Source organism: Perca fluviatilis, chromosome 9 (assembly GCF_010015445.1).
Source record: "Perca fluviatilis chromosome 9, GENO_Pfluv_1.0, whole genome shotgun sequence".
Lineage (NCBI taxonomy): Eukaryota > Metazoa > Chordata > Actinopteri > Perciformes > Percidae > Perca > Perca fluviatilis.
The window spans coordinates 14,206,214-14,494,571 of NC_053120.1; the positions used below are offsets into that span (position 1 = coordinate 14,206,214).

Below are 288,358 nucleotides of genomic sequence, written 5' to 3' on the forward strand. Positions count from 1 at the left end.
CCGCAAAAGAAAAAGAAAAGAAAATTTCAAATCTTTATAAATACAGGCAACCCTGTCCCCTTGTCACAGACACAATATAACGACCACTGACACAGGAAACATCCCGTCTGCACATGCCCACTCCCACCCCCCTCCACATATTTGCAACCATATGCTTTATATTTTTGCCTTTTCCTCATCCTCTAAAGATCCACACAGTAGATATTCTACCTTTGCTGTATTATACACGTAATATATATAATATAGTCTCAGCTGAAATGCTCCACTCCCACAGACCTGCAGAGTTGTAAAGTGAGAGGGACCGGAAGTGTTTCTCTCCATTCTTTTATTCCCAAATTTACTTTTTTCTTTCATTAATATTCACATACTCTTCTGGATAATGTAACAATTTTACTTTGTTTACTTTCAGATCACAAATTGCAATTATTTCAACAGATTTGTCGTTTTGGCTTGGCGTGCGGCTCTTAATACTACAATACCCATGAGACTCAGCGGTCGTTCCCATGAAGAAATAGTCAGTTAGCGGCACATATCGGTGAATTTTCAACAGTTCATCGGTGCGGTTAACTCGGCGCCATATTGGCAGAATTCATCCAAAAGTGAACCGATTTAAGGTGCAGATTGTAAAATCAGTTTAGCTTCTATAAAATGTAAGCTCTGTGAATGGATGTTTTTTGCAGCAAAGCTCCTTGGGAGTCGTAATCTAACCACAGTTTTTCAATCATTTGGACTTAATGATTGAACCAGGAGTTTCATGTTGATCAAAGTGCTCCAACTGGGAGTAACACAGCACTGTCTGTTGGCAAGAAAAGAATGGCACTTTTACTTCCGGTACCAGGGGCGCTCAAAACAGCTCCAACCCACTTCACAACTCGATTGTTTCCTATGATGCGCTTCTTCAGGCTCAAGTTATCATAACATAATGAAATTAGGTGAGCGTTTTTGTTTTAAGTAAAGACTTCTATGAATGAGTAGAAATAAAACACTCCAATCACAACTGGACATGACACAGAAAATAAACATTCATAGCTCAACAGTTTAGTTCCCCGAACCAAAGTGTTGGACTACGCTTGTCCTCGTTCTGGTCCAGTTATTCCTACTGGAAGCAGAGGGTGATAAAGTTTAGCTCATTCAGCAAACATTTTCCAACACCTGCTTCTTGGTGTTCAGCTGTCATCAGAATCATAACACACAAAAACATCCAGGGAACATCCCCCATAACAGTTTACGCCTAAAATAGATTCAACAGGCATTTTGTTATGTGAATAATAGTGACAAATCATGCCAAAATAAAAGACAATTAAATAAGAAACAAACAAAAAGAAGATGGTTGGCAAAGAAAAAAAAAAAAAAAAATCAATTCATATCGTATTGCATGTAAATATTGTATAAAATCCTTAAAAATACAGTTCAGGTAACTACTTAAGTACTGAAGTCATCACAGCCAAAAGTGCAGAGGTCCATAAATAAAACATTGACTGTGGGTAGACAGTGGGGCTTCTCTCGAGTCCCCATGTAACCTCCCCTTCTCAACCACCACAAGGGACTGAATGAGTGCCTGGTCAAAGGTCAGAGTTCATGAACTAGGACTTAAAAGTTCCCACATCGATGCACAGAGAACAGGAAGGTTGGTTTTTAAAATCTCTCCTATCGCTGACAAACACACTCGCCGATGCACAAACGTCACTCACACAAGTTGCAAAGTTCATTCTCAGTAATCACGGCCTGAAGTTCTGTTGACAGAGGCACACCTAGAGAAAATGTGTGTGGGACGGGGGAAGAAGTGAGGGCAGGAGGGGGGTTACTGCAGGGCACATAAGGCGGCAGGAATCCAGGGTTTTTTTCTCTTTTTGAGACATATTTTCCGTGCTAAGACGGCGTTTACAGTAAGGGCAGAGGGAGTGTGTACATGTCGCTGAGCCAAGCTGGCAACAGAAAGAGAGAGAGAGAGAAGTATTAAAGCTATCAAAGCGTGAGAATAAAAACACAGGAAGAAAACAAGAGGAGGAGGGGAGGGAGGGAATTACTCATTGAAGGTCTGCACCACAGTGGGCTGGTGTATGTGTGCGTCTGTGTGTGTGAAGCCTAGAGGGGCCACAGGAACTAACACACCAGGGGCCTGAATCAAGAAGCAAGTTCACCTCATTCTGACTCTCTTTGGGGTTTTCTGGCTTCACAACACCTAACACTAGTGATCCCGGAAACCGGTCCCACAAAGCTGGCTCATGGCTCTGTTAACCCACAATTTACCAAAGTGGGTAGGAGTTTCTTAACATTGAAGAGGCGTAACAAGAAATTATTTTTGAATGAATGAATGAATGAATGATTGAATTATTATTATTATTATTATTATTATTATTATTATTATAAGATAAAACGGTGGATCTCTCTGGGGACATTATGTCAGAGGAGCAGCAAAAAGTAATGTTGAGTGAGTTAAAAAGATCAAGGTAGGCAACATAGAGTGAATGTTTACAATATTTACATATATAACATAAAAAAAAAATGTTTTTAAAAATAATGCTCAAATGCAATAATCAAATACTAAAAGTAATAAGCTATAGGGATGCACCGGTCCAATCAAACTCTCAAATAGCTTGATCTGATATCCGTGACAATAAGGACATTCGATTCTATTCAATGGTTTATACTATATACATTTCTTATACCTGTTTAAGTTATAAACCAATTTGTTGCTGTGTTTAAAAGGTTTACACTTGAATTGTAATTCCTGTTTATTTTGAAGATTGTATTACCAAGTTGCCGTTGCACAATTTATTATTTTAATAATAAATACAAATTTATATTTATTTGTTACATTTTGTTTTACAAAGTTAGGAGAGCAATGTTTAAAGGAACACGCCAACTTATTGGGAATTTAGCTTATTCACCGTAACCCCCAGAGTAAGACAAGTCGAAACATACCCTTCTCATCTCCTTGCGTGCTGTAAAGCTGTCAGACGGATCCAGCGGCATCAGCCCATCACAGAACATGCAGGTGAATGGTTCCAGTAATCCTACTGCTCCGAATAAAAACAAAATAACGCCAACATGTTCCTATTTACATGTTGTGATTTGTAGAGTCACAGCGTGTACAAAACAACGTAACATGAGACACAGCCATCTTCTAACCGGAAACAAACCGGGAACTATATTCTCAGGTGGAAGAATATAGTACTTGGGCGGAGTGATATGCTCGCAGCAAGCCTGTCTGAGAATATAGTTCCCGGTTTGTTTACTGTTAGAAGACGGCTGTGTCTCATGTTACGTTTGTACACGCTAATGACTCTAAATCTAACATATAAATAGGACATGTTGGCGTCCTTGTCACTTGTCCAATTCAGAGCAGTAGGCTAGTTGGAACCAGTTACCTGCAGCATCTGTGCTGGGCTAAGCTAATGCTGGAGCCGTCAGACAGCATTACAGCACGCACGGATTCCTTTAAGTCAAGCCTGATGTTGCCTTACACATAAAAGAATGATCCCAGTCACTTCCACACAGGGAGGCATATACAGCTCACTAATTAAACACTGGTATGGGATCGGTTTTCCCAGGTATCGGGACTGAAAAAGTCGGATCAGTGCATAGACTACAGCTAACAGTGGGCTTTATGACATGGTCTTCATTAAACTGTACATTGACTCCATTATCAACATGTTTTGGAGTGAGAGAGAGAATTGATTGACATGTCTGCGTCTATGTTTCTCGATGATCAAACAAATGAAAAAGTAGCACTGTTCCAGCTGCAAAAAGCTGGAGAGTAAATGTGTACATAAAAAGGTTTGCTCATTATTCCATGGCCACAGAAAATAAGAGAGACCTCTAAATGGCTGGCAGGCGTCTGTTTGAACAAGGTCATACATCTGGACACTTGAAACATAGTTCCTGTCACTGTAATTGCAGTTAAATTGTTTTAAATTAGTGCACAATGTTAATTAAACTGCATGTAACAATAGCAACCATACCGCTTCACACTGGCTTGCTCTTAAAGATAACCTAACCATGGATTTAAACAGTCTACCTTTATTTCCTTTGGGAAGTGGCTACGACATAAGGCTGATAATGCACTCCGAAGTGTCCCGATCTTAAAAATAATAGACTCAACATGTGTATGAAATGTACTAGTGGCCAATTATCAGTGTGTGTGAACATTATTTTAAGGAAGATGCTATTAGTAGTTATTTCTTTTTATTTATGATCATCGTCACTGTGAATACCTGCATGTTCTTCTGAGCTGCAGTAATAGATCATTAATGCAAAACAGACAACTCTGTACCATTTAAAGAATTTCAGCTCAATTAAATGTGACAGTAAGTGTCATTCAAAATTGAGAACTATGGCCAACTTGCTTTGTTGTGCTAGAAGCACTGTGGGAAACTGCTGGGCTTAAGACGCTGACGATGAACCGCAACGTTGGCGGTTTGAGTCTGATGGGGGACCTTTGTTGCATGTCATGCCTCCTCTCTTCTTTCCCCCGATTTCCTGTCACCTCTAATAAAGGCGCAAACATAAAATGAGTGGGTTGTGCTACAAACGTATCTTAAATGTCTGATATAGTTAGCATGTAAAGCCGGCGTGTGAACATGTTGCTTTGTGCTCACTATTACCATTCGTTTACAGGTTTTGATGTAATCCTCCAAAGTGAAACTTCTCTTAAGTTCAGTGATCTAAACTAGTTAAAAGTGAGCCAGCTTTGTTGAGACTGGTCCGCCTGGGTTTAAGGTAGCAGTCTAACCCACTGATCTTGCTTCATAATGCAGACCCTTGAGAGTTACATTTAAATAGTATGGAATTATTTAGGGAAAGAAAACACAAGGAGAGGGTTCTTTAGCTTATTTTCTGCCTACATGCCCTTTTTGTTGATGCTCTTCAAGTGCCTGGTAACTTGGTATTAAACGCTCCTTCTTTAGTTCAAATACTTCAAATCGCTTGAAGAGGGAACCCCGACCCTATTCAACGACAACCGTCTCACAAAACGCACAACACAGCTGAAGCAACTGTTACTAGAGCTAATTACTGCGAGTAACTACCACATAATCACACAACGCTTCCTCTTTAAAACACTGAACCTGAACTCAGAAAGCAAGAACATAAAAACATGACCACCATCAGGGAAAAATAGTGGTCTTAAAATTTCTAGAGGGCTTAACAGAAATGTCACTGATAAAATGACAACAGCCTACAAAGACACTGGAAAAGGAGAAGCAGAGATGGAAGCCATTAAGACAATACTGGATATTCAGGCATTCCTATTAACACTTGTTTCCCCAAGGGGGGGTATTTTGGGGGGGGTTCAATCTGTGTGACCATGGCTAACAGAGCGCACACCCCCCCCCCCTCTCACACTGCGGTCGCAGAAAAAGGCACTAGAGTGGGGCTGTCGCTAGCCGTAGAAAAGTAAAAGCGATATACATTCATAGCTCACAGGTTATCTTGACCGCAATCTGGGAATAAATACACAAAATGCACTTGTAGAAAAATAAAATGTAAAAAAGCGTGGCCCCTATTTTTTTTTTCTTATTATTTTTGGATTCTGGGAGACAAGTATGGCTACTTTTTCACTGCTTTTTTAACCCCCCCTCCCAACTGTACCCTACCCAGCACTTAGAAGGCAATTCAAGAGTGATCCTCCACTGCTCTGGCCGCGAGCAGTCGAGCCCTTTCATGCACGCCAATATGAGAATATAGAGGAGAGGAGGGATGGAGTGAGGGGGCTTTAGTCGGAAGAAGGGGGGTGGGGGGGGGCTGTTGGTAGGAGGTCAAGGCTCAGCTTTCAGTGCGAGGAAGTAGAGGGGAAACTCAACAGAACATGTTTTTAAATGTTCAGACAACAAAGAAATCTCATCCAAAACAGAGTCACCCACACACATACAGCACACGTCTCAGTGTCTTCACATACAGTGTTAAGTGTAAGGACCTGGGAGACAAACGTGTGCATGAATCTGGGTACCACTTTAATTTAACCCCCATCCCTATGTAGCCTTTCTAAGCCTTGTAAAGTTTTATAACACACTGTAATGGGGTTATAAGTACATTTACATTTTAAAGTGTTTAAGGTACAGTAATTGTCAGGTTTGTATTTTACTATATTGTCATTCATATCCGTTTATACGCCAACTTCCACGTAGGATTAGTTATAGTACACTTACTTAGATTAGTTACAACTACATTATAGTGTGTTATAAACCATTGATTCAACATTTATATTCTGCTTAAAAATGCTGAACAGGGGAGGTTCAAGTCAATTATTACCTGAATCGGTATTTGTTTACCGTGTGTGTGTAAAAGAGGAAAACCGGCTGTTTGTGCTAGAGCTTCAAGAACAAAGAGAAGTCGGTAACCACAAAGACGACATCTCCTCTTAAGCCTCACGTGCGCGCACACACCCACACACACACCCACACACACACACCTCAAAGTTGTATGTTTGGAGAGAAATGAGCTCCAGCTGACAGCAGGGGGAAGGGGACTGAAGTGTTCTGCCGAGTAAGGAGTGTGCGTGTGAAGGGGGAGGAAGAGGAGGGGAAGTATTGGGTTTGCAAAGGCGGGAGTGCAGGAGGGTGAAGGAGGGGGTGTGGGGTGCATACCACAGCTCTGCACGGACTCAAAAAAAGAGATGTGTAGTGAAAATCCTGACTGTAGACAAAGTTCAGCCACTCCGCTCCTCCTCCACCCTCCCCTTCCACAACTCCTCCACCACCTCCTTCAGTTTCCTCCCAGAGTCCCGTGAGCGTGGTGTGTCTTCATGTGTGCTTGTGTCTGTTCGTGGGTTTCTGTTTGTGTGGTAGTTGTTCGATGGTTCAGTCGGGCCTGTGAAACGGCAGCGACATGATGGGGCTGAGTGTCCCCTCCTTAAAAAGAGGAGACATGGTGGCGAGTCTACCTCCTCCGCCGCCGCCATCCACAGGCCGCTTTCCCCACGCCGGTTTCCACTTCCTGTCACGTGGCCGTCGCCTCCAGGTAGCTCTGTAGTTTGCGGACGGTGGACTCGTCCAGTGAAAAGAGGTCAAAGTCAAAGGTGGTGTTGGTCACGTTGAAGTGGCCCGTCTCCTCGATCAGGTTCACAATCTGAGAGAGGAGTGATCAAGTATCATCATTTAGCATAATCTTTTTATTATTCCTGAAAATAACTCCATATACAAAAAGACGTTTACATAGTTCACCAAGTTACATTTTTCAACTTTTTCCAGTACTTCCCAGTAGTATATAACAATATTTCCTAATGATATAATCTATATAATCTAGTTAATGTAATCTATTTAATCCAACCTATTTCATACTGGACATAGATAAGTGACATAAAATGTATAGCTGGATTAACCAATTAAAAATGATAGATTGATTAAATTTCATGCTAAAACCTGACCCTTGCCCATTGTGAGACGATGAGCCTCCTAGCTAGTGTAGCTATCAGTAGTGACAGTGTTTGCTACAGGTCTGATGGCGCTGACTGAAACAAAAGACGAATTGAACAGCCTCCGACACGCACAATCCACTGTCACAACCAATCCACTTTTGGTTTATCAAAGTAGGACGCCTCCCAGCAGCCTGCAATTGGACATTACTGCCCAATATTACTAACATTATTACCTACGGTAGGCAAGAGAAAATATGTTAAAGTGCCCATATTATGAAAAAAACACTTTCTGGGATTTGGGGTGTTCTTTTGTATCTCTGGTGCTTCCACACACATACAAACTTTTAAAAAAATCCATCCATGCTGTTTTGAGTGAGATACGGTTTCTGAATGTGTCCTGCTTTCAGTCTCCTAGTGAGCTGTTCAAAATCAGCCTCGGACTGTGACGTCACAGTCCAAAATGAGCTGGCTAACCACAACCGTTAGCTCGTAGCGTTAGCAGGCTAATGCTAGCGCTAGCCGGCTAACGCTAGCATGCTACGTCGTTCTCAATAGCAAAGCACTGCTACAACACACACAAGTTCACCATAATCTACAAAAGAACTACTTACATGTGTGCCCTCATTTAGAAGTCTCCCAGCTGATCCTGCCTTGTAACTGACCAAAGTTGGAGAAACAGGCTTTCTTTTACTGTCTCTAGAGTTAGCTAGCTGACATGATCTACATCTGAGCTACTGCGCATGTGCGAGTGCAATCAAAGATAGTACAGAAGAAGATGAAAAGAGGTCTCACTCTGTAGCTAAAACAGAGACCAGGTGAAAAGAGGATCTGCAGCAGTGAGAGAGAGCTGTGCAGTACAACAACAATATGGTGTTTTTTGAAAATTAAACCATGTAAACCTATTCTGGTAAAACCTTAAAATACAGTTATGAACCTGAAAATGAGCATAATATGAGCACTTTAAATAAAATATATTTATTTCAGATCACATTATTCATGGAGAAAATCAATATGTAAAACGACCTTTTGGGCTCATCACTTTTCAAAAATGCAAGTCATGGGTTTTTCCATGTATGCATCAAGTTCTCCCGGTTGCTATATTATTCATATCACATTGATTAAATGGTACCAATACATTTTCCAGTACTATACTTATTCATTTTGATAAACATCATGCCATATTTCATTGTTAGACAGTATCAAGTGAACACACACCTGCTGTAAGACGTTACGCTCCCTTAAAGCCATCAGTCTGCGATGGAGGTCCACCAGTTCTTCTGTGTAGGCCTGCAGAGATTACAGAGGGAAGTAAATATGGTCAGTGTTAGAGGTCATAGGGCTGTTATATTTTTATTATTTTAAACTTCTGTATGAACATGGACAAGATTATGTGTCTGATCCATTGCATGTCTCTAATTAGAGTACTGCAAAGATTTGTATTTGTATTTGCAAAATGGAGGAAACTAGCGAGCCGTTGCTGACCAGATAATCAGGACACCAAACCATCTGAGGAGTCAAGTTTGGAAGCATGTTGGTTCTGACACCACAGGTGAAAACATTTAGATAAAGGATACTTTTAGTTTGACACTCAAGTCAGAGGGTTGCATTTGAATTATTTAAAAAGAATTGTGCGTTCAAACTGGAAAAAGTTTTTGAAAAAGTGACAGCCATAGAGTCAAGATTTAGTGGAGAAACTGGTCATTCTTGGTCTTCGATGATCTTGCTTCCGTCTTTATGGTTTTTGCATTTTGCTGCAAAGTAGTGAATCTAGAAATAACTACGGTTACAAACAAAAGGGTGTTAATGGTGTATTTATTCAATGTTGTTTGGTGGTGTTTGACACCAAAACATATGGTTTCTTTTTGCTCACTAAAAGTGTCCTTTGAATTTAATCAGTGTGGGATTCAACCTTTTTCCTAATGTCTCAACAAAATCCATTAAACTGAGCACATCTTCTAATGTGAGGGAGTAAGATCAGTTTCATGAATCAACTTATTACAAAAGAAAAAAAGATTTATTTTTAAGGTACATGGGCCAGTCTGTCTGCACATCTTGATCAATTAACTGTCCATTACTCCATCTTCAATTCATTAATGCACTTATTAAATGTGGACAAAATATTCCATGTGTAGATTTGTGTGTTAAAAGCATAAAAAAAGTTTGATTTACCCTTCCTACCTTGTCGTATCCCTTCTTCAACACCTTCTCTGAGCGAAACGAGGAATCTGGACTCTTTCTGCCTGAAACCTGCAGAAAAGGAGAGCAAGAAAAAAGGAGATAGAAATTCGAGAAAGAGAGGATATAAAGAAGAAAGAGTGATATGAGACCATAAAACTATGAAGGAAGTGGAAGCCTGGTGCAGTCCTCAAACCCTGTGGTTCCCATGTCTTGGTGGAACGTCTTTAGGCTATTTTATGTTGGGAAGGAACCAAGACATTAAAAATACAGCATGTACCAAACTTCAAAATAAGTTGTCTCGGTCTAAACAAATGCCTTTTTAATAGGGGTGTGCAAAAAAATAAAATAAAAAAATCAATTCACATTTGTATTGCGATTCAAAATATAAATATATAAATATATAAATATATATATATATATATATATATATATATATATATATATATATATATATATATATATATATATATATATATATATATATATATATATATATATAGTCCATGTTTGGTTTTAGTGTTTATTTTCTAGTCAGCTATTTCCGTCCCTTTCAATACAACAATGAAAGCAGGCAGTAAAATGAGGTTTGTGTGACTCACTTTGTTATTGGAGGAGCTGTGTTTCTGCGGGGGTGGGGCGGGGTCTCGACTGGGGCTGTGCGAGCCGTCACTGCTGTCACTCTCGCTTTCCAGGCTAAGTCTGAGGGGAGGGAGAGAGAGAAACAGGACAAGGTCAGAGGTACACACACACACACACACACACACACACACACACACACACACACACACACACACACACACACACACACACACACACACACACACACACACACACACACACACACACACACACACACACACACACACACACACACACACACACACACACACACACACACACACACACACACACACACACACACACACACACACACACACACACACACACACACACAATTTGCTGCTAATATGGAGCCAGTTATCATTTGGTGAAGGAGACAACAAGAGTAAACAATAGAAGAGACAAGAAACTGGTGAGGTGGGTAAAGAAAGTTAAAGAAACCTTATCACCTTATCGAGATCGGTGTAATAAAATCTGTTTCAGTCTGTACGATATCAATTTTGAGGCATGACAGGTTGTGATAAAAAAACAGTTGAATTGCAGTGCTACGATTTACTGTAAATAGAAAACAAAATACAAATGCAAGACGAAAGTTCCATCTACCTGTATTTATGTATAATTTGCACGTATAAAAAAAGCTGAATGGAAATGCAGAAAATTGGATACAAATTCTAAATATTGCAAAAAAGTTCAAATAAATCCTGCTGTCGTGAAGCAAGTGACTTAAACACCCACTGAAGTGACGAAAAATGGCGGCAGACAAAAACATCAGCTGTGTGGAGCGATGAGACTGTAACCCTTCTCCAAGAACAGCGATGGGAGTAACGAGTTACAAAAGTAACGCAATTACAGTAAAGTATTCCTTTTTGCTGTAACGCTTTACATAGCATTACTAATCAATTTTAATATATCACTACAGTATATTTAATATATGTAGTAATATTATACACGTTACAGTCTCGGTAACACGAGTTATAGAGCATTTTAACCCGACATTTAGTGGTATTTTCTCTCTTTTTTTTTTTTAAGAATTCACTACGAATCATTTTAGCTGATTTTTTTCCTGTTGCTGGAGTTGATGGTTGAGATGACTGCAGAGACGGATACATTTGCGACATGACAATTAAGAGTTATTTCGCTGTGTTGAAGCGAGCTGTCCCGTCACTGTTCCCGTGGTCAGAGCCAGAACCAGAGACGGTAAGGACAACATCTGTGTCCCAACATGTAACGGTACGTCAGCGCTGACAACCGTGTGTCCGAGCAGCTGACCGATTTATCATTACATTTTATCAGCGGTGGAAAGTAACTATGCCGTACTTCAATACAATTGTATGGTACTTTTGAGTATTTTAATTTTCACCTACTTTATTCTTCTACTCTACCACAATTCAAAGTCAAGTAGGCCTACATTTTACTTCACTATTTATTTTATAGCTTTAGTTACTTTGCAGATTCAGATTAAAAATACATAATATTATGAATAAACTATGATGTATTAAAGTGGATAAAGATGAGACTTTAGTGATCCCGTGGGGAAATTCACAAGCTACCTGCCAAGTCATAGCCTACTTCCGCGGTTATATTGGTGAAAGTGACTCAAAAGTAACAAAAGTAGAGTAAAGCATTACAATTCAGACCGTAATATTGTAATATAACTAATTACTTTGAAATGACAGTAACTAGCAATCTACAATGTATTACATTTTGGAAGTAACTTGCCCAACACTGTCAAAGAAACACATGAAACATACATAAAGGTCATATTTTCATAATGTTTTTACCATTGTTTTCATTTGTTCAAAGTTTAAGCTGCACTTTTTTAAATAGGTCATCTTGTTGCGCCCTCTTCTTCTGCAATAGTTTAATGGCACGCGGATAATTTGTGCCCCCAGTTGTTTCTCGGTGCTCTCAACTCCTAATATTTGCATAACAGTGGTGGATGGAAAGGCGCATTCATTTGAATCTGTTCTTGAAATTAGGTTAAAATTTGCACTAAATTTGAATGAAAGCTTTGCAAGAGCTACGTCACAAACTTGTTTGCCACTCTCATGCAGCAAAACAATAAACAAGATTTGACCATACCGCTGGCACTTCTATACATAAAAAAAAAAACTCAAAAGAGGAGAAGAGGAGGGGGCAGGGAAAAGAGTGCAACATGCTTAATGAGTTTGGAGATAAATGTGTGTTTTAGCAGGAGCAAGGTTGAATTTGTGTTACAGTGCAGTAACAGTAACAGTTTTTGACTGATGACCAAATAGGGAGACTGACCGAGAGTCACGGTTGGGGGGGTTGGTCTTGATGGGCGTCTCCTCCTCTGAGCTGCTGTCGTCATCATCCGACTCTTCTGACTGGATCTCCTCCACCATCGATCGTAGAGGGCCTGGGAGAGGAGGACAGAGTCACACAAACCATTTTACAACTCACCTCATCCCTTTACCTCCAGAAAACTTGAAACACTAATTAATTAATGCTCATCTCTGTGAGGAAACAAGGTGAATGGACTCTCTACCTTGCCCCTGTTTCTGTCCCGGCTCAAAGTCGGAATCTGAACTGGAGTCAGAGCTCGAACTGGAATTGGAAGGACTGGAAGGGGCAGACTGCTGTAAGAGGAGAAGGAGATTGATTGATTTTTGGGAAACATGGATATTCAAAATCAAAGATTTGAAATGAAAAAGGACCAATCTAAAAGTACTTTCATGTCCATCTATAAATTAAGTTGTATAACAAATGAATAAAAATACTAATTAGCAAGTACAGCATTTAATTAGAGCTGCAATGATACATTTATTAATTGATTAAAGTGCCCATATTATGAAAAACAAAATCACTTTTTCTGGGATTTGGGGTGTTATTTTGTGTCTCTGGTGCTTCCACACACATACGAACTTGAAAGAAAAAAACAAACCAACATCCATGCTGTTTTGAGTGAGATACAGGTTTCTGAATGTAACCTGCCTTCAGTCTCCGGGTGAGCTGTTCAAAATCTGCACGGCTTTCTACGTCAGTAGCCGAGACGAGGTGGCTAACCGTAGCATGCTAGCTTGTTCTCAATAGCAAAACACTGCTACAACACACACTAGTTCAACATAACCTACAAAAGAACTACTTACATGTCCCTGTTCTGCAGGTATTTCACGCAAAGTTGGAAGTGCGCCCTCGTTTAGAAGAAGTCTCCCGGCTAATCGAAGTTCTAGAAACAAACAGCTAGCTGATGTGATTCCTACCTAGCTACTGCGCATGTGCACCTCCCAACAAAAGATGGGATAGAAGTGCGATGCCTCACTCTGTAGCTAAAACAGAGACCTGAACACAGGGTGAAAAGACAAGCTGCAGCAATGTGCAGTACAACAAAAATATGGTGTTAATATGGTTAAAATTAAACCATGTAAACCTATTCTGGTACAACCTCAAATTACAATCATGAACCTGAAAATGAGCATAATATGGGCACTTTAATAATCAATAGATGGAGACTTTAACAGCAAATATTTTGATAATCCCAACAAAAATACATTGCATTGTTTAAGTTTCTTATTTGTAAGGGTTTGTTGCTTTTCCTAGTCTTATGTGATGTCACGTTACACTAGGCTTAAAGAAATGTTAGGTATTGTCACTATTTTCTGACAAATCGATTAAATAATCTGCATATAAATTCATAATTGTCGTTAGTTGCAGCCCTTACTATGAAATATAATTAATGATCATAATTATGACATTTTTTGAAAAGCATAACATTATAAAATCCTTATCTATCCATACTAAAAGCATAATTTTCACCTTTTAAAAAAAAAAAAAAAAAAAAAAAAAAAAGTGGCTCCTGTGAAGCAGACATACCTCTGACTTGGACGATGCTTCATCCTCTGAATTCGACTCTTCCGACTCTGGAAGTTTTTTGGGCTCCTTCGGCTCCTGCGTGTCATTTTTGCCTTTGGCCCAGCGACCTTTTTCTTTGGGAGGTTTCTTCTCTGCGTACGGCTGGCTGGCTGCAGAGGAGGAGGAGACACGAGGAGAAGTTCCTGTGAAGGCAACAACGGTCGGCCCCTTCGGCCCCTCTGAGCTGGCTTTCTTCTGCTTCTTTGCGCTGGGTTTGGGAGACTCGACAGTAGAGGGTCGTTTCCCCGGTGCTTTGGGCTCTGTGGGCCCACCCCGCCTCCTCCCCCACCACCCCCGCCACTACCAGCCCCCCCTCCTTTAGGGGACATGCCCTCCATCTTTGACTCCTTCAGGGTGAGTTTAGGCTCCTTGAAGGCAGCCTTGGGTAGAACTTTAACTTCATCTTTCACTTTGATCTCTGACGGCTTTTTTGAAGATGAGGAAGAGGAAGGATCACGGCCACTCTTGCTGCTTCCGTCTCTGTCGTTGTCTCCTTTCGACGTGACTTTGCTCTCAGAGTCTTTTCGGGGCCGTTCGCGGTGCTCCTTGGTCAGTTTGTGCGGTTTGGGTCCTTTGCTGCTGCCACCACTTCCCTCTTTGCTGGGCTCCTGAAAAAAGAAAGCAAAAGCACTGTCACCCACAATCTACTCTTAGAGCACTCAGCCGAAAGCCTCATGAAAGGAAACAGAAGCACAAAGACCTTGTTAAGGTCTGGCCAGTCTAGTCTGTAATGTATCACATTATTTACTGTGAAGGAGATGTCAAACTTCCGGCAAAATAATAATTCTCTCAGTAATTAGTCTAAAAAACAACTGAAAGACAGCTAATTAAACCTTCTTCTCTCTATGCAATAACAAGACTAAAAGTCTACAGTCACGCTAGCGGCTATGAGTGACTGGACTTGGGCACAGCGGTGCTTTGCGCTAAATGCTAAAATAAGCATGCTAACATGCTGATGTTTAGCGGGTATAATGTTTATTATGTTCACCATCATAGCTTAGCGTGTTAGCATGTTAACACTAGCTAATTAGCACTAAACACAAAGTAAGCTGAGGCTGATTAGAATGTCTTCAGTTTTGCTGGTATTTAGTCATAAACCAGCTAAATGTTAACGTCATGGTGGCACTAGAGGCAAAGTCAGGGGATCACCAAAGTCAGTAGGATTAATCCTCTGGGGATCGTGAATGTCGGCACCAAATGTCATGGGACCGACTTACAGACTTTGCCATCCCTGAAGCCGTGCTACTTGCGTGGCCACAAACGGTAGACAAATACATACAAAGAAAAAGTTAGTTCACCAAATACGACTTCACAAGTTAAATAAAGATACTATACTTCTCTCAGTACATTAGATTACACTATTACTTTGAAGGGCAGTAAAGGAGAACATTTTAAAATTTAGAATACGTTGGGTGCAGCAGACAAAGTAAGCATTTACTGAAGGTTGTATCAACAGAAGTGGATTTTATAAGAGCTCTCTGGCACAGTGATCCAAGTGGAGGATGCTATTTACATACTGCTCATCCACTTATCAGCAAACAGTTTTGCAGGTTTTTAAACTTGATATGTACATAAGAGCCTTTATTATGATAGATTCAATACAGACTGGAGCATTGGAGAGAGTGGTGTGTGAGTCTTCAGAGGTGGCTCTCATTGACTCTTTCAATAAATCAGCAGATGGGCATAGCTGTATGAAACCAAGTCCAAGCCGGTTCTTAGCACACAGCCACAGTAATATTGTGGATTGAAGAAAATGTATTTCTATATCAAAATGAGGGGGAAATTTAGTTTTCAGGATGTATAGGTGTTTGCCATCAGCCCGTTTAAGTAGGTCACCGATGTGGGTCTTAAAAGTTTTGAAAGAAATCTGTTTGTGTCAAGAAAAACATTAGGAGGAACCTGCAGAACAAGATCCTTAAAGAGAAGACCCATGCAAAGCTACAAATGAGAAACCAATGCCATTTCATTTAGTCAAACATGAAGGCCTTACCACTGTACTGATCTGTGAAAGGTTGAAACCAAAACAATGGCAACAATGGAAAATGTAACGGGATAAGTTTAGTGTTTTCTCCCGATGTGTTTGTTTCATTTGTCCCCATATCCTTCAAAAAAGTGGAATGATCAATAGTTGTGTCACTTTCTGTTTAAATACTCCAAATGAATGAGCAAGCTGACAGTGATAGTGAGATAACTAAAATGGCATTTTCTAGTTGGCAATTTAACCAACCTTTGACAGATGAGAGGTCTTTGTCTTCTTGGGATCTGAGAAGGCAGAGAGAGGGATGGTGGGGAGCATCGGGTAGTCTGGACTGGGCCTCGACACGGCTTCAGCCCCCTCTGGAACCACCAATACCTGAAATTAGAGACGAAAGTTATGGAGCTTCTGTGTAGATCTTATGTGTTGTATATACACTGTAAATTCTCAAATAGTGTCCAGGGTATACATTTACTTTGACTGACGACAGAACCAGGCTTTTTATAGTTATTTTTTCCCCAAAGACAAATGTTACGTGACTCATAGTTGGAGCATGTCTAAGGCTTGAACCATCAGTACAAAAGATGAACAACTCTTTTAAGCACCCGTCACTAAGACTTTCGGATGTGCAAGAACTTTTTTGAAATTGCAATGCGACCTGGTGTTGAGAAATTGACTGCAGCTTACATCTTCACATTCAGATTCTGGGTAATTGTTGGATGAATTCAGCTGGGGCAATGACTTTTGTCCACAAATTCAACGACAAAGTGTTTTAATTTGCTACCGCTCTGACTGTATTCTTCTCACATAGTAACGGGGGCTCAGGCTCATGGGTACTGTAGTATTTAGGCCATCCGCCATGCCAAACTTATGGAAAAAAAATGATTTCTAAAAAAGTCAAAATCATTCTAACTGGTGGCCATAACATAAACCTATACAATTGTTACATTATGCAGTCCCTTGTTTCTATGTGAAGTAACACTGACAGGATTTCTGCAGGATTCACTAAGTTAAAGGTCCCATGACATGGTGCTCTTTGGATGCTTTTATATAGGCCTCAGTGGTCCCCTAATACTATATCTGAAGTCTCTTTCCCGAAATTCAGCCTTGGTGCAGAACTACAGCCACTAGAGCCAGTCCCACAATGAGCTTTCCTTAGTATGTGCCATTTCTGTGTCTGTAGCTATTGAGGAGGATAGGGGAGGGTGGGGGTGTGGCCTTGACCAACTGCCACTTTTCTCATTTGAAAGCCATGATGTCTCTCTCTCATGGGTGGGCCAAATTCTCTGGGCAGGCAAAGCAGAGAAAGGGGAGGTAACCTTGCTTGTTATGACCTCATAACAAGCCATAGATATAACAAGCAAGATTCCAGAACGGCTCATCTGAGCTTTCATTTTCTCAAAAGGCAGAGCAGGATACGGTTAGGTTGTAAAAAGTTAAACCATTGGTGATGTCTGATAAAAAAATATACATTTAGTTAAATGAACACTGTAGCTAGAAAAGAACACTGAAACAATAACGATTGCATCACAACTTCTCAAGCTTCTAAAGAATTAATTAGGTCATGTCTGTTATTTAGCATGAATGTAGATGCTCTAGAAGACTTACTGCTTAAACAACTTTTGGGGAGCCACTCCCTGTGGGGCCAGACTTGGTTAGAACAAAGGAAATGCAAACTCTAAACTTGTAAACTGTAAACTTGAACAGAATCAGCAATACCATGATAAACGACCTTTGTCTGTGAACTGGAGTAAACCTGAAATCAGAGGTGTGTCTTTAACCTGGGACAGTTTCCATTCAAGGAAACACCAACAATTCCAAAGGAATATAATTCCGAACCTGAGAATGATTCAGGACTGATTGATGTAATTCCTGAAGAGGAGGCATGTTATTTCAGTCCACTGCTGGCAGTGTTTCATGTTTTACGTTGGATTGTGTTTAGACTGTCGTTTTCATCGTGTTGTTCATTAAACCTTTTCCTTAACTTTCAATTCGACCCAGGCCTCTCCTTCCTCCTCAGAAATCAAACGAACACGTCTTTTAGATTTCTTATCAATACCCAGGGCTCGGTTTACACCTATCACCATTTCTAGCCAATTGGGGACCATAGGCAGGCTGGGGGAACGCATATTAATGTTAAAAAACCTCAAAGTGAAATTTTCATGCCATGGGACCTTTAAATTCAAGACTAACTTATGAAAGTATGATTAATAACCAGTGGGGACAATATGGTCTAGATTTATTGATTATCAAATCAAATTTTTTAGCACTTCCCAGCAGCATATAACAGTAATTTCTAATGATATAATTAATTTAATTAACGTGAACAATACAAATAAGTGACATAAAATGGATTGATGGCTTTCATTTAGGTTCATTTCAGTTTTTGCTAAAACAGTGATTTAAAATAGTTGCTACTGTAGCTCGCAGCAGTGACAGTGTTTGCTGCAGGTCTGATGACGCTGACTAAAACTCCACAAGGAAGGATTGAACAGCCTCCTACATGCACAATCGAGTGTTGCAACAATCCAACTTTTAGTTGTTAATTTATAGGTGTACAGCATCTCTTAACAATCTGCAATCAGATACAAAAATGTTATATATCTAACAATCTATGGCAAGCAGGAGAAAATATTTAAGACATTTAAGGACTTTTTTGGGGAAAGTTAGATGATTTAAAAACAAAAGTCAAGACCTGCAGATACCCTACATTGAGGAAAAAAACATTTCCAGAAACAGCAGTTCCTCCCACTTCAAAACTAATGATGCAATAGCCTATATCACGTAGTAGTTTCTAGTCACTCATTTAGCCATGAGTCCAGTGAACCACCCAGTGTGTCAGGCAGCCTCACCCCTCCAGCTTTGATCAGCTTTCTCCTGAATTCTTTGGTGGGGTTGTTGAACGTGAGCTTCTCACAGCGCAGGTGGTTGACTGGTGGGTTGCCTTCCAAGTTGAGGAATAGGTCATAGTTGAAACACACCTTCTTTGGCTCCTCCTGAAGGATGACAACAGGATAAAACACGGTTTTAAACCTCTAACAGCATGTGTGAGACCATTTAATTTGTGTTTACCTTTCTGCATTACACCTCTCAATATCGACATATTTCACAACAAAAAGATAAAAGCTGAATGAAGGAACTATCATCCAGGAAGTCAAGAAAACAGACACAGCCAGAGCCGACACAGTGATAAGAATCAACTTACATTCCTGAGAGAAACTGTGGAGAAGTGGACAATTAAAGCTGAGGAACGGCATGCTTGAGAGAAAACAAAAATGTCTTCATGTCAATGCAGATGGATTAATGGTTGCTGATATTTACACTCTGCTTGCTCACCTTTTAAGTATTTTCTTGATCTTTTTGACATATTTGACCATTGTGTACACGTTAATTGCACATCAGAGGAGGATGTAACATTTTGGGTGCAGTCCAGAGGTTTAATATTATAAAGAGCTGCTGAGACAATGGTTCACTGATGTGCACATACCTCTTAAGCATCGTCCTTATCTTATAATGAGAGTAAAGTGGGCCTTTCTTTCTTTCATCATTCATGTCAATGGCTCACGGGGTACTTAAAGGTGCCAGTGTGTGCTAATTTTATTTCTCTCACTTAAAGAGAGAAATGTCCCTCTCATAAAAGTTGTACTAACACAATCATGCTTTCTGATTGGCTAAGTGCATGTATAACTCCTTCTGGAGAGTGTGTTAGTACAGCTGTCCAAAGTGAAGCCATTCACAAAAAAAATGGTCAAACAAGGATTTTAAACCATCACTGTGTTGCACTTAAACAATCTACATGCACTTAATATAATCTCATTATTCTTGGACTTGGACAATAACCTGATTTCTGAAACATTATGCAAAAAGAAACAGCCAGTTTCGTTTATCAAGTTAAGGAATTAACCTGGTCAACACGGCTAGCTTTCTGTTTTACCTCCCAGTAACCCAGATTTTTGTGTGCATGTAATGTTTGCAGTCTATGCTTGGCCTCCTTCAGTCTGTTAATATTTCGGTGCAGTTCACAAGTACTATATCCACATTAATTGTAGAAGATTCCATAATATAAACACCTGCAACATGTAAAAATCAATTTACAAATTTCAAAACATTGAAACATATATTTCTTTTCTATAAATACAGCAACTACACAGCTTACTATCCATGTCCAGTTGATCTCACCTTGTTCTTGAAGTAGACCTCAATAGGCATGAGGAAGCCTGCGTAGCCTGACTCCTCCACTTTGTACGGAGGCTCCTTGCATACTGCAGACAGACAAAGACATGTCATTGGCAGTAATTAGATTAACTATTAACTCATTACTCGCATCTATAGAATGAGTTAATGGGGGTAGACAAATCTATTAACTAAATCAATTCCAAGAAAAATACTTCTTAAAGTCTCCCACAAAATGAGATAAAAAAATAAAATAAATAATTACATTTTTGAGAACGACTCAAACTATATACTACCATGAATTAGACGTCAAGAGCATTTTGCTTAAGGGCATTTGAACACAAAACAGCGACACAAATCATCAATGAGTTCGAACTTGGCCGACATGTTTGATTGTCTCATACTGTATATATTACTTCGGCCGTTTTCGCAACTGCATACTATACTAGCAGTGTGTACTGATTTGGCAAAAATGTAGCCTTAGTATGCCAACAAAAGCAAAATCTGCACTATGCCAAAAATACCCGGATGACGTACTGATTCGCCGAAAATCGCCAGTATGCCTTGGACCGGTCCATTTCGCCTACTTTATCCCACAAAGCGCCACAACAACCGCAGTTTGCTGTTGTGTCAAACAACTGGAAACTTTTAAAATTTTCGTCTGCTATTTTATCACAAAATTCCCTTCTGAGACTTTTTTATGCCACAAATCAACTGTATAGAGTTTGAATATGAGCATTTTTTTACGAAAATGTACGTACGACGTTACCAAGCTCGCTGGCCGGGCTTTCACTCACACACACACAACAGCCACGGAGCAGATAGAGGCGGGGGAGAGCAGCGTCTGATAGGGCTGAGAGATACTTCTATCTTTGACAGACTTGATGTATGTATGTATGTATGTATGTATGTATGTATGTATGTATATATATATATATATATATATATATATATATATATATATATATATATATATATATATATATATATATATATATATATATATATATATATATATATATATATATATATATATATATAGTCTGCCTTTAAAATGTCCACCTCCACTCCATTTATTATCCTAAATTAGATGCACCTGTTTGAGGTCGTTAGCTGCATAAAGACACCTGTCCACCCCATACAATCAGTAAGAATCCAACTACTAACAAGGCCAAGACCAAAGAGCTGTCCAAAGACACTAGAGACAAAATTGTACACCTCCACAAGGCTGGAAAGGGCTACGGGGACATGTTTTCAGTTATTTCACACTTTTTTGTTAAGTACATAATTCCACATGTGTTCATTCATAGTTTTGATGCCTTCAGTGAGAATCTACAATGTAAATAGTCATGAAAATAAAGGAAACGCATTGAACGAGAAGGTGTGTCCAAACTTTTGGCCTGTACTGTATGTCCTCTCTGTGCACATGCACACACGGACAAAAAAAGTGAACGGTATCCAAAACCTAGTCATAGACAAAACAAATGTAAAGCTCAATAGGTTATATTTTTCATTTGCAATAGTGGTGGGAGTTAATTTTTTGTCTTGTGCTTTAGGAGCTTGTTCAAAAGGCTCAGCCTGGCCTAGCATACTGCAGAATAACTTTATTTAAAGATTTCTAAAACGGCCTTAGTGTCTTTTATGCAGCATCTAAAACACTTAATTAGCTAGGTTTATGACATACGCTATGAGAATAAACATGTTCAAATATTTGTATCCATCTGTCTCACCTCTCTTGGGCTTGGGGAAGCTCTCATGCAGGCGGAAGACAACCTTCTCTACAAAGTGCTGGATGTCGCCGGTCTCTGGCCCTCGGACAAACACCATCCAGTCGTGGGTGAAGCCTTCTGATGTCACCTTCTTCCTTAGCTGGGCTCTGTGGCCCAACTCCAGCTTCACCTGCACTGTGCACTGAAACAGAAAAGGGTCAAATACTGATTATTACTATACTAGGCCTGTAGACATAGGGGAATATACACAAATATATACAAGTGCAGAATTATTCAGATCAAAAACACTGATGAAGATGTAGTGTGTAAACATTTATCATTTCTTATCTACACTTTGTGCATATTAAGGTGAGTAGAGAAAGGTCAAATACATGCCTAAATGACAGATTGTTTTCTTCTTCTTGCGTTGAGTCTTTTAGACTTTAAACCTCAAGTAGGTTCCTTGTTTCCTCACGACAGAAATATTTACGTGTAAATGTCATGCTTTTCTTTTCCATCTAGCTCTGCTCATACAATCTGCATGAGATATCACTAGGGTTGGGTACCGAAACGCGGTGCCAATAGGGAACCGGTGCAGACGTAAACGGTAGTAACGAGACCGAATAAGAATGAAAGTTTCGGTCCCTGACTTTACACTACACCTGACAGCAGGTAACGTTAGCCTACCTTTAGCTAGCAGCTGGATTAAACACGGCTAAAATGCTGACAGCTAACGTTAAACAGTGTAAAGTGTGACTGTATTTTACTGTGGAGGACTTCAACAGCGGGATGTAACAGTCTGCTCTGCAGCGCAGCAGCTGCCGTTGTCGGAATTCATAGATATATGTTTATATCTATGGTCGGAATTAAACAACACAGACGGTGTGTTCACTTGCAGCTGCCGTTGTCGGAATTCATAGATATATGTTTATATCTATGGTCGGAATTAAACAACACAGACGGTGTGTTCACTTGCAGCTGCCGTTGTCGGAATTAAACTACGCAGACGGTGCTTTCACTTAAAACAGGTAGCCTCGTGGTGCATTCACAGTAATTGTAAAATACCCTTTTCCCATCTGGGGTTCATCAGCAATTTACTGGTGAAATAAGTTATTGTTATAGTTATTACATTATTATTAAATCTTTAATTTTGACCATGGCCTTAGCAATAAACAAGAGAAAAAAAAAACTCCATTAAACATAATTATCTATTAATCTGCAGATGAACTTCTCTATAAATTGTTGTTTTTTCTGACATTTCATAGGCCAATTAAATAGTTTTTGCAATCCCAATTTCCTTAAGCCTGACACAACATCTTCAAATCACGTATTATGTCCAGCCATTGGTCCAAAACCCAGATATGCAGTGTACTATCACATATGATAAAGAAATTTGATTTATATAGCATCTTTCAAAACAAGAGTTACAAGTTGCTTCACAGGTGCACACAAAAATATAGTACCATGAAATACAACAAGAATTTCAGGAAGTTTAAGACAATAGCAAATGTAATGGCTAGAGCTCCATCCTGGTTCTAAATTTTAATATAATTTCTATAATAAACGTAATATCTCAAGGTTTTGGACAGTTGGGTGGACAAAACAAGACATCATAATTTTCACCGTTTTCTCTTTTATAGACCAATCGATTAATCAAGAAAATAATCAGCTGATTAATGCATCATTATTTAGAGCCCATGCTACAGACTTCAAAGTTCAACTGTAGATTATACAGTAGTGGCTGAGAAACCTTACAAACTGAGGTAGATTAAGACTAGAATAAACTAAAGCAAAGCTGGTAGTGAGATTAAACCAATGGGCCATTATTCATTGGTTTCTGATTCCACCTTAAACAAAAACCTCTGAATCACTATTTTGGAGTGTGTGGACTTAATACTCAAGGAGAGGCTAAACACTTGGTCTGGACAAACACAAAGCTGAAATCGGTGTTGGGACGCTCCCTGAGGAATGGGAGTGATTAGCTGCCAGAGCCAACAGATCTCAAAAGGTTTGTCCAGAAGAGGGGCACATTTTTGGGCTACCTCTCTCAGCCAATAACAATGACAGCGACAGGACAAGCAAATGACACTGTGCTGGTGGTGAGTGGCATAGCAAGTGAAGAGGCTATGGAGATGGGAGTGCAGAAGGGAACAAGGAGGTGGGGCCGAGGCGATGAGAGGGGACAGAATGGCACTTTATGTCCAGGGGAGGACTGAAGAATGTGGGGATTTGGCCCCGGCACAGAGCAGCTCGTGAGTTGGGACTGAGTAGGGGGATTAGAGGGGACAGGACTAGTCTGGCACTCCCTGACTAACTCTCTCTCTCTCCCCCCTCTCTCTCACACCCACCTCCCCTGCCTGGCACACTGCCCAGCCATTCTATGGCAGTAATGCCCTTAAACTCCACCACACCCACAGTGAGCAGCCATGGAGTCCCTCCAATCAACACACACACACACACACACACACACACACACACACACACACACACACACACACACACACACACACACACACACACACACACACACACACACACACACACACACACACACACACACACACACACACACACACACACACACACACACACACACACACACACACACACACACACACACACACACACACACACACACACACACCTGTGATAAGGACAACATAGAAATCAGAATGATAATGAGCCAAAGAGGAAGACGGTGACTCTCTGTTTGAAACGAAAGGGAACAATACACTGAAAAAAACAAAGAAATGTCTCCCAATAATCTGAAAATTAAAAGCCCAGAAGGGAAATATGAAGCTGAGAAAATTAGAGCCGAGTAAGCTGGTTAACAGACCAATTAATCAGGAACTATTATTTTCATAATTAATTAATTAATTAATTGTCTAAGCCATTTTCAAGCAAAAATGCCAAACATTCACTAGTTTCAGCTTCTTCTTTGAATCTTTTTTGATTTATGAGATAGTAAACTTATTTACACAATATTTGTGTTTTGGACAAAACAAAAGATTTGACGACCAGCTGGGCTCTATATTATATTCTAGATCATACTGAGCATTTTTCAAAATTTTTTGACATCTTACAGAGCAAATGACTGATCAATTAAGTAAAAAGTGGCAGATTTCTCATTAATTAAAATAATCGTTTCCTGCAGCTACAGAGACAATTCTAGGGTTGCAAGACTGTTTAGATTGCCTATAAGATAGTAGTCGAGTGTAAGAAAATAGTCAAACATGCCAATTACAATTTCCCAGAGTCCAAGGTGATGTCTTTAAATCATTTGTTTGGTGAGACCAGAATCAGAAATACTTTAATAATCCCAGGGGGAAATTATTTTAACAACCACAAAAATATTGAATTTACAGTTTTAGAAAACAAAAAAACATTTTAAAAGCTGGAGAGAGCAAATGTTTTTAGAACTGTGCTTGATTGAAGAAATTCTTAGTCGACTAACACTCATTCAATTGTATCGACTAATCGATTAGTTGATTTAATCGACAGATCTGTAAATCTCAGTTTCTCTGCAAAGAGTCATGCAAAAGCACCACTTACGTTTCTTGCGTTTACCAGAGATGTGCTTGTACGTTTCTTGGAAATAAATCATTCAGAATGAAAAAAAGCATAAAACATGACTAATCGACTAAAGAAATCTAAGTTGACTAAGACCAAAATGACCGATTAGTCGACTAGTCGAATAAGAGGGAGCAGCCCTAAACGTTTGGAATTTTATGATTTAAAGAATTTAAAAATTCATTTTCTACTGATCATTCACCAAAATAAGTGACTAAGCTCTGCAAAATACAAACGGGAAAATAATACTATGTTGATAGACATAATTTGAACTGTCAAATTGTCTGAAAATATGAAGAACATGCATCTAAAAAAAACAGACTACTGATTATAATTTCTAGTATCAGAAGGACAAAATGACTTGTGCCAACACAAGCTTTCCTCTATAAGTCAACAAACCAGACAACACAAAGCCACTAACATCGACATGGTACATGGTGCATGATGCATGCTCTCTCTTTTTCTCCTACACAGTGCTCGAGTTGAGTTGAAATACAAATTTTGGCAGACACAACGGCTCCCATGAAAACAATGAACTCCCAGCTGACATGTAAATAACACCCCTCGTGACCATGTTAATCTCTTCCAGCTAATAAATGATTACATTCAAAAAGTCTGAAAGTTTCCCTCGGAGGGGACACACACAAACAAACAATCATGGCAGCAGCTGTGTTTTGATGAAGCTGCAACCTAACATCTAAAAGAGATAAAACTTACTTGTATTGAAAAATGGTCAGCCCCAGAGAGCCACAAATAGCCTAACTGCAGCACCCAATGAAAACAAGAAAATGAGTATTGGAATAAATAGGGTGTGAATGAGTCTGTGGGGATGACAAAAAGCTGCATGATCCCAACTGCAGATGAAATGCAGATCTCATAACAAGAAATAGCAAAGAACTCAGTATTTGCACAAAAAGTCAAGACCCTGCTTCACTGTGCACGCATGAAGCACTTTGGCTGTGTCATGATGTTGTAATGTGCAATAAATACCTTCAATCACAACACTTACAGACTTAACTTGACTCTCTTCTGGATCCGGCAGACTTATTAGGTCCATCTATCTAAAACTAATTCAGTATAGCCTAATACAACAACTCTGCAACATATCTTAATTTCATTAAGTTATAATGTTAATTTATATCAGTGAGGGTTAAATATGAGAAACACCTTCTTGTATAAAGTAATACAATAGGACCACAAACTAAATCCTCTAAAATGGCAATAAAGTTGAATCATCACCTTCCTAAAACAGATTAACAACTAAACATTACAACCTTCATTGAGGAAGGTTTCATTACGAGGCTGCTGTATTAGACTGCATTATTCTTAGCTATGTGTACCAATGGACCGGCAACTGTGCATTTGAGTAATAAGAATTAAAAAACTAATGCACATCTTTCACATTCATCACAGAAGTATAACTACATAAGTCTTATAACTTGTAGCACCAGACTTCATCTGGAACACTCACAGATCTAGTTAAAACTTCAAAGAGGCCAATGCTGAATGGAGACTAGCTCCTAGAAAGTGGCTCCACGGGTGTGTGTGTGTGTGTGTGTGTGGCCTAACCATCTGAAATATAGTCCTGAATAACCTCAGGCATTTAAAGAGTAACCCACTTTGAAGAAATATCTCCCTCACAGTTAGCAGATATGTAATTTGGTTCACCCACTGTTCCGTTTTCTGCAAAATAAATGATGAAGCTTTTTAGGATGACATAAATCTTAACTGTGCTAATTGATACATGCAATGGTATTACATTTGAAGAAGCAAAGGTTTACCATACCAGTTCTTTAAAATTATGTTTTATTTATATTCTAGGTTCGTTGCTTTGTAATGATTAGACAATGCATGTGTGGTCATCATAACTGGATTCAAGTTAAACGTCTGCACACAGAGAATTTGTCATCTTTTCCACCACGCTGCATGCATCATAGTCTAAAATCAAGAATGCGGTAAGCCTTAAACATTAACCAACTGTTGGCAAATAATGCAAAGATATTTCTGAAGTTGTATGGTCGACGCTGGCTTTATTAGCCTTGCATGTGAGGTTTCAGGCCGCTGGCAGTGGAGACGCCACCCCGCCTCTCCAGCCCAACCTGGTGAGGACAAATCTTTTTCCCCGGCGCCTTGTAGCGGCTCCTTAGCCTTTAGCCAACGGCCGACACTCTCCTGATAGGTAGACTAGCTTAGCTTAGCTGCAACAAAACCTCGACTCAAATTGGTATGCATAGTTTTTAACGATGTGCATGTGCGTTTTAAACACGGCAGAGCTGAATAAACACCAGATGTAAACCTCTTTGTGTGCCTGGTTGTGGCTACAGCTATACCAGCGGTGCTGAATGGTGTGGTAGACTGAAGCTAGCTAGCGGTAAATACCGATGTATGAGTGCCCAGCTAGCATAGCTCCAGAGCCAAACAACTACGAGTTCATTAGCAGCAGGAGCATTTTTTTCTTCTGGCTAGCAGAACAGAGGATTCATTCCTGCCCTGCCAGCGCATAGCCTGCTGGCATTTTCTCCGTGAAAAGTTCAGATTCCACAAGGAGACACAAAAGCCACTGTACCTGGTTCTCCATGTTTCTCTGGCCTCAGTGATTGTTGTATTTATTTACAGCGGCGTTTGTGGAGCGTCTCCCCAGCCTCTGCTCCTCATTGTGTGTCAATCCAGCCCAGAAGCGGAAGGCAGACGGCTCCCCTCCCCTTCCAGACGGCTGCTGGCAGGCAACCAAAACAGAAAGCTCTCTCAGCCTATCAGGGAGCGGGAAATTTAAGCACTCTTGAAAGGAACCAATCAGAACAGTCAAGAGGCGGGGCAGTCGCTGAGCTGCAAATACAATTAAAGCATTTTCTGGTGGTTTTCTCGAGTGACAGCGAGCTTGTCCCAATGGCTACAGTTCTGTTTTAATTGTAAAATGCACATGATGCTAATTGATTAATCGGGGTTCGATTACATTGCTTACACATTTCAGCTTTTCCTATTAGTCTGGCAAATGCAATATCAATACCATTAACAATGGGGGTTACATCGTACTCATACGACTTAATTTACATTTTTCGGTGGGGGGGCATTGTGAATGCTTTGGATTTGCATCTAATTGATATTTTATATGCACTCAGGGTAAGTACTATCTTATCATTTTTGAATGTCTCACAACCATCCCATGTTCACTAAATAATTATTGTCAGTATGATGACTTTTCTGAGAGTTTTTTACGAACAGTCTGTTACATTCTCAGAATATTTTTTTTGATTTCTTTATTTAAAAGGGGAAACGCACATGAATCAACATGAGCCCAGAGTCCAACATGTAAATGTGTCAGATCTTATAAAGTCATGATAAACTCACTATTACTTAAGTACAGTATTTAAGTACAGTTTTGAGATACTTTACGGGATTATTTCTATTTTATGCAACTTTGTACTTCTACTCAACTACATTTCATAGGGAAATATGCTTTTTACTCTACAATCACTTAGACACTTTATACAAATTAACTAACCAACACTATATAAACCAGTTCAAATAAGTAAATTAGTCAAATTTGTTATTGCACAATGCATTTTCTGCATCATTGAGATGGTTTTCTAAACCGGGTTATATCTGAATGATTATAACCTCTAACACCACATGTTACACTGATCTTATTCAGCTTCTGTTTAAAACGTCTGAGGTTTCATCTGAACAGAAAGCCGTACGTTGTCTGATTGAAGACGTCTCTTTTATACAGAGCCAGGGAGTGAGGGCCCATTGCAGTCAGGTCTCTGTGGTGCTCAAACTGTGATGGGAGATTATCGGGCCTCAGCTATGTGACAGAAGGTCAGCACTCTCTCACTGGCTTGGTGCCGCCCCTTCTTGCCCTGCCGCTCAAACTGATCTGGTCTACCTCTCAGTCAAATCGGAGTAAAAGAAATCCCACATGGCTGTCAGACATGAGGGTGTCCCGCTGGTATTGAGAAATCAACCTTTATATCCTCCTTTTCAATATGTAGGAAGAGGGAGAAATACAAATAAAGCCATGCCCCACGGGTTACACAAAACAGTTTTATTGTAATAAAAAGCAAACTTAAACCTATCAACGAATGCAATTGATTTAAAAAGAATGCTCAGTAGATATTACAGTAAATAATTATCATTTGTACATTTAAAAAATTATACAGTAGTTTTGTCCTAACTTGGAGGTCTTAAATTAAAAAAATAAAACCTGAACAAACAAATACATTAAATAAACGCAGGGCAGAAAATTTGGCATGCAACTAATCCCCTTTTATGCCAGACATACAAAACATACATACAAAATTCTTAGTGCTGTCAAACGATTAAAATATTTAAATCGCGATTAATCGCAATTAATGTCATAGTTAACTCACAATTAATTGCACATTTTTATCTATTCTAAATGTCCCTTGATTTCTTTTTGTCCCATTATTTTTTCTCATGTTAATACTCTTATCAACATGGAAAAGTGTATCAGCTTGCTTTGTGCAATTGTTTTTTTTTTTATTGAAAACAACATTGGCATATACTGTAGTGTTCAATTTCACACTAACATCCATGTGCTTCTGTCTGAAGTCATCCATTGTCGCCTGGCTGGACGTGCTGCGATGACTCAGTTCACAACGACAAAACACACAGATCTCTTTGGTCTTGTCATTGGAACCATTTGGCAACTTTTTAAAAGTAAACTTTCCATTCAGAATCTTATTAGCATCCATTTCGGCATCTCACGCTCACCATCCACTCAAAACGTTAGCCTACTACTCTTTGGCCGGCTCGCAAGCCCCAACAAGTGTGTGCGGCGTGCCTGTTTTGTTTCCGGTCTAGCTAGATCCAGTATGGTGTTACCGTTACTAGTTGTTGCAACAGCATGTTAAAAAAACTACAAAGTTTGCTAGGCTAAAAAGAACGTTAATCTCACAATAAAAAAAGTACGGCGTTAAAATGGGTTTGCCTTAACGCCGTTAATAACGCGTGAAACTGACAGCATTAAAAATGATACAGTTCAAGGTCAGGTGCTTTGACTTTGACAATCTGATATGGTTTTCAGAAAAGTCACAAAACAAAAAAATTATGATTGTGTTTTGTCCACTTCCCAATGGAAAATGGAGGTGAGAACAGTTTTACCTCCTCTTTGGAGCCCTATTACTTCATCATAATTGTACCTAAACATATAATTGAAAAATGAAGACCTTGAATTTCATACTTCATACAAAATCACAGCTTTACAATCTGCAGACATGACTGGTTTACGTCAGGACAGGCTACACTCAAATAGTCAGAATACACACCTGTAGTCTCCACCCTGCTACACAACTGTGTCTTAAGTGAGTCAAACACATTGGATGTTTGCGACAAATTATGGATGATGGATCTTGCCTGCAAGACGGATCACAGCTGAAAACAAGAGAGTGCTCTCTTTGGGCACATGGGGAGCAGTGGGTGGCAGCCTGCAGGCAGAGACAAAGTTTCATCAGACTTTTGAGAGAGAGAGAGAGAGAGAGAGAGAGAGAGAGAGAGAGAGAGAGAGAGAGAGAGAGAGAGAGATTATAATTTGTGGTTCCCCACAAGCAATATAAAATAATCTCCTCAGCAGACAGGAGGTCACTGTTGAAAAGTCACCTGTAGAGAATGCCTTAGAACTATATTAGTACATGATCATTGGTTGTAAAATGTTGTGGCTCAGCCTGCATATTACTACCCTGATCATGAAGAAATCCACACTTCATACTGATGTCCATATTCACCTTTATTCCTTTAAGAAAGCATGATGGAACACCGTGAAAACGTGTTTGCCTGGTAGACCAGCAGTAGAATAAAAACAAATCAGGAGCTAAAAGTTCGCTATTCACGTTCGCCTTTCTCTCCTCCGTTTGCGCCCGTCACCAAAAACATTCGGTCCTGTATCTTGTAGCTTACCAAAATAAAAGTCGTTCGTACTGAATATACCAAAAGACAAAATACAACTCGATTTAACTCATAAAGAACCCGAAATTCAGTTAACAATGTTTTATAATAATGTATAAAACTGAAATTACCCAGCAATCATACGGATTGCTTAAATTAATTTTCGCCGTTGTCATGGCAACAAATATACACTTTCCAGTGTCAGCTACACTGCATGCGCACCTTATAGAATTAACATTTCTTGCTGCTTCCACCTCTGTCGTCTGCTTTGCTCTCAGAGTCTTTTCAGGGCCAATCACGATGCTCCTTGGTCGGCTTGTGCAGATTGACTGATGCCATTACTTCATTCTTTGCTGGGTTCCTGAAGAGAGAAAACATTTGGATGCACAAAAGCACCGTCATCATCTAAATTAAATTGATTGGAATAATCAATAAAGTTGTGAGATGTTTTTTTTTTGTAAAATGGTTCAGGTTAAATAATCTGAAAAAAAAAAAAGAGCAGATTGAGAGTGCTACTGAGATGACCTAGGGTTATTACATAATATTTTCTGCATGCGAGTATCATAACAAGTGTTTTTGTTGGCATGCTGACCAACCTCGGACACATGGGAGGTCTTGATCTTCTTAGTTGGGGGTATAGAGGAGTCTGGACTGGACCTTGTTGCTGCCTCAGTGCCCTTTGGAAATACCATAACCTAAAATGAAGAGACAACAGTCATGTGTTCCCTTTGGATTTTTTAAGCCACTGTATATTGTACTTACACAGTAAATACTGAAATATTGGCCGGGCACTTTATTTACCTCGACAAATTTGAGAATATACAGTACATTACACGATTGCTGCTATTGTTGACTATAGTCAGTCATTTAGCTATAAGTCAAGTCAAGCAGCCAGTCTGTTAGTCAGCCTCACCGCTCCAGCTTTGATCAGCTTTCTCCTGAAGTCTTTGTTGGGGTTGTTGAAGGTGAGCATCTCACAGCGCAGGTGGTCACCCTCTAGGTTAAGCTGGTACTTAAAACACATCTTTTTTGGCAGCTCCTGAAGAAAACAATGAAAGGAGTACTTTCTTAAATGATCTGTGTCCTATTCAACTTCTTGCATGACACAATGTAATTTGTGTTTGTCTTTCTGCATTACTGCCCTGCATACAGTCAGCTCTCAATACTGACATATTAAACAACAAAAGATAAAAGCTCAGTAAAGGAACTATCACCCTAAAAGTCAACTCAACAAACAGACATACTGTTGTTTGGCCTCCTTCAGTCTGTAAATATTTCAGCGCAGTTCGCAAGTACTATATCCACATTAATTGTAAAAGATTTGTTAATATAACACCCACAACATGTCAAAATCAATTTACAAAACTCAAACCATATTGAAGCCTACATAATTTTTATTTTCTGAAACTTCCACTTTCTAACTCCTCCCCCCCCCACAATCTAAATTTCTTTTCCATAAATATAGCAACTACACAGATTACTATCAGTGTCCAGTTGATCTCACCTTGTTCTTGAAGTGGACCTCGATATGCATGAGAATGCCTGTGTTGCCTGTCTCCTCTACTTTATATGGAGGCTCCTTGCATACTGCAGACAAAGACATGGCAGTAATTAGATTACTTGTTACTTTTATCAATACAATGAGTTAATGGGGGTAGATAACCAAGAAAACAAAAATACTCCTTAAAGTCTCTCGCAAAATGAAAAACAATAATGTTACATTTTTAGAGGACAGTCTTAGCAAACTCTATAATATCACAAATTCAACCACAAAATGATGATTATAACCAGCAACATTTGTCACAAGTGTCATGATAATAATTTGGTCCACACCCCTCAGTTTAAGATTTTTATTGAAAGGGGAATTTCGGTATTTTTCAACTTGAACTCCAGTATTGAGCAAAAACACTGTAACCGGCAGCTGCGAACGGGGCTGCAATGTAACCCTAAAGAGCAAATGCGCACCTTAAATGTACATCCACTGGTCATTTTTGCCACTCACATGCTCAGATTGTTATTATAAGTGTCTGAATACATTATGGGAAGTGCAACAAGAGTAAAATGCTGCATAGTACGTATTACAAGTAGAAGTTTGCAGGTTTAAAACCAGATTTCTAAATTGCCCAAGAGGCACAATTGAGGTGATTTTCAGAAAGTACTGTTATTTGTTCCAGGACTGCACTAAAACTAAAAGCAGTTTTCCAAGTTCAGACCGAGCTTGTGGAACATGAAGTAAAAGCCAGTCAGCAGAGCGAGTCTGATATTGTCCCTCTGAGTGACAGAGCAGATCTGTAAGGTAAGATGGCAGTTTTCCAATGAGAGCCTAATGAATGAAGAGATACCAGTGAATGTCATGTCTTTCTTGGACAGAAGACCACCGAATACTTTCATATAAAATACAATGTGTACCATATGCATAAGATGATGGTTATGAATTTCAAGGTGGAGTGATAGACTGAGTCCAGAGATTTAAGAGTTGAAGATGATGCATGTATATAAATCACATCACCATAGTCCAAGACAGACATGAAAACTGCCTCAACAACCCTTTTCCTACAGAACATGGGAAAGACGCTTTTGTTTCTGTAGAAACAGCCACAGTCGGCAAACAAGATTATCAATGAGAAATTTGAAGGAGAGTTTTTCGTCAATCCAGATGCCAAGATATTTATATTCTGCGACTCTCTCAATCAGAGGTCTGTTCATAGTGAAAATATTAAAGTTAGAGTAATCTATAGCTCTGGCTCTGGAAAAAAAGCATACACATTGTTTTATCAGTGTTTAGTACAAGTCTTAGGTCTTTAAAAGCCTCTTGCAGAATATTAAAGGAACGCCGTAAGTTTTGAGTTATTTGTACTGAGATAATATGGGCTGAGAGCCTGAGAAAAAAGGGGGTCCAAATTGTCCTTTCCAGTACATTTCCTGGGATCGATGGTAAGGAGAGCATCTGTAGAGCATCTAGTTTCCCATTCTGAAACAGGTGAGCAGCAGCTACAAAATGTTTATTGAAGGCTAAACTAATCTTTTTATGGTCAGACAATAGACATCAATTGACCTTGATCTGCGTAGGAATTGAGGAGAAGTGGTTATTTCTATTAGAATTTACAGACTTCCAAAAATTTGCAGGGGTTGAATATGAGCTAGAGACCAAGTCCAGAAAGTACTTAGATTTGGCATACCTCACCATAGCTGTGCATCTATTTCTGAGTTGTCTAAAAGCAGTCCAATCGGAATTTCTTCCAGAGCTTCCAGCAAGGGAACAGGCTTTGTTACTTTCCGTGAACAAATCAGATAGGTCAGTGGTAAACCAGGGGTTTGATCTATTTTTACTTTGTGGTCTTTAAAGGGAGCATGTTTGTTTATGACTGAGAGGAAGGTCTTGATGTAATAGTCCAAAGCCAACTCAGTATCTGGAATTTCACATGTGCGAGGAATATCACTATGTTGTAGATAATTTTAAAAGGCTTGTTGATTAAAAATGTTAAAGTGACGCTTAACATTAATTTGGGATGGTGATGTCTTTAGGCGTGTGCTCCTGATACAGGCCACCGGACACTGATCACTGTCAAAAATCAGCAAAGGGGCTGAGTGCTGTATGTGGGGGCCTGATGGGGAGATAAATAGCAGCAACAGTCCAAGCAAGTCACTGTGTGGGCGTGTGGGAGATCAATCTGTCTCACCTCTCTTGGATATGGGGAAGCTGTCATGCAGGCAGAAGACAACCTTCTCTACAAAGTGCTGGATGTCGCCGGTCTCTGGCCCTCGGACAAACACCATCCAGTCGTGGGTGAAGCCTTCTGATGTCACCTTCTTCCTTAGCTGGGCTCTGTGGCCCAACTCCAGCTTCACCTGCACTGTGCACTGAAAAAAGAAAGATAGAAAGAAAAGGGTCAAACACTGGTTATTACTATTACATAACCCTAACCCAAAAATAGGTAAACTATATATATATATATATATATATATATATATATATATATTATATTATTGGCAGCTGCTACAAACAGCTATTCTCCAAATGAGCTACACTACTCCTACAACACAAGGCTGCAGCGTAGAGAATGGAACATAACCAAGGTTGCGGTGTAGACAGAATACAAGAGGTTACTTCAGGACAGATTGCACAATACAGACACACAACTGGGTCATAGAATATATTTGGGTGGACTGACAAGATATTTGGGATAGCTTTTTCTGACATTTTATAGACCAATTAGAGAAAAATATTAAGCCAGAGGGGACATCTTCAAGTCACTTATTTTGTCCAGTCATTGCTCCAAAAACAAAACACATTCAGGGTACTATCACATGTAATAGCATATCCTGAAAATGTAGACGCTGAAACCAGTAAAATTATGATTTTTTTTAGTCCAAATATAATTGCTTAATTTTATCAATTGTTTCAGGTCTGTTCTTGCACAGGAAACATTTACATTTAATACTTGATGCTTTTCTATGTTCACAACTCCACACAAAGTTGGAAGTGCGCCCTCGTTTAGAAGAAGTCTCCCAGCTAATCCTGCCTTATACTTGTACTGACCAAAGTTGGAGAAACAGCTAGCTGATGTGGTATTAGCTAAAGTGGTTAGCACACACCAAATGTTTCGGCCGATGACGTAGACGGTCCAGCCGATTTTGGCCAGTCCCCCGGAGACTGAAGGCAGGATACATTCAGAAACCTGTATCTCACTCAAAACAGCATGGATGTTTTTTTTTTCTCCAAGTTTGTATGCATGTGGAAGCACCAGAGACACAAAATAACACCCCAAATCCCAGAAAAAGTGATTTCTTTCATAATATTAAACCTGTCACTGCCGTGGACTCGATACACTGTCTAAGATTTGGTGCTTTGCTGGCAACTCTTCATTATATCTTTCATAATTTAAACAATGCTTGGCTGGAAGTTTTCATTCTTTTATTTTCTTTTACTGCTGGTAGCGCATTTGCTGCTCATGATCTGACCATAGTCCTGAAGAAACAATGCTGTTATGAATGCACAAAGGATATGTTACATGTGCGATTTCTGTCTGATGTAGGCTATTCTATGTCATGCAGTATGTAAACGCCTTCTCTGCTGTTTGGGTTCATGTTTAGTTAATAGATAGATACTTTATTGATCCCCAAGGGGAAATTCAAGAAGCCACTTTGTGCAATAAAATGGTTAATTTATAACCGTGCTGTGCAGAGCCAATGCTGCTGGTTCTGCCGGTGCAAATATATTTTTGCCTGAATAGGTTAAAATCGACAGGTTTTTGTCTATACTGTTGTAGCTTTGTTGGTTGAGCATGTTGTAGACAGTACTGCTATTGCCGTTGTAATGCAGTGTGTTGAAAGGTAAACAGTTTTTTTTTAGTTTGTGCTTTTTGCTACTTTTGCATCTTTTTAAAAATGGCCCACTCACTTTTGTACTGGCCTGCCCAAAATACTATTTCTGCCTACGCCACTGTATTGGAGTCACGGTAATGGACATTTTAGAAACGATACCCAGGCCTAAACATAACACTAAAATAGTAACAGTATTTATGCAATATTATTTGAAGAAGCAAAGTCTTTCCTTACAAGATCTTAAAATTCTGATTTTATCCTGGGTTCTTTGCTTGGTAATGATTGGTCAATGAATGGGTGGTCATCATAACTGGATTCAAGTTAAATGTCTGCACACAAAGAATTTGTCATCTTTTCCACCCCGCTGTATTTCAGTCTACAATCAAGAATGTGGTAAACCTTAAACATTAACCAATTGTTGGCGAATAATACACTCACCTAAAGGATTATTAGGAATACCTGTAAGATTTCTCATTAATGCAATTATCTAATCAACCAATCACATGGCAGCTGCTTCAATGCATTTAGGGGTGTCATCCAGGTCTAGCCAATCTCCTGAACTCTAAACTGAATGTCAGAATGGGAAAGAAAGGTGATCTAAGCAACTTTGAGAGTGGCATGGCTGTAAGTGCCAGACGGGCTGGTCTGAGTATTTCCCAATCTGCTCAGTTACTGGGATTTTCACGCATAACCATTTCTAGGGTTTACAAAGAATGGTCTGAAAAAGGAAAAACATCCAGTATGCTGAAGTCCTGGGGGGCGAAAATGCCTTGTTAATGCTAGAGGTCAGAGGAGAATGGGCCGACTGATTCCAGCTGATAGAAGATCAACGTTGACTCAAATAACCACTCGTTACAACCGAAGTATGCAGCAACACATTTGTGAAGCCACAACACGAACAACCTTGAGGCGGATGGGCTACACCAGCAGAAGACCCCACCAGGTACCACTCATCGGCACTAAAAATAGGAAAATGAGGCTACAATTTGCACGAGCTCAACAAAATTGGACAGTTGAAGACTGGAAAAATGTTGCCTGGTCTGATGAGTCTCGATTTCTGTTGAGAAATTCAGATGGTAGAGTCAGAATTTGGCGTAAACCGAATGAGAACATGGATCTGTCATGCCTTGTTACCACTGTGGAGGCTGGTGGTGGTGGGGGTGTAATGGTGTGGGGAATGTTTTCTTGGCACACTTTAGGCCCTTAGTACCAATTGGGCATAGCTTAAATGCCACAGCCTACCTGAGCATTGTTTCTGACCATGTCCATCCTTTTATGACCACCATGTACCCATCCTCTGATGGCTACTTCCAGCAGGATAATGCACCATGTCACAAAGCTTGAATCATTTCAAATTGGTTTCTTGAACATGACAATGAGTTCACTGTACTAAAATGGCCCCCACAGTCACCAGATCTCAACCCAATAGAACATCTTTGGGATGTGGTGGAACGGGAGCTTCGTGCCCTGGATGTGCATCCCACAAATCTCCATCAACTGGGGCCAAATATGGGCCAACATTTCTAAAGAATGCTTCCAGCACCTTGTTGAATCAATGCCACGAAGAATTAAGGCAGTTCTGAAGGCGAAAGGGGGTCAAACATGGTATTAATAGGGTGTTCCTAATAATCCTTTAGGTGAGTGTATATTCCAGAAGTTGTATGGTCGTAGCTGTAGCTCAGAGCCTTGCATGTGCAGTGGAGACACCACCCCGCCTCTCCAGCCCAACCTGGTGAGGACTAATCTTTTTCCCCGGAGCCTTGTAGCGACACTCTCCTGACAGCTAGGTAGACTAGCTTAGCTTAGTTGCGACAAAACCTCGACTCATAGTGTAGCTAACGTTAAACATCTTTGTATGCCTGGTGGTGGCTACAGCTAAGCAGTGGTGCTGAATGGTGCGGTAGACTTAAAGCTAGCTAGCGGTAAATAACGATGTATGAGTGCCCACCTAGCATAGCTCCAGAGCCAAACAACTACGAGTTAATTAGAAGCAAGAGCATTTTTTCTTCTGGCTAGAAGAACAAATGATTAATTCCTGCACTGCCAGCGCACAGCCTAAAAAATTCACAAGGAGACACGAAAGCCACTGTACCCGGTTCTCCATGTATCTCTGGCGTCAGTGATTGTTGTATTTGTTTACAGCGGAAGACAGAGACAACGCCCGGCCCTCCGCCACGTAACTTCTAGGCCCGCCCTACGAAGCAGCTCGATTGGTTGGGGTTAGGCATTGACCTGGAGTGGTGATGCCGATTGGTCAGGGGATAGGACCAGAACAAATCGGGTTACGTTATCTTGCGTAAGCATGGACTCCTGGCCAATAGTAGTGTGTGAATGCTATTGAAGGGCGGGTCTTGCCTAGAAGTCGCGTGGGATCCATAACTGCTGGCAAGCAACCAAAACGGAAGGCTCTCTCAGCCTATCAGGGAGCGGGAAATTTAAGCACTCTTGAGAGCATCCAATCAGAACACTCAATTTTTTTTTGAAATATGTTAGGTCCATATGTGTTTGTGTTATGTTGTGAATGTGAAAATGAACTGCTACCTCCTTTGTCAGCTCTAGCCAAAGGGGTAAGCTTCGCTTCAGAACTCGAACCTCCTATGGCGCCATTTTGATGCTACAAAGCGATCACCTCCCGTTAGCATTCCATTGACTCCCATTCATTTTGATGTCACTTTGACAGCGAATAACTTTACATCTGAAGCGTTTAAAGACTCTATTTGTCCATTGTTTATTTCTAAAAAAACACGACAATGTATAAAAGGCTCCATTACCTTGTGTCTCACGTTATGGCTCCGATGTTTTTGTAAAAATAGGCTAACAATTGTGTCATAACCAAGCGACTTACTGTCGCATAGTAGAGGAATTACCGTATAGTACAGGAGAAGCTCGCAGGCAGTTTCGACTTACATGAGCTGTTTAGGTTTAATTACTAATGTTAACTAGCATTTTAGTTATCAATAATTAGCCTGCGCCCATGTTATCTCCTTACATATACCTACACTCTCCGTCTCTGTAAGATTCGGAATGATTGAGATTTCTCTTGGCACAGCTACCAGAAGACTTCCAACTTTCAGACAGGTTGCTCACGTCACATTTACGTCGTCTCTCTCAGTTTGAGGCTGCGCAGTAACGCTCAGCGCTCACCGGAAAAGTGCTTCTAATATCCTTCACTGGTCTCCGTCCAGAGCAACGGGATCTGTTGGTCCAGTTTATATATTGTCTATGGCTCTAACCACTGAAAAGAAATAAGCAGAGAAATCAGGCCAATTACAAAAGCTGGTGTGGTATCTTTAATAACGATGCTGTGGTGATGTATGAAGAGGAATTCGTCGTAGAAAGCAAGAATAGAACAAAACCCTTATAAGTCTTTAACAGAGACATAAGTTAAAGTCGTAAATCCTCAGAAAGCAAATTTCATATAGACTCAGCAAAATTTCATGACAAGAATAGAGCAAGGTTGTAACTCCAGATACTTCACTGGTCAGTCTGATATCATATTGCCTGAGCTCATTACTATTCATTAGCTCGCCCAGTTGGGCTGGGTAAAGGATTCTGACAGCCAGGCTCTAATTGGCTAGCTGTTAGCCAATCAGATTCAAACAGCTTAGCTTGTTGAATATTAATGAGAACTGGCAGAAATCGAGCTGAGGCTTCCTGCAGGCTTTCTATACCACGCTAGAATGGCTTGAAACAATGTAACCAAGGCATTCTTTCCACAAAAAATGTTACAGAGTCCATGGTAGAACTTCAGACATTACCACAAAGTAATGAAATATGTGTGGCAGGGCACCTTTAACTACATGTCAGAGGAAAATATAATGCTTTTAACTAATACATTTTGTAAATTATTTTATTGTTACAAATTAACTACCCAACACTATTTTAAGCAGTTAAAATTATGAATACGTCTTTCATCATGGGTGAAAACTAAACATTTGAAAATCCTAATGTGGATTTTTGTAACAAAAATTAAAAGAAGAATCTAAACTGATTCAAAAGAAGTGTTAGTTATTGTGCCATGCATTTTCTGCATCATCGAGATGAAGTGCTCAGACTTTGATGGGAGATTATCAGGCCTAGCTATGTGACAGCAGGTCAGCATTTATGCCTGCCACTCAAACTGATCTAGTCTACCTCTCAGTCAAATCGGAGTAAAAGAAATCCCACCTGGCTGTCAGACACGAGGGTCTCCCGCTGGTATTGAGAAATCAACCTTTAAATCCTCCTTTTTCAATACGTAGGGAGAGGGAGAACTTCAAAATGAAGCCATGCCCCACGGGTTTCACACACAGTTGTATTGTAATTAATAATACATGTTTTTTAAAGGTTATCAACAAGTCCAATTCATAAAAAGAAGAATGTATATCCAAGCAATCATCAACAAAAAATATAGTCGTCTTAACTTCCTCCTCTGTCTTGCATTGCCAGACCTCTCCTCAGCCCTGAAACATATGACTAAATCTAGAGCAGTGGTTCCCAACCTTTGAAGAATTTTAGAGACCTGAAGAGAAAGAGCCCAGGGCTTCATTAAAAAAAGAAAATGAGAGAACACTTAAAAGAGTGCAGTTAGGCTAGCAGCTCTGTGAAGCTGCAATGCACAGCTGTGCCCTGAGCTATAAATGTTTATGTCAACATGCTCACAATGACAATATTAACAGATGTTAAGCAGGTATAACCATTTTAATTATCTTAGCATAGCATGTTAGCATGCTAACATTTGCTACTAAGCATGAGTTTAGGCTTATGGGAACGTCATTAGTTTGTCAGATATATTGGACAATTTCTGACCTGATGATGGCGTCAGAGGATCACCAAGAGAATTTAAATGCATCCCGAGAGGAACACGAATGTCTGTATCAGATTTTTAATGCAATTGTTGCAATTTCACTCAATACCACAAATGTCGACCTTCTTGTGGTGGTAGATGAAAAGTCAGGGATTCACCAAAGTCATTTAGATTTATTTGTCTGTGGGCCGTGAATGATGGTACAACATTTTGTGCCGGTCCATGTAGATGTTGGTGTTTTTTTCACAGGCATGAGGGCAATAGATTTAAAAAGTCAGAGGATTCATCCTCTGGCAACCATGAATGTACAAAATTTAATGGCAATTCATCCAATAGTTGTTGAGATATTTCAGTCTGGCCCAAAGTGCTAGATCAACATCGTCTTTAATCAGAAGACGTACGGCTTTCTGTTCAGACGAAGCATCTGACATTTTAAACAGAAGCTGAATAAGATCAGTGTAACAACAATGCCATCCCTAGAGGCATGCCGCTAGCATCGCTGAAATTATCTGGTAACTCCTCAGATTTATGGATTCCCGACCCCCCAAGTTGAGAAGCATTGATCTAGACACGCAGACCAGCAGTTTTCTGTAAAACTATTACTTCGACATATCCAGATAGGGTACTAAAAAGTTAAAGACAATTCTTTCTTGCCATTTGAAATTCTGTTTTATTTGTTACCTTTCTCTATTATATCATCCGACTGTCACAATTTAATATTCAAAGATTACTTTTGTAAAACGTACTTTTTTCTTTTGAGTTTCTCATCACCCACAAGAGGTCACTATTGAACATTAAAGCCCAAATGAAGCCATGTGCATTTCTTTTGGTAAAATATCTATTGTTGTAGCTATTGTATCCTTCAGGAAGGATCATGTGAATGGAGGCACAATGTACCTGAATATTCTCAAAACATCACCAAAATCAAGAGCTTTTTGAACAAAATGACCTTTAACAGTTCAGTGATGAATCAGTCATACAAAAGAAATATATTATAATATAATATTTCATAGGTCCTGCATGAGACTAAACTAGTTTTCTTGAGAAATAGACCAGAGAATTATCTTATACTGATGTGTTACTGACATGTTAGAAATGTTTAATTCACTTTTATTTAACTGGTATTTGTACAAAATTAGACAAAACTTAGGGTATGTCTGTGAAACCACCACATGTTGAGGTATTTTAAAATTCTATGTAAACATTTCACCATGTACAGAATACAATGTGTATTCATATCTTGAAAATAATGATTAGGAATTGATTTTTATATACAAAAAACACACATGATCAAAGACAAACTTTTCAAAAATACACAATTTCTCAAAATGTCTTTGTCATTCTCTAGTTTTGACTGAGCCTTAGCAGGCTCTGATCTAAGCTGCCAGTATACGCCATCAAAACTTTGGGGTTTGGGGGGGCTGTGTCTGACTGACAAATTTTGTAACTTTCAAAAGTTCACCATCCAACATTTACTCCCACTTAACACCATGATTGGCCAGCTATGCTGAGCCAGGAGCCTGTGTCTGAACTGACACTAATATTTCTGTCCCTCTGTGTGCAACACTTGTCTGAAAATGTGCGCTGTTATCCCCATATTTAAATTTCACATCTCTCTATGACGGCCGGCTCTTCAGTGCGAATGTTTGGAACAACTATAAATACTTTTTTTTTCTTGATTCTTGATGTTATACCTATACTAGTCTCGCTTTACCAGACCCTCTTCCAAAGTGCCCTGAAGGAGGGTCTGGCTACTCCACATAGCATTCAGGGATGGGAGGAAAACATGTTCTGGTTAAATGGCATTTCTTTAAACCAATCAGAATCGTCATGGGTGGTGCTAAACGCCGCACGGAGCCGCTGAAAAATAGTCGTACGAGAGAAAACTCTGATTGGACAGATAGTCCAGCTAGCTGTCTCAATTTAGCCTGCAGAGATCTGAGGAGCAGTCAGCAATAGTCCTCATAAATCCACTGAATGTAAAATTCCAACACAAAGAAAGCGGAAGGAAATGGAAAATACATGCATCCGGCAGAATTTCCTGCAGCACCGGAGCAATCCCAGAAGTGGAACATGAAGGATATAGACTATACCTATACGAACTAGCTTTGTTATAAGCCACATACAGTAACCCAACCCGGGGCATCCTGACCACGGCCTGTGCCCAGTAGGCCCATTCAGTAATTCATCCATTGTTTATCCTTGATTAAAAAATCCTTTTATAGGATCAGAAAACAATTATTTTTTAAAGATTATTTTGTTGGCTTTTATTGATAGGACAGATTAAGACAGGAAAGTGGGAGAGAGAGGGTGAATGACATTAAGCAAAGGGCCGCAGGTCAGAACCGAACCTGCGGTTGCTGCAACAAGGACTGATGGGGTGCCCTGTCAACCAGGTGAGCAAACCAGGCGGCCCATCAGAAAACAGTCTTAACTTAATTAAGTTGTTGTCTAGGGTTAGTCTGTGTAATAAAAGAACAAAATCAACTTGGGAGTGATAAAAGGTCAGATTTCTGTGATTTGATTTTTTGTGGTGAGGCAACTCTTTCAGATTACAGATTGTGTCCTTAGTAGTGCAGAATAAAGATCACTACACTTGATTAAATAATTTTGATGGCTTCCCATTTATGAACACCTGTACTAATGGAGTTTACTAAAACAAATGTTCGACCAATGTTACAAATGATTTTAACTTTGTTAGCAACGTTTCTGTGTTTTGGTAGTGCCCTTGAGGACAATGTGAGGTAATCCAACAGCCCATTTATCACAGGGCCAGTACTGTAGTCCAGGCAGAGAGTAGGGTATCTCATAGTTGGCATCCAGGTAAGCTATCAGGGTGCTGCCGTAGGCCACAGCTGTCACAATCAGAATATGCCTGGAGTAAAAAGATAATGGAGATAGATAAAAAAAAAAAATTATAGAGTGTGGTCAAGACCTACTCTATCTGTAAAGTGTCCTGAGATAACTCTTGTTATGATTTGACACTATAAATAAAATTGAATTGAATTGAATTGAATAAATACACATGTGCATGCCATTGAAAGAAACAACTACTAATTTGTTCTGCATTGAACATCATTTTCTGAATAGATTATCCTCATAGTGAACACTTTTGTTTCCCCAGTGAATGAATAGCTGAGTTCTTACAGAATTTGTAGGGAGGTGTTTGAATGATGGGCGTAGGAAACAGGGTTGGAAAGGAAACAAATAACCCAGGACTTACCAGATACCGTGCAGGTAGCAGAAGTTTAGCCTCTGCCAGAAGCTGCAGCCAAAACGGTCACTAATCCAGCACGAGATGGCAAGCACCCACAGAGCCACAGATAGCTTGGCCAGTCGCAGAGCCTTTCGGTCAGTGCAGCTGAGAAAGAGAGAAAACTGGTTATCATAAAAGATCAAAACTGCACCAAAAACAGTTATAGATGACTGAAACATCAGAATTACCATCTCATCTCGACAGCCAGAACGTAAAGCATATGGAGGCCAAAGCAGTTTAAAACGTAGGCATTGGCTGTAGGTTTTACAAATGATGACACTGTTGTGATGACAGTAACCAGCAGGACGAGGCTCGAAAATGTGGACCTATGGATGAACAGAAGAATATAAGCTGTGAGGCAAAGGTTTGAAAGTTTGAAGCCATTTTGCGTCTCTTCCAGTGATATTCTGCAGGTTCTGCTGTTGATAAAAACTGCACCTGAATTTCAGTATTTAGTTAACGCTTGAGATGAAGACAGACTGTCTGACTTCTGCCCAAAGCTTCCTGTCACAGCACACCAATGGCACTCCTCTGCACAGATATTATTCAAAATACTACAGCACATTACACAAAACCTGAGATGCGGGTTTTCTTAAACCTGCAATATGTTATTTTTCTGGCTACTTGGGGGAAGCAAGTTGTGAACACAACATTGACATATTAATCACTTTCTAAGTTGACATGGCTTTACCTTGTTAGCAAACAGTTCCTACACATCCAGCAGTTATGGAGCAACATTAGCATTCATTTTAAGTAGTGTTTCTGGCCACCTGACAAGTCCAAAGATTGCTTTGTTTTTAGCTCTGATTTTGGTCTCCCCCCACTCCTGAGGGAAATATCTGGCTCATTAGCTGCTAAATGCGCAACTATTAGCCGCTTTCCAACCGGAGGGATTTTTGCAGTTCCTAGAACATAACGTTCCTAGAACACTTTTTTTCTCTTGTTCCGACTGGACCAATTTGGGGATTATTAAGTTCCTCTGGCCGCAGTTCCTGTAACTCTTTCAGCTCCTACTTCAGGGCAGGGTATTTCCATTTTCCCTTTTCCGCATCTTTTTAGTATTGTATTAACTTCACTGTTTAGCATGCCTTCTACTTTTGTAAACAGGTCTTAAATGTATCTTTGCACTCTAAAATTTGCTGTGTTGTGTTTTACTTTGATATAAATAAATAAATATTTAATAGAAAAGTAACTACAGTTATACATGCACACATGGAGGTAGGCCTACCTGCTTGATTAAAAAGAGCAGCAGCAGGTTAAATGGCTGTGATATCATAACTAAATATTGTGGTAGTTAGATGGCTGTGTTATAATAACAAAAAGGTCTTTTGTGTCCACACAGCCATCTAATCAAACCTGTTGACATTCTTATGAAACGTTTGTGTTATCATCACAAAAGGTTTACACTGGCATTCTTACCCCTCCTACCAGTTCCTATGGCCACTTGGCCAGTGTGAATGCAAACGGCAAAACCGGTTTTCGGGGAGAGTAGTTAGTAGAAATGTTTAGAAGTGGACTATTCCTGTAACTACTTGGTTGGAAAGAGGCTATGTTTAGCAGCTAGTTGCTACTGTGTCTGGTTGCTATTTGGTGCTGAGCACTAGTGCACAGTGCATTTTTTTTAAAGCTTTTTCCACTGATAACAGCTGCCTGCTACGACCGAAAACAACACTATGAGAGTGCTGAGAGTGAACCAAAACAGTAAAGTTGCATAGAAAATTGCAAAAGGTGCCCCCTGATCTCTTGGGCCCCTGTGTCTGTCTGGTAGGTGACATCCGTTCAGTAATCCATCATTCAGGAGGACCAACCCATGACTTTGAAAAACTGGAAACTCAACGTGAGGTTCTAGAGTCAAGGCTTTGGGATTATTTTCAGGTGCTCATCAAATTTGTATTCATTCTTCCCCACCTTGTGGTGAAATATTTATACAGTTTGGGTGGAGCTTCATTCTTTCACAATAGTCAGAGTCCCTTTCTGTCACATTCAGGTGAAGACAGTTCCACCACATTGTGTTTTAATGACTCCAGTTGTGGCTGTCAAACAGGCTCCACAACCAGCACAGGTTGGGTTTCAGAGTGGCATGCCTTAGAAACACTCTGTCATTGTTTGTCTTTTTCGGTTTTATTAAAGGATTATCGAGCTGTGTTTGAGTCCTTAGTAACACATAGAGATGAATAAAGACAGAAACAAACACCTTGGACTAATTGATCTGTTGTTGGGTTAATGCTGAGGTTGCTTTACCTTTCTTTTATAAAAGAAGGGAAAAGTCTGCGGGGGAACCAGACAGCATATCCCAACGCCAGCACCCACAGGATGGACAGCTCATCCAACATCTGGCCAACGAAACTAAGTGTCATGTGGAAGTATGCTGAGAAGAGCCCTATAAAAAGAGAGTCTTTATTAATGTAAAACAATTCATGTTTTCATTATAGAAGACAAATCACAGAGGGACCAAATAAAAAGGACATAGGGGGAGAGCAAGACATACTGTATAAGGAATGTAAAGTCTGAAGTTTTAGACCTATCCTCTGATTCTGTAAACCAGTGGTTCATAATCTGGTGACCACAAGTGATTACAAGATACATCTGATGATTAACGAGAGGAAAGAAGCAAATACATTATTTTGGCTACACAAATCTATGCTTATTCTCACAAACCCTCTAAATATTACTTTTTTCCTCATAAATTACGGGATAACTTTTCATTTATTCACATAAAGCAGGGTAAATCCTCTTTGACGAAACTGGTTATAACTGAGTAATCAATTATAAAAAATGGCTGCTTGTGAAGCATTATAAAAGTCAGCTTAGTTTGTCTCATAACATATTTTAGTCAAAAGTAAATGCAAATTGACTGTTTTTATATAGCGCTTTTCTAGTCTTAACAACTACTCAAAGCGCTTTAACATAGGACAGGAACCATTCACCATTCACACACATTCATACACTGTGGCCAAGGTTGCCGTACAAGGTGCCAACTGCTCATCAGGTAAACATTCACACACATTTACACTCCGATGGCGCAGCATCGGGGGCAACTTGGGGTTCAGTGTCTTGCCCAAGGACACTTCAGCATGGAAGTGCAGGGCCAGGGATTTAACCACCAACCTTCCGATTGGCAGGCGACCTCTCTACCACTTAGCCACAGCCAACCCATAGTAATGTCTTGGGGATTTATGTAGGTTTATCTCTAGTTTATAGCACAATGCTGGTGTTCCTCAGGGGTCGATTTTGGGACCACTTGCGCTCTGCAGATATAATGTTCAATCTGTGTGTGCAGGATGTATGCTGACAACACAGGGATTCAGGCTCATGTTAAGTCATAACTGAACCAACAACTCACAAGAACAATGATTCAAAATGCATGACTCATGCTAATGTAAATAAAACAGACTTTTCTTGAGATTTAAATAAGATACTGTATATTAAATGGTGAGATACACATGGAATTTATAAATAAAGAAGTAAAAAGGGTGACTGACCTACAAATATCATCATGGTCCAGACCATGTGAATCGCCAGGTTCCTCTCTTTGGCGTAAGGGTGCAAAAGGTAAAGCATGATGGGAGATATAATGAAGAAAAAAAAGCTGCTCATCTGTAGGGAAAACATCAATCAACCAACAAAACTGTGAGATTATGGAAATTAGACATGTATTTCTTATTCAAAAAGCTAAAAACAATTGAGTTTAACTAGCTTGATTAAGATAAATGAAGATAAAGATGTATTGACATAAAGGCTGCAGTACTTACAGTGTTGAAGTACTCCACTACATGTTCAGAGTATTTGTAGTTGTCTTCACACCAGTCAATTTCTGAACTCTCATAGGAGAAAACTCCTGCCATCTTTTCACTGGAGTAGACACCTGTCAGACAGAGCCACTGATTTATTAAAGCACACCTGTCCTGCAGCCTTACAGACTTGTGTGTCAGTTGTTCTCTCAGCAGATAAACTGGCCGTCGATCCAGGAGGCTTGTCAAAGTGTTTGTATAGGTGGTTTATGGAAATCAGTTTCAAAAGCTGTATTTATATTTGTATTCAAATGTGGCTTTGCACCCTTTCTCAGAACGTTCATGATAGACATTTAAATAATCGTTTAAATATACGAAGCTACTGTGAGAAAGGGAAAAATAACAATAAACCACAACACTTTCTGACCATGTGTTTAAATAGTGTATTTTTGCTGAGAGCAAAACAAAAAAAATAAGTAAACTAACAAGGGACAAACTGATCCTTTGCTTAAAGGGTTATTCCAGTGATTTAGTATTGCACTTTCATAAAGTTATTGGGCTTGTCAGAGACAGATTAAAGTACCAAAAGTATAAGTACTTATTATGCAGAATGGCCCATTTCAGAATAATGTGATATATTATTGTATGTACTGATGACATGGAAGACTTTGCACAACTGTTTTCACAGGCTGAATAAGTCAACTGATCTTAATGTATAACATGGATGGTCTGCCCCTTTATTGCTTTTACAGCCCTGATGATACCAATTAGACATGTAGTCACTAGTATACAGCACATGATTACACATATTGCATAAAGTGTTTCCTTCATGAAATAGTACAATTTGATATTTTATTATATGATGTGATAAAAAATACTGTAGTTAATTGAGATTCAGATATTCATGACAACTAAACTAAAAATACGTTTGACTATACATACTGTAGAGCTTCTAATATTCTGTCCCCCTCATGTGTGTAAATAGGGAGGACATCAGTATGTCTTATGACTATGACTGATTCATTATACTTGTGGAACAGATGGGTATTTATGGGATGCATTGTTATCAAGTACTATGCAACTATGTTTCTGTTTTTTACTATGTCTAAAATAATTGATAGATACATACAAATTGTGTATATTTTATTACTGTAATTATTTCCTGTAACATGCTGCCTGAAGAATATCACTTTTCAAGCCCCTGGAGTGTTTTAGGCAATTGTCTTTCACACTCCCTTGCAAATTACATATTGTATTTTCAAAGATATACGCTATATACTGTATATAGTCTATGAAGAAAGAAAGAAAGAAAGAAACAAACAACAAACACCTATCAAAATAATACAGTCCAGTTCAACACCACATTTAACTATTACCTTAATATTAAACAATTATTTACCCCTTTCCGACAATGTCACTAAAAACTGTTGTCATAAACTTTGTAAAGTAAAGGTAGATGTTATTGCAGAGCTGTTGTATTGAATTAGGCTGTGCAGGTGTACCTAATAAAGTGGCACTGAGTGTAAACAGTATAGAGCATACAGTGGATATGACTTGATTGAATATTGGATTGTGGTTATGTACGGTGGCCGGGAAGTGCAATGCAACATTACAAAGAATGAAACACTTTTACAAAGCTCGAGACAAATTTACATTTTGGAAAACAAATTTACATTTTGGAAAACAAATTTACATTTTGGAAAACAAAATAACATTTTAGAAAACAAATTTACATTTTGGAAAACAAAATAACATTTTAGAAAACAAATTTACATTTTAGAAAACAAATTTACATTTTGGAAAACAAATTTACATTTTGGAAAACAAAATAACATTTTAGAAAACAAATTTACATTTTGGAAAACAAAATAACATTTTAGAAAACAAATTTACATTTTGGAAAACAAAATAACATTTTCGAAAACAAATTTACATTTTAGAAAACAAATTTACATTTTGGAAAACAAAATAACATTTTAGAAAACAAATTTACATTTTCGAAAACAAATTAACAAGATGCAAAACACTTTTACCAGTCCCGAAACAAATTTACAAATGACAGATTCTTCACGGAAAGGGAATGTACCACATACCGGAAGTGATGAGGTGTTGTTGGTGAGCGCAGTCAATTTGTGTTGTTGTGAGTGAGTATATGGCGTGAATGAAGTTTATGGTGACTTTACCTGTGGTCGGTGTTTGGAGTTTTTATATGACGCGGACCTGACGGAAACATTGGAAAAACAGGGAACGTATCGACAGCCGCGGCCGGATCGAAGCTACAGCAGGGGGGCAGCTGAGTCCGTCTGCAGCTGCAGGACCTGGAGCTCACTGCCCATTCCTGGGAGCCAAAACCGACACCACGCAGCTGGAGACCCAGGCCGTATTGCTGGGCCCGCTGGAGGGAAGGGAAGCCCGGGAGAATCAGATCCAGGACTGAACGGAGCGGACTGTCACAGCCTGCTGAAGTTTAAATCACAGGTTTCCTAAAGGGAGTCTGGCGGGACTCGGACTGTGGACGACGAAACACGACTTAAAGTCTCGTTAAATAAATAAATACATGCAGAAATAAATGAATCATTAGTGGGGGAGTGAGCCTGGACATTTCAGTCTGTTTAAACTTCACTTTGAAGCAGAACCTCTTAGTTCAGAAGGGTGAAGTTTCCGTTTGTACTCATATCTGTGAACTGATTATAATAAATATTCTTTGTATTAACACATTAATTAGTCTCTTTGTCTTTTTGTTTAAAAAAACTAGAACATCGCATGAGATTTTGACGATTTATAGTGATTTTATTTCCGTTAGACCTTTGCCTACATTGACGCTGATGCATTAAGGACGGCCCATAGACAGTATATAAGGCAGTGCATCCCCTGTTCCAAGATGGCGGCTCTATTGACGCATTCGATCCATAACTGCCGTAGTCAAGGCGACATGTATACAAAACCTCATCACTTCCGGTATGTGGTACATTCCCTTTCCGTGAAGAATCTGTCATTTGTAAATTTGTTTCGGGACTGGTAAAAGTGTTTTGCATCTTGTTAATTTGTTTTCGAAAATGTAAATTTGTTTTCTAAAATGTTATTTTGTTTTCCAAAATGTAAATTTGTTTTCTAAAATGTAAATTTGTTTTCGAAAATGTTATTTTGTTTTCCAAAATGTAAATTTGTTTTCTAAAATGTTATTTTGTTTTCCAAAATGTAAATTTGTTTTCCAAAATGTAAAAGTGTTTCATTCTTTGTAATGTTGCATTGCACTTCCCGGCCACCGTAGTTATGTCATAGTAAATCAATTATGCATTATAATAACATTATTATGTTAATTCATGATACAAGGACACAATAAACTCACTATTGATCACCACATGCATTCTCAGTCACTACAGGAACAACAACAGCAATATTCTAGTGATTTCTGTGTGACAGTTTCACACCTTTTCTTGTCAAAAAAAGCTATGATAGTCTAATTCTTAATAATAATAATAATAATAATAATAATAATAATAATAATAATAATAATAATAACAATAATAATAAACGTGTTAATTTATGGTCTAATTTATCAGAAATGATTGGATCTTACCTCCAGTGCTGCAGTTGTCCAGTCTGTCAGTGTTGCTCTGCTCCAGATGGTAGCCTACAACAGGTGCATCGAAACGCTCCCAATCCTCTTGGACGAGATTGTGACGTCACTCATAAGCGTGCTGAACGGTTTAACATCTCTGGGACAACATGTCACTGAAGGAATGTCTGGAATGGACTCACTTTTTTTTAACTTTTGTTCACTTACGAGAATCAGAGTCTTTGAGTATTTTATCCCACATTTTTACGAATTTATTATTTACAGATCATAAACCGACAAAAAAGGACATGGAACGGACTGATTCCAGCGATAGGTGTTACAATTAGCTGCTGGATTCAGGTCTTCTCTAGAAAGGAGGTTCAACCGGTCCACCTGCCTCCGCTGCCTCAGGCCAACGCCAGCTATGCACTTTTCAAAATGAAAGCATGAACGTTCTGCGTGGGCGAAAGAAAAGGTAGGGTATGGTGTGTGTGTGTGTGTGTGTGTGTGTGTGTGTGTGTGTGTGTGTGTGTGTGTGTGTGTGTGTGTGCTCGCGCGCGCACGCGCGTGCGTGTGTGTAAAAGCTACATATTTGCGTTGGAAATTCAATGGTGGTAGAAGTAGGCTATTCATATCTTTTACTTACTGTAAGTAAAGGTAGCAATGTATTCCAAATTTTAGTCAATTAGCCAAAATACATATGCATTAGCAACAAAATGTACTTAGAGTACTAAAAGCAAAAGGCTAAACTTATGCAAACTGGCACTGTTCTACTGTCATATTAATCATATGTATAGAGAGTGCAAATACTCAAATACTCAAGTACTCATCAAATCATCAATACCAATGTTCTGACTTTCTGACCTTTTCACACTTTTTCAAGAAATATTTTTATTCACACAGTGATTAATTAAACTTCGCTTTACATACAGTAGGCTATGTACATTATATTATTACTTGTAATTGCCAAAGTTTCTGAAGTGCTACATTGAAGCTCAAGAACAATAAGAAAACATATAAATAGTTACAAACTGCAATTTTCCTTTTTATTATTTATTTCTTCTTCATGACTTTACCATGTGAACATTTCAATAAAATGTTTTAAAAAACAAAGAAGAAAAATTAAATCAATTAAGTGTTAAAACTCTTTATTTTTCCATACAAAAACAGATATTGATTAATGTGAGCGAATTACATTATTTTACAAAACCAACATTTAAAAAAAAGAAAAATTCTAAATTGGCAAAGTTAATAAGTCACCTCTTTCTTACTGATGATACCACCAAAACCAGTGCAAAAGTCCCTGAGGTAAAAATATGAAAATATATTTATTTTCTTTTATTGAGGTGAAAAAATATATGAGAAAATACCAACAATATTAGTAATAATCAATGATCAAAAGTATTGTCCCTGTCATGTCTTTGCTTGATCTGAAGCAGGTTTGTTATGGTGCAAACATCAAGTTCAAGTTCAATATAATAAAAATAAAACATATTTATTATTTGATTTTATGCTGTTGTCTTAATCAGAAATACTGAACAGTATTGGATGTTGCTCTGGAGAAAAGCTTCTGGAAATTTAAACACTGTAGACACCAGAAAGTAATGTTCTCAACTTTAGCTTTGAGTAATTTTCAGTGAAGTAACAGCTCAAAGAAATGTGTTGTGGGAGTGCAGGTAAAGTCAAAAATCTTGTTGCTATCATTCAGAACCAGAACAGATGCAACATGAGCAGCTCTTTGCTCTGAAGAAGTCCACCCTTAAGTTTCCATTATGGACTAAAAGATCTACCCCGAACAATTGACAGGCAGTTTTAGCGAGCAGTGTGCACTGCTTTCAACAAAATACAAATATTTCTCTACAAAGATCGAAAAAGTCCACCAGGACAGATCAAGTCCTGTTCAAATCTTTTCCACATAGTTACCAGGGAAGAGACCTTCCCTTCCTCGAATCCTGCCCGTCCACCAGCCTGATGGATCTACAGAGAAATAGGCAGAGAGAAATATCATGAATCACTGTGGGACGTTTTCAAATTTCAATTTTCAAAGTTTTATTGTCATATGCACAGTAAGGAAACATGTTTCCCTGTACAATGAAATTATTCCTTTGCTGTCCACAGAATGCCAAACAATGTAAAATCTACAATATGTACTACAAATATGCAAAATGTTTTTTTATAATAAACAAATGCAAGCAAATGTGAACAGTGCAAGTTATGCATGTGCAAACTGAAAACATTTAAACAGTCAAGTTTAGTCCATCACGTCAATCAACTGATTATTTATTTTGATCTCTTTTCACTCTCCATCTTGCTTTCCTTTCAGCCACGCACCTTCTTTGACGAGGTCGAACACTTCGCTGACATCAAAGCTGATCTCGTCCGTGTCCTGGCCGACGTACTGATATATCGCCCGGCAGCGGGGCCCCTGGGGCCGAGGCTGTGGTTTAGGAGCAGGAGGAGGTCGCTGACTAATGCTCCTTTTCCTCTGCTTCCTGTGACAAAGAGAGAGAAATGTGACAAAGGGATAAAAGGAGCTGATGAGGAGTCAAAGACTCGTAAAGCTTCTTTTAGGCTAAATGGTCAGACAGGGAAAGTCAAACCACAGAGAGCCCCTTTAGGTTTGTATATCTTCATTTGTGAAAGCTTTTCATGCTTTATCTTCATTGTTTCTTTATAAACCGTATGTACAGCATATAGAGAGCTGAGTCATACCAGAACTTTTGGTTTCTGTTTCAGAAGTTCACATCAACATGTTTAATAACAGATTACTAAACATCCAGCCTCAGAATATTGCGTGGATTGTGGGGCTGCTTAAAAATTCATGTGAGCTGTAGTTTTTTGTAAACTGACAAATGAATTGTTATTTAACTTATAATCACAAAAATGCTAATAATACAGAAGCAATTGTTGTAGTAAAATTTGAATGGAAAGTTAATCCCAGCAACATATTTCACTTTTTTCCCCCAGAAAGATAGCTGAAAGGAACCCTCAATGAGAGATTGCATTGAGTTAAAGCATCAGTACGTTTTAAACAAAGTGCTTGTCAGAATGTGTCTGACAATTTCTGTAACTTTCAGAAACCAACAATGCAACATGTTTGGCCACTTCATGCAGTGATTGGCCATGTGTGTGGAGGTGTGAAAATAGGCCGGATTTGAACTCAAGCTCTATTTTTTCATTCTTCACACTTCTGTTACCTATCGTGTGAAAACAAGTGCAACTCCACATTTAAGGGATTTTTGTATCTTATTTTGCTATGACGGAAGTTTTTATACCCTATTTATTAACACTAAACAAACTTGTTTGTTTCAAGGCCTTTCCAGAAACTAGGGGAACAGCAGCTCACCTACAGTTGGCATCAGGACTTTCTATAAACAGGTTTATCTCTCTCACACTATTCAACATGCATTCATTTATTTGGGTGTGGAGCCTCACCCTGATGTGTCTTAACAACTCGAAAAGCTTGTGTGCACTCATTTTTTTGTGACTAATCTGCTCCACCCACATATGCCATAATCATCCCTTCCTTCCCTTTTTTTTCACATCTCAAGAGGGGATCTTTCGTACCCTGACATGCCCTGGTCAGGCACATTGAGGAAGTCCAAGTTCCCCTGGTTGTGCTGGTTGTGGGCTGGGACTCGGGGGGCCCTCTGGGAACCCATTTTTGGTGGAGCTGTGCTGGGTGGCCGGCCCTGTTTGTGTGGGGACGAATATGTGATATCTGATGGTTGGTTGTGAGGGACTCTAGAAACCTTGGCTGCTCCATTCTGGTGCGCTGGGGAGAGAGAAAATGGAACGAAAGTAAAGATAAGACCTCCAGATTTCAGTACCCAGCTGCTTCTACTCAGATATTATCTCAAATTGAAGTTATATAGTGGGTTTGAAATGGTAATGGTGGATTAAGTGTTCTGGCAATCTTTTAAGTAAGTAGCAATACGTCCAGTAAAAAGTACTATCAAAGCAGGCAGAATGACTCCTGTCAGTGTTATATTATACTGTATTATTGGATTCTTACTGCCTGTGATGTGTATACAGCAATTTTGTTGAAACTGATTAAAGTAAAGCAAATTTCTACTTCTTTATATCCTGTTGAGTAGGTGAATCTACAACAATATGTCATATTTTACAAGATGATCATTTGTTTTGTCTGTAAAACCTTAATTTTCAAAGTAAGTTGTAACTATAGCGCTCACATAAACGTAGTGGAGTAAAACGTACAATATTTGAATACATAAGTTGTAACTTTACCTCTGCTGGCAACATTAATTCTTCCTCCACCACGAGACTGTTGAGCACTCTTCTTGGTTGGTTCTGGGGAAAAAATGCTTAGTTACAAATAACATTTGCATAAACAAGAATCAATGTATAGTTAGTTTCATCTTTGTAATCTTTTCTTTAATTGGCTATGCTTCTCCTTATTTCAAGGCTGTACTGTGTCATTATTTCTTTGAACTTACTGGAGGACTTGGGTAGACCATCCCCTACTGTGACGGTGAGGGTCTTCCCTCCGGGTTTGAGCTGGGCCAGGTCCCCTTGACCCCTCTGAAACACCACCACCCTGGTGCCACCTCCACCCCAGCCCTCCTTCTTCACTCTGAACTCTAGTCTGAGTAGGAAGAAAGCGTGTAAGTGATTTGTGTTTCTGTGTAAATATATGCTTTCTGAGTGTGTAGGTTCCTCTACCTGTCAGCGAAGGAGATTGTCAGTTTTCTCTTGGTCACGTCCTCGTAGCGTTTCAAGAGCAGACTGAGGAACTCTGTCTTAAAGTTGGACTCCAGCAGACTGTCGTACTGGACCTCATGTAAGATGAAGAAATCATCCTGTCTCGTACTGAAGAGAAAAAAAAGCCCATTAAGAGCTTCTAAAGCAAGATTCAAAGAAACATAGGCTTTTTAAAATTTAAAATGTCTTTTTATGGCAGTAATAGCTGAAGTTAAAGATGTTAAAGCTGTGTCAAGCTGTACTGAAAGTAATTACAATGGCGATACTGAAAAGAGTTTAGGTTTCAAAGGTTTCAAAGTTTAAGGGCTTAATGGCAGTGGAAGACGTGTTTAGATTGTATGTTAAAGTTATTTAAATAGTTAATTAAATTACGTGAGAAGTTTAGAGGGGAAATGTCTCCTTGGTTGGACTGCTATCAACTCATAAACATCTGAAACATGACAGCCTGGAGCCTCAACAAGACACTGTTTTTTTTAAGGGATTAAGGGCTGAAAAGGTTGGGAACAAGTTTTAATTTTTTAATACGTTTTTATGTAAACATTTCGGTAACTTTTAACTACTACTACTACTACACTTTATTTATAGTGGAGTAGAAGCACAAAGTAAAAAAATGAAAAAACTCTAATCAAGTGTAAGTACCTCAAAAATGTACTTAAGTACAGTACTCGAGTGAATGTACTTAACTAAATGTAAATCGAAAAGGACATTGTTCGAGTTAATCATGTATGTAATTCATGTTTGTGGCCCTGAGAAGGCCACGTTCTTAGCAGAGAAATAAATAAAAAGAAAATCAAATTCTGTGAATTCTCAGTTCAGCAGTATATGTTCATTTGCTATATTTACTCTTGCAGCATTAGTGACTTCTCAGACCACTGTCTGTTATCGGCCGACAAAGCAGCATCCTACTTCTCGTATTTTCCACCACAGCTTCAACCACAAATGTCAAATGTTACTATTACCAGGTGTAGTTAAACATCTCTTTTGAACTAGAGACCTACCTGAGAGAGACACCACTGATGCTTCCAAACTCCAGTTTTCGTTTCAGCACCTCCTTTATCTGTCCCTTCTCAGGTCCTTTCTTCACCTTCTCTCGACCAATCAGATAGATGCCCTTGGGGGTCATGATCAAATCTCTCTTGATAGACTGGGTTGGGAGGGAAAAAAAGGAAGTGAGAACTGTGAGCAAAAACAGAAAGGAGAAATCCACAGAGAGCAATCCTATCTATTGTTTTAAAGCTTTAGTGTGAAACGTTTTAAAATTGCCAAATGAGTTGATGCAAAGCGAATTAAGACTATCAGCTCCACACAACTCTCTCTGTATTTCTCAGTATGGCTATGTTTAGAAACTAGTGTCGTCCGGTGACTATTCCGTGCAGAACCTCGAGTGAAGGGGGGAGGGGACTGAAGGCTTTTATCATGTGGACTCGCCGACAGTTTTGTTGTCATTACTTGGAATTCCTCATGCGGGCGGCAGAAACTACGCGCTATAGCTTTAAAGGGGAAAGACTTGTGCTACATTTACTGTAAACATCTGTAACATAAAATCTCAAATTGATTCCAAATAAACACAACGATGCTTCGTGAAACTTCACCTTGAACCTGCGGTCGTACTTGTTGACAGAATCAGCGAAGTCGACACGCTCCCTCTTGGTCAGGAACTGTCGCAGCTCAGGCCTCTGCTCCAGGCCGAGGTAGTCTCCGACAAAGTTTCTGTTGATGCTGTTTTTCCTCCGCTCCTTCGAGTTGTACAGGATGTCTGAGGCTGTGTTGCAAGGATGCACGAACGGTCAGAATCACACAGCTACAAATGTGTAATTGTGGTAGGAACAATATGGAGAGTTTTTGTCCTTGTAACTCACCCTCCTCTCTCATCTGTTCATACTTCTTCTTGGCAATGAATCTTCTCCAGGATTTCTGAATGATCCTGGCAAAAGTGTCAAACTTCCTCTCCCTCATCTCCTCCAGCAGGAAAAGCTGTGGAGCATACAGCATGAGGAAGGAGTTTATATTTTGTCACTTATTTCTAGTATTGCATCAATTTGCTGTCTGTTAAATGTATCAGCACGTCATTTGAAGTGCTTTAAACTGTATCTTTACAAAAGATGCAGAACTTAATTCTCGGCAGAGAAAGTTTTCACATTCTTTACTCAAACGTGCAATAATTTCTGGCCACTTGGGGGCCAAGTCTAATATCAACTCTATTTGACCTCTGTCAGGGTAAATATTTGGCTCTTTAGCTGCTAAATGCTACCCTGGAAATCCAGAGATCTCGCGAGAGCACAATTTGAATTTGCTCAGTGAGTCACTCTGGCATTGAGTAATGATGCTCATTAACTATGCCCTTGTAGCCGAGCTGCACCAATCACATCGATGTATCTGATATAGGCGGGCCAGAGGTGAGCTATACAGATGACGACAGTGCTGCGACGTCAAAGTCATTAGTAAACATTGCAAGATGGCTACAGATGAACACCAGTCGTTTGAAACTGCTTTGGCCGCTACAATGAACGAGTTATACTTGGCTTTTTATCTAAAAGAGGAACAGAAGACGGCACTCAAATTATGCCTTTGCAAGAAGGACTTTTTTGCTGTTTGCTGACCGGATACGGCAAGAGTTTAATCTACCAGTTAGCTCCTCTGGTAGCCAAGTGTATGGGGCTTAGCAAAAACCCACTATCACCCCATGTATTGTTGTGATTGGTCGTAGTGTTATCCAGTTGCATGCAGTGAGATTTTCAAATGAAGTTTTGGCTGACAACTAAACAATGGGCTGCTAAAGCTCCATAAAGCAGAGAGTAGCTGCAGATTCAGATGATAATTCCCTGTAGATTCTTCAGTGACCCCTTTCACATTGTCATACTGTTTTCACATTGTCATTTGATACATTTTTATTTTAAAAGAATAATGATTATAGCGCCTTTAAGTAAAAGTTGCAGTACCAAATAGTGGCACTACTGAATGTAGTGCCACCAGTCACAGTCTATGAATAGATTCTTATTTGCTGATGTATTCATGTTTAAGTGGTATTTTACTGTTGTCAGGTTGAAGCTAATGTTTAGTAGTTTTATTTGTAACAATGCATGGTATTTTATAAGCTCATTATATGTTTTTATGCAAGATCATTAATCTGTAAATGATGAGTTAAAGTACAAAGTAGCATGAAATGGAAATACTAAGTAAAGTACAAGTAACTCAAATGTGCACTAAAGTACAGTACGTAAGTAATATAAACTAAGTTACATTCCACCACTGATTTATACAGATGCAAAATACAACCCACACTGAAATATATAAAAAGCTTGTTACCGATTCAGGGTTCTTGACAAAGACCTTGGTGCGTCCCATCTGGTACTGGTCGTTATCCATGTTGACAGAGCGGAGGAGGTGAAGGACCCCCTGCTGCTCTGGACCCCTCCAACATGGCCATGTCTCAGCTGTCAGAATGGCATACCTGGATACAACAAGTGCACACACACATCAACCAAAAGTCACTTTGAGAGTGTATCTGAGCTGTGTTCTTCTTTCAGGACGACACTCAGAAATGGATGCACCCTTTCAAAAAGGATTAAACTCACCTCATCATAAACTTGTTGAAGACTCTGCGGTATGCATATCCAGCCCTTCTTACACGAATGTTTTCCCGCAGTCCAAGGTATTCGACCTGATGCCTAGCCCTAAAAAAACAGATGGAATACTATCATTCATTAAGAAGGGTTTACTATGTGTTTGAGTTTTACATGTTTGTCACCGTGAGGACGCTGACCTGCTCTCCTCCCAGTCTTTCGGTCTTTTTGTCTCATTGGGTTTGAGGCAGCGGATATAGTGCGGAGTGCATTTCATCAGCGTATTCACCAGATCATTAGCTTGTTTCTGTCAGAAAACAGTGCGGGATCGAATTCATTGTTACAGTACACTCAAAGAACTCTCTCCTCATTGTGTTTTTGCATATTTAAACTGAGGGGGAAAATGAAGGCTACACTGATTGAAGTAGTTCAAGTTGAAACTCTCACCTTGATCTTAGAGCTGGCTGTGGTCGGCCTGCCTTTCTTCTCATTGTTGAGGTTTTCAGGGAACAGGCTACGGATGAAGTTACTGTAGAGACAAATTCAAGGGATTTCCTCACTGTATTTCTTAATTAAACTTATTATAAGTGAAAACATCAGATCGGTGCAAGAGGCTTACTATTCGCTGCTTTGCATGAGCTCGATGAGGTCAGGGAATAGCACATCCCGGTTTCTTTCACAGAAGCCGTTGATATCGTACGACACCTGAGATGACACCAGACATTACAACTGCTGTGTAAACTTTACAAACCAGGCAAACATTATTTGTATTTAGTAGAGTTAAAAAAAAAAATGTGTTCATGCAACAACAAATGTTTACTTTGTCTTGGTGGGACGAAAACTTCAATCACAACACACATCAGCCAACAAGCCTTAGAGGCAGCAACACTACTGTTTCAATTAAATATAATACATTATATTGTCATTAGTATTTCTGCTACAGGAGTGTCAGTTTGACTGATTTCAGGTTCCTACCTTGCCAGCGTAGTGGTGTATGACAAAGCCGGAGTTCCAGTTGTTGAAATGTTCATGCGTTCCCACGGCGGCCTGCAGTTTCTGCAGCAGAGTGCCATCTGCACCTTCTCCTTTGGCATGCAAAGTGGCGCACACATCATCCAGCACGCTCATTACACCAGGAGGGTTCTGCAAGGAGAGGATGGTGTGGATAGAAACAAACAATCACCACTTGCAACTAACAATACACATTTGGAAATGTCTAGACAGGAAAAGAAAGGTCCCTCATGCAAACATACAGTGTGAACAGACATTATTTGATATTAAATAGGCTACATAATAAAAGAAGAAAATAACGACTTAGCCTATTGAAATAAAAGCCAAGCAAAACACTGCTGTTTGTGATAACGCCTTTTTTCCTGACTTTGCGAATCATAGCCATGCTAGTTCAGTTGAGGAGACGCACACTTGTTTCCTCTCATGAACCAGTTCAAATTGATCTGTGTAAACCCCAGTATTTATTTGTTGGTTTCTTGGTTGGTACTTGGTTGGTGATGCAGTTAAGAGCTTACCAATTTATTTTCAATGAGGTCGCACACAATCTTGTTGTTGAAATACTCGATGGGAGTCCACTTTATGCCCTCCTGCACATACTCTTCCTGAGAAAAAATTGGAAGACATAATTAAGAAAGGAGCTCAAAAGAAAACTGATTGAAAAACATTTCAAGGCAGTGGGTTTGAAATATTCACAACCATATTCAGACTAGATTAAACAGAAGCTCAATCTTTGTCTTTATCAAACAGAACCCCATTGCATAGTGCAGATGTTGAGAGACTCGAAAGACAAACCAAGACATGTGGCAGAATTGACAAGAGCAATGAAAGCACTGTAACTACCTGCTCCGCCTTCAGAGTCAGTTCAATAAAGATCTGTTGCAGTTTCTCGTTGACAAAGTTAATACAGAACTGCTCAAAGCCATTTTTCTGCAGGGGGAGAACACAATCTAGTCAATGTCAGATTATCACCACGGTAAAACAAATCCTGCTGTGCTGTAATATCTGTAAAACTAACATCTGTTATTTTAGTGGCTGCATATAAATATGATGGAACTGTAAGTTATAGGAGCACTAACCTGGAATATCTCAAAGCCGTAAATGTCAAGTACTCCAATACTGAATTCTTCGTATGGTTTTTGAATGGCTTTATTTATGGCCTGGAGAAGATGGACGGGGTAAAGGCAGAAGGGTATGTATTAAATACAAAAGAATTTATCTCAATGTGTGTATGTATCTCAGTAAAAAGAGGATGTCATGTTCATTTGATCTGTTTTGTTGCTACTGAGATAAAAAGTTACCTACCTCCACCAGGTAGTCAAAGAGTCGTGCATAGAGGGCTTTGGCCAGGGCGTCTCGCGTGTACGTGGCCTGCTCTGTGTTAAGGGTCACATTAATGGACTCATTCTTCCCTGACCACTTCCGGCTGGTCAGCTTGTCCTGCAGACGGTTGGGGTCGACGCCCAGCAGATAGGCAGGGAAGGCAAGCACTGGAAATCACCACACATACATCAATAATGCATTTTTTAAGGCTTGCAAAAAAATGTTCAGCTTCAAGATTAAAAATGTACAGACTGCCTGAGTATGTATCTTTCTGCAGTAAATGTAGACGTAACTGAATACAGTCTGCAGTAGCTTAAATTGTACCATTTTTTAAAATTTTAAAATTTGCCATCCTGGATGTAAACACCAATTATCTATTGTGCAGAGAATCCCCAGGCAGCAAGCGAAGGAGATGATAAACAAGGGTGGTGCTGATGTGCACAGCCTCTATCAATTAACAGGATGTCTGCCATGGGACTGCTCAGTCATGGTGAGCTCTAATTTTCTCATATCCCTTGGGGAGAAAACAGGACATTTTATATGCCAGGGGGAATGTTTGTGCACATACATGGATGAGTGAATCCATTGTGTCTGATGTGTTGTGTCTGAATTGTCTCACTCACAGTCTGTGCTCTCCACCTGCCCATAGTTGCCTGCTTCTATGAAGCTGATGTTTCCCAGGTGGAGGATGCCTGCGACGATTTGCAGCACCTGAGTCTGGTCGTCTCCTGGGATCCCAATCACCTGCATGGCTTCCTGGAACCCACAACACAAAAGCAGACAGTGAGGGCAGCAGTTTGTAGCCGTCCCAACAACAAACATGGGTGAGATTCATTGGAGATATATATTGGAGATATACATATATATATATATCCATCAGGCCCCCTCAAAAATTCCCAGGATCACTGTGACTTGGTAGCATTTGGTTTATGGCAAGTAGTCTCCCTCTTGTTGGGAACCACTCATTTTCTCCAGTATATTTGTACCATAGTCTCTTGGAAGTCTTTGCTGTCGTTGGTCCCATCCACCTTGTAGGTCCCAGACTGGTTGAGGTAGTAGTAGTAATCTGGGGTCATAAGGCCCAGGCCCTCTTTCTGCTGAGCATTGGCGCCCTCTATCATCTGGATTACAACAGTGCAGGCAGAGGAACAGTTAAACATGAATCTGGGAGTAGGCAGTGGGCAGTGGGCACCAAAAAAGACAGCAATAGTTCAATTTCATCAACATGAGCCATTAATGTGGAGATAGTTTTCCAAAGAAGGATTTTTTTTAAAGGCTGTGACTCTGACCTGATAGTAAATGTGGAAGTTCCTCTCGTTCTCATTCTGACTCACCACCCTCGACTTCTCCAGCAGGAAGTTAGAGATTTTGCCCCCGTCTGGCTCTCCTCCTCTGCTGAACTGAATCTCAAAGTATTTCCCCTGGTAGATGCAAAAATTGGAGTTGGCTGTCAGTAAATCTGTCAAATCTGGTCAACTCAGGTCAACAGTTGCAAAGTATGCCTACAAAAGGTAATTTCCCCTCATTGTACACTCATTACAGTACAGTACACAGTGCTAAAACCTTATTAAACAATAAATTAATGAATGTTGTTGTTGTCTTATGTTATACGTGGACTTAAGCACTGCTGGGAGGGGCACTTGTAACTTTGTTGTATTCTTTGTAATATAACATGACAATAAAGGCTTCTTATCTAAATAAAAGATAGCATATAGAATCAACATTTCCTAAACAACTGCTGTCAGGATGAGACAGTGCTCAAACATTGCAGCATTGTTTCAGATAAAAACTGTGACCTCCATTGTTGCTACATCTGTATGAGAGGGGAAATATTCTGCATGCATCTATCTGCATTAATCCTACAATCGTACAATCTATTGTGCTACATCAACAGTGACAGGAAACTTTACAAATTGATTTCTTGCGCTAAAGCTGCACACATGCACACTAATTGTGGTTGATGTGGTTTATGGTGTTAAATTAAAGCATCAGGACCCCACTGATGAGAAACGACAGGGGATAAAAGGAAATGTATTTTAAGCAAACCGATACCACTGCCAGCCTAGACAATACTTTCTAATACCTTTTTCTACAGTCTATGCATACTGTACATTCAAAACACTTAAAGTACTTTATTTTTCCCTTTTGGATCTTTGGATTTATAATCTCTTTGTATAACATGACCAGTAACTTTTGTTATGTTTTGATTAAGCGAAAAAATGTTTTTAAGAAAAATGCTAAACATTTCCTAGTTTTAGCTTATCAATTGAAAAGATTTCCTTATTTCTCTGTCTAATGTGATTTGGGACTGTTGGTCGGATAAAGTGTCACCTATTTTGGACATTTTTCAATGATTTCTGACATTTCATATACCAACGATAATCGATTAACATTAAAACATATTAGGCAGACCTAATTTATAAAGAAAACATCATTAGTTCACAGACAGCAGTATGAGAAATCAGCTTCTGATGGAACAAAACTGTAATGCTGACATTTGTTTTTAAACAAATAATATTTGAAATGAGTGATTCTTCTTATTGAGATTGAAAGTTAATTGGAAACAGCAGTTGACTAAACAGTCTCCATTCATTAGCTATTCTGGAGTGTTCAGTGGTATCATACTATCTTCCTGAGTTAGCCCAAGATTAAGATATTTTATCAACTGCTTCCAAGGTTAAAGAATTAACTTTTTATTCAATTTATTTTAACCCAACATGTGCGATAAGTCATTAATGTGCAAAAATAAATGAATACTGAAATGTAGCTCTAATGGGTTAAACATAAACTACCAGGATCATACAAGTGAGATCTGAATATACAGAATGGGGTATGGTAATGACAGTGAACGTATAATTTGAAGTTATGACTATCAACTTTGTATCTGCTTGTCTTGAATTGTTTATTGTTTATTGTTCATTAAGGATCCCCATTAGTCATCATCGTAGTGAAGACTATTCTTCCTGGGGACCGACACAAGACAAACACAAACAAATATTATAAAGCAAAATACATATTGTTTTATCAGAACAATGAAAACATCCTGGATTTTATAAAACAAAAGGCACAGTAGCATTGTTTTGATGTTATAAAAACAACAAAACAGTAACATGAAATAAAATATATAGTTATTTGGTCAAATCTGTTTATTTTCTAATATGTCGATGGGTTCATCTCTCTTTCTAGTCACATGGTTCATTGTATGTCAGTCAGTGAAATGCAAAAATGACTTCTCTGTGTTATTTAAAACACAAGTGCTCTTTTGAGTAGAGAGCAGAGTCATGATGAGATATTTCATTCATTGCCATCTAAAATGGCTAAAAAATCAGTAAAAACTTCAATAACAAAAAGAAATTTAAACATTTACAAAGTTATGACATGAATGCTTCTATCATGTGGTGAACCTTTGTCAAATACTTCTTCTTCTTCTTCTTCTTCTTCTTATTATTATTATTGACAATAAACAGCGTGAGAACAATAAGTAAACATTTTTTTAAATAATTTAAACTCTTTACGTCGCATCTGCAGTACATAGGTGTTAAAGTAAAGATCTTACTCACAAAACGACTGGAGTTGTTGTTGCGGACTGTCTTGGCGTTACCAAAGGCTTCCAACAGAGGATTTGACTGTAGTATGATGTCTTTTACATGCTGCAACACACACACACACACACACACACACACACACACACACACACACACCACACACACACACACACACACACGCACACGCGACATACACACACACACACACACACACACACACACACACACACACACACACACACACACACATACACACACACACACACACACACACACACGCACACACACACACAGACAGACAGTGTGAGACACAACAGAAATAGCTCAACACCACGCTGGATGTTTAAAGGTGTCTTTGATTCATTGCTTTTTTTGTGTCTACCTGAACTTTCGATCCTCCTCCAGATACTTTGGAAATGTAACCCATGATGTATTTGGCGGCCACTGTCTTTCCAGCACCGCTCTCACCGCTACACCATTACAAAATAGCACACAACACACCACAAAACAAAATTAAAATGACAGAGTCTAATGTATTACACATAATAATAACACTGAGAAGAAAAACAGGGCTGTTGTGATCACCTAATGATGACACACTGGTTCTCGGCATCAATCATCATGTTTCTGTACATGTTATCAGACAGGGCGTAGATGTGGGGTGGATTCTCATATTGGGCCTACAGAGACAAATAAATAGAGAAAAAAGTTAATGGAGTATTCAATGACAAGGTGAACCACTGTACCACAAATATACAGTATATTGGTGATAAAATGATGAAGGGTTATACTCACAGCTCCTTGGTAAAGTTCGATCTCTCTGTCAGTGAAATAGGGCATCTGTTTGAACGGGTTAACTGATATTAATACGGAGCCGATGTATGTCTGAGCGGGGAAGTTCAGGAGCGTGAAGATTGTGAATCACCTCTAGTACATTTCAAATATACAGTGCCTTGCGAAAGTATTCGGCCCCCTTGAACGTTTCGACCTTTTGACACATTTCAGGCCTCAAACATAAAGATATAAAACTGTAATTTTTTGTGAAGAATCAACAACAAGTGGGTCCCAATTATGAAGTGGAAACGAAATTCATTGGCTATTTCAAACTTTTTTAACAAATAAAAAACTGAAAAGTAGTGCAAAATTATTCAGCCCCTTTACTTTCAGTGCAGCAAACTCTCTCCAGAAGTTCAGTGAGGATCTCTGAATGATCCAATGTTGACCTAAATGACTAATGATGATAAATAGAATCCAGCTGTGTGTAATCAAGTCTCCGTATAAATGCACCTGCTCTGTGATAGTCTCAGAGGTCCGTGTAAAGCGCCAGAGAGCATCATGAAGAACAAGGAACACACCAGGCAGGTCCGAGATACTGTTGTGGAGAAGTTTAAAGCCGGATTGGATACAAAAAGATTTCCCAAGCTTTAAACATCCCAAGGAGCACTGTGCAGCGATAATATTGAAATGGAAGGAGCATCAGACCACTACAAATCTCACGGCGACCGGCCGTCCCTCTAAACTTTCAGCTCATACAATGAGAAGACTGATCAGAGATGCAGCCAAGAGGCCCATGATCACTCTGGATGAACTGCAGAGATCTACAGCTGAGGTGGGAGACTCTGTCCATAGGACAACAATCAGTCGTATACTGCACAAATCTGGCCTTTATGGAAGAGTGGCAAGAAGAAAGCCATTTCTTAAGGATATCCATAAAAATGTGTCCGTTAAAGTTTGCCAAAGCCACCTGGGAGACACACCAAACATGTGGAAGAAGGTGCTGTGGTCAGATGAAACCAAAATCGAACTTTTGGGCAACAACGCAAAACGTTAGTGTTTGGCGTAAAGCAAACACAGCATTCATCACCCTAACACCCCCCCCCCCTCAATGTCAAACATGGTGGTGGCAGCAAGCTGGTTTGGGGCCTGCTTTTCTTCAGCAGGGACAGGGAAGATGGTTAAAATTGATGGGAAGATGGATGGAGCCAAATACAGGACCATTCTGGAAGAAACCCTGATGGAGTCTGCAAAAGACCTGAGAGTGGACGGAGATTTGTCTTCCAACAAGACAATGATCCAAAACATAAAGCAAAATCTACAATGGAATGGTTCACAAATAAACATATCCAGGTGTTAGAATGGCCAAGTCAAAGTCCAGACCTGAATCCAATGAGAATCTGTGGAAAGAACTGAAAACTGCTGTTCACAAACGCTCTCCATCCAACCTCACTGAGCTCGAGCTGTTTTGCAAGGAGGAATGGGCAAAATAGTCAGTCTCGCATGTGCAAAACTGATAGACATACCCCAACTCTTACAGCTGTAATCGCAGCAAAAGGTGGCGCTACAAAGTATTAACTTAAGGGGGCTGAATAATTTTGCACCAATAATTACACTTTTTTATTTGTTTAAAAGGTTTGAAATATCCAATAAATTTCGTTCCACTTCATGATTGTGTCCCACTTGTTGTTGATTCTTCACAAAAAATTACAGTTTTATATCTTTGTTTGAGGCCTGAAATGTGGCAAAAGGTCGAAAAGTTCAAGGGGGCCGAATACTTTCGCAAGGCACTGTATAGAGCCTTACCAATATTGCCTTTTTGAGGCCAATATGGATACTGATATTTGATACTCTAGATATTATTTTTTTTATATTTTTTTAGATATATAATATGGTTGTTTAAAAAAAAGCATGACATTAACAAACATTTTTGACTAATTTGAACATATATACTGAGTGGGACTTTAGTGGGAAGTCAAGTCAAATTTACCTAGAGGACATTTAAAAACCAATACATTTAAATTACCTACAATTAAATAATAGAAACAAAAATAAAGAGATAAATAGCTGCAACAGATGAAATTAAAAGATGTTTAAGGTGGGTCTGAGTCTTAATTAAATGCTAAATTGCTAACATTTGCTAATTCAAACTCAGTACATAGTAGAAATTTGGTCATAAACAAAAGTATAGGACAACTAAAATATTGACCTGATTAACAAGACAAGATTAAAAGTTAGAGGATCAGCAAAGTTATTACAATTCATAGCAATTCATCCAATAGAAATAGCGTCATTTCACTCAAAACCACAAGTATCAAACTCATGGTGGTGCTACAGGAAATGTCAGAGGATCACCAAAATTAGGATTCATCCTCCAGGGACTTTGAATGTCTGAACCAAATTTCTTGGAAATCCATCAAATAGTAGTTGAGATATTTCAGTCTGAACCAAAGTGGTGGGAATGACCTACAGACTGACATCGGCATCTGAGTAATGCTGCTAGTCGGGCTAATAAATCTAAACACCTGTGCTACATCCCTGATCATTACATGAACGTTAAGCACTTTACACTTCCTGATTACGGTGATAAAAGCACCTAAAAAGTTTGAGCACGCCCTGCTAACACTAACCACCGGGATCCTTTACTTTCTGTAATGTTGACTTACAACCAACAACTCAGAGGTTGTTTCTTATATATGTAGGAAAATGGTTAATTAGTAGTTAATGATTGATGATATACTAACATATCATTCTTGAAAAATTATAAATCTCTTGCAATCATGACATATTGCTACAGTGGAGCTTTACTTGAGGTGATGTCAGCTGCTCTTGCTTGTGGATTTAATGTGAATTTTGTTTTCTGACTCTAAATATGGGTTTGAAGATCAGCTGTGCTCTAAAAGACGGAAGTGAGCTGTTGAGTCAGACAGTGAATGCAGAAGAGGAAGAGTAAATTCATTGTATTTATGCCCTTATATGTTTGTTTATTTGTTTGGTTGGTTGGTTGGTTGTTTGGTTGGTTGGTTGGTTGGTTGATTGTTTGACTGTATATTTGTGCTTTTTGTCAGCAAAATATTGTGGAGATGGTTAAGATGACATTTTCTTTAATCTCTCAATGTCCTGGTGCTTTTGAGTGCTAAAAGATATAGGTGAGCATGAGGCTGATGATAAAGAGCCACATTGTTGAAACATAATGGTCAAACTTCCTCTTCCAGGATCTAAACAAGTCTCTGAATTTGTTTCAATGTCAATTAGCTTCTGTTGTAGCTGTTGCTAATCTTCCTAATGTCCACGCAGTTAGATTGTCAAAATTCTAAATCAATATTTGTGACAACTACCACTAATTCAAGACAGGCCAGGAAAAAAAAGTCAGGATACAAAGATGTAGTCGTCCATGTATCTTTTCTTGAGGTTTTCCACAATGGCGTCCTCAGTGATCTTGGACAGCAGGACCATGTCGTCCACTCCGCTTTGCTTCACATTTTGACTCTGCCAGTGGTACTTCGCCTGAATCACACACCAGAGAGAGAGAGAGAGAGAGAGAGAGAGAAGAAATGTAATGTGTGTTGTGGTGGACACATTAACCCTTGTTGTAAGTTGATCGAAAGGAAATAGTACCATGTCTTCAATAGTTTAAAGTGGCACCGCTGGCACACCAGTGATTTTACACATGATGTTCTGTTTACTCGTCATGAGGTGTATGACTATAATGTTTTCTGTGGCTATATATATATATAGCCACAGATATATATATAGATAGATATATCTATATATATATATAGCCACAGATATATAGATATAGATATCTATATATATAGATATATACCAGACAGGAATAAAGAAACAAAATAAAGAAACAAATAATAAAGAAACTATTAAACAAACAACAAAAATGAACAACCAAAAAAGAAAGAACAAAACAAGAACAATAAAAACAAAACAAACAAACAAACAAACCATATATATAAAAAAAAAAAAAGAAACAAACGTGCAAAAAGACAAAAAGAAAGGAGGAAAGAAAGAAAGAAGAAAAGAGAGGAAACAAAGAAGCACTGCAAGGTACTCTGAGGCCTCTAATGAAGAAGGTAAATGACAGAGGCATGTTTGGCATCAGTACAGATGTGTTTTAAAAATGTAACAAAGTGTGGTTGCCATTTCAGGAAGCTGGGGCTGGTTGCCAAGCAACAGGTCACAAATGAGGTGAGCTCATTTTTTATGTTGGACATTTTTAGAGAAGCACCACCAAACTTTGTGTTATGTCTGACTATATACAGTACCTGATCACAACAACAAAGACAGCTCTAACTTAATGATTGTTGTGTTGTGAAACGATGTCTTTATGTGTTATTATTTCTTGTGACCAGACAGACCGCTTTCTGTTGACACCTCCTTACAGAACCATGAGGTGAAGCGGTCTCCTTTTGTCTTAGTTTTCCCTAAAAGTTGCTGGTCTGTTTGATGTGTGAAGTGTGACAGGTCTTGTCATTGGCATGGTGGTTGGGCTGTGGTCTGGGGCTTCCACATATGTAAACTGCTCTACAGGGAGAAGCTTACAGGTACGCAATGCACGCTGCAATTCAGACCAACAGTCACCAGAAGAAAAACAATCATACCATGACATCATAAAGAAAAGAGCTTCAGATCATAACAGACCCTTAAACTTTTGTTTCATTTTGGTGTAGGTGTTGTTAGCATCATAGCCATCCAGCATCACTTCCAGCTGATACAGCACAAGTTTGATACGTTTAGACGTTTTCTTTCACTTCATTTGCCTACTTTTGTAATTCCTTTGTTACATTCTGCAAACAAACCTAATTAAAAGTATTCAAGAACAGTTACGTGTAATATGACTCTATAAAAATACTTTTATTTCTGGAATTATCATAAAAAAGAAGACCTCTTAAACCTAGCACATCAGTACAAACTTGCGTTGTGCAACATGCAAGCATACCGAATATGTTCGACTAAGTTTGTGTTTTAAAGATGCAACAGACATCTTTATATAATTCATTTAATAAAAGACATAACATGTACCATAGCTTGATTAAAGTCTACATAATAAACAGTAGGCTATATGTGATATGTGGTGTCATTCAAGTTAGATATCCTCAAGGGGGAATTCAGACAGACGTCTTGAGTGTAAATCTAATTAAAACCTTCACTTCAGTTTTCACTCTCTGGGCTGAATTACAGAAAGTGTATCTTATAGATTCAAATGATATATATATATAGTTTTATTCTATAGTTTTCTTATTATCAACAAAATCCTTGAGAAGACCAAAACCAGCAGCGGTTTCTTCTTCTCTCAATACTTTTTGATTTCCCTTCACTCTCTGTGACTCTTAGTCCAAAGCCTATTACATAACTCCTACTAAAGATATAAATCTTTATAAATGACTCACATATATATAGTTCCATTAAAAAAAAAGATACATCATTTCCTAAAACAGCTTGGGACTGTAGTTTTTAGTGAATGTTACTCAAATAGGAGTAAACAGTACATTTGCTGGGGACTATTTTCACCAGTGGATTAATACACATTTGGGCTCTACTGAGTATTTCTGGCAACCGGCTGGCGTATGTGGGATTAACTGAAAATAAACTACAGCGCCCATGCTTATTGTAACGAAGAAACAGGTCACTAACTGCAACCTGTTTCTGCAACTGTGTGTTTTTTAATAATCTATATCAGGCTATATTTGTAACTAGGATCAATTCAGGGTTTGGTCTTCTTCTCTTGTACGTTTTTGAAGATTCATAAAACTCTGTGATACAAGCTTATTTTTGTAAACATTTTCAACTCACATGGACGCGTCTTTCCATTGACTTTGTTGTTTGTAAAATTCACTTCACATTCTGTCTTAACACACAGTTGGACCTGATTCATGGACCAAATGGTGTTACCACTCCACCTAGTCCAATGTTCATAGGCATAAACACAGTTTGAAATCAACTGTATAGGAATAAAAATAAAGTTTTTAATCAATTGTGCTTTTGTGCCCAATCGTACCTGCACTAATCCTCAACTAAGAGTTTTTTATTCTGGATTTAAAACTGTCACAGCCTCCAAAACTTACAAAGTTGCATTAAGTTTTGTCCTAACTGTCCAAATCATTTCTGATCTTTTATTGGTTTGGCATAGACTGTTCTTCTATAAAGCACTTAGTAACTTTGTTTTAGAAGTCTTGTACAAATAAATATTAGTTTTAGTTGTGTGGACTTTGTGAACGTAAAAGTTAATAAAAGTATTACACAACGTTTACTGCAGGGATCTTTATTTTGGTGAAAAATATATAAAAAAAGAAGTAACTTATACCTGTAACCATTTTGTTTGTGGCAATTAAAAGCATCATAAATACATTTAAAAAACTCAACAACAATCTCTGCCAGACAAAACAGTTTCTGATATTTGAGACAATCCACTGACGTCACTGTGACCAGTTTTCATTGAGAAACTACTCTTCAGATAGTGAACAGTTACTAGAGAGACTTTCTGTTAAATTAAAAATGTAAATTATGTATGCCTTGAGAATCGCTAACAAAACGGCAGTCAACTCTGTCATATTGCGGTTTTGACAGAAGTGAGACCAGCCATGATCTCAAAACCTTGCCGCATCAAACAGGAACTTTCTGCACAGTTATGGGAAGAAAAAAACCCAAAGCTGTGTGAGCTGACCCTTTAACACCTACCACACTCCTCTGCAGTTATTTCTGTCTCAGACGCTGCCTCTGTTACTTCACTGTAAAATTGTAAGTCATATTTAAATGGACAATTAGTGTACAAGCAGCCTTCTCAGGTCAGGTGTTTCTTTGACTACACCTTTGCCTGCATTTCCTTGTGACTCTAATTTTGAAAGGATAGTAGCTTAATGATTATGGTACAACTGTTAAGAAAACATAAAGGTGTGGCCGGGTTGGTTCAGTGGGTAGAGCAGGCGCACATATACTTTTACGTTTATGCCTTGACGCAGAGGTCCAGGGTTCGAGTCTGACCTGTGAAGATTTCCTGCATGTCTTCCCCCTTTTTCACCTAGCTGTCCTGTCAAATAAAGGCGGAAAAGCCCAAAAAATAATCTTAAAAAAATAACAAGAAAACATAAAGGTGTTTAAGGTTGGAGTTAAAACACTGGCAGAAACATTTATCTGCACATTTTGGAAAGCTTCACCCTTAAGTTTACTAAATAAATATAAGAGACATTTGGCTGCACGTTATGACTTCAACAATAGATTGCATGAGTTTGAGGACCACTCTGCGTGTGAGGAGGAAGTGTTGTGACAGAAACTACAGGCCTCCCATGTAGTCCACTTCCCCCTCTCACACCTCATCTCTGCCTCTTGTGAAACCCTAGAAACTTTGTACATGCTAACGGTTCTCTTCCTGCAACCGCCTGCTCTTCACAGTGTTTTCAGCACTATATGAGATCAATCTTGTAAACTGAGATTACACTACAGCTCTAATCTTAATCTAAAATGTGATCATAAATCAAGGTAACACAACAATGTAATTAATGTATTTGAGCTGCCTTGAGTCTCAATGAAAGGGCTCGTCCTGAAAAAGAGGAAACTTGCTCTGCTGCTGCTGTGAAGCAGCTCAATTCCCCTGAAGAGATGGCCTTTTAAGAAACGCTATCACATCATTCATCATGTCACAACCGACTTCAAAGCGTGAAATACCCTTTTATGGCTTAACAAATGGAAACTATTGAAATGCAATTCATTGTGAACTGGTGTAACTTTTACAAACAGAAAACTCTTAAAAAGGCAGCATCAAGAGTGAATCTGTGTGAGATCACCTAATGTATGGGAAGATCCATAAGCTCTAGTTTTAGGAGTGTACATACATGCTACAGCGGTCTGAAGTTGTGTGAGAGATAGCAAATGAAGGTGTGGTACCGTACCATCGTTCCAGCGGGCCTCCTCTCGTCCTCTCGTGTCCACTGTCCAGAGAGCGTGTTTATTTGTGTGATGTTAAAATCCACAGTCCTCAGACTGCAGCCATCACACAGCAGTCAGACAGAGCCAACAGCAGCTTGCGAGCTACAAGACATCCACTGCAACATTCAAAAAGCTACTTCCTCATACTCCCACAGATGTGTGTGAAACAAGAACTGCGCGTACAACACACACACACACACACACACACACACACACACACACACACACACACACACACACACATCTACTTCTGTATTTCTGTCATATTTAAAGTCATCAGAGCGAGGATGAAATAATGACCTAACGGGCTGGTGACAGTGTCTGTGTCAGCAGATATGAAGGTTTAATCGCACAATTAGTCAATCCAATTCATCTTGCCAGCAGCAGACAAGTTCTGATGGCATCAACAACTGCAAAGTGATAATTATCTTCAATCTGTTGCCAAATGATGGTGTTTCAGTTGAGAGCTGCCGGCTCCACCCAGGCTGTGGTTAGTGTCATCAGAGAGGCTGCTGTGTTTCAGACGCCCATAATAACTGATGCAGGTTCACACATAGGTGGAGAGTACACTGTGTTGACAGGTGTGTGTATGTGTGTGTATGTGTGTGTGTGTGTGCGTAGGTGATGTCAAACTGTGTTGTTTTCTCATAGTTATGTTTTTGTCAGCATGGGAAATAGTGATCGACTTGAGATGAAGACAGTACACGTAAGGAGGGTAGAATAGAGCATAAAGCTGAAGACATTACAGGTACACACTCACATATACATGTACACACACAGTATCCACACACACCAACTGACCCTTTTTTTGTCATCAAAGTCCGATCGACGAGGGATGTCTCAGCCTCATTCAGACAAAAGGAAGAAGTTCTTGCTTCATCTTTTCCATGAAGACCCAGAAATAGATCACGGATGATGTCAACCTCTGTCTGGATGCTGAAGTGTGTTATTTTAGCACAAGTAAGTTGAGGACAGAAAAGCTCAAATGACAAAATCCCATTTCTTAGAATCAACAATGCGTCATGTTTAATCAATTTAATATTTCCTTTTAAAAAGATGTACATGGGGGACAAACAGATTCATTTGCTATAGTATTGAACAACATACAGTACATGTCATGTTATAATTATCATGTGACAAAACAAAACAACAATTACCGGTACTGTCCCTCTTATTTACTCAGATAAAACAGGCTCACTTCTCAGTGTGAACCTTTATTATAGGCACAGGTAGATACAGAGAAAATAAAACGCCTTTCAGACACTAAAACAAGAACTATCTTCGGAAACTTTGTGTGCAATTGATAAATGATACAAATGGTGTGTTCAATAATGAAAAACTGTGGGGGTGAAGTTAGCTGTACACTGATGGCATACAAATGATCCGCACAAAAATCTTTAAATTAAATAATGTTTCTATGCCCCACGTTTACGTTTCTAAACCCCAAGACTTTTTGACTTTTTTGAGCCCTACACACCATCCGAGTACCAAACATTTGTTAAGGCGTTCCCAAAACCTAAATGTTTGTTTATGCTGCCCAAATAAGTTATTTTTATAGTCCTAAAACTGTTAAGATGTTAAGAGCGCTGGGAAATGCCAATATCTGTACAGTGCCCCTTCAGAATTTGCTACGGTATTTGACATAATTCTAAAATTTGCATTGTGATTTTGAGGCACTACTGGCCATGTTAACAAAGTCAGGGAGTGTACATTAAAAGCTTATATTCTGATAGAAATGAACAAAGGAACCCAAAGAGGATGGCTGGTAGGTGAGGGGTCCAGCTCTGCAGATTGGTATTGTTACAACAGGCTCAAATTGATTTCTGAATAATTAAAAGCGCAATTGTTAAAATGATAACAATTACAACAACAGTGAACTAATAGCACCAATCCAAACCAAAGCACCACAATAAAACAAAACAAAAGAAACAACATTGCAGCTAATCCCCATAAAGACAAACTGTAGCTTTGTCTCTTTACAATGAAATGATGGGACATGTAGTGTTACACAGAGCTGCTTTCAGCGCTGATCAGTGTGAACGTTTGTGAAGACACCGGCCACAGCAGAGCACAGTAGACGTCACAGTGATGACTGATCTCTTGTGTCGAAAAGTATTCAGGATGGAGAAACAGCTGAAACTGCATTTTTTAAAATCTGTGTCAATAAAAAAAATCTTCAATGATGTTTCCTGTACAATAGCTGGGAATCTTTGACCTTTAGGGTGACATAATCCCATCACGATCTTTAGAAGGACAATAGCTGACATTGGTTTGCACAGTGGTTTTGGGCTTTTTGAGAATTCAGCGCACAGCTTTACACTGACTGTGTCGATTCAATTAAGCAACTATAGTTTAAACTATTGTTTAGCTGTTCAGCCCACGACTTTACAGTTTTTGGTTCACTCTCATCGCTCTCATTGAGTAATTTTCAGCTGCAGCAGGCAGCTGTTTTCAATGAAAAAGCTCTAAGAAAAATCACTGTACACTACCTGCTTAGCAGCATATGGCAGACAGACAGAGAATAGTAGGCGAACATAGTGGAGCATTTAGCAGCTAAAGAGACAGATATTTCCATCAGGAGTCGGTAGAGACCAAAACAGAGCTCAAAGAAAGTGAATATTGACTTATACTCATCAGGTGGACACAAACATGACTCCAAATGAACATTGCTCTGTAACTGCGGGATGTGTAAATAGGCAATTGTTTGCTAACAAGTTCAACAACTCAACAACTTAAAACAACTTATTTCTACTGCCCCCACATGGTCAAACAAAATCAGCTATTATCACACTGGAAGATTAGTTTAAATGATAATTCTCTAGTTTAGAATAATCTGTGGCAAAAATCTTTCCACAGCAGGCTTAATGATGGTTTCTGACTACATCAGATACATCAGATCATTGCCACAAAGAAATCAGATATTTTATGGGTGTGTAAATCCATCCTCAGATTAGCACTCATACTATAAAATGCTGTTTGAAAGCAGTGCGGTCAGAGGTCTTCACTCCTCCTCACTGGGCCTGTTCCTGCTGGCAGAGCTGACTCAACTGTGTCTCACTGTGCTCGGAGTTTCCACTCACAGTAAAAGTTACTAGCACTGTCGATTGAGTGGTAACATGTGGCAAAAATAAAAGAATAAAAATAAAAATGAACAGCAAGGCCCTACGCTGAGGGATTTTCAGATAATGACACTGAGCCGAGCTGCCGCAGCCACTAAAAAAAAATCCTATAATCTAAAAATGTCCTGGTTGGTCAGCACTGGCTTTGCTCACATCACTAAGTGTCTCTATGTGTCCTGTGCAGCTTGAAGCTCCGTTTTACTGTAGAGGTGATAACATTTAAGCAAACTAACCAAAATGGCAAGACTACGGCAGGTTCACTGCAGTGAGACATATATAGCTTCCATAGAGACATCAAGTCAAATCAAAACAAACACAAAATACACAAGACCTCTGACTGCTCACACTGTGCAAATCAAACTCTGCTCATACTTCAGCTGAATAACAGCGAGGACTTGATGAATACGTTGATACGGAACGAAGCAATGGCATAAAAACAATGTGGTCAAGTAACAACTATTAGATAACATAGAAACAAATCTTTCATTTTATAGCATAAGATATTCCTTTTCATGGGCGAAGATATCTGGCAAATCATTTTCTTTACAAAGTGGATTTTTTAAATTCGTAACTAAACAAATATCACCTGTTAACATACAGGTTTAAGAGAGTACTGCGACCAGCCCTGCGGCCAAAGAGAAATATAGTAGCACCAAAATATTACAACAGAGGGATCATTAGAAAGACAGGCGATGGAGGGAAGTTGCGCTCTCCCTCTCTCTGCCTCTCCAGGTTTCTGCAGCCCTCCCTCCAGTGGAATGTAAAACTCAGCTCAGGCTGTTATGGCCCAGCTCGGCCCGGAGAGGCGTCTGGTTTGTGCTGGATTCCGGCTGGAAAAAAGGTCCCTCTTTAACAGTAACAGGACCAGGTGTCAGTCCGACAGCATTCCAGCTCGATCTCTCACTCCTCTGATAGAGGTAGTGTGAGGGCTGCTGTTACAAGGCTCAGTGGGAGGGTTTCAGGCTTACTGTGAGTGTGTACAGGACCCAGAGAGTGGATGCTGTGAGCTTCACGGTGTCAGGTCAGTGTCCCTGGCAGGTTTTGCAGCACATTTGTCTGAAATATGGCCTGCTGCAGAACTTGAACCTGAGCACCAGGGGGCAGTAGGCCACAGTGTTCACATCTTTACACTCTGCAGGAAAGACAAAAATGAAGCAGACTGATCAATGCATTACAATTTTTTTTTTTTAGAAACTGTACAGGATTTCAATCAAAATACCAAGAATATTATCATTTTTATGCACCTTTATTGTTCAGACTTATACGACTTGTATGGAATGACATAAATCCTCCTGGCATTTGGCCTGTGGATTAAATGATTAATTAATTAATTAACTTCTTGATGCTTGAGAAAATCAGATATGCCACATTTTGTATATAAAATGTAATGCAATGCAATAAAAAAAGTTGTATTATTCGGTATGCGTACGTACATTATAGATAATGTATGTAGAAGTCCACTTGAGTTGGGTTGCAAACGTTTAAACATATTAATTTGTATATTTAAAAAATGTATATCAACTGTAAACAATGAGAAAAGACCGACTACCGAATGAGTCACTGATATCTGATTACACAGATACCTTTCACAAGCTACATTGGCAGCTCAGACTTTTATATTTACTACATTTTGAGTGAGGCATTTTAAGTTAAATTTGATGTGATGACATCCAAGTTCATAATAATTGAAATTAAATTAAATTGAAAACAAACACGTTTAACAAATCTGTGGATTTTAAAATCGTATTCTCAATTAGCACGACATCTTCCATTGCAAACTCTTAGTGGGAAATGGTTCTATAATGTTCTTTCTGTGACATATGAGGAGGAGCAATGATTTGACCTCTTACCTTCGGGGTTGTCTGTACTGATGGGCAGATTGAGGTCACATTTGCTCTTGCACTGCTGCATGCCTGCTGGCCGCTGATGTTCAAGACACTCATTGGACGGCTGGCGGGAGGGGGTCAGACACTGCACCGAACGCATCTCCTGACCCAGACCACACCTGGCAGAACACTAAGACATTGGGGATTGCATTTAAGTACAAAACGGACACTGAGTTGTAAGTCCCAGTACAACCAGGAAGAGGTACAAGAATAAACCAAAAGCCTGTAGTACCTCTCCCCAGGGACCCGTCACCCACTGAGGGGGAGGGCAGCGCTGCAGGTTACAGCGTACCCTGGAGGTGGGCCGGCCATGTTTAGGGCACTTGGACTCTGGTAGGTTGTCACCGCTCTCCCCGCTCTTACACAAGACCACACGGTGCCTGTAGCCAGGACCACAGCTGGGCGTACACTGCGAACAGAGCGAGAGATAAAGCAAGAGAGAGAAAAAAACATCAGGCGGGAGGGCAGGGAGATGGAGGCGATGGGAGGGTGCAGCAGGGGGTCACTGCGGTCATAAGCATGCAAAAAGAAATCTTCTTAATCCACTCAGCAGAGGGCAGCAGCTGTATAGGAAAGTCAAGAGCCGGCTTAGTTCCTGTAAATCAGCTGGACATAATTCCTCTTGTGAGTGTGCCATTGCTACATTACACAAGACGTCAGAAAATAGTTGAACACTGCAGCACTTCTGACACCATTTAACTTGGTTTCAATTCATCCTTAAGTTTAGATGCAGGAACAAAGTGTGGTATGAGAAGATTAAGTTTTCAGTCTGTTGTAAAAAGTCCTTCAAGTACAGTTTATGTCTGCAAGGACACAGAAGACATTCAAACTAGAATTAAAGGTTCCCACATGACAAGTGTAACAATATGTATTCATGACTTCCACAACATGTTTAGAGTGATGTATTTGTCTGAGCTGTGCCTCTATTGTGTATTTCATGGTTTAAGTTCTCTTACTTTCTCCTGGCAGATGTTTGGGTTTCTTAGGTTCAAGTGGAAAATAAACTATTGCTCCATCTGTAAGGAATTCTGTACACTGTATTGGTTCAAATTCAGCGGAGTTTACTGAAAAACAGAAACCACATGCAAGATGGGAGACCTCTGACGTCTGCCTACCTCGGACCAGTCCAGGGCCAGCCACTCAGGGGGGCAGCTGTGGTTGCTGCAGGGCTCAGTGGGGGAAGGGCGCTGGGTTATACATGCTGAGTCGTCCAGGACCTTCTCCTCCGTCACAGAGATCCTCCTTTTACATAACACCTCCCGTGTCCGAAGGCCACCGTTACAGCTGCGACTGCACTCTGACCACTCTCCTGTCCACCAGCTAGCAGCAGAGAGGGGCCGTTTTTGTTTGTATTACATACTATAGTGTGGACATCATACTGTGCAAACAGGAATTACAGGTAGGAATAGGAAAGCCCACCAACACACATACAAAATTGGTAAACAGCATTACAGTTAAAATACACACACAAGCGTATATGTGAACAAAAAAGTATATAAGTCTTAATAAACAATAACAATTTGTAATGAATAAATGTGAATGTGCCTAAAGATTAATTACACAGAATATACAGAAATCTGACATCCAATGCCTCCAAATTTCCCTGAATTAGGATAAAACATTTGTCTTTTGTATTCCATTTGAAGAAAATCTTATCAACAAGAGACTACTCACGACGGAGAGCACGGCTCAGTATTGCAGGTTCTCCTCTTCTCTTTGGGTTTGTTCTTCTTGTCACAGAAGTGGTTGTAGACGACTGAATGATCTGCCTGCTTCCTACACACCACCTGCTGTGTCTGCACACCTGACCACAGTTGAAACAACACGAGACAAACGTAAAAAAAGAACATTATAACGGGCCACGGAAAAAAATAGCATTCATTCATCGCAACATTTTTATTTATTTTTAAAGATAATTTTGGGGCATTTTATGCCTTTATTTCCGAAGGGACAGATTAGACTTGAAATGGGAAAAATCGGGGAATGACATGATGATTTACTGATTTAATTTTCATCTATTTTTATATTATGCTCATTTGATCAACAGAACAAAAGCTCTTTAAATGAGCCAGTAAATAAAATGCACATTTTCATCTGTTGTCCCTGGCCAGATAAAACAGGCGTATCATGTTTCCATCCACACGTTTTTATCCGAATTAAGTGATATTGAATGAAAAATGCCTTATGGAAACAGTAAAATTCGACTGAATTTCATGAATATAGACTCAAAGTAAATACGTTCGGTCTCATCGAATTTTTGCTTGCTCGATATACGGCTCATGCGATAAACGCTGATGGAAACGTTATTCGCCGAATAAATTAATGAATTGTGATTAAGTTTTAGGTCATTTTATGGTTGCAACCCGCCACAAAACGAAGAAGAAGAAGTTTTAGTTCATTTCCGCACAGTATTTCCGCTCTGTTTGCACACATGACAGGTGTCAGTACCCGATCCGTTCCACCTGCACAATCCGTTCTGCGCATGTGCAAGATGACACGTATGCCATGACGTAGGCGCAGATGATAATGCTGCGTTCATTCCACCACCACCTTGGAATAACGGCACCGCTTCCACCTGCATGATCCGTTCTGCGCATGCGCAAGATGTTCACACGCTAGCCTCCAGCTAACGTTAGTTAGCTAATAGCTAATTCGGCGGACCGCTAGGTGATTATAGCGGTAGCTAACGTTTGAGGGACCGCTAGGGATTATAGCGGTCGCCGTTAGCTTCTCCGGAAGCTAACGTTAGTTTAGCTAACGGTAATTCGGCGGACCGCTAGGTGATTATAGCGGTTCGCCGTTAGCCTCCACCGGAGTAAGTTACGTTTAGTTAACGAGTTAATTCGGCTAACCGAGCTGAGACAGCATGTAAATTTTAAAGACCCTCAAAATAAAACTTGAAAATAACGTTAACATATATAAGCTGTTACGTCAGTTCTACTTTACTTGTGCTCATTTAAAATACAATCATTCAATACTTGTCTTTATTGTTATTACTGTAATGTTCTTAATTTAGCGGTAGCCTGCTTTTCCCATTAAGTTTGACTTAACGTTATTTTAGACTGAATCTAGCTGCAGAAACAACGTAACCAGTGGGGCAGTGCCTGGTATTTTCGGGTAGCATGAAGGCAGCATTATTATCTCGCCTACGTGCATGATTCGTGTAATATTGTAAAGCGCGCAGAACGGTTTGTACGGGTTGAACGGATCGGTACTGACAACAGGCTGTCAATTACCGATCCGTTTCACCTGCACAATACCGTTTGCATATTCAAGATGATACGTATGCCATGACGTGAGGCGCAGATGATAATGCTGCCTTCATGCAATTCAGTCTAAAATAACGTTAAGTCAAACATAATGGGAAAAGCAGGCTACAGCTAAATTAAGACTTTACAGTAATAACAATAAAGACAAGTATTGACTGATTGTATTTTAAATGAGCACAAGTAAAGTAGAACTGACCGCAGCTGTTATATATGTTAACGTTTATTTTCAAGTTTTATTTTGAGGGTCTTTTAAAGTTTACATGCTGTCTCAGCTAGCGGTTAGCGAATTAGCTGTTAGCTAAACTAACGTTAGCTTAACTGTGGAGGCTAACGGCAGACCGCTGCAATCAGCTAGCGGTTAGGCGAATTAACCGTTAGCTAAACTAACGTTAGCCTTTCCGGTGGAGGCTAACGGCAGACCGCTATAATCACCTAGCGGTCCGCCGAATTAGCTATTAGCTAACTAATGTTAGCTGGAGGCTAGCATGTTAGCTAACATCTTGCGCATGTGCAGAACGGATCGTGCAGGTGGAAGCGGTGCCGTTATTCTGAGGTGGTGGTTGCATGAACGCAGCATTATCATCTGCGCCTACATCATGGCATACGTGTCATCTTGCACATGCGCAGAACGGATCGTGCCGGTGGAACGGATCGGGTACTGTCACAGGTGTCAACATATGTCAATGGTGTCAACAACAGATGTAAGTCGACGAACGAGGAGACAAGAGACTTTTTGAATTTAATTTACGAGCAAAATATAACGACTATTTTAGATAGCAAAAATCTAAGAAATGCCATAATTTATCAGGAACTCGTGAAGGAAATGACCAACAAAGGTTACTACAAGCCGTGGGACGTCCTCCAGAGTAAATGGAAGGCGCTCAAACAGCGATACATGTCTCAAAAAAAGAGAGTTGTCTCGCAGCGGTGCCGGAGGGAAAATTAAAGGCAAGTTCCACCTTTTTGATGAGCTGGATCAGATCCTCGGCCAAAGGCCCATCGTAGCTTCCTTGGCCTCTTATATTAACAACAACTACTTTCGTCTAGCAAAACTTTGTTTCGCAAATGTTTGCTTGAATGTTGTGCGATTCAGTGCGAAAATGAATGGAAACACCTTAAAATGTCTCAAATCAATCCGATATACCAATTTAATCGCAAAACAGCATGTGACGTCATTACGCAACAGGTTTTTATTCGCTTTAAAGCTGTTGGATGGAACACACTTTCACCAGCTTTATTTGCATACGTTTTTTTTACCGAACTTCAGATAATTCGATTGACAAGTGGATGGAAACTTAGCTATAGACATATCTTACAAAATGTATGAACGCAACATAACAAATACACACAAAATAGTACAGCATATCTGTTTCAGACCAAAAAAAGTGATCCGGCGATTTGCCGCAGGGTTGTACGCCGGGGGGGAGTGTCAATGAAACGGCCCATTTGTGTGACGTCCTGTTGTGTTCTTAAACCAACCCAACAAAGCACAAGTAGACTTTATATTTCACAATTACTTTTTTCCTTCAGATCGTTTATAGATAGCTACGTTTCCAACCGCACTTGAAGGCAGCTTTATTTCACAGGAGAGAAAGAAGAGAGACGAGTGAGACATAGAGAGTGCTTTGTTGTTGCAGGAAACATTCAGCTATTACACAAACTCCAGGGCAGTTCAGTGCTTGTGTTTCGTTTTTTTTACCCTCAAAGTGTTTTAAAACTTTCTTTTGGCAGCGATAAAGGCAGTGATGTTTCCTGTTTACTGTATGGGATTCTCACACCGGCTCATACCATAGCTCAAAAGTCTGATTGCCGTTTACTTCATCAGCCACCGCAGTGTGAAGTGGGGTTGCGTTTCTCCAAAAGTTGAGTCGCAGCCTAAACATACTAACCCCATTCAAAATGAATGGGTGGCCTGCGTTTTTGCCGGACCATTGGACGGCTGACGCAGGCTGTCTGAATGCGGCCTTAAAGGCACACTATGCAAGATTTGTACCTTAATATAATATATAACTTTGAAGTCATTTTGATGGTAAACGAACTCATAGTAGGGTGAATCATGCAAAGCGGGGGGGGTGGGTGGGGGACGCCGCTGGCCAAACCAGCAATGCAGGTTTGGGAGATGGCGCCCCACCAAAATCTTGCGAGAATCACAAATTGCTTTACTACTATCGGTTCTGCGAACTGAAAACTGAAACCTTCACCCGGGGATACCCGATGCAGGCCGCACTCTGCTACTCTGGGAAAGGACTGAGGACTCCGGTAAGAGCAGAGGAGGGCTCTGTATGTACGTGCATGAGAACTGGTTTAATAACGGGACAATTATAGATAAACTCTTCCCTGACCTCGAGTACATGTCTGTAAGATGCCGGCCTTTTTTTCTACCGAGAGAGCTAACAGTAGTGACCGTCACGCCTGTGACGATCACTACTGTTAGCCCGACGCCATTGTAAACACGGCGCTCTCTCTCCTGCTGAACACCATAAACGAGCAGCAGCGGGCCCACCCTGACAGTGTCCACATAATCGCAGGAGACTTTAATAAGGCCAACTTGAAGACTGTACTCCCGACATTTTATCAACATGTCACGTAAACTTGCTTGCGTTCTATGTTATGTTGTCAGTTTTTACTAAGTATTTGATTCATCCATTGTTGATAATAAGACCAGTCCTACAGGGGGGAGGGGATCAGGCCGTGAGTGCAGAGACGGCTCTGCGTGAGTGGTATTTACGACAGTAACGTTAAATACAAGTACTCCACAGCGACTCTAGGGGTAGCTGTTTGACAAAAAACGGAAACTGCATAGTATGCCTTTAAGGTCCTTCTAGAGCTGCAGCGAGACACTCACAAAATTCTAACAATGTCTTGAGCTTATAAACTGCTGCTGCATGTTACGCCTACAGAAAAACATCAACTAAGGATCCAACCTAATGGCTCCATGTCTGAAATTATTTCATAAAAGAACAAAAGTATCCCCATTTTCTTTTTTTTTAATTGCCACTACCTCTGTAAATGTTCACCCCCCATGTCCACATCCTCCTCTACACACTATGCCAAGTGAAAGGATTTGTTTCTCAGAGGAGAAAATTAGCCCTTATCAGGTAAAGCAGCATGGGTCATTAACTTACACAAGCCAGAGAGGAAAAGGGAGCTTGGCTATGTGTTATATCTACAAAGTCTCAGAGCCTGTGAACTGCTCAAACGCCTCAACATGGACTCCACAAACACTCTAGTCCCATGACAAAAGTTTACCAAACAGACGTTTAAGCCATTTAATCCTTAACCTTTATGTGACATCTGCCCCAAGTGAGTGGGTTCAATCACGATGCAGGGACATACATCTGTTCACACAATCACATCATAAAGAATTTTGGAAACAAAACCTTGTCCCCACAAGGTAAAACATTAAATTTTAGGGCTAGGACTTGGCTTAGGGTTAGCATTGAGGATAGGCATGTAGTGGTTATGTTTAAGCTTAGGGTTAGTCTCCAGGAAATGAATGTATGTCAATGCAACGTCCTCCTAACACAGTTTGCTTTTGTGTGTGTGTGTGTGTGTGCGTGTGTGTGCGCGTTTGTGTGTGTGTACCTCCAGCGCAAAGAGCTGAGCAGCGTGACCAGGAGTTGTAGTGCCAGGCAAAGCCAGTCAGAGGTTCCCTGTTCAGTGGGGGGTTGAAGCGATAGTGGATCCCTGGGTTCTCCTCCCGCACAAGCACCTAATCCAAACATTTAACACTACATGATGATGAAACTTTTGTTGATATGTTTTTTAAAGACCTATTTTGGGATTTCTTTCCAATTCTGAGTAAAAAGCAACACGCACACACACCACTTGCTTTGTCTCCTTTGTGGTGCAGGGAATTAATTCCCCCGAAGATCCATTTCCAAATGTGCATTTGTGTCTTGAGAAAGGTCCCTGACCAAAACGTTGACCGACCAAATAAAGCAATGCAGAGGTGACAAGTGTGTGCGTGATTTTTCTTTCCTTTTTCTTTGGAAATATTTCTTTCCATTCTTACCATGACAGTCAGGGTTATGTTTGTTGGCCCCAGAGCTTCAAGAGTTTCTGGTCCATCAGTGGGCCGCCTGTAGTGGAAGGTGGTACCGGCAACATCGAACCTGCGTGGTGTGTCAATGGTCAGCTTCCCATTGATAAAGTACTGGTCCCCTTTACTCTTCAGCACTGGGACACAGAGGAGAAGGAGAGGGAGGTAGAAGGAGAACAGTAAAGTAGAAGGAAGAAATAAATGCACTAATGTTACAAATGCATCTAAAGCATCACCATAAGAAGATTCCAGAATAATTTTGTATTACAGAGTTAGATCAAAATAAGCTTTTTCTCAGAGATCATCACTGTGAAGTTTTTAGGCTACTTGAGCTAGCACAAACACTGGAAGCAGGAACAGTTATCCTGCTTCCAGTGTTCTGTCTAAAGTAAAAATAAAATAATAAATACACCGTCAAACAGCTCCAAAACTGTCTTAGTTACTTGTTGCATCTTGTTAGCTAGCAAGCTTGTCTCAAATACATCCAAGTGTCAACTCTGTGTGTTGTTTAAAGTTATGAAAATATGCAAAGACAGCGACTTTACTGTAAGGACAGAAGACCATGCAGCTTTTGTTAGTTAAGTATAATTTGCTTTTCCTACAAATGTTGAATACAAGCATATAATTATATAACTTTGGAGTTGGTTGAATGCACTTTTGACAAGCTAAGCTAACTGCTTCCCCGTGCATCTAGTGTTGAAGCTAAGCAGCATTCATGCAATGTTAGCAGATTTATAAGAACAGGAAAACCTTCACGCATTGTTCCAACATATTTCCTCCCACTGCGAGCCTTGAAGTCACATCATTTAAATTGGCCAAATTAGCTTGTTTTGTTATCGATATTTGCAGTTTAGTGCTAATTTGCAGCATTTTTTCTTGCAACTTGTAGACACCAACATCTTTCTTTTCATCAAGTTGAAGATATCATAGAAAATCCCAATATTTCTGATTTCAGCTATGAGCTGAATTATTATGAGCTAATTATTTGATGAGCTACCTCTGTTTTTAAGGACAGGCATTTTTAGCGGGTAGCCTATAGCACAGGTTTCTTTAATTAAAATAATAATTCTTCCAGTTCAAAGGCCTGGTATGGTGCATGCTGGGCCACTGCCTTACTGGGGCACACAGATGAAACAGTCCAATAATTCATGTTTTTATGTGACACCTGTGTTCTTCCTGCATGTAAAAATGACTGCTGTAAAAAAAGGCCTACTCAATTCATAGATTTCAAACTGATATCAAAAAGCCTTTTGACAACAGACATTTGATTTGTCGTGGTAGGAAACAGTAGCAAGTGTTACTAATAAGTTTTATTAGTGTGCCAATAAACCATGACAGCAGGATCTGAAGCACCTGAATGGCAATCAGCTATCATTATGTTATTAGCAACACCTGGGCTTTTCCTGCTGTAACAACTCAAAAAGTCTGGTGTTTTTGGCCTGTTGGATTAGCCTCGTGAGACCGTCCTGATCTGGCGAGCTCCAGTTTTCCACTCGCAGATCAGTCTGGCATCTTGAGATAGAGAAAATTTTGAGCCATTCACCAAACGACAGACCAATCAGCTTTGCTTTTGAGGCGGGTTTAGGTGTGACCCACGAGAAGCGACTGTTCAGTCTAAACAACATGGCAGCTTCCATGGATGAGATGAGCGTAGCTATCACGCAGGTTTTATCCGAATTACAAAGTATTCCTTCATTGAAAGAAGAGCAAAAAACGGCACTGGAGGCTTTTCTCGGAGGAAAAGATGTTTTTGCTCTTCTCCCGACAAGAGTTTCGGCAAGAGTTTGATCTGATTGGTTGATTTGGCCCGTCTATCACCAACATAGGTGGTGATAGACAGATGGTTTATCCAATCAGCCAACCAGTATTTTCGCCCCTTCCCAAAAGTTCTCCAATGGAAAGTTCCTAGATAGATATGCCAAGCAAATGCAAAGCAATCCATCTGGCGGAGTCAGGTTACTGTTGGATAGAGAGATATTAAACTGATGTGGTCTTCTCATCAAACTCTTGGTAAGATAACTCATTACTTATAATTTTTATTGTTTATATTTTGTTTATTTGGATCTATATATTTGCACTCTTTCCCACTTTGTATTGCAAATGCTGCACAAAAACTTCCCTTGGGATAAATAAAGTGTTATCTTATCTTTCATATTTTATTATATATATATATATATATTATATAACTATTTACTTTGACAGGCAGTTACACTCAACATTAGCTTGACTATAATCTTACCCAGGTAGTTGAGGGAGATGTTGAGCTCTTGTATGTGGATGAACACTGATCCTTTAGGAATTCTGACCACTTCTTCATAACCTGAGACACACAAAGTCAAAAAAAAGTAGTAAGTAGTGTTTAGCTCTGTGTTTAGCTCTGTGGGATGTCGATGGACTAAGCAGAGGCTTCAGATTCCAGCTGCATTCCTGGGCAGCCGGCCTCAGCTACTCAGCTCTTTGCTAGAGAGCGTGAACTGCGCCAAGGGCCTTCTTCTCCTCTCTTCTTCTTTTTCTCTCTATTCCTGCCATCTGTTTTGGTCTCTTGTCCTCTTTCGCTTTACACTCATCTCACCTCCGCTCTCCTCAGCCCAGCCACTACAGCCCTGTAAATAACTCCAGCCTCACTAGAGGAAGCAGGAATAGAAAAAAATGAAGGAAATAAATAAATCCTTCCAGCGTTTTGACCACAAGAGGAAAGGAGAGGTTTGGCTTGTGACCTCCATGTGGGGCTCTGTGAGGTGGGACTGACCCTGGTCTTCTAGATGGAAGCGTTGAAGATTAGTTTAGGTTTTTGGCAAATGTGCGAGAAAAGTGTGTACCTCTGTTAACATTCAAGAACCTGTGTAAACCTTCAGTAACCCCTCACCGCCTACCAGAGCCACAGGCTGGGCAGATAGAAATAGACTTTAAGGGACATTATTACATTTAAGCTGAGAGCACAGATCAATGATTAAATAACACAGCATCTTTAAAAAACGTCAACTTTCACTTTTCTGGGATGTCATTTATGTCATTTCAATGGTTTGGCCTAATCCCAGACCATATTTAAATCACTTGAACAGAATGGAGAAGCGCTGACTAAAGGCTTTAGAACTTCAAAGAATTGTAAGCTTGTTATAGACATGACTAAGTGATTCTGCCAGTCATGAATCTTTCTGTGTCCAGAATAAGCCTCCAATCCCGGCCTTTGAGTTTGTTTAGAGATGAGACATGTGGTACTGTAGTTGTTACTAAGTCAACTGAGTTTAGACATTTAACTTGAGTTAACTCAGTTTACTTAGGTTTTAATTGGCAAAAATTGGGAAATCTACATTATATGGCAAAAAGTATGTGGACACTACTTTCTAATACCTTGAACACTGACTTGAGAGCCAGGCCTTATCGCACATCACTATCTTGAAGCCGAATGGGTACAAATCCCTGCAGCAGGTTCCAAAGTCTTGTAGAAAACCTTCCCAGAAACTGTTATAGCAGTATATAAATACTATATAAGTGGTCTCGGAATTAGGTATTTAACATATGGGTGTGATATTCAGTGTCCACACACTTTTTAACAAGAAGCTTGCATTACAAACTGCAGGCGTGGAGTTAGAAAGACATGAGCCTTTACCACGCGATCACTGGTGGTTTAAGCCCCCAACGTCGACTTCAAGGCACCTAACCCTAACCCTAACCATTGCCTAATCCTAGTGCCAAAACACCAAACACCTTAGCACACTAGTTGTATTTAATAGGAGCCAGCATTTCTTTTGTAGTATGACCCATACTAGGAAATAAACATCAAGAAAATCTAAACCTCTGCTTCTTCACTTTTGACAATTCTTTTAATTGGTCTCTTGCAATTCCCCCAACCTTTATGGAACTGCAATACTAAATCCCTGGAGCACCACTTTAAAAATAGCACTGACCGTGGCTACCATCCCCAGATCACAAAACGCAAGACTAAACAACCAACACTTCAACTTCAGTTTTACTAACGGATTTCTTTAGGCCAACAATAAATATGTCAGATATTTTGAGGGTAGTTGAGACCTCAGCTGGGGTTGACAGGCTGGCCTGGTCACTGTGGTGAAGAGCACAGCTGCCTGCTCAGGGTGCGTCCCCTCTGAGGAATCCTGGAAGGGGGTGAGTGGTGTTGACAGTTGGGTGAGAAACTCTGAAGTTGGTGTTGCAAGGAGAAATGTAACCCAGAATAGATCCAAAAGCAGCTGGACCTCAAGCCACACTGGTCGGACCTCACCTAAATCTGTCTGCCACGTGTCCCTGGGTGGCTGGTGGATAAATATACGTACATATATATATACACAGCATATGGTATGTATATGTGTTAATGTATTTGTGCCTCCTCAGTGCTAAGAGTTTTCAGGGAGTTTTTCCTCTTCTTCTTAAAGATATGTGGAGCTTTTATTTATAGGCAGGCATTTTTCTGTTGTTAAACTTGGTAGCTTCCTTTCCTCGTCTATAAAACGTACTTGCCATGAACCTTAAGGGTCGATTCTGGGCCCTATTCTTTTCTCTATGTATATGCTTCCCCTTCATGTCATGTAATTAGTAGACATAATATATTGTTTCATTTGTATGCAGATGATACACAATTATATCTGATGATGAAGTTACAAGGCTTTCCAATAAGACTATGCAGGAATTAATTGATTGTAATATAACATAAAAAATAAAAATTGTGTCCCCTGTGGTCATGAAGAAACTGCTTAATGTAGACAAAATTATGGGTACGACTAGAAACTGTTACTATCTGTAATGCCAACTTTAAATCTGGGCTACATTTACTATAAACTGTTGAATATACACATAATTTATCCAAGTCCAGCAGGTGCTGAAATAAATGATTCTCCTGCAGCTTAAGGGAGTTTTGTTGGCTTTCTTGAATAAATATGTAGGCTGCTGTGGACAGAGTTTGCATGTGAACAGACAATTATGTGATACATTTTGAATGTCTGAAGTATCCTAACTCACATTGCAAGTCAACTTTCCAAGAGGCATTTACAGTCCAGAGTATCAGAATCCAAATGTTGCATGTGCACACTTTTGGGACGACAGTGAAATTATGTTACATAACTTCTTATGGTGCCTCACGTTAACTTTATCTCATTGTCAGGAGAGCAGAGATTGTTCAAAATCCACTTTAAACATGAAAACAAAAAACTCATGCATGAGATGCTTGAGTGTTTTAGTTCTGTACCTCCTTCGGGCAGCGAGTCATTGAAGAGTCCCTCCACAGACATACACCTGCTCCCGTCACCCCCACAAATCCGGCAGCGGTCCTCGCGAACGTCTGAGCCAAGGACTCGATCACAGCCTACGTGCTGCGAGAAGAGAGAAACCAGTGAGCTGCAGGGTCACACAGGGTCAAGGGGCACAATCAGTAAGTCGAGAGGTGTCAGAGGCCGGGCTGAGGGATTACCTCTAATGTCTTCCAGACCACTTTTCCAAAACACAGAAATATCAGATGCTCAGTCCAGATGTGTGTTCTGATCCTGTGCAGACATAATGCTCTTAGGTTGCTAAACTCATAGCTGTCGACATAAATAAGTTTCATGATGAGTGAAGCAGGTGGTTTTACTCAACCTCTTTAACAGTTAACCACACCTAAACAAAAGTGTAGACAATGAATGGCAACTGCTCTCACACTCATATCCATTTGGCAGATGCTTATTGTAGAGAGGGATAATGAGGCTTAAGTTTATTATTACTTTTACACTGATTAGATCACAGTTCAAAACTAAATCCAGAGTTGAAACTATGATTCACCCCATGGTTATCTGGTGGCTTTATACTGTGGGTAGTGGTGAGTTATTAAAGGTTTAAATGATTTAGGTCCAGACTAGCAGGAGGCCTCTTGTGTCTACATGAAGGCAGTGTTTCCCAGAGCTCATTGGGACAGAACAATACAGCATATATATATATAAAACGGTTTGTGGGGCTGAAATATCAGGAGAAGTGAGACGGCACATTGCAGCTTTAAATGTGAACTTTCACACCACAATTAATTATCAATTAATGAACGAAAAGTGGACGGCAGGGGCGTTTCTAGGACTTGAGTAGATTCAGGGCTTAGCCCGGACCCATTTAAATAAACTGAATGCAATGCATAACAGCAATTGTATGTTTATTTTAGCTGCCCAGTTTGTAGAAGTTATTTAGCTGGCACCAACATTTGGCCTAATCATAACTGGCCTGGCAACCCAAAGGCCAAGATTTTGTTTACAGATTTGTTTGGTGAGTTATGATGCGGGGGTTATTAAACACTTCATTTCCTGCATTCTGGTGAATTTATATGCACCTATTTATACCTTTGTCTGAATCAATTTATGCTGGAAATATCTTTATGTAAAGGGAAACAGATTTTCTAATTATATCAGTCATGTAGCCTATAGGCATCATTTACTCTTCCCTCCTCTTTTGCATCTTTTGTTGAGGAAGTAACCTCCTTAAATGTGCATTTGACAATTATTCACCTCAATGATACATTAATTCATTTTAATGAATTAAAAAAACCCTGGACTGAAATATTTCAGATGTGTTTGAGCAAGATTTCTGCTCATGTCCAAAACTTTGTGCACATTCAAAATATATCTGTGTTCTCTGGGATTTGGAAGAGTTGTGATATTTTGAGAAAATACAGTTAAAATAGGCTATTACAAGAATAAAGTCACTATATTTCAGAAAATAATCTACCTGCACCATAGTCTGCTGTGCATTACGTGATTGCTCTGCTGATACGGTAGATCTCAGACCTTCTGACAGACACAGAGCCCCGTTTGAGACTCTGGTCTCTGAATAAGGGAAAGTTTAGGGAAGTGGCTATATGCTGCTCTACTTCGAAGGTGGAAAACCGGAACTACGGCAGAAATACACGGAGCTCAAACGCGACACATCTGCTGCAGCATGTCCACAGCAGAGCACGTCCCTTATAAACCTGAAGCTGCACAGACCACGGAAGGCACGCTGCTGATCTCTATTTTTACAGCGAGAGTGGACACTAAGCGACGCACAGGTCTGCTTCAGAGCTCCGTGTGTTAGAGTCTGAACCATACCTGCTGCATATTCAACAGCGAGGAAGAAACGGAGTAGCCCATAGGCTACCGACAGCAAAGAAACTTATTCTATAGGCTAGATTATTTAGGCTAGATATATTTTAACAGGCTGTAGGTCTATGCAGTATGTGCAAAGCCAAAGCACAATGAAATAAAGCAACTTATGATTTCAGGGGTTTAAATAGGCTTTTGTTCGGTTTCATATTTGTCAGTCAACTTTTCAAAATACATTCGGGGCTACACTCAAAACCTTCGGGGCTGAAGCCCCGGCAAAATCGGCTGACAGATGTTGTGTTTTTTTATTTTTTAAGATAATTTTTTTCATGCAGGAAATTTGTCACAGGTCGGATTCGAATCCTGAACCTCTGCGTCAAGGCATAAACCTCTCAGTATATGTGCGCCTGCTCTAGCACTGATCCAACCTGGCCAAAGATGTTGTGGTTTTTGGTCATTAAACTTTAATTTGAACTTGACTATCAATGAACTTTAAAATCACTAGCCCCCAACTAAACTTTTTTTTTGATTAATTTTGGGCATTTCTGCCTTTAATGGATAGGACAGGTGAGATATGAAAGGGGAAAGAGAGGGGAGAGACATGCAGGAAACCGTCACAGGTCAGACTCAAACCCTGGACCTTCTGCATTGAGAAATGAACCTCTACATATGTGCGCCCGCTCTACCAACTGAGCTAACCCAGCCACTGCAAATAAACTTTCAACATTTAAGTGTGGTTTGGCTTGGCATTTACCTCAGCATTAACATCTATATCAGCACCATCATCTCTCTCTCCCCTCTGCCTTCAGCGGTTGCAGTGCCGCTTATACTTCATTTTGTTTCCCATTAGATATACAATATGATAAAGATGATAATATCATAATTTTCTGACTACATTTTTGAGTAATGGTAACAAGTAACAAGCACGTTTTTCTCAGGTGGAGTTGGCCAAAGTAAATATTTTGTAATAAAGAACACTAAGTTATCATTTATTTTCTGAGCAATGTGATCCCATAGAAAACCCACCTATGAACTGCCCTCATAAGTTCTTCTTTACTCACAGAGTGCATCTGGATGTTTATTAACAGGTGCAGCTAGATGCATCTGAAAACAAAGCCATTTTCCTAGTAAATCCGGCCCTTTATATTTCTGGCTCGGACAGACGTGCCTTTCGTCTGTAGCAGCATGTTGTGTTCAACTGGACCTGTTCCCTGGTCCTTTTTCTACCTCCAACACTTCTCCCTCTCCACACAAAAAAAACAGTGACCCAATGACGCTGCACACAAGAGAAAGATATTTCTCCACAGTGTGCTTGAATTGCAGACAGAAAAAGTCGCAAGAAAAAGGAAGTGAAAGAGAGAAAAAAAGAAGGGACATGAGGAGCAATAAGACCGCAGTGAACGAAAGCCTGCCTGCAGTGCAGACCGACTAACAGCTGAGCTGGAGGGTCACAGAGTTCCTCCGGAGCAGGACAGAGCAGGGGGGAAAACAGAGGAGAGGTGGAGGAGGACAGAACAGAGAGGAGATGTTGATAAACAAAATCCCCTTCTGGATAAGTTACGCCTCCCTCAGCTCCTCTGTCTACATAACCTCGGAGACACTAAAACAAAGCGAGATAATTGGGGGGCAGGGGGTAAGAGGCAGAAGAGGGGGAACAGAAAAATAAGATATTTTGGCACTCAGCAGGGAACCACAAAACAACAAGCTGGAGGTTTTTCCTTCTTCTTCCTCACATCTTTTTCCTCCCCATCCAAAGCTTCTACTTACTTCTTTGGAGAAGAGCTACATCCAAAATAAACAACAAGTGGAACTGACAACAGATTGGGAATCAACAGCATCCACGTACCATTAGCCTTGTTTTTGGTCTACGTCCTTTAACAAATGGGCCATGTGGGTGTCAAAATGGGTTTCAGGAGCCTGTTGGAGCCTGCTCCTCTTCAAAATGAACAGCAGTTAGATGTTTTGTTTTCATTAACAGCCGAGATTAAGAGAGAGCATCAGTAATGGGAATCTAAAATCGCTGCCAAAGTTAAGACAGATTCTCAGTTAAGCAGCTGATAGTGATGATCGTCAGCAGTCAGTGTGTATACTAGACAGTGGCTGCTGTCCAGAGTCTAGAGAGTGAGTATAAACAATATTATCTCAGTCTTGTGCTGATCCTGTATTCTGCTGCTTCAGCTTAAACTGTCTGCTCACATGCAGACGTTTGCATGGATGCTTACAAACACGCACATGCGCACACACACACTCACAAGCACGCACACACACACACAGAAATGTCTTATCTCACCTTACACTCTCCATTTACACACACATCCAGAGAGTCATCTCGGCAAGGTGTGCCATCCACCACAGCTGGAGAACGCTCTGTGTAGAAGTTGTATCCTTCTGCCAGGCAGTTGAGAGAACAGGGCTTCACCCCACCTACACACACACACACACACACACACACACACACACACACACACACACACACACACACACACACACACACACACACACACACACACACAACATGCAGGGAGCATGGCAAACATTATCAATATACCAGATCTATCAACAGTATAGCAAACAAACATGGACAACTGGACAAAAACACATTCAAGCTCAAATGTAACTGCAGAACACATGTACTGTATGCACAAATCTTTACACTATATACACAAACGCACACGGTCACATATGAAAAGTTTTCAATAGAAAGACGCATTTTAAAACATTTTTCACAGGACAAAAACCTTTTTATTTTTTTAGTTTGATATTATTCATTTTACTGATCTTTGAGGCAAACAGCAATGGCAGTTATCTGATATTAATAAAACATAATAAAGATTAAGTGATATGATCAAAAATGTCCAAAACAGCTACTAAATGGACCTGGAGGTGAGACTGTTACTGTTTTCCAAGGTCAAGATTGAACTTTTAAGTCAACCTAGAGGAGAATTCCTTCAAGAAAAGTCCAGAAAAGCTATTAAACTGAGCTAGAGGTGAGATGGTTTTGTCAACGATAAAACATCACTATATGGGTTTTGTTTCCCCGATGCCCTTTTGAAAAGACACTTTTGAAAAATCTCTCCAAGAACTGAAATTGTATCAGCCTGCTGTGGCCAGTATTCTGCAGTCTGAGCTAATGCAAACTGTGCCGAATTTGAATGTGGGCTAATGACAGCAGTCAAACCTCCTGCAGGGCAACTGCCCAAAAACTGAATTCCTGTACCAAGCTGCAGGTTCACTCACAGCTCTGCAAGTGATGTTGTGGGGTTGTTTTTAGGTTGTTTTTCATGATATATTTCAACACAATTTGTAATGTATTCAATGCAACATGTTGTAAATAGTGTCATTTGAACATGTATGACTGGATGCAAGTCTTTTGCACGTTCTGCTGAATGCATCGTGTCCTTATGAAGGGTGCAGAGAGAAAAGGCAGGATGAGAGAGAGAAGAGTCTGCAGGGGGAGTAGGAAATGTTTTTCAGTGCTGACAACCAGAGAACAAGCAGCTGAATATGATTAGGTCCTTGCTTCCCTTAAATACATTCACAAAGGCAAAACTACCAAAAACTCCTCAATGAATGTTTTCAAATACTGTATACACATTCACAGACAGAGCACTGAGAGCAGGTACAGTATATCAAGACACTGATACCACCAAAGTTAGTGGCTTGATTCCCACTACACCACCCTTACAAAATATGTACTGCAAATATGCACATGATACTCAATTTAAACTGACAAAAATTTGATTTAATAAATTCAAGAAAGACATATCAATATACAATTCACAAAAATATGCTTTTTGTCCATAAAATGTTACAGAATAGTAAAAAAACACATTCAAATTTCCCTTAGCCCTAAGTGACTTTTTTTTGCCCAACCACACACACACACACACACACACACACACACACACACACACACACACACACACACACACTTGCTAGAGGTCTTCTCCAGCCAAGTGGTATATATCCTTCATTCATCTGTGCAGCTCGCCAACAGCTCCACTATTTGAGTGGCTGTTGACATCAGTTTGGGCTGTGTTTGTTTGTGCTGGCAGCGCTGAAGCAGGTACAGTATGTACTGGGAAGGAGAGAAAGAGAGAGAGAGATAGTGTATGTACTGGCATAGCCTGCAGACGACAAAGTGGTCAGACCACGGAAAACTACAATTCCCATGGTGCCTAGGTTTGGCAGTGCAGTAATGGCTTGCAGCAGGGTGTGTGTGTGTGTGTGTGAATCATAGCTTGCAGCCTGCAGGGTGTGTTGTATGGAGTCTGAAGGTTGAATGTGAAGGCTGTTGGACTGAGAACAGCAATGTGGAGCAGCTTGTTTGTTTAAAAAAAAAATGCAGCTTAAACGACAGACATTTTTTAATGAACTGTCCTTGGCTGCATGAGCTGGGAGAAAAAGGCTGTCTCTGTTCTAAGTGTCAGGAGAGAGAGAGAGAGAGAGAGAGAGAGAGAGATTGCATAATGGTGATCCAAATAGAGTGAAAGAAGGAGAGACCAGAGCAGAGAAGACAAAAAAAGAGCAAGAAGAAGAAAAAGAAACTGTCTTACCCGAGTTAGAGGGTAAAACTTAAAGGAGGAAAGCTGAAATGAGAATTTGAGGAGAGTGAGAGGGCTGCAGAGGACAGACTAGGGGCTGGGCGGTGTGATCTGACCTTAACACAGGGCAGAGTCTATGGCCCCGTTCCTATTTTAACAGCTGCAAGGGATTTCCATTGTAAAATCAGCTGACTTGATGAAAGGAGCACTTGTTGCCTGAAGTTGGAATTGGCTGGCTGGCCATCTCTGTAAGCCATTATGTTATTGGAGGGCTAGATTAAAGGCAGTTATGTCGTTGAAACTATTTATCTTTCACGTCCAGCGTAGTTCTCATCAGAAGCGAGGAATTCTCGCAAGGCATTGTGGGAATGCATGGCTCTCTGCAGCCAGCATCTGTTGGCCAGATAGGAGGGAGTCAGCAGCTTCGATTCACTTTCTCCTCTGTCTCTCTCTCTCTCTCGCCCCGCCCCGCACGCACACACACACACACACACACACACACACACACACACACACACACACACACACACACACACACACACACACACACAACAACAACACACACACACACACACACACAACTCTATCTCCTGACTTCTGTTCGTCTCCTCATCTTGACTCATATCTTTATGTCCATCTTCATCTGTTTTAACCAACTTTTTTTTCAAAATCAAGAGAACACTTTAATGTTTAAAAAAAATTCTCATACTGTCTGTTGGAAAATATACCTGTATTCACCCTCTGTCTGAAATGCTCCGTTTTAGCACCTGTCTCTTTAAGCCCCCCTCCCGAAAAGCCCAGTCTGCTCTGATTGGCTTGCAAGAAAACATGGCGAACCTTTGCATAGATAGTTCTTAAGCTGTGGGTGGGGATACTCAGATGGGGGGCGGTATATTCTAATGAGCCTTATTGTGACATAGCAATGGGAGCATAGATTGAATGGCTTGTTGGATCCCATGTTTTCTGATTTACCTCACAAAAAAAATATTTTACAATTTTGTGGGTTGGTAGGCACTCCAGATACCCAAATGTATGTGCACAAGCACTGAAAACTTCTCTTTAAGTTACAACTGTGTAGCAAATAGTAATTATAATCAACAGTGAAACTACACATCATGCAAAATGCCCCCCTTTGACAGTTATCATTATATATTATATGGTTGGGTTATCATTAGTTATGCATTTAAATGTAAATCTAGACCAACTTCTGAGGGAGATATCAACTGTGTTCACCAGCTAGTCGCTTACTTTGCTAGTCAGGTAGCATTGGGTTTAGCTTTTTGCTGAAAACATGTCTGCTGCAAGAGAAGGTGTTGAACTAAAACTGTAAAGTTGCACGATGTAAAACCAAAAGAAATTTGCCGAAATACGCTAAAACACTCCATAGAGCTGAGGGGGATGTTAAGAGCAAAGAGGCAATCTGCAGTAGAGATCACCATGGTGCAAATAAACACACACATACTGTAGATAGTTACACACACATCTCACACAGAGATCGGTTACTCACTTACCTCCTCTGTATGGCTTCCAGGTGTAAAACTTTCCCCGGAAAGGAACGCTGTTGAAATCAGAGCACTGAATCTCCCGGAAATCCCGAGAGCCTGCAGGGCAATCCTGTAACACACACACAACACACACACACACACACACACACACACACACACACACACACACACACACACACAGTATATGTATACACACACATACACACATATATATACAAACACAGGCAAGCAAAGTCCCATGCAATGACCACACAGAAAACAAAATCATATTCATGATGTTGATTACTGTATGTTGATCAATCGATGATGATCAATGATGATGTTGATTACAATGAGGAGCAGCAATACTCACATCAATATTGCAGGACCTGAAGCGCTTTCTCTCCCCCAAACAATACTTTCCACCAATAGTTGGCCTACAACCAAACACAAAGAGAATCAGGCCAGTCAGTCACATCTGAGTACAATTTAACAAGATCTAACCTCAATCACATCCCCACACAACACTGGCTCCTGATCTCTGCTTTGTCTGCCTTCATCAGTGTGTTTTCAATCTTACTGTCTGTCTCTTGAATTGCTTTATTGTCTATCACAGACCATGACGCCTCTACACCTCTACATAAAGAACAGCTGAGAAGGAAGCCAGAGCAAAGCCACCGTCGAATGGCTGCCTCTGATAAACTTTCAACAAATTTAAACAGAATAAAGCCAAAGCAAATGTGCAAACAATGCTTAGAAATGATGCAAAAGAAGGCTGTTGGCCTCATATTTAGGTCAATTCATTCTCATTTTAATCATTTCAAGATGAAGGATCTGGTGACTGTGATTCAAAAGCGAGTCTGAATTATTTTATACAGGATAAAAACAGTGGCACTGCTGCCTGGAAATGAATCTCAGCCCTGGTGCTTTCTGCATTGAGTTTGCATGTTTTTCCTATTATGTGAGTTTTATCTGAGCGCCACAGTTTCCTCTGGCAGGTAAAACTGATTGGGATTATTCTTCTATGTGCAAGGTAGCATGAGACTGTAACTACACATTTTTTCTTAATTGTAAGTGAAGGCGTGTATAAGCCAACATTCCTTTTAGGCCATATTTCAATTTTAATTATACATATCTAGAATGTGTTTAACATTGTTTTTCATAACAGCAGTGACAATAAACAGTATGTGTAATGTGGATCAGTAATTTCTCGGTATTTTAACCATTCAATATGGCCACTTTGGGCACAGATGATGACTCACTATATGCATTAATGCTTCACTATAACTGTGTGAATAGTTTACAGAATAAAAATAGAATATCTTATTTCCATTGTGGCCTTTTTAAGCCCACATCACACTGGGAGGTTTGATGTTTTGATTGTAAATCAAAGCCCAGTGATATCCACCTGTCCACCAATGAAAACATTACAGTTATTTTCGAATACTCAACTGAAAAATGTATTGAAATTAAAGGGGTACTGAGAATGTAGAGGAAGACAGGTTCACATTTCAAAAGATAGGTGTGGATTTTTTTTATCTATCTCAATACAACATTCACAAATGTTCCAAATGTATGTTTAATGTAATCCATTCAACTGTAAGGCAACATCAAGTAAGTACGTGATGGGGGACAAAAATCTACAGTCCACTTTTTGAGCAAAAATGTATTCTAAAGTTCAGCTGCAGCTAATTTGAGGCTTCAACAGAACAAGGAAGAACTGTGGATTATTATCCCCCTATGTCTTACATATAGTTGCTCTATAAAGGTATCTGCAACAAGAGGGATGCATTTCAGACTTGTCACTGTTGAGACCCATACCTGGGGCTGTCACAGTGTCTGATAGACGAGGAGACTCCTCCTCCACAGGTCCTGCTGCACTCCTCCCAGGGTGACCACAGACCCCAGCCTCCGTCCACGCCCTCCGGACGAGTCCCGTACACTACACACACCCTCTTATAGCACCACTGCAGCATAAACATACAGCATTAGTACATGTGCTGCTTTTATATTCTTGTAAGAAGCAGGAGAACCAGTCCTACCAACCTACCCACACCAGCCATTATAACCCCATAATGCTTTAACTTTAAAAAATAATAATGTAAGTAAAAGGTTAATTTCAGTTTTTACCCCTTTCTCTATGGTGTTGGTCTGACAGATGGTTCCCTCTGCAGCGGGAATGCTGCTGGTGATACAACGGTTGCTCTTGCTCATGCACCAAAGTTCACTGCAGACTTCCTGTGAGTGTGTTGTGTGTGTGTGTGTATATGTGTGTGTGTGTGTGTGGAAGTAGAATAAAAACATAGGAGAGAGAGACACACAACCTGTCAGAGTGTTTCTATATAAGCTCATTATAAAGACACAAAAGCAGACACACTCTTGTTCACCTTCCTCTCTGCTCCCTCTACAGCGATGCCTATAACACATGGGATTATGTTTTATTGTGTACATATGCTCTGACCACGTAGTATCGATAGTAATGAGTCTATAAACCTATATGCTGTTCCAGATGTCCATTGGCTCTGAACCTGGCCCCATAAAAGATGACCATGCAATAAAGTGGATGCTATTCAGTGAAAGTATTGCAAGATGTTTCTAGTTGTCAGAGAGGCCAACTTAAAGGAGAGAGCCGGAGGAACACAAATTAGAAGTGAGCAGTGACGTGAATAACTTGAATTGACACTGACACAGCTAAAAGGGAAAGATTAGGTCAGGCTGGTTCCATCATAAATAAGAAATTAAAAAGCTGTAGGTACTAAATTCAAAAGGGAACTGTGCATATTTTTGCAATCTTTTTTTTCAACGTCAAAGAGGCTTCATCAGGACTGCCTTATGGCACAACTGACAAAGCCTCATGGACAAGTGATGAAATGTCTTGAAAACTGAAACAGCAACTCCTGTTGCCCTGGATTTAGGACGTTAAGATATTATCCTAGATGGCTTAAGGAGGTTTAAAAAATATTATAATTTCTAAAGTATATGATCCATTTGGAGCTACCTGCATGATTCTTTAAATACAATACTGACATTAGATTAAAGCTCCACTGACTTGAGAACAAGCATTGATGAGAAGAAGAAGTAAGCTGAAAGGTAAATGAAGAGCGTATATAGGGCACTTACCGCATATTTACATTGTCGAGATCTAACGCCGTACTGGAAGCGGCACTGTTCGTCTGCGTCGTAGGCCTGACCCGGCGCTGTGGTGGGGTACACAAACTCCTGCTTGGGGGGGATGTTGTTCAGACAGGAGCCCATACCTGAGCTACAGTACACCAAACAGAAGAGAAAAGGGATTGAGATTAAAATATACAATAACTGGCGATGTTTTCATTATTTCATTTGTACTGAGAATATCCAAAGTAATATGTGTTTATTGAAACCCTGAACAGGCTACAGATGTATGAATTGGAAGTGGATTTTCCTTCTGTTACTTGAGTGTTTCTCTGACCATCAAAAATGTTACTCTGACATCCAAGTATATTTTTCTTGCTCAAACCTCTAATTACCAAATTATTTGTGGTGTTGCAGATATCTGATAGGCTGACTCACTCCAGGAAGCTGGTGATGTAATCCCGGCTACAGGCGGACCAGATGAATGGGTTAGTCTTCATGGTGATGTGGTCAGCCATCAGCTTGGCGGTCTCCTGGCTGCGGGGCCCGCAGGCGTTCCCCATCCCGTCATGGTTCATCCCAAACCTAAAGCCCATGATGATACAGTGACAACACTTTGAGGTTTTGTGGACCGGTAACAGTCGCCGCAGCAGGGATGGGGAGAGTGGAAAAAAAAAAATCACTGTGGATAACCGAGTGAGATCTAAAGAACAAACATGTTGTAGAAGTTTGATTGTCAGAGTCCTGTCTGACAAAATGAATTAAACTAACATCAAACCACAGAAAGGATATATGACCTGAATCATAAACCCAGGGGAAATATTATTATTGACATTAAAGTGGCGAGCACCACAATGTGGTCAAAGAGACTATCAAAACTCTTTGACCATAAATATCATCAAATCTGTTCAATGGGGCTCAAATATCCTAATAGTAATAATATAATAATAAAACTGTTTTAAGTTACACAGTGTCAGTGGTCCATTTGGTGTTTTTTTCATTCATGACAGACAGTGATAACACTCACAGTAGCTGTGTTTGAGCCTGAAATAGAAATGTTCTGAAAGCTTTTCATCCCTCCGCTGAGTCATTTCTGTCTTGGTCAGTCTTTTGATGTGGGTACCCTCCGCCACAAACATGCCTGCATTTAATCTAATGCTGCACTGTGATGTCAAAACAATTTATATGACAATTAAAAACAAATGTTAATTGTGTTGTGGCCAAAGAAACATTTTGTATATATCTGAACACTATGTCCAGTCATGTGGCTAGTAAGCCTTGTGGTCTGAGTATTCGAAAGCTACCTGTGTTAATCATTAGGAGGCAGGACCCCGAAGGATCCACCATCTGTCTTAATACTTCTCGGGGCAGTGTGCAGACATAATGCAATGTGACACTCAATTACTCTGGGCAAGTAGGATACTCCCCAAAAACAAAACCTTCTCCATGATTTTCTCAGGAAAAAAGAGGGATAAAATCAGTAACCTCTCTTGATTTACTGTATTCATGACAGAAATGAAGCACACAGGCAGATACAATTGCATGTTACTAAGTGATACAGATCAGCTATACCAGGCAAATGAGTAAAACACAGTTTCCAAGTCATGCAGGGGATCCAGATATAAAAAACAGAGGCATCTCCAGGTGCTGTACCAGCCCCACATGTAACTAATTCCACATGTAAATAGTGTGACTGAAAGAAAATATACAACTATTACCACATTTGCAAAGGATGGAAATGACTCATGGTGTTAGAGATTACATAAACTCTCTCTGGAGATCTGGAGGTATAATCTGAGGAGGGAGGGATCATCTCAGACCAGAACACAAGGAATGACACATGAGACACCTCAGGGATTCCTTCAGGGACATTTTGTGTTTCAGCCTCAGCTAGAGAACAACAGCAGCCAGAGATCTGGTAGGTATTCAGTGTTTTCTGTTTGACAACACAGGGTAATGAACTTCTCCTCTACACTTATCATAGCCTAATGTGCATGATCCCTGCATTCATAATTGTGGAAACCTGTCCTGAAAGATTTATAACCAGCCATCCCTTTTGTATACTGTTTAACAAGACCCCTTTTAGTCATTCTGTATCAGTGGTTTGAGATGGATAAACTCATTCAGGTGGCAATGTATTCAATATTTGTCAAGATGGTTCACTCTGGACCAAAGTGGTGGACCAACCAACCACCTGACCAAACAACCGACCGACGGGCGGACATCCCCAAATTCACACCAATAGTGTGGCTAACAAATTAAAAACGCCTGAGAATGAGGTACTGTATTGAACTTTTCTGCTATCTGATACCTGTCCATCAATCCTGCAGTAAAGATACATTTGTTCACAAACACTCTGCCTGGTTAAATAAAGTTACAAACTAAATTAACTTAGAATTCACTCCTCAGGCTTTTAAGAAGCCTGTCCATTGTGTCATAAATGGATTTGAGTTGGGTTTTCAAAAAAAGAGATTAGCCTAAAAATGGCAAGTGTATTGCATGTACATTGCGTGTGTTTGACTCACGTGTGTCCTATCTCGTGGGCGATAGTGAAGGCTGTTCCCAGGCCGATGTCCTCATTGATACTGCAGCTCCTCTCTGGCTCACACATCCCTCCTACAGGAGCCAGACCTGCGCACACACACACACACACACACACACACACACACACACACACACACACACACACACACACACAAACACACACACACACACACACACACACACACACACACACACACACACACACACACACACACACAAACACACACAGTTAAACATCAGTACTATAGAAAACATGCACACTGACCTACAAAACCCTCCTAATCTCAAATTCTGTGCAAGTGATAGAGATTTAAAATGTTCAGTCTGGAGTATTCTGGCGTTCTCAGCTGAATCCTATTCAGAAATATAAGTTGATTTCACTATAATTAGTTTTGCAAGTGCAGCAGTAGACACTTATTCAAATACAAAACATCAACACACATAATGCACCTCTCTATTAATGAGCCAAGTCATGCTTGATTTGTATCGTATTTGTTTTGTGTGTGAATGAGAATATGTGTGTGTGCTCTCTGGTATGTCTGTCTTTGTACGGACCTTTTGAGTTTCAGATCTTGAAAAGAGTACAGTTCGGCCTAACCTTCAAATTTTGAGGGTTAAGACTTGGCTTTAGGGTTACACTAGGAATTCAGTTATGGTTTAGTTTAGTGTATGGGTTGAGGTTAAGCATTTAGTCCTGAGGGTTACAGTCAGGCTTAGGGGATGAGGGAAAGCTCATTATGTCAGTGAGCAAAAGTTTAGTACAGTAAGTATAGTGTTTGTAAAGTACAAATATGTGTGCATGTGTGTGTGTGTGTGTGTGTGTGTGTATGTGTGTGTGTGTGTGTGTGTGTGTGTGTGTGTGGGTTTGCGTGTGTGTTACCTAGAGTTTCACAGGGCTTGTTCTTTTGAATGCAGATGTCGTATCTGCAGACGGGATGGAAAATCAACCAGGCTGTTAAACTAATAATTATCTACTCACACACAAACAGATGCAGCACACTGTACATATGTATACAGACACGTACAAACACGCTTGACACAGACATGCAGTACACAGTCAGACAGTGGACAGCAGTGATAGCAGACAGATATAGACTTAAAAGAACAATAGCAGGAAATCATGGACGCTCACTGTGGTGTCATCTGTCTGGACAGTTTCCATCCTCTGCTTGATAAATACTGTCATAAAACCCAAGTGTTCTCACAAAGCCACCACCAAAACCACAAGACATTTATCTTTCTGTACTCTTACATAAGCTTATAGCTCATTCCGTTAGGAAGAATAGGAAGGTATTTGTGGCAGCTCTGCCTGGCCCCATCCCATTCAGATGACTCTGACCAAACCATGGTTGTGTTGTTTGCTGTTGCACATTCCTCAGTCAATAGCATCAGCGTTTTATCTTCTTAATATGCATCTACCACTGTTGTCTCTGTTTTCCTCCAGCAGTATCAGTAACAGAGAGGGCAGTTAGATAAACTTCTTCCTCTTTCTCTCCATTTTCTCTGGGCTGCTTTCTTAAAAAAAAAATCATAAATCTGTCATTGTCTCTCGCTCCCTCTGAAAATCTCTCTTTTACTTTTTCTTTCCAGATGCTGAGCAGAGCAGCCCCAGCTATCGTCACCTCAGACAGGACAAGATACAGCCCAACTCTCTTGGACTTGGCTTAATGAAAACCTATGAGGATAGGGGCTGGGAATGTAAAACTTCAGCTCAGAGGAAACACTGTTTTAACCATTTTATGAACAGGGAAACTAATAATAATAGACTAATCATTTTCATTTACAATAACTTAGGTAGGAGGGTTAGGTTGTTGTACATATACGTTAACCCAGTACAGCTACTTGCCTTGCACCCACACTTTGTGACAAAAACCCTTTTTGTTTTGGCTTAACAAAATATCTTCATTCTAAATTACCTTTATTTCTGTATGAAGAAAGCTCCAGAACAGAGTTATGGTCTTAATTATTTCTTACTCCTGTGAGAAAGGTTTGTCTGTTTGTATTTCTGACCTGGTAATAAGCACAGCAGTGTCATGGTGAGCGATCCCGTTATCTGGTATGGCGTTGCCATAGCTGCTGCGGTGCTGGATGTTTTTCTGCCACTTACAGAAGCTGTCTAAAGACTTCCCTGCATGGTGGTTGATCTCTAGTGTTGGCTGGAAGAGAGACAAGAGAGGAAATATAGAGTCAAAAGCAAATTGGTAAAATAAACATACATTTAAATCTTAAAACACAACAAAAATGGATATATTACAACTGCAGCAATTTTATATTTATGCAAAGATACTTCATTCAATAATACTGTATAGGTTATGTGGGTTATTACAGTGTTAACAAAAGGAAAGATTGTAACAATCAGATGTGAGGCCCAACTATTCTATTAAACCAGCCCCAGTCTTCCTGTATTACATTGTTTTAAGCTTGTTTTGAAACACATGTCTCCAAAATGTCAACTTTACATGAGCTATAAAAGCCTTTTTTCAGCCTTGTGACACTACATTTATCAGATAAGGTTTTTAAATGGTTTATTTAGCGCAATAAGTAGTTTAGTTTCTCAATACATAAGAACACTTAATTTGAAATCAGCCAATGCCGAGATATGTGGTTTTCACTGGATAGCAACTTAATTAGCCTGTAATTTATGTCATCCATGGTGAGACAACATTTGGATTCTTAAGAAACCTCCCTCCACTCTATCAAAAAAGCAAATGTGGAAGCAGGATTAGAGTGGCGGCACTTTCTAGTATTATGAGAGTGCAGAGAGCAGAAGAAGAGGCCACAGCTGGCGAGAACCCGTAACCCAGGAATGCATGTGGTGACATAACTAGTAATTGTCTCATCCCACAGTCCCTCATTTCTGGGCCCACTGCTGGCCAGATTTTATTTTCCAGGGGCAGCTTGCCATTTACAGACCTGGAAACGAGCAGCAGAACCACACGCTGAGACTACTCTCGATCCTGTCCCGACCTCAACTTCAACGGTCCATGGAGAAAGAATAACAACACTACAACTGCCCACTGCTAATGATCCTAACATTTACTTCTTTCCTCTGTCAGATGACGAACACATCCCAGAGGTAAATTGTGGGGCTAATTTTAAAGCAGTATGAACATTATGAATCATAAATGTTCCCTAATAAGACAGCTATGGAGGAAACCTCAAGGCCACAATGTAATACCCATTTAATTCAGTATGATTCATCTGTCAGATTGCTAGAAGGTCAACATTACGACGGAGCCGGCCGCACTGTCTCACCACATGCTGTTAATGGCGGGCTAATAAGGTCAGTTACTTGTTAGCCAGGTGGCCCAGTCATCTCCTGTGCTATGATGGAAAGGTCATGCACTTTTTATGATCTGAACCCTGCCTTGTGGTGAGGTTAGGATTCTAACTCTGAGGCCTTTCTAACCTCCGCTCACTCCCTTATATCATGCAACAACAGTCCACATCCATGCTAACAGCTCTGTGAGGCTGTGTGCAGTAATGTTTTGAGCTAAATGCTGATGTCAGTATGCTAACATGCTTACAATGACAATGCTAACATGCTGAGCTAAGTAAGCATAATGTTTTCGTTGTTCACCTTAATATAGTGTGTTTGCTAACATTTGCTAATTAGCACCAAACACAAAGTACAGTTGAGGCTGATGGGAACGTCATTAGGTATTTAGTCATAAATCAATCAATCAGTATTGGATAAATGGTTGTGTAAAATAAAAAGTTGTAACCAAAGTTGTAACCATTCATCCCGGGGACAACATAAATGTCTATAACAAGTCAACCTCATGGTGGCGCTAGAGAAACAGTCAGAGGATCAAGTCTGGAGGATTTATTGTCTGGGGACCATGAATGTCTGTACAAAAGTTTATGGCAATCCATCTAACAGTTTTTGAGGAACAAATTAGTGGATTTAGTGGCTTTACACCAATCACAACCGTTGAGGCGGGCTTTACGCAACGATGATAGTGCAGCGACGGCGAGCAGCTTTTTGTTTACATTCAACATGACGGCCACTGAAGCGCAGCGTCACCCGGATCGTTGGTCTGATTGGTTGGACTATCCAAAGAGGCATGCCCAGAGGCATTTGAGCGGCGTCCGTTGGTGACGCCCCTTTGGAAATGAACTGTCAATGAACCTTTCCCAGACCCACTCTCAGTTACAACTGAGAAGGGTCTGGTGTTAACCAGGCTAGTGGACCAAGTGACCCGACCAAAATTGCTACATTGCTGGCGTGGCTAGAGAAAATTTGTAAAATGACAAACCAGAACTTGGGGAGTCTGGTGAATTTGGATCCTGAGGGTGTTCACTTGGGCCTAATATTAAAGGTCCCATGGCATGAAAATTTTTAACATTAATATGCGTTCCCCCAGCCTGCCTATGGTCCCCCAGTGGCTAGAAATGTTGATAGGTGTAAACCGAGCCCTGGGTATCCTGCTCTGCCTTTGAGAAAATGAAAGCTCAGATGGGCCGATCTGGAATCTTGGTTACCAATCAAGATTACCTCCCCTTTCTCTGCTTTGCCCGCCCAGAGAATTTGGCCCGCCCACGAGAAAGAGACATCATGGCTTTCAAACGAGCAAAGTGGCAGTTGGTCAAGGCCACACCCCCACCCTCCACCTTGCCCCCCCTCGCTCCTCCTCAATAGCTACAGACACAGAAATGGCACATACTAAGGAAAGCTCATTGTGGAACTGGCTCTAGTGGCTGTAATTCTGCACCAAGGCTGAATTTCGGGAAAGAGACTTCAGATACAGTATTAGGGGACCACTAAGGTCTATATAAAAGCATCCAAAGAGCACCATGTCATGGGACCTTTAAGATGCTGATGTTTTTCGCATCAGTGTCTAAATCTAACTTCAAGCTTTTCTACACCCTGGATGTGCGTCATAACGGTCAGAGAGGTCACTGTTCACCACAGCAACCAGTTGGACAGTCACAAAGCTGCTCTGTCTGACAGGTACAAAACCCCCCTCATATTCTGACTTTTCTGTCCTCACCCATCTCCCTCTTCCTCGCTTCCTTACAGCCTCTCGTCTCTTTCATTACAGCCACCATTCACAAGACCCACTTTCACACTAAGAGTCCTTCAGGATGGTGGAGGAAAAGCCAATAATTTGAAAACAACAAAAAGCTCATAGATGCTGTTCAGGGAAGGGTTTTGTGCAGTCTGGACCGAGAGGTAAGTAGTAGTAGTTGACAAAGTTTATTTACCTGGTCTTCCATTAGCAGGATGAGCCGTGTAACCACAATGTTGACTGCATTCCCCAGGCTAGAATCCTGGAACAGTTTGGCAACCTGACCTCCAGGGAAACAAGAAAAGACCAGTCTTAAAAACAGCTGATACACCAGTTGTGCACATTACACTAGAGCTCAGACAACACTAGAAATAGGCACAGGAGTAATCCATCATAAATTAAGATGTGTAATGTCCCAGAGAAGTCCCAGAGAAGAAAAGCCTAGTACTGAAAAAAATGGTTAAAAAATAAAGTAAAAAAGAAAAGCTGATTCAATGTTTTTTTGTGATACCAGCCCTAATGCATTGTCCGTGAATAAAAACAACTTTTAGGTCAACTATGGATTAATTAGTGTAGCGACGGTTAAGTGAAGGCATCCCTGTTTTGTACCCCTACCAAGATCAATTTTAAGTTTTAACCAAACACTTATCTATGAGACAGACTAGTCTAAGGAGAGAAGAAATGAGCTGTAAAGTCAGTGCACTACATGTGGCAATGATTATTAAAGAGTGAAAGCACCAACAGTAATAAAAAAAAAAGACCAGGTTAAAACCACAACTAGCTCTAAAGCTCTACTCAGACACTTGTCATTACTGGTGTCTGGTGTAATTTGGCCCACTTTGCTCCACACCACTAAAGAGATGCTGCTGGTTTCTGTGATTAGGTAACACTCTGGATGCAACCTGCTTTGTAACAATGGCAGCTGACCAACCCTTCATTAAATACATTCCTAACACGTGTGTATAGGTTTAAAGTGATTAACTGTGTGTGAAAAGATCAGCAGTGACAAGAAACAGTGCATATGATGACATACAAACTAAGTCTGTCTGACTAAGACATGTGTCCTCCACTAGGAGAAATTAAAAAAGGTCTAGGCATTTTTTTTTCTTTCTGTCACAAAGCATTATTCATGTAACTACATAAGCCTAAATCTAATTTATTTCAACTTAATATAGGTTTTTGACACATAATTATTTAAACAAGTTTATGTCTAACTAACTAATCAACTAATCCTTGGCATTAGAAAAGCACTGAATCTTATTCCTGTCACCGTAGGCGTTTCTAATCTTTAATGTCTTCTAAAATGTTTCTTAGTTGACTCCAAGCTCCAGGTAGTTGGATTGCTGGCGAAAGCTTAGAAAAGCTGAACTATACAAAAACAAAATATCATCTTGGCATGAAGCTTTTCATAATTCTGTTTATCATTTATCAAGAATAACTCCAATGACTCCAATGGCTTTTTAATGCATTGTGCATTTGCATCTTTTGTGTTGTGAAACTTACAATATTCATGACAGCCAGGATGTACTGCTCGATGTCCCTGCGACCATGGTAACCCACCATCATCTTATCGGCTACCACCAGCGTCTCCACGTAGCGCTCCCGGCTAACTGAGCGCTTCAGAGGCAGCTGGCCGCGCCCGACATGATGAGGAGGCGTCTTCAGAGTTCGTTGCCACCATGATGCGCCTTTCATCGGCTTCTCGTCTGAGGAAGATCACACACACACACACACACACACACACACACACACACACACACACACACACACACACACACACACACACACACACACACACACACACACACACACACACACACACACACACACTGACGTTTTGATGGGATATAGTGAGAAGAAACCCACAAAAGCCCAACAGCAGGTAAGCCAATGATACGTACAGAATTAATCACATAACTGGCTAAGACATGTATGATGATCTGAAACACGTTATCAACCAGAATGATCCCTGAACACACTTCAGAGCAGGATAAAAGCACAGCATTACAAAGTTGGAAGTTTTTTTTAAACTTTTATTATGTCAAAAATATGTTTTTCTGAACATCCTTTTGCTTTTTCAGTAACACCCAGCAACACAGACTCAGTCACACCCAATCACAACTGGGAACTGAGACACAACCACAATCTTCTGCTGCTGGCTGCTACGCAAGTCAGCCTGGGGCCGTTAACTCCTCCAGTCTGGACCAAACTGCTGCTACTAAAAAGACCAGAATATCTCTCCGCTCTCACCAATGACTCCACAGGATTGGCCCTTGTACTGATGGCGGAGCGACGACCGCTTGTAAACCACATGGGGGCGCCCCTCTGCTCTCTCCCCCCTCTCCTGCCTGGTCTGGTTATCTGGTGAGACAAGGGGTTCAATCAGGTACTCCTCTCCCCCTGCAACAATCACCCCCTGCTGCAGAGAGACAGATACATAGAACAGAATAGAACAGAATAAAATAGAATAGAACAACAGGATTTATTGCTTTCATGGTAGGAATATCACAAACATCACATTACACAGTTGGTCTGAATCTTTACTAAACATGTCAATAAATGAAATAAAAACAGCCACTGATACAGATCATCCCAAATGCTTCACCAATTATATGACTACAATTAATGACTTAAACTTTTCATATTGACAAAGAAGAATGAGCAATGAAGCAGGCAGGGTAAGTTAAGGTGAGGCATAACTGAATCAAGAGGCCCTCTGAGGGATCCTGGTGTTAATGGGTCAGCAAACTGACAGCTGGAGAGGACGAGACTTCATTCATTCACAACCTCTGAGCTTCCAATGCAGCTGATTTTGAGCTCAGTGTTTAGTGTTGTTGCAGTTTTTGCCCTCCATTTATGACCACTGTCTACCTAGTTTATTTTAGAGGAATAACTTGTCAGTATAGATCAAGGAACACCATATTAGTAAAAAAAAAAAAAAGATTCAGGAGTTTACAGCTCACATGCACAGTGAGCCTCTTTTGTTCCACAGAAGCAAGAGTCCCTGACTTCTCATTTTAGTCACAATACCAAACAAATAAACATAATGAAGAAATAACACAAGCACAAAAAAACCCGTCAAAACACAGGAGAGGCCAAGACAGATTGATATTTTGAACATCATTTTTTTTTTTATAACAATTTAATATATTTGTACATTTTCCTTGTTTATAGTAGCATCTGTAACTTCATCTACAGGTTACATTTGCTGATTATGATATAAGCATAAGTCTTTAGTGAGAAATAACCAGAGCTGTATAGTAACGAAGTAGAACTACTTCACTACTGTACTTAAGTACTAAAAGGCTGTATCTGTACTCTAATGGAGTATTATTTTTTTCTCCTACTTCCACTTTTACTTGAGTACATATGTTCGATGAGTTTAATACTTTTACTCCGATACATTTTTTATGTGCTGCATCGTTACTCGTTACTGTTGTGAATGCCTCACGCTACGGAGACCGTGTAGGTAATGGTTACAGTGTGTGTAGTTACGGCTACGTTAGTTACGGCTACGTTAGTTACGTTTCTTTTCATTATCGTTGCCTGTTCAGAACCATAGACAGTATATAAGAATGGACCAACAGATCCCGTTGCTCTGGATGGAGACCAGTGAAGAATATTAGAAGCACTTTTCCGGTGATCTCTTGCTTTACTGCGCAGCCTCCAACTGAGAGAGACAACGTAAATGTGACGTGAGCAACGTGTCTGAAAGTTGTAAGTCTTCTGGTAGCTGTGCCAAGAGAAATCTCAATCATTCCCAATCTTACAGAGACGGAGAGCGTAGGTATATGTAAGGAGATAACATAAGCACAGGCTAATTATTGATAACTAAAATGCTAGTTAACATTAGTAATTAAACCTAAACCGCTAACGTAAGTCGAAACTGCCTGCGAGCTTCTCCTGTACTGTACGGTAATTCCTCTACTATGCGACAGTAAGTCGCGTGGTTATGACACAATCGTTAGCCTATTTTTACAAAAATGTCTGCTACGGAGCCATAACGTGAGGTACAAGGTAATGGAGCCTTTATTACATTGTCGTGTTTCTTTAGAAATAAACAATGGACAAATAGAGTCTTTAAACGCTTCAGATGTAAACTTATTTGCTGTCAAAGTGACGCCAAAATGATTGCTATTCCTGAGTTGTTTCAGTCTGCAGTGAGTCCTGAATGTTAACCGTTTGACCCTGTGATGTGAAGCTGCTAGTTTATCTGTATATTGCTAGCTTGCTAACTTTCCTGTTCATCACACATGTTAGTGTGTGATACGTTTTTTGGGGCTTTAATCGTTACTGTGCTGGAGAGGATGTTCATTTTACTTGCACAGTGTGATAATTGTACATTTTATTTCAGTATTTGTTAATATTTGTTATTTTTAATATAATATCATATATTTAATATTTGTTAATTCCTTTGGCTACAGCCTTGGGCTAAACATTTGAAATAACATAAACAATATGATATTCAAACTTTTGACTGCTTTCTTTAATAACTAAATAACACAATACTTGTACTTTTACTTTCAGTACTTTAGTAGATTTTAAAATAAACTACTTGCAATACTTAAGTACAAAAAATGTTGAATACTTTAGTACTTCTACTTAAGTGTTGTGCTTAAAAAGCACTTCTACTTCTGCTCAAGTCACTTTTTTGATAGAGCACTTGTACTTTTACTCAAGTATGGGTCTCTGGTACTTTATACACCTTTGGAAATAATACATTCAACTCTTAAACATAAATGGGATAAACATGGACATAAAAGGTACAATAATATGCCACATGTCATTATTAGGACTATGTCTCAGTCTAGGTTCAACCCAGACTATCCAACAATTGTTCAGTGATGAAATTATAACACTCCTTTTATAATTAAAGATAATTTTAGATTACAGATACAAGCCTAACATTATCATCATATGGCTTTGTGTTTAGACAGTCCCCCTACAAACACTGTCCTCCTCACAGGGTCCTCTGTCAGACCTATCTGAGAAGAGGATCCCACAGAACTGACACACACAGACAAACACACGTGAGAGCATGAAAGAGTGAATGAGAGCGAGAAAAATGAGAGAGTGAAACAGAGAGCGATACACTAACACTTCCTTTGAATCTGCTCAGATGTGTTGGCCCCGACTCACTGCGGCAGCTTTCAAAGTGCCTTTAATCCCATAATATAGTTAGTGATGCTCCCCTGGACACTGCCCGCTCGCTGGTGAATGTGCCCATGCTGGTCCGACCAACAGTAATTACGTGTGCTGCTTATTAACGCTTTGTGAACAAATCTAATCCTCAGCTGTGTATACAACTGTTATTGTGGAGCCTGCTGTTTTGTAGAGGATACACAGATACACAGTGCTGTGAATGCAGGGAATAGATTTCAGCCAACAAAATGATGCATCACAATTAGGTGATCCAGTCCAGTGATTCAGAAGAGGCACTAACTTTGATCTTTTAGTTTGGGGCATTAACAAACTGATGACTTCATGAGAGGAGGAAATAAATGAATGGAATTAGAGCTTTACTAAGTGGTAAACACTTTGTAAGTGGACCACTTTGTAAAACTGTTAACATTTACAGAAGATTAAAGGACCAGATTGTTTTTTTCTTAAAGCACTGCTTCCCATAACCTGCCTTCTTGACCACAGCTTCAGTTAATAACCTCCTATATTTCCTTGACTGCCTTTAAACAGCCCCAAGGGAGCATGCCGGAACTTGATGCATTGTGGGTTATAGGTAGAGTTTATCCAAACTTCAAACAAAGTGCTAAAGGTGCTGAGCTGTCTAACAGCAGCCCCACACCCTTCCCAGGTCTGAACAGGTGGGCTGCTTCAGACAATTTTTGTAACATTCTCAAACCAACAATCTAACAATAACGCCTATTTAACGTAGCGATTGACAAGGTCTGCAGAGCTGAGAAAGTAATCAGGGTTTGCATTTCTCTCTCAGGCTGTCTTTTCTCTTCCTTCACGCACAACAACAACAACATTGATGCCTTTGAGGAGAGACACTCAGAAAGTGTGCTACATATCCACATTTGTACAATTCATTGAGTTTTGCCTCTCTCTATGATGACCACATTGTGGCCTTTTGAGGCAGGTATAAAAACGTCTGCTCATACAACCTTGTTTGATTCATACTGATGCCACGTTCATGGTTATTAACAGTTTCCAACTTTTAAAAAGTGTTCACATCAAAATCCATGTCCTAATTAAAAAAGGGGAACTCATTTTTTTGTAAGAAACTCTGATATATCCGACCTGGCCATCTTTCAAGATAATTAAACTCTAATATTAGAGTTTCTTATTGTCAATGCACAGTATTTTCAATCTTCACCAGATGTACTCTTGAACAGTCTTGAATGTGGAAGTCTTTCTCACTCCATCCCATATGGTGTGTTGTACACAAACCCTTAAGAGAACAATTGTGATAGTACTGGATTTCTTTTAGCTGTAGTGCATTATAATTTATGTATCCCTGATTGTTAAATATGCTGGTGCAAATGTGTAAGTCTTAAGTAGTTGCACTGGAGATGTATTAACATATCGTAACATATCATCATGTTTTCTACACTTGGTAAACCATCTGTAGGGAGAGAAAAATATAAGAAAAATAAATAAAGCACCTTTTTAGGACGAATCTTTCCTTTCAGATTAGGTCAATTCATTTATGGTAATTTCGATTTTCAGGACGACACTGATTGGTTTGGGCAAAGATTAAAGCTGGCTTTGATTCATCAAGGTTTGTTAAAATGTAATTATTTGATGTCAAGCATTGCTGATCCCTCATTTGCTGAGCCAGCGCTGCTGCTGCTGCTGCTGCTGCCCTCACTCAGTGTATTAGATGTGGATTAGACTTACCAGGCCGTTACAGTTGCTCAGGGCCACTTTGCTGGAGTGCGGCTGATCTTGGAGGTGTCCAACATAGTGGCAGTGGGGAGAGTAAGGATGACTCCAGGCCAATCGGCCTTTCTTCCAGTATTCCACTCTGAACTGCCGGGACAGCAGGCCTCCCTGCAGCGTTAGGTTCAACAGGAAGTTGTTACGTGACGTGGACAGCTGGTAGAAGAGCTAAAAGATAGGGAAAAAAGAGGTTTCGAAATGCTCTTGGATCAGTATATTAGAGAGATTTGTACATGTTTAAGGCAAACAGAAACTCAAAAGAAGAATGAAAAATAATGGAAAACAATTTCAAAAAGCATCATACAGAGTCAGGCAGTCTTTCTTCAGTGCTGCGTTTCCTTCTGTGGTGTTGCGACATTTCTGCATCCAGCGCCTGGCCATTAGGTCCTACACGTACTGGGATGGCAATCTCATACTGGCCTAGACTGGACAGGAAAGCAGCTAGAGGGGGAGAAATAAAGAAGGCATACAACCAAAATCTGAGTTTAACCTAATAAAGCACATATTCAGCTTAATCTAACTGACTCTAATTAAAAACAGTTGAGGATTTGGGAGCTGCTTATTTTGAATAATGCTATGGGACTTTTTATTGAGAGAGTAACCCAGTTGGCAAAGAGAAACTTGCAGACTTTTTGGCCCATTACTGACAAGGTCCCTTCACTCCAAGAACCCCCTCCCGAATGAGGCCAAATGGATGTTACCATGGTTACCTTGAAACTGTATACTTCCTGTCTGTCCCAGTCTGTGCCGGGACCTGGTGGAGATTTATTGTCCAAACACACAAAGCTCCAAACAGCCAACGTCAGCTAACTAAAGGGGAAAGGTCTTTGGCCTCAGTTGTTGGAGTCGCAGCCCCTTCCCACACAGAGTAAATACCCAGAGATCAGAGTTCCCTGGTACAGACTTGGAGAGCTCTGTACCGAGAAAAAACAGTCTGTATGCAGTAGATAGGTCTGACGTAAATAAACAGCAACCACAATTACAAATGCTGCCTTTTCATGGAACTTGTGAGGTTGTACTGTATTTTTGACATGGGAAGTTTAATACAAAATATGCCTGGCGTTCAAGTGGTTTCAGTCATGAGAACAAAAATGGACAGTAGCCTTGTTCCCTTTTCAAAAACGGTGAATGACTCAGCATTTTTAGCATTTTAATTTCTTGTTTGATTTTCTTCCCTCGCTAATTATGTGCACAGCTACAGTATACTGTGAGCAAAACACACTTCCCGTAAGGGTTCGAGAAGGTGGGATCGCCTGTAAAGTTTTTACTGGAACTAATTGTCAAACTGTGAGAATCGTACTGGAACAAAAACAGACAATTCAAGGATTGTGGTTACAAATCATAAAAAGATGTACTGTATACTGTCACAGTGACCGTTAATCATTTTCAGCACTTTTTCCCTCTGCTTTTCTTCATTATCTGACCTACACACCCTCTGGCACACCTGCTCCCAAATCCCTCATTAGCTCTCCTTAAGCTATATTACTACCAGATTGTCTATTGTGCTATCCCTGCCGTAACGTCCAAGCCTTTTTTGTCCCCTGCCTGCTTATGCTCTTTTTGACTTGGTTGCCTGTTCTGTAGTAAAACCCTGTTCTGACCAACAGCCTAGTAAACCTAGCTTTACCTTTTAGCTTACCTGTTCTGGCTTTGAGTGGTGTCTTTAAGTCCTCACTTTGTATCACTGAGCCATTACACACTGAATTACTAAGGTAACAAAAAAATCATTAAAAATTATAAAAAAAATTAACAAATCCACTCACAAATGTCTTATCGTTATCTGCCTAAGAAAACATTAAACTGTGCCAGTAGTGGGTGCTACTAGGAACAAAATGTTAAACTGAAACTAACTTATAGTGGCAGAATATATAATCATGATGTTATAATAGATTTTTGGTTAGGCCTACATGAGTGCAAAAAAACTACACAACAAGCAGTGTGATGTATCATTGCCGCGTTATTATGGAACCCGTTATTATTGCCTAGAAGTTATGTGGGATCCATAATAACGCCTCATTGCCTTGTAAAGTTAGCTCATGCTAATGTGTTAGCTAACATTTGCCTATTTACACATTCAGAAGATATGGATAAACATTAGCATTCATTTGGAGCTGTGTTTCTGGTCACCTGTATGACCTGTACTGTGTCCAATATACAATTTTTTTTTTTTTAGCGGTTCTGGTCTCCACCAACTCCTGGAAAAATTGTGTATAGCTTCAGTATTTAGACTGCTTTACTCTCAATGACCATCAACTAACACTCGCTAATTTGTTCATCATTTGTCACTGAACAGATAATGTTAGTATGGTTATCAGTTTTTTCTAGGGTTGCAACTACCTATTCTTTTCATAATAAATTAATTTGTTTATTATAATAAAATTATAAATCGGTTGTATTTGATTGTTTACAAAAAAAAAAGAGGTAATAAAAATAGTCTAAATAGACTTAAAAAGTCATCAGATCATCAGATTACTAGTTCAAAAGGCCTAAAATGGGCACTTAAAGGCATCACATTACCTTCCTAAGAGTCTGAGCTGCTTCCCACAACACATCCATTCTGCTCTCACAAACTACAGCAAGTAATCTGGCAGGTGGTATTACCATTAAAGCAAAGGAAAAGCTCCTGGAGAGAAAATGAGGGGAGGGTGTTAATGAAGTACAAATAACTCACCTCCGAGGAAGAAATAATGAGACCTCACATAGAATAAACTGTAGACTAATGAAAACCAGTAAAACAAATGAGTATGTAATATGTAATGTAGTATGTTTGGAGTAAAGGTTTAAGCGGAAGTGTTTAATGGGTAGCAAATTGAGCCCACAGCGACCTTGCACAATATGTTCATCGACTGATTCAGTATTTAAAAATGTTAAGTAGACATCAAAGCAAAGAGCAAACTGACAGTGGAAACATGTTTGCTAAATTTAACAGGAGACACTCCCTGGCTAAAAGGGTTTCATACTGAAGCGTCTGTGCTGAAAAATACATCCATCCACCCATACGCAGGGCATCACCCTGGTTTCTCTTATCACCAAATGAAAATAATGGAAGGAAATACTCTGGATGGAAACTGTCCCTCCCTCCATCCCAGCACCCAGACACACCTTCATGGCACCTCAGGCCAAAACGCTGCTCCACCTCGTTTGAAACAACTAATACAAGAGGAGGAAAACCTGTGCTTATTCATTATTAACTATAAGAGAAAAAATGGTGAAAGAAGTGCTTGTCTTTAGATCATAACCTTGTTAGAAGTGTTTTTAGTGCCTCTCCTGTCTTTCTCCTGTATGCAGTCTGGGTGACACACAGGAAAGTGATACATACACCATATGGCCAAAGGTATGTAGACACCCTTTGCCAAAATACTTTTGTGTCATTTTGGTCTAATGCTAGGAGCTTCCAGGTGACAATGTGGCGGGGATAGAAGCACCTTTCAGAAGGCTGCACCTTTAGTGTTTTCAGTTGAACCTGATCAGGTCCTTATTTTAAATTAGTCCTCGCTATTCTTGCACTTCCAAAGACTGTGGCGCACATGGGTAGACAACTTAGAAGTACTTAAAACTCACTGTACCAAAAGGAAACCTAAAGTTGCTAATGCTACTAAGCAATTCTATGGAAGACGCGAGCAGCTACCAAGATGAGAACTGTGCTACACAAAATCTATTGCGGACAATAGTGTACTTCCATCTTTGCGGCAACGGTTTGCGGATAACCCTTTTCGTTTCAACATAACAATGTCCCTGTGCACTGCACATACATAAATGGTTTTCCCAGTTTGGTGTGGAAGAATTTGATTGGCCTTCACAGAGCCAGGACCTCAATCCCATCCAACACCTTTGAGATGAACTGGAATGCCGACTGTAAGCTGGGCCCCATCGCCCAAAATCAGTGGCCAAACTCACAAATGCTCTTGTGGCTGAATGAGAGCAAATCCCTGCAACCAGGTTATAAAATCTTAACATCAAACATATTATCACCTTATATAGATGTCATGGTCCACTTGTTGCCTATTTACACATCCAGCAGCCACAAAGCAACATGTGCTTTCATTTGGCATTGTCGTTCTTCTGTCAACTGGGTGAATGTAAGTCCACTGTCTTTTAGCTTAATTCGTCGGTCTCCACCAACTTCTGAGAATAATATCTGGCTCTTTAGCTGCTAAATGATCCGCTATGTTCACCAGCTAGTCACTAACATTGTCTGTCTGCTGTTTGGTGCTTAGCAGGTCATGTTTATTTTTTTATTTTTTTGATAACACAGTTGCCTGATGTGGTTGGAAGCAAGGTTAAAGAGCGGAGTTTCGGATTTCAAACAATGAGCTAAAAAAAGCTAAAATACTCCATAAAGCTGAAAACGTTGCAGTTCTGTGGGTTTATCATTAGGAATAACTCCCTTTACATTACACATAGTCATTTGATCCATTGTTAATATCATAATTAAGTAGCTTTAAAGACTACTCTGTCTGTACCTGTGGAAAACAAAGTATCTGAAGGAATAGCCACGTCAGGGTTTGAGGAGTGGTTTATTTAAAGGAAGCAGCGAGGCACACTATTGGAGACAGATGGCTGCGAGGAGTCAGAGGTTAAGTTTAGGAATTACACAATCACAGCCTTGTTCAGGGTGACGAGACACGGACACTCAGGGATTTTGTCTTTGCCTTCAGGGAAATTTCAGTCGCTCAATATTCAGTGTGCATGTGAGAGAGACTGTGTGGCAAGAGGTGAGGGGGGTGGGCACGTGCAACAGCTACATGATTTGTGGAAGCAGAGTTCAAGTTCAGCAGCACAGACCTGCAGACCTGGGGCCCATTTCAGAAAGCAGGTTTAGAGAAAACTTTGAGTTTGTTAACCCTGAGATGAGGGAAACTCTGGGTTTTCTGTTTCAGAAAGAGAGGTTAATCAAACCTGAGAGAGAGGGGTGACTCCAGCCCGTTTCAGAAAGAGAGGGAACTTAACCTCCTTAAGAGTCAGTTACTATGGCAACTGAGTCTGTGAACCTAACCTGGTTGGGAGCAGGTTTTCTTCAAGAAACCTCGAGTTTCTCTCAGTCTCCTCCCTCTGACACAGCGCTCTTTCATTTCCTCATTCATTCATTCAGTCTGTATCAGGCGCATTTTAGCACAGTTTATTATCTGCATGAATAAAAAAACAGGGTTGGTTTAATTAACCATGTTAGGCAGACTATAAAATGTTTTTATTCTCAAAACATGTCATTTCCTTTTGTCGACGATCCCGTTGATGAAGAAGAAGCTGTATTACTTTGCAGGGAGTTAAACATATGTCGGGAGGTGATATTGAGCCCCCGACCATTTTCATTTCCAGATACTAGCCTACCTGTTTGAGCGGTATCGTTTTTCTTCCCAGTCTATCAGTTATGTAGCCTACATAACCTTATCCGTCCTCATATCACTAACGTCATCCATCGTGTACATGCTCTTACATCCCAGCAGATTATTTGTGTCGCATTAGGGTATAACTGACACCTCACAATATGTAATTGTTATGGGGCAGCTGTCCTTCCTAGGACACCTCCTAGCGGAGATCACTCACCAAATCGTCCCCGTCACTTTAATTCTTTAATTTTATTTTGCAAATGGCAGTTTTCTTTCCAACACTGGTGATGCGGAGCATATTAGTAAAGCCACTGTATAGCAAAGCGCCGTCAGAAGTGTGTGACTCGTTCTGAAACGTTTTTTAAACGTTTTTTGTAGTGTTCCCTGGACACAAACAAGTAAGATCCATTAAAAAGGAGTTCCACAGTATTGCAGGTGAATGATGTAAACCCTTTGAAATAAAAGATTATGAATTATAATTCTGTTAATGATGGTGCTGCAGCCTCAGAATGGGATTAGTAGGCCTAGTACTTTTTCGCCCGCATGATTGCACCTAAATGAAATAGATTATAGGTTCAATACCATTTCACCAGTAATATTATACTTATGATTAAATATAATATGAATACACTATATTGGAACTTTTCATGGAGCATTTACTCTAGCAGCAATTTTATCCCACGCAAATTCTCTCTCTTTTGCTGTGTTGCTTTTTTAACAAAATACACGTTCAAACTCGCTGTATGTGTGCATGAGTATTTCCGCCGACCTGTTTGTTTGTGGTTGTTACCATGGTGAATCGTAGTATCATGGCTCCATTCATGCTGCCTTTTTATAGTGGTGGGGCACGCGCTTAACTCTGAGTGAACCTACTCTGAGTTGATTAAACCAACTCAAATCAGCTGTTCTGGAACCGAAAACTCAGAGTTTCCCATCTCAGGGTAAATCAACTCAGAGATCAGGGTTAGACTCAGAGGGCCTGATTTACTAACACTAGCGCAGTTTGCGCTGCGTCTGTTTATGCGAGTTCGGTAATAGCGCACGCTATGCTTCCACAGTTTGCGTAGTATTTATCAACCCTGACACCCATCAGGCAATCAGCGTCTTTCTCCGCCCACTAGGCCGTAAATTGCGCTGTAGCAAAGTGGTACTGGTGCTATGATATGGCTGAGTGCAGACTGCGATATTCCCACTGCTGATGCTATGACTGTTTGAAATGATCCTGATGCCAATATTTGTAATGTAGCGAGGAGTTTAACAACTGCTGGAATGGGATGTGAACGCTGAGTGGGAGATTCAATTTCATCTTTGATTTCTTCCAGTAACTCTAATATTGCATGTCTGCTTGATCTGTAACGCTAAATGATGTTGTGTTCACTGACAAAGTGTGATTCTTGTGTTAAAAATATTTTCAGCCTCGCCTATGTCTTCGTCTTGCTCAAATTACTGTTGCCATTTCACCCAGCGGCATAAAGGCTACGAGGAAACTCGGATTGCGGCTGGTTTAAAGAGGCGGAGAATTTCCCCGCAGAATAGAGGCGCCTTACTGACAGTCTTTGTAAATACCACGGAATATATAATTAGGTGCACTTTGCGCTTATCCTCCCACCTTTTGGGTGGAACTCCCACTTTCCTCACGAACTCCCACCTAACGCTATAGCTGCGAACTAGTCTCTTCTCGCTCATGTGGCAGACAATCTGCGATTTTACCCAAGTGCGCCTTGTTTGTAAATAGCCCGCATCGGTTACGTCCGTTTTTGCGACCAATTAGCGCCTGGAAACAGGCGCAAACGGCTTGATAAATCTAGCCCAGAGTTTGTTAAAGCTCCTTCCTGAAAGGGGCCCCTGGACTGTGCCTCAGCCAGACAGACAGCCAGGTAAGAACTGAAACATTTTCTACGGTTCATTACACATAACTTTTTCTCATCTGAGAACTATGCATGGGAATTATACATAAAAACAATTACAGTAACCATAGAACACATGTTAATCCTTAAATTACAATTAAAGTATAATTAAATATTAAAAAAGGGTAGTTATTCTGAATTTCTAAATATGGGTAGCATTGTAAAGTTTTTTTTTACTACTGAAATGAAAAACAGATTTCACTCTGGGCGCCTCAACAATAAAATACTTTAAAGTACTGTTGCTCTCAAGACACTGAAAATAATCAAAGCAACCCACAGTATAAATCCAGGATCACAGACAATAAACCAATTATGTTTTCCCACTATTTATAAAAGACCTCAAACAATAAGGTCTGTGCTGTTAATAGTGTGTTTAATTCTAACTCAGGTCTGAAACTCTGTTCACAATAAATGTTTGATTAAACCTCTGTTATGCAACCTGGCTTTAGACCTGCTTCAAGACTAAGGTGGCTGACATTGCTGTTTTTTTGTGGGAAAGCATGAACTCACATTTCTATAATAACTATAGGAATACTATGGTTATTATTAAATTACAATAGGATTACTGTAACTTTGTAGTAGATATTATGAAGTAGTCTTACTAGCAGGCTTTTCTCAGCCTCAGAAACACTTGAACATGATTGAGTCTAAGTTGTTGCATGAAGTCTGTTTAACAAATATACGTATGTCTGGTTGGGTATTAATTTACAGTTTGCACCCAGGAGGCTGAAACCGGGCAAGTTTTAAACATGCTTTTAGCTTCTTAACATGTTCAAAATGTCATTACAAGTGCCTACCCATGCAAGACAAGTGCTTCGGGACCGTCTACAAACTACAACACCGAAAAGAGATACAGAAATATTTTCAAAAATAGGCCTATGCTTATTTTTTTTAAGTAAATGCTGTAGTACAACTAGCAGGAGACAAGTTATAATTGAGGTAAGTTTGGAGACACTACCTTATTTAATTATTAAATTAATAAATATGTTTGTTGTATCTCTTTTCGGTGTTGTAGTTTGTAGACGGTCCCGAAGCACTCGTCTTGCTGTCTCAACACCGGAACTAAACAGAGCTGAATTAGCAAAACTTTTATGCATTTCTTTCACATCTACTGCTGTCAGATTCACTGAGTTCACTCGGAATGAATCACTTCACATGGGTAGGCACGTTTAAAATTTGCCTGGTTTCAGCCTCCTGGGTGCAAACTGTAGCAGGAGGATAACACGGTGTAGACAACACCGATTGTTTTCATTTTTCTCGCTACTGACAGCACTCCAAATTTACAAACAACAGAGCTACGTGTTGAAATCGACCGGAATTCTCCTTTAACACTGTGGTCACTATCCTTTTAATACTGTATCTCTGGGTGCATAAGGCCATTGTGGCAATTATCCTTGATTTCTTTATGGCTACAATTTTATTTTATTTTTTCACAGGTATTTAATTTGCTGGAGATATATATATATATATATATATATATAAAATCGCCTCTTCTCACCTTGTGACTGGACAAACTCATCTCTGTGACCTCCTTCGACCTCTGTGGCAACCATGACGACGATGACAGTGCAGACCAGACCAGTCCTCCAAAGCGTTTCCATGGTTACTACAGTAGTTGCTATAGTAACAGAATTCAGTGCAGTGGTCCCCGGGCCTCTGTCCCAACATGTCTTCTGCCCTCTCGGATGCCCCGTCGCCTAGCAGTGGGACAGCTCAGCGCTATGTTGGGCCATGGCTGCTGAAAGATCCGTGGGTTCAGACATAGCAGCCTCTACAGTGTGGTGATCAGTAAGTGGTGATGGATCCTGGATGAGTCCTCATAGGAGCAGGAAAAACCTGGACGGATATCCCAAGGGACTCAGTAGCACTGGTAGGTTTCGACTCCTCTCTATAGCCCTGTAGAAGAGAAATTGTTCAGTGAGGAAGAGGAAGGCCAGGAAAGGGAGTGAAAAGGGAGGGGAGATACAGATTTAGGCTCAAAAAGGGAGGACCAAGTGAGACATAGTAAAACACTGACTGGGAAAAGAGAGAGAGAGAGAGAGAGAGAGAGAGAGAGAGAGAGAGAGAGAGAGAGAGAGAGAGAGAGAGAGCATGAGATCCCATTGACCCATGCAGTTCCTAGTCAGACAAATCTACCCAGTTCATATTCAGCGTTCAGTGGACCGCCCAGTCCTGCATTGTTCCTTCAGCTAATCAATCTTGCCTTTGACGAAGGGCAAACACCCTGTCTTTCACTCTGATGACCAGAGACAACAGCAAGTCCCAACCTGGGGCCCCTGAGGCCCCGCTCTTTAAGCTGCCTGCCCACCGGAAAGAGTTCAAACACAAAGGAAGCCATTGATCTTGTAAAAAGCTGTGCTTAATGCCCAAACAGGGCTTGAAGTGGGTATTATGTCAGAGGCTATGGGGTAAAATGAGCCAATTTGAGAGGAGCAGCAGGTTGCCATCACTGCTACGCTGGCTGACTGTGGTGGTTGGCTGTATGGCTGAGTGACTTGCTGGCTGGCTGCCTGACTGTACAGCTTACTAATTGGCCGGCGTCCTGGCTAGCAGACGGATGGTATGAGTGCCTATATGAAGCTTGTTTACATCTGAGACGAAGTTGTGATGGGTATGGCCTGACCAATACTTGTGGGGGGGGGGGGTGTTAATAGCAATATTTGTTAGTTGTTTTAAAAATTCAATAAAGATATATTGACCGGTAGTAATATTTGACCATAAACACATAAAATACAATACAAATACAACAATCTTGATATGAATCTGTTTTGTTTCTTAATGTGACCACGATACATAACATACTGAGACAGACATCTTACAGTTGGAAAATCAACTTCAACTACTTTGGCTTTCTTAATTTCAGCTCTAACCAGCCAGTTTGCCTCATATTTTTCAACACCACTCCCATGTTTAAAAGAGGCATTTTTCTTCCTAATCATTGCTTTTGAACGTAACGTTACTTCATCCACAGCAATCCTGGCATAATCAGTCCCAAAACGTCCCAATTGGATAGTAAAACGTAAAACATATTCTTTGTAAATCTTTACAATTATTCCCCGAAAGAACCAAGCAAGCCTGCCTTGTTACAAGATCCAGATTTTCTTTAAAACTTACCATTTTCAGCAAGTAGCTTGCTAGCTCAAAGTTTCAGCGGATGTTCCAGCGATTATCCTGGAAGTCGTTGATACAGACTAGGGTATAACTGACTCCTCACAAGATGTAATTGTTATGGGGCAGCTGTCCTTCCTAGGACACCTCCCAGCGGAGATCACTCACCAAACCATCCCCGTCACTTTAATTCTGTCTGGTAACCATCGTAAAAAGATAAGCTTTAAACTCATGTCCGCTTTAACCACCCCACTCATCCTCGGTTTCCCCTGGTTAAGCCTCCATAACCCTCATATTGACTGGCAAAATCAGACAATTCATAGTTGAAGTGCCCGCTGTCACTCCGATTGTCTAGGATCCGCTGTTCCTCCGGCAGGGGATACTGAGGTGTTCAACAAGGATAAGGCGCTTTCGTTACCCCCCCATAGACCTCACGACTGTGCCACTGAGTTGCTTCCAGGGGCCCCTCTGCCGTCGAGTCGACTATAAAATCTGTCCCGGCCGGAAAGGGAGGCTATGGAAAAGTACATTGGTGACTCTCTGGCTGAAGGGATCATCTGCCCCTGGTCGTCCCCTGTTGGTGCGAGGTTCTTTTTTGTCGACAAGAAAGACAAGACATTACGCCCCTGCATTGACTTTCGTGGCTTAAACAACATTACCGTCAAGAATAAATATCCCCTGCCACTCACGGCAAACATGGAACATGGAAAACACCCCACTGGGCCATTTTGAGTATCTAGTCATGCCTTTTGGGCTCACCAACGCCCCAGCTGTTTTTCAAGCCATGCACAATGACGTTCTGAGGGATTTTTTGAACCGTTTAGTTTTTTTCTATCTCGACGACATTCTCATTTTTTCTAAATCCCCCGAGGAGCATATGTCGCTACCCCACAGACCAGAAGCTTCACCCTTGTGCTTTCTTTTCCAAGAAACTGACTCCCGCAGAAAGAAACTACGACGTGGGAAATCGGGAGTTGCTGGCGGTGAAGCTGGAGTTGGAGTGGTGGCATTGGTTGGATGGAGCGGAGCAGCCGTTTGTGGTCTGGACCGACCATAAAAATTTGTCTTACATCCAATCTACCAATAATAATGTTTATTATTATATTTACCTGGTTCACACAATGTTAAACCTGATGCTCTTCCTCCTGCGTTGTGGCTGCGGTACGCTGGGAAATTGAATCTCTGGTGAAAACGGCCCAAGGAACAGACACTGGACCGTGAGATGGACCACCTAACCTGCTCTCTGTTCCGGAGTCTGGGCAGCCTCAGGTGCTGCATTGGGTTCACACCTCCCGCTTCGCCTGTCACCCTGGGATGTACCATATGCTGACATTGTTAAAGAGACACTTCTGGTGGCCTTCAGTGGAAGCTGATGTCTGTGCTTAAATGGCGGCTTGTTCTACCTGTGCATGGGGTAAAGCCTCTCACCAGCCTCCCTCTGGTGTGCTGCAGCTTCTCCCGGTCCCTAGTCGCCCCTGGTCCCACGTTGCTCAGCACTTGGTCACCGGCCTTCCAAAGTCTGAAGGTAATGATACAATACTTACCATTGTGGACAGATTCTCTAAATCTGCCACTGCCACAAGGTTTGGAGCGACGCCCGTGCGGCCCTGCTTCGGACCGCAGAACGCAACAAGACGGTGGCAGATAGGCACAGGACCCCTGCGCCCCTTTTCCAACCAGGTCAGGAGGTTTGGCTCTCTTCCAAAAATGTTCCTCTTCGTACCGAGTCTCGTAAATTGTCGCCCCGGTATTTGGGACCGTTCGTTGTGGAGTCCATTGTTAATCCCTCTGCTGTCCGGTTGAAGTTGCCACAGGCGATGAAGATCCACCCTACATTTCACGTGTCGTAACTTAAGCCTGTGTCCTCCAGTCCCTTGTGCCTGCCTGCGGATCCCCCGCCGCCCGCCAGGATCATTGACGACCATCCGGCCTACACGGTTCGGAGGCTCCTGGACGCTTGGAGGCGGGGTAGGGGACACCAATATCTGGTTGATTGGGAAGGTAATGGGCCCGAGGAGACGATCTGGATCCTTAGGCGTTTTATTCTGGAGCCGCAGTTGGTTAAAGACTTTCATCGTGAACATCCGGACAAGCCTAGTGGGACGCCGGGTTAGGGTTAGGCATCGTTTGGATTTTAACGATTCTGATTCCAATTCTGATTCTTCCTTCCGATTCCGGTTTGAAGGGTGGAGTTGAAACGGGTCACATGCCTATTTTCACAAATAAGAGGAAAGTTTTATTTTGATTCAATGGTGGTTTGCAGTTTTACAGCTTTTTCAATGTAAAATAAAGCCACACTAGAGCACCGCTTACTGTGCTGCACGGCTGCAACACAACAAGCACCTGGCCACTACGGAAACCAAAACTTGCGCATATTAAATTTGGAACCTATGATGAAATTTGAAACCAAATCCTCCAAACAATTCCAAACGATTCCTATAAAGAAACGATTCCACTGGAATCGTAATTTTTGAAACGATTCCGAGTAGGAATCGGTTCTCAATGCCCAACCCTACGCCGGGTGGCGCCCGTTGAGGGGTGGGGGGTACTGTTATGGGGCAGCTGTCCTTCCCCATCCCTAGTGTGTGTTCTCTCCCCTTTCCCTTTTGTTTTTGTCAGGAAGTAGGTCAAGGGGCGTGGCTGTTCAATCCACTCTACCTGCACGGCTGCTGCCTATCCATGAATCACCTCTGCAATACTTAAGCCCAGGTTGATCTCACCATCTTCGCCAGATTGTTGCATCCACCAGTGTGGTAACTTGGCTCAGTGTAACTTTGTTTCTAGTTTGTTACTCGTCTTGTAGTTCTTAGTGCTCCTGCTTATAACCTGCTTCTTTGTTCAGACCTCGCCTCAAGACCTGCTGCATTCCCTGCCACTGTCAGCTGTTCTGCCTGCTCCAGTCCTCACCGCCCAGAATTTGCCACCTCCACCCTCTATTCTCGGTCCAGTCCGGAAGTCATCAAGCCCTGTTCCTTCCGACCTTGATTACTCTAAGTACAGACTCTCATTAAAACACTTTGAAATTGTTACTCTGTGTCTCGTGTGGTATCTCTGTTTTTTGAGTCAGAACCTCAATCGTAACAGTAATGGAACTACAGTACACACAACCTGTCTTTGGATGTTTTGCTTGCTGAGACCAGAATAAAATGTGTTACAATCATCAAGTCTGGAGGAGAAAAAAATCATGGACCACCTTCACTAGATCAGCAAACGAGAGCAATGACCTTATCTCAGTTTACCTTAACAGGAATGTACCACTGTAGTCACCTGGGCATCAAAACTACAAACCTAAACTGCAGGCTTCTTGTTAGATGAGGCAACCAGACTTGTAATGCAAGTGCTGTGACCAGGAGGGGTTATTATTATTAAGTTGCTGGAAACTTTTGGACATGCTGTTCTTAATTTCAGCTATGCAATCCAAAATCCAGGACACATAGGTGGGACCTGGCTTTGTCCTGACATACAGTTGCATGACATCTGCATACTACTTCATAATGACAGCAAAATTCAATCAGCAGACGCTAATGACTGTTTCCTATTTCCAAAAATAACAGAGAATATTGTTTATTCCTTGAATGACAGTACTCTATGATCATTTGGAGGTAACAGTTCAGCCAGGCAGACATCACAGACTAAGATCTTGGGTCTCTTGTTCATTTTCCACAGTACTAATTTAACTGTCCTGCACTATACATAAACCCCAAGTTCCCTTTTAGCGCATTCCGTTTTTTACTTACAGACCAACACAAGAGCGAGTCTGATTTATAATAACAATGGAAAATGACTTCCTCAGACCCACAGTACCCATTACAAAAACAGACCAGAGCCAGGATGAGGAGTCACATTTTCATGGGTGCCCTTCTCTTTGACTTGAGTTTCCTGGCTATGGATTGCAGTGTCAGCTAAAAAAAAAACCAACCCTTGCTATTCTCCAGTAAAGTCTGCCCACCCAGTTCACTCTTGTCCCAGCCTCCCCTCCATCAGTGCCGTCTGGGGAGAGAAGAGCGAGCGGAGACGCCACACTGGCCCAGATGGCTGGCGGCTAACCAACTGCAGCCAAAGGTAATCGGAAGCAGATGGGAAACCTTTTGGTGACGAGAGCAGGGGGAACAAGTTGCCTCCTGAAAAGAGGAGGGAAAAAACGAGCGCAAAGCCCGAGGGGAATGAAAGAGAGACAGCAGAGTGTAAGCTGTTCGAGCCAGCTGGGAGAATTATTCTTGAGTGTTAATACCCTGAACTGAGTGTGGAGGAATGAGTTTAAAAGAGCCCTAATGTGCCTCTTTTTTCATTTCAAACAGCAACGGGAAGGTACAGTAAAAGGAGAGCTTGCTTAAAAAACACTAAGGGGTCTTTGTACTGTTGCAGCTTCCCTCATACATGGAACAACTGAAAGTCTTTCTCTCTTCCCCTCCCTCAGGCTTTCTCCCAGTCATTTCCTGCACAAGCCAAACTCCCCTCCATTTTCATTACTTCTTCTGCTCACGCGCTCGATTTATTGTGGGTTATTAAACTTGCAGCTTGATATCAAGTGCTTTTCATTACCACTAACTCTCCTTTTGTTTATTTAAACAAGAGGAAGAGGGGGAGACCGGACCCCCCAGTGCTGTCCCTTGGTGTGTGTTTTTTTTTTAAGTAAAGCTGCTTAAAAAGATTTGTGGAGGGCTTCAAAAGATCCCCACAACAACATGCATGCACTGCGTTCTTGGTAAATTATTGCTCCATTATAAACCGCAAAGAAATGCAGCTAAATGAAGAGAAAGCTGTCTTGCAGAGGTGATGGTGTCGTACATCTTCCGTGGTCTGTTGTGCAAAACTTTCCCTGTGGGCTGTATCACTTTTGAGCAAAATAAAAAACGTATGTTTGTCAGCAGGCCAAGCGAGCACATACGTCGACTCTCAGCTCGGTGTTTTGCTTGGATTAGCTACAAATATCGAGCATATTGCTGTAATCACGGCCAAGAGAGCTGCAGACAGGCCACACAATTTCCAACGCAATCACAATTTGCAAAAGAGAAAAGAAGAAGGGGAGAAGAAAGGGGTCGTTGTTAACAAGAGAGAGAAAAGTTGGACCGCTTGGGATAATTAGGTGGGAATATAAGGGTGGGCCAAATTTGTAATCCTCTTCATCTCTTCCATCTTGTCATCCACTAGTTACTGGTGCTTTTCATGTGGTGTAAGGGATGTATGTACAGTGAGTTTTTTTTTTTCTTTTTAAGACTAGAGCTAACTATGCTGTCCTTGTCTTTAACTGTTGCCAGGGAGAGTGGAGCTATCCGAAAACTAGCACACTAATCAAAGCCATATGACCGGCTCAAAGTAGTCTGTGTGGAGCGAACAGATGCTAAGTGTCCCTCAGCTTAGCTTCAAGTCTAGCACTCCCCCCACTCACTCACACACACATACACAGTGTTTCCACTTTGATCAGGGAGTAGCTCATGAATCAGCTTTAGGTTCAGTTTATTATTTCATTAAACCGGCAGTGTGGCTTCTCATTTCTAATAAGACCATGAGGCTGTGGGATCAAATAGCCGATTAAGACGAATGTCACAAGTCAGATGCAGCGTTTCAGTCTGCCTCAGCAGCAATTACTCCCTCTAGAAGTCTAGCCTCACGCAGATCTCCACATAAAAACCTTAACAGGTGTTAGAAATAATACAAAGAACTGAGGAATATTTCTCAGACGAAATTCTCATTCTCTCTGTCTGGTACAAAGACAGAAAGAGAAAGAGGCAGGCATTCCTTTTTCAATTTCCCCAAATAAACAGTGTGCAGATGAAAAGTGGGAACATAAACAGGCCGGAGAACCTCGGATGTGCTCCCCTAACTCTGAAAATGTGCCTCTCGAGTCTGAAACAATATTTAGTGAGAGAGAGAGCTGACTCGACACGAAGTGAGTCAGCCAGCAGCACTGGGAACAGAGCACAGATGGTGGTGGAAGGTTTTCTCTTTCTGTCTTTTATCATATTCATTTCTGCACAGCTTCTTTACGACTGCCAAGAGTCCAAAACACCAACAATATACTCAGTTAAGTCACTCACATGAGACAAAGAAAAGCAGCAAATGCTCGCGTTTGTGACGATGAACCATTAATGGTTGGCTTTTTTTGCTTAATGTCAAAATAGCTGACAGTTTTCTTTTAATCAACATTGATTAATCAACTTATTGTTTCAGCTCTTATCTTCTTTACCTATCTCATCAAGACATAGCATTGATGTGGTGCAAAAGAAGGTGTGTGTGTGTGTGTGTGTGTGTGTGTGTGTGTGTGTGTGTGTGTGTGTGTGTGTGTGTGTGTGTGTGTGTGTGTGTGTGTGTGTGTGTGTGTGTGTGTGTGTGTTGGGGAAAAGTTACAGATGCAACAATGCAATTTCGGGCTTCAGTATTGCCACCATAACTGATCTCATTAAAGTTAGCAATCATGATGTGACCGATCAATATTCAATACGGTTTCTTTATTAACAATTTTTTTAATAATAGTTTACGCTAATAGTTATCACCATTCATAAAATCCTGGTTGGCTGCCAGTTTTACTGCCACAGTTATGCCTGGCCTAGTTAGACTAGGCATCTCTAATGTGCATGTATGTATTTGTGTGTGGTTTGGTTGATGGTATATCCAAAACCTGAGAAACTAATAGAGATGCACCGATTAAAATTTTCTAGGCTGATTCCGATTTCCGATTTTTCATTGAGTTAGGCCAGCCGATACCGATTTTAGCCGATTCCGATTTCATTTTTTCTAACCACTTTACAGCACACACAAATATTTATTTTCTATCTTTTCTTTAATAGAACATTTTACATTTTGCATAGAACATTTTTTGAACAGATAATCGATCACTATAAAATAGAACTAAAATAAATTACTCATGGTGTGGGAAATTCACACACATCTAAAGTGCAATGTTATGGAAGAACCATTTCCTTCTTTTCACATACAATTTCCAACTAAAAAAATGTGATATATTTAGCAAACTAAACTTCTGTGATTGTTAGAGTCACGCCTTAGGAGAGCGTAGAGCGGCTTTTACACCGTAGCGGCACTAAAGAAGAACAAAAAAAAAAAAAAAAAAAGTTCGCTGTCCGGAGTATAACTACCCAGTGGAGATCTTGAGAACTGTAAGGGGCTAACTTAATGTTGTCAGTTCATTGTTAGCTGGTGATTTGGTTGTTTGTGTTCTTTCACTCTAGTTAGGTGTGCACGTGGCTGTTGATTCAATTATAATGGCGATTGTTGTCGCCAACTTGCTCACGCTTTGTATTTTTTGTGCATTATTTACATGCTACAGTAATTACACTGCATTAAGATAATGTAATTATGTGGGTGTAGTTATATTTGCTATTCCTATATGCATTTTAATATTATAGCATTACAATGTATATTAAATAATGTTACAGCATTTATTATTTGACCGGCATAAAATCGGCATATGTCAGACTGACCGGGCGGCCAATTCCGTTCACCAGCCGGTCAATCGTGCATCTCTAGAAACTAAACTAATATGTCTGTCGCCATCATATGCAAACTAAAACAAGGCTACATGACACAAATTATAGTTCCTTGAATAAGAGCTTATGTTAATTCTACCAACATGGTGCACAAAGAATGCAATTATGTTGACAAAAAGAAATAAACCTGCTGTTCATTGAGGGACCACATACTGTATTTGCATCCATGTGCACACAAGTCCTACAACTACTTAGATCATCTGTGTTACTTCAGATAATCTAAAAGTTAGCTGTAACATTCTGTAGTTATAATTCATAAATCCCTAAAATATGTTATAAACCTTATAGAATAATTAGTGTTGCAGAATTACTGCAGTAGTTTTGCATCAATGGGAAGCTACATGTTGCACCCCCAGCCGGTGAACGAATCAAGGCCACTCTTCACTTTATGTACCTGATGTCTGCACACACACGCACAGGCACACACACGTACAAACACGCACACTGACTGACATCAGCCAATGAGGAGCTCCCAGCCAAGAGCTCTTGAGGAGAAGAGCCAATTCAAACATAGATTTTAGGAGGAATACTATACAAATACATTTACAACATTAAATCCATAGAGGTCCATATCATGACCCTCTGATACCACAACGAAAAAACTAAAAGACTAAACAAGAGCGACATTCAAAGTATGCAGAAATATTCCTGGAGAAATTAGCGTTATTAGTGTTCAGAGTAGCCTCCTGGCAGCATCATGTCATGACCGTTTTCCTCCAGAGTTGTGCATGAAAACATAGAGTGTGGCCGAGCTCGCTGACTTACCTTCCCCGTGTCCCTTTGCAGAAGATTCCGCTGTGATTCTGTCCTCTGTCCTCCGCAGTGAGCGGAGAGGAGGCGGCGCCGGCGGATGACTGAGGAGACTCAACTTCTTCCACTTCCAGAACAAGAGAGGGCACAGTTTGATGTCGAGTCACCCACACTCAGATTATCAAACTTCCGGTTACAATTTGCAAAATAATAGTCACATCTGCAAAAGGTTTTGGGTAAAATGAACTAAGCTGAGGGTTTATGTTCCGGTTTAGTGAAATGACTTGATTAAGACCTCCATGGATGTTTTTAATCTTGAAGTACAATCCAATCTCTAACAATCCTGATTGTTAATGTGCGTTTTGCTGCCCAACTCTGTGCACTTTTTAAAGGCTACAAGTAGGCTATTACATTTCTTTACTTATTTATTTAAAAACCTTTATGTGTGTATCACTGATGCGAAGAACACAAAAAACACCATGTAAAATCATGGATGTATTAAGTGTAAAATAGCCCCATGTCTTCAATTATAGCGCATGTGCAGTTCTTAGGGTTTTTGTTTATTTATTTCAACAGCAATACCACACACCACCCGATCTGGTTTGGCTATTTATGTTTTCTTTGCACCATATGGATGTGGCTTTGCACATGCCAGTAGTCAAGATACAGAATATAGGCTACTGAAACTATTTAAGGGTTTTAAATCAGATGGATTACCATGTTCAATGTTCTTCTCTCATGTCTGCGATACTGACCTGCGTGTATTTAGTAATTGCAACACTGAGATGTTACCAAAATGTTAAAAAAAAAAAGACATGTTTTACCCCCTTTTAAGTGTGGTATTACTTTTCCTATATCAATGTTAAGTTTTTACAATATTATGTTAATGCTTAGATGGTAAGTCAAACCGCAAGACATCAGACAACCTGGAAGGGTCTCTTCTGTCAGTGGTAAAATTAAGGTGAACAGTTGGGGGCTCATTTTTTTTTTTTCCAGGTAACAACTTTTTTTCTAAATGCCGTCATGATTCACAGTTAGAGTAAAAGGGAGACACATACAATCTAAATTAAAAACATACACATTATTTCCCACATATACGTGTCACTTGCAAATTCACCTGTTTTGACCTGGTTTAAACATCTTTTGGGAGTAATCCTATCACAAGTGGACAGTGTACTAAGAGCAGTCCACTTGGACTACCAGGTCAAAATGGGGCTTTTAAACGCAGATCCTTTGTTGACCCATTCAAGATCAGGTCTGATTGAGAAAACCCACCACTTACATTTAGGTTGCAAGGGGTGCTTTTATTTTGAAGGCAAACATCTTCCTGTCCGGTTTTGTTTTGTCTGTGGTTGTCTGACTTGATTTAGAGCGGGCTTGCTGATTGGCTGCCTGATATGCGACTCCAAGGAAGCAGCTGCAGTCAGTGTGTGTGTGTGTGTGTGTGTGTTTTGGTTTGTGTGTGTGTGTGTGTGTGTGTGTGTGTGTGTGTGTGTGTGTTGCGTGCGTGCGTGCGTGCGTGCGTGTGTGTGTGTACTGTGGTTATTGCACAGGTGCACTAGTATAGTGTGTACGTGTCATAATGGTTATTCTGTAATAAAAAAAAAAGGAAAACACACTTCACATAGAGATGAGGGCACATACAAGTATTTTAGCATCACAGTGTACCACAAGCTCACTTTAAGTTAAATAAAACAAAAAGCATATAGGCCTAACAAGAGTTAGCTTAAGAACAAAATTAAAGTGTAAAAACAACATGTCTATTTTAAGCCATTGTGTGTTTTGTAACTCAGAGCCTGCATGGCTGTTTCCTCCTGTTACCACTCTGTATGCTAAACTAAGCTAAGCTGACCAATTTCTGTCCGTATCTTCATATTTAAAGGAATAATTTGACATTTGGGGAAATACACATAGCCCACTCACTTTCTGGCGGACAGTTAGATATGAAATTTTGTACCGCTCACATATTTATATGTTAAATAAGGGGACAGTTAGCAGCCGGTTAGCTTAGCACAAAGACTGGAAGCTGCTTAGTCTTTATACTAAGCTGAGTTAATTGGCTGCCACCTGTAGCTTAATATAGCAAGACGTCAAATAAGTGTAATTCCCAAAATGTACTATTTCATTAACCAAATGTGATATAAGTTGTTATAGTAATTACTGAGTGTTAGCGCTGCTGGTAGGCAGATTTTGTTAGTTGGACAGAGCCAGGCTAGCTATTTCCCCTTGTTTCCAGTCTTTATGCTAAGCTAAGATAACCAGCTTTAGCCTTATATTTAACATACAGATATGAGAGTGGTATCGATCTTCATGTCTAACTCTCTGCACGAAGGCGAATAAGCGTATAACCCCAAATGTCAAGCTATTCCTTTAAATCGGAAGCTACAGTCAGCAGCCTGTTAGCTTAGCTTGACACAAAGACTGGATCTTGGTTCTGTCCAAAGGTGAAATAAAATCCATCTATAAGCACGTCCAAGAAATACTCCAGCAACTCCCCTGTGAAGCCACAACTTGTCATTTTACACTTTTTGTTTGGATGTTTTTATATAGATAAAACAAACGAGATATAGGCTAGTGTGTAAATTAGTGAACTTTGAATGTTATGTAAATGCTAACCGTCTCTTCCTCCTCTTCATAAGTAACACAAAGACATGAGAGTGGTATCGATCTCCTCATCTAACTCTCAGCAAGAAAGTGAATAAATATATTTCCCAAAAGGTCAAACTATTCCTTTAATGTTGAATTAATCAGGCTTTTATATTTGGACACAGTATTCTACAGTTGTAATAGGTCAATCAAGATTTAAAGAGATCATAAGAATGTGAAAGGCAACAAAATGGATTCCTGTGTATGCGTTGCCTTTGTGTGTGTGTGTGTGTGTGTGTGTGTGTGTATGTGTCATTTTCTCTAACCCCCACTTGTTCACAGCACCTTAAACTGCTGTCAGATAGACAGATATATCTTTGTCTCTGAAGCAACAACATCGCTCTATTCAGCGGTGAAGCAGTGACACATACTGTAAGTAGGTTTTATTGTTATATCTGATTTAACAGCAGACATACTTTGTATGGTTGGATTACACATATTTTCTATGTAAAAATACTAAAAGATGATACAGTAGGTGAAAATATGATGGTTAAGACTAGGCCTGAGGAAGTTTTATTGAAATGATGAAATATATCAACAAAAACCTAAATTACGGTGTTAAAAGTGTGTTTTAACATTTTTATATCAATGATCATCATAGTAATACTCACAGTTATTTAGTCCAAATTGAGTATGTAAACCTACAATAATCTATGATATTTATATTCTTATTTATCTTTTGAGTTTAGGCAAATAATCTCCAGTTTAAATGTTTTTTTTTTTGTATTTCCATTGCTCTGTCTGAGCTTTAAAAGAGAATAAAAATGTGTGTGCACCATAGTTGGGTTAAGGCATTGTTGCGCTGGCTTATAAAAGTAGAGATTACATGTGCACAAATATAAATAGCTGCATTTCATTGTGCCTTGGAATAGAAAACCAAAAATGGGTAAAGAGGTCTGTGTGTGTCTTTTATCGCTTGTAACTTTTCTTGAAATTACTGGATGTATTTTTAGTCCTGGACTGAAGCATATCTGCTAAATGTTCCAGCCGCAGCCTGACGACATTGGCCTGGACAGCAGAAAGAAGGTTTCATGTACAAAATGTGCTTGTTAATTCACAGTTTAAGTGTGAGAGTGTTTACAGACAATTTGAACATTATATTTTCTTTCAGATTAAACCACAATTGACACAAAAGCCTCATTATAATGAGTGAGTGTTTGTTTTTTTACTGACAGAAATTAAACAACTGTTGAGGCGCTTGTGTTATTTTTTGTCTGTAAGATAAAGTATTTAGAGAGAATTGCAATTTGCAATTTTGAGTGCGATTTTAGATCTCAACAGGCTCATTTTGGTTTGGAATCATGAAAAGGAAACACATGCAAACCGTTTCTTTGAATGACAATTGTTTTCATTGATGCAGGAAGATATGCTTCAGTTTGGAGCATTTCGGCCCCTGATCTGATATGCAGATGAGCCTCTTATCCAAGTCCGCCCATGTCTTTACTTGTTTTTAAATCATCACCAAGACAAAGGGCAGTTTGTGGAAAATCATTTCATGTATGAGGGTTTAAATGAGTCATTATCTGTTGAAGGATGCTTACACAGTCTCAAACGCTGATGTATGTATGGAGGAATGCTCTGAGTTACATAACAACAAGCTGACTTCCTGATAGCACAACCAAAATAATCATGACCTAAAATAACTTTAATAGCTGAATAGTTATCATGGGAATGCTGTTGATTCAATATGAACAATGTAATCTACAGAAAACAGCTTTTAGTAGTTAAAGAAGCAAACAAAATCATTGACCTCATGGTGGTATATACATATGATTCATGAGGGTAAAAGAGTTTAAATTTCTCTGCACTGATTGACTTGCTGAGTCTCGACGCTATGGGGGGGCTTTGCATTTTGTGTTTTTACTCTTTACATAAAGAGGTCACTATTTACATTACTCCTACTTGACCTATCAGCGTGACATTAAAGTTAGCATGCTAATGAATTCTGGCCAATACACGTTTTTTAAGGATTTGTAGTCATGCTTAGTGGCTCTATGAATGACAAGGGCTGTTGGTCAGTCAGTCCACCACTTTGGTCCAGACTGATATTTCTACAACTATTGGATGGATTGAGTGCTAATTAGGTCATTCCTGTTATGCAGCAACATTTCTGTCTACATCTCTTAAGTTCCACCCTGTTAGGCTTGAAAGAAAGTTGGTCCAATCAAAATATTTCAACATATTTTCAACATATTTGATATAATTATAAAAGTTGTGTTTATGTGTAAAAGGTTAGCTAGCTAAATCACTGGATTCACTAGATAGCTGCATCACTTACAGAGCTAAGGCTAACTTAGCTCAAATTTTCCACCCTGGTCTTTAGACCAATTTTAAGGATTATTATTTGAGTGCCTGAGATCAGCCAATATGTTTTCCTGACAGTTAAACATGTCACTATTCTTACATAGGGCAAAAAACATGAAAAAGCATATTTTTTCTTCAACAGTTATGAAACAGGACTGACTCAATTATTAAATGTTAGCATGCTAACACACTAAACTGGCATGGTTGACATTATACCTGCTAAACATCAACATGTTAGAATTGTGATTGTGAGCATGTTTATTTAAAAAAAAAAACAGGGGGGGACAATGCACAAGTTAACATTAACCTTGTATAAGAACAAGGAGAGATGCACTGTGCCAGGTTGTAGCACAAGTGCTATTTTCCGCCATGTTAGCATGATAATGTTAGCTTTTAGCTCAAAACACAGCTGTACCAAAGGACAGTCTCCCATAGCTGCTATCATGGCTGCAGAATTTTAGTCTTGTTATTCTTTAAGTAGGCCTATATTTGATAGCTTTTACTTATGTTTGCTTATAGTTATGTTTACTGAGTATAATTGTGAATGCTGGGCACCCCAATGTTTAGCTCACAATATTTTACTGGATAAGAAAGTTGTATGCCTGAACTTGTATTGTTCTTCATTATTAGGATCAATCAGAATGAATATTAGCTCTTGTGTTTGGTTTCACTTAGTTCTTCATGCTTCACAAAACCTCTCCATCAATCAGAGATGGCAAAAGTACTCACTTCCCATACTCAAGTAGAAGTACAGATACTTGTGTTCAAAAATATACTAGTAGTAGTACTGATTTAACTTCTTTACTCAAGTAAAAGTAACAAAGTACAGGCTTGGAAATTTACTTAAAGTATAAAAGTAAAAGTAGCCTTGCGAATGACAACCATTTTTTATGCAAAGCTACCTGGGTCACACAAATGTCAGATAAGGCCAAGGATGATTGGGAATGTCTTGCTGTTTGTCTGCCGAATCTCTGGGATCTCCGTTTTCTTCATTTTCAATCATGTCACCGTCCATACTACTATGTGCTAACGTTACCGCCATCAAGCCGCAATGATTTGCCGCGAATGAATGCCGCCGAATCGAGTAGTTGTCTTGTAGTGGTGCATCAAGTGCAATGTATATTCCCATCCAAATAGAATGAATTCGGTATTGATGACGCGAAAAACGGTAACGGTAACTCCACTGAAATTATTTGAAACTAAAGTAAGGAGCCAATTTTGTAAAATGTAAGGAGTAGAAAGTATTGATATTTGTGTTAAAAATGTAAGGAGTAAAAGTCTACTTGAGTACTTCCCATCTCTGCCATCAATTACATCAAAATTGATCGACCTGGAACAGTCACTTCTCTACAAACATTTTAAATTTTGACCATATGACAAACACAAAAAGTTTTTTTTTTATTACATTACATAAATCATGCCAGAAAAAGTTCACCCTGTCTTCTCTGTAGAAAACAAACACTCAGCCCTGTAGATTTTGGCGTGTGTCACTGACTGTATGCCCTCCGCTTGTTGAAAATAGAGTGACTCAGGACTTTTTCCACTGCTCACTGGCTCACTATCACTCTGCAACACCTTTTTTTTTTTTTTACATTACATTCAGCTAGTTTCTGTCTTTTAAAGTATCTTTTGATGAAAACAGTTGCAGGCTCAGTAGAAAGACAGGACACAACACTGTGGGTTCAAAGCTGTCAATATGGCACCTCATCTCTCTCCACCTTTTGCTTTTGTGGTTCATAACATGCAAGTAAAGAAGAAAAGCCATAAAAATCATATTTTGAAAAGAACACGAGCTGAGCAAAGACCTGAATGTTGTCATAGTTGGAAGTTTTTAGAAGTTTTTATGTCTCGTTGGAAAACTGTCAAAGTTTTGGTGAATTTTGTCATGTTGTAAATTACAGCAGTAATATTCTTGTCATGGTGTGTTAGCAGGGTTTGTTGGTTTATCAAGTTTACTTTCTCTTTCAGTTTAAGTTTGTTCAAGTAATATAGTTGAAGTCGGTGATGAATTTAGAAATTGTATTACTGCTATCAGTCTTGCTTTGTGCTTACTGGGAATATAAATAAAAGAAAAACCATGGAAAACAGAGTAAAGGGAATTATTTACATCTCTATATAGCCTAGCTGTAGTCTCAACAGAAAATCCATGTTGTACAGGAAATTAAGTATTTGATTATTTTCATTATTGAATACGGTTGTTTAGTTCAGACAATTGTTGAAAAAGCCAGGAGCTAAAGCTGATGTCTTCACATTGATTGTTTTGTCTAACAAACAGTCTAAAACTGAGAGATATTCCATTTTGTAATCATTAAAAAAATAAAAAAACAGAAATGAGCAAATTATCACATTTTAGAAGTTGGAACCAGCAAATGTTGGCTTTATAAATGACCTAAACAACTAATCAATTATCAAGATAGTTCATCTTGAGTTAATTGAAATAGTCAATTTTCTGTTACTAATCGATTAAACAACAAACTGCAGTAATTTGACCTTACACCATACAAAAAGGTATGGTTGTAGTTTATGAAGCATTCTTGTGATGTCATAGCCTGTCTGTAGACGTGTGAGCTATCCATCTGTCCACATAGTCTGGAGGTCTTTGTTGTGGTAGGTTTTCTGTCTTGTGGCAACTGTGTTTTTCTGCTTGGCTGTCCACTGTGGATGTGGGCACGTACGTAGCCAGGAAGCTGAGGTTTTCGCTCACTTAATGTTTTTTTTCTTTCTACGATTTTACATTGTGTTACAACATGAGGAGTTAATCTAAAAAGTAATTTGGCTCTTACAGATGTACAAATGTCAAACTCTTCAGGTGAGTGTGATATATATATATATACTGTATATATATATGACTTATACAAATTACTTAAATGATAAATCAGTTATCAAAATAGTTCATCTTAAGTTAAGTTAAATAGTTGATTGATTTTCTGTAACTATTCAATTAAACTAATAATCATTTCAGCACAACAGGGAATATCTTAGACCTTTAAATTCAATAAAGAAAACCTCCCATATGAACACACTTTCCATTCAGAAAAGACCTAGACCGGAAACTGATGGAGATTAAATCTATCACGTCAAAGTTAGCATACGTTTCCAACACACTGCGGTGGAAATGATTTAAGCTTTAACCTTTTTTTCTTATTTCTTTTTAGTTTCTCTCAATCCTTATTACAAGCACTTCTACATATTGAGATTATCTCCTCTCTGTGTGGTGTGAGTTGACGTATTGTGATCTCTGTCAATTTCTGTTTTGAATTTGTTTTCGCCTGCTATCACATAACCATTCCACACTACAGTCAAAACCTCCCAATTTTAATCTAATTTTTATGTCTTCAGACACCTATACAGATGCTCTAAATCAGAATCCTGCCAGACACATCACATTGTAGTTGTTTAAACGATGGAGTGGGGTAAAATTCCCCTTTACAGTTTTCCTCCCATAAAGGAAAACTTACAAACTTGAGTCTCTAAAGCAGAAGGAATTATCTAGAATGAAAAAGCACCTGTTTAACGGAAGAACAAGATGCTGGAGAATGGAGGCTTTGAGGGCGGACTGCAACTTCCTGTTGTGGCTTTTGTCACCAGCTTGTTAGTCTGCAAGCTTCATGCAGTCACAACCTGTGGGTGCTTAACTCTTGCTAAATATCTCATCCAGACATAGGGCATATCACAGAGCTGAAAGTCCTGAAAAAACAAACTTTCTCTTGGTGAGTAACATAGAAGTGCTTGTAGCATTGCATGTTGTTCATTTTCATTTCATAGGTCACACACTGTGAGTGTACTAGTAACACATTGGGCTTTTTAAACCAGCATATTCCTAAAAACATTCAGCCTTTTTTTTTTAAATGCAGGCATTGCTTAAATGATTTCCCTTTCTATCTTTCTAGTTCATTTCCACCATCTACACCCAGGACTCCAAGCCAAAGTCCAGCCCATCTCTCCCAGGTCTCACCATGTCCATCGACCCGGCGGCCGAGCTGCCTTTCTTCTACGGCAGCATCAGTCGCTCAGATGCCGAGCAGCACCTAAAGCTGGCCGGGATGGCCGATGGGATCTTCTTGCTGCGACAGTGTCTCCGCAGTCTGGGAGGCTACGTCCTGTCTGTTGTGTGGAACCTGGAGTTTCACCATTACTCCATAGAGAAGCAGCTTAACGGTACTTACTGCATCTCAGGAGGGAAGCCTCACTGTGGGCCTGCAGAACTCTGTGAGTTTTACAGCAAAGACCCTGATGGGCTGGTGTGCATCCTGAAGAAACCCTGTCACCGCTCCCCGGATACACCGATACGTCCCGGCGTCTTTGACAACCTGAGAGAAAACATGCTGAGGGAGTACGTGAAGCAGACCTGGAACTTGGAGGTGAGGCTCTGCTGAGGCTGTTGAGTACTGTGGAACAGTTACCTTTAATGGCCTTTAGTTTGTAGACTCTAAAAGTGAACGGGTTCCTACTTTTCAAGAAGTTAAAATAAGTTGTAGTATAATTGAATATGTAAATGCAAGAGATAAGTGAATTAGCATTTAGTAATTAAAGGTTCCAGTGGTGGGATGTAACTAATTAGATTTACTCAAGTACTGTACTTACGTACTATTTTGAGGTATTTTGTATGTACTTTACTTGAGTATATGCATTTTTATGTAGCTCTGTGTGTATTCCCCACAACATTACAGAGGGAAACATTTTACTCTTTACTCCATTCATTTGACAGATATAGTTACTGACCAGATTAAGATTTTACATACAACTTATAATAAACTTACAAAATACAACACATTGATAAAGATTAAACAATCATTTAACTTGTCATATTTAAGATATCTATGTGCTGTTAGCTGTGCACCAAAGAGAAATGTTCCCTCTACCATTCTCACAAAGTTTCTATTTGAATAACCGTTTCCAATGATAACTGAGAAGTTTACAAGAGATCATATAATCCAATATTTCACAAGTATAAAAAAAAAGGTGTAGCTGGATTTTGTTTTTTTTCTTCCCTCTCGTATTAATCATCTTACAACCACTTAGACTTATCTGATGACAATTTGGAGGGGCCCAAACCACAGGTTGGGAACCACCGAACTAGATTACCTGTCCTGTAAATAAAGAAGTTAAAACTAGCTACACCTCGACCAGCTACAACAGAGAAATGCTTTAACATTGCTGCATCGGTAATAACAATCTAATAATGTCACAGGGAGATTTTACAGCAGAATGACTACTTTTACTTTTGATATAAGTATATTTTACTGATAATTGTTTGTCAGAAGTAGGATTTTAAATGCAGGACTTGTACTTGTAATGGAGTATTTTTACATTCTGGTATTGGTAGTTTAACTAAAGGATATGAATACTTCTTTCACTGGTCAGTTAACACAAATTACTTTCTCCACAATAATTACTATTTCCCTTTCTGTTAACGGTTTTTATTGGAACTACTTTTAGTAAAGAAATAGTTCCTAAGAACTATTGGCAGTGTGTTCCTTGAGTTATCCAGAGTTTTCTGGAAGGATATGTCGCTGAACGTACACTCAAATCGGCGTCGCTTCGGTGTGTTCCGAGGCACTTTTTTGACCAACTCAGGGAGGCAGTCAGTCCGACTGCCTTCGGGGTTGGTTTGTCAGAGCCTTTAAGGGTCCTTGATGCCGGCCATCAAGGATCCTTACAGAGAAAACAGTCACACTTACTGAAATATTTAAAAAAAATACACACACACACACACACATACATACAGACAAAATAAGCAGAACATCCATGTGATTTTGGAAAGTGCACATTTTTGTGTCTTTGTTTACTCAGTTTGAGGTCCAGCCCTCTGAAGTCCAACTTCAATCCAAAATCCTGTAGTTTTATGATTTGTCTCCTGCTGCAGACAGTCACACACTGAGACCAGTAGCCTTTTATCACTGGTGGGCTTCAGCTAAACAGCCAAACTGGCTCCAGATGTATGTGGACTCAGCAGGGACCAAAAAGAGCCAGATATGTCATAATGGCCCTCTCTCTCAGCAGTGTTGGAAACTAACAGTACATGTACTCAAGTACTATACTTTAGTACACTTTTGTGATACCGTTTTCTCTTACTTTCTACTTCTACTCCATATATTTCAAAGGGAAATGTTGTACTTTTTACTCCACTACATTCATTTGACAGATATAAGATAAGAGATAAGATAAGATAGACTTTATTAATCCCACACTGGGGAGATTCTGGGGAGCTCAAAAGAAAAAAATTTACACACATCAGAATAACACAAATACACATTAAGTAGACATAGGAGAAACAATATACATAAAGTATAAGAAATAGAAAAAATAGAATTAGTTATAATAATAATAATAATAATAAAACATTTACATAATAAACACCCTTATATAAACAGACAGTATATAAACAAAGATATACAGATGAGTAAGGTGCGGATGAATATAAATTACACATTGCACAATTGGAGGTAACACAGAGTAATAAATAAATAAATAAATATGCTAGTGTAATAATGTAGGTACATTGTACAGATTAAAGGAGAATTCCGGTCGATTTCAACATCTTAACCTTAGTCTCTTAACTTGTTTGTAATGTCATTAAAAGTACCCATGTGAAGTAATTCCTTCTGAGCGAACACAGTGAATCTGACTGCAGTAGATGTAAAAGAAATGCATGAAAGTTGTGCTAATTCAGCTCTGTTTAGTTCCGGTGTTGAGACAGCAGAGTGCTTAGGGACCGTCTACAAACTACAACACCAAAAAGAGCACCAATTGTTTTCGTTGTTCACGCTACTGACAGCACTCCAAATTTACAAACAACAGAGCTACGTGTTGAAATCGACCGGAATTCTCCTTTAAAGCACATAATTAGCACATAAGAAACATAAAAAAAAAACGTATTAAACATAATGCACTGCAAAAGATTAAACCAGTGGTTTCCAACTGGTTCCCAGCTTGTGGCACTATTGACATACCCCTATAAACTTCTTAAATTATTTTATTTGAATTACAGTTTTAGGCCCACATTACATTACTTATTTATTAAATATAAATTTATATCATTAATTTTTCATCATAATTTATTTATTTTTTTGCTGCTTTTAAATGTCTTATGTATCCCTGTACGGTGTCCTTGAGTGCCGAGAAAGGCGCCTTTAAATAAAATGTATTATTATTATTATTATTATTATTATAGACCTTTTTCACGGCAGCCATGTTGACATGTCATAGTAGGAAAAGCACAGGTGTATTCAAAACCATTAATGCTGGCTGCATTCCACTTAGGAGAGGCCCTGGTATTGTCCATGCTGACTCACTGAAATAGCTTCCTGGGACACTTGATGGAATTGAGCCATTGTTAAGGTTATCAATTTCAGCTGTGCTTTTCCTACTGTGACAAGTCAAAATGTCTGCTGTGAAAACGGTCCATTATTATTATTATTATTATTATTATTATTATTATTATTATTATTATTATCCAGTATTTTACAAAAAAAGGCAAGGATTAAAGGTGGTGTAGGTAGGATTGGGACGATCCAGGATTTAGCCAAAACATTTGAACATCAACAACTTCTCAGTCCCTCCCCCCTTTCTGCTAAAGCCCAAAACAGTCTCCTAAGCCCCTCCCCCCACAAGGGAGAATGAATGTGTGTGCGTGAGCAGCGATTGACACACAAATGTGAAGTGCACCTCTTTTAGAGTGCTGTATTAATATCTCTTCAGGATATCAGGTGTCCAGTGGCAAACACTTTTACAAACATTGCTGAATGAATTTGTGTCTCAATGTGTGAATTCTGCATGTCTATTTTTTTCTGCTCAGGGAGAAGCGATGGAGCAGGCCATCATCAGTCAAGCTCCTCAGCTAGAGAAACTGATCGCCACCACGGCCCATGAGAAGATGCCATGGTATCACGGTAAAATCTCCCGGCAGGAAGGTGAGAGGCGGCTTTACTCTGGAGCACAACCAGACGGAAAGTTTCTGTAAGTTGCTCATGGGGATGTTTTTGCACTGCTTTTCTTTTTCTTTGTCAACCAAAGGTCAAAGGTCTTTATGTAGGTTTTAAGCAACACTGTTTTTTGTTTCTTAGAGTGAGAGACAGAGAGGAGTCGGGTACTTTCGCTCTCTCCATGATATATGGGAAAACAGTGTACCACTACCAGATCCTCCAAGATAAAGCAGGGAAATATTCAATGCCAGAGGGAACAAAGTTTGACACAATCTGGCAGGTCGGTCATACCTTGTTCATTGTCTAGTGATTATGTTGCAGCTGAGGACATTTTCAGAATTAAAATGTAATGTTATCTTAATCTCTCCAGCTGGTTGAGTACCTGAAGATGAAAGCTGATGGCCTGGTGACTAATCTCGGGGAGGCGTGTGTTAACGGAAAAACTGCTGGAAGTAGGTCTACTGAACATCTTATTTCCTTTTCTCAGACACGTCAACATTATGTAATACCTGCAAAACTCGCTGAGTTTCCAGTTCATGTTTGTGGGTTATTTGTAACATACAGCCTTGTTCATCGTTACACCTACTACTGAAATTGTTGATATAGGCCTAAATCTAATCTGTTTTATAATCTTTCAGAGACACCCAGTCTTCCTGCAACAGTGAGTAGTGACAACATCCTGCACTGTTTAAGTCTACATATGTTTCATTATCTGAGATTTATTTTAATGGAATGTTACTCTTTCAGAGGCGGCCCGTCACAAATGGATACACACCGCCACCTCGAGGTCAGTCACCTGAAGTACAACCAGCTAAAACCCCTTATATTACACATACAGTTATACTGCAACATTACTGTAAACACACATATTTAGCTGCTCTGTTAAATGCACTTGCAGCAAAATAAGTTTGAAGGAATCTGTATATAAACCAAAAACACATACCACAGATTGTATAGCAACTTTGCAATGCCTGTCCCTAGATGGGCCTTTAAAATAAAAAACGGAATAAGGAAGTATAAACAAAACTACAAAACACAAACAAGGATACAATCAGTAGTATAAGAAGTATTCAGTCCTTTTACTTTAGTAAAAATACTGATACACCAGTCCTGTTGTAAAAGTAAAAGTCCTGCATTGAAGTGCACTCAAGTAAAAGTATATAAGTGTTATCAGCAAAATGTACTTAAAGTATCAAAAGTAAAAGTACATAATATTACAGTAGGCCTATATTAATATTACATTATTATTATGGTTGCATTCATGTATCAGCAGGTGGAGGGAAAGTTTATATAGTGTTGGGTAGTTTAATTTGTTAACAATGCACCATATTTTGTATACTGATCATATACTTTGTGTATAAAATCTTAATCTGAAAAATAACTAGTAACTTTGGCCCGTCAGATAAATGTAGTGGAAAAAGTACAATATTTACCGCTAAAATGTAGTGCAGTAGAAGTATTAAGTAACATTAAATGGAAATGCTCAAGTTAAAGTACCTCAAAAATGTACTTTCCACCACTGCCTGCAATCCTTTTACAGTTACTGCAGCAGCATTTCCAAACTCACACAATCACACATGCTTTTGAAAGCAGTGTTTCCATGAAAACAATATAAATAGTTTAAATAATAATACAAAAGACACTAACAGCTGTTTAGCATGTACAGCACATAAAAACCTGTCAACAATTGCAATCTTACTGTGTGGTTTGCACCTTTAGCACCTACAGACCGTGAGGTTCTGCCGATGGACTCTGATGTATTCAACCCGTACCACAACCCGAATGAAGTGAGGAAGTTCAACATCCAGAGGACTCAGCTGCTGATAGATGAATTGGAGCTCGGCTCTGGGAACTTTGGCTGCGTCAAGAAAGGAACCCTCACGACTGAATCGTGAGGACTGAAACATTATCAAACGACAGCTGTATAAAAGTTTCACTACTGAACCCAGTGCCCATCCAGATGCCACATGGTTTTGCAGTATACATATATACCATCTTTAAAGTTCAGACGCCCATCGAAAATGTTATGTTTGTCTTCTCTCAGGGGCCAGGTTGATGTGGCCATTAAAGTGCTGAAGAGTGACAACGAGAAGCTGGTGCAGGAGGAGATGATGAGGGAGGCAGAGATCATGCACCAGCTGAGCAACCCCTTCATCGTCCGCATGCTGGGACTGTGCAAGGCTGAGAATCTGATGCTGGTCATGGAGATGGCCTCTGCTGGACCTCTCAACAAGTTCCTCTCCTCCAAAAAGTAAGTGAAGCACAGGCATATGATAATTTAGGAATAAACATTATCAGTATGGATTTTGGTACAGTTGCTCCATGTAATTTATATCATACTTGGTAAGGGAAGTACCCTATACTGTAATTCAAGTCTTTTTTTTTTGTAGCCCCCAAATCACAATCTTTATCTATTTAATATAGCATGTGAACTAGGGGTGGGGGAAAAAATCGATACAGCATAGTATCGCGATATTTTTCGTGGCAATACTGTATCGATACACAGACGCCAAGTATCGATCTTTTATGATATATGTGTTGGTCAGTCTGTCTGCTTGACAATCGCCATTTTGCAGCAATACAATTGAAGTGAGATGAACAAACAGAGAAATGTATCTTTTTAGATAAAACAAATGTTGACAAAATTGTCCTTTGGGGACATCATTTGAAACTGTGAAAAATTTGAAGTTGGAAAAAAGGTAATAAATTGCAATATATCGCAGAATATTGCGATATGTTTAAAATCGCAATAATATTGTATCGTGACATAAGTATCGTGATGATATCGTATCGTGAGGCCTCTGGTGATTCCCACCCCTAATGTGAACCCCTTAAAATATAGTGATGTCTACTTTTGACCCCTCTCTGGACATTACTTTATGTAATGAGGAGTTCAAAAAGGGATTTTTCCTTCTCAGATATAGTTTGATTTAAAGCATTTGTGGATGCTTTAAGTGTTGAAAGTATCCAGTGTTTCCCAAAAAACAAAATTTTCTACACATTCTTGTGTAGCAAAATAAGTTTGATCTCTTTAATCATCTTTGACTACTCAGATATGCACCCCAAGGTTTGGAACCAGTTACATTCAACACCCTCTTATCCTCAGACCATTGATTTCAATAAGAAAAAAAATTCCATTTCTAAAAGGAAAAAAAGATTTTTGTGAAGATCAGTATTTTTGTCCCCACAGGGATACTGTTACCACGGAGAACATTGTCAATCTGATGCACCAGGTGTCAATGGGAATGAAGTATCTGGAGGAAAAGAACTTTGTGCACAGAGACTTAGCAGCTCGTAACGTCCTGCTGGTCAACCAACAGTTCGCCAAAATCAGTGACTTTGGGCTCTCCAAGGCCCTCGGAGCAGATGACAACTATTACAAGGTGCACATCATCAGAATGTTCCGCTGCAAGACAAAGTGACACAAATGTTGAACCACTAAAGGATGGAAGCGAAGATATTCCTAGCATTGCAGCTAACACAAACAGACAGCGTATCTTACATTGATTGCTTTCCTGGGAATTACTGAGCGCCCCATAAAGGTGTTACCGGCTCTGTTGAAACTAAAGTAAACACTCAATTAATTTCCATTTTACTGGTTTACTGACGTATATCTGGAGGGAGTGTAGGGATCAGAAAGTCCCAGGAATCCCTGACTCCAAGGAAATAATATACAACTGAACACTAGACTGTAGAATTCAACAAGACTCTCATTGTTTGATAAATATTCGCCCTACACTGATTTATTTTTTTCTTGGCAACCTCACCCGTCCCTCCACGTCCACATCCACCAATCATACACTTGTGACATATACATGAACTCACATCACTATTAGGTGAAATAATATAGGTCTCAATCACAAAAAAGACAGGAGACAACAATTTTAAGCGCTGTTGTGCAGATTTACAGATAAATATTGAAATTATTCATATAGCTGTTGATAAAATTAGATATGCTAATTAGCTTAAGTTTTTCTAATTTTTTCCAAAGTAAAATTTGTTTACATGTAGTGATGCCAATATGGCTTATTTCTTAACTTCTCAATACTAATGTAGGCTACCTTTCATTGACATGCTGCTTGTTGTCATACATGTTGTGTTGTACAGGCTCGTACTGCAGGTAAATGGCCTCTAAAGTGGTACGCTCCAGAATGTATAAACTTCCACAAATTCTCCAGTAAAAGTGACGTGTGGAGTTTTGGTATTACCATGTGGGAGGCCTTTTCCTACGGAGGGAAACCTTACAAGGTAACAAGTGTGTATGCAAAGCATTATCAAAGTCATCTATCAACATTTCAGTTGTACATATTAACTTGAATTACAGCTCTTTTTGTGTCCTACTTTTGTCTAGAAAATGAAAGGACCAGAGGTGATGCGCTTTATTGACAGTGGGAACCGCATGGAGTGTCCGCCAGCATGTCCAGAGCGAATGTATGCAGTGATGAAAGAATGCTGGATATACAAGTAAGTAACTCACACTTGTCCATATTAGTTTGTTAAGTTGTATTGGATATTTATTGGGATCAAGATCCCTATTACAAGAGAGCAGCATTGTAGCCTACTGGAAAACAGTTTTTCCCAGTTCAGGAACATGTTCTTGTGAAATGCATACTATATGTCTTTTTGGAGTTTAGAACAAATAATAAATTAATAAAGAGGCGTAGGCTAATATTGAGCCTTGTGGGACACCTTTATGAACCAAAGGACTTGATTTGAAAACAACCTGAACTCTACCAGAGAGATTTGATTTAAACCACCGATGGAATGCAGTTTAATTAACAAAATATTATGACCAACAGAAAAGGCTTGGGCTTGCCAACCACAACTGTCGCAGCAGTTGTTGTACTATGACCAGGTTAGTCTGGATCAATGGAAGTACATTTCCAGGATAATTGCCTGATGTCCCTCACCTTCCGCTCTCTGTCTGTTGCCATTCTCAAACTCTATTCGCTTTGGGAAATAACAAACTTTGAGCTAGCAAGCTGCACGCTGAAAGAAATGGCAAGTTTTGAAGAGAATTTGGATCGTGCAGGCAGACCTGCCTGCTTCTTTTGGGGAATGATTGTAAGGTCTTACTTAGAATATGTTTACGGCATTTACAATCTAACTGGGACATTTGGAACCGATTGGCGGCGTTTGCTATGGACGAAGTACACACGGCGATACACTGGTAAGAGCAAATTACTTTTAACCATGTATCAGCAAATTTAAACACCAAAACATTTTGCAGAGCAACCACCGCTGCATCCAAAGCTTAGCACCGCTCAAGACGATTGTGATTGGTTTAAAGAAATGCAAACAACCCAGAGCATTTTTCCTCCTATCCCAGAATGTATGTGTGGTGTAGCCAGACCTTAATCCACAGCGCTGTGGAGATAGGTCTGACAATGCGAGACTATGACCAGGTGTAAAGCCTGACTGCTGCGGGTGAAGGACATTATTTTCCTCAGTGAGAAAAAAAGACAATGCACCATATAATGTGTTGTATTTGAATTTGAGATTCTATCAGCGTCAGACAGCACTGTGACATCATAATATCTTGTGGCATTGCCTTCCTTTGATCACAACCTTTCAAATGGCTGTTTTGGGCCCATCCTCTCTCACCAGGCATGAGGAGCGTCCTGACTTCAAGAAGGTTGCAGAGTACATGAAGTCTTACCATTACTCCATATCGAACAAGGCCAAGCCTGAGGAAGCTGCAGCCGCCGCGCCGCCGCCGAGCCTATCAAGTAGACAGAAACAAGGCACATTCTGTCCCAGTGCTGCACAAAGCATCCTTTCAACTGGCCAATAAACAACTAAAACAAAGAACTTTTTATGAACGGTGCACACTGACCAGCTTCGACTACAGTACCGATACAGCTTAACAGGCCTCAGTGACAATAAATGTGCATTTGTAAATTGGGCTTCAGTGTGTCGACCATGTAAGGAGCATCTCTGTCCGTCTGTCTGTCGGTTGGGATTTGAATGTTAAATATTGACGTCATTGATGAACAAAGTCATTTTATATTCTGCTATGTTGGAGTATAATGGGAGTATATGGTACATTGACAAGTTGATTTTTCCCTGTATCTTTTCATGCAAAATAAACTAGTAGAAAGTAGAAAGAAACTGATAGAACTGTACACTTTAATATCATTCTAACATTCCTGTAAAGCTAGTGATTAAAGGTAAGATTTTGGTCTACTTCAACACAAAGTTCACCTGTAACATGCAGGTTATAAGTGGAGTTTATAATCATATAAGCCTGCTACATGCACCATTTGTTTTTTGGAGATACCATGGAGTGAAAACAATAGACCGCATACAATATAATCACTTCTAACTTACAGAAGGATGTCCAGGATGTTTCAAAACTTTATTAAGTATGTAGCAGAAAAATATGGGGAATAACATCCTAGAAACCTGCTATGTATACATACAATACAATAACATCCTAGAAACCTGCTATGTATACATACATCTGCATTGGAAAAGCGCAAGGCAGATTTCATGCAGTCTTACCTTTAATATTATCCCAAAAAATGGTTTCCAAATTTAATGGAGAAATATAGCCATTTAGTAAAGAACTAATCTGTATAAATGAAATGGGCAGTGTTGAAATACATATAAATCTTGAATTATTGAAACGACTTTAAAACAGATATTTCCCTTTGGTTTTGCTGTCAGTAATTCAAACATGATGTATTGTGGTTTATTATAACTGTGTTGTTAATAAGTAAATGAGGTTAGTCAGGCTGCCCCCTGCCATAGGGCCCAGTCACATTGTTTCAAAGGAAGTACTTCTGAGCTGCCAGGCAACAACTGAAGGGCACGCGACACCGGAAGTTGATGGATTAGTCTTCAAATTAATGGCGTAAGGTTTTTACAGAATAAACCATTTGGCCTTCACATGGCATGTTGCATTAGTAACATTAATATACCACAATTGAAAAATGCGCCAGCATAAGTTAAAATCCTGCATTCAGCAGTAAAGTGTAGCCTACTCAAGTAATTAAATTTAAAAAAATTAGAAAGTCTCCTAAAACGGTAGTACAAATGATAGGCCTACCATAAAATTGAACTTACTAACTAACCTTTCATCATGGGTAAATATATAGTGTGAATAACATTTGTGAAGACACATCTGCTTGATCATATTACTTATTTTAAGTGAAGTGCTTACAAATAACTGTAATTAAATGTTGCATTACATTACATTGGTCAAATGGATACATTATTTTGAAGGTTCTGACCGGTAGTTTCCATCAACGTCTCTAACTCGACTCTGCTATAACCTGGGTATAACGTTACTTTTCGCTTTGTAGGGAGGAGTCAGACGTTAGTTTCTTTATTAAAGTGACATATTTATTGAATTAACAGTAATTATACAACATGTATCGCACCACGTATCGATAATGTAGTCTATGCAGGTTGTAGACGTAAAGCTTTTGATCGGTAACAAGATAATTTTCGGTTAAAAAAAAAAAGATCGAAGGAAACTGACGGAACAGGAAGGCGGAACAAGTAAGTTCGCGAAAGTGGCTTTCAACTGTGCGATTTCGTCACCGTTTGATCATCCATCCGAGATAATGAATGTTGTACACGGCTTTTATTTAAGGTTTAATCAGAATTAAGTATAAATAATTTGGGTTTGTCCTGGCTTGTTTGTGTTTTTAGCTCTTTTAGAAAGCAACAAGTCCGACCGAGTTAACGGGTCGCGTCACGAATAAACTTCGTACAGTCGTCATGTGCCCTGCTGTTTAATCTCCTGCTTTTATCCCTTTGACGGTGCTTAAACGATACACAGTCCGCATCATTATGAAGATGAGGGCGCCGATATTTAGATGGAGGTGTAAATAAACGCCCTGTTATATTGTATGCAGACGGTTTGCTTTTATTGTCGTTCCGCAGACTCTTGGTTTCACGGCGGAATTAACGTTAGCTAGTGCCTGAAATAGGAAATGACTCATGTTCCCTTTGAGGCGATGTTTTATCTTTAATGCAAGCTGCTGTCACTTTTGAGACATTTTCGACTACCTGAGTTGACGCAAAAGGGGAATTCAGGTTGCCATTAATACATTTGGGCTCCTCACTTTTCTCGCCATTAAGTGGTAGATTATACAATAATACATTTAGTGATAATCATTAACTCTCACATTTATATGTCCTTATGCCGTAGCTAACTGCATGGAATTCATCTTGACACGACCTCCCTCTTTTATGCCTCCTCTCAAGATTATTAAGATTTCTATTTTCCTAAGAAGGTGGGTGAGGGGTTTATTTGTTACATCTCTGTAAGCAACTTTTAGGCCCAAGACAATGCAAGAACTGGGACACAACTATTGTTGTGTAATTTCCCAGCCAGCTCTGATGTATTGCATGTTTAAAAAGATTACGTGATTAGTAGATCAACAGAACTATTTCTATAATAATTTAAGTCATTTTAAAGCTTCTATGCCAAGTAATACCTCGTTCAGGCTTCTTAATAGTGAGGTTTTGCTGCTTTTGTTTAGGTTTTGGACTCTTGGAAATTGTGATAGGCAGTTGTCTCTATTTCCTGACATCTGATAGACCAAATTATTAAATGATTACTCCATAAAATAACCATAATCAATAAGGAAAAAAGTTGTTAGTTTCAGCCATAGGTTGTAATATTTTGTAAAATATAAGGAATAAGTTGTACCCTACAACAGCCTTGACAGGAAGTATGCGCTTAAATGAAAATGTACATCTATTATTCAAACTCTGTCCCTTTCTTTCTCTCTCTTCCCTCCTTTAATCATACGCAGGATCACAGCCTGAGTCGAAACAAATACCAAAAGACAGTCCATAACAAAAACTCTGCATTGGTTGTTTACACAACCCTTTGACTGCTTCCATTTCAACAGTAAATAATCCACCCGACGCATTCAAACAAATCCACCCGGCGCCACATGCAATCATGTCCATGGCCCTGAAACAAGTCTTCAACAAAGACAGGACATTCCGGCCCAAGCGCAAGTTTGAGCCCGGGACACAGCGCTTCGACCTGCACAAGAAGGCCCAGGCGTCTCTGAACGCAGGGCTAGACCTGAAGCAGGCCGTGCAGCTGCCCCATGGCGAGGGCCTCAATGACTGGGTGGCCGTCCACGTGGTAGACTTCTTCAACCGCATCAACCTCATCTACGGCACCATTAGCGACTCCTGCACCGATCAAACCTGCCCCGTCATGTCCGGTGGGCCCAAGTACGAATACCGCTGGCAGGACGAGCACAAGTACAAGAAGCCGACGGCACTGTCGGCCCCCAAATACATGAGCCTGCTCATGGATTGGATTGAGGTACAAATCAACAATGAGAACATCTTCCCCACCAACGTTGGTAAGTGTTGAGTTTCGCTACAGATGGTGTGTGATTTTGGTTCCTTCAACTCTCCATGCTGTGATCCAGAATTAGGTCACAGACTTTTTGGTTTTTGGGTGTCTTCTAAAAGAAAGAAACTGTGTCTTAGCTGTCAACATCCAATGGTTCAGGTACTTAACTCTGCTTGTGTGCAAACCAAGCCACAACCCATTCATAGACAGTGTCCACAGATCCCAACGTCACAAGTAGGTTAGTGACCAGCCGTTACTTACATTGTCATTTAAGCTATTTCAAATCATTATCTGCCCCATAAAACTTCATAAAATAAGAATCAGTGCAAACAGTGAAACCCCCAGTGGTGTTCAATTAATAATGATTCAGATTATCACAGTTGAGATGATGTCACTCAGTGGTTCCCAACCTGGGTGTCAGGTCCCCAACTATGTGTTGCAGGATCAATTTGAGGGGTTGTAAGATGATTACCAAAAGAGGAAAGCACAAAAGAACATATTCATGCTACACAAATTTGCCTCGGTATGCTTTTTGTCCTGTAAAATACTGAATTGTTTAGATTCTGGGGAACTGAAAAAAATATTCCAATAACACAAAACGATTTATTATGCAACAGATTTTTTAGTTTTAAGTGGTCACAAGTTTAAAAAGGTTGGGAACCACTGTTACATAACATGCAAATATTTGGTATTTTTACTTCTTAAATGACTAAACAATTAATCTTGCTTTCAATGGCCTAATCATGTCAGCACTAGTCACACGGAAGACCAAAGCAAAAGCCACTTAAATGATTACCATGTGATGAATACAAAGGAAAATGAGATACAGATAACATTCTGCAGAGTACAGGCATTTGAAATCTGAAGCCACTGTATTTTTTTCTCCAATAACCAAAACATGTCTTAGATTAAATCTGCAAGGCCACATTTATTAGATTACCTATAGTGTTGCACATTGCAAACACTACCAGTTAATCTTCTGCTGCTGTGGAATTCTCAGTTTGTTATTATCTCAGTCTGTAGCTCTGTACATGTCTGCATGCCCTGTGCTGTGGCTCGGCATCTGACTAACTACAGAACCATCCAAGCAATGGATTTAAAAATGGGTCACACAATGTACAGGAGTCTATGAATAGAAACAACCTCTAACGCGTGTGTCCTCTGGAAGAGATTCCTGAAATGTTATTGAATTAGTTAAACCAAAACGACGTACTAAATTAATCACTTGGTGCAAGCAGAGGCTTATCCCCCAGACCAAGTTGTGTTGATTTTCCATTCACGTGTGATGTGATACTGGCTGGGTCCTTTAACATGCTGGTATCCAACCTGAGGGACTCCAGAGGAAAAAGAAACACATTGAAAGATAATCTCAGTTAAAATATTCAGTAACCATTGCATTAAATACATCAGTATTTCCAATGTGTTCCTTTCTGTGCAGCAAATAGCAAAAGGTCATCCTGGATTGACCGCGGCGTTCTCCCGTCTCCATCTGTTTGACTTGCAGGTACTCCCTTCCCTAAGACCTTCATGCAGGTGGCTAAGAAGATTTTGTCTCGTCTGTTCCGGGTGTTTGTCCACGTCTACATCCACCACTTTGACCGCGTGAGCCAGATGGGGGCCGAGGCTCACGTCAATACCTGCTACAAGCATTTCTATTACTTTGTTACCGAGTTCAACCTCACGGACCACAAAGAGCTGGAGCCTCTGGTGAGTCAAAGAAGGGATAGGATAACATGGCGCTAAATACAAAAATAAATAAGATTATGTTCTGTAATAATGGAATTGAATACACTCAACAATACATTACTTAAGCAGTCTTGCAATTATTTGGAGCAGGCATTTTCTGAAACCAATAAAAGGTGTTAAAGCTATAGTGCGTTGTTTCTGTCGCCCCCATGAGGAATTCTAAGTAATGACAACAAAACTATCGGCGCGTCCACATGATACAAGCCTTCCGTGATCGCGTACCGCCCCCACCCCTCCTCCACGTAGTTGCTAGTAGCCAAGGAGGACATGGAGGATTAAAAAAACATGGACTCTTCAGAAGAGGTAATTATCTTCACTCGAGACGACACAATCTTCTGAACATGGCTGGGAACCTTGCAAATATAATTATAGTGTCACTTCCCTGGGTTTTCCCAATTTAAACAACAAAAAAATGAGGATCTCTAGAAATCCTCATTTTACAATGAGATTCACTTGAGAGTAGGGATGTAACGATAAACTCAACCCACAATTAGATACGATTCACGATTTTAAGTTCACGATACGATTTTCTCATGATTATTTTTAACAGAATGCACTGCAGACAAATGACTGAAAAATATTCCTTTATTTATATAAAGTGTGCAAAACAACATATGTCTCCGCTTATCAAAACTGCAACTGCAATTGTATTTTATCTTAAAAAAAAAAAAGAAGAATTACAATTTGAAAACAAATCCCATCAAAATAACTACAACAAATAGAAACTAACATTTCTTCAAATAAATAAACGAAGAAGACGTAGTGACTTCTGAAGCCAAAGAAGTGAAATCAAAAGTAGATTACGTCCTTGGCCGTTTAAAAACTGCAGCGAGATTATTATTATTTTTTTTTCACGATGCATCGTTACATCTTTACTTGAAAGACGATCAGTCATGCTGAATTTCTGCACCTCCCTAATTGAAGTTATACTGTGATTGATTGTCTGCTGATTGTTAATTGATTGTTGATGACCCCTCCACCCACTTGGGAGAGACTATATGTTCTGTGTGTGTTCGGCATGTCTCATGCTGTAACAAAGGCCTGTGTGACCAAAAGCTTAGACAACAAACTGGATGTTTGCAATTAGTGTGCAGATGTTTTGACCTTTTTTATTTGCAATTTTTTTTTTTTATATATCCAGCAACTTCTAGTCCTGTGATAGTGTGCGGTAGCTTTTGAGATTTCCTCACAGCTCCAACAGTAGATGAAAATTGTTTGTTATGGTCTATCTGTTGCTTGAGTATTTCCTTCACTGCTCTAACTCAGTGTTCTGTGTGCATTGTGTTTGCAGAAAGAGATGACCTCTCGAATGTGTCACTGAGGGAGCACGACTGACCTGATGACACGCCAGACCAACACATCCGTCCATATAGAGGACTGCAGAACAAACAAAATTAACAAAAGAGTCTATTTTTATATTTAAGTACTGTAATCTATTTTAGCCACATACTGTAGGTTTTAACCTTGTCAGATGAGGTGTTCTGTTCCTTTTTTTTTTTCTTTCTTTTTTTTATCGTTTTCAAACATTTTATCAGAGCACAGTATTAAGAGGTGTATGTTTGTGTTGATTTTTCTATTTTATTTGAATCTCAATCATTCCAGGATGCTTTTTGTCTGTCTGTTCTGTTTTGTGTAAAATTAGTATTTCTTACTGTACATCTATAAAATCAAGTTGTTACATTGAATGATTATCTACTGTTATAATTGGAATTTGGTAATCAATATTTAAATTAGAACTGATTGGTTTTCCTTTCTGAAGCTAATAGTACTGGGCTAAAGCCTAACCTAATCCATTGATTTTTGTCTGTCCCAGATCTTTCTGTAAAACAGTTTTACCACTCACATCTGAACAATCAATGCAGTAATTTAGTATTTTTTTCAGGCAGAGAAAGTATTGTGTACAAATGTTAAAATGAGAAAAATAAAAAAGTTTCTCAGAGAATTCTGTATATTTTGAAGAACATTTAAATACATTTGGGGCTTGGTATCATTTATATGACGGTTATAAACACATAAATGAATAAATAATACAGTAATAGATTGTTGGTGACTCATACATTATCAAGTCTGTGTCATTGCACACTTTGGGCCTCAGGCCACAAGGCAGGTTATTAGATGTCAAACCTGCAGGTGTTTGTTACAGATACTTGACAGCTAAAGGTCACACGAGACTCAAACCTCACATGCCAAAACTCTGCTGGCAGCACATGTTTAACAGACTGAATGTAAAACTGTCCACTGGGTGGCATCAGACACCCAAACCTGTCTGTAGTGAGGAGTAGAAGTGTAATCCTACAGTTTAATGTTGTAGCCCTTATGCAATCTGCCCAATGTCCCAGTTATTGTCATGAAGAGGGGAAGTAGGGCCTTTCTGGAACTGATTCGGGTTAATTATTCGATTAAGCTGGTTATGCAAGAAACAGGCCAGACTGTGATGTGATGAATACACAGAGAGTTTTTGTTTTGAATGAGCCGGCTCTGCATGAATGGGCTTGAGAACAACTCTGTTGGTCCGGTTTAAGCAGTTATCAGTCATAATGGTCTGGATTATGCAAATAACGAGCAGAAATCTCGCACACAAACACCCATATGTAAAGATATAATTGCATGAGCCAACAATTTGTGACAATCATAAAACCTAAGAACGTGTTCTTTCTGGACTGTAAAAAGTATTCTAATACAAACATTTTTCATTGTCAGTGAGTTGAGTTAATGATTCTGAGCAAATGTTACACGGTAACCAGTATCTACAGCTGTCAGATACATGTAGTGCATTAAAAAGTTGAAAAATGGAGCAAAGTAGCATAACATAAATAAAGTCATAATAATTACAAGTACTTAAATACTAGTATAAATGTACTTAGTTACTTTCCACCACTTATTAACTGACAGTCACCTCAACTGGATGTTTATGCAACTGCATGTTTATGGTTGAAGGAGTACTCAGATATTTTACTTGTGTAAAATTACCAATAGGCCAGTAAAAGTCCTGCTTTCAAATGTTTACTTGAGTACAAAAGTACTCATGATGCAGAATGACCCATTTCAGAATAATACATATATTATTGGATTATGATAATTAATGCATTGTGTACATCACTTTAGTGTTGCATCTCATAAAGGTGGGGCTGATTTGAACTACTTATACACTGCTGTGTAGTAGAGCTGGGCAACATAATCGATATTATATCGATATCGTGATCGTGATATGAGACTAGATATCGTCTTAGATTTTGGGTATCGTAATATGCCATAAGTGTTGTCTTTTCCTGGTTTTAAAGGCTGCATTACAGTAAAGTGATGTCATTTTCTGAACTTACCAGACTGGTGGAACTGTTCTATTATTTGCCTTTACCCACTTAGTCATTATATCCACATTACTGGTGATTATTTATCAAAAATCTCATTGTGTAAATATTTGGTGAAAGCACCAATAGTCAACACTAGAATATCGTTGCGGTATCGATATCGAGGTATTTAGTCCAAAATGTCGTGATATTTGATTTTCTCCATATCGCCCAGCCCTACTGTGTAGTTTAATCTAGGATAATACACCAGCAGTATTTGTTGATAATATTCTGTATTAGAATGAATCTGCAAATGAAGTAACTTAAGCTTGTCAAATGAATGTAGTGGAGTAAAAAGTACAATAGTTCTCTCTGAAATTTAGTACAGTAGAAGTATAAACTAGTGTAAAATGGAAGTAGCCAAGTAAAGTACAAGTACCTAAAAATTGTACTTAAGTACAGCACTTGAATAAATGTACTTAGTTACATTCCATAACTGTCTATCAATATATTCACAGCTAAAATAGTATTTCCACTTTCAACATAATGTTTGACATGCTAATATAAATCTTAATAAACCAACATGATGTAACTATCTGCCCCATAACATCAACCACTGAAATGACCTCATTGCTTGCTGAAACCTGATCCTCTTACAGGATTGTCCCTCCTCTCAGTGGAGTCATTTCCTCCTCAACTCTCCACTGTACTCTGGCAGCATGTGTTACGTGTGTATCCGCCTTTTGCTCTTCACTCCCTCTGGTGTTTTTCTCTTTTGGAATGTACCAGAATGCCCCTGAAGCGGTTGCAAGACATGGAGGAAAGTACTGGAAAGACGCCAAGAACAAAGGGGAAGGATTTCAGTCTGAAACCAATCAGACTGGAGCTTGTCCAACTCTGGCAGGGGTTTACACAGCAGGGTCTAGCTGTTGTTTTGATGGTACAGTGTGATTATTGACACGTAGAGAAAAGGGTTTTGGAGATAATGTGACTCAGCAAATGTTGGAATGAGCGCACACCCTTAACGGTTTTGTGGCGTGTGAGTCAGTGCAGAGCTGTAGCTAGTATAGGGATGAAAAGTGATCATGATTTTGTGAGGCCCACAATTGAAGAGGACCCACAAAAGTTCCAGTAAGATGAGGAATTATGTAAGGGGGGGGAAGAGGAAAGCTATCTCAGTTGGTCCCACCTAAGCCCATGCAGCTTTTGATAAATAATCGTTAAAATACTTTTTCAAGCAGAAATGCCAAACATTTTACATGCAATCTTCTCCACTCCATGAATTTTTTTGTTGTTTTTTCATGGAAAAAGCAAGCTATTTGAAGGTGTCACATCTTGTCTGAGGTTTAACAGGCCAAACGATATTTTTAGAAAATAATCAACACTGAAAATAATTAGTTTCAGCCCTAATCAATGTCACAATGCTCCACTATAAGACAATACAATCACAGTGTAACATAGATATAGGCTATCTCACTCTGTATTAAGACATTCATAAAACATAATATTCCATCTCTATGTAGTCTTAAATCAGCGGTTTCTAAAAAAATAAAAATAAAAAAGAGTGCATAGGTGATGATTTATAACATGTAAACACTAAAACTTTGTGTAAGTTATTAAAAATGTAATAGTGACATAAACATGACAGCCCAGCTTGAAAAGTCAATGGGAATTACTAAACATTTGAGCTGTGTGCTGATATACAGTATTGCAGTTGTTGGTGTATTACCCAATCTGAAAGGAGATTCTAAGAATTTAAAAATGTGATTCATTTTAAAATGCTGTTATATATGCTTATGTAACAAGAATACAAAAGTTTTTTTCCAGAGCACAACTGGAACAAAAACAAAAGGTGGTTTCAAAAATCCTAACTCTTTCTGTGTTAAAGGAGTTTGCTGAATGTTGGATTCATCTCAGTGCTCCAGTATGTGGTCTTTCTTCTATAAAACCTAAAGCATGCACAAGGTTATGTTTGAGTATTTTCCTGACTGGAGGCGACTTGTTTTCTAAGAAGTTTGCTCTAGAGTTTTTTTAGAAATGGTACGATCAACACCCTGGGGCACTGCGACCTTCCTACTAGAGAAAGGTATGCAACTTATTGTAACCGTGTAAGATGGCTGGTTCCTCATGTGTCTTCTTGGCCCTTGACAGCTGCAGTTGAACGTGCCAGACGTGCATTTCATGAATACAGTCACAGTTATGACAACATACTTTTTCACATGCGCAGATGCATGTAGCAGGTAGTACTGCACTGTTTATAATGGATAGTGTAGGAATGTTTTTGCAACAAATCCTCCTGGTCCAGAGACTGAAGTTAATTTCAAAACATCTTCTAGCCCTTAACAAAGCGTTTTTAGTGTAGCTTTTCTACTGGATTTAGCTGTAAGCTTTGACTATTTATATGAGGATAGCAGCATGTAGGGGTTATCATTAACACCTTAAACATAAAGTTTTCTACTTCTACTTAGTGGTTTGCTGACAGTATCACATACATTATGTAGCTCTCCATTAAAGCTACATGATGTTTACACTGAGTGAAGTATTCAAACCTAAGACTCCATATTTCTTATGGCTGCACCTTGCATCAAATGGAAATACTGTACTGGTCTCGTTGATGATTTGGCATCTCAGGAACATTTGGGACCTCCACTAGAGTTTAAAATGAAGTTGTATGAATTTGAACAATGTTGCGCTGCACTGCATGAATATATGCTGACTGGCCCGCCCATGTTGAAACATATGCATTGCCATTTTGAAAACGTGTTGTATTCAATTTCAGTGCAGCTTACTGCATTGCTAAGTGATACACTATATGTAGAGAATGTTATTTAATAAACACAGTGGAAATGATGCAGATGCACACATCCACTGAGACAGATGATAACAACACAACACTTTGGCTGAACAAATATCTGCAGCTTTATCTCCGTGCAGAATCAGGATATCATAGAAGAATAATCTCTGAACTGCATTGTCCTCGTGAACAATAGAGACGCGCCTCTATCACATTTCACGCTGGTACACTCTGCCTAAAAACAGAGCCCGCTCCCAAGTATCTCCTGTTTGAGTGCCATTCAGATCAAAAATAAGGGTTGTTACCACCTACAGTTATTTATGATGGCCTATCCCTCTTCCTTTTGACCTGGAGTGACACAGACCCGCCTCTTGCACTTCGAAGTATGATCTTGTTTTCCTACTAAACTGCGACTACACCATGTGCTCCTGGTTGGGGATAGTCTGCCAACAGCTTGCGTAATGTTTGCTACCATTGGTTTATGTTTTAGGGGTAGAAGGTAAAAGGAGGAGGAGAGGCAGAAAGGCTCCGGTCACAAGACAGTCGAGTTCTGAAAACAACCCGTACATGGTTTTAACTTGAACACCTTTGTTAAACAATACATTAATGCTATACAGAGCAGGTCTGTGGACAAGGGATTATATGCAGTGATAAATAACAGTTAACATAACAAATCAATGAGGACATACTGTACAGTTTGACAACAAAGCACGTAGCACAATAAAGCATTTACACTTCTTGGCATATAATGCAACATAGTAATTTTCTGTTATAAGTTTCTGGAAATAACAAAAGAACAATATTAATATGAAATATCAAAAGGGGTTTGCCATCCCTCTACTGTGCCTCTTAATCTCTGGACATACTGTATGGACTTGTCATGTCTGTGGCAATGTTGCTTTGGCATCTCACACACCGATGGGTTATAAGAGAACACGTTTCTGCCATCGTGATCACCTTCCCTGTCAATTACAAATTACTAATTGCTGTAACATTGTATGAATCATTTTGAATAGATTTATAGGCTAGCTGTATTTAAAAAAAAAAAATAGAAAGAAGATGATGGTTATAAAAAAAATGCACGTATAGGCCTACATGTTGCACTTTGTTGTTTGGCTTTTGGTTAGTACTTTTTACTCCACCACATTTACTGGACAGCTGTAGTTACTGATTACTTTTTGAAGTTTAAGGTTTTACATACAAAACATATGATCATTATTATCTTAAATATGTTGTTTGTAATAGATCAAATAGTATAAAATAGTAAAAAAAAAAAAATGTTTAGCTTTACTTCAAGCAGCCACAACAAAAATGCTACATACACAGTAATCAATAACAATCCAGTATTATATTAATAACTGACATGTTGATGCTCATAATTCTGTATTTGCAGGAGTGCAGGACTTTTACACGTAGGCCTAGTGAAGTATTTTTTTCAACATCTGCTTGTTTATATATTTAACATAGAACAAAGCAGCAGGTCGTTATTATGATTTGAACGCATGTAGTGTAAACTGGGGCTGGATCTTGGTCTGTCAACATGCTGCATTGCTGCGCTAGTCCCGTCTCTCTCCACCTCCATTGAGATCTCTTTCTTCAGAACAGCCGTGGGTGCTGACTGTGCTAATGTGCACGTACTGGCGGTTTTGTTCCTCTATACATCCCGTGGTGTGGCCTCTAGAACAAAACAGAGCTCACTGGCTGAGTACCATATCGTGTGTTACTTTAGCTAGCTATTCTCCGAGACCTTTTCCTGAAATATGTTCAGGTTTTCACGTAAGTCCATGTTAAACTACTAGCTAAATGATGTAGCTACCTCATAAACGTCGAGCAACTATTTATGCTTCTTACCTAGAGAAGAGATACAATTGTTGCAGCGAGACGAAATGGTATCTAGCCGCCATATCCGTTTCTAGAAAGCACGTGATGCATCCCGTCTGTTGATGCAGTTCTGAGGAGGGAGGAGACAAGGAGGAGTCAGCAGAGAGGTTATAAAGACACATAAACCGTAGCTCTTTCGCCACCTTCCACGCACTCACTATCAGGCTATCCCCCTCCCTTGACCGTCCTCTGCGGCTTGTGAAGCAGTGGGTCAAACAACGACGCTAACGCTGGAGCTGTAAAATTAACAACGGGGTGAGTACAAAAAAGTAACGTTAGCTTTGGATAGCGGCTAGTTATTCATTTTGCCGTTTTGTTTTGGCAATTTCAAACGTAATCGTTCTTCTCTGCAACACTACAGCGACGTTACAATATTAACGGTCGCTAACCTTTGTTGTCTGACGTAAAAAATGTAATCTGACAACGGTCAACTCGGGACCAGTGCTCGCGACTTGGCCCTTATGACTAAACAAATGTTAGCCTCCCTGCGGCTGTTGATGCTGCCTCAACCGTCACTCTACGACTGAAAACAGCGTGGCTTTCCGACATATTTGCTTATCTTACACGGACTGTAGTGTTGTAATGAGTTTCTCCGTGTCCTAACCTCTTAACTTGGCTTATTTAGCTAGCTAGCTAAATGGCTGTAGCCAACCTACAACAATAGCTAAGGCGATGCAGTTAACTGTTGTTGCACTCTGTTTTTATTGCACACGAACGTGTGACGAATGTTCCCTAATGTTAATCTGCTATAACGTTAGTCATGTTTATGTGGTTAAGCGTTCATTTAAACTTGGCGAAACGTTTATTGTACGTTGGTGTCATTTGCTCTGGTAATATGGGTTGTAACGTTGCTGTGTGTTTTGTATTGTCCACAGGGCTCCCGTTTAAAGCGCAGCAGCAAGCTGACCAGACAGCGCAGTGTGATCACTTGCTACTCCCTCTGAAACGACTTTCTGTTTCGGAGAAGTGCAAATTGATATCCCAAAAAACCACTGCCGCCGCCGCACATCCACCAAAACATCATCCCAAATCAAAGCAAAATGGTGCAAAATAAGATCACCGAGGTCACTGGATTCCACCGCTCTTTCAGGGTGAGTTTGAAGATTTCTTGAGGGGAAAATGCAGAGCAGCTATCATCATGCCTTTTGGGACGTCTCTATAATAGGAGAACATTTGTCAGCATGTATGAGAGGACCTCACCTCGCTATATATAAACTCTCTCTCCCACGTCTTATGGCTGACAAATGTACTGTGTGGCCTGGTGGGACATGTTCAGTTATTGACAGTGTGACTGGAGAGGGTGGCAGCTAAGAGTTAAAGAAGTGTTGCAGGAATGTGGCTTGCTCTTTCATTTCATTCTTTCATTTTTTTAATTTTTTTTTTAGCAAGATTTATGTTTATTATGTTAGGATGGACTGCTGTGGGTCTTTAGATTACTAGGTGGCTGTGCATTAAATATGTATGGTAGTTTTTAAAAGTTTCCACCGATCAGCTGTTTTGAGTCTTCTCTTATTTTATGGTTTCAGAATGGGAGATAGCAAAGGCTTTTATCAGTTGTGACTAACAATTTATCCTCTCAGCTAAATGGGTCATTGATAAGATTGCAAATCCTAACCAGCATATTGTTTTTATTTTCTAGGGCCAAAATCCATTTGAATCGGACGACTTCACTAAAAATGGATCCCATCTCATTGATTCGTCATTTAATTTTGATTCCTCCCCAAGACATGGTAAGTATTTTAACTAAGTGTTTTGAAAATTGTTCCTTTCATATCTGAGTTTTGTTAATCCATAATGCTGTAGTTGCACAAAGAGTTACCTAGTTCATTAACTGAGGCTGGTTTCTCAAATTTGAAATAAATGTAAGATTTACTCTCAACACTACTCTGATTGACCTTAAATTTCCCTTAAGTGCGGTCTTAAACTTAAAGGAATATGCCACAGTTTGTTGAAATAGGGATTATCACTGTCTACCCTGGCTGTAGATAGGTGGGCCAATGCATTTTTGTCTAGGTGCAAGTAATTAGGTTGTTTTTTTTGTCTGTTGTTGGCTCACTTTTACTCACAACATGCTAACTCGCAACATATGATTCCATTCACTGCGCTAAGCTAACTAGCGGCACCGCTGCCGGTGTTGCACCGGACTAAAACAATGCATGCACAAAAAATGCGTTGGCCCACCTATCTACAGCTAGGGGAGACCGTGTTAAGCCCCATTTCAACAAACTGTGGCGTATCCCTTTAAACTTTAGGTTGTTTCTTTGCCAGCACATGATAATGTAGGCACTTCTATTTTGACAGACATACCTTCCAGCCAGCCTATCGACATCCCAGATGCCAAGAAGAGAAACAAGAAGAAAAAGCGTTGCCGGGCAACTGACAGTTTCTCTGGACGATTTGAGGGTAAAAGCTTTTATTTCCAGTATCATTATGTCGCTGTTATAAATCTCTTCATAAAACATTGTACGGTGCATTTAGAGAGATTCTGCTCCTTCAATTATATTGAGTATTTTCTTAACATGAAACTCTGTGCTACAGATGTCTACGGACTGCAGGAAGAGGTACTAGGAGAGGGCGCTTATGCCAGAGTGCAAACATGCATCAACCTCATCACCAATAAAGAGTATGCTGTCAAGGTAAGAAAGCAGACCTTTTCACACTTATATGGATGACTGAAATGTATTTGAAAACATTAGCATAATGTATGGAGTCTTGATTCCTGCAAGTCAGTGCTCCGGTCTCATGTGTTTGTGACTGTCCTTGTTGCCACATAACACTCACATGTTGTCTGTGTGGGTCACCATGGCTAGAGATCAGTATAGAGACGTTGCATTTCTAGAACTGCACTTGGTTACTTCATAATTATCTTTGAGATGTGAGTTTAGTTATGAAATGCCTTTGCACATAAAGGAGCCATGTGGCATTACATGCAGTTGAAGAGCTACGGGATGTGCATAATTGTGTCCAGGTTTCCTTCTTTTCCCTGGTTGTTCTTTTGAAATCTTTTGAGGGAAGTTCTGATCCTGGGGCAGGATACTTTTCTTTCTTATTTTTTTCTTTTCTTCGTTTAGCTCTCTATAATGGATGTCTGCAGGCTCTCATCTGTGTTGTGCTACTGCTGTACTCTTTTTCTTTTCTTTTTTTCCTTCTTAATGTGCAACACTAGCTGCTGTTAGACACGTCCCCTCACTGTTTCTACAGATGGTCAGCCTATCAGAAAGCTGGGAGGGATATACCCACCCCTTTTTCATTACGCCTATTTCCTACAGAGGACGCTAGTTGTAAGAACATTGTGTACTGGTAACTGCCAAAACAAAACCCACATAGAGAAGGAGGGGCACTGGGTGAGGGTTATGGCCCAAGCTGTTTACACTGCTTTGTTCTCCTTCTCGCTCAGTACAGTTTTACTTCTCTCTCTCTCTCTCTCTCTCTCTCTCTCTCTCTCTCTCTCTCTCTCTCCCCTGTGTGGACTTGTTAATACATGTCTTGACTCCTGGGGACTTCCTTTTTCACTTTTTATATGTAATGCTTACATCTTCATTTTTAGGAGCAAAACATTGTGGATTTTCTTTTCTTTGTTGAAAAGTAAAAGTGAGGCTTGTTTTTTTCGTTTTGAAAATTGCACCTAACTCACTAATCCCATTGAGACACGGAGATATTTTTAACATCTAATTAATCCCTATTTGCAGTTGAATTCTGTTTCAAAAACTTTTGAAATGAGGTGTTGACAGTTCAAACATCTATAGATTTCCCAATAGAGCAAGTGTCCATAGCATACCAATTAATATTTCAGGGGAATCGAATCAAATTCTATTATGTGACCATGATCTGTTGGCATTGTTTACACCGGGGTGGTTTGCTAGGTCCCTTGAGACTTTGTGGTTCTGGGGGAGGAGGCACGAGGGTCATCAGTTTTGAAGGTCACTTAGGAGTTGGAGGGGGGCTCCTGCCAGATGTCCTGTCTCCCCTCCCCCTCCAGACTGGAGTGAGTTTCATGTGTGTGCTCCTTGTGTTGCAACTGCAACAAAAGCCTTAGAGCACCAAGAGTGAGCAGAGGGCTGTGTGGTGCATGCCTAACTGAAGCTCTGGTTCTCTCAACAAATACTTCTCCTTAAAGGTATTATTTCCCAACCCTGGGTTGATGATTGAACAGAGGCCATGTTTTGCAGCAGGTTATTCAGATCTGTGATTTGGATAAGCAACCATAAATCTAGTACTTCTCTAACTGTCTGCTTATCATGAGGTTAGTGCATTTGTCAGCTATGTTTTGCAGTTATCTGCCCGTCATTATCAGGGTGAGAGGCTTGTGTAGTGGTCAGGAGAAAGTGAGCTGATTGGGGGGCTCTTTGTGTTGCTGACTCAGACTGGAACAGTGCAGAGGCTTTAAACTGCTCACATGCCTCTTGTCTGTCTATTAATCCTAGACCCACAACTGCAACTCTGGCCCCACTGGGCTTCAATAGCCGCTGTAATCCAGCTACCAGGAAGAAAAACATGCACCGCCTCCCAAGCAGACAATAACCAACCAGGGCTGGAAAATTCAGGCCTTTTTGCTTTGGTGTCAGCAGTCTATCTTTCTGTCTCTCTTGGCAGGGCATCGTGCAGCTGGTGGCCCCTCGGTGGTTTAGTTCCAGGCAGCACAGTTATATTTAGCAAGCATTTTTTGTTTATCGTAAAAGTTTTGGATTAGCTGATGGGATGTTTCAAAGAACATGCATGGCTCGAGTGCTTCAGATTTAAATATGGGTCACGCATGAAGTGCTAAATATAGAGACGCTGTGACTTGTTGCATTCTCATGCTGTTGTCTCTACTTTGGCAGGCAACACTGAAAGTAGTTTAATCACTCTTTACAACGGTCACAGGGTGGGCTGAAGGTAGGAAAGCAGGAAAATGCTAGCCTGATGAGCCAGACCCACATTAAGATGTTGGTCTGGGAACTCACCATTGACCGGGCTCAATCTGAGGGGCGGGATAAATGGTTGTCTTTCAAATTCTCTGTGCATACAATAGGATAGCGCTACAACCAGGCAGAGTAACGAAGAGGGTAGCAGAGCTAGTTGATAGATTAAACTTTTGCCATATCCGGTCGGCAAAACTCTCCAAAACACGTCTTTCTTTTTTAAGAATGACTTCAGTGCCATTCTTTTCTCAAAGAAAAGCTTATCTCAAAGTCTTCAAGAGTTGCGACCAAAGCTGATTCAAAAGACAGCTATTCCCAGCAGCCATAAGCCCGCCCACCAACTCTATACACAATGTGATTGGCCTGGCCAGAGTTAGGTTTTTCCAGCTTGCAAGCTAACTGAGAGTTGCTAGACCCCTTGGCTGCAAATTACATTTGCTGCCGCTAGGGTGTGTCTAGATTTCTAGGCTAGGAAAATGCTGGTTTAGAAGGAAACCAGTTCTAGAGCTCTGTATATGGAATATATAATCTCTGCTATACACTAAAAACAACCAGGAGTGGGGATTTGTGGTGCAGCTTGAGGGGGCGGACTTCAGCCAAACATAAACTCTAACAGATGGGCTCTGGGCATGGATAGATGTTTATCTTTTGGGAGATTCTTATGGTAACATGGCTGAACTATAATGTTCTGTTCCAGATCATTGAGAAAAGACCGGGTCACAGCCGCAGCCGTGTCTTCCGTGAGGTTGAGATGCTCTATCAATGCCAGGGCCACAGGTAATGTCCTTTTGTCATCATGACCAACTAAAGTAATGCTACCTGATGAATGTATGGAGACAGTACCACAGACTGACTGTCCTTGTGAGGAAAAGAGCCAAACTAAACGTGCCACACACAGTAGTAATGCGTTACGTGCTACCAGGGGCCAGTAAAAAAACAAGGAAAGACGAGACGATGGTCTCAAACTATTAAACTTTTTTTTTTTTTTTTTTATATAATTTAATTACCCTTCGAAAATGACGACCCATCCCTAGTTGAAACTGGCTCATAGTGCTTTTTTCTTTTTCTGCAGTAACATCCTGGAGCTGGTGGAGTTCTTTGAAGAGGAAGACAAATTCTACCTGGTGTTTGAAAAGCTTAGAGGAGGTTAGTGAATTATAGCTGCTGCAGGATGCCTGCATCAGAGCTTTGTTTATTTTTAAACATTCCTGTAAAGCATGTGCACAGTTTCTAGTGTTTAGCCAGTTGTTTGTGTCTATGTGGGAAAGCATTCATTCATTCTATGCTTTTTACTTGCAAATGGAGCTGGTATACTCACATTGTTGCTCCTATTAGGGTCTATCTTGGCACAAATTCACAAGAGACGGCACTTCAGTGAGCAGGAAGCAAGTGTTGTCGTGCAGGACATCGCCAGCGCTCTAAATTTCCTGCATAACAAGGGTAAGGCCACTCATACAAAATGGCGTGCAAATTGTATTACTCCTCATGATCCTCAAAAAAAACAGCAATGTTTTGTTTTAAAAAAAAAAAAGCATTATACTTGATTCCGGCATGATGGCTTACTAAAGACTGACTGACTGATTGCATTGATTCAATTTTTTTTCTCCAGGAATGGCACATAGAGACCTGAAACCTGAAAACATCCTCTGTAAGAGTGCAGACAAGGTGAGTTTACTGTAAACATGCTTGAGCAAAGGGCAACTAAAACCATACCCTAAAATGAAGATATGAACCCTGATAATGATAAATGGAAGTGAAAATCTCTGGCCCCACAAGTAGATATTCTTCACAAAATGATATTGATGAATCAAAGTGTAGATGAATTTGATTCTGAACTTGTATCTTTTTCATTGATTCAGATTTCCCCGGTCAAGATCTGTGACTTTGACTTGGGCAGTGGGATCAAGCTAAACAGCGACAGCTCACCCATTTCCACCCCTGAGCTCCTCACTCCTGTAAGTTCACCTGCATATTGTGCTTGTCTTGTTTGCCAAACAGTTCAGACCACTTTTATAAATGGTATTGGGGAAAGTGCTATTACAGGGAAATGCATGTAAGCAATGTATGCATATAGCTATTGAGAAAAGGGAAGAGATGAATCTGTCATATGGTCTTGGTCACATTTTCAATACAATGGTTTGTGACCTCGTTGTGGCTAAGCAAGGTGTTTTCAGGCTGTAAAACAATGTCTTTATCAAGTCCAACTGGCTGGTTGACTATTGGGCAATCCTCAGTGGTGTTAGCGGCAGGGCAGCTCGCTGATTGGAGAGGGAAAACGTTGGGCTTTGAGGTTAAGGCAGTACAGTGTTGGACTCTGAAATGGACCAGTTGCTTATCAGTCGCAAATATTGAGGCACATGAGTTTAGGGGTTATGATTGTTTAACTCTCCTGCTGTCGTCACAAAGCAAATCCTCTGAACACTGCCCACAAAAGCGGGACCCTTGCAACCTCAGAGGGGCATGGTAATGTTGAACTGGAAAGCCCTGAACATGTCAGCACATAATCTGTCTACTGGCTGTCTGGGGGGCTGGCTAGATGGACCAGAGCAGGTGAAGCAGTTTAGCCTGCAGGAATGTAGGAGTGGGTGGGGGTATGGGGGGGCGGGGGGTTTCTACACTGGTAACTTCATCTTCCTTAAGAAGAACTAATGGATAGAGCCCATCCCTGGACTATTTGAAAGGGAGATGGTTTTGGGGCCCAAGAGGCCTCTTGTTTTTAGTCTAAACAGTCTTTGATGTTGGGTCTGATTGATAACGTGTGTGTTAGGTGCAGTAGAGGGCACATATTTATTTTATTCTAAAGTTTTGTTGTAAATAACCACCAGACTTGATCTAATGCAACATTTCAGTGTAGGAAAAGTTTATGCCTGAGGACAGGACACAGTGTGATTGTCTTGAAGGCTGCAGGGAATACATTGTAACTCTTACAAGGCCATGTCCTGTGGTATAAAGTTACAATGAAACCACAACACACCAACTCTTGCTCATTTCCCTTTTCTCTCTGTGGTATAAGAGAAAAACATCCACCCTCCTGTCTTTCTGCTTAGTCTCCACCCAGTGGCCCCAACCGTGCTTGTCTGTGCTTTCTGGCTGTGCATAAGGCTTGTTCTAGAAATTTTAGTCTTTCCCCCTATACCTAGTAACTGAGATGTGATTGGCTCGACCAGTGGAAGGGGGAGGGTAACTGGGAGGGACAAATACCCAGTCTGTTTATCTGCTCATGCGTTTTGGCTTGTTTTCCTGGTCCCAGGAACAATGTTATCTGTTATATTGGCACCCTCAGCCTACACACACATACACACCTCCCCATTCCTACAGTTGCACAATATACTTTGCTTAGCATTTATTGTTTATGTTCCTGATCCAACCAAATGCGTTTTATTCATCTTCATCTAGGGGCTGTTTAAAAAAATGTGTGTGTGCTCTCTTGTACAATGGACAACACATGGAAGAACTAATTTTTGTTAAGAACTTTTTTTTTTTTTTAACTGGAATTGTTGGGTCTTTATAAATTATAAATAACTCTTATGATGTGATCCTATAAATAAAATTGAACTAAGTTGGGGACTGGGTGAAACTGCAACATGAAAACATTACAGAGAAGCAGCTTAGACAGTTTAAAAAAAAAAAACTGCGTCTGTTATTTGTGGTCACAGATACAGCTGCATGACGACATAACAGGTCTCTTTCCTGTAAGTCTCTTAAAAATAACCCTGTAGTTTACAAATGGCAGAGGTGTGTGTCATCAGTGGTGTCAGTATGGCCTGACTAGTCACATGGTTTCAGGAAAGCCCCAGGTTGCGATGCTAACAAATCCTGTGGTAGCAGTAGCTGAATAGCAACTATCTGCAGCCTACAGGAAGGTTTGAGGAGGATGTGACTGATGCAAGTTCAGAAGGAGTTTGCAGCTGCAGCAGCAGAGGAAGAACAAATGTGAGATTGCTGTTATTTCACTGCCCCTCTTCAGCTCTTATCACTGGGGAGTGCAGGCAGTCCATGACATATCTTAGCTTATCCTGGCGGCGTATTTGGGTGGCTTTAAAACAAGATTAGCTTCGATGGCCGTTTTTTTGATAGCACAGCTTTCTCATTGCCTTTCAGTTTTGGGGCACCTTCGTAGGCAAACAAATCCTTTTGTGCCGGTGTCTTTTTATTTCTGCGGCAGCTGCATTTGGCCTGAATCCTGTGAGCTTGTCTGTGGAGGCAGTTGCCAGACATGGTGTTGTTGGTGGAAATGTGGGGGTTGGGGTTTTCTCTCCTACAGAAGCAGCTTTGTCTGAGATGAGATTCCTGTGCAGCAAATTTCATTACATAAGGGTGCAGCAGGGTAGGAGGAGTTAGGAGACAGCTGCTATATGGTACTGGGACACAATAGATGTGTGCTCCATGTAAACATGCTCACCTACAGATGGAAGAATATAGGCCAGAGAGCTTTGCCTTGGTCGGGACAAATTCTAACTAAAATGCATATGGGCTACTGTTAAATATAACTGATCAGAGCAGGTTCTCAGAATTTATACCAGTAGTCTATACGCGTCCTGCTGAACTAGCCACCTGCTCATCTTTTCTGTTCCTAAAGTTTTAAAACGACATTTGGTGTTTGTTTCTAAGTTACGTAACTGGCAAGGGCTCAGTCCAGTCTCTGGCTCTGCAGGACACCCAATCCTCTTTTCCCTGCTCAGTGTTTGGCCTAATTTCTTTCTTAGCTGCATAACAAGGTACCGTCAGAGCTGAGCTAACCCTTGCCCTCAGCCCATTCTGCCTGGCTTGTGTACAGCTGGATGGTCAAAGTAGTGAGTCACTGCTGCTGCCTACACACACTAACCTGCTTCATTATAGCATAGGCCTCCCTTCCTCTACCCTTGATATGTAATTGTACATGATGTTTCTACTTAGGTGTCCTTAACACATTGAGAAAAGCTGTATAGCTAATTTTAAATGAACCCATCACTGCGCATAAGCATGTGACAGTCACATAGGCTGCCGCCTCCCACCGCACAGCCAAAGAGTAGGCCCCAAGCTTTAACACTTGCGAACACGAGGTATCAGCTGAATGAAGGAATGTGGGCTGCTGCCAAATGAGAGATGTTTCTCTCTCAACTTTCTTTCAGCTGTACTTGCTGTTTTTTGTCATCCCTGGAGCTAACACTTTATTTTTGTTTTCACAGTGTGGCTCAGCAGAGTACATGGCACCTGAGGTGGTTGAGGCCTTCAGTGAGGAAGCCACAATTTATGACAAGCGCTGTGACCTGTGGAGCCTTGGAGTCATCCTTTACATCATGCTGAGTGGCTACCCACCTTTCGTAGGCCGATGTGGAGGGGACTGTGGCTGGGAATTAGGGGAACCCTGCCACACCTGCCAGGTAAGAATTTGACAACTTATTTCAGCCCTTCAGTTTCCTATATCTTGTACAGGACATTAGTGACACTTAAACAATGTATCTTCTCCATCCAGGTCAAAGTGACTGATGGTACGTGTTTTTATGTCCATTTCTAGAACACTTTGTTTGAGAGCATCCAGGAAGGAAAATATGAGTTTCCAGAGAAAGACTGGGCTCTCATCTCCTTAAGTGCCAAAGACCTAATATCCAAACTTCTGGTTCGGGACGCCAAAAACCGCCTGAGTGCCAGCCAGGTGCTGCAGCACCCCTGGGTGCAGGGGGTAGGTTCAAAATTATGAAGCCTCTTCTGCATGTCTTTGACAGACATTTTTATGTTTGGGGTTAATTGTCTTGAGGTTTATAACTTAACTTTATTTATTTTTTCCAGGGTGCATCTGACACTTTGCCAACATCCATCCTGCATCAAAGGTAAGAAAACTTTGTTGCAGCTACAGCAGACTGCATTCCTTTGCACACTACTAAAATATTTGCACCTTTTGGAATTAATTTGTTGACTGTTTTTGTTTTGATTTTGTCCATTAGAGCCAGCAATGCCAGGGATCTGACATTCTTTGCTGACAAAGCCATGGCTGTCAACCGGCAGCTGGCCGAACAGGATGGCATGGAAGACCAGCAGCAGCAGGAAGTCCCATTTGTTGTTACCGCTACTGGCTCTTCTATGCACCTCTCTCCTCCTTCCAACTCCAAGCTGGCCAGGCGCAGGCAGCAAAACAGCCAGCTCAAGGGAGGGCCTGTCTCTGCTGCAGAGCTTTGTCAGCTCTTGGCTCCTCTCGTTATTGTAGGAGACTGTGCCTGAACTTTGTCAACCCTGACCTCCGACCTTCCGTTTAGATTTAAATCCAGATCTACTCTGAGACTCTTTATTCACCATTCTGGCCCCTCTCTCTGACTTAGCTGGCCTTGGTTCCTCTGCTATTCAGGCGTTCTTGCCTCGCTGTAAAAGGAGATGCTGCTTGCAGCCCTTCCTCTAAATGCCTTCTGCCCTTCTGCAGCACTTCTGAAGCACATCAGCCCAGGGCCTGCAAATGGCAAACACACGTGCATGTACAGGTCGGGGAGAAGGTCCAGTTAATGATTTGGGAGAGAGAAGTATTTTCTTTTCTTTTCTTTTTTTTTTTTTCTCCTTTTTCATAAAACTCAGTTCAGAAGAAAGCAGAACACTTATCTTCGAAATTAAGCTCCGACACCAAAGGACAACCTGTTGTGCTGCTCCCACGTTACAACTGGATCCACTGTGAATTAAGTTATCTGGAATGTTCTTTGCCTGTATGTATATGCATGAATGGCCCATCTGCAGATACGTACGGGCTTATGCAAAATGCCAAGATGAAGGCTGTTCCTGTCTCGAAGGGATTCAGCATAAGGGGTTGGAAGGGCTGTAAGCCAATGCTGTCCGTGCCTGGTGCGGTTCATTAATATGGCTGGGGACTTCAAAGATTCTTTTTGTCTCCATTTTAAGATAAATTTCTCAACCCTGAGCCTCCTCTGTCCATGTCTGAGATTAAACATACACTCATCTAGCTTGGTGGCCATGCACTTATTGCTCATGGAATGGAGCAAAGAATGTTTGTCTGTACCCAGCCAGCCATGACTTACTGTTGTACCGATTATTCAGTTTATTACACCACCATTTATACCAAATTATCAGTGGCAACACTTTCAGTGTTTGAGACCATCAGGCAAGTCTAATAGTATTGATTTAAACCATTTGAATTAGTTTATGATACATGGCCCCCCCCAAAATAAAATTTCTGAGCTAGCTCTGCAGTATATCTGGTATGTTGGTACAAGCCAATTATGTTAAATGGCTAGGCAAGTGAAACAGGGTCAGTGTTACTTTAATTGTTAATAATTCATGACTTGTCCCCTTGCCACAACCAGAACTTTTTTTTTTTTTTTTTAATTTTTGTTTCTACATATGATTTAATGCATTATATTGAACCTTGAATATTTTGGCAGTAAAGGTTAGACCTCCTATGAGGGGTTTGAAAAGCACATTTTGGCAAATGTGACTTGAGTGTCATTTGTTGATCGAATACATTTATTTGGTCCATTCCCCCCCAAAGGTTCACCATTGTCTTGTTTTATGAGACACCCCTTTCAAAATGACCTTACCAACTAAGAGGCAGATGGTATTTTTCAAAAAAGAAACAAAAAAGGAAAAACATTCCACAAAAAGAAAAACAACAAAAAAAGTCTTCCACTGACGTGTAGCTGTATTAAGTTTACTTTATTTTTCATGTTTGAAAACTCCATGTCAGTGCCACACTGATCTCCCCCTCCCCCACTTTTTTTTTTTTTTTTTTGTATGGCTGTTAATAAGCTTATTTTCTATATGGTGATTTCCATGCAGGTGCTGTTCAGTTCAGGTGAAACACCGGATGTTTTCCTTGTTTTGTGTTTTTAGAAGTTCAGCGTATTGAGATGGAAAGTTTGTTTAGTTGATCTGGAGCGTTCATGCCCAGTGAAGTTAATTTTTTTTGTGTGTGTGTGTAAGAGTTGGCAATTTTTTATTTTATTTTTTTCTTTAATTCAGATTAAGTTAAAGCTCACTCTAAAACTAACAGGTAATGGACTGGTGATGACGTCTCACAACACTGTAGCCATTTCACCAAAGAGGGTTCAAGTCATGACAATGAACATGTATCACCTTAGCAGCCAGAAGTGAGGGATTCTGATTGTCCATGTCCTGTTGCCAGCATTTCAGTGACGGTACTCTGGAAATGGCTCTGTTGGTGTCATTATGCTGATAATAGGACACTGTAATAGTTTAAAAAAAAAAAAAACTTTATACAGATGAATCGTTAAGGGGTTCTATGTCTTATAATAAGACTTACTTGAATTTGTGTATGCAGCAGTTTCTTCTCCATTTGGGAAAACTACTTATCGGTAATCTCAAAGCATTAAGCTGATGATCAAGGCAATCTTGGGGTTTTGAAAATACCTATACAGTTCAGTATTCTGCCTTTTTAATTTTTTTTTCTCCCTTTTGAGCATCTGAGTTGGTCCCTACTTTTTGACAGGGGTTGGATACTCAAACGCACAGATTTTGGCCATTCTCTGTAATCTCCTGAATGGTATAAGTTTTCTTGGTCATGACCATTTCTACTTTTGTCAAATGGCGGTAGCTTTTCGGACTGCCTTTTATGGGGGGGGAAGAATAAGCCCCCCAATTTTTATATTGTAATTCATTTTGAAGTAAGGAAGTGTTAAAACCATTCATTCAAATGGACAGTCCATCAACCTCCCCACAATTTGAATGTAGCCCACTGGCAAAAGCATTTACAATCCAGCAACCTTGATCAAATGTTTTATAAATGGTTCATTTCATGGACATGGTTATTTTGTCAACATTTATTCAGTCCTCCAGCATTCTTTCTTGGGAGTTGACCCCTGATTAACACTGGCTGAATCCCACCAAGCCCATCATGTTCATGGGAAGAAATTTAAAATGCATACATCCTTTTTTAAAATACAAAAATATTTTGATTTAAAATAAGCACTTTACTGTACCATGTGAATGATTGCAGTTCACTCAAAGCAACATTTATGACCGTTGCTATGGAATTTTGTATGTTTTTCTAAAAAAAAAAAAATGCAATAAAATGCTTTGAACAACACTGGTTTGTCTGGTTACTGTACAGTTTGTGTCAAGGGCTGCTCTACCTTGTATCACTAGTTTCATATTAACTACTCCACAGCGCTGTGGAGATAGGTCTGGCAAGAGAGACTACATATTAACTAGCAACTTATCTTTTGGCCAAGGTTGAGGCAGTTTCATCTGATTAGGTGCTGTAAATCCCCTAATGCGTAACATTCCCTGATATCTGAGCAGACTGATGTGTCCTTGGCTGTTGGTAAATATGAGCTCAGTTGTCACCTCACACACTGACATGTGACTGTGGTTTCACCTTGTTAGGCACCCAGAGTGCTGCGGGTGGGGGGTGGCGCTGTTCACAGCTGCAGAGGCCTGATCTGACGAGACTGATGCAACCTGCTGCAAGAGCTGCAGCTCCTGAGTGCCACCACACGATCTGCCTGGAAATACAAAATTACTTCTGCTGAATTAGATAAATGCCAGTGTGTCGTCACTGCTGCAAGTCAGGATTTGTCTTCCTGTGGTTAAAATCAGCTGTGTGAAGGAACATTACTAAGTAGATAAACTATAAGATGCGTTTGGTCAAAAAAGAGCAATGAAAAGCATAATAAAGAAATACCAGCAGAGCAATCTGCACCAAGTTTGACTGAGGTTTGATTAAATCATCAAATTGATGTAATTTACCACAGTGACATTAGAAATTATACACACACACACACACACACACACGAGAATAACATCCAGAGAACATGATGGATTAGTGATTTCAAAGGTGTTTGTCTCCCTCTAATGGACACTTTTCACAACTGCAACACACTGCCAAGATTAACCTGAAATAGTAGGCCTAGCCTCTTGGTGTTTAGTTATGATAATCTATTATATACATATGCCGTAAATTATATCAACCAATAAATTAAGAACATTTTATTGTTTGATTACATCAAACATTAGATAAAGGGAGGAACAGATCAACCTTGTGTGAGCCACAGATCATAAGATTCCAAGTCATGAGACAGATCTCAGACCTCTATTGTTTCTACATTTGCTTTTACTGCTTATTTATTTTTTTAGTGCCAAACAAAAAAAAAAAAGTAATTATATCAGAAACATTACTGATAAAATAGGGATACTAATACGATAAGCAACAGGACATGTTAAAACAAAATCAGCACAAAAAAAAAAGGAAAACAATATTCATGCTGGAACCCAATATTACTTTCATTTCTGTCTTGGTTGTAGCAGAATCTAAGCTAAATTTGAACAAATATTTTTAAGGGACAGATGAGACAGCTGCTTAATTGTCTAAGAGGATGATTTGCTCAATGCGTAATAAAACCTAAAAGGTTAGTGTGAGTTTGAAGGTTCTACTGTGAGGTATTCCAATTCTAAAAGAATTGGAATACCTCACCACCTGCTCTGAATTTCTATTAAGGACAAGACAATGTGAAGTAATTAAGCATGCAGTTACCTGGTTTTCCTTTTCATCTCATCTTTTCACAACAGTTATGCCTAAACATACAAACAGCAAAGTATTATTCATGCATCAAGGTTAAATACAATAAACATTGTAAAATATAAACTTCACTTGAGGGAAGATGCATGCAGTAGGACTTTCTCACAGCAGACACTTTGACATGTCACAGCAGGAAAAGCACAGGTGTCACTAATGATGCCTCCATTATATTCAAGTGTGTCAGTAAGTTATGTGACTATGGACCTTTTTCACAGCAGACATTTTGACTTGTCATCAAGTGTCCCAGGAAGCTATTTCAGTGAGTCAGCATGCACAATACCAGGGCCTCTCCTAAGTGGAATGCAGCCATCATTAATGGTTTTAAATACACCTGTGCTTTTCCTACTATGAAATGTCAACATGTCTGCTGTGAAAAAGGTCTATGAGCCAGTCTGCACAATTTGACCCTGAATCCGAAGCATCATTATCATGTACAGCTACTTTTATTACATTTATTATTTCCTCCAAACTTTTGGCTGCTTCAATAAATCTGCCTGAGACTTCCAACTGTAAAACATTCAGCTAAACATGCCTGTGTATTTATCTTTTAAACACCCTTTTTGCTTTCTAAATAAAAAAAAACTAAAACATGTATTTCGTATAGGACCCATAAAACTGTGATTTCAGAAGTACTGGTTTTCTACTGTAGAACAGAATGTAAACAATGTGCAAACAGGTAGAATAAAATATAGCTTTATAAAATTCTAAAAAGTAATAAGTGCAAAAATAGCAGTGAAACTGCTGGCTGAAAAAGTGGCAATTATTACGTCACTGATTACCTGCCCAGCGCACCTGAGAGTCATGGTGACCAGGACTGGTCTAATTGGATCACGTGTCTGCGTGGAGTGCACAAAAAGCCTCAGCACCTGTTAGTCTGAAATTTGAGAGTGGAGCTGGAGGTAGGTATCATGGAGCATTTTAGGAAGCTGTTTCTAGTGTTTAAATGTTTTGTATTTCTAGCCTACCTGTCAGGACATGTGATTTTTTTTTTTTTTTCTCTCCTAGCAAAGAAGTTAGGTTACTGGTTAATTTAAAAATAAATGCAAGAATAAATAGGCCTGCTGAAACATGGAAAGAATGTATTTGTCATGACCTTCACCTTAACTTAACTAACCTTCAGTGAATGTTTTTAAAGATTTTCTTCATAGCATTTATAAAGACTAGTTAATATGTAAGGTTCTAGACTCTCAAAATGCGCTAACTTGTTGCATGTGATTAGGAAAACGCGATTTAAAAAATGAATTGGACCTTTTTAAAAATGGTACCAAATTTTGGGACTTGCTTTTTTTTGAGTTTTTAACTATTTACTTATATAGTTGAAGCAAAAACAAGTAGCTAATTTTCAGCAAAGAAGGGCAAATGGTTAAGTGAATTCATTTTTTTTTTTTTTGGGACTTTTTTTTTTTATTTTTTTTTTTTCACAGCAGACATGTTGACTTCTCATATTCGGAAAAGCCACGTAAGGTCTTCAGAGCTTTCTGCCAGAAACCGTATATTTTAACCCAAACCCTTATTTCTGGCAGCAAGCCCTGAAAATGTATCCCGGGTGCTGCACAATACCAGGGCCTCTTTAAGTGGAATATTCCGCTTATAGCCGATGTGAATTTCCCATCCGGGATACTACTATCGAATACAAGCTATCTGCCATGAGCTAGGTCTATTGTGAGCAAAAGCATGGGCCCATTTTTTTTTTGTTCATTTTCTCCAGGCCATTTGACCCGAGGACTTAAAGACCAGACCCTCACTGGATTCCTGTGAAATAAAATGTTGAAAAACTTGTCTCACTTATTTTGCAAAGCTGGCTGAGCCCCTTTCAGTTTCACAATGAGGAGCGCGCACACACAGGTGTTTCTACTAATGCTAATTAACATTAAGCTTTTGGTTAGCAGAAGCCCAGCAAGGTAAAGAACTAAATAAAGTGGAAAGGAGTGAAATTTAAATATATTAATTGAAAATACCCACTTTACGTTACGAGCAAATGTTTTGGTTAGACACATTAAGGTTGACATTAAGTTTTCTTTAGCTGACCGTTGGGCGGTTGGGGATCGGAGTTAAATTTAACGTAATCTTCTGAGAGGTGGCGGATTTCACGTTTCTTCTAATCCATGATTATCACATGACAAGATTCTTTTTCATTAACGTACGTAAAACGTACTACCTCTGACGTCAAGGAGCGCGACACGTGGGAATTCACGCGAGATTTCATCTCTCCGACCAATCCAACATGGCGCCGTAGGGACGTTGTTATTGTTCGGTCGCTTCTTCAAGCTCCTGTAGTACGACGAAAACTACGCAGAAAACGGCAGAGCGTGTTCATGTTGGCATGAGCGCAACAGCTGGGGATGATGATAAGATCCACCGGCTTCTTCCGAGGGATTGACTGCCCGTTTTACACGGAATACAGCGAGAGCAAAGGCAGCAGAAATGGGTGTAACAGACCGTACTGTCACTTCAGACACAGCCAGCAGAGACGGGCGTCCTACGGAGCACCAGCTGATGTTAAAAAGCAAAGAGACCTGCACTCCGCACAGAAAGGTGCTGCGTATTATTTTACTACGAATACTTGAACGTCTTCGCTCGCGGAGTCGGCAGCGAGGACGTGTGTGGACTGGACCGCAGTGTTGAAAATGTGTCGAAAAACTGATAACGCTTTAAAGTAAATTTCTGTTAACGTTAGCTGCTTTTTGCAAATAACCACAGTATATCCATCTTACCAGTTATACCCCCTCCCCTCCCCATGGTTGCTGTAAACTGAGGTTTAGGTTTAGCTAGGAAATATTAGATAGTGTATTGAGCCCACACAAGGAAGTGTCAAAGCAACAAAAGAACAGATGCATAGTATTAAGAACACAACTGAATAATGTATACATTATGAACATCAGCTACACAAACGTAGCAACAGTAAAACAAAAATAAGGCACCAAACACCAACATAAATAGCTTAAGTGTATTGAGACAAAATAGACAAATTGAGAAGACAAGGAAGTTGTAATTTAAAACTAGATCAGGTGTATCATTAAAGCGTCCTGTATCTGCAGGTAGCAGTGTTGGCAGCAACATATAGTTATTGCACTTGTAGCACCAAACCAAAGTGCATGCCTTACAAAGACAAGTATTGCAGATAGTGAACAATTAGGTAGTGTGTTTTGTTTTGGTGTGTTGAGTATGTTCCCCTTGAAGAATAATACACCACTTGTCCTCCTGGATTTTGTTTTGTTAGCCCCCAGACTTCTCTTTAACTTGCACAAATGAACTTCTGATATTCACCTCCCATTAGAATCCTCTCAACAATATTCAGCCATAGACCATCTGACCTTGTTATTGTTGCATATATTGTCGTGTATGTTTTTTAGGATTGAGCGTCAAAGTTTGATCTTCACCTTGTGATGCCGGCTGTATTATGTAACTCTCTCTGGCTAATTACATCCTCAGATGAAGACCTTGAGATTCAGTGGAAAGTAGGGATGCATCAATCAAACGTTTTCTCTACTGGTACTGATTCAAATACCTATACTCAGTCTGCCGATTTTTCCAAATTAAGAATTATTATATATATTTAGTTAAATAAGAGTACAGTATTATTCTCCAGGGATTACACTTGAGTGGGTGATCTTTGATCACTGATTGAATGTAACTTAAACTGGTCAATATTTGGGGAGACTGGATCAGTGCATCCCTAGTTAAAAGCTAGTAGCAGTGGACCTTTTATTGTTTTATTGGTTCATTTATTAAGACTTTTTGTCTTGCATCCCTGCAGAACAAGGTTATGATCCCTTCAACCCAGAAGTCGTGAGGCCCCAGGAGCAGCAGAATGGAAAGCCGGCTGCTTCGGGAGACCTTACTGGTGCTCTGGAGCTGGTCAACAAGGCCATCGAGGAGGTCCGCAGCGAGGTGGAGAGGGAGAAGAGGAAGCTCTCTCGGATTGGGGATGAACCGTACGATCCCAGCAAGAGTACAAAGTTGTCTACATCTGATGCTGTTAAAAGTAAACCGCCACCTTCACACATGGCCTATGACCCTGGGAGTTATCAGATGACCACTGGCGGTTATAATCCCACCCCTGGCTGCAGCAAGTATACCTTGGATTCAGACAACAAGGGGAACAATAGTAACTCAATGGAATATGTTCCTACTTCAGTGAGAAAGCCTCCGTCTCGGACACACACACATCAACTCCCCTCTCCTCCCCCCAGTCCAAAGTACTCAAACAGCACATCCTCCTCTAAGTGTAAATACACTGTGGACAATTCAAAACCATCTACAGATATGGAGTATGACCCGCTGTCCAACTACTCGGCAGGAATCGCAGCGAAAAGCAAGAGGGACCGGGATGCACAAGCTGTTAAGACAGAGCAGAGAAACGCACACAAACAACCAGGATCAGCTATGTCAGAGTATGTTATAGCTGTGAAAAAACCACGGCAGCAGAGTGTAGACTCAAAAAAGTACACTTTCTCTGACTCTGATGGGGAGAGCTCTGGAACAGAGTATCGACCCACCTCGCTAAGCAATCTCCAGCAGAGAAAAGGCAAAAGTGGGTCGCTTTGGGATGCTGTGGGGAAGGAGAGAAAAGAAAAAACTGATAGCATGCTAAATGCACTGACACAGAGGAATACAGAGGACTTGGCAGGGGACTCGGACATCAAGGAAGATATTAAACAAAAGGACAGTTTAGAGAAAAAGAAGGTGGCTAGTCAAACTAGCCACAAAAAAATTGCCAAATCTGAGAAAGTGCATAAACTTGAAAAGGAAGCAAACAAAACGACTAGTAGTAAGAGTGGTAGCAGCAGCAGTAAAGACAAAGGATCAATAAAGAACTCAAACCAGGACTCTGCAAAGAAGGAGAACAAGAGTCATGGAAAAAGAGATGATAGGAAAATCGCAGTTAAGGTTAAGACACCTGATAAAGTTCAGAGGGAAGCCAGAGACGAAAAGAGAAGTGATGGTAAGATCAAAGCTGTGGAAAAAGTAAAAACAGACTCAAGCAAACGAGATAAAGATACAGAAAATGGTGCAAGGGCAAGCAAGAAAAGCAAGATATCCGAGAAGGAAAAGGAACAAAGCAAGTATAAGGACCGGCAACACAAAAATGGTAAACTTGATAGCAGTAAAAGGGAAAAGGATACAAAGAAAATTTGTAAAAGTATTTCTAGTGGCGGGAGCAATAGCAATAACATTAAAGGGAGTTCTTCAAACAGTAAAGATAAGGTGAAGCAAAACGTCAGCTCATCCAATGGGAAAAGACTTAAGGACAAACGGCAAAGTCTTAGTCACGCTGATCTGTTTGGAGATGAGAGCCCAGAGGAGGTCGAACCAATAGTGGTGGATGATGACGGTGATGATGACTACGAATACGAGGAAGTGCTGGTGAGAAAATCTGCTGATGCTTTAAGGAGGGGACGTTTGAACAAGAGGAAAGCGTCGGAGCTGACTCCGTCTTCTTCTGACGATGAGGGTGATCGCGGTGTGGAGGGCAGCGGGGCAGGTAACGACGAGGTCGACGGTGTTGGAATCGACTTCTCTAGTTTCCAGGACGATTTGGACTTTGACTCAGATCCCATGGAGGAGTGTTTGCGGATCTTCAATGAATCCAAGGATGTGAAGATGGAAGACAAGGGAAGGCAAGCTAAACAGGTACTTCTTTCTCGCCATTCTGTTCCACTTTAGTTGGCTTTTTCCTTTACCAAATACTATCTTTTTTTTTTTTTACTAGTGTATTACATATTTTGCAAATACCAGTTAAACATGCTATGTTGTGCCCTCTCAGCCCTCCAGGGATTCAGAGGAGGAGAGAAGCACAGAGAGCGCATTAACCTCTCTCTTTCCCGGTCAAAAGAAGAGGGTCTCCCATTTTGTTGCCAAAGGAAGTGTAAGTTTGTCACCTTGACTTTAACCAATCAGGGGTGAACACACAATATGTGTGAGATACAGCAAGTCAGAAGTAATCACTCTAATTACAGTAATACATTGTTCTTGACCCTGTATGTCTCTGTGTTGGAAACTCACTTCCTGTCTTTGCAGCATGTACATGAGGCCAGAGGTAGAGAGCAGGAAGGAAACATCTCCTTGGATTTTTATTTTTTTTTACCTTTATTTATTTATTTATTTATTTATTCAGGGAAGGTTCACTGAGAGCAAGCCTCTCTTTTGCAGGAACACCCTGATCACATTCACACAGTTACATATTCATACCTGGAAGCTGCCCAGTACAACCATAACAACTGAGCAGCTCCACTGGACCAGTTGGGGTTAAGGGCCTTGCTCAAGGGCACCTCAGAGGGAGGGGCAAGCGCTGCTCTTCTACTTTCCCCACCCAGATTTGATCCTGTCGGTCTGGGGATTGAACCGACGACCTTCCGTTCACACGCTCGCTTCTCTAACCTTTAGACCACCACTGCCGGTCACTACAGTACTGTAGAACCTGTTGTGACCTTGTTTTGGTTTATCACAAATATTAATGGTGGTACTTCAGGAAGCCTGTATAGTTGCATTAGAACAAACGAGGAAGTAAACCGTGAAAGAACAATATGCAAGTATTGGCGCAACTCATACAGGCTGTATTTTTTAAATAGGCTATATGATTTGACAGTAAGCGATTTAACGATAAGTGTAGACATACAGAACCTATGTAAACATTAAAAATGTACTTGCTTTTTGCATTATCTGATTTGCAGTTGTGCATTCACATTATCATTATCAAAGTCAGATATTCCACAGGGAGGTAGCTTATACTGCATGTACAAATTTCAGATTTTTAAAACTACCTTGCGGTCTTTGACTTCATCTCTAGTGCAGGAAGCCAAAGAATAACTGGACTTATTTCCTTGTCATTTCAACATCATACTTTCTGTATTAAGAAAAAAGTGGTCACTTTTTAATAAAATGTCCTTCTGTTTTTATCAGAGTGACGCACCTTCTACGACTGTGGTGCGTCCGTACAAGAGACTCTCAGCCCAGGAGGTCTGCTACAAGCGTATGCAGATGGCACAGCAGCAAGCTGCTCAGCTTTCTGCTTCAGTCAAATCTGCCTCAAAGAGCTCCAGCCCCGGCTTCTCTGGAGAGAGGAAGAGAATAGCACACCGTCCCAGCCCACAGACAACATCCTCCAAAACAAGTATGAGTGCCTCCGCTATTCTATATTGTAACAGGATTCGGCTTTTGTTTTGTATTTTTACACAAGTGTACCACTGCTTTCCCCTGATCATTTCTGAATGGAACTATTTCGACTGTTAGACTGAAGTAGAAAGTCACATGCGTGTCTGACCAGGTCCTGCAGATGTTAAACCAGCTGCCAGTCGAGTGTTATCCCCCAGCCAGACCCATCAGACTGTCAAGGCCCAAACCACCGCTGGCATCTTGCCAAAGACCATGTCCACTGTCATGCAGAGGAGGGTAGCACACACACCCACCATGAAGGTATCGGTCAGGCCACAACATTTAATGCTGCTGGTTGTTTTTACTGAATATTATTATTATTATTATTATTATTATGAATAGTGTTTCTGTCTGAACATCCCTGCATAACCTTGAGAAATGTGCTCTTTCTGTTTGGACTTTTCAGAGTAGTTCAATGAAGCGCCCCATCATTCCCATTGAGTTTGGGGCCAAAGTTCCCAACAACGTCCGCCAGCGCTACCTTAACGCTTTCATAGATGAATGTGTCAAATTTTGCTCATCAGAGGACGTTGCCTTCCAGATGGTATGATTCACACCCAGTTTTCACTATTTGTACCCAGAGAGATGTTTTTTTTCTTATGTCCCATCAACACCTAGCCTAGCTTAGAAACCATGTCTAGTTTTGAAAATGTCTTAAAGAAGATGGTTGTTCATGTAGAGAACGCTGCAGGCTCTCATCATACCCCGTCTGGAATGCAGAGGAGATTCAATCACAGTCACCTTCAGCTGAACAAGTTGTGGTTTTGACAGTGACAGAGGTTTGACTGTTTCAGGCCCTTGACGAGGAGAAGCTGGTGTATGAGCGCAGCAGCAGTAAGAACATCTACCTCAATGTAGCTGTCAACACTCTGAAGAAGCTCCGCAGCAAGTGCAGCTCCTCTCCGTTGCCTGTCACCAGTATGTCACCTCAGTCCCTGTGCAGTATACCATACAGTATTTACTCTTAGTCAACATGTACATGATGCTTTTGTTTAGTTACATTAAAAAAAACACACACACACACAAAACTATGGATTGCATCAAATGTGCCAAATACAGTATATTGTAGTAATAATAACGATACACTGCACAATAACACATCAGTTTATGTCCTCACATGTGCATATATTGAACATGCAAAAATAGTTTCAAGCATTTGAACAGAAATGTAATGGATGTATCCGGTGGTCAGACTACGTTTCAGTGGTACCTTCTTTGTTTGTGTGTGTTTCTCTGCAGAGGACCCGGGGTTAGTTGCTAAAAGGAGGGCCCAGTCCCACGAAGAAGTTCTGGGAGGTCGTCTTGCTGCAACAACCAGCTTCACTGTCAACAGGATGGGTAAACAGCAGGAGGAGAAACTCATTGGTAAGTTAAGATTTGTATGTTTCCGCACCGGCGACAGCCGTGGTCGTGAGCAGTACGTTTATGTTTTCTTATGTCCGTAAGTACGCAGGTCAGTCCCATTCTCGTGAATGCGATATCTCAGGAACACCTTGAGAGAATTTCTTGAAATTGTGCACTAATGTCCACTTGGACTCAAAGATGAGGATTATAATTCAGTGGTCAAAGGTCAAGGTCACTATAGTCTTGCATAGCCAGACCTATCTCCACAGCGCTGTGGAGTAAGGTCTGCTAGTGGCTACACCACACATACATTCTGGGATAGGAGAAAGAAACGCTCTGGGTTGTTTGCGTTTCTTTAAACCAATCACAATCGTCTTGGGAGGCGCTAAGCTCCGGACGCAGCGACTCTGGCTCTGCAAAATAGTCTTGGAATGGAACTTGTTTAGGTGAAACATTTACACGCCATGAAAGATAACTGCACATAAAATGTGCAAAAAGACTTTTCTGGCAATTATTTAACGCCATAACACCATAAGAGGAGACATTTGGTTGCATACTGAATTGGTCACACTAATCTTGGGTGCCCACCTTGAAACTGTGGTGATTGTATAGCTCCTCTGTGCTGCCGGGTTAAATATGTGTGTGTGAAGCATTCATGTTTTGCCAAAAATACCTGTTTATTAAATTGCTTTTCAGTCTTCACTACATATATTATGTTTGCTGGTTTGCATACAACTGCAATGCTGTTATTCTAGTTCTTCCTTTTTCTTTCTTAGTCAAGATGACAAGAAGAATCACGTTTGCAGTGTTTTCAGTTCTCTTTCTCTAGAATTGTTGTAAACATATTTCTTGAACATGTTTTTTCATGTCATCCTCATTTTTCTCTCATTCTGTTTTTCTTCAGTAACCTGATCACATACCTAACAACATAAAAATGCAGATTATGCGTCTGATAAAATCAAAAAGACGAGAACAATTTTTTTTTTTTTTTTTAAATGAGAAACTGAACAAGTCTGGTGTCTGTGACATGTCGAGACAGTTAACAGTGGAACTGTTCAAATAACCATGTGACAACCTCCAGGTCCTGTTTACAGCAAACGTCCTGCCCCATGACCTGATGTCAGAGGGAATATCTTTTTTTAAACAAAACTCCTGCTCACTGTCTAACTTGCAAAAATACATTAATCGAGAAAAACAAATGAACAGATAAATAACATTTGGGTCAAACTTATAAGTAACTTTAAATGTCAATATTTTAACCCTAATTTATAGATTAAATAAATTATGAAAGTAATCATTAGTTGCAGCCCCAGATTAATTGTATAAGTCTGCAACTCTTAAGCCAAATGTTAAATGCAGTCGACAATTATCAGGTTGTGTTGAAAGTTTCTTGCAACATTTGCTGTCTCCACATGCATAAGTATTTATGATCAACTTGTCAGAGTGAAAAACACTGTTTCCATCTTCTATTTGTGTTTCGTCACATTTTCAGTGTAGATTTTATCACATCATTGCACAAAGACATCAGTTTAACTTGTTGCTGTGTCCCACTGTAGGAGCTACACTGTACAGGAAGCTGCAGTCATACCTGATGACGGAAGAGCAGCTCCAGGAGCACGGCTACCCGAGAGCAAGCCCAGAGGCTGCCGGCAAAGCCGTCATTTACAACCTCCCCGAGAAAAAGGCCATCTCAGATCGTGAGTAACTGCATGACCCCATAGCTCTCTCACTTATTTCTAATGACCAATACTAAATGATGTTAACATGTGTGGTCTAGCAATTCTTTGACTGACACTCTGACTGTTTTCCAGCGTTCAACAAGATATGCTGTCGATGTGGAGCGGAGTATAAGATCAATGCCAGTGGCAACTGTATACGAAAAGAGGAATGTATTTTCCACTGGGGACGATTGCGCAGGCATAAAGGTAAGCTTGTTTGCATTTATCTAGTGAAAATAAAAAACAATCTTATAAATGCACATTTTGGTCTTTGTATTGTAATTCATACTGCCAAACTCTCCACCCCTTTTCTCAACTTTTATTTACGTCTGTCTGTCCAACTTGTTCTTTCATGTTTTTGCTGTCTGTTAGTCGCTGGAGGCTGGGAGACCAACTACAGCTGCTGTGCTGCGGCTGTTGGCGCTCCAGGCTGCCAAGTTTGCAAGGTATAATTCTTTTCAAGCCAACAGCTTTTAGTTAATCTTCTTAAATAGTCAGATGTATGGGCTGTCATGGCACACATATTTTAACAATTAAATGAAATGTAAGACAAGCTAATGGAGAGAGGCACTGAAAACAATTTAACTTTAAAAGTACCTTAAATTATAGTGCCTTAACCTTACAGTAAAGAGTAGTTTAGTGACGCTCATAATGTTTGGTTGTTGTTGTTGTTGTTGTTGTTGTTGTTAAAAACTGTCAGAGATGTTAATTCATCTCTGTAGCTTGTAGTTGTGTAGACAAAATAACCTCTTTCATATATCCATCAGTCAGATCAAAAATATGAAAATGTTTTTGGTCTTTCGCCTTTAAGGATATACTTCTCTGGGATAACACTCCGACATGTGTTACAATATCAGAATTCAGTGTTGTGTGTAACTTTCAATGCTTAGCTGTGTCTTTTTTACTGAAGACAACTGGACATATTCCTGAGCCTTTATTTGAAACACTCAAACTTAAAATCAAGCACTTCCATTATACCTACAATAAAACTTCTCATCTACTAGTTTTTAAGTAATTTTCTGCACATTTAAAAAATATATATATATAAAAGAAAACATCCCCAGACTTAACATTTATTATTTTTCTCGCAGCAACATGTTCAGGACGGGCGTAAAGAATCATTTGATGGCTATGTCACAACGTTCAGTAAAGCTCTATCACCAGATGGCAATGGAGGGGTGTTTGCTTTGGACTGTGAGATGGTGAGTCAGTGCTGAGAAAACTCTAATCTAAATGCACAATTTGTCTTAAACTGCCATATTGTGTGTGTATTTGATTTTAGCATTGATATATCATAGGCCAGTTTACACTCAGTGCTCAATATGTTTGTTACAGCACGAGTAATATTAAAACAATATAAACAATTAATAATTTGTCTCTTTTTGTCAAAGCGTTTTCTTTCATTTACTTTTTTATATTTTGTATTCAAAGTCACATAAATGTGTGTCTTCTCTCCTCTGAATCAGTGTTACACAAAGCAGGGCCTGGAGCTGACGAGGGTGACGGTCATCGACTCTGAGTTGAAAGTCATCTACGATACGTTTGTCAAACCTGAAAGCAAAGTGGTCGATTACAACACACGGTGAGTTTGGGTCCCGCAACTCGACACTGCATGGGTCGTGTCTGCTATTGAATTTAACTGGTAAAGTCATTGGGCCCTATTTTAACGATCTGAAACGCAAGTATGAAACGCAAAACGCAAGTAGCTTTGTGGGCGGATCTCGGGCGCTGTTGCTATTTTACCGGCGGGATAAATGACTCTTGCGCCCGACGCAAATCTAAAATGGGTTGGTCTGAAGTAGCTAGGTGTGGTTTGGACGTAACGTGCAATAAACCAATCAGAGCGTCATCTCACATTCCCTTTAAGAGCAGGCACGCTTGTTCCATGGCAGATTGCTATTATGACGGCGGATTTGCCTGGCGCACGCCACGCGGGAGCTGCCGATGTGAGATGCGTGGAATAAATGCCCGTCTTGGCCGGGTGGCGATGTTGCTTGCGGCCCCTCGGGCTCATCTCCTCAAGTCTGGAGAGGATTGCTGCAGCCATGGGAGTGGGCCTCCAAACCGCACCACCTGCTCCTGTTGTGCCCCTTCCTCCTCCCCCACTCCATCTCCCGCCACCCGCTCCACCAGGAGCACGCGTGCGCATTAACCCCCGGACCAGATCCCGCATAGTTCAACATCACGTCTCCTTAAGTCCTCTAATATTTCCTCATTTATGTCATCAACACATCCATGATTCATGGAAATGTTGAAATATAAATCGTAACAAGCGCCACAAAGAATGCTGCGACTTTTTGAGGACTGTACTGTAAAGTGCCTCCTGACCTATCCAAACACCTGAAGCGCATTTTCAGTAATATTTTCCTTTGTAATTATGTATGGTTTGGAAAAATGGGAACTGCTGCATCCATTTAGATGAGAGAAGTGTATGCGTTGCGGTGCACGCTACATTATGGCCAAGCATGCGCCCCTAAAATAGCATCTGAATAACGCGCTACTGACTTTAGACTAGCGCCACTGACTTTAGACCAGGTTTTTCCTGGTCAGTGGCGGAATTGTTTTCTGAAACTGCAGAATAGCACCACGTAACGTTTGCGCCGGAACACGCCTTCTCTTTTCGCTGAACCCCCCCCCAGGAGCGCAAATATATTCCCTAATTTACCGACGTGCGTCTGTGGAGGGAAAAGTCTGCTGTGCGTCGGGTACAAAATAGGAATGATACATGCGTCGGTGTACAAAGGCAATTGCACTGAGTGCAAGATAGGGCCCATTGTCTTAATGTGTCTTTGAAACAGTCACAGTGTTTTAAACGCAGTATATATGTCTTGTGTGTAATTACCAGATTTTCAGGTGTGACGGAGGAGGACTTGGAGAGCACCACCATCACTCTGAGAGATGTTCAGGCCGTGCTGCTCAGTATGTTCAGCGCTGAATCCATCCTCATAGGACACAGTCTGGAGAGTGACCTGCTTGCTCTGAAGGTATTGTGGCTCTTCATTAACTTGCAAGGTGCTTTTTTATTTCAATAATTCATTCAATGGTAGCTTTTTCCACAATGCGAATATTGTTCCTCTCCGTTGCCCGTTACTGCTTTGGTCCCCCTATCAGTCACAAGAAAAAAGTTTTGTGAAACTGTGCAAAAAGTTGCAAAGATTAAGTTAAAGGAAAATCTAGGCTTTACTTAATTCTTAAGTAAATCTTAAATTACTTAGAATCCCGGCTTTAACAAATACTCATTCAGTAATTTTTTTTGACAGACTTGAATGACTGAAAACTTGGCACACATGAGAACGTTTTCACAGATGTTTTCTCTTGCAGAGCCAAAAAATGCACAAATTCAAGCGGAGCAGTTCAGTAAGAGAGATTCAATTACAGTCAGGAGTAACTCTAGACGATTCTTGCTTTAAAGGAAAGGAGTGCGTTAATTGTCCTTGTTTCTACTGTTAAATCTGGACTGAAATAAAAAATAAACTGGTTGACATAAAACACTGTTTCTCTCTTTCTGTCTCCCTCTCCTCCAGCTAATCCACAGTTCCGTTGTAGACACAGCCATTGTGTTTCCTCACCGCCTCGGCTTGCCATACAAACGTGCCTTGAGGAACCTGATGTCCGACCACCTCAAACGCATCATCCAGGACAATGGTGGGAAAAATCACACAGAGCTTCCATCCCCGTTACACACATCAAACATAATCCCCTGTCACATAAACATGGCCCTAGTTACACAAACAGAGCAGCATAATCACATAATCTCCATTTGTAACTGATTCATGTCAAATTCCATGCAACTAAAGATGAACTGATTGATCAGTCAGCATTAGTAAATCTTTATTTGTTGAGCACATTTTATTGAAGGATAGCCCTCAGATTCAGGCCTGCCAAGTTACAATGAATAACATTTTTAAAGGATTACAGTCAAATTTAAAGGGGTTATAGAATGATTATATAGGGTATTTCACACTGTTCCTTAAGGTCTCCTAATGGGGTATGTAACATTGGTTGGGCTAAAAATGGCCTGGTTGATACTTTATTGGCCCTTATGCATCCCTATGTTTTGGCCCTATTTGTAACAAGAGCTTTTCTTCCAAATATGGTATGCTCATGAATATTTAGATGGCTGCGCGCTGATTGGTTGAGCGAATCGCCATACACACAGATTAGAGACGCGCGCTGATTGGTTGATCGAATCGCCATACACACATATTAGAGACGCGCACTGATTGGTTGAGCGAATCCCCAATACACACACATTAGAGATGCAACAGAATCTCATATTCCAGACACTGCAATGTTTCGTTACCAAATTCACTTCTGAGACTTTTATGCGAGAAATCAACTATATAAAGCTCAAATATGGGCCGTTTTACGAAAATTGATGGCTAATTGCAAATTTGGTAAGATATGTCGGACTTTAGGAGCTCCACACAGTCTGACGAGAAAGCGACAGCCTGCTGGGCTCCATACCCAGGGCAAAGTCACCCTTTGTGGATACTGCACTACCGGGGCTCCGCGGCCGGCTGCCGGCATAACTATAATATATTTACGGTTTGAATTTCGTCACGCCACTTATATAACATCTACCTCAATGTCTTATAAAGCTAACCGTTGTGTCCGATTTGATTTTAAGGCATTTTTATGAACGCGAGGCGTCTTGTTAGGACGAGCAGCTAGCTAGCTATATGTCCCATTCAATACAATGGGAAATGATTGCAGCTAGCTACACTTTCGGCATAACTATAGTATATTTACAGTTAGAATTTCGTCACGCCACTTATATAACATTTACCCCAATGTCTTATAAAGCATAGCTAACACTTGTCCGATTTCAATTTTAATGCATTTTTGTGAATTTCAGAGGTCTCGTTAGGAGGAGGCTAGCTAGCTCTCATTGATGGACTCCAGCTCGCCGCGGGCTCTATCAATGAGACTCGCGGACAACAAGCGTTTATTTCCCCAATTGTTTGTTTAAATACGTCAACACATTATGAATACACACATTATAAGATTAACTGGAACCTGTGGTAACAGAATGCTGGCGTAACAAGCTCGCTGACCGCGCTTTCACTCACACACACCGGGCATTTAGCAGGAAGAGGGGAGCTGCAGGCCCTGGAGCTCTGTCAGAGCAGCGGCGTTTGGTAGTCCATTAACCCACAAAACGGTGACTTTGCGCAGGTATGAAGTGCTGTGGGCTGCCAGCCGTGACGGAGCCCAATTGAGCTCACAGCAGGCCGGGGTCTGTGAAGGAAGGCAGGCCGTGCAGCGAGGCAGCAACACAGGCAGCACCGGCCGCTGAACTCTGACACATAGTCGGGCATAAATTGCAATTAGACATCAGTTTTCGTAAAACGGCCCATATTTGACCTCCACATAGTTGATTTCTCACATAAAAAAGTCTCAGAAGTGAATTTAATGGTAAAATAGCAGATGAACAATGTATACAATTTCTGAGATCTGCCCGACCTAGATTCAGAAGACTAAGGACGCTGACAAACCAGGCCGATTATCGGCCGTGGGACAGTCTGGCGAGGTCAGTGACTCAAATCTGTTCGGTGTGTCCCGTGCCGTCGTCTGAGGGGCCGTCGGCGTTCATTTTGGCTGACCTGACGTGTTCAGTCGGCGGCAGGGCCGTCGGGACTCACCCGGAAATGACGAGCAGAATGAGAGTCTCAAAATCTGATGAAAATCTTTTAAACTGACCTTTGTTGAGCTGAAATGAAGACAGATTCAGCAACTGCACGGCCTATTTCTCGCTTAAAATGTTTTCAGAAACATGTTTCTGTGAACTATTTTAGTACAATATGAGATTGTATTCTGAACGGCCGCCATGACAGTCTGGCTCTGAATTTCCGGAGAAAACAAACCCATGTGACGCGTTCGTCCAATCAGCTGTCGGTTTTCATTTCTTGGGCAACATTACAGATTAGCGCCGCCTGCTGTTATAGAGATGTATTACGTCTCGTCTCCTCTCGTCTTTTTGGTCTGTTCTGTGGCAGTTTTTTGGACCTCGGGGACGCGACTGATCATATCGACGGCGTTTTCTGTCAACGGTCGGCCGTCGGCTATATGTGTCTACAACTTAACTGATCTCAGGTCAGTTGTGTAGCCTATGCAAATGTTGGGGCATGACAAAGAGAGAGACTAAAGCCAAATGAGGAGAAGCTGCCGAGTTAACGTCAACTAGGCGGCTTGTTGAGATTTGCAGTTTCAAATAGTGAGATTTGCAGAGGAAAGAGGTGTCAGTGGGATTTAGAGGTTCTATGTATGTCCTAGTTACCCACTAAACTGTCATTATTCAACTATGACAAGGTACAATCGGTTTCGCATTCTATCACCCCTTTAAAGGACAAATCCGGCGCAAAATTAACCTAGGGTTAATAACACACGTGTACCGAGTCGACCGTTTCGATTAGCATGAAAACATATCCCAGAGAACGGTCGAACTCGGTACATGTGTTATTAACCCCTAGGTTCATTTTGCGCCGGATTTGTCCTTTAACCTCAAGTTAATATGTTTAGCCCAATGTTTGAATGGGCTGCATAGGCTCACAGCAGCTGCAGGTCCCCACCAAGGCCTAGCTTTATTGAAGTCAGGGAAAAACTCTCCCAAAAACCTCTGGACAAAAACAAAAATGTAGAAGAAAGCTTAGGAGAGGATCTTCATTTGAATGGCTGGGGCTACAACAGGAGCTGTAGGTGGGGAAATGGCAATGGAAAGATGCAACAGTTAGTAGAAATACAAAATACAGCACTAACAGTCGGATTCTCACCGGTCAATAATAGTAACGTAGTAAATCCTGTATGAAGATGTACAATAAGATAAGTCCAAGGAACGGGTAAGTAAACTGCTTTAAATTCAAACTTGTGAATATGTATGTGTGGTGCATCACATCATATCCAGAGGAAGTCTGTATCTTATAAATCTGTCCGTCTTATATCTGCTGCCGATATTAATGCAGTGCGGTCCAATACAGTTTGACTGCCCTGCATCCTTGTCACCAGCAGATGTCCCTCATGTGTCAACACAGAGTTAACACCCATTAAGTCCAGTTTGCTAAAAATGCCTCAAACTTTACAAAGTCTTGTTTCTCCGTCACTACTTAAGGTCTGTTTAGGACTAATGAAAACCGTTTCAGAGTCAAAGATTCCTAAAGAAGCAGCAGCAGTCTCTTTGGAAACTAAACAGTGTTGCAATTACTTCCTAATCTCTTCCTTTCCATATCCTTCAACCTTAACCGTGCCATAAGGTGGCTATATCCTCAGGGGCAAACATTTTTTGAGTCTGTCGGTTGGTCGGCCCACAACCTCAGACTGAAATATCTCAACAACTACTGGATGTATTGCAATGAACTTTTGTACAGACATTGACGATCCCCAGGGGAGGAATCCTACTGACTTTGGTGATCCCCTGACTTTTTCTCTAGCGCCACCATCAGGTTGATATTTACCATACGATACAATACAACTTTATTGTCAGTTTACACTGAAATTCGTTTTGCGTTCCCGAGCAGCTCCATTATCGCAGCTCCGAAAATACACACAGTTAGACAACAATTACACATATAGTACAAATATGAAGACATATCAACAGCCATGGCAAGGAAACATGTACATATTTATGGTTTTGAGAGAAATGTCTCTCTCATCAGGTTGAAAAATAAATTTGTCTGTCTCAGCTGTACTTTGTTATCAGTGCTTATTATGAAATGTTAGCATACTAACACACTAAACTAAAACCGTGAGCATTGTAAACAACATTATACCTGCTAAACATGTTAGCATTTAGCTCGGTGCCTTAGTACAGCCTCACAGAGCTGCTATATAACTTTTAAACATCATCGATACAATATTTTCTTTTTATTAAGTTATTCATATTGTGTTTCCAGATTACTAGAAGGTTAGCATTTATCTGTATTAATCTAATAGAAACAACCATGCTACTGTAGCTTTTTACGTGTTCAGCACTGCAGTATTCAGGTACAAAAGGAATAATTGCATTCCTGTTTTGTTTTTTTTTCCCAGTGGAGGGCCACGACTCGAGCGAAGATGCATCTGCCTGTATGGAGCTGATGTTCTGGAAGATCAAGGAGGATGCAAAGGTCAAAAGATGACCTCAGACCCCTCTGCTACCCTTTCCACAGTTCAACTTCCTGCCTTCATGTCAGAGTCAGGGAGACAGAGAAGTTCAGGAGGCCTGCACATGCTCTCAGAGAGTTAAGGTCAGAGTGTCGGGTGGGTGAGAGGTGAGAGGGATGCTTCAGTGCAGTTGGAGGTTTGCTGTTGCTACCCACTGTACTGAATAGGAGAACTGCCAGTCCCTTCAAAGCAATAGGAGCCCAAATTAAAAGTGTTTTCATTTGCTTATTAGTATTTCAGTTCAAAATAATGTTAGTTAAAATGTTTATCTGTTTATTTTGAGCAGTATCTCTTTTAAGGCCTCAAACAATGTATGAATAAACCCTTTCTATAGAAGAACTTCTGAAAATAATGGGGCATTGTCCGCTGAACAATGATGATTAATATGATATTCATGCCAGGCTGTGTCTTCAGCCTAAATTGCACTATATAAACGCTCTGGTGTATAGGGCCCAAGTCTTGAGTACCTCATCTGTGTTATTAAAGCAATTGCTTCTAATGGATAACACGTTACCTGTTCTTAGTTACACTTAGTTACACTTAAGTGCATTGATGTGATAGTCTGTCAAACATTGCTATGTAAATGCACTTGTGTTTTTCCACATTGTTTTTTCACTCACTGACACTCTGTTTATCCAGTTCATTTTGTTCGTTGGCTCTCAAAACCTAACTAATCCTATAATACTTGATCGTATTAAAGATCCTCAGCAGAAATGTAAAGTATCTGCTTATCACCTATTTGGTATGGTTGATGGAATAAATCACTGTATTTTATAGTTACGACAAAATAGTGATACTATCTCCATGAGTGTCTCTGTGTCATGTGCACTGTGCACTGTGACAGAAGGTATGACATGTTATTCCTCCATGCAGACAAAATTAGGTTCAGTATTGTTAAATTAGGCCTGGGTTATTAATCACAGACAATTATCATTTAGTTAATACCAGCTAACCTGTACTGTTTTATGTTGAAAATGACTGAAAGAATACTCGAGGGCTGTAAATATGCTGTTTCCTTTTGTATTTCTTCAATTTTGGTTGTTTATCTTTTTCTATTAAAAGGTATTAGTTAAAAGAAGATGTTGTTCTGTCTTTACATCTCAACAGTACGTAGATTTACTTAAGTACTACAAATGTTTGAGAAACTTGTACTTTACTTGATTATTCCGCTTTCTACTTCTACTCCACTACATTTCAGAAGGAAACATTGTACTTTTTACTGCAGCTATAGTTACTGGTCATTTGGCTCAGTAACATTTTACATACAAAATATTTGATCAGTTTATTAGTTACAGATTAAACTAACCAACAGCATGCACACACTGTAAGTAATTTGCTGCCTTAAAAAAGTGAGTTAATTGAACCTTAAGATGATGAATGAAGTTGAATCAACACACACTGACAAACATTACAGACAGATTTGCTTTCTGTTTACATTTTCTCAGTTTGAAATGTCAGTTCTTCATTCAGAACTTAACAGCTGCTGATGTTGGAGTTCACAGATATGTAAAGCTGCTCCGAGTGATAGTTATCAAATTATAGGTGAACAGGGTGTAGGGTCTGAAATCGACACCAACATTAATCATGCTTAGAGTTGTTTTTATTATTATGAAAAGAAACAAACATGACCTATCTTAACATATATTAAAAACAGAGCAGGTTTCCATCATGTATGTTTTCTTTAAACTACAAAAAAAGACCGGAGAGGTTTGACTCAAACAATGCATGCTGGGAAGTTGACTTATACGTTGATCATGTTTTTTAAAAGACTTAAAGCGTAACTCTCGCCAAAATGCAACCTAGGGTCTTTTTGTGAATGCACCCGAGTCAAACTTTTGTTTAAAAGCATAATTAGGACGGAAACGCCACTTTTAAGATTGACCATATTGTCGTTTTAGATCAAATGGCCTTTTGAATGGGAGTGTCATATAAGAATGACATTTCCTCCTATGGAGTCCGTTCATTCGCATTCGGAGATCGCCGCTTTTTGACTGACAAGATGGCGGATAGCGTAAACAACAACTGCTAAAGTGAGTCGTACAAAACCTTTCTTTTTAGTAAACTCTGTGTACACAAACAACGTTGTCAATGCTGGAGTTCATGTGTAGAGCCCCTGGTGATGCTTCGAGGAAAGTTTCATATTGTGTCGAGCCTTCTTAGAGTTTTAAAAATAGTGATTTTGATGCCATCATAGTGACCCTAGCACTGCCATTCAAAAGGCCATTTGACCGAAAATGACAATATGGTCAATCTTAAAAGTGGCGTTTCAGTCCTAATTATGCTTTTAAAGTGCCCATATTATACTCATTTTCAGGTTCATAATTGTATTTTAAGGTTGTACCAGAATAGGTTTACATGGTTTAATTTTAAAAAAAGACCATATTGTTGTTGTACTGCACAGCTCTCTCTCACTGCTGCAGCTCCTCTTTTCACCTGGTTTCTGTTGAGTGAGACCTCTTTTCTTCTTCTTCTTCTGTACTATCTTTGATTGCACTCGCACATGCTCAGTAGCTCAGATGTAGATCATGTCAGCTAGCTAGCTCCATAGAAGTAAAAGACAGGCTGTTTCTCCAACTTCAGTCAGTTACAAGGCAGGATTAGCTGGGAGACTTCTAAATGAGGGTGCACATGTAAGTAGTTCTTTTGTAGATTATGGTGAACTTGTGTGTGTTGTAGCAGTGCTTTGCTATTGAGAACGAGGTACCATGCTAGTGTTACGAGCTAACGGTTGCGGTTAGCCAGCTCATTTCGGATTGTGACGTCACAGTCCGAGCCGATTTTGAACAGCTCACCAGGAGACTGAAGGCAGGACACATTCAGAAACCGTATCTCACTCAAAACAGCATGGATGGATTTTTTTCAAAGTTTGTATGTGTGTGGAAGCACCAGAAACACAAAAGAACATCCCAAATACCAGAAAAAGTGTTTTTTTCATAATATGGGCACTTTAAATGAAAGTTTGACTCGGGTACATTCACAAAAAGACCCTAGGTTGCATTTTGGTGAGAGTTACGCTTTAAAGTACATTTCGCTGATGATATTTTTTTCCAGAACTTTTTCTTGTTAGTATAGCTAGTATTATAGAAGTATAGAATAGCTAGTATTTTTACAGTTTTATTGCAACTTATTCCTCCAGTAAAAGATCCGAATACTTGCTCCACCTCTGCTGCACAAATAGTTTTTGACAGTGTGACAGCTTTTTCTCAGTACAGTCCCGGGTCTCTTGTAGTCTACAGTATATGTCCCTTTAACAGCAGGTGCAGTGGCCGTAATTCTCCTTTCTTCAGCAGATGTGTAAATTGGGAAAAAATGGGAGAGAAATGCTAAACTGAGAGGCCCATCTTTTCTTCGGTGTGTTTGCCTGTTAAGCTCCTCCCGTCACATGTCAGTATGCATTTCCCCAGGCCGGGCCACAGACCCCAGGTATTAAAAGAGCCAGTTAGCTGGGATCAATACCTACACAATGTTCCAGTGACAGGGAGGGGGGCTTCCTAGTGTTTATTGAGTGTTGCAGAGATTTTGAACATGTGGAGCAAAGCAGCTTAGAGGGGTCGTCTTCATTATCAAATTCGATCAGAGCCTCTTTCTCTCTCTCCCCCGTGATCACCTTTGACTAGCGGGGGTCACAAGGGGGAAGCTGCAGGCCGGGGCCCCTGAAACTGAGCCCATGCTGGGAGATGAAGAGCTGCATTATCTCAGCGAGAGCCAGAACAAATAAACACTTTACTGCCTGCAGACTGAAACCAGTAGTTCACTCATTCATTCATTCATTCATTAGTCAAAAATCAATCAACAACAATTTTGATAATCGATTAATCGTTAAAATCATATAACTGAGCAAAAATGTAAAATGTCAACCTACTGCTCATGATACTTATTTTCTTGATTAATCGTGTATGTCGGGTAAAGAATGCATGTCACAGATTCCCAGAACTGAAAGTGACTTTTGTCTTCAGATCTCTTGTTTTGTCTATCAGCTCCAAACTCAAATATATTCCGTTTACTATCAGAAAAGACAAAGAAAAGCAGCACATTTTCATTTTTGCTTTAAAAATGACATACGATTAATCGATTAACAAATTATTAACAACAACAACTAATTATTTCAGCTCAAAAGGTATTTTTATCAAAAGCTTCTCGATCTGTAAATAACTCATCTGCAGCGCTGGTATTCTGACATCTTTTTTTACACATAATAGTCAGAATAAGACCAGAAGATGGTTGAAAGTTAAAGAATCATAATACTTCAGGCAGAACTTAAAAGATGTTATACATGTAACTTAATCTTGAATGCATGAGAAACAGTGGAAAAAGGCTAACGGGTCAGTCATAATACACCAAAAAAGTAAGGGGAGCCATGAAATCTAGAAAATATGCTTATTTTGTGCAAAGCGTGGTGGTCTTCCTCAGGCAGCATCCATATTTGTTCTCATATTTATTATATTAAATGTTCTCCTTCTCCTGCACTCGGGGGCTCCTCTACTAAATCCTGTGTAATTTAATACCTCTTCCGTTTGGATAAAACTTAAAACTAAATCTTTGTTTACACAGCTCGTATTATCACTGGGTCTTAAAAGATGGTGCTGAATAGACGATGGCTTAAAGAGGTCAGGGTCTGTTTTCTCTCTCTGTTGGTCGGAGTTCACCCCTTGCACCCCGGTCTGGCCCACTGTGGGTGCCCTTGACCCTCGGGACACCCACAGCTGCCTGTCCCCCCGCGCTCTCTCTCTTTAATCTATAGCACTCTCGCACAATTAAGAGACTGATCTTTACTCAGTCCCTCGTATTGATCTGCTGGTGTAGCTGCTTATTGCCGCGCTCCCAAGGGCTGCACAGGAGATCATAAGAAGCTAATTGGAAGGTAATAAGTCTTAAGGTCTTAGAAAGGAAGAACTATTAGAGTGCACTGCATTTCTCAGACTCATTTTAGATCGATAAAATTTGACTAATGGATTGGTTTGTTCGCTTAAAATGATCTTCTCCTTTAAACTCCATTCTCTGAACCAAAGCCACGTATGTGTGTGTGTGTGTCTATGTGTGTGTGTGTGTGTGTGTGTGTGTGTGTGTGTGTGTGTGTGTGTGTGTATGTTAGGTCTTTTTTTGTGTGTACTTGGTGTGTTTGCAGCCGGGTCAATGTCACTCTAAGCTCCGAGTGTGTCATAGCCAGTGTCAGGCCTCACAGCGTGATCCTGGGGCTTAAGAAGAGCGACTGAACCGCCGCCCACTCGCTCCGTCTCCCTCAGGTCAAAGGCCACCCGGCCTTATCGATTCCCCCCCAGATGAAGAAGTCTTTAGCGCTCCCCTCTTGGGCCCACACGCTCCCGGACTATCATCGCGGCCCCAAAAGGCCTTTCAATTGTGTTTGGCATCCCGATCGATCCAGTTGGTGTCTGAAGGGGGGCCTTCCTTTGAGATAACTGACAACTACAAAGGTCCCCTCCTGACAGGCTCTTGTCAATACAAATTTCCACTATTGATAAGTAATTAAAGAAAGCCTGAACATAAGGGGAGGATTGCTCGCTGAAACATCTGTTAAACAGGAGACATTAACAAAAAACCTCTTAGTGACATAAAAGAAGAAAAGAAAATCAACTGCCCCTCCACTCCACCCTCATTTTCTTCCACTGCATCCCAATTTCCACCAATGCAAATTTCATTAAAACATAAACTTTAATGAAACAACAGGTACTTTGAGTCTAGAGCTGAAATTATTAGTCGATGATTTATTAGTCTATGGACAGAAAATTAAGTGGCAACTTTGTTAATCGGTTTATCGTTTAGGTCATTTTTCAAGCAAATATGCCAAATAATTCCTATTCCCAGGTTCTCGATTGTGAGGATTTTTTTTTTTACTTTTTAATGTGATTGTTAACTCAATCTATTTGGAACGTAAAGACTTTTGTCAATATTTTCAGTCATATCTTCCCACTAAACCAAAAACTGACAGCTCCCACGTTGTCACATTTGGACCTGTTGAATGCAGATATGTTGCCAGACCATCCACAGCTGTAATCCTGATGAGGAATTTAGATCAGATTTGTTCAACAACTTTTTTTGAGTTAGTACGTTTGTTTGTTTGTTGTTTGCTTCAACTGAAGATGTTATCCACGCTGATGTAAAAATGTTTTAGAGCTAAAACGAGTAGTTGATCAATTGATGGACAAAACTACAAAAGTAATCAGCCATTTTTTAAGCAAAAATGCCCCCAAAAAATCACTTGTTCCAGCTTCTTAAATGACATTTGTTGGTGTTTTTAGTCTCCTTTTTATAATAAACTACCTAATAATAAAAAATATCTTTGGGGTTTGGACTGTTCAAAAAAAGCTATTTGAAGATGTCACTTTGGGCTTTATACATTTGCATAGAGCCAAAACGATTAACCAAGAGAATGATTGGCAGATTAATCAATAATCAAAATAACCATTAGTTGCAGCCCTGATTGAATCAAAGTGTTTCCTTTCGCTCTTTCAGTATCATGTTATCATATTATTTTATATTTTTTGGAAGCTTATGAATCCTACAAAATCACAGCTTTTGGTACTGTCTTCTGATAAATCACTGTTTTTAAAGTGTTTATAAGTTGTAACCATAGACTTTTTAAAAACTTTCTTAATGGTTTATAAATAATTACTATTGCTTTATTGATTAGTTATAATCCATCAAAATGAATAACTTTTGGGTTGCCAAGTTGTGAAAAATCCTATTGGCATCCTTTTCTATTTAGTAATGGAGTAATACATGTTGGTAATCCTTTAATGAATGCTCGTGGGTTTCTCACTTTCTAGTCTCGCATTGTCAGACCTATCTCCACAGCGCTGTGGGGTAAGATCAGGCTACACCACACGTACATTCTGGGATAGGAGGAAAGAATGCTTTGAGTTGTTTGCATTTCTTTAAACCAATCACAATCTCTCTCGGGCAACACAGCGTCAGTGCCTCTGGTCTCGCATAAGAACTTGTTTTGGTGGAACATTTGCACCCTGTAAAAGAAAACACCACATACAAAAAATTAAACTATTAAAATATGAATTAAACTGTTCACACAATATAGTAATGTGAGCTATTTAAATTAGCTGGAAACGTGGTTATGAGTATTGTTTTACCAGTGTATCCAGTTTATCGCCGTGTGTACTTCGTCCACAGCAATCCCCACCAAATCGGTCCCAAAACGTTAAAGTTAAATAGTAAATGCTGTTAACGTATTCTTTGTAAATCTTTACAATCATTCCCGGAAAGAACCAAGCAGCAAACGGCAACACTCAGAGGGAGGAAGGTGAGGGACATCCGGAGCATGAGCCATGCGCGGGCTGTCAGGCAATTATCCTGGAAATGTACTTCCGTTGATCAGGACTACTTACTTTCTAATAAGTCATTAAGGCCACACTTACAAAATGTTAAGTCATTAACAAAGAGGTTTAATCATCAGGTCTGCAGTTGTGTGTGTTAATATATTGTTGGCTGCCCTTAATCCATAAACAAGTGGTCAAACCAGTCAAAGGGATACTTCACAACCTGGCAACCTAAAAGTTGTTCTTGTTAACGGCTTATAACCGGATTACTTAATGATTTATTAACCATTATCATTTGAAGTTATCGTCTGGTATCAAATGTTTTGCAATAAATTCTGCATGCTGTATGTTTGCCACAGTACAGGAAAATATGTGATGGGGCTTTTATAAGCTGAACTTTAACAACTTCATGTTATTTGCCATCAGGCGGGATAAAGACGGAATGTTTTGACGGTCACTATTCACGTCATTTTCTTACGGTAATTCCCTCTTGCTATGTGACAAGAGTTATTAAACCTGCGCAAGTTTCCACCTGCTCAGCGGTGAGTCTGTTGTCAGTGATGTGGCTTAGCCTTTTATTCACTGTAATCCATGCATGTGTAAGTGGATCCTCTAAGAGCAGGATAACTCCCTTTAAGCTTTTTTAAACACTACAGGAGGCACTCAAATCCAGTAACTTCTCATTTACCTCTGCACCTTGTGCTTTAATGCAAAACATTCACATGCTGGTGATTAGACCTACTGCACCAAGGCCTGTTTCTTATTTTGAATTCACAAAACTGCTGATTAACTTAATGGAATATGATGTTGTTCAGAGCTCACTGAGTGGTACAGTCAGTCAGCAAGTGTTGGGTGACAGGGCTAATTGAAGAGGCCATTACTCATTTTCGACTGAACCCTGGTCGTCTTCATTGGTAGGAGGTGAAGCCCTGCCTGGCCCTGCAGAAGGGGAAATGATCCAAGGAGGAGGAGGAGGGGGGCGGTGAGTCAGTGGTGGCGGCTCTGGGATGGGGAGGGTCACACACAACCACACTCTTTGTGTGCCTCTAATCCCCCCAGCCAACAGAGCTTTGGCCAGGTTTCATCATGAAAGTGCCATGAAATAACTACTTTTTTTCTCTCCTCGCAGTAAATCTCCCCTAATCCTGCGGGCTGCGGAGACAAAGGCCTCTGGGACCTAATCCTGGAGCTTTTAGTGGGGCTGAGGGGCTGGCCGACAGAGCCTCTTCTAAATGACTTATTTCTATCGGACACTAATATAGCTTGACAGCCAAGAACGGCGAAAGGAGGAGGAAAGAAAAAGCCAGGGGAAAAAAAGAGCACAAACATTTTCACATATTTTGGAAGTCTGAGCAGTGGATTGTGTGCGAAGTGTGAGAAGAAGAAGTGAACCACGAATATTTGCCGCACACACAACTGTCAAGACATCTAACATGTTTATCTGTGATTATTAATACACAATCATGTCATGAATGGGGTGGAGGAATGTACCTGTAGCAGCTTATTTATCACCATTTATTTATTTTAATTGAAACTGAGCGCAGGCAAATGTGTCTGCAATACTTAATTATATGCAACAAGTTGTACTCACAACAAAGCGTTATTTTAGAGAACTTCACGCTCAGGAAGTTTACGTTTTTATGTTGTAAACTAAGAAAAAGTAAATACAACTACATGTAAACACACTTAACAAGAAACTACCTTAAAACTGATATTTACATTCCTTTCTCCTCAGCTTCTGAAGTACGATTAAGTTTTTTCTTATCCAAATTGAGGATGTAAGGATAGATGAATGTTGTACAAGTCATGATACTGGGCTATATCAATAAAATGAACTTAGCCTAATAGGAAATTAGTGGTGGAAGAAGTACTAAGATATATACGATACATATATATATATATATATATATATATATATATATATATATATATATTTATTAGTGGTGGAAGAAGTACTAAGATATATACTATATATATATGTGTGTGTGTGTGTAGTAGCAATGCCACATTGTAGAAATAAGTAAAAGTAGTCATACAGAATGGCCCATTTCAGAGTGATATCATATAATTGATTATAAGTATTGACGCATTAATGTGTTTATCACTTTAATGTTGCCGCTAATAAAGGTGGAGCCAATTTAATGACTTTATATACTACTGGGTAATTTAGTTTAGTAGAATTTAATGAATATAAAAAAAGTTATAATTGTTGACAAATACTGCCCCTCCGTCTGCATACAACTACATCATGAATGCTGTGTGGGTAAAATCTGAATCTTTAGAAATGGAAAATGGAAATACTCAACCTAAAAAAACTGGCATTAAGTCAAGTAAATGCACCCAGTTACTTTCCACTACTAGTTTATGGTTTATAAAATGTACCAGGTGGTTTCCTGTTTGCTGCCCCTGGGAACACTCCTAATTTAGCTCAGCGGGATTTTTAAAGAAATAGTTCTCATTGAGGAGGTTCAGATTAACTTCACATGGTGACAGTTTATGGGCAAAATATGGTGCCTGTTAGCAAAACAAACCCTTAGAGAAAAAAAAAAAAAACTCTGGGGAGACTGTCAAAGCCAGCGGTCTGAGAAAGAGGACTGAGAAGGAGAGCACAATCAAAGGCTGTTATTTTAATCTGTCCTGCCTCGGAGATTAGCCGACCACATTGTTTTAATTGTTTTAAGGGAGGGAATGAAACGCTCGCTTATAGGGGGATCCTTGGCATAAATCTCTCAAGTTCAATAGTTTCAAAAAACTTGAGCTCCTTGCAACCCCCCTCTCTTCCCTCATCCCACCTAATCCCGGCTAATACCTTTCTTTCTATTGGCTAATGGCTGAGGGGAGCCTGGGTAAATGCTTCTTAAATAGTCGTGGGTGAGAATGGTTTCGGAGAATTTAGATTTCGTGCCACGACAAAGAGCGCTGGTGTGCGAGGGTTCAAGGCTCAAACTGGACTAGGAAATACTGGACTACACTGCTCACCAGGTTCAGACTTCTGTGCGTAAAAGCGCACCTGGATCTCACGCTCCAGTTTTTTCAGGTAAACAGCCGAGGACATTTAACGACGTTTTTTTTATTTTTATTTTTTTTATCACGGAAGAAATCCTAGAATTGGGAGAAGTAAGTAAGTCCCTAATGTTCTGTCGTACATGTGTTTTATTTGTTGGCTTCTCATTCCAACAATTTATCAATTTAAGTATCAGATAGCAACAGATTATCTCTTCATTCTGTAGTAATTGCTCCCTTGACCTACTTTTAGCAGCTAATAATTGTACTTAAAAAGTTTAAGAGACCAATCCTAGGTTTGAGAATTACTTCAATATCGGGCTACTTTAATGCTTTCCATATTAAAAAGTCACCCTTCAGTCAGTAAAACAAGTCTTTCTGTTTCCTTAGATTCAATATGAACTCCTTGAATTTCCGCGGGCCGTCCAGCGGTGGTGTGTATCCCCTCCACGGTGTTAACTCCATGCTGTTCGACCTGCACCACCAGATGGCGGAGCAGTACCACGTCTACTCTGCAGCCGGCCCTGCAGCGCACACTCTCTCTGTGGCTGAGAGACTGGCAGGTGGGTCCTAGTCCTCTAACACTTCACTGTTTAGTCTAAAGTTTAAAATGATTTATCTTATCCAGGACTAACATGTATTTAACTTAGCCTAATGCACAGTGACTTTAAAAAAGCTTAAACGAACATTACTTTTACTTAAGTAAAGATCTGAGTACTTATTTCGCCACTGGTTGCTATGCAAATGAAGATAATAAAAATGAGATATGCTGTATTGAAAGAATTTAAATGCCATTAATTTGTTTAAACGAGCTCCATCTCAACCAGCTTCGACATTGCAATGCTACACATTAATGTATTTTGTTGCATTGTTTTGTTGATAAAACTTAGTTAAATTATGAATGCAGGACTTGTAATGGAGTAGGCTATTTGTGTGTGTGTGTGTGTGTGTGTGTGTGTGTGTGTGTGTTTGTGTGTGTGTGTGTGTGTGTGTGTGTGTGTGTGTGTGTGTGTGTGTGTGGTATTGCTACTCTGACTCAAATAATAATCTTCCACCACTGTTTATATCTGGCATCCACCTGATACAACTAGGCTACTGCACTAGGAATTCATACTTTACTGAGCCTAAGAAAAGAGGTAACAATTTTCAAATAAAAGTCTAAAATAAGGTCAAACCTCCACTGCATCCCTGGTAACAAAGAAAAACAACATTGAAATGTGGGAGAAAATAGAAAATGACGTCCATTATGATGCTCCTTATTACAGTAAATTAAAGAGAACCTGAGTATACCTCAGATTATATGTTGTAATGACTTTTAGTTTCTCTCTCTGTCCTGCCCAGAGCTTATCCTGGAGGCTCGGTATGGCAACCAGCAGAAGCAGCGCCGCAGCCGAACGGCCTTCACCGTGTCACAGCTGCAGGCTCTGGAGAAAGCCTTCCAGCAGACTCAGTACCCAGATGTTGGCATGAGAGAGAGGCTAGCTGTCTGCATCAACCTGCCTGAGGCTCGCATCCAGGTGAGAGCACACTCAACACCCAACACATAATGATTTGTAAAGGTTTAGCTCAGGTTCTAGTTAAAATTAAACTTATGTTTTCACAGCTGCAATTTCCCTGGGATTAATAAAGTACATCTATCTATCTATCTATCTATCTATCTATCTATCTATCTATCTATCTATCTATCTATCTATCTATCTATTAGGGGTGGGAAGAAAATCTTATGTATTGTGATTTTTTGGGACAATTTTTAAAATCGATTCTTTTACCCAGAATATATATATATATATATATATGTATATATATAGATATATAGATTCTGGATAAAAGAATCAATTTAAAAAATCTCACTTGACAGCGAATAACTTTACATCTGAAGCGTTTAAAGACTCTATTTGTCCATTGTTTATTTCTAAAGAAACACGACAATGTATAAAAGGCTCCATTACCTTGTGTCTCACGTTATGGCTCCGTAGCAGACGTTTTTGTAAAAATAGGCTAACGATTGTGTCATAACCAAGTGACTTACTGTCGCACAGTAGTGGAATTACCGTATAGTACCGACTTACATGAGCTGTTTAGGTTTAATTACTAATGTTAACTAGCATTTTAGTTAGCAATAATTAGCCTGTGCCCATGTTATCTCCTTACATATACCTACACTCTCCGTCTCTGTAAGATTGGGAATGATTGAGATTTCTCTTGGCACAGCTACCAGAAGACTTACAACTTTCAGACAGGTTGCTCACGTCACATTTACGTTGTCTCTCTCAGTTGGAGGCTGCGCAGTAACCCTAGCGATCACTGGAAAAGTATCCTTCACTGGTCTCCGTCCAGAGCAACAGGATCTGTTGGTCCATTCTTATATACTGTCTATGGTTCCTGCACGCCACAGTCACTTCTGTTGACGTTTCAAGTAAATTTCAAACAAAACAGAGCAAGCTCGCCCCTCCCCCCGTGTTTCTGTTACTGTCATGACTAACTGACTAAAGGTGTGGACACACAGGACCGAAAATCGGCTGTTTGACAGTCTGGCGAGGTCAGTGACTCGAATCTGTTCGGTGTGTCCCGTGCTGTCGTCAGTCTGGGGGGTTGTCGGCGTTCATTTTGGCCGACTTGACATGTTCAGTCGGCGGCAGGGCAGTCGGGACTCACCCGGAAATGGGGAGCGGAATGAGCGTGACTAGAGTCTCTCAAAATCTGACGAAAATCTTTTAAACTGACCTCTGTTGAGCTGAAATGAAGACCGATTCAGCAACTGCATGGCCTATTTCTCGCTTAAAATGTTTTCAGAAACATGTTTCGGTGAACTATTTTAGTACAATATGAGATTGTATTCTGAATGACAGTCTGGCTTTGAATTTCCGGAGAAAACAAACCCATGTGACATGTTCGTCCAATCAGCTGCCGGTTTTCATTTCTTGGGCAATAATACAGAGTAGCGCCGCCTGCTGTTATGGAGACGTATTACGTTTCTCAAGTCGGTGTCGCCTCAGTGTGTTCCAAGGCAGTTTTTTGGACCTCGGGGACACGACTGATCATCTCAACTCGCTTTTCTGTCAACGGTCGGCCGTTGGCTTAGTGTGTCAGCACCTTAACTGTCACTAACCCCCACCCCCTCCCCCAACCATCTTGTCGGTGATTGGCTGGAGTGGTTTGTTGTATTTTGGTGCACAGCCTGTGCCCCTAGTGTTTGTTTGACGTTTACGACCCCTGTGTTGTCTCCCGAGACCGGGCAGTTTCACAGTGGATTCAGGGGGCAGGCAGCTAGCGCATCAAGGAGAGATGCCTATGATTTGAGACAAAAATGAAATCACGCTGAAACCATGCAGGAACTCATAGTGCACCTTTAATGTTGCTTTCCTTTTAAAGTATAAATGTTGTAAAGCACTTGGTACTATACACTGGTACTATAAAGATAAACTGACCTTTGCTGTTTTACTCTCTCTCGTCCAGGTGTGGTTCAAGAACAGGAGGGCAAAGTTTCGTAAAGGTCAGAGATGCTCCCCACTCTCAAGAGACCACAGTCTGGAGGAGGCACCACATCACAGCACCATGGGACAGGAGGAAGTCAGGGCCAAAGACAAACAGGACATCACCACATCACATGTTGACAGAAACATCCCTCCTCTTCATTGCTGTCCTCCTCCTCCTCCTCCTCCTCCTCATCCTCCTCATGTGGATGAAACAAAGGATGTTTGCCCACCTCTCGCTCCTTCAGACTCTGATGTTTCACGGTGCCCCCTCCGCCTTCACTCTCCTCCACTTTTCCCCTTCATGGCGGGGGAGCGCTACAGCCACCAGCCTCACCAGCCGGCTGTAGGAGTGCTGTCCACTGAGTTCGCCTTTCCCCCGGTTTTCTGGCCCATCATACAGCAGCATAGCTCCACCCTGGGGGTTCATCCATCGTCAGTTACTAAAAACTGTAGGCTCTCCCTTTAGACTGCTTGTTCACGAAAGCTGTGCCTCACCCTCACCCGGGGCTGTAACTGTAGCCCTGTACACCTACAGTCCGAGATCTCTGCTCCTTGTGGACTCAGGTACACCTGAAACAACCCTGTGTTGGAAAAAAAAACAAGGTGGAGAAGCACTTATTGCCTTGTTCCTGTAAACCTGATGACAGACATAATATGACTTTTTATTATAGCTTTATTGAATGCCTGTCTGTCTAAAGGGATGTAAAGATGAACTGTCATATACTTTCAAGTCTAATTTGGGTCTGCTCTCATTAACATCCTACAGGTTGCCAGTGGAGCGAGTTTGCTTGAAGGAGGCTGTTGTTTAATCCATCACAAGCAGTGTAAACACCACATTTAAAGATATTGTTGTCTCCTTCAACAATTTAGCTGGCAACACTGCCAAGGAGCTACACAGTAATAATGATGGTAAACACATGTGAGTGAAGTCCCTTATTGTAACTAGGCACAGCAACATAGAAATGGAAAATAAAATGATTTGTATCTGAAGTCTTTTTTTCCTTTAGTTCTTGTGAGGTTTAGTATACTGCCAGTAAAGTGGGTTTCACTTACTTAAAATGTTTTTTTGGGACACATTTACAAGACTGCAAGAATAATAAATGATATTATTGGTACTCATTCAGGCATCTCTGTAAAAATGCTAACTATTTGGTATGTGGCTGGGTGATGATTCAATTTTATCATTTATCAAGAGTGGAATTGTATCGGAATCAATTGACCAAGTATGGAAACACATACAAGGAATTTGACAGTTTTTCCGTTGCTCTCAATGTACATACGAAGAAATAGACTGACATCTAAAACAGGGACAAGAGGCCATTCTGCATTATGTAGTGGTGGAAAGTAACTAAGTACATTTACTCAAGTACTTTACTTGAATATTTATATTTTATGCTACTTTATACTTTTACGCCACTAAAATTTAGAGGCAAATATTGTAGGTTACTTCACTACATTTATTCGATAACTTTAGTTACTAGTTGCTTTGAAGATTCAGATGAATACTACAAAATATAATGAACAAATACATTATGATGTAATATTATGGATTAAGATAAAACTTTATTGATGTCCAGGGGGAAAATTCACAAGTAGTTCCAACAAGCCTCAACTTTACCAACATTAAAGTGATGTGCACATTTATTAGAAACCTATAATATTACATTATTCAGAAATGGGCCATACTGCATAATACTTTTACTTTAGTTATTTATGCCAATACTTTTATACTTTTACTTAAGTACATTTTTGAATGGATGGCTTTTACTTGTAACAGAGTATTTCTACACTGTGGTTACGTACAACATGACAACTGAGTATTTCTTCCACCTCTGTTAATTCAAAATATTGACAGTGGTCACACTTGTGATACAGCTGTGGGGAAAAAAATAAATAAAAAATAAATAAATATATATATATATATATACACACACACAATATACTTGTGTGTGCACATGTCTTCACACCTAAATGTGTCAACTAAATCGACCAGTTTGGAGCATGGATGTATTTGGAGCAGCTCTACTCAACGCACGCCTGATGTTCTGCTTTATTCTCCAAACCAGTTACGTGAGTTTTTCAGCGTATCACAGCGTTGTGAATGAGCCCATGACGCTGTCCCTGGCTATCGGCAGCTGAGGGAGGCTTAAAGAGACAACAGCAAAATCATAGCAACTTGAGGGCAACAGAAACGAAATGAGATAGACACCCACAAACGAAGAACCATGACTTCGATTCCCTTTCGATAGCTGAAATTGAAAGGTAACACGCTTTCCTTTGGCGACAGAAATGTATACGTAACTGTTGTTTTTAAAGACACCGTGACGTCTCGCCGTACATTATCGTCTTTGCTAATGTTTCGTGTGCTAAGTTAGCTTGCTAAATGGCTAGCTAGCTATTGAGCTAAGCGGTAAGAGATCCCGGGGCTGCCGTGTGTGTTCAGGATTAAGGAGTTGCCCGGCAGTGGTCAGGATAATGGCTGGAATCTGAACTCAAAAAAACACACTCTTAGGTGAAACAACGACCCCTTTTATCTTAACCAGTCCTTGACATTAACTAGGTAGTTAACGTTACAACGTCACTTGTTATTTCTCAGTTATAAGCTAGCTAAGCATTCACTAACTAGCCAGGTTAATGTAACGTTAGCACAGGGACAATCAATGAATATTTTATGCGTCGTTCAATTTGCATTGGTTCGTTAACGGTTTGCCAGCTCTTGTTCTTATTGTACAGTGTTGTTAACAGATCAGCTGACGTTACATCGTTAGGTAGTTGTTTTATATATCGGGCGTTGGGCCAAGAGGAAGATGTTTTTGGTAGGTGCTAGCTAGGTTAGCTTCCACTGCTATGTGACATTTCGATTTAGCTGCAGCGTATAGATAAACGTCTACTCTAATACTACTAATCGCCGTTTTTATATAACGTTTATATATCGCACAAAAAAACAGAAACAAACTGGCCGCGGTTGAACAATATCAAGCTAACTTGAGCTTGCAAACTAACGCCAAGATACCAAGATAGCCTGAGTACGTTATCTGGCCTTGTCCGCCGAATCAGCTAGTGTAATGGTAAACCTTCTGAAGACACTCAACTACGGGGTTTACTTGTAATATTTATTTTTATTTTTCTCATAAAGTAAAACAAAGGTAGTGCTATCAAAAGATATAGCTAGCGTTACATCAGGTACTTTGAAACAACAACACACACAGCTACACATAACCCCCCCCACACAAGATATAGGCCTAAATATAATTAATATAAATAAATCTTAATTTTGTATTAATGTTCATTTTGCTGTTTATTGTGTACTGTCCGAGTATTTGGACACATTGTATTATGATGCTTTGGCAACCTTGGTGATTGAAACTTTTATGCCAATAAAGACCCTTTGAATTTAAGTTTGAACTAACTGCTAGCTAAATGACAACTGCCACTACCGTTATTTGGTAGCTAGCTAGTTGGCTATGAGCTAGCATTGATTAATATAAGATCAAAAATAGAGATGTTCCAATACCATTTTGTCCTTTATTGATACCGATTCAGAAATGTGAACTTAGCTAGCTAGGTGTTGGCTGATTGAAAGGAAAATGTGTCAATCTGGTCCGGGTACAACGGTTTATTGTCGATTCGAGTCTCTCGGTTTGTCGTTGGATTCATTCATGTCGTCGTTTGAAAATTGTGTCGTGTTATCACTAGCTAACTGTATCGACTACAACGTTTATTGTAGCAAGCTGACGTTAGAACCTAGTGTTTTTTGTTTTGGCGATGTATCATACAGTTTGATTGTGTCTGTATTTTGATGTACCCCATCAAGACTTGAGTATGGGTCTACTCAGTCACTGTTTTGTTAACAACTTGGTTGCTATTTTAAACCGTTGACATTAAAAACAATACACCACTTCCTGAAATGAGACATCTAATCTAATCTAATCTAGACATGTGGGCCAAATTGGCCAAAAAGTTACTTAAACCAGTAAGTTAATTAGATCTTTGTTGTTTTCCAAGGGCATCTCTAGTCTTCAAACACTGTCATACTTGTGTTTTTAAAAGCATGGACTTGTGTCGTTTTTTTGTGTCACCTTGACAAATGATGTGTGCCATTTATGTGGTTGTTCTGATCATTTGACTTTGCTTTTAACCACCTTGTTTATTGTACTTCAAAATCTTGTGACCAGGTAGGCTAGTCTCTCCTTATTTCCTACAGTAAGTCTTGCCATGCTGGAAGGTAGACATGACAGTGTAATGATTGACTGGCTTATAAATGTGTGCTTTTTCTCAGGCGTGCTGACTGCAGTAGTGAGAGTACAGACATACTCAAGATTTTCAGTGGATTTTAATGGGTTGTGTTATTGTTTATTTACTCACACACGGACCTCAAAATGTTTCAGACTTAGTAGCTAGCTAGAAAATGCTACCTCTCCAATTTGTTCGTGGAAAAAAAACTTTCTGTATAATTGATTGTCACGTGTGAGTGATTTTAATAAATCTTTTACAAAAAACAATGCTCACTCATCATCAACATACTGATAATACTGTATTTTAGTCCTGTAAAGGCTACATTAGTTCTTAGTCTGTCAGATAAGCTGAGTTAGCTGTAGTCTAGACCATATCCAAATCCTTCCAATAATATGTTCCCATGATGCAAATGTTGTGATGAGATGAGGCATTACAGCAGTCATTGATCCATGTAAGTGCCTTTCCATAGGAAAGAGTAGCTGCCCATCGCTAGTGCCTGCATTACCTTCTCTCTTCAGCACCACCACCATCTTAGATCATGGACATAGGGGAGTTATGAGGGCTGCTCTGGACAGAGACATCTGTATGTGATTGTTAGAGAAAAGCTGCACAGAGATGGTCAAGTTACACTGCCAAAGAAAACCGAAATTATGGTTGTGATTGGCATTGTTTGTGTCTGATATTGCTTCTATTATAATGTATGGCTTAGTTTCATATCTTGTCACTTTTTTACTTTTGCTTTTTTTTTAATCCTGACCTCTTAGATGTGTTTATACGCATTACCACAAGTATGCAGATCTTTTTTTTTTTTTTCAATTTAACACTAGATAACAGTCTAACAATTTTAGATAGTTTAGTCTCGTTTATGAGAATACAACTTTGTGATCTACAAAATCCCTGAAAGGCACTGTTTTGGGCTTTCAAAAAATGGGTTTAATTGTAAAAGAGATTTTTTTTTTTCATGCCTGAGGTCCACTGTGGAATATTTCCGCTCATATCGATTGCTTTATTGAATTTCCTGTGCGCCGGTCTGGAGCAAGATTTCATTTCAGCTGTAGTAAGGGACAGCCACAGTAGACATCATTTGATCTTCAAATAAAAGGTTAAAGTTTTTATTCTGAAAATGTTAATCTCTTCATGGCCACAAAGTGTTATAAGAACAGATAAAGCGATTTTTTTCCCCCCAATATTTTTCCCTATATTGATTGATATGTAGGGCTAGGCGATATGGAGAAAATCTGACTAAGTCAGTAAAGGCTAATAATAATAATAATAATAATAATAATAATAATAATACAACTGCTAGAACAGTATGGTAAGTTCATGGTAAGTTAATTTTTTTTTTAAACCAGGAAAAGACAACACTTGGGTCATATCACAATATTACGATATCCAAAATTTAGGACAATACCTAGCCTCATATGTTGATATAATATTGTTATATTGCCCACATTGATTTTTAATTATTTAAACAGTAATGACTGAGTTTATTTTACAACGGATGATGATGATCTGTGTTGTTACAGCCAACACAGAAAAAAAAACTAATTTCTGTATGTTTTTGCTTTTTCAGATATCCAGCTGACATCCAACCCATCGGTTACCTGTCTCTCTCGTCGCTGTTTTCTCTGACTGGGTTGCCTTGTCTTCTGTGGCCCTGCAACATGGAGAGTGTATACTGTGTCACTGAAGGCTGACCAGAAGGAATGAGGCACTCCACGAGATGTTCCCAAGTGGCCTTGTGGATGCAGTAGCTGGGATCGGAGTGCTTTTTTATGACTAGTATTGTATGTGCGTCTGTGGGCACATCCTAGCACAACCTGCCTATTCTTCAGGCAGGGACATGCTACTCTGAGACTGAAACTAAAGAAAAACACAAGAAAGGAGCCCCTCTGGTTAACAAGGAACACAAAGAAAAAAGGGAAGCACTCAGCAGAAGAGTTGCCTGATGGACACGCGGGGCACTTCATCTCATTTAAGTGTCTTCTAAACTATTGCACATTTTAACAGCAACACCTTTCCTCTGTCCTATGAGATTTTGTCTCCCTCCCCCTCCCTAAAGTGTCATCTGTCGTTGTTATTGGAGCTTCTATGGTTTGCATGGCTGGAGAATAACCGTGGAGAGGCCAGGGTATCACAAGCTTATGGATTTTGATAAGAGAGGGGGCAAGGGAGAGACAGAGGAAGGGAAAAAGATGTCTAAGACAGCAGGCAGCAGGACTGGACATGGGGGCCGGAGTTCAGGGACCAATTCTGGAGTTCTTATGGTTGGCCCAAACTTCCGTGTGGGTAAAAAAATTGGCTGCGGGAACTTTGGAGAGCTGCGGTTGGGGAAAAATCTCTATACTAACGAATATGTGGCCATCAAATTGGTAAGTGCATCCTCAGGGTTGGTGAAGTAACGTAGAAACATAAATCCACAATTCCACGTATACACTACACAAATGTTCTGGTACATCTCCAATATCAGCAAATCTATTGTTTATTATTTTTTATTAGCAGTTCAATTATGTTAAAAGTGTATTTTAATGTGCAGCTACTCTCCCAGTGCAGTTGACTCTTTGACCTAGGAGAGTCAGACACAGGAAGTAAATAGGAACTGTCCCCCTCCCCCTCTACCCACAGCTTGGCCCCTGTACTGTTCATGAGTCAACTCTCTGCTTGTGTTGATTAAAGAAGTGAAGATGACTAGACTGCATAATATCTTAAACTATATCTGACTGGGATTTTTGTATTTATTTTTTTTACAGGAGAGGCATCTCTAGTCCCTCTTACAGCATTTTAAAAAAAAGAGGGCAAACTTACAGTAAACTTTTAGCTATAACATGCTTTAGTTCCTGACCTGCTGTCCTCTGGGCTGACATTTTTGAAGTTTTGTAAAATGTAAACATTGTTAAAGCCAAAATTTCAAACTTCCTATCTACCGATACTACACTTTCCTCAGTCAGTGGAGTTAAAGTCAATTCTTGTAAGCGCTCCCTTTTGATAAGCTCACACCATATGAGCAGTCAATATTTTACTTTTTGTTTTGTGTCAGCATGAACCCTGTTTTTCAGAGCCACTGGTTGAGTAGCATTTAGACAGGCTGTGAGAAACCACATGAAATTTCAAGGCCTGTTTGTTTTCTGATTGTTAGATTCTAGGCCAGCCGGTGACTGCTCAACCATTTCCTCCGCACTTTCCTCTTCACAACTTTTCTTTGCTAGACATGTGTTGCCACTTGTAGCTTTTTGATCGCTGGCAGATATTTTTTTCTCTCTGATATGGCCTTATTGTTAGCGAGGCCTAACTCAAACTCCAGTTAAGTAGTCATACTGGAGCTACATTGTATCTCCCAGCGAGGTCATTATCTCTGAACGGGCATCCACTAAAGGCTTTGCTAACCACATGGAAGGCGGAGGTTAGCAAACAGCTGTAATTGCAGTTCTCCTCTCCTCTGACATCTCTAGTTGTGCTGGCTCCCTCTCCCTCCCTTGCCTGTGAACCCTCCCATCTGTTTGGGTATTTTTATCCCCATGGTGTCCAGCTATATCTGGATCTGGCATTAGGGCCATAACACTGCTCCATGGATCTTGTGGCCCACTGGACCCAGCGTTTATCTGAATGTATAATAGTCAGAGAAGGAAGTATGCTAATCGTGTCAACAAACTTGACAAGGCCTGGCTAGTAGTAGGGCCTGATTGTGAGGACCCTGGTTTATTTAGGATTTCATTTTGAGGACTAATTTCAGATGGTGATTCATGTTTCTTGTTGTATTTTCGGCGCTACAATGATGGCTCTAATTGCTTCCTTTAATGCTCACAATAGCTATCACTTTTAGGCTCTTATTTTCAACGCAAACTAGACAAATTGGACTCTTATTGTAGTTTTTGGCCCATGCACTGGTGGTGTTAACGCCTGACATGGAGAGGGCTTCTCCCTTGTCAATTATTGGGCTAACCCAGACTCTCGCACAGTTGTCTGTCCACATGTTTATGTCTGTCCCTGATCTCACAGCTCCCTGGGGTAACCCAGTGAATGTCACTGCACGGCCAGTTGTTTTGTCAGAGGCTGTTACTGAGCTCTTCCTTATGTACTAACACAAATAACAGCCCTGTTATCTATGAGCACATGCTTGACATGAGTAGTTTCTCCTCCATTGTCTGTCAGTCACTTCAGTGGTGGTAACAGCTCACTTATAGATGTAATCTAAAACAATTGTTAGCAAAGTCTAGGACTGGGGAGATGCTATTAATTGATGTTTATTTATAAAGTATATTGTACAGTTTGATATAATACATTTTAAGTGGATAAGATTCTGAATGATGTGACTATTAAACTGTGCAAATATTATTTTGTTTGAAAGGAACTAGGACTGCGACTATTTTTTTTTCATTTATCAATCTGTAGATTATTATTTCCAGTAATTGACTAATTGTATAGTCTATAAATGACAGAAAATGGTGAAACATGCCCATCAAATTTTTCCTGAATTCAAGATGATGTTTTGCGCAGTCTGATGATGTTTTGCTCAACCGATCAGTCCAAAACCCAAAGATATGTTATTTTTAGTTATTTAAAAAAGAAAAGCGCAGCAAATGCTTACATTTGAGAAGCTTGTACCAAAGAATGTTTGGCCTTTCTGCTTCATACGTGACTTAAAAGATGAATAGATTACCATAATAGTTGGCATTCAACAACTGATCATTTCAGCTCTAATACATACTTAAAATAGACTACACCCCATTTCCCATTGACATTAAAATCAGTAGATTTCTACAGTTGGTCTCATGAAACCTCTAAGCATGCATGTCAATTATTACTTTGGACTGGTTGAATAAAAAGTGATGTTGTTGTGCCAGGAAACTAATAAGGAAACTTTGTTTAGATAGCAAAGTGTGATTTGTTATCTTACTGGTTAAAACTAGTTTAATCGCTCTCCTTTTTTGCAAAGTGATGAATTGTAGATCCCAGCCTCTGCAGGACAGCACATAGTGATTACTTAGTGTTTAGCTGGTGCCTTTGTGCCGAGTGTCATGTGTACCAACTTGCAGAGTTGCGCATGTGGGTGGTGCCTGCCTGCACCTGGGACAAAGGTGAATGCCAGTGTCACCCTGCTCCACCACATGACAGCAGAGATAAAGATGTATGGTAGACCAGTGCACAAGATCCTCTGTCAGTGGAACTGCTGTGAATACTGCTGCAAAAAGCAAGAGAGAAGGGGGAAACTGCGCAGTGCTGAAAGGTCGTCTTTGTTAGCAGGCCTTGTCGACACACAGTGGTTCAGTCTTTGGTTCAGCTGGATGCTTTCTCACACTAACAAACGCCTGTGTGATGGAGGCAGCAGCATTTAATGTCTGCTTTCTGTCGCGGCTTACTGTAGAAACTAGCACACCAGGCTCATTTAAAGGGTAAAGGAGAACCTTCAGCCCCATCAATACACTACTTTTGTATGGTGACATAACTGTCCACTGAGAAAATGACTAATCTAATCCTCTTTTCCCCTTAAACATCACTGTGTTGTGCTATTTTTATTTGAATGCTTTTGCTATCTTGGTGCAGTGCTTTCTCTCTCTGCCAATATCTTCAGGATACTTTCTTATCAAGGTCATCAGCCTCCTCTTAACCTCATCATTGTGTCAGCCTTGGGTGCAGGACACTTGCACACACCCACCTAATCCATTCTTTGGGATCAGAAATGTAATTTAATTGGTTTTCACTGAAATTTCCACCAGTGCACTGCACTCTGCAAACAGTTGGAGTTGCAAACTTTACAGCTTGTATTTCATTATAGCCCCTTATCATGTAGTTTGTCATCCATTGACCGATAGGTGCCTGTCAGACAAGCTGCTTGCAAAACTGGTATTATCAGTAATAAACCAGTTGGAGGCCTATTTGTGGTGACACACTTTTGACAATGACAAGTGGCTGTAATATCTGCGCAACATGGGAGCAGTGTAATATGTGAATGTTATATTGTTGGGACTTATTGTACAGCACAGTGCGCCTCCCTTAGGTCAGGGAGAGGGGGTTGATATTAGAGTGACCATATAGGGAGACCAACACAGAGACCTACTGTGCATTGTGTGCTAGCCATATACTTAGAGAACAGTGTTTTACCCTACGTATGTTGCCAGTGCTTTTTCAAAGCACAGATGACTTGAAAATGAAGTCCATACTTGTTATTTTAAGCCCGCAAACTTGATGGCTCTGGCTGAAATGAGTATTTTCGCCTTTGGACTTTATAGCTGAAGCTAATTAAGGTTAATTCCATTTGTTGGCCAAATCACAAAAATGATCACTCGACTGCTGTTTCCCTCAGCTTTACGGTACGTTTAGCATCCTGCAGCACATTGTATTGGTTTTCCAGACTGCAAATTTACTGTTTGATTCAAACTTACTGCTCTCATCAGTGCCATTTCCAGCTACAGCAGGTAGCTGTTTTCAAAGAAAAAGCCATGACAAACCCACTGACTTAGTGAAGACCAAAACTATAGGCTATATAGTTTATATAGCTATAGGGAGAATATTGGGCTTACAGGTTGCCGGTGTCCAAATAAATGCTAATATTGCTGTGTGCTGGATGTGTAGATTGGCACGTAACATGTTTTCGAACATGTTCCCAAAGGCCAAAAAAGAAAGAGTAGTGCATATATGCTGTATTGAAAGTGTGGCTGTGAAAGTCTGTGGCTGAGTCACTGATGCAGAGGCACAAGAGTAAGGTAGTTTGTGTGAGTGAAGCCGCTTGCGGTGCTGGACAGTCGTGATACTCTGAAGGAAATCTGAGGTGTTGTACTGAACTCTCCTGTCTGCCTCCCAGTGAAGCTTGATAAGCAACTCTTGTTGCAGTCTAGCTCAGCAGCTTACACCAGCCCGCCATGAGGCAGTTGTCAGAGAACTGTGAAGGCACAAAAGCTCTATCAGCATGTTTGGCTGGAATTAAGGTGACATTTTGACAATTTAAGTTATTCCCTACCCTGCTTGGGCTCTCCACAGAGCATGCTGGCCAGGCTAAATGAATAAATCCTTGGATGTCAACAGCATGTCAAATTCTACTTTCAGTCAACTAGCTAATCCTCTAATGAATCAGTAGCCAGCAGTAACACAGTACATTCACACAGATACATTGTTGCTTTTAAGGGTGATTTAGTATCCGTCATAAAACCTGCACAGGAGAGTCTAAATGTTGCTGACTTCAGAGTAGCAACAAGCACAGTTTTGTGTGACTGCAGAAAAAATAGTTTGAATATGGTGTAGGGTGTGTGCCTGTAAAGCAGTGAGTGTTGTGTAATTGTACCTTGTAAGTGTACATACTGGTTCACATTTTCCATTTAAGAGTTTTTTTTAAGCAGTCACGCTGACAATGTATTCTTGTTTTCTAAATTATATGTAATGTTCAAGGCTATAGCAATAGTCAACCTGTTTCTCACACTTGTTTTATTGTGATTATGGTGACTGCCATGAATCTACACTGCACTGTTCTGTCTTGAATTTCTTCATCATAATTTAAATTGTAAACTAGAGCCAAAATAACCAAACCAGAATCAGATGATGGTAATTTGAAAAGAGCTTAAGGCCATATTGACCTCAGGTCTATTTTTGAGAGTTTGCTTTGCGAGACAAAACAGCACGGTTTGAGGTTAGAATTAAAGCAGCTTCATACCATGTGAGAAATGTAAATATGTTGCTGCATGGCTTGGGTTTGACAGGATATGTGGTGCAGACCATGAGGAATAGGACAGGGATGCTTTCTTTTTTTGTTGGGTCTGTAGTTTAGCATAATAGATTTGAAATCAAACATTTTTACATGTCGTATGAGGAAAACCACAGGTGTAATTAATAATATTAAAAAGGGTTGCTATCCATTTACCTGTTCCAGGGCCCTACTATTTTGCATGCTGCCACTTTGACATGGGTCACTGACACACATAAAAGGAGCAAAGCCAGCGTTAATGGTAGTAATTACTTCTTTTCTTTTCCTGCTATGACATGTAAACATTTCTGCTGTGAAAAGGCCCCATTACTGTGGGTGGTGCATCCACATCAGATGAAATGACCAGTAGAGATTGTAGCCCTTATTACTAGGGCTGTCAAATGATTCATTTTTTTAATCGCGATTAATCACAAAATTTCTATAGTTAATTGCGATTAATCGCATGTTTTATCTCATGAATATAATTTTATTATTTTGCATTTCAGAACTGTTTTTTTAAGTACATATTAACAATGGAAAACAATTATTACCAGTATATCTTGATTGGGAATCAAATGAATGCAAAGAAAGTTACTTTAAGATTTGTAATTGTTTATTATTTATTTACTGTAAACAAAAGAAAAATGTGTGAATCTGTCATTATTGCACAATTCCTCCAAGTACCTAACCTAACTGAGATGTAACACTTTGCTTATACAGTACAAACAAAATGGTCCAAAACCAGATGCCACAGCAGGACATTTGTAACCTTTACATTTTTCTAATAAGGAATGTAACAATTCTCATAGACAGAAAAGGGTGTGGACAACGTCCCAAATGACAAAAACGGTCAAAAAAACGATACAGTCCTAAAACCGTATGCTGATATACATAGTCAATATAGTGGGCCGTAACTCCTAAATTATTTTGATTACTCACCGGTTAATAAGAGCAGTTCCAGTTGGGCTGCTTTCTCCGTGGAGTACAGGCTGTGTATGCATGAAACTACTGTCCCCTTCGACAGCTTTTTAAAAGTAAACTTTCCATTCAGAATCCTATTGGCATCCATTTCGGTGTCTCGCGCTCGCCATCCACTCAAAACGTAACGTTAGCCTACTACTCTTTGGCCGGCTCGCAAGCCCAAACAAGTATGTGCGGCATGCCTGTTGTTTTGTTTCTGGTCTAGCTAGATCCGGTGTGGTGTTGTAGTTTTTCTAACGTTACTAGTTGTTGCAACAGCATGTGAAAAAAACTACAAAGTTTGCTAGGCCAAAAAGAACGCTAATCTCGCGATTAAAAAAATTGACGGCGTTAAAATGGGTTTGCGTTAACGCCGTTAATAACGCGTTTAACTGAGGGCACTACTTATTACACATAGTACCTTGATTTGATTTTAGTGGAGCAACAAGTTTTGGACTAATCAAACTAACTCAAATTTGCTTGAAAATGCAGTTAATGGCTCTCTGAAGTCTGTGATCAGCAGAAACTTGGTATCTATTTTCTGATGATGATCTCTCAGGGCTGCATTTCTGCATCTTTCATTTTTGCTTGTTTAAGGGCTTCACCAAGTAACACTAGCTGCGGTTACATAGACAATATTTCTTCAACCCGATTTGAAATCATTCTGATTAGAGATTCCAACTGCATTTAATCGGAATATAACTTTTTTGACTCGTGCAAAGTGGTTCTGCCCACTGGGAAGTGTCTAATCTGCCGGAAACATAACAGTAGAAGAAGAGAACAGATTATGCTGGAAAAAAAGTACCCAAGTGAAAAAAGTTATACAGTTATATACAGCGTGTAGTTCCTTTTTTATCAACAGTTTCTCATAAGCATCATATGTCTTAAAATGTCCAGGATACACTGGCCTTTCTCTTAAGAAAGAGTCTTTGGATCAGAATAAAATCTGTTTTACTACTGTGAGTCCGTTCAGCTTTACAGATATCACACATAGCTAAAGAACATTTCCAGATACATTTTGCAAAGTGCATCTCGGATATCATTTTAGAATAACGTCACAGCTAATTTGACATACAGTTAAGAAACAAAACTAAATGCTGAGGGTACATAACTACGTTTTTTCATGTTGGTTTTGAGCGGCATGCATGGAAAACGTAACTGGAAAATGTTTGAAACCGTAAAGTGAATACAGCGTGTCGTGTGAATACGTCTCCTGCAGCGGGGAGTCAAAGGCGGAGGAACGGGAGAGAGCGCTAATGTTAGCTTCTGACAAAAAAGAAATCTCATTTCTATTTGGTACAGGCTCAAAGTTTAACAAATGAGGAAGTACACAATGCAACACATTGTACTTAATGCCACGCCTACCTCCTCTATTAAATGACAAAGGAGACTAGCCTCTTGGGTTTACATGAGTGGAACTTCCCCTGACTGTAGATCACTGGCAACATTGTGTGCTTGTGTTTGCCTTCCTCTTACTATTAAACTGCTGCTAAAGAATTTAACAGAATTTGTAAGCCTGCTAATTTCACTGCAGCATTAAAGATGGCCGCTATAGATGTTTGTGTGTGATGTTGTCATGGAAGCAAAGGGAAAAGTATGGAAAGCGGATATTTGAAATTGACAGAGGCTTTTCTAACTTCACAAATCAATGCCTATTTCCAATACAAAGGTCAATAAACATCAAAATACAATCATTTGAGAAGTACATGGCAGCTCTCTTAGATGCACCTAAGGCCTGATAATGATACTAGACATTGTACTTGAACTCCTGTGGAAGCTATCTTTAGTGTTGACAATGAGATAACACGATACACCATTAATTGTCCGGATACTATCTCTCCGTTCATTTAGCTGTACCACTCCTCTCCCACAGCCCATGTGAAGTAGAAACCTTTAAGTTAAAGGTCCCATGGCATGAAAATTTCACTTTTAGGTTTTTTAACATTAATATGCGTTCCCCCAGCCTGCCTATGGTCTCCCAGTGGCTAGAAATGGTGATTGGTGTAAACCGAGCCCTGGGTATCCTGCTCTGCCTTTGAGAAAATGAAAGCTCAGATGGGCTGATCTGGAATCTCCTCCTCCCCCCCCCCCCCTCTCTCCTCCTCAATAGCTACAGACACAGACATGGCACATACTAAGGAAAGCTCATTGTGGGACTGGCTCTAGTGGTTGTAATTCTGCACCAAGGCTGAATTTCGGGAAAGAGACTTCAGATACAGTATTAGGGGACCACTAAGGTCTATATAAAAGCATCCAAAGAGCACCATGTCATGGGACCTTTTAATCATCTGGCTTAAATCATGATGATTATTCTCATTTGGCACATGCAATAAATCTAGGCCAAAAGCCACTGTAACCCCACTCCAGTCAAATTGTGGAGAACATACAATTGATGTTTAATTCTGTCTGATATCAAGCAGTGCCCGATTATCGCTCTGGATTTTGGGAGGCAGTTGAGGGCTCCACCTGGGTGTGTTAAATCTGAGCTGAAACAGGAGAAGTGCTGGACACAGGCCAGCTGTTGCTCTCTGATACCACTTGCTCCTTAACACCACCTCCCAACCATAGACACCTCTGATCACGAAGAACTCATGAATAGAGAAACACACACACCACACACACTGCAATCTTCTTCATTTCTTGTAGTGTTACAGTTAGCAGCTAGTATCATTAATACCCATACAAAGGCTGCTAAGATGCACAATGTTGACATTTGAGCCAAGATGAGGGGAGTCACATTGCCAGTTGCATATGGTGAAATGGTTTACTGGGTGTCAGGCAAAGGTCAGGATCTATTTTGGGCTTTATGCATTATGCTGCGTCTGTTCCCCTGAATATGGCATACATATGCACATGTTGAATGTCACACTGGCTTTACAGATGATACACAACACAGATGTTTAGGTATGTTACATTATATCACAGCTGTACTGTATCATACTGTTTTAAAATGCAATTCTTTTTTTCTTGATCAATTGATTTAATCGTTTAGTCTAGAGCGTTGATTTTGTTTCTGCTGATTTACTAATTGTTTTATCTTTTTAAATGTAGTTGAAAATGTTCAACATCCTAAAAACAAGAGTGAAATTTACAGCAAAATAAATTTCTATGATCACAGTAGTCATGTTTCCATCAACATATTTTTATGCGCATTTTGATGTATTGCATTAGAAAATGTTGCTGGAAACGGGCAAATTCGAAAAAACGTCCTCAAATTCGCAAAAACAAGTTTTTACGCTTGCCTGAGGTGGTTTTTGCCTTTTTCGAGGCAGAGTTAATGCGCAAAATGGGAGATGGTAACAGCTTTGCTGAATAAGTTGTGACGTAGCGAACGTGTAACTCACATGACTATAGTCCCGGTATCTATCGGATGGGGGAGGGATCGGGATATGGGTCCCATTCAGTGCTCCGTACACTTGTGGCACAGGGTACGTAGTGGAGTTGTGGTGCGCTATAGCCTGTGCGTCAGCCACATCGGGTAAATTGACAAATTGGTTCAACAGCTTTAATCTAATGGCCCTGCACATCGCATATACACAGCGGTGAACGGTTGTCTCGCTGACACCAAATGTCTCTGCCTCGACCCTGTATTCTGCACAGATGGCCAACTTGTACAATGCTACCTCTCTCCATTTAGCCAAAGAACCTAGCTTCTAAACTCTTTGATTTGGCACGCCGGTTTGTCTCTACAACCATGCGTAACGTCAACTTGTGACGAAACTAAACTTTGCGTAGTCTAGTTTGTTCGCTCTAAACCAGTTGATGAAAACGCTTCTAATTCATTTTTTGTGACATTTTAAAAGTTAGCTTAAAATTCGCTTTACAATTAGATGGAAACATGACTGTTGATCAGTAGAGGTGTGACGAGATCTCGCGAGATTAAACATGACGAGATTTCTCGTCGAGGTAAAAAGTGTCTTGAGATATCAATACACAAGTGCAGTGCAGCAGCCTTGAAATTAGCATAGAAAATCCCCCGCTCGTTCTCCAAAGTTGACGAGTTTACTTTTGCAAAACGATAGCGGGAAAAAAAAGCTGCCTGTAGAGAGTACCGCCGCTCTCGCTCTCCCTCTCTCTATCTTGGCCGAGACTTACGTCTGCAGCATGCAGTTCATTGTGCCACTGTCTCCGGCAAACCACTCTTTCTCTGTTAAAATGAGTCGGGAAGCGGACAGCAAAACCTAACTTTACTTTTAATGATATTAAACAAAGAAAAAAGTTCTCCGTCTGTCCTATAATGGCCATAAATCAATACTAGTGTTGCCTACTTCCTTGTTTATTGCTGCAGTTAATAAATGCAGAGGAGGAGAAAAGAGCATCTGTCTTCACAAAAATCATCTGTTGAGTGTGTGATGGTAATATATCTTTAGAACGTAATCACTGTGAAACAATAGTAAAATAAGCTTTATTTCTTTAAAATTTCTTTTAAACAGATACTAGATTTGCAGCGTAGTGTTGAGGTGGTTCTTGACTGTTGTTACATGTCTGTTATTTGCTACCCTTTAATGTTATTCTGAATGGTCTATCATTGATAGTTTTCTTTTTTCTCCTCTTCCTTTTGATGGTCATTACTCATCCAGTCACAGAGGTCAATTCTGATCTTCCTCAGCTGTGTTGGCGCAGAGATCAGATTTAGTCCAGATGACCTCATATGCAGAGTTGGTTAATCCCAGGAAGAGGACTTTATGTGGGGCTGATGGCTTGCTCCATCCAGTATGGAGGCTACCGCAGGTCGAAATACAGGAACCATCACCTAATCCGTCATGACATAATCATATTTTTGTACAAGATTCAAATTGTTTACTCTAAGAGGGATCCCTGAAATAGTATGTAACATTTCATCTCACACCCATCCCCAGGCTGTTGTAATTACAGGATTTGATCCTACTAGGGCAGTATGTGCTGGTAGTGCTTATATTGACCATTCTGTAAGCTTTTTAACTGTGAGCATCAGCTAGTATGTCAGTTACCACTATTTATATGCTCAAGTCCATCGTCCTTGCAATCGGCGACAAAATTTGACTGAGAAGCCAGAAACGGTGGCATCTGATTGGCTGTCGGGGTTTCAGGAAACTATCTAAAAATAATCATTAGTTGCAGTGTTAATTTTGTCAAATTCCCTGTGCCTGCGGCGTCACTGCACTAAATCCAGCTTCTATTGCAAGCAGAATTGGTTAGTAGCTTTACTTGTTTAACCACGTCTAAATAGTGTTGCCGTTTTCTGAATCAAATATCTTTTCAATAGCTTAAGTTAGCTTTTTTTATTGATCAAGTGGTCTGGTAATGTCAAAGCTAACGTACATTTCCCTGAGCATTCTGAAGCTCAAACACGGAGCTTTCTGCTGCAGTCTGAAATAAAACTGCTGAATATAACTGATGTGCTACTGCCAATCACGGACGTGAATCGTTACATAGACGTATAAAAAATAGATCCGATGTAGTACACTACTATTGCCATGTTGACGTAGCTTATAGCTTGACTCATTTACTTGGGGGCTAAGGTTAGCTTCAGTGTAGTGAAGCTTAGTTTACTGTTTACTGTAGCGTCAGTAGCGGGGGGAACTGTATGAGCAGCAGCCCAGCCCGCTGCAGACAACCGACAGGGCTGAAACAGCAGCCGCTGGCTTTAGAGTGAAAAATCGTTACATTGTACATTGATGTTAAAATGTATACAGGCTGGCAGGGCGGTCTGAAATGTTTTGCACGGCCTTTCGCTGTACGAGGTGTTGGTAAATGTGAGATGTTGGAGTCTCGTCTTCATATCGGAAACAAGCTCTCTCTCACTCCCGCTTGGTCAGTGGCTCTGTCACATTATACAGACGTAAAGTCTGGCACATGGGACTGCTGGGATTGGTGGAAGTCGCTGGAAACACTGGTTATTGGTCAACTTTGCGGAAAAGTTGCGGTGATTGGTCAAAATTGCGAGTCGCACCAAAGTCACAGTGATTGGTTGAATTGGCGATCCTGGAGGGACTGACTAGTGCTAAAATCCGGTATACCGAACCAGTTTGAAAATGTTTACACCGGCCCAAGCCTAGTGGCTAGTCTAATGGCACTACCTAGATTTTTGTAAATGATTGTGGTCTTGAAAATAGGTTCTCATTCCTATTTTTTATTGATCTGTAATTTTTCTCCTGGTCTCATGCAGATACAATTTGGTTTGAGATACATTAAACCCAGATACACAGAAACGCACACGGCTGCAGTTTGGAACAGCTGAGGTGGAGAGGTTACTGTAGCAGCAGGTCAGACAGGGAAGGGCCCTTCTGGCCTGTGGGTCAGCTGCCCTGGACACAGGCCAGCACACTTGGCAAAAAGCTGCTCTCTGCATGACACCACACAGGGTAACTTCCACTCGAGTCAAGTATTACAAATCAAACAAGATGAAGTTAAAAGTGAATTGTTAAGTCATCTGAAAACTAATATTGCATCATTAATTGTAGAAGGCAACATGTTTTCTTTTATACAAATACCAAAGGGGATGAGGTGAAGGGTGTAGCTGATTTTGGATATATGCTTGGGAGAAATAAACCCCTCAGTACATTACCTTTTACAAAAATGCTTCTGTGGGTGCATGTCCAGGGAGCATGTCGGCACAGGGAGCAGATCAAAGATTGTTTGTTTGGTATGGGAAGGAGCTGTGAAAAATCCTCATCATATGCAAAGATGTTACATCAGACATTTGCACCTTGGCCCTGGTCATTTACACAGCCATAGCTAAGCCCATCTGCTAGGAATAGAGATGTCTCTTAAGTACGTAAAGCTGCCATAAGCCCCGGTTTCCTATTGTAAGCTGTTTTAACGGGTCCTGTGGTTTGGTGCCATCTGTTTTTGCCTCATTATTTATATATTTTATATTTTCTTTCCCTCTCCTCGCTGGTACGGCCTGACTTGTGCGAGACGTTCTCATTGTCCATGTTCATGTCAGAGGTGGAAGACGCTACAGCAATTCCTCGCTCCGCCTCCCAGGCTAGTCACGTGTCTTCCTGCCACAGGACTCCATTCCTTTGTATTCCCTCCTGTCTTCCACTCAGTTTCTATCCTACGGCATGCCCAGTGGCTGCTGACTTCTCTGGCTTGCTTGCAAACCAAAACCAAAGTGTAAAACTACATAGTTCCTGCAGTGTTTGCCAGATGTTTGTTGTCGTTCATAAGATCTAACCTTATACCCCATTGTTTGATGATCTTCTCTCTTTTATAGTTCATTGATTCATTTCTATCAGTGTTTTTAAAAGCTTATTTTAGAAAAACCTAATTCTTTAGAGAAAATCCCGCACATTGACCATTACGCAAGCAATAATTTATTTAGAAGAAAAATACAATGTTTCGTTCTCAGACCTTCATCAGGTAAATCAGAAAAACTTAATTGAATCACCCTTTGGTAATGTAACTGAACCTCGCTGATACTGTTAACACTTCCTCAGTAAATGCCTACCACTGCAGTCACATTAAAATGTATGTATTGTGAAGTGTTGGGACACGTTACAGAGAATAACGGAAAAGATGTGGTGGGACGACCACAAAGACACTCAAGATGCATAAAATCTGGGGCTGCTTTACTGTTGGCCACAACAGCCACATGAAGCATTAGGCTCGCTGAAAAATCTTAGTTTAGATGTTTGAAAAAATATAATATGTCTCTTGCTAGCCTTTGCATTTTCCCTGCCTGCAATTGCAGCTCCCTCCATCAGAAGACATTCAAACATACAAAACTGGTCATTATCATTAGCCTAGCAGGTGTTTGATTACATTGACACAGACCCACCTACTTAAAACAGAGGGGGTTGGAATGGAAATCTCAACAACACATACACCATGTGACTCCAGCTCTGTCTCTTTGCCTTCCCCCCCAAAAAATATCTCTGGCCAGAATCCAGAGCAGATCATCCTGTCAGAAAAGAAATAGCAGCAGGCGGGCCAAAACTGAACGTGGCCAGTTGAAAACAGATTTAGAGACTTTTTCGGTCCTTTCTTTATGTTATTGAACTATTTTAATTAATCAGATATTGTTTTGTAGAAGGCAGGTAGAGACAAAATCGAGGAATATCCGAGGTAACCCTTTTTTATTTTCTTCCACAAGTGTGACACATTATTAAATAAGCAGTCTGTTCTGGGGATATTTTAACACACAGTCAAGCGAGGTTGGTTTAATAATAAACCAAACCGTCTTTTGATTGAAACTTGAAGTGAATCCACAGAACACATCAGATCGGACTGAGAATGGCCATCACAAATGGATGGAAAAAGGAAGTACCTTTTTTTTGTGTTGAACACAGCTCCTACTTTGTGTGTACACTCCTACGTGCTAGCAGGTCACCAGTAGAGTAAATGCTCCTGATTTAACAAAGGCCTAATGGAGTGAATGTGGGAGCTTAACAGCTTTCAGCTTTTAGTTTATATAATTTAAAAAATGTAAGTGCTTTAGAATTAGACACACATGGGAAACAACTTTTAAGATTAAATCTCACTTCAAGCACATCTTGAGAAGTGCCTAGGCCAAATACATGTTTAGGCATTTTCATGAATGTGTATGTATTAGGGGTGTGCAAAAAAATCCATTCACATTCGTAGCTCTACCGATTTCAAAATCGATTCGGAGGATTCCAAAAATCGATGTATTTTTTTTTTCTTTGTCTACTGCAATCACATGGGAAAAGTAACTACATTTACAAACTGTGAATTGTTTTTTTATCGAGAATTTTTTTGAATCAAATCGATTTTGAATCAAATCTTGAGCCTAAAAATCAATATCGAATCGTGACATTTTCAATCGTGCATCCCTAGTATGTGGAGTAGTAAGGTTAAAACACAGAGAATAAGCTTTACTCTCCATGTTTATTCTGTATCTTATATAACTAATTGTCCCACAGGTTTACTTGAATACAAACATCCCCAACATTTACATTTTACTGACTTACAATAGAAGTAGATCTTATGTATGGCTTTTTCATATTGTTTGGCATGCCAGAGCTTATCCTATAAATTTGACAAACAGCACAATGTACAGCTTTGGATGCATGTAAGCATTGGTTGGCAGTGTGTTAAAAGTGTGTAGCATACTGCTACTTTGGACAAGGCTTTTGCACAGGCTGTGTTGAAGATTAAGGAAAGGAATTAAGTTGGGTGTGTGTTTGTTCTATCCTCTTCACGTTTGTCTATAATGCCCTCGTATCATAACAGTGGGGATAATCAGATTACATTTTAGGTTGTAAAGCTGGAGCTAGCAATATAATGAACAATATGTCCCAGTGGGTTGATTATCAGACATGTCATCACAAAAGCCTGCTGTTCACCAGCTGTAAATGCTCTTTATCCTCTCACATCCCACAAGTCTGACCCAAGACTTAATTTAAGTTATATTAGGCATGGAAATAAGGACAATATTGTATTGTACATATTTAAGTTAATAGCAGGCCGAAATAATCATGTTGTATGCAATTTTGTCACAACTACTTTCCATTACTTTCCAGATGAGCTTTACAAATACACAATTCTCTGTTTTCCCAATTTGAGAATAATAGTCACCTGCAGGGTTAACTGAGCCAAACCACCAACATGTCATCGTAGATAAAGAATATTGACATTGTTTAACAAATTTGTGATCTATGAAATATTTAAACTTTCTTTTTTCTCTCTCTTCTCTTACAGGAACCTATAAAGTCCAGGGCGCCTCAGCTTCATTTGGAGTATAGATTTTACAAACAGTTGGGAAATTCAGGTAAGAGAGATTGCAGTCTGTAGATTATTAGTTTCTGATAGACGGCACCATAATGATGAGTTAAATGTGACTGCGCATTTTCACACATCATTGGGCAGGAAGAGAAAACTCAGATTTTATATTCAAAAACAGACATGTGAACCTCAGGGGTGTGAAAATGGCTTCCACTCACGTGTATTCAGGTCACGTTTTGTGTTTGAGATATTAAATAAGGCAATATAATTATTATCACAATGATTTTTAGTTAAATTAGCCGGCAGTTAGCAGTAGTCTCTCGTCTGAGGACGACAGGTTCAGCGTACCAGAGTTGGTAATCAAGAATAATGGCAGCATGGAAATGGATGCCTTTTATGAGAGCATGTTAACAAATGGAATAGAGACTGAGGAGGACAAAGATTGAATCCCTAAAAATGTTGACACATTTGATGATTTTACTTGGCTGAGTGGATCTGTTTTTATGCCATGCCGCTGGTATTTAGCTTGTGTGAGACAATTTGTTTACATCGAGGATTATATACTGTAATGCAACAAATGTGATCATATTTTACTATTATGCCTGTTATTTGAAGAAGAAAAAAAATGGACTGGCTTAGTTTTTGTTCTCTGCACTGCAATGCAAGACCTCAGATATACGTACAGCATCTATTCAGAAAGAAAACCGCCTTTTAATGTGAAAATTTCCAGTGTGGTGTAGATGCAAGGCAAAAATGGAGAGGAAAGGATGCATTTTCAAATGTGGACATGTAGCATCAGGAAACAAACACATGAACAAAACTCCAATGGCTTCCATTCTACTTGAGGCTAATTTTCAGGCGTGCGTTTGTTAATCTTTCCACATCTGTGGGAGCCAATGGATGCTATGAAAGCCTGCTTCCTCTTTTCTAATCCCACCTCTACAATACCCAGTATTTCCTCTTCCACAGCATGCCCCAGAACATGTTAATGTGCTATGATGCATAGCTGTGGCTCCAGGGCAGCAGCTCTTTGATCTTTTCTGGCTGGTCAGTTAGTTATAGTTATAGTGTGAGAGAGAAGGCAGAGTCAGATGGTTGGGAGGGACTGGGACTTTTTTCACATCACTGCCCAGCTGGTTGTTTTTTGGGAATGCTCACCTATCATGTTTGTATAAGTTTGTGTAGAAGATGCATGTGTTGATTTGTTTTGGTTTAATTCAGACACCATATGCAAACATGTCCCCACTACTTAGTCAAACTGAAAAGAGCAAAAGGTACAGACAAGAGGTCTGTGTAGTGTCCCACTCTGCAACCATCCATCCCATTCGTTCTTTTTTTGTCTCTCAGATCAAGTCCTTTCTATAATTGAGTAAGTGCAAGTACCAAGTCCCAATAGACATTTTATTACATAATTTAGCCTAAAGTAGGCTAACTTAGTCTATTAAAAGGGTATTTACACACAAATTCTGCCATAACCATCATTCGCAGCATATTTAAAAAATGCTAGAGAAAAGTAAAGGAGCAAAGGCTGTAGGAGACGTGGTTTTGTGGCTCTGTAGTGTGTGACGAGAAGGGTCAGGGGACAAAGGAGAGACTGACCACTGCTCAGTGTAGCATGGACAGCGACGTAGAGCTGGTAGTCAGAGCTAACCAGCCATGAGAAGCTACTGTCAGACCCTCCATTTCTCCACTGGAAAGACAGGGAGTCTGATGTAGCCTTGACTAGGCTTGGGCCAGTGTAAAATTGTTCAAACCGGTTAGATATCAAGCCAAATACCAGACTGGACCAGTATATCGAATTTTACCACTAAGTTTCACACCGAGTGAGACAGGTGAGAGAGCCCATATTAAGAGTGTAGATTCCAGATCACATGGCGGTGGTAATGCGCTTCTAAGCCATGACTTTGTACCTGACTTTTTAGTTTTCTTTGAGACTAACTGCCACATATCATCTCGTCACTCAAAACCATGAACTTTCTAGAAACGTTAAACAAACACAGAGCTGCCAACTTTTACCAAAACCTTGGAGTGAGATTTGATGGGGCGAACCCAAATTTTGCTGCATACAAAGCAAATTTCTTTGGCTCATTCAGCATCATTACTGTCATGGTTTAAATTGTGCTTTGTTATGTTGGGGGGGCTCTCCCTAGGGGGGTCCGGGGCTATGCCCCCCGGGATTTAAAAAAAATTAAATAATCCATTTAAATGCCACTTTCTGGAGGGTTTTGTGCAAAGAAATGGAAAAATCGAGTCTTGCATGATATGTGCAAAACTGCAAACTTTGCATTGTTGTAGTATCAACAGGTATTAGGGCATTTAGATTTTACATTACTGTCAATCAGTCATCACTTGATTACACATTGTATTACCTTGTTATGATATAAGAAGTGACCCATACAATGTGCCAAACATAATGTGCCACATGAAGAGACAGTGCAGCATATGACAGTAGCAACAGCTGAGAAGATTTGGGTCTGTGGTCCAGGTCCACCTCACACAAACTTCCTTCTCCCATTCTCTCTCTTTACTTCTAACACACACACACACACACACACACACACACACACACACACACACACACACACACACACACACACACACACACACACACACACACACACACACACCCCAGTGGATCTCAGTGTAGGGACCAGGGACCCAAAGTTAAATTAACATTGGTCTACCAAAGGGATCTACTAGGACCACTCAAATTTCAAAGAATGAGAACCACTGATTTACATACATATTTAAATAAATAAATACATATAAAAATTTGTTGGGAAGGGGAGGGAAAAAAAAAAAAAAAAAAAAAAAAAATAACAGCCAACGGACTGGTGAAAGACCTCATTAGATAGGAAGTGATTGAAGGTGCACAGTAAGAGTAAAGATACGAACAGCAAGAGCAAAAAAGCGGAACATGAAGTTTATTAAGCAAATAGATAAAGTAGTATTAACATTTATTTATAACTCATTGGACTTCATTAGCTTAAATTTTGTTTTATGCAGATTTCTGCTCATGTTTACAACTTTGTGCACATTCAAAATATAACTCCTCCCATCTGTGTTCTCCATAATTTGGAGAGTTGTAATATAGTCTGCTGTGCATGTTATTGCTCTGCTGATATGGTAGTATCTCATTCAGACCGTCTGACAGACACAGAGGCCTATTTGGATGCAACGCGTCACTGCCCACAGCAGAGCGAGTCCATTAAAATTAACTGAAGTTGCTACACTTACCAGCCGCGCTGCTCACCTCTATTTTTACAGAGAGAGTGGACACAAAGTGACGGACGGGTCTGTAGCCTAATACTCAAAGCATACCTGAAGCCGGGGAAATGCGCCTGGGATGGCTCGTGAAGAAATGTTCTCACATTTGCAACATTTCGCAAATTCCACAGACAGGGAGCGCTCCTGAACCCCCTCACCTGAAAGCATAACTAGTCGATCACGAGTGGGTCATCAGGGAGATCAAGATAAACTCATCTTTCAGGTATTTGACCAACCGGGTTGACACTTCAGCATGAGAAATCAGGGGTGTGGCGTGTGAGCGTGTGAAACCAATCAAATACGTGCGTCTCACAGCCAATGCATGAGAGTTGGCAGCCCTGCAAACGGCGTGCACCGTTCAACCGTTTCCCCTCTCACCCATACTCCCACCGCTACTGAAAAGTAATCTCCTTCACAGCGCTCCTCGGCTCGGCAGTTAGTTAGCTCCTTTTATATACAAACTTTATGTTAACCACGTTGTCATATTGCTTATTACCAGTGTTCAGCAAGCTATTGGAAACTTTGTGAGCTAAGCTAACGTTACCAGTTGTTCAACAGTAAATAAAGATGCACTACACTGAAGCTAACGTTAGCCCCTAAATAAATGAAGCAAGCTATTAGCTACATCAACATGGCAATAGTAGTTTACTACATCGAAGCTATTTTTTATACATCCATGTAACGATTTACGTCTGTGTTTAGCATTGATACTCCCCAGTTTTATTTCAGACTGCAGCAGAAAGCTCCGTGCTTGACCTTCAGAATACTTGTGGAAATGTATGTTGGCTTACGTGGACACTACCACACCACTTGATCAATAAAAGCTATTTGATTCAGAAAACAGCAACGCTTTTTAGAAGTAGTTATACTATTAATGCTACTGCCCAACACTGCTTAAAAACAAAAGTTGGATTTAGTGCTGTGATGCCATCGGCACAGGTTGATAATGTTAGCTAATTTTTAATTTGCCAGAAGGGGACTTGGTGACAAATGGAGGTTTAGCCTCATAGATTGGATCGGTGAAACCAGAAATCAGTCCAACTCTAGCCTTGACAGTCATTAGAAGCATGTTTATGGCCCTTTTTTGAGAGAATTTCCATGTGGGTACCTGTGTTGTAGCTGGGCTCTACTACAAGCGAGAGTGTCAGTACATAGCTGTAACCGTGCTATTTGTTGTGGTTAACGTCAATGTTTGTAGGCTCTAAATGTCTTATAAAGGTCTGAATATAGCAAATTTTTTCGACGGGCCTATATGTTGTTATGTGTCTTGTTAATGAACGTTATTTTTCCACCCAGGCTTGCTAATGCTAGCCCAACCAGCAGCTATGTGTGACAAGCACAAACTGGGGCTATGGTTAGCCAGTGTTCTGCTTTATATACTTGGCACAGCAACTGCTAACACAGACGGAGGATGGGCGTCAACATATGTAGTAGACCTTGGAGTCTTTCCTTTTTCATCACGATTATGAGGGGCCAGAGTATTTAGCTGAACCAAATTTTCAAATCCAAGCAGACGCATACAAGATCATTTTGAGAGGAGTTTTTTTTTTTTTTTTAATACAGTTTGAATTTTGTTGGAAATATCATCTGTATTTACATCATATGCCAACAATAACCTATGTGGTTATCTGTAAAGTGCCAACAAATAAAATAATTTAGTGTGTACTCCCTCTTTAAGGTCTGTATATCAGACAAGTTTTGGTTTCGAAGACTGTTGCAAGTGGTCGGTTCCTCTCGTTGCAGTGATCCTCCCAGTGTGTGCATCGTGGTCTAATTTAGTGACACGTGCCAGCTTCCTGGCTCCTTGTGCCAGAGCAAAAGCCCTCTACTGTTGATAAGGAGGTGGGGCATTAGGGCAGTCCTTGACTATTTATAGATGGCCCTCTACAAGCAGTCAGGCCATTATGGTGTGTCCTCTGCCTCCCTGATTGACTGTGTGCTGCCTGCAGATTGCAGGGAAACTCGAACGTGCATTGCTAACAGGGTGTGGCGTGTTTGTTTTTCTTTATGGCTGTTCTTATTTCAATCCGTCATTCTGATCTGTGAGCAAATCTTAGGCAATGCATGCCCACAAATGCATGAACTCAACAGTAACTGTAATTGTCTCCCGTGCCATTTAGCAGTTCGGTTGTTGTCTCTGGTGCATTTAAACACATCCTGACCATCTCTTCCATTGAGACCACTGCTGGCCTTCGGCCTTAGTCTTATTGATGGAAGTCTGGGGTTGTGCAACATGTAAAAATATTCCTAGCCCTTACACACAACTACAGACAGGCGATATACAGGTAGGATAATTGAACAAGCTCATGTGATTCCATTTAACTGTTTCCAAATGCATACTGAACATTATTACACTATTATTTTTATGGTTTTGGTTAGGATTGCTACTGCACACCTTTTTACAGATGTAGACTGCAAGTCAACATTATGTTTAAGATAAGATGTAAGATTGACCTGACTCCCCTCACTTTCTGAATTTCACTAAAATCGGCGGGCACATGGTAAAATATTCTGAATGACCTATTCAGTAGCAGAGCCTAGATTAGGATTATGATGTATTTACAAAAAGAAAAACATCCCTACACTGTTTTGTATTACACAGTGAATCCATAGAGGTAAATGTTTTTTGCATGTCCTGTATAGTAATCTTCATACAGTACTAATTGTTTCACATTGACCTATGGTGTCTATTATATGGTATTTTTATCTTTCAAAAACAGAGACATGTATAGAGCTATTGCATTTCCCGTTAGACCAATTTATTTAGGCTGAAGTAGCTGGTGAGATCTTGCAACAAAAATTCAGATTCAACAGGTGGTGTGACGTGTCACATAATGTTGCCAAAGTGTGACTGGCAGACAATGAGTGTGTGGAAATCAGGGACATAATTAACGATGAATGTTAAATTCCCTCCCACCATGTTTTTAAGTCCTTAACTACTCACATGATACTTTGAACAGGAGACAGAATATTAAGTTGCCAAAATAAAACACTTTAAATGGTCAAAAATCAACTGACAATGGATTCAGCTAAATGCTGATTCGTAATGTATTTATTCCGTGTTAAGGTTAGACATTGTCCATTGGCTAAGACATCTTAACATTGAGCTACAATATAACCACACAATTGAGCAGAGATGAAGACTGGCTACTCCATGATGATATGACAGAAAGGCTCTGTCTATCATGGGAGGAGTCAAGGCGATAGATTAAATCTACTTATATTTTCAACTCTGTTAGTCCTGCACAACCCACGAGCCTCAAATATGTCACTGCATGGAAAACTCAGTGCTTAATACCCAGGAGGAGCTTATCTGAACATGTTAAATCTCTCCTGTCCTGAACAGATCCCAGCAGTTGGGATTCCTGCCTTCCAGTTTACATTTTGTTTGTGAAAATTGAGAATAGACCTGGCATTTCAGTTGCTCTTGTTAGTAATGACAGCACTGCTAAAATGTGCTGGTGATACTAAAGCAAGTCCTGTTCTGGACAACCTAAGAGTTTGTGGCTTCTTTCTTAATCACTTTATCACAGTTGTCAAGAGAATGGCTGCAGAGATGTTGTGCAGTTTTTATGCACCAACTGTCATTTAACTGTATTTCACAGGCCGATTTTAGCTTGTGCAATCATGGATACATGATTGCATAGATGTTACTGTAATTAGTGTCACATATAGGGAGGTTTCCTCTTGAACATTTTTCAGTGATGGTTATTATCAGCATGCCTGTGAATATTCATGAGCCCCATCCAGGATTTTGAGTTCACAATATGCCGTGTCAATGACACAGGGTCGACGTTGATATTATTTCATGCAAATTGTGGATTCTTATGCATGCCATGTGGATCATTTTACAGATACAAATCAGTTTGCATGTTGACTGCTGTTGTAGGACTATCATAGTTTAAATTGATAACATTATTATTAATATAATTATTATTTTAACAACTCATCAAAAGCCATACCATAGAGATAAATGTGCTATAGTGTATAGCAGAAGAAATATAATAATAGCTGCGTTGCATTTGTAGCTCCAGGCTCAGTCTGTGCATGCCCAAGTACTGATCACATTTCAGCCTTATGAGAACATCTTCAGAGCACTGGGCATAATGGAATTCACTTCTTCTCCTCCTCTTCTCTCAGTGCACGCCATTATCTAAATCTTTAATACACATTCCCTTTCCTCTCCGCTCTTGTCCACCCCTCTCTTTTTTTGGCCCTTAAATCTGACATTTCATTGTAGGGCAACATTTTCTTCAGCTGCCATTATGCACCCTCCCCTCTTACTGTGTCGCCTGCCTTCAGATACAATAGGTCGGATTGTCTCAAATTGTAAATACAGCAGGGGTCAGAGCACCGCTGACATTGGCTTGCAATGAAAGCCAGAGCATATCCCATAATGCTGAACACAGTTGGATGTATTCATTTTTATGTAATAGAATTGTGTGTGATTCAGTTTGCTTACTTTATATCATTGAGAAAAGCCAACCGCTGAAATGGTTTGCTTGGCCTTTAGCTTTTGAAGAGAACAAAATTGTTGCCTGATCAAGATGATTATAGGTAGTCATGATTCATCATTATGTTGCTTTTAAAGTACTCACTGTTTCCTATCAGAGAAACTTTGTTGCATTGGAGAGTCATTTTGCCGTTATGGTTAAATTTATGTCAACCATCACATCTCACATAGTCTCACATTCTATTTAGCACAGCTATTGTTGCGAGTTATTTCACAATGTATAGTGAAAGTTACATTAGTAGACAGAAATCACCCCAAATTGGCTTTTGGCTTTCCCACCAGCCGTTTCAAGACTGGTTCTTACAGTTGCTGTAAAACACTATTACATTATATATTTGCTCACATTCGCCAGTATAAGATTAAAATACACTGTGTGCTTTTCCTCTTGTGATGACTGTGCTTTGAATGTCCTCTAGATTTGGGCCAAGCTTGGATGAGTCAGCCCTCCAAGTGATCTCTTGTCACTGCTTCATCTGTCATGGGCTTTATTACCAGGAAAATCCTAGAGACTAAAGGGCAGACAGGTGTGTGTGTCTGTGTGTGTGTGTCTGTGTGTGTGTCTTGTTGGACTGATGTGGAAGGGTAAATTGGGTAAATCCGAAACTCTGTCCCCGGCTAGCAGCTGACACACAATCCAAGCTGAATACTTCCCATTCGCAACTTGTGTGTGTGTGTGTGTGTGTGTGTGTGTGTGTGTGTGTGTGTGTGTGTGTGTGCACGTGTGTGAGATCATGGCAAAATGTGGTCTTGGAGACACCTACTCCACGGGAAGTTTGAGTACTTTGCCATGTGTTTATATGTTTGTTTGTGGACAGATCCTGTCATTGCGATGGCATCACAACTATACAAGATGCAGTCACGTAACTTTACAGGTGTGTAGTTGAGATTAAAATGAAGGCCGAGTTGCCCTCACTTTACACCCCTGGGCTGATTTGGCGTTGTCTGGTGTGATCCCATCGCAAGATGGTCTTTAGTTTGTCTCTGTCATACATTTTATTTTGTATTATTTTTATTTATTTTTTTACAGACAAGTACAGTACAAATGTTTGCCAAATCTTAATCTCGTGGATTCTTTTTATGCCTGTGTCACTGTCACAGTGCTGCTCTACCCCCTTTTTGTAGCAGCACTGATGTGGTGTCTAATGATTAGTGAGCTTTCAGACAGATGGCTGGAATATAGATACTAGGTATTCAGCTCCACAGCGTAGTTCAAAGATCTTGGTACGGCTTCCTTGTCACAGAACCAACTCGACAAGGACTAACCCAGTAGCGATCACTGTCAACTTGGTAACTGGTGATTTTGATCGTGGGAGAAGTGCAGACAGGCTACAACTTTTCTGTCAGTGGATCAAGGTCAATGGATCATCACCTTTTTTTTTTTTTTTTTTTTTTTTTTTTTCCAGAAACACAATTACTCCTAGTATTGTTCCAACAGAGGGACATACTGTAGTGTTTTGCCATGCCCCAGTTTTCCCTCTGTCAAAACATTGAACATATACATGCAGATAGCACATACAAACTGCTGTGTTGATCCATCAACATTCCTCAGGAGTCATACACATTACCACAAAATGGGTGTGGTGGTTTCTAGTAGCAAAGGCTATTTACAGTTGTTGACAGGGTGCTCCACAGTGTCACTGGTGTTTCTTTTAGACACCTTTCCCTTTAATCCTACTTCAGAGGAAAATAAACTACTGTAGCCTGTTTCTGACAAACCTGTTGAGGGAAGCCAACTGAAGTGCAGTTTGTCATTGCTGCTGTAGTGTCTCAGGAGTCTCCTCCCACACTTTATCAACAAACCAGACTGATGATTCAGTTCAGCGCATAAAGCACCTTTCACGGCACTTGTAACGTCTTCTTACTATGTATTACACTAGTTTGTTACTATATGGCAGTATTTTGAAAATATGAAGTTTTAAATCCTTAACATGGCAATGCCAGTGACATTTGTTTGTGGTTCATTTGATGCAGAGATGACAGAGACAGGATCTTGGGAAACCTTACACTGACCACAACCACATTTTTATGTCACAACGTTCTGATGACCTTGGTAGCTTATTCATGTTGCCACGTCAATACTCTGCAGTGTTGTAAACTCAACTGTATTTTAACAGTTGTTAAAATAAAAACCCATTACAAATATCGGTGCATTTTCAGTTTATAGACCTCTGCACCCTTATCTCTGAGCGACCCTGTAGTTGAGTAGTTTCTGGTGCTTTTTTTTTTTTTGTGTGCCAATTAACCCCTGTGTTTACTTCGGGTCAAATAGACCCGTTTTCAATTTTTGTTTTATATCAGAAAATATGGGACGTAGAAATAAGAGCTGAAAATGTGTAGAAGAAAGACAACAATTTAAAACGTTGGAAAAAGCAAAAACAAAAAAAAGGTGTACACTTGAACTGTAATTCCAGTTAATTTTAAAGATGTTTTTTTTCAAGGTTGACGGGAAGACAACACAAGGGTTAAAGAGAATATGTTATTATTACAAAAGTCCACACACTTTATTTGTGTGTATTTGTGTTTCCACAGAGGGAATCCCTCAGGTGTACTACTTTGGTCCTTGTGGGAAATACAACGCCATGGTGCTGGAGCTGCTCGGGCCCAGTCTAGAGGACCTGTTTGATCTCTGTGACCGCACCTTCTCCCTCAAGACCGTCCTCATGATAGCCATACAGCTGGTAAGGCCTTTTGAGGAGGAGTGCAGCAGGCGCATATTTAGATAAGCTATCTTTAGTGATTTCAAGCTTTACAGAAATTATAGGGCAACTTTGACATTATTACGTACTTATAGTTGAGGGAATGCCAAGGTGCTGCATGCAAAGTATTGTAGCATTGTTGACACTACCATAGTTTGGGATAAATATTTGAATTTGGTAGTCATCAAAGATATTTTCAACTTCAACTGAAAGTTACAATGTAATAAAGTTATGTTTACTGAAAGTGTCTGTCTTCAGTACTCCGAATACATTATCTTCATGTTTGAAAACTGTCTGGAAAATTGAGTGATTTTAAATTTGATCTGTTTATTGCTTGTCTAGATAACACGGATGGAGTATGTCCACACCAAGAGTCTGATATACAGAGACGTGAAGCCAGAAAACTTCCTGGTTGGGCGGCCAGGAAGCAAGAGGCAACACACCATCCACATTATTGACTTTGGTCTGGCCAAAGAGTATATAGACCCAGAGACCAAAAAACACATCCCCTACCGGGAGCACAAGAGTCTGACTGGGACGGCACGCTACATGAGCATCAACACACACTTGGGAAAGGGTAAGAAAGTCTAAAGAGCAGGGTTGGAGTTTGATAAGCCTTTTAGATTTGCATAGACAAGCTTTGCTTGCATTTACATTAAGTTTAATGGAGACTGCTAACTGTATTGTGTACAAATAATTCATGGACATGTACACAGCATTGTAAAAACAAAAATCAAAAACATATTTTTTTTTTTTTACAGCTGATTCTACACAGTTTTTATTGTTTCTTAATTCCAGAATTGTTTTTTTTACTCTGTGGCAGTGGAGGCTAACCATGTGCCATGGAGAGTCAACAGTCTGTGTGTTTAAAGTCTAACCAATCACCTCAGGAGTTGATTTCATTGATTAGTTCTTCCCGTCTACTTGTCACAGTGCTAATCAGTGAGAGAGAACCTGCAGACTGTTGGCTCTCCGTGGCACAGGATTTCCCCCCCTCCACGGCTTAATTATGCCCTTTTAAACTGTACATTGTTAATTTGAACTCCTGCATAATTATGCTGTATTTCCTACTGATCAGTTGCCTGTTAACCTTGCCAGCTGGTTATGAAATGAATTTCTTTCCTAATTTTAACCTAATTTTTGTCTCGTTCTGTCTCTTCCAGAGCAAAGCAGAAGAGATGATTTGGAGGCGCTGGGTCACATGTTCATGTACTTCCTCCGAGGTAGCCTTCCCTGGCAGGGCCTAAAGGTACTGTAGCGTATTGTTTGACACCATCCATATGTTGGCACATACCTTAACATCAGACTCCTGTAATCCTCCTAATGCTTGGCATAGAGATGTACCTTTTCATGCTGGGCTCATCAGTACAGTATATCTTTCACACCCATCCACATGATTTAGGGACACAGAGAGCCTGGTGTTTACGACGTCATCCTCTCACACTGGTGACATTACAAGGTCTCCCCACTGATCCATTTGTATTGTCACTCAGACACAGAAACTATTGAGACCTCCATGATTGTTTTATTTTATGTTTAATACAAACTTGATATAATCTGTGTTGGAATAATGCACAATGTTGAGGCACTCGCGTATTAATGACATGGCGGAGGCAACATGAAGCAAAGTGGTGTTCCTTATGCCAAGTCTGTTATTTTCTCTATCAGGACACCTTTTGACCTTTTTTTGTTTGCTGTGGTCACTTAAAAATATTTTTATTTTGCTTATGTAGTGATTATCGTTGGTTAACCACCCAACATAAGGTAGATTGTTAGTGTTATCCCACTTATACCATAACCACTTGCCAACAAACTGCTATATATCATCAATTCCATGTATTTGCAGCATATCCATTTTTTTTATCTCACTATCCCCCCAAAGTGTACAGCTGGTCACCCAAACCCACAGACTAGAATTCTCAACTCCTTTTAAATTCTTTAAAACGTGGTTTTAGTACAAATCTACAGTAAAGAAAAGTATCTGCACTGACATCCTAAACAATTGCTAATATTCTCTTCATTTTTATAAAGTAATTTGTCATAAATTGCTGTTTACATTTGGGCCACACACCACTTGGGTTTCTGTTTTCATGTTCAAGTTAAGTGCTCACAATCAAATCTAACAGTCTGTGACTAGAAAAGACTCTGTCCCTGTAAATGTGGGCTATTCCCTACATTTGCATTTGTCACATGCAACAAAAAAATCCACCTCCACACTTGCTTTGCATTTGAACAGTTTACTGAGGAAGAGCTTACAGCACTAAGAAACACTGGTGTGATGACGTGCCTCGACGGCAGGTTATAGCTGCAGTTTCTGGGCTTTTTACAGGCGTCAAAATCAAAGGTGTACTTAGAAAAGACTAGAAGACCCGACACTTCATCTGAACATTTGCTATGTGGGAGGAAGCTCGTGATGGATGTATGAATGTGGGGGATGTCTGGTGGCTCGGGCCAAAACAGGTTCTCACCAACACACCATGACCGTTAGTATCAAAATACAATGAAGGAGTGAAGTGACCAAATGGAGTATAATGGTATACAATCCTGCAGGGTCATTGTTGTGTAAAGTAGAGTTTAGATTCTCTGCCTGAGCCCGAACTTGACCGATATTTCCCGCCACTATCCTCGGGCCGGGCCCTTGATCAAGCATTTGTGTTTTTTTATTAGCCTAATTGGGTGGGGAGAAAGCTATGCCTCTCCAGCTTCCCCCGGTAGCTCTGGGTATATGTCCTGCACTGACTTGAGTGTGAGGTAAACTGTGCTAAATTGTGTCTCCCCCATCTGTAGCACTGTCTTCGATAATTGCGCAACTAGGCCAGATTGTTTCAGATATCTCACGAGTCTTTTAGCAGCAGATATGGTCTCTGCTATATCCGGCGCGTTGTCGGCCAGTGCGTCGGCATGCAGACCTTGGCAAGCCCTGTTAATTAGGTGATCAAGACAAGAAAGTCTCCTATATGGTTCAAGGGCTTTGATTCTGTTGCTGCCTTGATCTGTTACCCACACTATTCGGCTGAGGGAGCCAGGGTTGAGTTTTTTTATTTATTTTTTTTACGTTTCTTCATTCGGATCCATTTGCGATCCATTCCATTCTGAATAAACAAACTACTGTTGCATTATTCATTAAGATAATTCTAAACCGATTTTTGTAGTTCAAACAACTCGGAATTGTAGTTGAGAACATCAGTTATAATGGCCCATGTATTAAAAAAAATGTTGGTTTAAATCGGGCTCGGGCTCATAATTACAGTTAATGTGTCGGGCCAGGCTTGGACACAACGTGCTCGGGTAGGGTCAGGCTTGATTTTTTTTTTTTGGGTCCGATCTAAGTTTTAGTGTAAAGCAGTGGGTGAAGAATTATCGCTAGACTGCTGATTAGTGGAAGTTTTTTTTTTTTTTTTTTTTTTTAGAACTTTTTAGGAAGAAGGTTTTCTAGAGAAGTTTTTCTAGTCTGATAAATCCAGGTTGGTAGTTGTCAGTGGTAGATTGAGTGTGAGAATCTATCATGCATAGTTGAACATGTACAAAATGCAACCATTTTGGATGCTGGTATGAAGTGTGTATTTTAATGTCTATAGATTGACACTGTGTTATGCAAGTATACCATAATATCATACAAGCATACAAGACTTATCCATCATGTGTCCCCAAGGAGATTTCCCACAAGAGAATACACCCTTTCAAATATAAGAATTGTTCTGTGATATTTGGCGAAACATTCAGGGGACATTATGAACTGACCACACAACCCCCTGATATGAACAACATTTTTATTGCTGTGACAAGTACCGATGTTTAAATAGTCGGTTTAAACATCATAATGCTACAGGTCCCTTTTTGGGTCCGTGCCATAGCCTGTGGCAAAAACTGTCTGGGATTGTACTGAACAGATGTTTCCATGTTTCTGGTGACTGGGGTGACAAAGCTGATTTTCACCAACCCAAGCATCTCAGTGCTGTGCATATCTGTAATGGCTCAAGAATTCAGAATGACTTCCCATAGAATTTGCATCTGACTTCAACTCAGGTGCCCAATATGTAACACATTTGAATAATACACCTATTCGTTTACACCGCCTTACACAGCTTTGTATTTGCTCACATTTTAAGTGTAATATGTATTTTTCCCTTCTAGGCGGACACTTTGAAGGAGAGGTATCAGAAAATTGGAGACACCAAACGAGCGACACCTATTGAAGTGCTTTGTGAAAGCTTCCCTGGTCAGTAGAACCAACCATTTTGCTTTTGTTTACTGTGTTATTCAACCCTTGTGCATCACTCGGGGAAAACCCATTAAAATCTAATTTTTTGATCCCGTGGCCATTACACCATAAAATTATGCATTCTATTATATCCGACTTTCAATCTAGAGCCCTGGCTGTGTGGTTGTTTTTGGTATTTTCCACCAGATTGAGCCATTTTGTCGTGTAAGCCCTATGGGGCAAATACTAGGGGTGCAACGGATCACAAAACTCAGGGTTCGGATCAGGGATCGGATACATTTTCGGATCAGCACAAAAAAGGGGGCAATTTAATGATTTATTAAAAATGTAACCACAATAACCTTTTAACAATAATAACTTCTTTCACCAGTAAATTGCTGTTAAATGACAAAAACAGATGAGAACATTTTATTTTACAATAACTTTAAACGAGGTTTACCAGTTTCAAGTAGACGCAACATTCACGTCTGTGTTGTTTTTCCGACAACAGCCGTTGTGTCTTTTTATCTCACAGCCTTAGAAGCAGGCTGTTCTACGTCCCGGTGTTGGAATCCTCTACAGTGAAATACAGACTCACTTTTACACCGTTTAGTGGTCAGCATTTTCACCGTGTTTAATCCAGCTAGTAGCTAACAGTAACATTAGGCTAACATCAATGTTATCTGCTGCTGGAGAGAGTGTACCGTTAGTGTTAACAGGCGTGACATGCAGCGATGCTTCTGTTGTCTCTGTCTGTTTCAGAGCATCAGAGAACAGCACAGGCATTTAACCCTCGTGTGGTCTATGGGTCAAATTTGACCCGTTTTCTAAACGTCTATATCAGAAATATGGGTTTTTAATTACCCAAAAATAACACGAATGGATGATTCCATCCATACAACGCGCTTCACAAGTACAATATAAGATCGGATCTCTACTTTCATTGAATTTGGGGTGTTTTGTTACATTTTTTAGCATTTGAAAAAGAAATAAAAATGTATCGAAACAGTATCCTTACTGAACGTCTGTGATTATCCTTCCTTTAATATTAGCCTAAATTATACATAATTTCGGCTTTTTTTTAACTCAAGAATTAGGTATAATTTCCTATAAATGACGTTTATTGACCATGAGTTCCAAAAAAAAAAAGGGTGTAAACTGGTAATAAGTTGGTGTTTATACATTTTTATACAGTGTAAAATGGCAAAAAAAACATTGAAAAAAAGCGCATCGAAAAAAGGGAGGAAAACGTAATTTTTGTCGTTTTTACCCAGGACGACCACTCGAAGACAACGAGAGAGAGAGAGAGAGAGAGAGAGAGAGAGAGAGAGAGAGAGAGAGAGAGAGAGAGAGAGAGAGAGAGAGAGAGAGAGAGAGAGAGAGAGAGAGAGAGAGAGAGAGAGAGAGAGAGAGAGAGAGAGATATTTTTATATCAGCCTCTGTTAATTAACTGCGACAGTAAAAATGTGTTTCTCACTATTATTATGGTTAAACTTTGCAATTGATCCGCGGTTCACATGCTTTCCGAACCGTGAGTGTTGATCTGTCCGGACCACGGATCAACTGTGGTCCGTTACACCACTAGTAAATACATACATCTTTCTGGTTTCCAATAGAGGCATTGCTGCTGTATTATGGAGCACTACAGCGTTTGATGCAATGCATCAATGTGCATTTGGTATTGATGATCAGGACTGAAGATGATTAAAAGATTTAACTCAGTGAAAGTGGAAAATAATATTAATATGACTTTCTGGCAGTTTTGACTTCTACGGACATCAGATCAACTTTCTTTTTTAAAGGGATGCACAAGGGTTAATTTCTTCATCATTCAACCAGATTAGTAATTTAATTATATGTTCTCTTTTGATACAGAAGAGATGGCCACCTACCTGCGCTATGTGAGGAGGCTGGACTTCTTTGAGAAGCCTGATTATGACTACTTGAGGAAGCTCTTCACTGATCTGTTCGACAGGAACGGCTATGTCTTTGACTATGAATACGACTGGGTCGGCAAATCACTTGTGAGTGGCTCTTACCGAATCCACTTATCCTTCCCCTCTGAAATCCTTTGATTGGACTTTCACGAGTTTCACTGCCGCAGTTGCTTTATTGCTCTCGCTGTAATGATCTGTCACTAGATCATAACAGATTCTTTTTGCAAACCCTTTTACATAAAATTGCTCACTATGGGTGCTGAATATTTTAACATTTCTCTAAATTCAGCACTAGTTTTTCCTCTTTGTTCCCTTTTTAAATTGTGTTCATTTTGACACCGATTGGTTTGTTGTTTCCCGCAGCCCACACCGATAGGCCCTATCCCCAGTGACGCGCCCGTGCAGCCCAGCAGCAGAGACAAAGCACAACAGCAGACCAAAAACCAGGTGAGGTCATCAGCAGTAAAGCACAACAAACACCACACACACCCACCCACCCATCTACCAACCAACCAACTGACCAGCCAGCCAACCAGCCAACCCGGTCATTCGAGTTCCTCTGACTGGCTACTCTTGTTGTGTCCAAGTGTAATCAACTTCCTGGAGAAAATGGCTGCCTTTCAGTTCCACTTCTCCTCCGTTCCCGTTCCTGTTCCTGTCTACAGTCTGACTGCTCGGGAGGGACATCATCTTTCATCAAGACGTGTACAAAATGATGCTTTACCAGTAAATGAACCAACATGCATAATCATGAAGCAGGCTCTCCTGCTCCAGCTGTGAAACAAAGCACCGTTTTCGGCTTCAATTTATCCTCCACACCTTGCCACTCTAAGCTCCAGTCATTGCATGCATGAGTTGAAAATGCAAATTGCATTCTTCATACCAGTAATGACAAACTATGTGCTTAGTGTGTGACAAAGTGTTGACTTTGTTTTATTCCTTTTATTGGCATGCTATCCGAGCCTTGTTTTAGATTGTTTAGTAGAGGGGTAATAATTCAAGCGTTTAAGTAGAAAATGATTATGAAATCCTTCTGGTAGACTCAAATAATGGTACCAATCACGTTGTTTCACTGGATGAGTCTGACTCAGTGTTTCCCGTAAAGCCAGACAGGGAGTGCATTAGATTTTATGATTGACTTATTAGAGTGGACTCTAACCTCTTTTTCACTGCTCTCCATTTAACGTGATTGGCTTGGCAACAACTTGCCACCTTTTTCTCTCAAAGCCCCACCTCCAGTTCCACCCACGTTGCTCATGACTGTAAAAACCTGTAACATCCTGGTTAAAACGGTCTTCTGCATTAAAAGAAAATGTGTTGTGTGTCTCTGTAGGTTATATTTGTTGGTGGGAAGAGAAAAAGTACAATTTTAAGTCTGCGAAAGTAAAAGCCTCTAGTTGAAGTTCAAGTAATGCTGTTACCCAAATACCCAATAACATAGATACTTGTCTGTTCTTAGTGACTATGCAGTGCTAGTGGAGGTGATCAAGGCTGTTTTCTTTTACTCCTGCATGACTTTGTTAGTGTGTTGAGCTTTGCATAAAGTTTTGCTTCCCTCTACTCTTCTATTAACATAGTTTGTCTTAACAAACCTGCTTCTGCTTGGGAGAAGTCTTCTATAATTTTTTTGTTTTTGTTTTCATTCACTCCCCCTCCCCCTTGTCCCTTCTCCCTCACACAACTCTACCCTCAACCCCCTCCCACCACATTCCCTCACCTTCACCTGACAAACCCTCAACCCTTTTTGCTCTTTGCGTCAAGTCGCCTGAGCCCAAAGGAAGTGAGTCTCAGCCCACTCCAGTGACCAATAAGGAGACTCTGGGGTCGCACCTCACAGCTGAGCGGCTGGGGGGCTCTGTTCAGGTACTGCTGCTGCTACTGCTGCTCTGGTGGCTAATGCATGAAGCCACATAGTTCTGAATGTGTCTGATCCCCTCTCCCACTGACTCCATACTGTCAGGGGCTCTGTCTTGACTCTCTCTCTCTGTGTATGCATCAAACTGTTTGAATTCCTGTGTGTCAGTGCTTTGCCTGCTCTGTTTGCTCTCACTGCTTTATTTGCCTCATCTGCTGTATAGAAAGCCCACAGGAAGGGCCATCCAGCAAGATATCAAACAGCAACTGTCATGCAAACCTCATGACTAAAAGATTCTTAAATCATTAGAAAACCACAAACTGATATGCTGAAAACACTAAACACTGAAAACACTAAAATCTAGTGAGCTGCTCACTAGATTTGAGTGTTTTCAGTTAGTATAAAAAAAAAAAGCTAGGGCAATCTAAACTATGAATAAAAATCTTTTTGCTTTTTTCCAATTGTATATCCGTAGAAATCAGAGGCTTCCATAGTAAACGTGGCACGAATATGCCACCTAGTGTTAGCTAATAGAATTGCAACTTTTAAAGGATATGCTCACATTTCTCAAGTCTTAACAGTAGTCACATGCCCTTATCCACGTTTGACCATCGAAGCCGGGTTTGTTTTGCTTGTTAGAATTCCTCCTCTTCTAATGACAAGATTTACAGTCTTCGCTCTGGAAAAATGTATTCCAAAGTTGATCAAAAGCTAATGTGACACTTGAGCAGTTTGTTAGATCAAGTTGGTGTTTTTAGTATTGAATCCCCTCTCAATGTTTCCACAGACAGTGTTTCTGTGCTGAGCTGCAGTGGAGGGATAGCAACCCAGAGGGAATGTTGTACTAAAAATAGTCTAACTGAAAGATATGCACTTGATGTGTCTAACTCAAGCTACTGAAACGTCATTTTAGCTTTAGTTGAACCTTGGACCGTATATTTACACAGATCGAGGACTCTGGATGTTATCCACCATCTTAGAAACATTAGAAAAGGACCACTTTAATGGGCAGTATGAAAAGGAAGAGTGATTACAGCAAGCAAAACCTGTTTAAATGTCCATGTGGGCACCTGACTTTCGTGTTAAGAAAATCCCAAAAATGTGAACCTATACTCTTAACTTCTGTGAAGTTGCTTTACGCCAGGTTCACACTGCGATCCGTCAATTCTCGGGCAAGAACTAGCTATTTCTATTTCGCCGCGCCGGTCAACACTTTGACTTCAACACTCTGTTCTGAACACACGTAGAGCTAATTTGTGTGTGTGTGTGTGTGTGTGTGTGTGTGTGTGTGTGTGTGTGTGTGTGTGTGTGTGTGTGTGTGTGTGTGTGTGTGTGTGTGTGTGTGTGTGTGTGTGTGTTTATCTATGTAACTGTTGAGACACAACTGACAAATATGTGGTATAAGTACGCAATTTAAAAAACACCATCCCGAAACAGCAGTGATACGAGGCTATTTCTAAAAAATGTAGCCTAGTGGATGAGCAGATTTTAAAATGTCATCATGTCAAACCGGGGGAACTAAAACATCTGGAGAACAGCAGGGAGAGTGGCAGGAAAATCAAAAGGATTCATTTACTCTCATTTATCAGAATCGGATCATTTATATGTGTAATGTCTTTTATATAGCGTATAATAAATTATCAGTATGATTTCATGCCAGATACGCTCGCGGTACGTGGGAAAATAGACCGGACGCCAAAACTATCGCTGCAGAAGGCAAGCCGTCTGCGGAGCTCGCGGCACGCCACGTCCTACGTGTACATCCCAAGTGGTTAACATGGGTGCGAAAGGAGGTGGGCAGCACTTTGCGGCCATTCACCGTGCTTTTGTGTCCAGTGTGAACCCGGCATTAGTCGGGGCATTCCAGGTTACATGCTGAACTGCTCTCCTTGTCTGAGAGAGGCCCGATAATGTGGGATATTCAAGAGTACATATTTTTATGTGAACATTCATTTCCACTTTGCAGTCAGCTTCTTGAAGTGTATGTGTGTGTGAGCAGTCTGGTGTCCTTTTGTACTCGTGCAGGTGATGAGCTCAACAAATGGCGAGCTAAACACCGATGATCCCACGGCCGGACACTCCAACGCTCCCATCACCGCTCCCACCGAGGTTGAAGTGGCAGACGAAACCAAGTACGAAGACAGTCCTGCTAGCCGTTGTTGGGTCGGGGGTTAATAACATTTTAAATGAGTTCAAATCCAGTGTTAAATTGGAAACAAATCTGAACCCTTCTTGCATTCCTCACTGAATCTCTTTAAGTTCAGCTGTTGTTATTTGCGAGTACAATTTGGATGATTTCAACCAGTGAAAGTGAAACGTGTGACCAGTACATTTACATACATTCAAGCAACCAGGTTACACAGGGAATCTCAGAATACCTTTACAATGCATTGGTTACTGCACATTTTGCGTATACATGCAGCAGATGAGTAAACTATTCTCCCTTATCCTGACCTTATCTTGGAAGCGTAACTTGCTGATTTTACCTCTAATAGTGCTAGAAGACAGTGCTACGTTGCTTCCTGATCTAAATAAAAACAGCGCTTCGGCACTGGAAACCAAGCTATTTAGACTGCAAGAGGCTACTTTGTGTTGGTTTTCGTCTTAGTCTGGCTTTGGATGGAATTATTTAAAATATGAGAATGCATCTCTATTATCTTTCTCTAGTCTTTGGCAGGCACATGCATACTTGTAAAAAGCATATTAGAAAACCACACGGGCCCGCTACCTCCGCTACGGAAACGTTCTTGTTTGTATGACATTTAAGTCATTTGGAGAAAGCGGTCAATGTGCATGTAAACACGCTGAGTGTTTTCTACATCGCTCTTTGCTAAAAAGGAAGTGAAGTTAAGTGAATCTGGAAACCAGATCCAAAATTAAACCAGCTTTGAAACCCATTACTAACGAGCAGTGTGTTGAGCACTGTTGATGTACCAATATCTGATTTCTGTAGATTTGTCTCGAAATAATAATTTTTCCTTTGTTTTCCTGCAGGTGCTGTTGTTTCTTCAAAAGGAGAAAGAGGAAAGCCCTCCAGAGGCACAAGTGAAAGAAGAAAACGGAGAGAACTTGAAACATTGTGGTCACTGTCAAGTTTTAAATGGAAGCAACTACACGGACTCCCTGTCCCTTATCTCTTTCCAGCTTCCCCCTCACCTCTTTATCCCTCTCACCTTATTCCCACTGTCACTGTACCTCCCCCTCCCTTCCCTTGCGCTCTCTTTCACGTTCTCAGTGCTCCTACTGGCGAGTTAAAGGAATGTTGCAGTCCTACTGACTCCACAACAGACTCTTGATTCCTTTATCAACGAAAAACAAACGTACCTGCATTACAATGGGGGAGGGGGCTTGAGAAAAAGTATATAAAAAAAAAAAAAAGCTGTAACAATGACACAACATGTAACAACTCGAATACCGTGGCGTGAATATGAAAAAAGATACTGTTTGAAACAGTTCTGTATTCTAGATTCCATAAGAACGCGTGTTGTTCCAACAGTCAGCTGTTGATCAGGGGGAACCATTTGAGTGGTTCAAGTGAAAGAAATCTGCTCCTTAGGAAAATGTTTTTTGTTTGTTTTTCTTTTCTTCCTTTGGTGTGTGTTTTGGGATCAAGGTAAAGAGGAAACGGTGAACTGTGCTGATGTGAAATCTGAGCGACACAGCATTTCATCTGCAAAACAGAATTTGGAGGATTTTAACGTTTTTTTTGTAATTGAATCCTCAGTTTTCAAAATCAAATCCCTGCATTGAAAACTTATTTTTATGTTGTAGTGTTTCTGGAGTTCAATTCTTTTCCTCACTCTGGCTTTCTTTTTGTCTGTCAACGTGGACTTTGTAGCACAGTCACTGGCCTCAGGTACTGTGGAAGATTGAGAGAAACAGATATTAAGCTCTCTTATTATTATTATTATTGCACTTTTGGGAAAAAAAAACAATTACAGTGGAAAACTTTAGGTTTGAAATTAACAATTAAGAAAACAACTTAATAAAGACTGATCTAGGAAGAGTCCTTCACAACGCTTATATCTGAGTTAAGGCTGAAAAATGTTGTCGATTTACATGGAAGAAGAAAAAAAAAGATGTCTTTCGATTTTTATTTCTTACATCAAAATAATTTACCAGGAAATCATAGTTTGTGCCTTTCTAAGTAAAATGTTTAAAGCTCAAGTGAGTGTCCCGCAATGGCATTTTGTGTGTGTGTGGACTGTGTGCACATCACTTGCTCTCACAAACGGCATACATCCCTTCATCCTCTGCTGTGACAATCGACACGTCTGTACAGTGTTGTTTGGTTTGGAGAGCGATCTTTTGTGTGTGTGTGTGTGTGTGTGTGTGTGTGTGTGTGTGTGTGTGTGTGTGTGTGTGTGTGTGTGTGTGTGTGTGTGTGTGTGTGTGTGTGTGTGTGTGTGTGTGTGTGTGTGTGTGTGTGTGTGTGTGTGTGTGTGTGGTCTAATAGACAACCCAAATCTGTTTGAAACATTGTTTCATTTTGTCAGGAGGTAACCGACAGACATGCAATGAGGTTTATTTGTTTTCTGAGGTAAATCATGTCTCAAGTTAATTGGCTGCTGTTTCTGAGCCTGAAAACAAAGGAACCTTCCCAAAAGTCAGAAAAAAAAGCAATTGCCCTTTTTTGAGTTCATTGCTGCTGCCTGCTCACAACTGTAGTGTCACGTAGGACTGCAACTAATGATTGTTTTCATTATCGATTCATCTGCTGCCTATTTTCTCGATTAATCGAATATTCATTTGGACTATAAAACGTCAGAAAACCTACATTATTTTATCCTAGGCCCCACATCATCAAATATCCTGTTTTGTCTGACTCGCAGTCTAAAACACAAAATTATTCAATTTACGGTAAGACCAAGAAAAGTAGCCAATTCTGACATAAAAAAAATACTAACCATCAATGGCATGGTTGCCTTAAAAATCACTTAAATGATTAATTGATTAGCAGAATAGTTGCTGATTAATTTTCTTTTGATCGACTAATCGTTGCAGCTCTACTTTTATGAATATCAACCATTTCTATTATGTGTGTTTTATCTTTTTCTGGCCAAGGTGAGATGTACTGTATGTCTGGTGCTCTGTCTGTGTCTCTTCAGGATTGTTTAAATCTCCCCTAAAGATTCTAGGTCATCAGAGATTGCAACATCTATGGCCTTCAGTTATTTAAAGGAATACTCCAGCGATTTTAATATTGTGCTTGCATAAAGTTGGGGGGACTCACAAGGCAGATTTTTATTGATTTTGTTTAAGGTGGAAAATCGAAGCAGCAGGAGCCAACATATCTTAACTAGCATGGGTCAAATTCCAAAGACACTGCATCCTGCATTTCCCACAATGCAACTGAATGGTGTGGGTTTTTTTTTTATTTTTTTTTTTTTTTTATATTTACTGCCTTCTAAACCCCACATGCCCTGTTTGTAATGCAGGCTTTCTGTTAAATGTGTTATATGTCAAGCCCAGAAAGAGAGACTATGGCATTATCAGGGTCATGTTTCTCAGACTTCAGAACGCTCCCCAAACAGCTGAATATCTGATCTTCATGTATAGTGGAGTGCCCCTTTTTAAAAACAATAATTGAGCCTCATTGTTATGATTCTTTGATATGAAGTTTAACTTTTGATTTTGAGATTGCACAACGATGACTGACCAGTAATGTCACCACTGTGTGATGAGAATCATGACCATGACCCTGACACGTGTGTCTTACAGAAGGGCAATATCGCAAATGTATAAATCCGTACTGATGCATTGAAAACAAATGGGCTACTTCACATAAGAGGCCAGTTGAGGTGCTAAAATTCGGAATTAATGTACGTTTAGTGTCAGTTTTTTCATGGTTGACACAAACCCAACTGTGATGGATGGATGGAGATATATATATATATATATATATATATATATATATATATATATATTTATTTTTTTTTTTTTTACTTGTAGGCAAACCTAATTCATTTTAACTTATGAAGGAGAGGTGAATATTTGTATAAGCATGATTTAGAGGACAAGTGGGTTCCTTGTATCACTCGCCATGTGAAGAACAAAGAGGAACCAACTGTATTTGATAAGGGTATTATAACTCACGAGTTTTTAAAGCCGCTCTTAATCACGGCTTGGTTATTCATCTAATATAGACTACACCGGAGGCGTGTACATTGCAGAGCTTCATAATAACTTTAAAGACCAAACCAATCTCCAGATGCTCCGAGGATGACACGGTGCACCAGCGCGCTTTTTAAAATTTTTAAATCTTTTTTTTTTTACGCGTGAAGTTGTCGGTGTGAGTTAAGTGCTGTTGATACTTTAGCTCCATAAAGCTTTTGTTGGAGCATTAATTTATTCCACTGAAAGCTAAACCGGTTCAGCTGACCAGCGTGGGGACACAGCTTGGCATAATCCATTACCCTAAGTTTATTATGTGCTTTATAATTAAGGATATTTTTTTTGAGATCCTCAGACCAAGGTTGAACTGTGTTTTTGCTCGTCTGTTAGTGTAACAAATTGCATTATGTATTTGTAAATATGACCTCGACAGAGCTCTAATTGTGAATAAAGGAAGTTTTATCACAGGACTCAAATCAGTCATGGAGCAGTTTGTGCCTGCTGAACGCTATTTATCAGTCTGCAGGCGGTTGTGTTACGCAGCAGGACATTTTCTAAACGACCTGTGCGCCTCTATGTGGTTCACCTATCTGCTGGTCTACCTCCACTCCGTGCTCGGCTTCCAGAGCACCTATGCAGGTGTGCTGCTGCTGATTGGTCAGATAGCGGACGGAGTCTGCACGCCTCTGGTTGGATATGAATCTGACAGAATAGCGTGCATTTACGGCAAGAGAAAATCCTGGCACCTATTGGGTAAGTATGAGAAACGAATTTGACCTAAGTATAAGTACAAGTAGACTATTTCCAGCTAAATGCACTTAGGCCTGTATTCTGAAAAGAGATAGGCCTATAAACAGCGATGAAAGAAGTATTCCGATCTTTTACTAAAGCAAAATAGGCCTAATCTGCTAAAAATTAGCGCTTAAAGTACCAAAAGTAAGTACTGATGCTGAAATGGCCTATAACAGCCTATATCATAATTTATTAGTTGATTTATATTTTGTAACAAACTAAATCTTCAAAGTAATTAAAGCTATCAACGAAATGTAGTCTATTAAAAAGTGGAATGCTTTTTAAATAGTGAGGTGGAAGAAGTACAAAGTAACATACAATGAAAACTCTTAAGTAAAGTACAAGTACAGCCAAATTGTACTAAGGTACCATACTTGAGTAAATGTGCATTCCACCGCTTCTAATTCAGAATGGCCCCTTATGAGTATTATTGGATTATTATCATTATTGGTGCAACATGAATGTGTAAGCATTTAATAGCCTTAAAGCTGGTTGAAATGGAGCTAATTTTTATATTGCCTACTTTTAGTTTAACCTTTTAACAATTCAAATATTAGTTGATAATATAAGTACCAATCTAAAATGTATTACAGTTAATTGTCCTTACATTTAGTTGAGTAGAGCATAACATTGAAATACTTAAGAGAAGTAGCCTAGCCTATAAAACAAAATTGTAGCCTACTTAAGTAAAAGTGCTTAGTTACTTTCAACCAGTGGTGGAAGAAGTATTCAGATCCTTTACTTAAGTAAAAGTACTAATTCCACACAAGAGGTTCAGTTTGGTTCGGCTTGTTCCTGTTTTGAATGACATCATTTCTGTCAATTTAGGGCTGGTCTGATTGATTGATAAAAGTCCTGCATTGAAAATGTTACTTAAAGGTGCTGTAGGTAGGATTGGGAAGATCCAGGACTTAGCCAAACATTTTTAACATCAACATCTTCTCAGTCCCTCTCTCCTTTCTGCTAAAGCCCAAAACGTTCTCCTAAGCCCCTCCCTCCACAAGGGAGAATGAATGTGAGTGCATGAGCAGTGATTGGCACACAGTTAGACACACCCCTGGCCTTGATTGGTGCATCTGAACAGGGAGCGGTGGATTTTTGCAAATCTCACTACAGGCTGTAGGTGGTGCCAGAGGAGCCAGCTTTATTTTTTTAATTACCTGCTTCATGTAGTGCTTCTGGAACATAGGGTCAGTTTCAGCAAATATGACAGAAAGTTAGTTTTACCTACTGCACCTTTAAGTAAAAGTAAGCCTATATATATGTATTGTCAGGAAATACAGGCCTACTTAAAGTATTAAAAGTAAAAGTACTCAATGCAAAATCCTGACATTTTAGAAACTGGAAACAATCAATCAACTTTGTGTTTAATCGTCTAATCATTTCAGCAGCACTTGTATTTTATAATTGTATGTGTTAATGTGCAAAAATCTTAATTTGTAATGTCATTAGTAGGCTAACTAAAGCTGTCAGATTAATATAGTGGAGTAAAAAGTACAATATTTCTCTCTGAAATGTAGTGGAGTAGAAGTAGAAAAAAAAACTCCAATAAAGTACAAGTACCTCAAATTTGTACTTAAGTACAGTACTTGAGTAAAGGTACTTCTTTAAATTCCACCACTGCTTTCGACCACTGATCTTATATACAGAAATGTCCCACAGCCAAAGAAATGTTTTAGTAACTCAATAATAATAATAATAATAATAATAATTATTATTATTATTATTATAGGCCTATTTATTTTGTTCCCTCTTTACTTTCTAGGAACTATTTGTGTTGTTGTATCTTTCCCCTTCATTTTCAACCCCTGCCTGGCCTGTAACGACAACACTCCTCAGTGGGCCCGGATTCTTTACTTCTCCCCCTTTATCATCGTCTTCCAGCTCGGCTGGGCAGCCACTCAGATCTCACACCTGTCCCTGATCCCAGAGCTGGTGTCCAGCGAGAGCGCCAAGGTGGAGCTCACTGCGTACAGGTCAGATGACGTCATCACGGTCTCATCTTAGATACTCGCGTTTTAAAATGTACAAAACCGTCATTTTGTATTTTTAAGGAAAGGTAAGCTCATTCGTGTTGACATGTCAACACATTTGCTCTGATTGAAATTCAGCTTGAAAGGACAAGTTTAAGTTCGACATTTTTTCGAAATGCAGTTGACTTCACTTGTCAGGCAACCAGCGTGGAGAAGGGACTGACATCCCGTTAGCTAACATCTCGTTGAGCTAGCAGATTAGCTCCAGTGCTAGCTCAGCTAGCAGATTAGATTTTTGAAGTGTGCACATATCATACAAACATGTGGTTTGTTTGTTAAACTTTGTAAAAGCATGAGTGATTAGTCTTTGATTATAAATGGAAACTCTAAATGACAGGAGGAACAACGTAAGCCAGTCTTACCATCCCATGAAATAGCGAATTGTATTTGTTACTAACTTTGGCAAAAACGCCAGTCTGCCCATTCATTTAAATGGGGGTAGTGGGTTTAGCAAAATGTATCCTTTGTCAAAGTCATTACAGCTTTTAGACTGAGATGTTGTACTTTGTTGGAAATCGCGTCAGTTCTTCCATTGTTCCGTGTCTCCTATTGCCTTCGTGCAACCCTCCTCTCATTCCTATCTTTAAAAAAAGTTGTCATAACTTCCTCTAATGCTCTGTCCAAACTAAAAGAGTAGAGCTGAGGAACGTGTCTTTGCTACGATAGTTGCAACATTGGATTCATGTCACAGGCCATTATTATGCCAGTGGAAGTGAAACAATAAGGCAGAAATAGCAGCCACATTCTCAAAAGAGAAGTAACAGTCATTTCATCATGTTGTCCACAGCAGCTCAAATATTGAAACAAGAACAAAATGTCTGTTTCTTTTTGTTATCATTCCTTTAAAGCTGTAACAACCAAGTTAACGTTTGCTTGTGTCAATTATCTTCTTCCTTGTGTAGGTATGCCTTCACTGTGGTGGCCAATATCACAGTATACACTGTGGCCTGGCTGCTCTTTCACTTCCAGTCTAAGCAAAATGTGGACCCTGACATCACAGATAACTTGGGCCAGGTGGACATCCCTCTGTTCAGGGTAAGAGAGACGCCAGAGAGATAATACACTTGTGCAAAATTACTATTTTCTATCTTATCTCTCTTTCTCTGTCCGTAGACGCTGGCCCTCATTATGTTGGGTATTGGAGCTTTATTCTCCCTGATATTCCATGTCGGCACCAAAGAGAAGGGGTCAGCCTCGAGGAGCGAGGATCAGCTGCTCATACCTTTCCCTTCCCAGGAAGTTTTGCCTCGTCCTATATTTCAGTGGAAGCATTGGCTGAAGGAGCCCTCCTTCTACCAGGTAAATATGTGCTGGGTAACTTTCTGCTGATTCAGAACATTTCTCAACCCTTTTCTCACAGGGAATGGCAACCACTCTGAATATAGTTTGTTGTTGAAGTTAAATTATATGTACTTACTACATCGTAGCTTACCATTTTGCAATCCAACCTGTCATGTGTCAAAAATTAGAATGTATTTTTCCTGTCATACTTGGCAACCATTTGCAACCGTTTGCTTCCATTTATTTCTGTATCATGTGAAAATCTATTATCACAGGTTATAATAATATAAAATAATATAATATAACATTAGCAAAACTAATTCAAACTTGATATGACTGGGATTAGGGCTGGGAGTTGAACCTCCATACATACTGACTGAAATGTGTTCATATCATAAACTTCAGCATTGAATGCTTGGTCAAATTCTTAGTCTTGTTAACTTTACATTGTTTTTTTAGATTTCCTTATTTAAATCACAGTTTCGGTCATTGTAGACTGTATCTGTAATTACTGTAAGTAATCAACTTTGTTTTAAGTAAAACAGTGATGCATTTGAGAATTATTGCTTATAGAGAAAAAAGGGTTTAAAGAACAACACGTTTATATTCCTCAATATATGACATAGATATTTTATTTTTATTTTGGTATCGGTACTGAAAACCTAATTAAAACAATATCCAGCCCTAACTATGATTGCATTACACAACTTCAGCAAGTGTCAAGAGTACGCTAATTGATATTCATATTGCATAGAAATGGCTGAATTTGTTTGCAAAAACACTGGATTGGTCCTTTGAATCTTGTTTCCTTTGGTTGGTTTTGTACCAGGTGGCTTTCCTGTACATGTGCACCAGACTAATAGTCAACTTATCTCAGACCTACATCTCAGTTTATCTCACAGACTCACTGATGTTACCAAAGGTAAGGCCACACAGTTTGTATTAATGCAGTGACATGTGTAACTCATTATGTAACTCATTATGCCTCGGTTTGTCAAACATCTGTGTTGCAATTTAAATACTTTTTTCCCTCCTCTCTCCTGAGAACTTCATTGCCATCATACCTCTGGTGATGTATGTCAGTGGTTTTGTTTGCTCTCTGGCCATGAAACCAGTCAGCAAGCTCATAGGAATCAGTGTGAGTTTCTCCCTAACAAGAAGCATATATTTCATATCTGTTGCATGATTAATAAATTTGTGATTAGAAAGAAAAGTTCTATTGAAATGAAATGTATTTATTCGTTGTCAGATTACCTATTTGGTCGGCCTGTTGTTGGTGCTGGGCTTCGCCACCTGGTTGTTTGTGGACAAGAGCATGGGAGCTGAGAGGATCTATGGAGCAGCCGTGCTGCTGGGAGCCGGTTCAGCTACAATCCTGGTCATGTCTCTGTCCATGACGGCCAAACTCATCGGGGAGCAGACGGTAGGTGGAGGGGAACTAACCTACAACAGTTTATAGCTTGTAGGAGAGATGTTGCATGAAAGAGTGAAAGAGGATAAGGCTGGCCATGTGCTATATTTTTCTTGTTATCAACAAATCTCATTAAAAAGCTAATTAGAATAATGAATTGGTCCTATCCTATTCACACTGTTGCATTGAGTGACATGTTCCTTCATTACGATGAACACAGACACTGCAGTTTATTAGGAGTCGATCCCACATACACACTAAAGCACCAAATGTGTATTTTATCCGCAGCTGAAAATAGTCCACAACATGCAAAATTGACTTCTGCTTGAGAAACGGGCCTTTTTGTGACCCCGTTGTTAAAGATTTACATTTTCAGTAGGAACGAATGGGCTTGTGACTGCCACGGACAAGGATGGGAAGACGAAAAAGTACTGATCGACAGACTTGGTTGGTGTTGGTCTTTTAATGGGATTTGTTGAAAATAATATTGAATCATTTTAATTAAATATAGAATAATGCCAGCTCTATCTTTTAAATTGGTAAAATTTGGGCAACAGTTGAGTGCCATGGCTGGGTAGACAGTTACAACACAGTAGTTTAGTAGTTTGCCAAAAATCGTTTGTGGTTGAAGCAGAGATGCTCACAAGTCTCTGATCTAGAGGTCAAGTCTCAAGTCTCTGAGCTAGAGTCCAAGTCAAGTCTCAAGTCTCTGAGCTAGAGTCCAAGTCAAGTCTCTGAGCAAGTCTCTGAGCTAGAGTCCAAGTCAAGTCTCTGAGCTAGAGTCCAAGTCAAGTCTCAAGTCTCTTGTGGTTATAATAAGTGTTGCATCACGTACAGCGACCCATCCAGGCTGCTTAGAACACTGCATAGCTATATATAAGGAATTCAAAGCATGGAATGTGTTATTATGACTCCTTTATCTATCAGAATACAGTATCAGCTTTGATTTTGGTATATAATCAGTGTAAACAGACTATTGCAACATGACAAAAACACCAAGAATGTATGTAATATCTGTATTTTGCCTTGTAGCTTGAACATACAGTACAGACCAAAAATTGAGGTTCTGAAGAAAAAGGACTCCCTTGTCTGTCGATGAATTATAATGAAAGGTCTCTGTGGGGCCATAAGACCAAATATAGAAAATGTTATAACTCACAACACTAAAATTGACATACTCGTATTTAGTGCAAAACTGCAAAACATCACAGTGTAGCTAAATGCAAAACACTATTGCAACCAAATGAAATTTTTAACACACTACAGTGCACTTCCTTATGATAGAGAATCCTCAATTATTTTTTATTTACTTAGTGGCAGATCCATGTAATGTGCACTGCCTATGCAACTAATCATACCTTATAAACTACTGTAAGTCAACACATCCCAGACTCTCAAACCAGTGTAACGTTATAACTAAATGAAACTGTAATTATTGTTATATGATCAACAATAATCCTGTAACCTGTTTGCAGACAACATTAATAATTAACGTGATGGCAGACAGTGGCATGTAAATGACTAACGTAACGTTAATCGACCACCACAAGTTTGGCAATTAAACAAACGCTCATTTATATTTGATAAGGAAGACAGTCGGAGTTAACCTCCCGTAACGTTAGGTCGTAGCTAAAGCAAGAAGCAAGCTAACGGTAGATGGTCAATGCTGAGCTAAACATGTTCACTCACCTATCAGGGTGCGTTTTCAGATGCCTGATAAAATTAGATGTGGTTGAGCCAGAATCTTTTATCGCGATACCACATATTTTGCATTGAGCGCTTCTTTTGTTTGGGCCGTCTTGTTTAAAGTTTTTGAACCCGGCTTATGATGAATGGCACAGCAGCGGCCGGTGCATTCAATATGTTTGTTTGTTGTCCTCTCATGTGTCCTCGCAGGTTATAGGTAACTGAGGGAGGGGTATAGCGAGCTCATCAGACGTTTCCTAAAAATAAACATTGTTCACGAGTCCCGCAGCTCGAGTCTCAAGTCTTTCGAGGACGAGTCTCAAGTCGAGTCTGAAGTCACTGTGTGTGCGACTTAAGTCGCACTCGAGTCCGAGTCTCAAACTCGAGTCCCCATCTCTGGGTTGAAATAGCCATATTATGCTCATTTTCAGGTTCATAATTGTAATTTGAGATTGTATCAGAATAGGTTTACATGGTTTAATTTTCAAAAAACACCATATTTTTTGTTGTATTGCACATTGCTGCAGCTCCTCTTTTCACTCTGTCAGGTCTCTGTTTTAGCTACAGAGTGAGACCTCTCAACTTCTGTAACATCTCTGTTGTCAGTCGCACATGCTCAGTAGCTAGGTAAGGATTACATGAGCTAGCTAGCTGTTTCTCCAACTTCGGCCTGTACAAAGCAGGATTAGCCAGGATAGTTCTTCTAAACGAAGGCGCACTTCCAACTTTGCGTGGAATACCTGCAGAACAGGGACATGTAAGTAGTTCTATACAATTTATTTTGTAGATTAGGGTGAATTTGTTTGTGTTGTAGCAGTGTTTTGCCATTGAGAACGAGCTAGCATGCTAACGGTTAGCCCCCTAGGCCCCTGCACCCACCGTGCAGATTTTGAACAGCTTACCCGGAGACTGACACATTCAGAAACCTGTATCTCACTCAAAACCGAATGGATGTTTTTTTTTTCCAAGTTTGTATGCATGTGGAAGCACCAGAGACACAAAATAACACCCCAAATCCCAGAAAGTGTTTTTTTTTTTTTCATAATATGGGCACTTTAAAGTTCAAGACAAAGCTGTCATTAAATGGGAGGGTTATTACAGCACATTACATTTACTGCTGTCACATCTCACTGTCTGAAAAGAAATGAATGAAAATACCAGATAAATGCTCACAGAGTCTATTGTGTATCTTATTCACAAAGAAGAATGCTGTGAAGAACTGTGTGGGTTTTTTAGATGGATTTTATTCCTTTGTGCTTTGCTGCAGCGACTATACTTATCTTTGGTCTCTGTCTTTTTTGGCAGCAAAGTGGAGCCTTTGTTTATGGATCGATGAGCCTCACAGACAAGTTTGCTAATGGTTTGGGGGTCATCCTCATCCAGAGCATACGACCATGCAGGTGAGTCTCTCAATGTGGCTGACACCCTGCTGTCTGAAGCAGTCCTTTCACTGACACTCCGTTTGGGGAAAGCTGTCAGAAAAGACATAGGCATTCCCCACAGACAGATCAACCACAAAACTTTTTTCCCTGGAAGGATGAGGTGAATACTGGGTAACATGTTCCCTACATTACAATGAACATGGCCACTGTAGTTTATTTTCAATTCCACGTACACCGCCCAGCAGCCTGAAACACTCACTAGAGCACCAAATTTGTATTAATCCACTGTTGAAAATAGTCCCCAACAAATGCGCTATTTACTCCTGCTTGCTAAAATATACAGTGCCCAGCTGTTATAGATAATTACTTAGACTTAAATTATTTAACAATATATATGTGACTTGTTTTTGAATATTTACATCTTCAATAGGAACTAATGGACTTCAATGGAAGTGTGGTATTAAGAGTTATGATTTGTGATTTTTTTATTTATTTTTCATGGAATTTGCTGCCAGTAAGATAAAAAATAACACCAGCCTTATCCTTCAACTTATGACTGTGTATGTTTTTCCCCCAAAATGAATTCTTACTTCAAGATGTGAAAGGATTCATGTGTGCTTTATTGCACACAGTTGACCTTTCACTTCTCAACAAACCACAACGTTGCTGCTTTTTTCCACAGTTTAACAAAAGCTACTCTTATTTTCTTTTCTTTTCTCTTTAACAGCACAGATGTCTGCTGCCCAGACTGTGTTTGGTTTTATCGTGATGTCATGGCGATGGTAACCGGGGGCGTGGGTGTGGCTGCAGCACTTTGCCTGTTCACTCTTCTAATCTGTCCAATCAGGATAGGGAGAGGTTAGGGTTCAAAGTCTGCACTACACATACCATGCTACCACCTAGTGTATGAATCTGTAACTACTCTGCTTTATATAGGGCAGGGCCCTTCAACGTTTTTAGACCAAGGACCCCTTAGCTGAAAAAGAGACGGAGCACGGACCTCCTAATACATATATTGTGTAAAATAGAGTTGGATATTAAACTGGGCCAGATGTCCAATAGGCTATCTGGAGTAGAACAAATATTGGATTTGGAGCTGTGCCCAGTGTCCCTTATCCTGGGTCTCCCAAGCAGATATGTAAAATCATAAGAGATTGCTTCGTATTCTTACTTGTGAAGCATGGAAGAATATTCTATTGCAGCGTAATGAAAAAGTACCAAATTAAAAACTGGTGGAGTTTTTGATTTGTGATCAATTCTATAACATTTGGGAAGCCTACCTGAACTAAAGCCTGATGTCTCTGCCATCATGCAGCAGGGATTTTCTTGACTGTCTTTATTGCATATTATTTATCGTTTTTTGTTTGGTTTTCCTCCTGTGGATTTCATAATGTATCCATTTTCTATTTGTTGTAAAAGTGAAAACTAATAAATGTATTGCAAATGCGATCCAATCTCTGCCTCAGCTTTCTACTGTGAATAAAGCCAAATGTTTTCATTGACCTGGCAGCAATTGTGGCGCTGATCCAAGGATTGAACTTGGTGAACCTAAATCATAGCGGTCAACTTTTCTCTTTGTGAGATTAATTAAAACATCTGCACCAGTTTGATTTCAGTGACCACGGACCCCAATATGATTATGTTTTGACTCAAAGTTGAGTGTTAACAGGTTTCTCATTGAATCTGACGTTGGAGCTGTCTAAAGATTACGTTTATGAAGGGAAACTCACATAAAAACACTTTCCTTCTGATACCACAATGTAAGAACTTCATTGCAAGTAAACGTCCTGCATTGAAAATGTTACATAAGTAAAAGTATAAGTCATCAGGAAAATGTAATCAATGCAAAGAAATGGCCTCTGTGACTGTTGTACTATTGTTTTTGATATCATTGGATTATTGTTACTCATGCATTAATGTAAAAGCAGGTTTTTACAGATTTTATTTACTGTAGTTTGTTGAGGTGGAGCTAATTTATAACTATTTTGTGCAGGACTGCAACTAATGAATAGTTGCATTATGGATTAAGCTGCTGCTTATTTTCTCCATTAATAAATTAATTGTTTGGTTTGTAAAAATTGAATGCTCATCACAATTACCCAAAGTAACACCTTCACAATGCTTGTGCAAAACAGCCTAGTTGCCAGTTCATTTTCTATTACTCAACTATTAGTTTCAGCTGTAGCCTACTTATATAAACTTTTGGGTAGGCCTACTTTAATTTACAATAAAACATATTTTATAAGCTCCATGTGTTTTGTATGCAAAAATATCGATCAGTAAAGTAACAAGTAACTAAAGTTGTGAAATAAATGTAGCGGTGTTGAAGTATACGTAGGCCTACCTCAGATATGTACAGTAGGCTACTTGAGTAAATGTAGGATACTACATTCCACAACTGTTTTTAGCGAGAAATGTCTAAACTGCTGTTCAAGAACTACATTGTTTGGCGGAATACTATGATGACGATGATGATGTTATTATACGCATCATTCATAATTTCATTACTATAATTTTAGAATCGATTAAATTAAAAAAGGGTCTTTCTGCCGTCTCTGTCCCGTATGGTCACTGTTAGCCGCAGAAAGCCCGACCTCTGGCGGTTGAACTTCGGTGGAGTAGCGGTGTTGTGCGGTGGGCCTCATCACCGCGGACAGGCGGGACAAAGCACTTGTTCAGAGGCTGTTTGTCGAAGCAAACCGTTGTCTCTATCTTCGCCTCGGACTGCAGCTTAAAGCGGAGTCGCTACTTTTAAAGATAGCCTCGAATGAAGAGGTTCACTTTAATATTAATTCATCTCGGAGACAGGTTAGTTTTCTAACGGACACATTATTTAGCTCCTAACTTTCAGAAGGGGAGTTTTGACAGGAAACAGGGATTGGCTGGAAGTTCCTATTCCCCTTTAGCGTTCCACAGGTAAGGCAACATGAAGTTTAAAGGTGATTTTGATTGTAGTATGTAGAGTTATTCTATCAGACTAAACTTGCATTAATGTCTTTTTATCAAAGTCGCTGCCGTTTAAAATATACCACAGTAAGCAATACCACAGCGTTGGCATCAAAATATAGGCTACTCAAAGTGCCAAAAGTAATCATTTGCAGAATGTCCCATTCCAGAATAACGTAGGCCTATTATAATTGGTGTTGCATTGAGCATCACTAATATTGCAGCTGGTAAAGGTGTACCTAATTTCAACTACTTTTCAGCAACTTAATTTATAATAATGAATAATAATTTATTAGTTGAATTATATTTTCTATTTATAATATCTGAAGAATTGCCAGACAAAGTTTGTCCAGTAATAAATACAATATAGGCTTCCAAAATAGTGTGGAGAAGAAGTATAAGCAGCATAAAATGGAAATATTCATTCAAGTACCTCAAATTGTACTACATTCCCCCAATTACATTAGCCACAACCAAAACCAAATCACAGCAGGTTCACAACCTGCAATCTCTTTATATCTTTAATTTATTGTAAACATTAGGGCTGTCCTTGACTAAAGACTAAAGTCTTTCATTAAGTTGACTTACACTCCTATGATTTTGTGGAATAGTTGATTGAATCAACAGATCTGTAAAACTGAGTTTCTCCACAAAGAATCATGCAAAAGCACCACTTTAAATCTTGTTTTTACCACAGATGTGCTGATTAGTGTCCTCGATATACTATTAGTCATTCAGCATTAAAAGGATAAAGCACAAATTGGCAAAAGAAATCTTAATTGACTAAAACCAAAACAACCGTTAAGTCTAGACTCAAAGATGTATTATTAATGTAGTTTAAGAGTTTCTTTGTTTGTTATGCAAACAAGTAATAGACTTAATAATTGCGCTCAGATACCAGTTTATACAGTAGGTACACCCAGCTAAAACTGCAGTCCAATACAGCAGCCCTGCAATAAATCATACCTTCATAAAGGGTAGAATAGAATACAACTTTATTGAAGTGTTTATTATGGAAGTGTCTTTAGCTTACCATATCATAAAAAAGCAACACAACAGCATCCAACCTACAACCCTGTGACAAGTACCATTGAGTATATAACACAGTTAAATAATATGCATGCAATATTGAAGAAAAAAACATAACATTAAATACTGAGGAGCAAATGTTTTGTTCAGGTTTATGTTGATTCAACATTTACTCTACCTTCATTGGTATAACTGGGGTAGACAACATTAGAACCCCTTCAGTATAACATAATACACTTCAACAACAACACAGTCTCCAAAATGACAAGTTGAATCGACATCTCTCTAAAGCTGTTTTTGTTTTAATATATACGTTAGACAGGTGTACCTAAAACATCTGCGCAACATGTTTTTCCACAAGTTTTACTGAGTATTTTGTATGGCCCACAGGATTTTTCAGTGGGGTGTTTTTGGGCAGGAAGCCTTGGCTGACTCCTGTGAGTTTCCCAGTGGGTCCCAGCCTACACTGGGCAGGGGACTAATTGTTTTTGACAGATGTGAGACATGTGACTGTATGACTAGAATTCCATTATCAGCAGCAGATGATAAAGTCTCTGTGTTGTAGAGGAGTTCAGGCTGCTGCTGGTGGGTGTCTGACCTGACCTGTGACTTTGGTCCAAACGCTGTGCCTTCTGCCCAGCATGAAAATGAGATTTGTGTGCCAGTTTTAGACAAACACCACTGTATTACTACTGCTACTACGATCACTACTGCTACTACTACCGCTGCTGCTGGTTTATTGTTTATTAAGGATCCTCATTAGTTATCACCTGGTACTCCTACTATAGCTGCCACGGTGCTGCTGCTACAGCAAATGGTTTGTTATCAGGAAATTTATTAAAAAGATAGTTTAGAAAGACAGTACCTTTCACGTATACAGACGGGCGCCATCTTGGGAAAACAGTCTGACCAGTCGAACGCCGAACGCCATACATATATTTTAATAAACAGATATAATTCATGCATTTCCATGTAATTAGATTTCACAAATGTAATTCCTATTGCCCCTTTGGGAAACCACGGACCATGGGAGATTTCAAGTGACAGTTCAGCTCAAGTTGCACGGTGTTCGTTTTCCCAAGATGGCGCCCGACTGTATACGTGAAAGGTACAGTCTTTCTAAACTACCTTTTTAATAAACTGTCTGTACATTTGCAAAGTTCTCAATGCTTCGGTTAAACATGTAAGGACCCTCATTATGCTACCGTGAAAGTGTGGTGCTATTTTAAGCCTTGTTAGTGGAATAGAAATAGTGATTTCTTTTTACTTTACCTGTGCACCGACGATTAGCATTATAAGGTAATTAGCGGCTTGCGATAAAACTGGTCACATTCAATTAGCATGAAAACATATCCCAGAGAACGGTCGAACTCGGTACACGTCTTATTAACCCCTAGGTTCATTTTGCGCCTGATTTGTCCTTTAAAGGCTTTCCCTTAATGCAAAGCAGATGTCCTAAAAAGATATTGTGATTTTGTGGGGCTTAACAATCAGTGTGCAAGACACAATCACATCTTTCTTGTCCAGGTACTGAGTCTGCAGCTGCAATATCGATTAATCTGCCAATATTTATTTTAATAATTGATTAATTTTTTGATCAATAAAATATAGTGGAAAAGGCCCAATAGCCAAAGTTAATGTCACCATATGTTTTGTTTTGTCAGACTAAAGGTCCACACCCATAGATATTCAGTTTACAATAACTTTAAAAGAAGAACAAGCAGCAAATTCTTACATTTGAGAAGCTAAAACCATCAAATGTTTGGTATTTTTGCTTGCCATAATGATTTAAACCATGAATCATTATAGCTCTAGCTAAGTCCAAAAACCTGTACTTATGATTTTTGCTTCCCAAAGATTCACACTACTTTCAAACGCTCCCTTTAGAAAATTCCTACTTTATTACATTGAGGAAAGTACAACGATTTCAGCTCAAAGAGTTTAAGATTCAGATTTCAAGATTTTAAAGCCCTTGATTTCTCTCTGTACCTGACACAAGGACAGTTTGGGCTTAAAAAGTTGTACTTTTCCTACTGTTATAACGTAGGAAAAGGAATTCATGTTGTTGTGAAGCCTTGGGAGGTAGAATTTACAGTTGTTTGGTCCTCAGTGTAATTTCATTGCTTGGAAAGGGCATGAGCCTCAGATTATTTCCTGCCAGTTATCGATATAATCAAATGCGGTTTGTTTAGAACCGAGACGCCCCAACTCAGAGTCATTTCCTGTATCTGTGTCGTGTTAGTTTCACCAGGACCTGGGGGTATAGATTCCAATGGGAGAAATGAAGGTGAACACAGATTATGACCGATTCTTTGCCCCGTAATCACCAAAGTAAATCCATTGTTTTCACACCACATATCTCCCGAACATTCTGACACTAAAATGGCATTTTTTAGATGGACAAATCAGGAGAAAATGAACTTTCTTCTAGACCTTTCTGTCTCAGTAACAAACTCTCGCGAGATCTGGAAACACATAAGCTAATGTCAACTAATGTTTGCGAACACCCTAAAAGAAATAGATTTTTGTTGTAATAAAGATATTGTTTTTAGCTGTGTAAATATGTAATGTTAGCAAAAGAAAATATGAATTAGTAATGCAAATGTATCCTTATAAATCCCCACAACATTTACTACACTTTCAAAGCAGGCCATGCCCATTTAAGAGACAGGAAGTGTGTACCGAAAATCTTTGATATAATCAAACCATGAATCAAACACTGGCAGTAGAAATTAAACTAAGACCCACTGACTTAGGAGACGGCCTGTTGATCAACAATAGAGGACACCTGACACCTCTGTGCACAACATCCACCTGTCCTCCCCTCTTTCTCCTGCCTCACTCCACTCAGGAGCAGCACAGAGGAGCCCTTGTGTGATCCTCCCTGGACAGTGCCCCACATTTCTTCTACTTTTTTTTACCCCAACTCCATGGCAACACTGTTTCCGTGACGAGCAGCCTTAACTTTTGCCCCTCCTGCTCCCAAAACAAAGGCAATAAGTTATAGAGGGAGGGAGAGAATGGGGTGGGGGGGATAGGGGGAATTGTGAGGGATATGGAGGAATGAGGGAGGGAATAATGGGAAGGTGTCTGGGATGGAGGCTCTGAGGCGAGACCTCTTCTGCCGTGTGTGCCAGAGTCCCATAAAGAGAGGAGAGTTATTACCGGGGACTGGAGACTGTAGGCAGTGCCAGGGACTGTCTCGCTGTCCGTCCGTCTGTCTGTATGTCTATGTTTCTGAATGGCCGTTACCTCCCTCACAATCCCACTAAGGTGACTGAACAGTAGCATGATGTAGATGGAAGACATTTTGGTTGTTGTTGTTAAAATCAGTGATGTACTGTCACTGGAAGACCGAGCTTAGAAAGGCAGAGCACATTGCAAACATCCCTTGATAATAAATTAGGCTAAATACAGCTGAAAAAATGAATCAAGGGCTGCAAAAATGATTATTTTCATTAACGATTAAGTTATTGATTATTTTCTCACTAAATTGAATAATCGCTTTGTCTATAAAATGTAAGTAAATAGTAAAATAGAATGGCCATCACAATTCCCCAGAGCTAAGTGACTAATATACAAACTGATATTTAAATCACATGGTTTGTTCAACTAACACTCCTAACGTGAAGAAATATTCAGTTTACAATCATACATGACAAAAGAACACATCCATGTTTTTTTTATCTTGAAAACTCCATATCTTTGTGTTTTGGACTGTTGATCTGACAAAACAATTAATTTTAAGACTTGACCTTGGGCTTTGGGAACCTGTGCTGGGCATTTTCCACTACTTTATGACATTTTATAGACTAAACAATTAAACAGTTAATCAAAAAATAATGATGAATCAATAACAGAAGTAGCCATTAGTTGAACATCTTGAAATAATTAATAATTTCTCCTATTGTTATGTGGTGTATTAACAGATGATATTTTACAGTCCGTTACCAGCACTGAGCATTGTGTTGAGGAAAAAAAGTAAAAGAGGCATTAATGTTAAAAAAAATGTTTTTGTCCTTTACAGTGACTTTGCTCTGCGTTTCACTCACATGTAGGCAGCCCCCTCCCTTTAGAGCTCCATGTAGAAGAATGGGCATTGTTAAATTGTATACGCTGTGGCCTTGGATATCTTTCTGTAAGATTTGTAACCAGAAAGAAAACAAAAATGTAGCGGGCGGGATGTGAAATGTTCAAAGTCTGGCTGGACATTGTGGGGGCTGGAGAGAGACTCCTACAGCCTGTGAAGAGGCAAAAAGGAAAGTATTGTTGTTTGGCTGCGCTCCCCGCCCTGGTACCGACATCTCAACACTGATTCTGACTTTGCCGGCTCAGAGACCTCAAAGCTAAAGGTCATTCATCTAATAATTCTATTTTCTGTTAGGAAAGCAGGTCTGATCTTGTTTATGAAATGACAAGTGATAAACTTTGTGCTCTGCTCTCTGTAAAACTAATTTACTCAACCTGAAAGAACAAATTGCAGAAACAAGCCTAACTTATGCCCTCATTAATCACACCCCCTGGAAAGGGTAAAACATTTACACTGTTCTCTTACTAACTCTCATTACGAAAGACAGTCACGCCTAACTTTCCCATATCTCCACGTAGCATTACTCATATCAGTGCTGCTGAAAAACAGAGCCGGACAACTCTTCCTAGTTTTGTGCAGTACTCTTTGCTCTCTCGTCTATCCACAAACAGTTTTTTTTATTTTGTTCACAGTACGGGATATCTTTGAGCGATGTTCGACAAGCAGCACTATGAGAGTCCACCTGTTTACTCTCCTCCTTTCCGCTCGCCATCCAACAATGGCTTTGGCCCTCCAGGCAGCTTCAATGCTCCTCAGAGCGGTTACAACGCATACCCACCTCCGCCGGGATCTTACTACATTGAGGACAAACCTCAGCACTTCTACAAATGGCTGTCACCTCCAGGGATCATCAAGGCCATGATGGCTACAGTGATCGTGTTGTGTGTGGCGATTTTTGCCTGCGTGGCCTCCACTCTCATGTGGGACATGCAGTATGGAATGGGAATGGGAATGGGCTACGGCAGTGGATACGGCGGCGGCAGCTACGGCTCAGGATACGGTGGTTATGGAGGTTATGGAGGAGGCTACGGAGGAGGCTATGGAAATGGCTATGGCTCCTACCTCTCTCCTTACTCAGCCAAAACCACCATGATTGCCATGGCAGCCATTAACTTCATAGGGGCACTGGCCTTCTTCATCACAAGCTTCTCTAAATCCAACACTGTCCGTGGTAGAAAGTTCTTCCTGGCCGTCATGATAGCCAGCATCATCATGGCAATCCTGCAGGTAAGACTCATACACATTTTATGGTCACCTTACACTACCGGTCAAAAGTTTGGGGTCACTTAGAAATTTCCATTCCACTCCATTATAGACAGAATACAAGCTGAGATCAGTTGCATTGTTTTTTTTAACCAGGGCAGCAGTTTTCAGATTACATTATGTGCTTACATAATTGCAAAAGGGTTCTCAAATGTTTTCTCAGTTAGCCTTTTAAAGTTATATCAGATTAGTAAACAGAATGTACCTTTGGAACATTGGATGAATGGTTGCTGATAATGGGCAATGTAGATTAAAGATCAGCCACTTCTTTCTACAGTAACAGTCGAGAACCCTTTTGCAATTATGTAAGCACATAATGTAATCTGAAAACTGCTGCCCTGATTAAAAAAACAATGCAACTGATCTCAGCTGGTATTCTGTCTATAATGGAATGGAAATTTCTAAGTGACCCCAAACTTTTGACCGGTAGTGTATGTTGTAAATAATAATGTAAATAATAATGACTGTCATTGTATTTTCCAGGGCATCATAAACATTGTCTACATTGTCGGGGTGAACCCCATGTCCCAGGGCACCTCCAGTATGATGTACAATCCGATGCTTATGATGTGCCAGAACCTCTACCAGACCAGCTACTCTCAGATGGGAGGAGTGGGAGGCTTCCCCATCTACAACCAGTACCTCTACCATTACTGCTTTGTGGACCCACAGGAGGTGTGTAGATATCAAGGGTTGAGTCAGTGTTTGGTGTGACTCTCTTCAGGATCCATTCAAGTAGTAGATTGAATAGTCTGACAATGGCCTCATTTGAATATTTACAACTTGATTTTAAATTGATCGGACTAGAGTTCTAACCGTAATACTTTATGTAGAAGGTATATAAGTTGGATGAGCAGTGAAGGAAGCAAAAAAAAATGTTTTACTTAATTGCAACATGTGAAAGACTACAAATTAATTAATTAAGGCTGCAAGTAACAATTTCAACAATTACACTGTTAAAAAATAAACAATCCATTAACTGTTCAGTCTTTGTATATTTTGTCTGAACAACAGCCCAAAACCCAAATATATACAATAATATAAAACAAATACAAACAGCAAATCCTCACATTACTGGAGCTGTAACTAGGTAATGTTAAGCTGTTTTTATTAGATGACTTATTAATTCATTATCAGAATTGTTGATGATTCTGTTTGTACTTGAAATTCTTTGGGTTTCTGTTTTTGTGAAATATGGCTGTTAAAAATGTGGGAAGTGTGAGATAAAACTGGACTCACAAACATATTATAGTATCCAATGTTATCAGTCCTGTACTGTTTTGTTATCTATTATCATGAAGCATTTGTAAAATTTTTAGGTACATGAAGCCACAAATTGTGATATGTATTTCTCTGAATGATGTCACACCTGTATTTGTGTACTTTTTGTGCCGGGATAAACCAGCTTTATTTTACAGTTTATCTCCTTTAGAACTTTCCAGATTTTATTGTCATGTTCTTGCTTTTCTAGGGAGTTGCCATGGTGTGTGGATTCGTGGTTGTCATCGCCTTCGGTGTTGCGGCTTTCTTTGCACACAAAACAAGAGGGAAGATCTGGCGATACGGGAAACCAAACATCTACTGGGAAGAGCCTCTCGTTGGTGGGAAGGCCTCAGAGGGCAGGGACGTAGAGGAATGGGTAAGAGACAACAGGATGGTAGTCACAATATAAACTGGGTTTACGTGGGATTTACAAAGAAAAATCACTTTTTGGACCCAAACTGACCCTGAGTTTGTGCATGCACAGCTTAAAGAGCTTAAATCTAGCCTTAGAAAAGTTGATGGAATACAATATTCATAGGCGATTTGATTAGATGATGAAATGATCAACTATGTTTTTTTTTCTGCATCAAGGTTCTTCCACCAAAACTGATTGACATATGCTTTTCTCCATCTGTCACCAAATTTGCAATGTGGGAAATTAGTTTCCAACATTTTTTTTACAATGCGAAGTAGGTAAAGAAAGTAGGTCATCAGTGAGGAAGTCATCCTGCTTAGGTAGTCATCAGGTATAGATATAGGTTAGGTGATTGTGTTGACGTAGATGCAGTAAATTGCCAATCTGCCACTCTCCACAGGTTGGTTTGTAGCTTGTTATGCTATTTTTGACACAATATTAGGTGATGTTCTTCACCATTTCAAATCCCTCTTATGCTTTCATTGTTTCTCTTTATGGGTTGAAAGTCCAAAAGGAGCATCATATACAGATCTTTATGAGTTTATCGGATCCTGCAGGGAAACGGTCAGACTAGCGTAACAGTGTTTCCTCTGACTTAGTCACATTGTTCCGGGTTAGGGCTGACGGCAGTCACTGATTGTTAATGCTCATGGCCTACTACCTGGTTTCACTCTGAGTAATCATTAACCATCTGAGAAGATAGTAAGCAGGCAGGCAGTTTCTAGCCTGCTTTCAGGTTTTTAAATGTCAACATCACTTTAGTCACATGAGAATGTTACCTGAGATATGGGTTGATGATTGACTTGACCTCCCCCTTTTCAAAGACGCCCTGTTTAATACAGTGATAGAGAATGAGTTGACATCAAAATTTCAGGTTTGAAAATGTAATTGATAGTCACAAACAGAACTAATAGGGTAGCTTGACATTCTTTAAACTTGGTTTGTAAGCACTTTTTTTTTTATTGTTTTGTATCTTAAAACTGGGTCTGTAGAATATGTCCTTTCTGTTTCTACATACTGCAATCAGCATCCTCCCCAACACATATTGTCCACATCCAGTGTTTGTTCAAACATTGTGCAAGAGAGTGTCACGAACACAAATCAATACATGCAGACACATGGTATACAGTGCATGCATGCCAATTGCAAGTGAAAGAAATTGAAAAGCTAAATATCCCTTAGTATACAAAACAAGTATTAAACTAAACTAAATATTGCTAGATGACCTTAACCCTTTATATCTTGCACTGACATAAAATACTTAAAGAACACAAACAGACACGTTGTCATATTAGATTGTACAGAGCTGTTTGTTTTTGCGAGTGGTTGTCATTGCCTAGAACATGGCATCATGCACACAGAGGTGTACAGGCAGAGCAGAGTAGATCAGACAAGCCAAGAGTGAATCCTATGACTAGCACTAGTGTCTGATAATGGAGCCACGCTCACTGATGTCATCGGACGTATTGTAGGTACAGTAATGGCATGTACACTTCACAATTCTAACATGTTTTATGTAAATACTAATGTAAGGAGTAAGAGACATGTTTTGGATTATAAAGGTTGGGGGAAAGAGCAAATATTTCTTTTTCAAATATTTTTATTTGATGACTGCTATTGCAATAAGATCATTATTTATTCAAGCTTCATATAGGAACGTATAGGAACATATTTGACTTTTGCTTTCTCAATAAACAGGCTCTTAATGTGATAGAATTGACCTTCTGTCCTCATTTTCCTCATATATCCAATGTTCCACACTGCTGTTACTATTCTCCTTCATTGCTGCGCTACCTGCATTCTGTGTCTGTTCCACAAAGTGAGTCATCAGGCTTGTTTGGACCTTTTAAACACAAGGTCAGTGACAGTCTGAGGCTGTGGTTGGTTTGAGATTGGAACCATCTCTGTTGCTGAGCTCGGAGAGGCCTGGCATGCTCTGATGACCTCATACACTGGCCTCATTCACTTTGCCCAAGGGTGGCTGCATTGTGTCTGCTGCATGAGGTCATCAGAGTCGGTTTCTGCAGGGCTGTCTGTGTGCTGGAAACACTGAAGTGCTGCACAAATGTAGAGTGAAAGCATCCTGGGGTGGTTTCATAGAGGCAGATTAAAACATCCAAATACAGAGTGAATGTATGTGGTTTGATGCTATAGTATAACATTGGAAGTATATATAGCATAATACTGTGCGGACAATAAACAAGTTAGAACAATTTTATTTAAGAAACAAAATGTGGCTGCACCATAAATAACAAAGATTTGTTATTCATTTCTCCCAAAGTGGTATCCCTGGTCTGACTGATGAGGTTTATTATTTGAAATGTTTTGAGTACTGGCATATCTTCGAGGAGGAGTAGTGTAGAGTGTAGAGAAATATCTAAATATGATATTATGATTGGCCAATAGTTAATTTAAAATAGATGGTGCAGTCCACGGTCGGCGTGTGGCTATTGTGATTTGAAAATTGCAGCTTTCACTGTATTTTCTCTTTTAAATATGTCAAACACTGCTGCTCAATAACACTTGCTGTTCTGGTTAGTTTTGCAAAGCACAAGTGCATCTTCTTTGGTGAAGCACAATCCTACAAGTAAGAGTGTTTTTTGGTATTCAAGTAGACATTTCTACCTTTTTCCATTGTGACTCTCCTTGCCACTACTCTGCTTCTTCTTCTTCTTCTTCTTCTTCTTCTTCTTCTTCTTCTTCTTCTTCTTCTTCTTCGTCTGCTTCCCATGGCTCCTTCTCCCCTCATCAACATCCATGGCTTCTTCTCCCTGTCTCGCTCTGTGTCTCTCCATCATTGCCTTCATGCTTTTCTTCACCGGGTCCAGGACTCAGACATTCTTACTGTGCTTACACACGCTGCTCACAGCCCAGCAGCTGCTGTGCTGCACACTGAGAAGGCATTGTTGAAATTCTTACATGAAGTGCAGTCTTCAAATGGGATTCTCCTGCAGCTGCAAGTTGCAAGGGTAACTCTCCCCCACCCAGGCACTCCACCCACAATGATTATTGTTTTTCGGGGGCAAGGCTTATGCTCCTGCACTGTGAGGAATTTAAGAGATTGCTCAGTAATGTACCATCAAGTAAGCAGTAAGATGTTGTTTTTAGGGTTATATATACAGTATAGTAGTAGTAAATGATCACCTCTAAGCAGGAGTGGTGCTGAAAAACATTATAGACATGTGCATGTGCAGTAGATGTATTTTAGAAGAACATAATCCTGGACGTTGCTGCACACAGTTTTAATGTTTTTTCAGAAATATGCATTGTCAAAAGTAACCCCACCCAAACCATTGTCAGGGCTATTTTGTGTACAAAGGCAGATACTGTGTGCCTGCTTAATTTAAAACCTGCTTACCTGCGTACTTGCTTATACGATGAATTGTTTAAGTTTTAGTCTCCTTTTTGTTGTGTTTTTAGTGGCTTCACATCCTCTTTGTGTTGCTAGATTTGAAAAATGACCAAAAGGGTTTCTGCTTTAACTTTAAGCCAGTTAGCCTTCCAGGTAGCAGAAGCACAGTAAGACCCTAGTTTAGACTTAACTGCTTTGTGTAGAGTTTGTCTGAAAGGCATCTAATGATTGATACATTTGCTGACCCAGTGGAAGTGGGAGAAACAGTGACCACCCCTTCATTTTTGTGAGGAATTCCCTCACGCAGGCTGTCTGAGCTCACAGGAAGGAGTTGAAAATACAGATTAAGGAACACTTATTTACATGTCAGATCTTTTGTTTGAAGAAAGAAAGGAGGCGCACATCCGTTCAAGGTGTTCATGCAGACATAAAATAATAGAAAGAATTGAAAGCGAAGCTGGAATTATTGTCAGATATTTTGTGTATACATATATTATATCCTTATCCTTATATTTTTAGGTTATAAGGCTATCAGAAACAAATATGTGAAAAGTAGAGCAAACACTGTAAACAAGAGACCATATATCCATTTATTAATGGTTAGTGTCAGGTTTATTTTACAATTAGCCATAAGTCATCCTTTGTTTTTGTTCTCTTGACATTTTCAAGCAAGGTGAACCAAACAGCCCTCATTTCACTAAGTATTTGGACTGTGCCGTCCAATTACATGCCTGACTTTTCTTTGAAACTTAAGGCACTAATAATTACCATACTTCTGTCTCGGTTGTAGAGATATCTTTTCTTCTCAAGAAGGGACCTAAGGAAAAGAGGAAAAAATTAATGGTTTCTGGATGAACAGGATGTCAATCAGAAAATGAGCCTGTAGCGTGACCTGGTCTTTGTGAGTGCTTTAGTTGTTTGTTTCTGTTTGCTGAGTCTGTTCCTTTTGTTTTTTCCTGCCTGCTGTAGGTGAACAATGTAGAGGAAAGCCGCAGTGTTCAAGACGCCCCTACCCTGCTGGTATCAGAGAAGGGAGCCGGGCTGCTCAACGCCTCAGCGAACAGTGTCATCTCCTACCCCCCAGCTAAGGTGGACAGCAGCTCCTATAACGAGGACAACTATGACAACAATGAGTGGGTGAACCTATATTCTCCACCCCTTTTTAACTGAGAATCTGTATTATACATACAAATCAGATGAAGCATGTTTTGGTGAAACAAAACAAAAAATGTGTTTAGTTATGCGAGGGATTTTAATCCAAATCCCTTGATTGGATCGCTCAAAAGTGGGGGTTGTTTAGCAAATACACCGTGATATGGAGCTGTAGAGGACTGCTGGCTTCCACCTACATCCCCCTCACTACAAACACTCTTTTGAAAATGTAAACGTTTTTGACTTCAAAACCCATACGTCTGACCATGATATCACTGCTAGCTACTAGGCCCAATGAGCATGGTTATATATGAGCGAGGTTAGCAAGTTGCCACAAATCACATTTGATTGGATTAATGTCCAAAAACACCCCTGAGTTCAAGATGAGAAGAAATAAGAAAAGAGAGGCGTTATAAGATGAGATCACAACGATTTGATTTGTATTTGGTATATAACAAGAGATAAGTTACCAAGTTACACAAAGATGCAGAATTATGTTGTAATTATTTGACTGTGTCTTTAAGATATACATACAGCAGTGAATGTCTTTCCAATTGGACAGAGTTAGGTAATATTCTATTCAGAAAGTAGCTGCAACATTTGACTGTAAAGCAAAGATTATATGCAAACAATGAACCTCCAAACATGTGACTCACACAAGCAATATTTAATCACTGCTCTTTTAAAGCCCATGAGAACATATTGCCCTACACACAAAATGAGCTGTGTGTGTGTGTGTGTGTGTGTATATGTGACCTTTGAGCCCTTGTTGGATTAACTTTCCTTTTTTTCTCATGTTCATTGAAATGCTGCATGTTTGTGAACAGCTGTATTTGCTTTTCTTCAATGCTAGAAATTATTGCTCAGGCACCTTGTTTTTGTTTGTGTCAATGTCCTAAAGACTGCCGTGTATCAGACGAAAAGTACATTGCTCCTAACAGTTTCTTAAAAACAAGCCCAGCTTGTGTCAAAAATATGCTCTGAATGACCTGATTAATGTTGACTGCACAGTTAATGTTCCCGGACGCTAAGACAAAATAATGACATTTTACATAACAGGATTTAGATTAGGTTCAAAGCACAGAATATTATAATTTTGATGACTTCCTCTCTCACAAAGTAAATATAGCTGGTATTTTCATAAGCAGAAGAATGTCAGAGTGCTCTGTTGTTGACATTATGCAGCCTTTTTTGTAAGAACTTGTAATATCTGCACCGCTGGACTTGAATTACTCTACAAA

General features: G+C 40.0%; 13 protein-coding genes and 1 long non-coding RNA gene across 32 annotated transcripts in view; 9 read left to right on the forward strand and 5 right to left on the reverse strand.

Moving 5' to 3' along the window:
- Window positions 1-3,339: 3,339 nt before the first annotated feature.
- Window positions 3,340-28,154, reverse strand: LOC120565955 (protein ENL-like). Its single transcript, XM_039812106.1, has 13 exons — window positions 28,023-28,154; window positions 21,908-22,088; window positions 20,184-20,266; window positions 18,857-19,000; window positions 16,257-16,382; window positions 14,336-14,637; window positions 13,991-14,300; window positions 12,666-12,756; window positions 12,425-12,536; window positions 10,135-10,234; window positions 9,536-9,604; window positions 8,573-8,644; window positions 3,340-7,068 (listed from the first exon to the last, which is right to left on the reverse strand). Exons 1-13 carry the CDS (start codon window positions 28,032-28,034, stop codon window positions 6,940-6,942), a joined length of 1,731 nt encoding a protein of 576 aa, XP_039668040.1. The 5' UTR covers window positions 28,035-28,154; the 3' UTR covers window positions 3,340-6,939.
- A 2,171-nt stretch (window positions 28,155-30,325) lies between these two features.
- Window positions 30,326-38,898, reverse strand: LOC120565956 (protein ENL-like). Of its 4 annotated transcripts, XR_005640309.1 has the most exons (7): window positions 35,957-37,320; window positions 35,041-35,221; window positions 32,865-32,947; window positions 32,274-32,399; window positions 31,957-32,055; window positions 31,583-31,721; window positions 30,326-30,903 (listed from the first exon to the last, which is right to left on the reverse strand). XR_005640309.1 is itself a non-coding variant. In XM_039812109.1 (6 exons), exons 1-6 carry the CDS (start codon window positions 38,787-38,789, stop codon window positions 31,704-31,706), a joined length of 519 nt encoding a protein of 172 aa, XP_039668043.1. In that variant the 5' UTR covers window positions 38,790-38,898; the 3' UTR covers window positions 31,182-31,703. The 4 variants fall into 4 exon arrangements, 3 of the variants coding, with proteins under 3 accessions (XP_039668043.1, XP_039668042.1, XP_039668041.1); XM_039812109.1 differs by lacking the exons at window positions 30,326-30,903; window positions 35,957-37,320 and adding an exon at window positions 38,778-38,898 and having other exon boundaries at window positions 31,182-31,721; XM_039812108.1 differs by lacking the exons at window positions 30,326-30,903; window positions 35,957-37,320 and adding an exon at window positions 37,928-37,970 and having other exon boundaries at window positions 31,182-31,721.
- A 4,608-nt stretch (window positions 38,899-43,506) lies between these two features.
- Window positions 43,507-52,133, reverse strand: acer1 (alkaline ceramidase 1). Its single transcript, XM_039812111.1, has 7 exons — window positions 52,039-52,133; window positions 48,480-48,592; window positions 48,210-48,324; window positions 46,969-47,107; window positions 44,916-45,053; window positions 44,695-44,832; window positions 43,507-44,346 (listed from the first exon to the last, which is right to left on the reverse strand). Exons 2-7 carry the CDS (start codon window positions 48,570-48,572, stop codon window positions 44,169-44,171), a joined length of 801 nt encoding a protein of 266 aa, XP_039668045.1. The 5' UTR covers window positions 48,573-48,592; window positions 52,039-52,133; the 3' UTR covers window positions 43,507-44,168.
- A 9-nt stretch (window positions 52,134-52,142) lies between these two features.
- On the forward strand, window positions 52,143-55,679 carry LOC120565959. Of its 2 annotated transcripts, XR_005640311.1 has the most exons (4): window positions 52,143-52,492; window positions 54,341-54,635; window positions 55,331-55,395; window positions 55,569-55,679. It is a non-coding gene; the product is annotated as an uncharacterized LOC120565959 (long non-coding RNA). The 2 variants fall into 2 exon arrangements; XR_005640310.1 differs by lacking the exon at window positions 55,569-55,679 and having other exon boundaries at window positions 52,144-52,492; window positions 55,331-55,547.
- Window positions 53,149-75,025, reverse strand: myo1f (myosin IF). Its single transcript, XM_039812110.1, has 28 exons — window positions 74,851-75,025; window positions 70,331-70,459; window positions 66,974-67,063; window positions 66,764-66,858; window positions 66,561-66,648; window positions 66,194-66,283; window positions 63,923-64,054; window positions 63,620-63,754; window positions 63,257-63,389; window positions 62,616-62,800; window positions 62,390-62,470; window positions 62,154-62,240; window positions 61,829-61,915; window positions 61,278-61,445; window positions 60,922-61,007; window positions 60,750-60,831; window positions 60,503-60,609; window positions 60,315-60,413; window positions 60,046-60,190; window positions 58,599-58,713; window positions 58,332-58,501; window positions 57,738-57,883; window positions 56,701-56,847; window positions 56,475-56,623; window positions 56,266-56,328; window positions 55,585-55,792; window positions 54,349-54,509; window positions 53,149-53,994 (listed from the first exon to the last, which is right to left on the reverse strand). The coding sequence occupies exons 1-28, from the start codon at window positions 74,851-74,853 to the stop codon at window positions 53,918-53,920; spliced, it is 3,258 nt and encodes a 1,085-aa protein (XP_039668044.1). The 5' UTR covers window positions 74,854-75,025; the 3' UTR covers window positions 53,149-53,917.
- Window positions 75,026-75,890: 865 nt separating this feature from the next.
- Window positions 75,891-136,629, reverse strand: adamts10 (ADAM metallopeptidase with thrombospondin type 1 motif, 10). 3 transcript variants are annotated; one of them, XM_039812112.1, is made up of 27 exons: window positions 136,460-136,629; window positions 126,580-126,977; window positions 118,152-118,288; window positions 117,806-118,015; window positions 113,198-113,366; window positions 112,451-112,653; window positions 111,144-111,227; window positions 107,946-108,091; window positions 106,816-106,859; window positions 105,917-106,022; window positions 103,830-103,976; window positions 103,401-103,542; window positions 102,411-102,518; window positions 102,102-102,247; window positions 100,654-100,717; window positions 100,308-100,410; window positions 96,543-96,676; window positions 92,404-92,527; window positions 89,443-89,523; window positions 87,177-87,340; window positions 86,747-86,873; window positions 81,567-81,696; window positions 81,008-81,212; window positions 80,125-80,301; window positions 79,857-80,022; window positions 79,251-79,310; window positions 75,891-79,138 (listed from the first exon to the last, which is right to left on the reverse strand). In XM_039812112.1, exons 2-27 carry the CDS (start codon window positions 126,680-126,682, stop codon window positions 79,029-79,031), a joined length of 3,390 nt encoding a protein of 1,129 aa, XP_039668046.1. In that variant the 5' UTR covers window positions 126,683-126,977; window positions 136,460-136,629; the 3' UTR covers window positions 75,891-79,028. The 3 variants fall into 3 exon arrangements, with proteins under 3 accessions (XP_039668046.1, XP_039668047.1, XP_039668048.1); XM_039812113.1 differs by lacking the exon at window positions 79,251-79,310 and having other exon boundaries at window positions 136,460-136,628; XM_039812114.1 differs by lacking the exons at window positions 118,152-118,288; window positions 126,580-126,977; window positions 136,460-136,629 and having other exon boundaries at window positions 113,198-113,308; window positions 117,806-117,885.
- Window positions 136,630-139,367: 2,738 nt separating this feature from the next.
- LOC120564948 (tyrosine-protein kinase ZAP-70) lies at window positions 139,368-155,430 on the forward strand. Of its 3 annotated transcripts, none has more exons than XM_039810217.1 (14): window positions 139,368-139,462; window positions 145,053-145,104; window positions 145,285-145,755; window positions 149,193-149,353; window positions 149,461-149,599; window positions 149,690-149,771; window positions 149,958-149,980; window positions 150,067-150,106; window positions 151,039-151,210; window positions 151,364-151,570; window positions 152,510-152,702; window positions 153,427-153,567; window positions 153,671-153,783; window positions 154,927-155,430. In XM_039810217.1, the coding sequence occupies exons 3-14, from the start codon at window positions 145,351-145,353 to the stop codon at window positions 155,111-155,113; spliced, it is 1,863 nt and encodes a 620-aa protein (XP_039666151.1). In that variant the 5' UTR covers window positions 139,368-139,462; window positions 145,053-145,104; window positions 145,285-145,350; the 3' UTR covers window positions 155,114-155,430. The 3 variants fall into 3 exon arrangements, with proteins under 3 accessions (XP_039666151.1, XP_039666150.1, XP_039666152.1); XM_039810218.1 differs by lacking the exon at window positions 139,368-139,462 and adding an exon at window positions 144,185-144,203; XM_039810216.1 differs by lacking the exon at window positions 145,053-145,104.
- Window positions 155,431-156,581: 1,151 nt separating this feature from the next.
- Window positions 156,582-162,341, forward strand: mob3a (MOB kinase activator 3A). Of its 2 annotated transcripts, XM_039811954.1 has the most exons (5): window positions 156,582-156,825; window positions 157,481-157,565; window positions 158,091-158,660; window positions 160,158-160,360; window positions 161,691-162,341. In XM_039811954.1, exons 3-5 carry the CDS (start codon window positions 158,243-158,245, stop codon window positions 161,718-161,720), a joined length of 651 nt encoding a protein of 216 aa, XP_039667888.1. In that variant the 5' UTR covers window positions 156,582-156,825; window positions 157,481-157,565; window positions 158,091-158,242; the 3' UTR covers window positions 161,721-162,341. The 2 variants fall into 2 exon arrangements, with proteins under 2 accessions (XP_039667888.1, XP_039667887.1); XM_039811953.1 differs by lacking the exon at window positions 157,481-157,565.
- Window positions 162,342-168,489: 6,148 nt separating this feature from the next.
- mknk2b (MAPK interacting serine/threonine kinase 2b) lies at window positions 168,490-182,284 on the forward strand. The gene is made up of 14 exons (XM_039810169.1): window positions 168,490-168,616; window positions 169,237-169,452; window positions 170,001-170,091; window positions 170,663-170,764; window positions 170,900-170,997; window positions 173,960-174,039; window positions 174,335-174,408; window positions 174,598-174,702; window positions 174,872-174,927; window positions 175,122-175,217; window positions 178,431-178,625; window positions 178,760-178,924; window positions 179,032-179,072; window positions 179,187-182,284. The coding sequence occupies exons 2-14, from the start codon at window positions 169,402-169,404 to the stop codon at window positions 179,458-179,460; spliced, it is 1,428 nt and encodes a 475-aa protein (XP_039666103.1). The 5' UTR covers window positions 168,490-168,616; window positions 169,237-169,401; the 3' UTR covers window positions 179,461-182,284.
- Window positions 182,285-185,698: 3,414 nt separating this feature from the next.
- On the forward strand, window positions 185,699-203,209 carry rexo1 (REX1, RNA exonuclease 1 homolog). 3 transcript variants are annotated; one of them, XM_039810167.1, is made up of 16 exons: window positions 185,712-186,310; window positions 187,533-189,409; window positions 189,543-189,644; window positions 190,679-190,889; window positions 191,043-191,191; window positions 191,337-191,474; window positions 191,725-191,848; window positions 192,170-192,295; window positions 193,831-193,971; window positions 194,086-194,199; window positions 194,365-194,438; window positions 195,084-195,194; window positions 195,459-195,574; window positions 196,838-196,976; window positions 197,517-197,637; window positions 202,018-203,209. In XM_039810167.1, exons 1-16 carry the CDS (start codon window positions 186,118-186,120, stop codon window positions 202,104-202,106), a joined length of 3,825 nt encoding a protein of 1,274 aa, XP_039666101.1. In that variant the 5' UTR covers window positions 185,712-186,117; the 3' UTR covers window positions 202,107-203,209. The 3 variants fall into 3 exon arrangements, with proteins under 3 accessions (XP_039666100.1, XP_039666101.1, XP_039666102.1); XM_039810166.1 differs by lacking the exon at window positions 202,018-203,209 and having other exon boundaries at window positions 185,699-186,310; window positions 197,517-197,972; XM_039810168.1 differs by lacking the exons at window positions 185,712-186,310; window positions 202,018-203,209 and adding an exon at window positions 186,335-187,267 and having other exon boundaries at window positions 197,517-197,972.
- A 9,117-nt stretch (window positions 203,210-212,326) lies between these two features.
- zgc:101100 (uncharacterized protein LOC445169 homolog) lies at window positions 212,327-216,889 on the forward strand. 2 transcript variants are annotated; one of them, XM_039811694.1, is made up of 4 exons: window positions 212,327-212,537; window positions 212,814-212,986; window positions 213,765-213,940; window positions 215,880-216,889. In XM_039811694.1, the coding sequence occupies exons 2-4, from the start codon at window positions 212,821-212,823 to the stop codon at window positions 216,363-216,365; spliced, it is 828 nt and encodes a 275-aa protein (XP_039667628.1). In that variant the 5' UTR covers window positions 212,327-212,537; window positions 212,814-212,820; the 3' UTR covers window positions 216,366-216,889. The 2 variants fall into 2 exon arrangements, with proteins under 2 accessions (XP_039667628.1, XP_039667629.1); XM_039811695.1 differs by having other exon boundaries at window positions 212,327-212,457.
- A 1,116-nt stretch (window positions 216,890-218,005) lies between these two features.
- csnk1g2b (casein kinase 1, gamma 2b) lies at window positions 218,006-261,075 on the forward strand. 5 transcript variants are annotated; one of them, XM_039810582.1, is made up of 12 exons: window positions 218,006-218,161; window positions 221,709-222,507; window positions 238,416-238,485; window positions 248,749-248,897; window positions 249,258-249,492; window positions 250,079-250,164; window positions 253,050-253,134; window positions 254,992-255,140; window positions 255,417-255,500; window positions 256,815-256,916; window positions 258,934-259,040; window positions 259,903-261,075. In XM_039810582.1, the coding sequence occupies exons 2-12, from the start codon at window positions 222,280-222,282 to the stop codon at window positions 259,955-259,957; spliced, it is 1,350 nt and encodes a 449-aa protein (XP_039666516.1). In that variant the 5' UTR covers window positions 218,006-218,161; window positions 221,709-222,279; the 3' UTR covers window positions 259,958-261,075. The 5 variants fall into 5 exon arrangements, with proteins under 5 accessions (XP_039666516.1, XP_039666518.1, XP_039666519.1 ...); XM_039810584.1 differs by having other exon boundaries at window positions 254,995-255,140; XM_039810583.1 differs by lacking the exon at window positions 218,006-218,161 and adding an exon at window positions 218,301-218,411.
- Window positions 261,076-262,830: 1,755 nt separating this feature from the next.
- On the forward strand, window positions 262,831-272,854 carry mfsd12b (major facilitator superfamily domain containing 12b). 2 transcript variants are annotated; one of them, XM_039810580.1, is made up of 9 exons: window positions 262,831-263,775; window positions 265,580-265,790; window positions 266,750-266,882; window positions 266,961-267,146; window positions 267,958-268,050; window positions 268,174-268,266; window positions 268,378-268,551; window positions 271,531-271,625; window positions 272,335-272,854. In XM_039810580.1, exons 1-9 carry the CDS (start codon window positions 263,505-263,507, stop codon window positions 272,468-272,470), a joined length of 1,392 nt encoding a protein of 463 aa, XP_039666514.1. In that variant the 5' UTR covers window positions 262,831-263,504; the 3' UTR covers window positions 272,471-272,854. The 2 variants fall into 2 exon arrangements, with proteins under 2 accessions (XP_039666514.1, XP_039666515.1); XM_039810581.1 differs by having other exon boundaries at window positions 272,340-272,854.
- A 1,386-nt stretch (window positions 272,855-274,240) lies between these two features.
- si:ch73-61d6.3 (occludin) overlaps window positions 274,241-288,358 on the forward strand; it is an 18,121-nt gene continuing 4,003 nt past the window's right edge. The window contains exons 1-5 of one of the 2 annotated variants that reach the window (XM_039810587.1): window positions 274,241-274,523; window positions 280,305-280,899; window positions 281,419-281,610; window positions 282,407-282,574; window positions 286,935-287,098. In XM_039810587.1, the coding sequence (XP_039666521.1) occupies window positions 280,324-280,899; window positions 281,419-281,610; window positions 282,407-282,574; window positions 286,935-287,098 (1,100 nt within the window). In that variant the 5' untranslated portion in view covers window positions 274,241-274,523; window positions 280,305-280,323. Of the gene's footprint in view, window positions 274,524-276,565; window positions 276,691-280,304; window positions 280,900-281,418; window positions 281,611-282,406; window positions 282,575-286,934; window positions 287,099-288,358 lie in introns of those variants that run through there. The other variant, XM_039810588.1, reaches the window with a different exon arrangement.

Excerpts from the sequence above, each read along its gene's own strand:
- LOC120565955 (XM_039812106.1), bottom strand. Across the intron at positions 20,267-21,907 it reads CTTCCCCAAGCCCAAGAGAG|TATGCAAGGAGCCTCCGTAC; the intron begins GTGAGACAGATG and ends GTCTGTCTGCAG. Across the intron at positions 16,383-18,856 it reads AGCTGATCAAAGCTGGAGGG|GTATTGGTGGTTCCAGAGGG; the intron begins GTGAGGCTGCCT and ends CTCTAATTTCAG.
- LOC120565956 (XM_039812107.1), bottom strand. The coding sequence starts at position 36,031 with ATGTATCCTGCCTTCAGTCTCCGGGGGACTGGCCAAAATCGGCTGGAC. Across the intron at positions 35,222-35,956 it reads GTCATCGGCCGAAACATTTG|TGCACAGTGCAGGTGAAGCT; the intron begins GTGTGTGCTAAC and ends TTCTTTTTTCAG. Across the intron at positions 32,056-32,273 it reads AGCTGATCAAAGCTGGAGCG|GTTATGGTATTTCCAAAGGG; the intron begins GTGAGGCTGACT and ends TCTTCATTTTAG.
- acer1 (XM_039812111.1), bottom strand. The coding sequence starts at position 48,572 with ATGGCAGGAGTTTTCTCCTATGAGAGTTCAGAAATTGACTGGTGTGAA. Across the intron at positions 48,325-48,479 it reads TAGTGGAGTACTTCAACACT|ATGAGCAGCTTTTTTTTCTT; the intron begins GTAAGTACTGCA and ends TTTTCCCTACAG. Across the intron at positions 45,054-46,968 it reads CCTTCTTTTATAAAAGAAAG|GTCCACATTTTCGAGCCTCG; the intron begins GTAAAGCAACCT and ends GTTCATCCATAG.
- myo1f (XM_039812110.1), bottom strand. Across the intron at positions 62,471-62,615 it reads TCTTTGACTACCTGGTGGAG|GCCATAAATAAAGCCATTCA; the intron begins GTAGGTAACTTT and ends CATCTTCTCCAG. Across the intron at positions 56,624-56,700 it reads ACAATCTCCTTCGCTGACAG|ACTAGAGTTCAGAGTGAAGA; the intron begins GTAGAGGAACCT and ends CTTCCTACTCAG.
- adamts10 (XM_039812112.1), bottom strand. The coding sequence starts at position 126,682 with ATGGAAACGCTTTGGAGGACTGGTCTGGTCTGCACTGTCATCGTCGTC. Across the intron at positions 112,654-113,197 it reads CCAATCCTGTGGAGTCATTG|ACGAGAAGCCGATGAAAGGC; the intron begins GTGAGAGCGGAG and ends GATCTTCCTCAG. Across the intron at positions 106,023-106,815 it reads CAAGCCCTGTGAAACTCTAG|GTCTGGCTCCTGTAGGAGGG; the intron begins GTAACACACACG and ends GTGTGTGCGCAG.
- LOC120564948 (XM_039810217.1), top strand. The coding sequence starts at position 145,351 with ATGTCCATCGACCCGGCGGCCGAGCTGCCTTTCTTCTACGGCAGCATC. Across the intron at positions 145,756-149,192 it reads AGCAGACCTGGAACTTGGAG|GGAGAAGCGATGGAGCAGGC; the intron begins GTGAGGCTCTGC and ends TTTTCTGCTCAG. Across the intron at positions 149,354-149,460 it reads CAACCAGACGGAAAGTTTCT|AGTGAGAGACAGAGAGGAGT; the intron begins GTAAGTTGCTCA and ends TTTGTTTCTTAG.
- mob3a (XM_039811954.1), top strand. The coding sequence starts at position 158,243 with ATGTCCATGGCCCTGAAACAAGTCTTCAACAAAGACAGGACATTCCGG. Across the intron at positions 158,661-160,157 it reads CATCTTCCCCACCAACGTTG|GTACTCCCTTCCCTAAGACC; the intron begins GTAAGTGTTGAG and ends TTTGACTTGCAG. Across the intron at positions 160,361-161,690 it reads ACAAAGAGCTGGAGCCTCTG|AAAGAGATGACCTCTCGAAT; the intron begins GTGAGTCAAAGA and ends TTGTGTTTGCAG.
- mknk2b (XM_039810169.1), top strand. The coding sequence starts at position 169,402 with ATGGTGCAAAATAAGATCACCGAGGTCACTGGATTCCACCGCTCTTTC. Across the intron at positions 174,703-174,871 it reads AAATTTCCTGCATAACAAGG|GAATGGCACATAGAGACCTG; the intron begins GTAAGGCCACTC and ends TTTTTTCTCCAG. Across the intron at positions 178,925-179,031 it reads AGCACCCCTGGGTGCAGGGG|GGTGCATCTGACACTTTGCC; the intron begins GTAGGTTCAAAA and ends TATTTTTTCCAG.
- rexo1 (XM_039810166.1), top strand. The coding sequence starts at position 186,118 with ATGATGATAAGATCCACCGGCTTCTTCCGAGGGATTGACTGCCCGTTT. Across the intron at positions 191,475-191,724 it reads AGGACGTTGCCTTCCAGATG|GCCCTTGACGAGGAGAAGCT; the intron begins GTATGATTCACA and ends TGACTGTTTCAG. Across the intron at positions 196,977-197,516 it reads GTGACCTGCTTGCTCTGAAG|CTAATCCACAGTTCCGTTGT; the intron begins GTATTGTGGCTC and ends CCTCTCCTCCAG.
- zgc:101100 (XM_039811694.1), top strand. The coding sequence starts at position 212,821 with ATGAACTCCTTGAATTTCCGCGGGCCGTCCAGCGGTGGTGTGTATCCC. Across the intron at positions 212,987-213,764 it reads TGTGGCTGAGAGACTGGCAG|AGCTTATCCTGGAGGCTCGG; the intron begins GTGGGTCCTAGT and ends TGTCCTGCCCAG. Across the intron at positions 213,941-215,879 it reads TGCCTGAGGCTCGCATCCAG|GTGTGGTTCAAGAACAGGAG; the intron begins GTGAGAGCACAC and ends TCTCTCGTCCAG.
- csnk1g2b (XM_039810582.1), top strand. The coding sequence starts at position 222,280 with ATGGATTTTGATAAGAGAGGGGGCAAGGGAGAGACAGAGGAAGGGAAA. Across the intron at positions 222,508-238,415 it reads AATATGTGGCCATCAAATTG|GAACCTATAAAGTCCAGGGC; the intron begins GTAAGTGCATCC and ends CTTCTCTTACAG. Across the intron at positions 259,041-259,902 it reads GAAGTGGCAGACGAAACCAA|GTGCTGTTGTTTCTTCAAAA; the intron begins GTACGAAGACAG and ends GTTTTCCTGCAG.
- mfsd12b (XM_039810580.1), top strand. The coding sequence starts at position 263,505 with ATGGAGCAGTTTGTGCCTGCTGAACGCTATTTATCAGTCTGCAGGCGG. Across the intron at positions 265,791-266,749 it reads GTGGAGCTCACTGCGTACAG|GTATGCCTTCACTGTGGTGG; the intron begins GTCAGATGACGT and ends TTCCTTGTGTAG. Across the intron at positions 268,051-268,173 it reads ACTCACTGATGTTACCAAAG|AACTTCATTGCCATCATACC; the intron begins GTAAGGCCACAC and ends CTCTCTCCTGAG.